Source organism: Salmo salar, chromosome 15 (genome assembly GCF_965601325.2).
Source record: "Salmo salar chromosome 15, fSalSal1, whole genome shotgun sequence".
Taxonomy (NCBI): domain Eukaryota; kingdom Metazoa; phylum Chordata; class Actinopteri; order Salmoniformes; family Salmonidae; genus Salmo; species Salmo salar.
This window is the reverse complement of record NC_138305.1, coordinates 78606189-78894546: the sequence shown is the minus strand read 5'-3', so window position 1 is coordinate 78894546 and position 288358 is coordinate 78606189. Positions and strand designations below refer to the sequence as shown.

The 288358-nt window shown below is 42.4% G+C and overlaps 5 protein-coding genes across 8 annotated transcripts in view; all 5 read left to right on the top strand.

Annotated features, from left to right (window-relative positions):
* Positions 1 to 91240, top strand: part of LOC106572141 (forkhead box protein J3) — a 104207-nt gene extending 12967 nt beyond the window's left edge. Inside the window, exons 2-13 of one of the 2 annotated variants that reach the window (XM_014146023.3) lie at positions 36692 to 36809; positions 37179 to 37625; positions 51318 to 51392; positions 62216 to 62299; positions 67616 to 67717; positions 72717 to 72845; positions 78155 to 78353; positions 80421 to 80765; positions 81935 to 82036; positions 83671 to 83874; positions 86055 to 86156; positions 86428 to 91240. In XM_014146023.3, the coding sequence (XP_014001498.3) occupies positions 37275 to 37625; positions 51318 to 51392; positions 62216 to 62299; positions 67616 to 67717; positions 72717 to 72845; positions 78155 to 78353; positions 80421 to 80765; positions 81935 to 82036; positions 83671 to 83874; positions 86055 to 86156; positions 86428 to 86540 (1806 nt within the window). In that variant the 5' untranslated portion in view covers positions 36692 to 36809; positions 37179 to 37274 and the 3' untranslated portion in view covers positions 86541 to 91240. The remainder of the gene's footprint in view (positions 1 to 36691; positions 36810 to 37178; positions 37626 to 51317; positions 51393 to 62215; positions 62300 to 67615; positions 67718 to 72716; positions 72846 to 78154; positions 78354 to 80420; positions 80766 to 81934; positions 82037 to 83670; positions 83875 to 86054; positions 86157 to 86427) is intronic. The other variant, XM_082962080.1, reaches the window with a different exon arrangement.
* Positions 91241 to 100709: 9469 nt separating this feature from the next.
* On the top strand, positions 100710 to 117144 carry LOC106572142 (uncharacterized). Its single transcript, XM_014146026.3, has 4 exons — positions 100710 to 101170; positions 113230 to 113643; positions 113989 to 114097; positions 115736 to 117144. Exons 1-4 carry the CDS (start codon positions 101104 to 101106, stop codon positions 115740 to 115742), a joined length of 597 nt encoding a protein of 198 aa, XP_014001501.1. The 5' UTR covers positions 100710 to 101103; the 3' UTR covers positions 115743 to 117144.
* A 15827-nt stretch (positions 117145 to 132971) lies between these two features.
* On the top strand, positions 132972 to 156855 carry prdm2a (PR domain containing 2, with ZNF domain a). 2 transcript variants are annotated; one of them, XM_014146027.3, is made up of 5 exons: positions 132972 to 133066; positions 134255 to 134321; positions 134447 to 134499; positions 140396 to 144914; positions 151109 to 156855. In XM_014146027.3, exons 4-5 carry the CDS (start codon positions 140490 to 140492, stop codon positions 151121 to 151123), a joined length of 4440 nt encoding a protein of 1479 aa, XP_014001502.1. In that variant the 5' UTR covers positions 132972 to 133066; positions 134255 to 134321; positions 134447 to 134499; positions 140396 to 140489; the 3' UTR covers positions 151124 to 156855. The 2 variants fall into 2 exon arrangements, with proteins under 2 accessions (XP_014001502.1, XP_014001505.1); XM_014146030.3 differs by lacking the exon at positions 134255 to 134321 and having other exon boundaries at positions 132978 to 133066.
* A 6787-nt stretch (positions 156856 to 163642) lies between these two features.
* On the top strand, positions 163643 to 195853 carry LOC106572290 (NLR family CARD domain-containing protein 3). Of its 2 annotated transcripts, XM_045696100.2 has the most exons (13): positions 163644 to 163750; positions 164169 to 164300; positions 164567 to 164683; positions 170959 to 172741; positions 173838 to 174005; positions 177225 to 177398; positions 177601 to 177774; positions 178105 to 178278; positions 183554 to 183727; positions 190174 to 190347; positions 190610 to 190783; positions 190994 to 191065; positions 193364 to 195853. In XM_045696100.2, the coding sequence occupies exons 4-13, from the start codon at positions 171294 to 171296 to the stop codon at positions 193371 to 193373; spliced, it is 2742 nt and encodes a 913-aa protein (XP_045552056.2). In that variant the 5' UTR covers positions 163644 to 163750; positions 164169 to 164300; positions 164567 to 164683; positions 170959 to 171293; the 3' UTR covers positions 193374 to 195853. The 2 variants fall into 2 exon arrangements, 1 of the variants encoding a protein (XP_045552056.2); XR_014380668.1 differs by lacking the exons at positions 190610 to 190783; positions 190994 to 191065; positions 193364 to 195853 and adding an exon at positions 183873 to 183964 and having other exon boundaries at positions 163643 to 163750; positions 190174 to 190219.
* A 6606-nt stretch (positions 195854 to 202459) lies between these two features.
* sycp2 (synaptonemal complex protein 2) lies at positions 202460 to 283969 on the top strand. Its single transcript, XM_082962079.1, has 47 exons — positions 202460 to 202530; positions 202888 to 202925; positions 203043 to 203177; positions 203382 to 203512; positions 204514 to 204616; positions 204764 to 204788; positions 204940 to 205025; positions 205315 to 205409; positions 205684 to 205718; positions 206356 to 206498; positions 208117 to 208169; positions 208266 to 208311; positions 208439 to 208543; positions 208999 to 209059; positions 209349 to 209494; positions 211666 to 211740; positions 214997 to 215098; positions 215333 to 215441; positions 216785 to 216942; positions 218940 to 219023; positions 221053 to 221119; positions 221396 to 221447; positions 221587 to 221669; positions 234420 to 234970; positions 235259 to 235401; positions 235724 to 235760; positions 237506 to 237579; positions 237837 to 237882; positions 238221 to 238264; positions 238578 to 238635; positions 238871 to 239042; positions 240674 to 240738; positions 241039 to 241221; positions 241569 to 241746; positions 242521 to 242810; positions 255674 to 255976; positions 256311 to 256368; positions 265410 to 265538; positions 267316 to 267474; positions 268195 to 268376; positions 272650 to 272744; positions 273092 to 273191; positions 273515 to 273573; positions 276127 to 276205; positions 276704 to 276760; positions 277762 to 277844; positions 283197 to 283969. The coding sequence occupies exons 2-46, from the start codon at positions 202899 to 202901 to the stop codon at positions 277831 to 277833; spliced, it is 5055 nt and encodes a 1684-aa protein (XP_082818205.1). The 5' UTR covers positions 202460 to 202530; positions 202888 to 202898; the 3' UTR covers positions 277834 to 277844; positions 283197 to 283969.
* The last annotated feature ends 4389 nt before the right edge of the window (positions 283970 to 288358 follow it).

The following is a 288358-nucleotide window of genomic DNA, read 5'->3' as shown; positions in this document are numbered from 1 at the left end:
ACTTGAAAATCAATGTTTTTTTGTTTGGTTTACATTTTAAAGTGAAAAATCAGTCTGTGTAATTCTGTTACCATGGAATTGCTCCCTTTGCAGGCCTATGAATTGAAATGGCAAGTTCCTTTTTGTTTTGCTAGGCGTTGGGAAAATTATTAATTAACTATAATTTATTATTTACTTTCCATAATCCCATTAATACTATAGAGCTTTGTGAGGAGAAAGGGTGACATCCCTGACTGGGGCTCAAACATAGGTTCAAAAGCAGCGCCTGTAACCATTGCTTCAATTATCAGTCTTATGAACAGCAGATTTGTTACACTATCCCCACCAAATGGGAGATCGTATCCAACACTTCTCTATACTAAGTTCCTCATGTCTACATGCATCGCTGATGGCTATACCAGAGTGGTATACTACAAAGCAAGCTAGATCTACTCAGGCTTTTATAAAGCTAGCCAGCTTCAGTTAGCTAGTTTCAGTTAGCTTCACATTCCAGGTCAGGCTTCATCCGTACTATGACAGTGGATATTGCTCATCCGCTAACTCTAGCAGGCTTGTAACTGCGCGTCCATGTCGCACATGGCTAATCGTACGCCGAACTCTTCATTGAGATAATGCTGAAACATCAACGAATGGACGAGTTAGTGCCACATTTTCATTTGTGCTGAAATCAAAATGAAAGAAAAGTTATCTTCAAAATTCAGCAGGCTATGGTGTAAAATAGGCTTTTAGAAGTGGCGTCTTTAATTTATGACTTTATCGTTAATGGTGTGCTTATCAATGCACAAGCACCTTTTCCCTCGCCTATTGCTCCTTTTCTGTGGAACAGCTTGTTGTGGCTATAGACATTTACAGTGCATTCGGAAAGTATTCCGACCCTTTCACTTTTTCCACATTTTGTTACGTTACAACCTTAATATATTTGCCTCATCAATCTACACACAATATCCCATAATGACAAAGCGAAAACAGGTTTTTAGAAATGTTTGCAAATGTATTAAAAAGAAACAGAAAAGACCTTATTTACATAAATATTCAGACTCTTTGCTATGAGAATCGAAATTGAGCTCAGGTGTATCCTGTTTCCATTGATCATCCTTGAGATGTTTCTACAACTTGGAGTCCACCTGTGGTAAATTCAATTGATTGGACATGATTTGGAAAGGTGCACACCTGTCTAGATAAGGTCCCACAGTTGACAGTGCATGTCAGAGCAAAAACCAAGCCATGAGGTCGTAGGAATTGTCCTTAGAGCTCAGAGACAGGATTGTGTTGAGGCACAGATCTGGGGAAGGGTACCAAAACATTTCTGCAGCGTTCAAGGTCCCGAAGAACACAGTGGCCTCCATCATTCTTAAATGGAAGAAGTTTGGAACCACCAAGACTCTTCCTAGAGCTGGCCGCCTGGCCAAACTGAGCAATCGGGGGAGAAGGGCCTGGTACCAGTGCTGGTGTACGCCTACATCAGCATGTTTCTGCAACACTATCTATTAAATCCAAGAGGAATAGGCAAAGCATGAATATGTTAGCAAGCATTGGCTAGCTACGTGAAGTCAGAGAGGAAGAAGCGAATCAAGAGGAATACCTGGGCCCAATATCTTTTTTTTTTTCTCCAGCAGGTGCCATTTTTACTTTTTTTTTGCTCACCAAGCGAGGAGTTTATGTATGGTCAATGAGTGTCGAATTTGAACAAAGAATGTAATGTCTTATTTGCTATGTGTGGCTTATTTGATCGAACAGAGGTTTCCTAGTGCTTAGGTTGTTATGAGTGTACTGATATATGTAGAACACGTGACATCCTGGCAACTTTGGGAAAAAAAACACTTTATATCAGTATTGTGCTTGTTGTTGACACGCTTATCTGCTTTCTCATTGGCTAGAATGGTCCCAGCTGATCTTGCCTCCTCCCGACTGTCTTCCATTTTTTAAGACATTTATTTTCATTGTTAGAGCGGTCACTTGAGTATCTGTTCAATATAATGGATAATCTGTGATAAAGTAAGGGAAAACATGTAATGTAACATCTAATTAGGGTCCCATGGGAAACACTGACCAGCAACACTTTGGTTCCTACATTGTCCCATTTAATTTCTCCCTGTTTTTTAAATTTGTTTTCATATCAAACTACAATGTCTTCAATGTGCTGCCCACTATATTCCAACTATAGAATTGGAATCATGGAAATAGAATGATTATTCTAACAGTTCACAATTAATTAGGCCCGGCTGTTTTGCCCATATCATGCAGCCCTATGCGGCACAAGTGTGGAAATTATAAAAAATGAATGCAGGAAATGCAGAAATTAATTTAAGGAACTTTTTTGGTTGAAGTTGGACTGAACAGTATAAAACAATCCAAATGGAGAATGCCCCATTGAAATCCCTTATGTATGTGTTGCCACCCTAGGCTCATTAAGTACTCATAAAACATGTTTAGAACTTTTATTATAAAAAAAAAAAATAAAACACTGAAAATATCATATATTTCGGCCATATCGCCCAGCCCTAGTGTGTGTGTCTCTGTCACAAGATCTCAACCCAATTGAACAGGAGTGGGAGATTCTGGAGCAGCGCCTGAGACAGCGTTTTCCATCACCTTCAACAAAATGCCAAATGAATTAATTTCTATTGGAAGAATGGCGTTGCGTTCCTCCAATAGAGTTCCATACACTAGTAGAATCTACGCCAAGGCACAATGAAGCTGTTTTGGTGGCTCGTGGTGGCCCAATGCCCTATTACGACACTTAATGTTGGTGTTTCCTTTATATTGGCAGTTACCTTGTATATGCTTAGTTCAAGTTTAGTTCTTTGATTACAGTGCCATGCATTGAAACAAATAAGATATCCTGATAAGCTCCAGCTCTTTGGTCGAACTGTAATGCTGACTATATTATTTGCATAGGAGTATAGATGTCTGCAAATTATACATTTAATTTACTGCTCCGTATCAGACGACACGACTATGAAATTGTGCAATCGTTTCTCCAACCACATTAATACGAGGGAATGTTCCCACCGTTGCATACCAATTTGATCATTTGGAATTCCAGTCCTTTATCCCTGAAAGCATTACTAAATGCTCCCCTTGTTAAAGCGATTATTCAAATGACCTGCCATTAGTTGAAGTAACAGACCCCTATAGGTAAATTGACTCCAGAACAAGCTCAATGTGCTTTCAAGTCTCCATTCTGCTTGGGCTATTCCCAACATGTACTCTTATCATGGACCTTTTCACAATCCATCCATGCCTAAAGTGCTGTACCTATTGAAATATACAGTACCAGTCAAAAGTTTGGACACACCTACTCATTCAAGGGTTTTTATTTATTTTTACTATTTTCTACATTGTAGAATACTAGTGAAGACATCAACACTATGAAATAACACATCACAATCATGTAGTAACCAAAAAAGTGATAAACAAATCAAAATATATTTTTGAGATTCTTCAAAGTAGCTACCCTTTGCCTTGATGACAGCTTGGCATTTAACCCTAATTTCTCCTGTAAGTCGCTCTGCATGAGAGTGTCTGCTAAATGACTAAAATGTAAAATGATGAGGAAATTATATTACTAGCAGTGTGTACATTTATATTATTGTTCTATGGGTGCTGCATTTGAGACCAAGGACTTCTAAATGGATCTGAAAATCCATGCTGTGATCGTGGTCGGGGCCCTAACAAACTGTTGCACATCACCAGAATCCAAATTGATGAAGCACTTTTTAACCGTGGGGTCTCCGACCTTTTCTAGCATGAGAGCTACTCATTTGTTTTAAAGCTTTCAAATGGGCACATTCTTCTCCTCTCCCTTCAACTCCTCCCCAGGTCCTTAGTGTACAAGAGAAAGTAGTGCACTATGTTTTCTGTCAATATACATGGTAAAATAATGGTTAATAAACAACTAAGGGGGTCCTATAAAATCATTTTTTTTCTCAAATTCTGTTTTATATTTTCCCAAATGTATTATGTTTTTTCAGTTAAAATGTTCCTGGTTTTAGATTTTTGTTTTTCATTCTCAAAATGACAATTGTTCATAGATAAAATAATTACAATGAAAAGGATGTTCTGAGTACATGTACAGTAAATGCTTAAATTACATCTGAAGATCTTTTTAGTGTAATTCCCCTTTATTTGCGTATCTGGCCCTTTAATTGTGCATCTAGCAAGTGAGGAATGGGCCGGTCTAACAATGGTTATGCAGGCCTACTGCTGTGCTCATTTCATGGCAAAGTTAGCAAATAACAAATAATATATACAAATTATATACTTATGATATACTTCTGCCAGGTAAGCCTACTTTGCAGTTAACATTTAATTAAGAAGGTTTTTGGGAAAGGATGTCTGTCAACCCACAAGGCGGTTATCACATCAACTGGCTACACACAGAGTGATAGACAAACTTGTGCACTACATAGACAGACAGACGGGCATTATAGCTGGAAATTAATTACCAGATATTGTATTAAGTTTGCCTTTTTAAGCCAATAGTGGCTAAACCGGGGTGGGATAATGTCAATGTTGCGTTGATTAGTTAGTAGCTGGGAGCTTGCGGTGTCTAACACTTTGTTAATGAGATTTGTTTATGACAGTTTGCAGTGGAATCATGAATTGCGTGTACTTTCAGAATTGTTTGGCAAGCTACATATATGTAAGCCAGTAGCCCGCGATTGGCCTGTTGGAGACGGCTGTGTTAGAAAGACCTTTAATGATTTATTTTGAAAAATGTGTTCTGTCATTTCAAATTTAGAGAAAGACTTCAGATAAGTGGGACTCATTAGGTTTAAATGTCTAGTGTAGGAGAACTGAACTGGCATTTGCAAACTTCTTTGTGCTGCCAACACCCTATGCAACTAGTGAGAAGAACACAGGCGCTCCACTTCTGAACTCTGTGTAAAACCTTGGGTTGACAGTAGTGTACTATTGCATTGAACTGGTTGTTTTTTAATGAGGAACAATTGTCAGCCTATTTGCATGTAAAACAATGTAATTATAAACAACCATCAAAAAGATGTAATACTTCTAAAACATGTAAATGACTCCCCATTATAAAGTGCAACAAAACCAAAGCCATTGCTTCAAGCGAATGCCTCAAGGTTTTGGGGGTTGTTCCATTATTAATGCTATCCAGAAGCCAAACTTTTAGGTTGGCGCAGTTGGGCATTTTTAATCTATTTTTGCTGTAAATCAATGAATTTTTAAAGAGGACTTCTGAATATTGGTGGATGTGGGAATATAGTTGATTTTCTTGGTGACGCAGTGCTGTAGCCTTTACTGTGCTGAGCCTAAGTTCATAAAGAGCGTCCTTCCCTCTCCTGGGACCTCTCGTAGGGGGAGTATGCCGAAATGCTGCACTCCCATATTTTATTTATGGTAAAAGACGCCTTTTTAACTTTTCCGTTCTCAGGATTTCAAGTTGCGATAGCTTTTTCCTTGTTCTCGGTGGTAAGTCGATGGGTTGCAACCTCTTCTATCGTGATATGTTTTAGGCGTTACTGTGTATCTGTGTAGGCTAGATATTTGATTCTAAGTTCTCAAAAGACCCAGTGTGTCTTAAACTACTGGTTGAGACCATAGCACCGCCTGGAGTTAGCTAAACGGCATTGGCACTTGTATTGGAACCTGTGCTATGGTCAGATGACATGAAAATAGAGCTCTTTTGCCACACATACGAGTAGTGGGTTTGGTGTCGAAAAACTGAAGCATATGTAGAAAAGTACCTCATACCTACTGTAAAATATGGTCGTGAATCTTTGATGTTATGGGGCTATTTTGCTTCCACTGGTCTTGAGGCCCTTGTTAAGGTCATCATGAACTTTACCAAGTACCAGGACATTTTTAGCCAAAAACCTGGTTGCCTTTGCCAGGAGGTTGAAACTTGACCGCATATGGATCTTCCAGCGAGACTAACACCGAGCGCACATAAAAATCCCCAAATAAATGGTTAATTTACCACAAAATCTACATTTTGCAATGGTTATCTCGTTCTCCAGACTTGAACCCAATTGAAAACCTGTGGTTTGATTTGGAGAGGGTGGTCCATAAGCGCAGACGAAGGATATCTCGGATCTGGAAAGATTCTGTATGGAGGAATGGTCTAAGATCCCTTCCAATGTGTTCTGCAATCTCATAAAACATTTTAGAAAAAGGCTCAGTGTCCATATCCTCGCAAGGGGAGGGTGCTAGAGTATTAAAACAGGGGTGCTAATCTTTTGTAGATTGTTTAATAAGTGTAAAAAAACATCTCTTTCTGAGCAATTGTATTTATTGCGCATACAATATAGCTCAACATTTGTAGTATTTATTTTAGTGTTTTTTTGCTGATCTTTATCAAGAGTGCCAATCATTTTGGACATCAGTGTACAGTACCAGTCAAAAGTTTGGACACACCTACTCATTCAAGGGTTTTTCTTTATTTTTACTATTTTCTACATTGTAGAATAATGGTGAACACACAAAAATCTTGAAATAACACATATGGAATCATGTAGTAACCAAAAAAGTGTTAAACAAATCAAACTATATTTGAAATTCTTCAAAATCGCCACCCTTTGCCTTGATGACAGTTTTGCACACACTTGGCATTCTCTCAACCACATATGTTTTGATTTCTAAGACATTCTAAGGTTTGTATCATCCACAACTAGTGATGCATCGATATTACATTTTTGGCGAATACCGATATCCAATATTTGCCTTGCCAAGAAAACCGATACCGATAACCAATATTACATTTTAAGCATTCTAGTACAGTTAGATAACACACAGGCACTGCATCTCAGTGCAAGAGGTGTTACTACAGTCCCAGGTTCGAATCCAGGCTGTATCACATCCTCCCGTGATTGGGAGTCCCATAGGGCAGCGCACAATTGGCATGCGTCATCCGGGTTTGGCCAAGGTAGGCCGTTATTGTAAATAAGAATTTGTTCTTAACAGACTTGCCTAGGTAAATAAAGGTTACACACACACACGCACCACACTGACCCAAAAGTTATTTTGTTGGCATTTACATATGTCCCCATTTCCAGTAAAACATAATCAAAACCTATTTATTTCACTTACTTGCTGTGCTGTTTCGTTCATTTGTTCAGTTGTTTAATTCTCAATCAGGATTTCTATGGAACACTGTTTGGGTCTTTGCATGTCAAAAAAGATACACGTCAAATAACACTATTTGATATGTCAATAACTTTGTTGACCAATCAGGACCTTAATATGACTGCATGTCACATAATAATTTAACGTGTTCATAAATGTTTTACGTAGTTATTACACATTGATTACACTATCACTCATATTTCATATGTCACAACAATTCATCGATACGTATGCTATGATGCTGGTAAAGTTGTCTCGCACACCTACAGTGTTGGTCATAAAAAAAGCTAGCTAACTCATGGATGCAAACAATGTTCTTCCCCAAAAACATAGCAAAACGACAATCTGTTTCAGTAGCTATATAGTTAGCTAGCTAACTATATAGCTAGGTGTCCTAATCAAAAATAACCCTAATTTATAAGACAGTTCTTATTTGATTAATGGTGGTCAGACCTATCTATGTGAAGCTAGCCACAATAAGGATTAGCCACAATAGTGGACTTTGCGGTTAGCCTTCAAAATCAAAGTATGTCATTGACAGTGATGCAAATGAATACAAATAGTAGAATTATGCCATAATTGAATACATCATGCTAAACGAGGTTGGAATGTTATTTAACCTGTTAGGGCTAGGGGGCAGTATTTACACGGCCGGATAAAAAACGTACCCGATTTAATCTGGTTATTACTACTGCCCAGAAACTAGAATATGCATATAATTATTGGCTTTGGATAGAAAACACCCTAAAGTTTCTAAAACTGTTTGAATGGTGTCTGTGAGTATAACAGAACTCATATGGCAGGCAAAAACCTGAGAAGATTCTGTACAGGAAGTGCCCTCTCTGACCATTCCTTGGGCTTCTTGGCTCTGTTTATTGAAAACTTAGGATCTTTGCTGTAACGTGACACTTCCTACGGCTCCCATAGGCTCTCAGAACCCGGGAAAAAGCTGAATGATGTAATTCCAGCCCCAGGCTGAAACACATTAGCGTCTTTGGTAAGTGGTCTATCAGAGGACCATCAGACTGAGGCTCGTGCACGAGGGATCCCATGTTTTTATTTTCTCTCTCTTTGAACGTAAACACGGTCGGAATATTATCGCTTTTTTACGAGAAAAATGGCATAAAAATTGATTTTAAACAGCGGTTGACATGCTTCGAAGTACGGTAATGGAATATTTAGAATTTTTTGGTCACGAAACGCGTCGTGCGCGTCACCCTTCTTTACACTTCGGATAGTGTCTTGAACGCACGAACAAAACAGAGGATATTTGAACATAACTATGGATTATTTTGAACCAAACCAACATTTTGTTATTGAAGTAGAAGTCCTGGGAGTGCATTCTGACGAAGAACAGCAAAGGTAATAACATTTTTCTTATAGTAAATCTGACTTTGGTGAGGGCTAAACTTGGTGGGTGTCTAAATAGCTAGCCCTGTGATGCCGGGCTATCTACTTAGAATATTGCAAAATGTGCTTTCACCGAAAAGCTATTTTAAAATCGGACATAGCGAGTGCATAGAGGAGTTCTGTATCTATAATTCTTAAAATAATTATGTTTTTTGTGAACGTTTATTGTGAGTAATTTAGTAAATTCACCGGAAGTTTGCGGGGGGTATGCTAGTTCTGAACGTCACATGCTAATGTAAAAAGCTGGGTTTTGATATAAATATGAACTTGATTGAACAAAACATGCATGTATTGTATAACATAATGTCCTAAGATTGTCATCTGATGAAGATCATCAAAGGTTAGTGCTGCATTTAGCTGTGATTTGGGTTTATGTGACATTATATGCTAGCTTGAAAAATGGGTGTCTGATTATTTCTGGCTGGGTACTCTGCTGACATAATCTAATGTTTTGCTTTCGTTGTAAAGCCTTTTTGAAATCGGCAGTGTGGTTAGATTAACGAGAGTCTTGTCTTTTAAAATGGTGTAAAATAGTCATATGTTTGAGAAATTGAAGTAATAGCATTTCTAAGGTATTTGAATAACGCGCAACTGGCTGTTACGTAGGTGGGACGAAATCGTCCCACTTGCCCTAGAGAAGTTAAGATACTAACAGTTTACAGACGGTATGCAACTAAGGTCACAGTTATGAAAACTTAGGACACTAAAAGAGGCCTTTCTACTGACTCTGAAAAACACCAAAAGAAAGATGCCCAGGGTCCCTGCTCATCTGCGTGAACATGCCTTAGGCATGCTGCAAGGAGGCATGAGGACTGCAGATGTGGCCAGGGCAATAAATTGTAATGTCTGTACTGTGAGACGCCTAAGACAGCGCTACAGGATGGACAGCTGATCGTCCTCACAGTGGCAGACCACGTGTAACAAAACCTGCACAGGATCGGGACATCACACCTGCGGGACAGGTACAGGATGGCAACAACAACTGCCCGAGTTACACCAGGAATGCATAATCCCTCCATCACTGCTCAGACTGTCCACAATAGGCTGAGAGAGTCTGGACTGAGGGCTTGTAGGCCTGTTGTAAGGCAGGTTCTCACCAGACATCACCGGCAACAACGTCGCCTATTGTCAAAACCCCACCGTTGCTGGACCAGACAGGACTGGCAAAAAGTGCTCTTCACTGACGAATCGCGGTTTTGTCTCACATGGGGCGATGGTTGGATTCGCGTTTGTCGTCGAAGGAATGAGCGTTACACCGAGGCCTGTACTCTGGAGCGGAATCGATTTGGAGGTGGAGGGTCCGTCATGGTTTGGGGCGGTGTGTCACAGCATCATCTGACTGAGCTTGTTGTCATTGCAGGCAATCTCAATGCTGTGCATTACAGGGAAGACATCCTCCTCCTTCAGGTGGTACCCTTCCTGCAGGCTCATCCTGACATGACCCTCCAGCATGACAATGCCACCAGCCATACTGCTCGTTCTGTGCGTGATTTCCTGCATGACAGGAAGGTCAGTGTTCTACCATGGCCTGCGAAGAGCCCGGATCTCAATCGAATTGAGCACGTCTGGGACCTGTTGGATCGGAGGGTGAGGGCTAGGGCCATTCACCGCAGAAATGTCCGGAAACTTGCAGGTGCCTTGGTGGAAGAGTGGGGTAACATCTCACAGCAAGAACTGGCAAATCTGGTGCCGTCCATGAAGAGGAGATGCACTGCAGTACTTAATGCCGCTGGTGGCCACACCAGATACTGCCTGTTACTTTAGATTTTGACTCCCCCTTTGTTCAGGGACACATGATTCCATTTCTGTTTGTCACATGTCTTTGGAACTTGTTAAATTTATGTCTCAGTTGTTGAATCTTATGTTCGTACAAATATTTACACATGTTAAGTTTGCTGAAAATTAACACAGTTGACAGTGAGAGGACATTTCTTTTTTTGCTGAGTTTACTTTAGAATTGCATTGGGGGCATACTTATTTCACTGTACAGCCTTACCTATAGATTGTGGATCAATGACATGGGGTATCAGTCTACTCAGTGACACCCAGAAAACATTAGCGTCGCAGCTCTTATTGCGAGACTCGAGCCACATTTTTCAACCTATGTGTATTGATCACTATTCCAGAGTAAAAACAATACTGCGTGATGATTTGAAGTCAATACACACAATAGGCTGACTGGGGAAGTGTTTTCACACAGTCAGTCCCACGATAAGAGCTACAACGCTAATATTTGTGTTAACTCTTCAGTTGTGTTCTGTGGGTGTCACTGAGTAGACTGATACCCCATTTTATTGCTTCACATTCCAACCTTGTTTAACATTATCTAGTCTAAATATGGCCTGATTCCACCAATTGTAACCTTCTATATCACTTTCGGTTTTGCACATCGGCGTTAAACTAGACATCGGGCCGATACCGATGTTGGCATTTTAGCTAATATTGTCCGATTCCAACATGTTCACCGATATATCGTGCATCCCTATTCACAACTAAAGTTGCCAAATAACTTTGAATCTAGCATATAGGACCTGTTTCAAATGATCACTTTTTCGCTCAACATGGCCACTTCTTATGCGCACTCCCCATAAATCTATCAGTTAAGTTAGAGAGATGTTTTTTTGCATTGAATGTGTCTCACTCCCGCATCTGCGGTGAATGCTGACAGAGCTAGAGAGCTAGATGCTTCAGTTTGTTTGTCAGACCGAGACATCATGAAAATCAGTCTTCTCGCAAAATCGTCTGCAGCGTCCGAACGCTACAAACTATTATTACCCTTCTATGAAAAGATGAGACTCTCACGAACATGTACATGTTGGTTGTTTTGCTCTAGGGCGTTCACAGGCCTCACGAGACTGAAGGTCCCTTGGTACCAGGACTAGTTGTAAAAATTTCCACTGCCAATTTTACAAAAATAAAATTGCTTGAAGAACAGTGCAGTTGCAAAGTTTGGTAACAGAATGACATTAGTGTTCTAATTCTGTTTCCAAACTTTGCGTCTGCACTATTCTTTGAGTTAATATAGTTTTGTAAAATTGTCAGTGGAAATTGTTCAAACTAATCCTTGCACAAATAGTTCTGTGGTTTGTTTAACTTTGCAATCATTGTTTTTTGTTTGACATACAGTTGAAGTCGGAAGTTTACATACACTTAGGTTGGCGTCATTAAAACTTGTTTTTCAACCACTCCACAAATGTCTTGTTAACAAACTATAGTTTTGGCAAGTCGGTTAGGGCATCTACTTTCTGCATGACACAATTCATTTTTCCAACAATTGTTTACAGACAGATTATTTCACTGTATCACAATTTCAGTGGGTCAGAATTGACTGTGACTTTAAACAGCTTGGAAAATTCCAGAAAAGGATGTCATGGCTTTAGAAGCTTCTGATAGGCTAATTTACATAATTTGTGTCAATTGGAGGTGTACCTGTGGATGTATTTCAAGGCCTACCTTCAAACTCAGTGCCTCTTTGCTTGACATCATGGGAACATCAAAAGAAATCAGCCAAGACCTCAGAAAACAATTGTAGACGTCCACAAGTCTGGTCCGTCCTTGGGAGCAATTTCCAAACGCCTGAAGGTACCACGTTCATCTGTACAAACAATAGTACGTAAGTATAAACACCATGGGACCACGCAGCCATTATACCGCTCAGGAAGGAGACGCGTTCTGTCTCCTAGAAATGAACATATTTTGGTGCGAAATGTGTAAATCAATCCCAGAACAACAGCAAAGCAGCTTGTGAAGATGCTGGAGGAAACGGGTACAAAAGTATGTATATCCACAGTAAAACGAGTCCTATATCGAAATAACCTGAAAGGCCGCTCAGCAATGAAGAAGCCGCTGCTCCAAAACCGCCATAAAAAAGCCAGACTACGGTTTGCAACTGCACATGGGGACAAAGATCGTACTTTTTGGAGAAATCTCCTCTGGTCTGATGAAACAAAAATGGAACTGTTTGGCCATAATGGCCATCGTTATGTTTGGAGGAAAAAGGGGGAGGCTTGCAAGCCGAAGAACAAAATCCCAACCGTGAAGCACGGGGGTGGCAGCATCATGTTGTGGGGGTGCTTTGCTGCAGGAGGGACTGGTGCACTTCACAAAAGAGATGGCATCATGAGAAGGGGAAATTATGTGGATGTATTGAAGCAACATCTCAAGACATCAGTCAGGAAGTTAAAGCTTGGTCGCAAATGGGTCTTCCAAATGGACAATGACCCCAAGCATACTTCCAAAGTTGTGGCAAAATGGCTTAAGGACAACAAAGTCACGGTATTGGAGTGGCCATCATAAAGCCCTGACCTCAATCCCATAAAAGATTTGTGGGCAGAACTGAAAACCCGTGTGCAAGCAAGGAGGCCTACAAACCTGACTCAGTTACACCAGCTCTGTCAGGAGGAATGGGCCAAAATTCACCCAACTTATTGTGGGAAGGCTCCCCTGTGGAAGGCTACCCAAAACGTTGTTGAACAATTTAAAGGCAATGCTACCAAATACTAATTGAGTGTATGTAAACTTCTGACCCACTGGGAATGTGATGAAAATAATTCTCACTAATATTATTCTGACATGTCACATTCTTAAAATAAAGTGGTGATCCTAACTGACCTAAAACAGGGAATTGTTACTAGAATTAAATGTCAGGAATTGTGAAAAACTGAGCTTAAATGTATTTGGCTAAGGTGTATGTAAACTTCTGACTTCAGCTGTACATTTTAAAGTGAGAAATCTGAGTCTCAGCATCGCTCTGTTCCTGTGGAATTGCCCATGTGCAATCAGCAGTGGGCTGTGTCCACTCCGGTAGAGTACACAGCTCCGCCATAAAAACACAATACATTTTTGTCTATGTGGCATGTATCAAACAGTTTATTTCAGTTATATTAAAACCAGGGAAATCTGGAGTCTCCTGTAGATTACAGACCCATACATTTAATAAATTGTGACCAATAAAATAATAACAAAACTCATAAGCAACAGAATGGCAAAAGTATAACCAGACTTGATACATATTAACCCAACAGGTTTTATTAAAAATAGACACTTACAAATACAAGACCATGTTTTAGTACAATATGCTAAAAAACAAGATGTAGACTTATCAATAATGGCTGTTGATGCTATAAAGGCTTTCGACCGTTGAGTGGCTTTTTCTATTCAAAACTTTCCAGCTGAAATAATAAATGTCGCAAAAATATATACAAACGGAAAATGGCGCCGGAGAGGATGGCTGACGTTTTTATATGTTCCTAACCAACTGTGCTATTTTGTTAGTTTTTTTGCATTGTTTGTAACTTATTTTTAAACTTATTTTGTACATAAAGTTTTTGCTACCGTCTCTTATGACTGAAAATAAGTTATGGACATCAGAACAGCGATTACTCACCTCAGACTGGAAGAAGCTTTTTCCTTTAACGAGTCTGGCGCAAATGATTTACTTCTTTCTCAGGAACAGTCCCAAATCGCCATCATTTGCGTCAAGAAAAGACTGAGAAAAAGGGGGCGGAGGTCGGGCTGAATTCTGAGAATTCGTAGGCGAGCGAGTAAACCCCCACTGCCATCCGTTCTGTTGGCCAACATGCAGTCATTGGAAAATGATTGCCAGCGTGACATAAAAAAACAACAACAGGACATTAAAAACTGTAATATCTTATGTTTCACCGAGTCGACGACATGAATAATATAGAGCAGGCAGGATTTTCCATGCACCGACAAAACAGAGAACCTAAGATGAAGGTTGGGGGTGTGTGTCTATTTGTCAATAACAGCTGGTGTGCGATGTCTAATATTAAAGAAGTCTTGAAGTATTGCTTTCCTGAGGTAGAGTACCTTATGATAAGCTGTAGACCACACTATCTACCAAGAGAGTTCTCATCTATATTATTCATAGCCATCTAGTTACCAGCACAAACCGATGCTGGCACTATGACCACTCTCAACCAATTGAATAAGGCCGTAATTAAACAAGAAAATGCTCATCCAGAAGCAGTGCTCCTAGTGGCCGGGAACTTTAATGTAGGCAAACTTAAATCCGTCTGACCTAAATTCTACCAGCATGTCACATGTGCAACCAGAGGGAAAAAAACTCTAGACCACATTTACTCCACACACAGAGATGCATACAAAGCTCTCCCCCATCCTCCATTTGGCAAATCTGACCATAATTATATCCTCCTGATTCCTGCTTACAAGCAAAAACTAAAGCAGGATGTACCAGTGACTCGCTCAATACGGAAGTGGTCAGATGATGCGGATGCTACGCCACAGGACTGTTTTGCTAGCACAGACTGGAATTTGTTCCCGGGATTCATCCAATGGCATTGAGGAATATACCACCTCAGTCATCGGCTTCATCAATAAGTGCATCGATGACGTCGTCCCCACAGTGACCGTGCGTACATATCCCAACCAGAAGCCATGGATTACAGGCAACATCTGCATCGAGCTAAAGGCTAGAGCTGCCTCTTTCAAGGAGCGGGACACTAATCCGGATGCTTATATGAAGTCCCGCTATGCCCTCAGACGAACCATCAAACAAGCAAAGTGTCAATACAGGATTAAGATTGAATCCTACTACACCGGCTCTGACACTCGTCGGATGTAGCAGGGCTTGAAAACTATTACGGATTACAAAGAGAAACCCAGATGCGAGCTGCCCAGTGACGCGAGCCAACCAGACGAGCTACACTGAAGCATGCATGAGAGTATCAGCTATTCTAGACGACTGTGTGAGCAAGACCTTTTAAACAGGTCAACATTCACAAAGCCGCGGGCCAGACAGATAATCACGGCATGTACTCAAAGCATGTGCGGACCAACTGGCAAGTGGCTTCACTGACATTTTCAACCTCTCCCTGACCAAGTCTGTAATACCTACATGTGTCAAGCAGACCACCTGTGTCCCTGTGCTCAAGGAAGCGAAGGTAACCTGCCAAAATGATTACCGCCCCGTAGCACTCACGTCGGTAGCCATGAAGTGCTTTGAAAGGCTGGTCATGGCTCACATCAACAGCATCCTCCCGGACACCCAAGACTCACAGATCCACAGATGACGCAATCTCAATCACACTCCACACTGCCCTTTCCCACCTGGGCAAAAGGAACACACACCTATGTGAGATTTGCTGTTCATTGACTACAGCTCAGCGTTCAACACCATAGTGCCCACAAAGCTCATCACTAAGCTCAGGACCCTGGGACTTAACACCTCCCTCTGGAACTGGATCCTGGACTTCTTGACGGGCTGCCCCCAGGTGGTAAGGGTAGGCAACAACACGTCTGCCACTCTGATCCACAACACTGGGGCCCCTCAGGGGTGTACTTAGTCCCCTCCTGTACTCCCTGTTCACCCACGACTGCGTGGCCAAACACGACTACAACACCATCATTCAGTTTGCTGTTGACACAACAGTGGTAGGCCTGATCACCGACAACAATGAGACAGCCTATAACGAGTAGATCAGAGACCTGGCAATGTGGTGCCAGGACAACAATCTCCCTCAATGTAAGCAAGACAAAGGAGCTGATCATGGACTACAGGAAAAGGCGGGCTGAACAGGCTCCTAGTTGAACTATTAATTGTAGAAATTCATATACAAATATTGAAAGCATTTAATGAGAGAACTAAAAGATGTGCAACATGAAAATATTGTTATTCACATTAGGTTTTTGACAGTTCTTAAATACTTGTGAGAAGATGGCCCTGCAGTGGATAGAAGCCACTTTACTGTTTTTTTTGTGGGGGGTTTTTACGCCTAGCCTAACTTTTTTGGTATAATCTCAGCCATAATTTCCTATTACCGAACAGTGATCACTAACCTCGATTTGGATGACGATTTCTATATCAACGAGTTGGAAGCTCTGGACGTTCTGCTTACTCCGGACGAAAGCCCTAATCCCCGGACTCGAAAGAGGAAGCAAGTGCACAAAAGTGGCAGACGAGCTGGTATCCTAACAAGACTACGTTGGCGTGCAAATAAACCACCTCTACACTCTCTGTTCTGTTGCCGAATGCACAGTCACTAGAGAACAAACTGGAGGAGCTCCGTTCAAGACTATTCCATCAACGGGACCTGAAGAAGTGTAATATTCTGTTTCACAGAGTCGTGGCTGTACAAGGACATGGATAATATACAGTACCAGTCAAAAGTTTGGACACACCTACTCATTCAAGGGTTTTTCTTAATTGTGACTATTTTCTACATTGTGGAATAATAGTGAAGACATCAACACTATGAAATAACACATATGGAACCATGTAGTAGCCCAAAAAGTGTTGAACAAACAAATTCCCCTGACCTCAACCCAGTTGAGATGGTTTGGGATGAGTTGGGCCGCAGAGTGAAGGAAAAGCAGCCAACAAGTGCTCAGCATATGTGGGAACTCCTTCAAGACTGGAGGAATCGTGTTCCAGATGAAGCTGGTTGAGAGAATACCAAGAGTGTGCAAAGCTGTCATGGGTGGCTACTTTGAAGAATCTCAAATCTAATTTTGTTTTGTTCAACGCTTTTTTTGGTTACTACATGATTCCATATGTGTTATTTAACTTAAGGATCGGTTTAATTTTTTTTTTAAATTAATTTTCCGGCTAAAATTACATACGCAAGTCTGTCTGTAGCTCAGGAACTGAAGCAAGGATATGCATATTCTTGATACCATTTGAAAGGAAACACTTTGAAGTTTATGGAAATCTTAAATTAATGTAGGAGAATATAACATATTAGATCTGGTAAAAGATAATAAAGAAAATATGCGTTTTCTATTATTTAAATTTTTTCCATAATCTTTGAAATGCAAGATATAGGCCATTATGTCGTTGAGTCTAGACGCAATTTAGATTTTGGCCGCTAGATGGCAGCAGTGTATGTGCAAAGTTTTAGACTGATCTAATGAACCATTGTATTACTGTTCAAAATGTTGTATCAAGTCTGCCCAAATGTGACTAATTGGTCAAGTGATACATTTTCAAGTACATAACTGCACTCTCTGCAAGCAATAGCATGGTATTTGTTCACTGTAATAGCTACTGTAAATTGGACAGTGCAGTTAGATTAAGAAGAATTTAAGCTTTCTGCACATATAATACATGTCTATGTCCTGAGAAATGTTTTTGTTGCTTACAACGTCATGCTAATTAAATTAGCGCACGTTAGCTCAACAGTCCTGGGGGGTACACCGATCCCGTAGAGGTTAATAGTTTTGATGTCTTCACTATTATTCTACAATGTAGAAAATAGTAAAAAATAAAGAAAAACCCTGGAATGAGTAGGTGTGTCCAAACTTTTGACTGGTACTGTACATCTCAATGGCTTTTTCATGCATCGTCAAGACCGGTTGGCAGTCTCGAGTAAGATGGGGGGGAGGGTGTGTCTCTTTGTTAGCAACAGCTGGTGTGTGATCTCTAATATCAGAAAGTGTCGAGTTTTTGCTTGCCTGGGTTAGGAATACTTCATGATAAGCTGCAGACCATACTATTTACCGAGAGAGTTTATATCAACACAGAACAAAAATATAAATGCAACATGCAACTATTTCTAAGATTTTACTGAGCACTCTGAAAAAAATTAATTAAGCCCTAATCTATGGATTTCACATGACTGGGAATACAGATATGCCTCTGTTGGTCACAGATACTTTTAAAAAAGGTAAGGGCGTGGATCAGAAAACCAGTCAGTATCTGGTGTGACCACCATTTGCCTCATGTAGTGCGACCACATCTCCTTCACAAAGAGTTGATCAGGCTGTTGATTGGCCTGTGGAATTTTGTCCCACTCCTCTTCAATGGCTGTTCCAAGTTGCTGGATATTGGCGGTACCTGGAACACACTGTCGTACACGTCAATCCAGAGCATTCCAAACATGCTCAATGGGTGACATGTCTGGTAAGTATGCAGGTCATGGAAGAGCTGGGACATTTTCCAGGAATTGTGAACAGATCCTTGCAACATGGGGCCGTGCATTATCATGCTGAAACATGATATGATTGTGGCGGATGAATGGGACGACAATGGGCCTCAGAATTTTGTCACGGTATCTCTGCATTCAATTGTGTTCGTTGTCAGTAGCTTATGCCTGCCCATACCATAACCCCACGGCCACCATGGGGCACTCTGTTCACAATGTTGACATCAGCAAACCGCTCGCCAATACGATGCCATGTCTGCCGTCTGCCCAGTACAGTTGAAACCGGGATTCAACCATGAATAGCACACTTCTCCAGTGTGCCAGTGGCCATCGAAGATGAGCATTTGCCCACTGAATTCGGTTACAACGCTGAACTGCAGTCAGGTCAAGACCCTGGTAAGGGCAACGAGCTCGTAGATGAGCTTCCCTGAGATGGTTTCTGACAGTTTGTGCAGAAATTCTTTGGTTGTGCAAACCCACAATTTAATCTGCTGTCCGGGTGGCCGGTCTCAAACAATCCTGGAGGTAAAGAAGCAGCATGTGGAGGTCCTGGGCTGGCACGGTTACATGTGGTTGTGAGGTCAGTTGGATGCACTGCCAAATTCTCTAAAATTACGTTGGGGAGGCTTATGGTAGAGAAAGGAACATTAAATGATCTGGCAACAGCTCTGATGGACATTCCTTCAGTAAGCATGCCAATTGCATGCTCCCTCAAAATATGATAAATCTGTGCATTGTCTTGTGTGAAAAAATTGCACATTATAGAGTGGCCTTTTGTTGTCCCCAGCACAAGTTGCACATGTGTAATGATCATTCTGTTTAACCAGCTTCTTTATATGCTACACCTGTCAGGTGGATGGATTATCTTGGCAAAGGATGAAATGCTCACTAACAGGGATGTAAACAAATTTGTGCTCAACATTTTAGAGAAATACGTTTTTTTGTGCTTATGGAACATTTCTGGGTTCTTTTTATTTCAGCTCATGAAACCAACACTTTACATGTTGCGTTTACATTTTTGTCAGCATTTATGTTTTTGGAGCTGTCCGTTTACCACCAAAGACAGATGCTTGCGCTAAGACTGCACTCAACGAGCTGTATAGGGCCATAAGTAAACAAGAAAATTCACACCCAGATGCAGCACTTCTCGTGGCCGGTGATTTTTAATCTGGTGAAGTCTATTTTACCTAATTTTTACTACCATGTCACCTGTGCCACTAGATGCAACAAAATTCTAGATCACCTTTAGTCCACACACAGAAACGCATACAAAGCTCTCCCTCGCCCTGTTTTTGGCAAATCTGACAATAACTCTATGCTCCCGATTTCCTGCTTACAAGCAAAAACTCAAACAGGAAGTACCAGTGATGCGCACAATACGGAAGTGGTCCGATGAAGCGACTGCTAAGCTACAGGAATGTTTCGATAACACAGACTAGAATATGTTCCGGGATTCATCTGATAACATTGAGGAATTCAACAAATCTGTCACTGGCTTCATTAATAAGTGCATCAACAACGCCATCCCCACAGTGACTGTATGTACATATCCCAACCAGAAGCCATGGATTACAGGCAAATCTACATAGTGTTGTACTGATACCAGAATTTTGACATCGATACCAGGTTTACTGGATACCATCACAACATTCAATACCAAAACGATACCACGGCAAAAAAAGAAAGCCTATTAGCCAAAGTCATAGAATGGCACTTGATCCAAACAGATAAACTCAGCAATTGCTCTGTTCAATATGGGCATGTTTTGAGTTCAATATCATTACATTAGAAGTTTCTACATCAACATTTTTCCAAAGACAGCCATGTATGCGTTAATTAATGAATTATACAATCATACAATCAATTTGACTTTGTTTTTGCCAGTCTAACTACATAACAGAATGTTAATTTATTTGAATGGTAAATCTCGATTGAATATCTCTCTCCTTGTCATGATGTGTGTTTTGTCCTATCTTTTATATTGTATTTATTTTTTATCCCAGACCCCCATCCCCGCAGGAGGACAACAACATTTGCAAAGTAGCTTATTTTATCTTTTAACCAGTAATGACGTCATTCACGAGGCGAGTCAGTTCGCTGAGGCAATAGAATAGATCATCTTTGGTAGAGACATGAGAGTGACTAATAATTAAGTGAATTAATAAAGTTTTGGTGGCAATCAGATTTAAAATAAGCATATTTAGCATTATGGTTTACATATTATCACAAACATTGTACTGGGGTAGTGAATTGATGTTGTCTTTTAGCTGAAAGAAAGCAAGCAAAGTTAGACTACAAAGCTGGAAGCTACCGGTATCTTTTTGCATTATAAAGTGTTCTAGCCTGCATGAACATTGTTTTGCAAACAGTAATTAACCGTTTCAACAATTCTACATGCCGTGTCGCAACATTCAAGTGTATTAACGTCTGTGCAGCATGAGTGTGGAGCTAACATGAAGCAGCCCAGACTCCCAATGCAGGCTAAGTGGAGCAGGTATGTGCTATATGGGCGGCATCGGCTGCGCTGATGCAGATTTGAATCATGAGACATGTTTAACAAAAGTACTGAAAGTAAAAACAATGATCATACCAAACCGTTTTTGATGTTCTAGTATTGAAAAAGTTCTGATGTTTTGGTATACCATGCAACACTACATTCACACTGAGCTAAAGGCTAGAGCTGCCGCTTTCAAGGAGAGGGACACTAATCCGGACACTTTTAAGAAATCCCGCTACGATTCATCAAACTTCGACGATTCATCAAACTTCGACGATTCAGCAAACAGGCAAAGCGTCAATACAGGACTAAAATTGAATCCTACTACGCCGGCTCTGATACTTGTTGGATGTGGCAGGACAAACTATCACGGATTACAAAGGGAAACCCAGCCGCGAACTGCCCAGTGACTCAAGCCTACCAGACGATCTAAATGCCTTCTATGCTCGCTTTGAGGCAAGCAACACTGAACCATGCATGAGAGCACCAGCTGTTCCGGACGACTGTTTAATCTCCCTCTCCGTAGCCGATCTGAGGAAGTTCTTTAAACAGGTAAAAATTCACAAGGCCTGTGAGGCCAGACGGATTACAAGGATGAGTACTTAGAACAGCTGGCAAGTGTCTTCACTGACATTTTCAACGTCTCATTGACCCAGTCTGTAATACCTACATGTTTCAAGCATACCACCATAGTCCCTGTGCCCAAGAACACCAAGGTAACCTGTCTGAATGACTGTCACCTCGTAGCGCTCACATCTGTAGCAATGAAATGCTTTGAAAGGCTAGTTATCGCTCACATCAACACCATCATCCTAGACACCTTGGACCCACCTTAATTCGCATACCACCCCAACAGATCAGGGTTTCCATTAGCCAGTATATGAAGGCTTTTGGCCGATTGATTTTTTTATTTTATTTATTTTTTTATTTATTTTTCTAAATAAATAAATCAAATATGAAAATCGAATATAATTGTTGCCAACCAAATTGTGTGGGAGAAAAATAAAAACCATTGCAAATAATTTTTATTCATTGATGGAAATACCAGTCGATGTGCTCCAACTTCAAAGGCAAATATACTTCATATGCTTATAAATCCACACACTGCTTGGAAATTAGTGGTGTGTGTGTGTGTGTGTGTGTGTGTGTGTGTTTCCATTTTTACTCACGCAAAGGACTTGAGGTCATCATAAGGGACTTCAGACAAGTGTGCTCCGACTGGGCAAAATTGGCAAGGATTGTGTTGATTATCCCCGTTTCCAGTGTGCCCGCCGAGAGAGGATTCTTTCTCCAAAACTGCATAAAGACGGCCTCAAGATTGCTCTTTCTTGAGGACAAAGTAATGAAACTGATGACCATTGCAAGCTGCTCCAAGAAGTTGGACAGTTTTGACTTCCCAACAACAGCGGCTCACTTTGACCATCGTAGTCCCGTGTGGCTCAGTTGGTAGAGCATGGTGCTTGCAACACCAGGATTGTGGGTTTGATTCCCTCAGGGGACCAGTACGAAAATGTATGCCCTCACTACTGTAAGTTGCTCTGGATAAGAGCGTCTGCTAAATGACTAAAATCGAAATAGTTAGTCTGTGTAGCTACTCGGTTATCTACAATGACCCTTTTTGCACTAACTATTTTCAGTCCTCACATGCTGTCAACGATCTACACAAAATACTCTAATGTCAAAGTGGAAGATTAATGAAAAATAAAATGCTAATATACTTTGATTAGATAAGTATTCAACCTCCTGAGTTAGTACCTATTAGAAATACCTGAAAAACTCCCAAGTCTTTGCTGATGTTAGGTGTGTAGACAAACAGTGAAATGCTTACTTACGGGCCCTTCCCAACAATGTAGAGAGAAAAATGATAACTTACCAGTACCGAGTAGTGTTGTCACGATACCGGATTTTTGACTTTGATACTGTTACCAGGTTTATCATCACAATATACGATACCAAAACAATACGCAATACCAAAACAATACTCGATACCGCGGCAAAAAAACAAAACAGCTAAGTTGACTGATCACATTCTCATTTACAGCAACAGCCTGGGGAATAATTACAGGGGAGAGGAGAGGGATGAATAAACCAATTTGAAGCATGGGATGATTAGGTGGCCATGATGGTATGAGGGCCAGATTGGGAATTTAGCAAGACACTGGGGTTAACACCCCTAACTCTTACGATAAGTGCCAAGGGATCTTTAGTGGCCCGTATTAACATCCCATCTGAAAAACGTCACCCCTCACATGGCATTTTCCCCAATCACTGCCCTGCGTATTGGGATACATATATTTTCTTTTACTAGAGGAAAGAGTGCATCCTAGTGCCTTCTGAAACCACTTCCAGCAGCATCTTGTCTCCCATCCAGGGACTGACCAGGACTAACGCTGCTTAGCTTCAGAGGTAAGCCAGCAGTGGGATGCAGTGTGGTATGCTCCTAGCAACAACAAAAAAAATCGTATTAGTTAAAGTCAAAGAATAAACAATGGCCTTTTAAAAAAAAAAAAAATGTTTTACATTGAACTATATGTTGATTACTGGTAGAACGCATACAATAGAAAATAGAATATATTATATTCAATTTCTAGCAAAAATACAACACCATATTAAATAATCGAAAAATACCTTCAATTTTCCTTATGCAAAATCATATGGGAGACTCAGAGCAGAGAAAATAATTGTACAATTACATGTAAACTGTTTTAAAATGTAATTTTATACATACCAGGGTTACTTTTCTCATCTATGGCCATAATATTGTGTCAAATGACATTCAGTAGACCTATAATTCATTATAGCGAAATAATTGTATGTATTGAATGAATAGTTTAGTTCCAAAATGACAGGGACTCTACAAGGTGTTGAAAGTGCACCACAGGGATGTTGATTCCAATGCTTCACACAGTTGTCAAGTTGGCTGGATTTTTTTGGGGTGTTGTACCATTCTTAATACACACAGGAAACTGTTGAACGTGAAAACCCCAGCAGAAAAACCCAAACCGGTGTGCCTGGCACCTACTACCATACCCCGTTCAAAGACACTGAAGTCTTTTGTGTTGCTCATTAGCCCTCTGAATGCCACACATACACAATCCATGTCTCAAGGCTTAAAAATCATACTTTATTAACCTGTCTCCTCCCCTTCATCTACACTGACTGAAGTGGATTTAACAAGTGACATCAATAAGGGACTGACCAGGTGAATCCAGGTGAAAGTTGTCATTGAAAGAGCTTGTTCTTAATGTTTTGTACACTCAGTGTAGCTGTGAACAGCACATGCCGGTGTTATATGCCGTTCTATACATTCTAATAGAATTAGTAGAGAGGAGAGAGCGATAGCGAGTGGAGATGAAACGGCACAACATGTTAAGGGGAAATAGTAGGCCCGTGGGTTACACACCTGAAACCAAACATAAAGCCTAGACTGCAAACATGCTCTAGGGCCGTGCTAGATCGACACGAAAATGTCATAGCCTCATGATGAGTGAATATGATTGCCTAACCTGTACAAATGACGATACAATGAAGGCTATATTATAAAGACTATGCATTGCATGCAGAACTTAAGAATGAAGTGACAATAAGTAACGATGAATATCATCAGATAAATATAGGTGGATCATGAATTATACTGTATGCACCCTTGTCCCTGCAGAAGATAGCTACTGTATATTTTGAAATAACTCTGTGTGCTCCCTGCAAAATAAAGTTTGACACAAGACAAAATGATGTTTAGCAAAGAGCCATAGTAAAAATGTATGATACTGAATATGAATCCTGGATGTAAGGAAAACCCATAGGTTAAGTGTTCCCCATGAATAGCCTTGAGACTGAGTAAAATGAGCATTAACAATACATCCAACCAGATCAGATAGCTGAAGTGAATGATATTATATATCAATGTGGAGTGACAGCTAACCACGCCCACAGATCTTAGAGATGTAATTATCAAGCTCTCTTCTCCAGGAGTTAAACATGGGGCTTAACTCAATTTTATTGAAAGATGAGCAAGAACCCGCAAATAAAGGCATCGGCTTTGCCTCAGTATCTTATAATTGAACTTTTTTCAGATGGAATGTCGTCTGGCATCGAGGCGGAAAGTAATTATGAACATGGATTTGCCCTTTTGGACCTTTTTTCTCCCTCTTTCCAATGCCCAGGACTCCCAGACATGACAGTTCTTGGCGTGCCGACAGGCTCCTTTTGAAACATTAGCATTGCCACACAACACAGTCCTCCTCGGAAACCCCGTCAGCTCATCACACTCGGGGGTTGTCATTACTTCGCCTTCTTCCGATAGAAAATATTTGGATTCCTCCTCTCACTCCATTCAGAGTCCCTATTAAAATGCAGAAGTGTAAAGCCACTCTCGGTCTAAAAGCCTGGCGAGCAGCGGGGGGCTGTTAGCGATGCAATCATCTGAGTGAGTGCATCCCAGCCACAAAAGTCTAATGGGTGAACACAATAACAATAACACACAGGCCCAAACTCTTCTAAAAATTGACAATATGCCCAGTTATGAGTCTCATAACCAGTTCACAGGGTTGTGCTAATTTTAGGGCTTTTTGAAAGATGTACAAATAATGTTTAAAGTCACTGAAAACCCCCCAAAAGATGTTTCATCATATTCTGTTACTGCTGATGTTTTTTTAGGGCGAGGCTAAAAATGGCAAAAAAATCTAAAATGTCCCTATTGCTCACTATTCCCTCTTGAAGGCACCAGACCTGTGTGGCAGACAGGTTTTTGTCACTATATTTTGAGCGGGGGAAGGAACATATTACAGGCCCTAATCTCGTTCACCAAAATATGCATATCTGTTTTTAGTTTCAGGAAAATTATAAGGAATAATAGGATAATAAGGAATAATAGGAATCAATGCAATAACCAAAGTCCTGCTAATCTAATCCTCTTTGGGATCACACCTTTTTCTCTCTGCCCAGATTTCAGTTTTGGTATTTTAGGGTATTTTATTAGGATCCCCATTAGCTGTTGCAAAAGCAGCAGCTACTCTTCCTGGGGTCCACACAAAACATGAAACATAATACATCACATCAATAGACAAGAAAAGCTCAAGGACAGAAATACATAATTATTTTTAAAGGCATACGTATGGAACCCTGACCTGTTCACCGGATGTGCTACCTGTCCCAGGCCTGCTGTTTTCAAGTCTCTAGAAACAGCAGGAGCGGTAGAGATACTCTGAATGATCAGCTATGAAAAGCCAACTGACATTTACTCCTGAGGTGCTGACCTGTTGCACCCTCGACAACCACTGTGATTATGATTATTTGACCCTGCTGGTCATCTATGAACATTTGAACATCTTGGCCATGTTCTGTTATCTCCACCCGGCACAGCCAGAAGAGGACTGGCCACCCCTCATAGCCTGGTTCCTCTCTAGGTTTCTTCCTAGTTTCTGGCCTTTCTAGGGAGTTTTTCCTAGCCACCATGCTTCTACACCTGCATTGCTTGCTGTTTAGGGTTTTAGGCTGGGTTTCTGTACAGCACTTTGTGACATCAGCTGATGTAAGATGGGCTTTATAAATACATTTGATTGATTTGATTGACGTAGCCTAGATATCAATTCATACACTCAAACTATCAAGGTCAAATAGGGGAGAGGTGCTGTGCCGCGAGGTGTTGCTTTATCTGTTTTTTTAAAACCAGGTTTGCTGTTTATTTGAGCAATATGTGATGGAAGGAGGTTCCATGCAATTAGGGCTCTATATAATACTGTGTGCTTTCTTGCATTTGTTCTGGATTTGGGGACTGTGAAAAGACCCCTGGTGGAATGTCTGGTGGGATAAGTGTGTGTGTGTCAGAGCTGTGTATAAGTTGACTATGCAAACAATTTGGGATTTTCAACACAATGTTTCTGATAAAAAGAAGTGATGCAGTCAGTCTCTCCTCAACTCTTAACCAAGAGAGACTGGCATGCATAGTATTTATATCAGCCCTCTGATTACAATTAAGAGCAAAACATGCCGCTCTGTTCTGGGCCAGCTGCAGCTTAACTAGGTCTTTCCTTGTAGCACTGGACCACACGACTGGACAATAATCAAGATTAGACAAAACTAGAGCCTACAGAACTTGCTTTTTGGAGTGTGGTGTCAAAAAAGCAGAACATCTCTTTATTACAGCCAGACCTCTCCCCATCTTTACAACCATTTAATCTATATGTTTTGACCGTGGCAGTTTACAATCTAAAGTAACGCCAAGTAATTTAGTCTCCTCAACAACCACACCATTCATTACCAGATTCAGCTGAGGTCTAGAACTTAAGGAATGATTTGTACCAAATACAATGCTCTTGGGTTTAGAGATGTTCAGGAGCAGTTTATTACTGGCCACCCATTCCAAAACAGACTGCAACTCTTTGTTAAAGGGTTTCAGTGACTTCATTAGCTGTGGTTGCTGATACGTATATGATTGAATCATCAGCATACATGGACACACGTGCTTTGTTTAATGCCAGTGGCAGGTCATTGGTAAAAAATAGAAAAGAGTAGAGGGCCTAGAGAGCTGCCCTGCGGTACACCACACTTTACATGTTTGACATTAGAGAAGCTTCCATTAAAGAAATCCATTTGAGTTATATTAGATAGATCGCTCTGAATCCATAATATGGCAAAGGTTGAAAAGCCATATGTTTTTTTTCAACAACAGGTTATGGTCAATAATATCAAAGGCTGCACTGAAATATAACAGTACAGCTCCCACAATCTTCTTATCAATTTCTTTCAACCAATCATCATCGTCATTTGTGTCAGTGCAGTACATGTTGTGTGCCCTTCTCTATAAGCATGCTGAAAGTCTGTTGTTAATTTGTTTACCAAGAAATAGCATTGTATTTGGTCAAACACAATTTTTTCCAACAGTTTGCTTAGAGCTGGCAGCAAGCTTATAGGTCTGCTGTTAAACCAGTAAAGGCCGCTTTACCACTCTTAGGTCGCGGAATTACTTTGGCTTCCCTCCAGGCCTGAGGACAAAGACTTTCCTCTAGGCTCAGATTAAAAATATGACCAGATAGGAGTGGCTATAGAGTCAGCTACCATCCTCAGTAGCTTATCATCTAAGTTGTCAATGCCAGGAGGTTTGTCATTATTGATTGATAACAATAGTTTTTCCACCTCTCCGACACTTACTTTACAAAATTCAAACTTGCAATGCTTTTCTTTCATTATTAGTTTTTTAATGTATGAATACAATTGCTCACTGTTCATTGTTGGCATTTCCTGCCTAAGTTTTCCCACTTTACCAATGAAATAATCATTAAAATAATTGGCAACATCAAATAGTTTCGTGAGGAATAAGCCATCTTATTCAATGAAAGATGGAGTTGAATTTGTCTTTCTGCCCATAATTTAATTTAAAGTACTCAAGTTTTTTTCCCATAATTCTTTATATCATTGATCTTGGCTTCATAATACAGTTTCTTCTTTTTGTTGAGTTTAGTCACATAATTTCTCAATTTGCAGTAAGTAAGCCAGTCAGATGTGCAGCCAGACTTATTAGCCACTCCTTTTGCCCCATCTCTTTCAACCATATAGTTTGTAAATTCCTCATCCAGCCTTGGAGCCGAAACAGTTCTAACAGTCAGTTTCTTAACAGGTGCATGTTTATCAATAATTGGAAGAAGCAATTTCATAAATTCATCAAGTGCAGCGTCTGGATGCTCCTCAATCACATCAGAACAACAAATATTTTTAACATCAACATAAGAGTCACAGCAAAATCTTTTGTATGATCTCTTATACACTATTTTAGGCCCAGCTGTTGGAACTTTGGCTTTCCTGGATATAGCCACTATATTGTGATCACTGCATCCAATGGGTACGGATACAGCTTTAGAACAAAGTTCTACAGTAAGTAAAAATGTGATAGATACATGTGGATGATCTTATTCCTTTAGTGGTTGTAAACACCCTGGTAGGTTGATTAATAACCTGAACCAGATTACAGGTTATTACATCTCTGGCGCCTCCAGAGATGCAACCTCTCTCATCGTCACTCAATGCCTAGGTTTACCTCCACTGTACTCACACCCTACCATACCTTTGTCTATACATTATTCCCTGAATCTATCCTACCACTCCAAAAAATCTGCTCCTTTTATTCTCTGTTCCCAACGCACTAGACGACCAGTTCTTATAGCCTTGAGCCGTAACCTCAACCTACTCCTCCTCTGTTCCTCTGGTGATGTAGAGGTTAGCCCAGTTCCCTGTGTCCCCAGGCACTCTCATGTGTTGACTTCTGTAACCATAAAAGTCTTGGGTTCATGCATGTTAACATCAGAATCCTCCTCTCTAAGTTTGCTTTATTCACTGCTTTAACACACTCCGCCAACCCTGATGTCCTAGCCGTGTCTGAATCCTGGTTTAGGAAGGCCACCAAAAAATCTGAAATTTCTATCCCCAATTACAACATTTTCTGTCAAGATTGCAACTCTGCCCCCTTTAGCAGTTCTATCTACTGCAGAGAGAGCCTGCAGAGTTCTGTCATACTATCCAGGTCTATGCCCAAACATTTCGAGCTTCTACTTTTAAAAATCCATCTCTCCAGAAATAAGTCTCTCACTGTTGCCGCTTGTTATAGACCCCCCCCTCAGCTCCCAGCTGTGCCCTGGACACCATATGTGAATTTATTGCCCCCTGTCTATTGTTAGAGTTCGTACTGTTAGGTGACCTAAACTGGGATATGCTTAACACCCTGGCCGTCCTACAATCTAAGCTAGATGCCCTCAATCTCACACAAATTATCAAGGAACCTACCAGGTTCAAATCCGTAAACATGGGCACCCTCGTCGATATCATCCTGACCAACTTGCCCTCTAAATACACCTCTGCTGTTTTTAACTAGGATCTCAGCGATCACTGCCTTATTTCCTGCATCCGTTATGGGTCCGCGGTCAAACGACCACCCCTCATCACTGTCAAACACTACCTAAAACACTTCTGCAAGCAGGCCTTTCTAATCGACCTGGCCCGGGTATCCTGGAAGGATATTGACCTCATCCCGTCAGTAGAGGATGCCTGGTTGTTCTTTAAAAGTGCTTTCCTCAACATCTTAAATAAGCATGCCAAAATGTAGAACTAAGAACAGATATAGCCCTTGGTTCACTCCAGACTTGACTGCCCTTGACCAGCACAAAAACAACCTGTTGTGTACTGCACTAGCTTCGAATAGTCCCCGCGATATGCAACTTTTCAGGGAAGTCAGGAACCAATATACACAGTCAGTTAGGAAAGCAAAGGCTAGCTTTTTCAAACAGAAATTTGCTTCCTGCAGCATTAATTCCAAAACGTTTTGGGACACTGTAAAGTCCATGGAGAATAAGAGCACCTCCTCCCAGCTGCCCACTGCACTGAGGCTAGGAAACACTGTCACCACCGATAAATCCACGATAATCGAAAATTTCAATAAGCATTTCTCTATGGCTGGCCATGCTTTCCACCTGGCTACCCCTACCCCGGCCAACAGCTCTGCACCTCCCTCAGCAACTGGCCCAAGCACCCCCTGCTTCTCCTTCACCCAAATCCAGACTGCAAAATCTGGATCCCTACAAATCAGCTTGGCTAGACAATCTGGACCCTCTCTTCCTAAAATTATCCGCCGCCATTCACCTCTCTTTCGTATCGTCTGAGATTCCTAAAGATTGGAAAGTGGCCGCGGTCACCCCCCTCTTCAAAGGGGGAGACACTCTAGACCCAAACTTTTACAGACCTATATCCATCCTGTCCTGCCTTTCTAAAGTCTTCGAAAGCCAAGTTAACAAACAGATCACCAACCATTTAGAATCCCACCGTACCTTCTCCGCTATGCAATCCGGTTTCCGAGCTGGTCACGGGTGCACCTCAGTCACGCTCAAGGTCCTAAACGATATAACCGCCATCGATAAAAGACAGTACTGTGCAGCCGTCTTCATCGACCTGGCCAAGGCTTTCGACTTTGTCTATCACCGTATTCTTATCGGCAGACTCAACAGCCTTGGTTTCTCAAATGACTGCCTCGCCTGGTTCACTAACTACTTCTCAGATAGAGTTCAGTGTGTCAAATCGGAGGGACTGTTGTCCGGACCTCTGGCAGTCTCTATAGGGGTGCCACAGGGTTCAATTCTCGGGCCGACTCTTTTCTCTGTATATATCAATGACGTTGCTCTTGCTGCGGGTGATTCTTTGATCCACCTCTACGCAGACGACACCATTCTGTACACATCTGGCCCTTCTTTGGACACTGTGTTAACAAACCTCAAAACGAGCTTCAATGCCATAAGACACTCCTTCTGTGGCCTCCAACTGCTCTTAAATGCTAGTAAAACGAAGTGCATGCTCTTCAACCGTTCGCTGCCCATACCCGCCCGCCCGACTAGCATCACTACTCTGGACGGTTCTGACTTAGAATATGTGGACAACTACAAATACCTAGGTGTCTGGTTAGACTGTAAACTCTCCTTCCAGACTCACATTAAGCATCTCCAATCCAAAATGAAATCAAGAATCGGCTTCCTATTTCGCAACAAAGCCTCCTTCACTCATGCTGCCAAACATACCCTCGTAAAACTGACTATCCTACTGATCCTTGACTTTGGCGATGTCATTTACAAAATAGCCTCCAACACTATACTCTCGCCATCCGTTTTGTCACCAAAGGCCCATATATTACCCACCACTGCGAACAAATTACTCTCTTTTTGGCTGGTCCTCGCTACATATTCGTCGCCAAACCCACTGGCTCCAGGTCATCTAAGTTTTTGCTAGGTAAAGCTCCGCCTTACCTCAGCTCACTGGTCACCATAGCAACACCCACCCGTACCACGCGCTCCAGCAGGTATATTTCACTGGTCATCCCCAAAGCCAACACCTCCTCTGGCCGACTTTCCTTCCAGTTCTCTGCTGCCAATCACTGGAACGAATTGCAAAAATCACTGAAGTTGGAGACTTATATCTCCCTCACTAACTTTAAGCATCAGCTGTCAGAGCAGCTTACCAGTCGCTGCAGCTGTACACAGCCCATCTGTAAATAGCCCATCCAACCAACTACCTACCTCATCCCCATATTTGTTTTAGTTTTTCTGCTCTTTTGCACACCAGTATTTCTACTTGCACATCCTTATCTGCACATCTATCACTCCAGTGTTAATTGCTAAATTGTAATTACTTTGCCACTATGGCGTATTTATTGCCTTACCTCCTTACTTCATTTGCACACACTGTATACAGATTTTTCTATTGTGTTATTGACTATGTTTGTTTATCCCATGTGTATCTCTGTGTTTTTGTCGCACTGCTTTGCATTATCTTGGACAGGTCACACCTGTAAATGAGAACTTGTTCTCAACTGGCCTATCTGGTTAAATAAAGGTGAAATAAAACAACATAAAAAAACAGGCGCTGGTTACATTAAGAAGCTTCCTCTTGAGCGGACAGCTTGATGAAAACCAGTCAATATTCAGGTCCCCAAGAAAGTAGACCTCTCTGTTTACATCACATACACTATCAAGCATTTCACACATATTAATTAGATACTGACTGTTGGCACTTGGTGCCCTATAGCAACACCCCAAAAGAAAAGGCTTTAGATGTGCTAAGTCAACCTGCAACCACAACACTTCAATAACACTTGACATAAGATCTTCTATAAGCATTACAGGGATATGGCTCTGAATATAGTTGAAGTCGGATGATTACATACACTTCACAAATTTCTTTTTACCAAAGTATAGCTTGGGCAAGTCAGTTAGGACATCTACTTTGTGTATGACACAAGTCGTTTTTTCGAACAATTGTTTACAGAGAGATTATTTCACTTATAATTCACTGTATCACAATTCCAGTAGGTCAGAAGTTTACATACACTAAATTGACTGTGCCTTTAAACAGCTTGGAAAATTCCAGAAAATTATTAATGGCTTTAGAAGCTTCTGATAGGCTAATTGACATCATTTGAGTCAATTGGAGGTGTACCTGTGGATGTATTTCAAGGCCTACCTTCAAACTCAGTGTCTCTTTGCTTGACATCATGGGAAAATCAAATGAAATCAGCCAAGACTTCAGAAAAGAAATTGTAGACCTCCACAAGTCTGGTTCATCCTTGGGAGCAATTTCCAAATGCCTGAACGTACCACGTTCATCTGTACAAACAATAGTACGTAAGTATAAACACCATGGGACCACACAGCCATCATACTGCTCAGGAAAGAGACGCGTTCTGTCCCCTTGAGATGAATGTACTTTGGTGCGAAAAGTGCAAATCAATCCCAGAACAACAGCAAAGGACCTTGTGAAGATGCTGCAGGAAACCAGTAGAAAAGTATCTATATCCACAGTAAAACGAGTCCTATATTGACATAACCTGAAAGGCCGCTCAGCAATGAAGAATCCACTGCTCCAAAACCACCACAAAAAAGCCAGACAACGGTTTGCAACTGCACATGGGGATAAAGATTGTACTTTTTGGAGAAATGTTGTCTGCTCTGATGAAACATAACTTTTTGGCCATAATGGCCATCGTTATGTTTGGAGGAAAAAGGGGGAGGCTTGCAAGCCGAAGAACACCATCCCAACCGTGAAGCACGGGGGTGGCAGCATCATGTTGTGGTGGTGCTTTGCTGCAGGAGGAACTGGTGCACTTCACAAAAGAGATGGCATCATGAGGAGGGAAAATTATGTGGATATATTAAAGCAACATCTCAAGACATCAGTAAGTTAAAGCTTGGTCACATGTGTCTTCCAAATGGACAATGACCCCAAGCATACTTCCAATGTTGTAGCAAAATAGCTTAAGGACAACAAAGTCAAGGTATTGAAGTGGCCATCACAAAGCCCTGACCTCAATCCTATAGAAAATGTGTGAGCAGAACTGAAAAGCTGTGTGCGAGCAATAAGGCCCACAAACCTGACTGAGTTACGCCAGCTCTGTCAGGAGGAATGGGCCAAAATTCACCCAACTTATTGTGGGAAGCTTGTGGAAGGCTACCCGAAACGTTTGACCCAAGTTAAACAATTTAAAGGCAATGCTCCCAAATACTAATTGAGTGTATGTGAACTTCTGACACACTGGGAATGTGATGAAAGAAATTAAAGCTGAAATAAATAATTCTCTCTACTATTATTCTGACATTTCACATTCTTAAAATAAAGTGGTAATCCTAACTGACCTAAAACAGGACATTTTTACTCGGATTAAATGTCAGGAATTGTGTGAAACTCAATTTAAATGTATTTGGCTAATGTGTATGTAAACTTCTGACTTAAACTCTATAGGCAATGGCTTCTAGACTGGCAATCATTTGTGTATCTTTTCAAAGAATATATAGAAGCATGGGGTCTTTAGATGTGAGTGCTGTGATCATAGCCGTGTGAAGTTTTTTTGTTGCTGAGAATTTGTTGTCGAAGGGGGGAGGCTATAACAGTCAGCTAATACAAGGCTGGTAAATGCCCAGTGCACTACTTTTGTGAGAACATGTTTCTTTCAAAAACAATACAAATAATTTTTCAGATTTCGTTCAGATTTTTCAGGGGGTGCTGCAGCACCCTCAGCACCCCTACTTCCCGCGGCTATGCTTGTGATTGTATTGGTGTCATTGCTGTCACCACACTACTATGCATTTGAAAGGTTCCTTACTCACAGCCCAGCTGCAAGGAGAACGAGAGAATCCCTCTGGTGTGAAATTCATTAGAGGTTGTTATTCAATATTTGACATTAAATATCAATGCGTTTTATTAGATGTTTGTTTACATTTTAGTCATTTTAGCAGACACTCTCATCCAGAGTGACTTACAGGCGCAATTAGGGTTAAGTGCCTTGCTCAAGGGGACATGGACAGATTTTTCATGTAGTCGGTTCAGGGATTCAAACCAGCGCCCTTTCGGTTACTGGCACAGTGCTCTTAACCGCTTGTCTACCTACCTGATTGCCCCTTTAATGAATCTATTTGCAGACTTGGCACAAGCCCCTTCTATCCAAGGTATCAGGGTTCCCACAAGTCTTCCTGTTTTTGCCTGTAATTACTATGTGTCAAGTAACTCTCATGACAGGCAATTCTTCTATGTATGGCTGTGGTACAAGTGGTTACATTCAGATATTTGATTTTGGAGCTTTCTTCATCATGGCTAAGCCGTGGTTACAGAAGCTAAATACCTCAGTGATGGTATTAACACACAACCACAAATCAGAGACAAGCTCTGAACCCTGTGTATCAATATAGCCTGTGCTACGGAACTCAATGCTTCAAAATAGCTAGCCTATTTAACTGTTTTACTCTGGAAAGTGCAGTAAGGCGTGCCTCTGCAGACTTGAAGGAAACAAATGAACTGTAACGGCACACTTGCTTCAGATACAATAGGCGGAGCGTTTCCAGGTATATGGGTTAGGGCAGTCACTGTGGGACTTGTTGACTGGGTAATCACTGTCTTTGGGTGTTCGGTCCCCTTTTTCCCAGAAGCAGTGTCATGCCCCCTCTGTGCTAGTGTATTACTCATCCTAGCGCCTCGCTATGCTAACGCTATGCCATCACAACAGTCAAGCCCACGCTCTAAACTGCAACAACAACAGCAGCAGCAGCAGCAGCACAGCAGGTCGGGGCTTGTGGCAGCCTGATTTGCAGCTAAAGCCTACTCTTAATGAGGGGAAAAGAATAACTTGTGTTGGTTTTTTTCCCTTCCCCATCCCCCTGCAGCAAAAAGGTGGACTAATTAAGATGGCTTCCTGGGATTGGGGTTCTGGCTCTGCTTTCTCTCACAGTGCCACTGTCAAGGGCCTTCAGGAAGAGACGGGGGTGGCGGTACAAAAGCTCACCCAGCATTTTCCCAGCATGTTTGGCTAGATGAATATGCGTTAAACATTTTGTTTTTTCAACTTGTAATTAAACTGGTTTGCGGGCAGAGTATTGTTTTCGCTTTCTTCTCTTGTATGTTGCTCTCGAGGGGGATCTGCAGAAACCGAGAGTTTTGTATTCCTGGTAGACCGCCTTAGAAGTTTCAGGAGATCATTGTGTGTGTGTGTGTGTGTGTGTGTGTGTGAGATTGCGATTGCGTGGGCTGGTGTGTTTGTCTCTGTTTAAGGACACTTGAAGGTTGTATGGGCTCAGAGATGTACAGGTATCCTTTGGAGGCTTAGCTCTACTACTGACCAGGTTTTAGCCTGGAAATTGTATTTTCAGGGCTCAAGCAGGACATTGGTCCACACTGAAATGATCCTATACTCTGAAATAGATATTTTAGATTTTTTTAATATATGAAGTGTTATTTTATCATGTTATTTGTGTACAGCAACATTTAGCCCTGCTTGTGTTCTTCTACATACCTTTGCGGATTATGGTACTGTGTGGATCTGAGTCTTACAAAAATAGCTGAAAACAAATTAAAAGTAGAGCCTTCTCTTCTGAAGCACTCTGGTTGTTTGTGGCAGAAGCGCTACTACCTTCAGGTCTGAAACTGAGAGGTGGGCCTGGACTTGACAGCAGAGCGGGGCACGTCGACAGAGAACAGTGGAGATTCTGGGTTTTCGGGTTCCTCTGGGGAGTTGGAATTCCTCCCGTGCTGTTCCCCCATTTGGCAGGCAGTTGTGAAAAAAATTCCCAAGCTTTTAGTCACTACGCAGATCGAGTTGCCATTTCTACTTTGTTGGAGGGAGAATGACAGAAGCAAGCCAGATAGACAGAACTCGGACAGTGTTGCTGTTGTGGTGGGTGGCTTTGCGATAAAGTCATTATTGTTTTGTCACTAATGAGTGTTGTCAGCCAGGACTTGACAAACTCCCCTTTTGTGTGTGCTTTCTGTGTTACAGCATTGGCGCCTCAATGAAGAGCGTATGAACATGCACCATAGAAGGACTACTCTACCTTTCGGTTCAGTACATTCCACAGATGCTTGAGCCAGAGAAGAGATGTAAAGAAACTAAAACAGTAAGAATTTGCTCAAATTTACCTCAAATTACTTTGTTTGCTGATGCGTTTGTTTCTTTCTGGTTAAATGTACAGCTTTGAGTGAAGTTGAAACTTAGAGGAAACAGTTTCTATGTAAAATATATGTTTGATATTGAGGGAGGCTATGACTGACACAGTATTTACTGTGCTGAAATCTGGACGATTTCATGAAAAGAATCAAGAGCACCAAATCCGTCTCCTGACCATATCTGATCACACACATACACTATCATCTCCTGACACTTCTATTCATCCGCAGTCCAGTCAGCTGCAGTGCATACCGTGTCATATCTGTTCATTTCTTCCAAATTTTTCTGTTGTTTAGCAAACACCGTACTTTTCTTACAGAATTCAGCCGGTGCCGCTGTGCAACAGCAATCCAGTGAGCGAAAGGAGAGCATCTCCCCACCCTTCCCCTGAGTCCCCCAACCCCTCACCACCATCATGACCTCTGAACTAGGGAGCAGCCTGACCTCCATGGACTGGCTTCCCCAGCTTACCATGCGGGCGGCCATCCAGAAGTCCAATGCCAGGCACCAACACCACACCCACGGGTACCCCCACGGGCATCATGGCCATGGGCTGGGAAAGAAGAATGCCCTACTGGACCAGGGAAACATGCTGGACCAGGAGGAGGTGGCCCAGCATAGGGATGGCAAACCACCCTACAGCTACGCCAGCCTTATCACCTTCGCCATTAACGGCTCACCGCACAAGAGGATGACTCTCAGCGAGATCTACCAGTGGATCTGTGACAACTTCCCCTACTACCGGGAGGCAGGCAGCGGCTGGAAGGTAGGAGGTGGATATGGAAGCGTGTATTAACGGGATGGTTCACTTCAGATTCAGTTTGTTATTCTAATGGAATTAGGTGGTGCTCATCTTTCCTATTAGTTTGGGATTGAGGTCTGCATATTTTTCTGACTGCATGATGTGGGATCTATGTAACCCACTTTTGAGGGATACGAATGTCTGATAAACTTAGATTTTTGGTAAACTATCCCGTCAGGTACATTTTTATACCTGTTACAGTAACGGGTCTTGTTGTGAGGACAGGATCTTACACGTTCAATTAGCAGACTTGGTCTGACATAGTCCACCGTTTATCACCTTCTAAATTCAGTATAATGTATATTATAATCTGGGTAGTTTGGGTCCTAGATGCTGATTGGCTGAAAGGTGTGGAATATCAGACAATATTACACGAGTATGACAAAAAAGAAATGTTCTACAGTTCTAATTACTTTGTTAACCAGTTTATAATAGCTCCTCTGGGGTTTCTGGTATATGGCCAATATATATATAAGAACAGCCCTAGGCCATATACCATAAATCCTCAGGCCTTATTGCTTAAATAGAGATTTCAATGTGATAAACAAATACATTGAATAAGTCTGAACCAGTTTTGACATTTTGTTTGAATGTTTGTTTTACATTTAATTGCTGCGCTGGTCTTGACTTTACAACATGCCTCTGATGTATAAGGAAATATTACTGGTGACGGTCAGTCATTGCGACAGTTGTCAGGTCCAACAGCAGAATGTGGAAAGGCTTTGTGGAGGAGTACGGCAGTGAGTGACCGACTGCATGTTCCATTCAGGTGGCGTTAACAAATATTTAATGGTGCAATCTGCGATTTGTACATTCATTAAAAATGTTTTTACTTTAAATGTATTATATATGGATTGCAGCTTTCATGTAAATGGCATTGTATGAATCTAGGCAATATGACATGACATGCTTCTTTTACTTGAGAGGTGAGTGGAATCATCTGGAATCTTTTGGTTTAGTCTAGGGAATACCTCCCATTATTAATCACATGACAGAGGCTGTGCTTTTTCGGAGGAGGCTGCCTGGCTTCAATGTCCCAAGTAGATGTGTCCCAAATGGCACCCTATTCCCTACGGGCCCTGGTCAGAAGTAGCACACCGTATAGGGAATAGGATGCCATTTGGAACGAATCCACAACAATCTCCATTTAATCTCTTTTTTTTTTCTCAGTGAGTGAAAATATCTTCCCTCTCCGTGCTCCGTTCACAAACCTATGTTTATTCTCAGGATTTAATCTTCCTGAGCTAAATTGCATGCCAGCAGCTCAAAATGGTTTGCGATAAAAGTCTGTTTGTTTTGGTAGGGTTCCAAGCTTGTTGGCATGGTCATGAGATATGTTCTGTAGATTTCTTCTTTCATTTGCTCACAGAAAACCAACATAAATAGATTTTCTAGACCTTTCAGGCATTGTGATTAGTTTTTTCTTGAATTGTCAGTGGTTTCTCTCTCAGTTCAGGCGGTTACCCTGTCATATGGGCAATATAACTCAGTCTTAAATAGGATAGGCATAATGCCCTCCATTAATACGTATAGTACTGCAGATGTTTAAGATCTGTAAGCTTTCTCTGATGTGCTTATAAGTATTTATTTAAGTACCAAGAGTGGTATGTCTTCCACACAACAGTAATAAATAGGGTTGACCCCAAATATTCTATTCCGATTCTATGAGAAATAACTGAGTTTTGGCGCAGATACAGTGACTAATGCTAGCTAACGTTAGCAACCATAGCTACTTAGCTGACATTTGTAAATTGTGGATTTGACGGATACCGTATTTGTTTTTAAATGGCAAATCTGATTCAAACCTCAACATTGGGATTCAGGGACAGCTCTAATATTAGGGACATTAATACAGACATCAATACTAAACTGAATCTATTGATCAAAGATTTGTATTTATATTATTATTGTCTTTTAACTCTGCATTGTTGGGAAGTGCTCGTAAGCAAGCATTTCACAGTTGTCTCCACCCGTTGTATTTTGTGCATGTGACAAATACAATTAGATTTTTTTATTTTATTTTAGTTAGAAAAACACTTTTTCAGTACATTGGCCCTCTTGGGTATTATAATTGTCCTTGCATTGACAAGCTAGATGAATCACATGTACTTACATGTATAAAAAGGCTATCCACCATCAACGTAAGAACCGTCCTGAGGATTTTAGCCTTTCATTTCCTCAAGACCAAACTAGACATCCTAGGAATACTCCAGATGATGAGATGCACAGAATAATCTGGCACGAGGACTGTTGAGGACTAAAAGGCCCACTGCATACATGGCTCAGCCTCAAGCTGTAAACATTTAATCCCGGATGTACCTGGCCCAGTGCAGAGATGTTGTGGTTGAAACGATGATCTGCATCAAAGGGAACAGAACGTGAGCGAATTCATTACAGTCAAGGTGATTACTGTCAGCTGCAAACAGTGGGAGACAGACATGGAGCCCAAGCAGTGTCTGGATTACTTGATTTGGAGACTATACGGTTGATGCTCAAGTAAAATAGCTTGTATAACACGCACACACCCTCACACAGACACTTACACACACACACACACACGAGTGAGTGTGTGAGTAAGAGAGACTCCCACTCAGGTAGGCATACGTGTGCAGTCTACAGATTACAGTAGAGCTGCTCAGCCAGAGGAGATGGGTAGTGGTGAGTTTACTACCCAGCACACGCACGCGTCTGCTCTGTATGATAATGTGGATGCACAGGCAGCAGAGAGGCCAGGTTGAAAGCAGGCCAACGCTAACTCCTCTCCCATTTTGAACACAAGCGCATTAGCCACAGGATACACTGAGTGTAATCAGATAACTCGTCAAGGTCATAACACGTCCACATGGTATGAGGGAGCAGGACATGGAATGCATCCCAAATGGCACCCTATTCTCTTTCTAGTGCTCTACGTTTGACAGGGGCCCACGTAAACCTCTCACTCTCATTGGTCGATAACAGCATTTCTAATACACATAGGGCTCTGGTCAAAAGTGGTGTTCTACAAAAGGAATCGGGCTCCATTTGGGACATGGCCTCTGGTCAAAAGTAGTGCACTATAAAGGGAATAGGGTTCTAATTTGGAACAAGGGCCCTGTTCAACATTTGTGTGCTATATAAAGGCAATAGGGTGTTTGGACTAGAGGTTGGCAGAGGTTGATTCCGGCAGGAATGGGAGAGAATTTCTAGTCAAGTTCGGAACAGGACCGGATTCCTTATTGATGTCACTTGTTAAATCCACTTCAATCAGTGTAGATGAAGGGGGGGGGAGACATGTTAAAGAAGTATTTTTAAGTCTTGAGAAAATTGAGACATGGATTGTGTACGTGTGTGCCATTCAGAAGGTGACTGGGCAAGACAAAAAGATTTAAGTGCCTTTAAACAGGGTATGGTAGTAGGTGCCAGGTGCAGTGCTTTCAGTGTGTCAAGAACTGCAACGCTGCTGGGTTTTTCACGCTCAACAGTTTCCCGTGTGTATGAAGAATGGTCCGCCACCCAAAGGACATCCAGCCAACGGCAGGCCAGTGGTCGAAAACGGGTCGTTGATGAAAGAGGACAAAGGAGGCTGACACACATTGTGCAGAGCAAGTTAGTCAACTGACAGTTCAGTAGAATATTGCTGCCCAAAGACCCATAAAATAATGCACAACTTGTTGTACCTTGACACGAATGGCTTATGGCAACCAACTTAAGTTCCACTTCTTTCAGCAAAAAACAAGAAACTGCAGGTTGCATTGGGCTCAGGAACGAAAACACTGGACACTGGAGAATTGGAAAAACATCCCCTGGTCGGATGAATCCCAGTTCCTGCTGTTTCATGCTGATGGGAGGACTAAGGTATGGAGAGAACCACATGAGTACCTGCATCCATCATGCCGAGTTTCAACATTGGAGGCTGGTGGTGGTTTGAGGTGTGTTTTCATGGCACACATTGGGCCCCATCATGAAAGTGGAGCGTTCATTTGAATGCTACAGGATATCTGAACATCACTGCCAATCAATCCCTTCATGGCAGCAGTGTATCCATCTGCAAATACATTTTTTCAGGATTTTAATGCCCCAAGCTAGGGTTCTCCAGGAATGCTTCCACGAACATGACAGTGCATTCAGCTTACTGCAGTGGCCTGCCCAGTCACCAGATCTCAATCCAATTGAGCTTCTGTGGAATAAGATGGAACAAGCTATTCGGAGTAGAGATCTACTACCAGCCAACTTGACACAACTGTGGGAAGCATTGGAGTCAACATGGGCCAGCGTCCCTGTGGAACTCTTTCAACACCTTGTAGAGTCCATGCCCTGACGAATTGAGGCAGTTCTGAGGGCAAAAGGGGTGTAGCTCAATATTAGGAAGGTGTTCCTAATGTTTTGTAAACTCAGTGTAGTTTAGTTAAGAAAAAATAATAATAAGAAAATAAATGCTAATTTCCCCCCTTCCGTCAACTCACTCTCATGCCTCGCTCCAGATGTAGCCAGTCACTACTTTAACTTATATCCACGCGGAGACCCACCATTACACATGCCCATGAGTTCATCCGACTCTGGGTAAGAGGAAGGGCTGCCTTCATTGCCCAAATCTCGTAATGTGGTTGTTATTAGCTGTGTGTGCAGGCAATGGTCTCGTGAGCGCTGAGCAGCAGCCAAACGAAGCAGTTGCTATGGCTACTCACAACCCAAGCGGGAGACAGACGATTTCCACTAGATGGCACAGCCACAAAGTCTAAATTGCCTGTACTGTAAAAATGCATGAACACTGAAATGAAATTTTAGGTTAGGGTTAGGCAGTGTGATTAAGATTAGGTGGGGTTTATGACTTTGTGACTGTGGTAACTAGTGATGACCGGGACAAACAGACAGCAGCTAATGGAGGAAGTTACTTCTGATTTCCACTTGTAAAAATGGGCCCGGGAGGGATTTTTATCGGGGTGGGACAGGAACATTTCCGGGGTTACAGAACTGTTACGGGATCAGGACTGTATAGGGATTTTTTTTTTTTTTTAACGGGACAAGATGGGACAGGAATACATTTTCATTCCCGTGTCAACCTCTAATTTGACATACCAACTGCTATTCTGATACCAGCTGTTATGGAAAGAGGTGCTCTGCTTTATAAGCAGTAGGCCTAATATAAATGTGTGTTTTACGTCACATTGAGCTATGATATAATGGGTTTACATGCACACCCACATATGTACTGTGTTTTATAGAGCTTTTAGAAACTTCTGAAACTGTGGTTTTGAGTCATAAACTGTTGTCTGGTCTTTTCTCTTTGAAACCTTTTGTGAAGTGCACATATGCTCATCAATTGAAAAGCATATGTGTGTTGCATCCCGTTAGAAAAACGAGAAATCGGATTTGACTAGGCAATGTTTCAATCAGTGTTCTTTTTTTTTTTTACTATTTTTTTGTTGCTATTCAGTTGTCGTTAGGTGGCATCATATGAACTGGACTTGTAGCTCCCATGCAGAATGCCTCATATTTCTTATTTGCCCCTGGTGTTCCTTCTAGATAACATATTGGGGCGCAGTCTTCGCCGCCCGATTTCTCTCATGTTTTTTTTCTCTCAGCCCCGTCCTCCTTTAGATTCCATAGTGCCTGGCTCTACTTTCTCATGCCCTGTACTCTGCCCTTGCAGCCCTTTCACATCGCCGTGTCCTTCCACCCCACACAGCCTAGGCCCTCTTCACGAGAACACGTAATCAGTGCCAGTGGAATTCACCACAGGCATTTCCTCTCTTCTCACTAGTCAATATTAGTGTTTCTCTTACCATTATTATCATCAGCGGGCATGAAACCCTGCTGAAGGGACTAGGCTGAAAACGAATATGCATCAAATACTAACCTTAAGTTGGAATTGAAACTGTAAGAACACAAGTTTGCCTACAGGCTGACTTGATAATGGTATCCTTATGTAAATCGAGATGTAATGCTGCTGTGCCTGCCCTTGTGGTCCTGCTGCCTGCCCTTACAGCCAGATAATTGGCTCTGAATTAGCGCCCCTAATGTGATGGTGCAAAAGGCTGCTCTGTGATGGCCTTTGGCCCCTCGATGGACGCCACGTGTCACACCCAATGATATAAAATGAGCAAGGGTCATGGATTTTTATCTGGATTTTATTTTCAACGGTTGGTCTTAGAATAATGGGGATGAATGCATCAGTGATTTTTGCGCTCATGGGACTACTTTTTGGGTCTGGGGGCAAAGGACACTACAGTAAAAACGTTGTCTTTGATTGATCCTTTGTGTGTGTGTGCCTGCGGCAGAGTGTCTAAAATGCATATTTTGTAGGTGACAGAATAGTCTATATGGATATTTTATTGTGTTTTTCTCTTGTCTTGTTTACTCTCTGTTGCCTGGCAACGCATACATAGCTGTAGCCTCTTGCATGCATCCCAGCATCCCCTGTTAACATGTTGCGCATGTCCTGTCTGCCAGCCAGATGTGTGTGTGTGTGTGTCTCCACGCACCTGTTGCTTAGGCTCCATTGTCAACCTTTCTTGGCTATTACAGACTGCTACACATGGTCTCCTGTATAGTAGAAACATTTGCACCCATTATTAGAATGTAGATAAGATTTGTATTTTATTGTGGATGAGGATGAATTTGTGGTGGCTCCTGGTTTACCTATGTTACGTTTATGTGCTTGACAGCCATGTGGCACACCGTATTATCATTGCGGCTGTTATGACCACCGTAACTCTTGTTGAACAGCGGCCTTAAAAGCACTATTTGTTAAATCTGTCCCTCTATGTGCCCAGAGTTCATTCCCAAATATTTCATACTAATCAGTATTATCAGTCTGTATTTATGTTGTAATTAGAAGTGTGAGGTATTTCCCTGCTTCTATTCACAGGAGGATAGGCATACGTCCAATGTCATATTTCCTTCATTATTCACCTAGGGTTGTTATTTTCTGATATGTCTAATAATAGGGGTGGTGTTGATTTCAAAAGGGGCTGGAATGCAACAATTACAAGGCTGCATCTGGGATTTGGCATAGTTGATAGAGTATGCAGTATGTCATACCTGTGCAATGTTAACGACCCTCTGCATTGCAAGGTGAATAAGGGTTTTTAATGTAATTATATTGCATTAAATTGAATATTATTCTGATGACAGTGGCATCAGTAAGTTGGGTCTTCATTTTGTTAGGAGGTAGGGAGGATATGTTTGTCTGCATGTGACGTTAGAGTGTTGAAATACTTGATGCAGCACAGAGGAGTTTAGGCAGGAGGATCTGATTCATTAAAACATTTATGTACAACCACTGATAGGTGAGACGACTGGATAGACAAATTCACTTGGGAAAAGAGACAAGGAGTTAATGAAAATATACTATTTAGGCATTCTATATTTAGGGCCCAATAAAATCTGTTGTATTTTTTTACCAATTCTGTATTTTTTTTCTTTAAGAATTCAGTTTTCTCCATTTTGTTTTTCCAGGTTTCAGATTATTCCAAGTTTTACGGGATTTTGCTCTCAAAATGACACTTTTTTTTTTTTTTTTAAATAGAAGAACAACTAAATTTGATGTTCTAAGTCCACAATCATTGCCTAAACCACATCAGGACACCGCTTTTGAGGTCTAGGATTTTTTTTGGAAAGGTTTGGGTGTAGATACCCTTTAATTCAAGTGTGTACCAGCAAGAGACTTTAAGTAGAACACAGGTGATGGCAGAGTTTGCTTAACAAATCACCACTGGATTGATGCCAATAATAATGATATCATTCTGCCAGGTAGGGATCGACTACTTTTGTAGTTAACATTTGATTGAGGAGTTTTTGGGAAAGCCTTTCCATCTACCAGAAAATGGTTGTCATTCGCATCATTGCTAACGACTGCACAAAGTGGTAGACAAACGCTGCGTCATTGCCTCTTGAGAAAGTTGAAGGAAAATACAAATCACTTAAGCATTTTGTCTTATCATGTCTTATCATAATCTTAAGAAAATGTTATACATGTTCTAATAAGTTCACTGTCCTTAACGTCTTTGTATTTTTATTTAAAGAACATCTGGAAAACAGAACAAAACAAGTTATGTTTTTGGTTTGGCTAAAACTATGATTTGGTCAAACAGTAAATTCCTGCAATCAAACTGTCTGCTCTGCCCCTGTTTCGCTGCCCCTGTACCTGTTTCGAGCTTTGATGAGGGAGCCGCACTGGCTCTTCCAACGGGCGCTACGAGTGGATAGAGAAAAAAAGTGTTCTGATTGGCAGCATTTCAAAATGCAATAGCAGGAAAACTGTTACAGTTAAAGAGCGGCGGGCCTCAGCTTTCTGTACGTACTCAGTAAATCAAGTATAGTTGAAATCAGTGTTAAAAAAATTGGGTTAAATTGACTCTACTGGGAGTTAGCTTAACACTCGAGAGTGATATGCTCCCTCAAGTCAGTGTTGATAACTGGAGTTCATTGGGAAGGAGGACTTTTAACTCCATTAAAAGTAACCAGAGACAGGATGTTAAATCTATGGAGTTATCCACAGATGTGGGAGGAGCTTTATTATTATATTTCCCAGCATGCTCCGTTGCAGGCAGATTTTTTTTGTTTGTTTCAATGTCTGTGTTTTTGCATTTACATTGATTGGTTTTGATCTTATACAACACAAAAATAAGAAACATATATTTTTCTATACTAATCCAGTCTGTAAATAGTTGGATTCATAGCAACCATTAGTGAGATAGTTGTTTCAATTTACATGATGTAGGTAGTCTTCATGTATTGTACGTTTTTCCCTACTCTTACACTCATTCTAAATGCAAGTTGTGAGCAATCATTTTAAAGTGCTAGGTATTTTCCTGCAATTCGGCATCCAACATAGTTTGTATATCACATTGAAAACCACCAAAAGTAAAACCTTAACAAATATTCAAATAAGGCTTTACACCCTTATAACTCTAAATAAGTAAACTGAAAGACAAATGTACTCTGCTGTAGTTGATTCTTAATTCAAAACGACACAGAAAAGACTAAAATTGCACGGGAGTGGATTAAAAACTACGTTGAAAAGTGTAGAAAGGCAATTTGAGTTAAATTTAAGCAACTCTCAGAGTTGGATATTTACTCCATTTAGTGTCGTTTTGACTCCAAAAATATCAACACCATGACCAGAGTAGTTTTAACACAAAATGGGGGTGGGACCATATAAAACCTAAAATAGTGTTACATTTGACATAATAGGAGTTGAATTAACTCTTGCGATTTTACTGCACATTTAATTTTTTTTCTTCTCAACTCTCAATATTGAGCCTTCTACCACAGTTTTACAACCAGTCATTTGTATGGCTTTGAGATACGGCGCACAGGAAGCACGAGACTGCCGCTACCAAATGATGACTATATAAGCCTGCTACTGCCAATGGCAAAGGTTTTTTAGGACATTCAATTTAGTGTTAAATAAATCAATTACACTGCTAACTAGCAGTATATTATATTTAGGGATTTAGCTAGAGAGTTTTGAGTTTTCACTTCGTCCGATGGTGAATTAGCCCCTTTGTGTTATTAGTACACACACAAATATGTAAACAAATTAATCTGTATTGAACTAAAGGATTTTGGAGCCCTATTTTGATATAGCAACAACAGCCTGATTGTCAAGCCAAAATGTATGACAATCACTGGTTTAGGTTGCAAATATCTTGAATTATCCATTCCTGATGCATATTATATGAAACAACTTATTTATTGAACCATACTATCTCAGTAGCGCTGTGAATGAAGATGATTGCACATTTTTTCTATTGCGTGACGCCATGGCAAAATGTTGGCGTGGCCAAATCATGGGCTGGTGCCACCAAATTAATATGTTAGTGGCACTAATGCCACCAGGGGAAAATGTTAGTCTGGAGCCCTACCCTAACCTTAATTCATTTCAACCCCTATACCTTACCTTAAGTTTCCGTTCTGCCGGTTGAATATTCACCTCCTACTATTTTAGACGGTTGGGACACAGCCATGTGCTTTGGCAACACTTCGTGTCCCTGTCCCCATTCTCCACAGAGAAACCCGGTACTGACAAGACCAGTCACTTTGCTGCAGCACGGGGTCTGATATGCACTGGAAGGAGCCAGTCGCCATGGCCTACCACTGGCCCCTTTCCCTATTCAATTTCTAGTTTCTACTATCTTGGAAAAACCAAAGTTGGGATCAATTCCCTACCAATCCAAGTCAGGTTAATCCAGCAGATACGTTCGAATTAAACCAACAAACTGAGAGATTTCCACTGAAAACGGCACATGCTTTGCTGCACTATAGTGTCTGTATATAGATGTATGCAGCGTGCGCACGGATCCTCGCCAGGTCCCCAGGGACACTGGCAGCTCAGTCTCCTGAAATCTCTTTGTGCCCATCACTCACACAGTGGGCTCCAGTTACAACAGACTTCCCATTCTGCACTAAGAGGGTGGGGTGGTGCTCCATCAAATGGAATGATAATGTATTTGGTTGCATTTGAAGCAGTGAGTCGTATTCAACCCCCTCCTCATACAGGATGTGTCGATCACTGTCTCTGCTTAGACCTGTAGTTAAGGTGTCCCGGTGTTGTCTCTAGATCCCGAGATATTTTGACGTGACAATGCAGCTCCCCGTCCCCAGACTCCCTACCCTTCTCTCTTCCAACACTATCCTTATCTATCTCTCTTTCTCTCTCTCTTTCTCTCTCTCTTTATCTCTCTCTTTATCTCTCTCTCTTTCTCTCTCTCTTTATCTATCTCTCTTTATCTCTCTCTCTTTATCTCTCTCTTTATCTCTCTCTTTATCTCTCTCTTTATCTCTCTCTTTATCTCTCTCTCTTTATCTCTCTCTCTCTCTCTCTCTCTCTCTCTCTCTCTCTCTCTCTCTCTCTCTCTCTCTCTCGACAGTATTGCTCTCTCTCTCGACAGTATTGCTGGGAGCCCCAGGACAAACATGCTGAAACTCCAGGAGAGTTAGTGGAACAACAAACACTCCTCAGTATTGCTTCTGACTAGGGCCGTCTGTGTGGGAGCTCAGCAGTTCCCTATACTGTTCACACCAGTCCCCTCTTTCTCAGCAGACCTCACCTTCTGACCTCAAGTAATTTCTGTTGCACCCATAGCTTTAACATTATCCACACATGTTAATCTGGCATATATCTTCCTCAACATTATCCATATGTCTTACTCTGTCCCATATATATTCTTCAACATTATCCATATGTCTTACATCTTCCTCAACATTATCCATATGTCTTACCCTGTCCTATATCTTCCTCAACATCCATATGTCTTATCCTGTCCTATATCTTCCTCAACATCCATATGTCTTATCCTGTCCTAGATTTTCCTCAACATTATCCATGTCTTACCCTGTCCTAGATCTTCCTCAACATTATCCATGTGTCTTTCTCTGTCCTATATCTTCCTCAACATTATCCATATGTCTTACCCTGTCCCATATCTTCCTCAACATTATCCATATGTCTTACCCTGTCCCATATCTTCCTCAACATTATCCATATGTCTTACTCTGTCCTATATCTTCCTCAACATTAACCACCATCTCACTGACTATTTCAGTCTGACCTTTATCCCCTGTATTTGCTAGGCTACATCTCCCTGTAATCTCACTATCTCATCTAGACCCTTTATCTTCACCATAGCCAACACATCACACTCTCTGACCTATATATCCAGTGCTCCTACTCACGTTAAACGCTCTCCATCCCCAACAGCACTCTCACAGATTGCACTCTGAGCTAATATCTCCAGCACGGTTATGTCACCTTCCGGCCTATATCCTCTAGTGAGCTCATTCTCTCTACCTCTTTTTCTATGCATTTCTGAAGCCCCAGATTTTGGCTCATGTCATGCTTATTCCGTGTAAGCCTGTGCGATATTACACATCATAGATATTACTAAAGCAGAGCGCTTACTAATAATAGCCACAATGATTATATAATAAATGCCTGCATCCTTAAGGCAAAGTAAACCGTCTAATTTCAAATCCCCCAAATCGTCTAAGAACAAGGAAGTCAAATTTGACAACCTCCTTTCCACCGTATGCCGCCTTCCAATGAGATTAATTTAGCGCTGGGCAGCAGCAAAGCCCCAGCTGTGCCCAATAAGCTTGTTAATCATCCAACGCCATCAAACGAGTGGGTGGACGTGGGAGCGAATCGCATTAGCTCCGTTCACGTCGCAACCACTCAGTGCATTATTGTCAATGCCATCGCATCGAGCTATGACAAATTCAGCCCATTCAGTGAGAAAGGCACTATCTCTCGCTGTGGTAACGGCTCTCCGTTGGTTTATGGCCCGATACAGCTGGCAGGGCTTACTATAGTAACTGGTAAAGAGTCGTCATTGTGGAGCGATGTTCTCAGTCTTCAGCCGTCTACATCGGTCTTCTGGGGGACCAATGGTAGCACCACTGGGAGTACTAGACAAAGACTTGGTCTTGTGAGTGAGAGGCCTGGTGGTTTTTATACAGGGATATCTCTCTCTCTGTCTCTCTGTGTCTCTGTCTCTCTGTCTCTCTGTGTCTCTGTGTGTGTGGCATCTGCCTGCAACTGGTCTGTGTTCGGTGTGTGTTTGTTGCATGTGTGTGTTTTTGGTTTATGGTTTGGCCTCTTTTTGAAAGAACGGTGCAGCAGGATGCCATGGCCATAAATGAATTATTAATGTATTTGTCAGGTAATGACTCTTTGCATTAGCTTGCTGTATTCTCCTCCTCCATATTCTGACCATGGGCTATGAGCTCACAAGATAGATTGAAAAGTAGGAGAGAGGATGGAGAGGGTGAGGAGCAAATGAAGAGATCCTTTTGAAGAAAGGGATATCAAGAGAAGGGGAAAGGGATATCGAGAGAAGGGGAAAGGGATATCGAGAGAAGGGGAAAGGGATATCGAGAGGAGGGGAAAGGGATATCGAGAGAAGGGGAAAGGGATATCGAGAGAAGGGGAAAGGGATATCGAGAGAAGGGGAAAGGGATATCGAGAGAAGGGGAAAGGGATATCGAGAGAAGGGGAAAGGGATAGAGAGAGAGCAGGACTCTCTTCTCCCCTCCTCAGTGGTATTAATTAGGAGCTCCAGATGAGTGGAGGAGCCCTGAGGGGGAACACGGTTCGTGTCAGGCCAGGTGTACTGGAGCTTTACTGTATGGTATAGGTAGAGGAGCTACAGTCAGACAGGCTGATAGAGGCTCTTATCTCCATGGATTTCCACGATATAATTACTTAGTGCTGCTAGCCATGGAATTACTTTTGTTTAAGACTGCTAAATCACATATCACAAATGTCTCCATTGCAAAATTAACCACCTAATATACTTCTGGATAGTTTTTTCCAGACCCAGATTAAGCCTAGTCTTAGACTAAAATGCCGTTTTAAATGGAGGCATACTCAGCATCCGGCAAACCGGCCATTCAACCTTTCTTGAACTGTAAAACAATAGAGCATGGTGAATGAACAGATGATGCAGGTCCTGACTGTATCTAATTCTTACTGACAGGTGACTGGGAGGGTGTGGTTGTCTGGTAGTTTGCGCAAAAGTATAATATTTAATCTTACTCATGCAGACCAAGTGAAAAGCTAACGGTCCTCTACTTTTTATGTATTGAAAAATGTATATTATTTTCTATGCTGTCATGATGGTGTTAATGAAAACATGTCTAACAGCACCCCCCCTTCTCTCTCTTTTCTCCCAGAACTCAATACGGCATAATCTGTCCCTGAACAAGTGTTTTCTCAAAGTGCCTCGCTCTAAAGACGACCCTGGGAAAGTAAGTATTTCCTGACCCTTATAGTCTGAGTACATATTTAACACGAGAACCGCTTGGCCTTGAGGGACCCCCCTTCAAGCTAATGAGCAGTCATTCTGACAGTGTAATTAATACATTCCATATATGCTACGCAAAAATGATTGGTTGGGTTGATGAACATTAGAATACGAAAAATATATTTCAAATAACACTAGAATGTATTAGTTTATGTAAAAATATTTTTTTTTTTAAATTCAAGTGTTCAATGAATTTTATTTGTGGAGTGCCTTTGTTACAACTATGAAACAGAAAGCATATGTGTAGGATTTATGTGTAGGAACAGCTCATTTTTATAAAGATAAAATTAAAAAACCTAACCACCAAGACACGCAGTCAAATGATAAAAACCCCAGTAGCCTAAAAATCATATGCTAAGTGTGCTTGTTAAACAGTGAAAATCAGCACACAATCAATAATGGTGGCATAATGAACATACAATAAGTGTGGATATGACAGCACTCAAAAATAGTCAATTATTGTCAGCTCGTGCTTACATGGTGTGCATCTTCACGTAATGGCATCAGTTGGAGCATGTCCATGTCACATAATGAAAGCTGGTGAGTGCGTCGCTGATGTTGTTTTTTGCTTGGGGTCTGCTCTCTCAGTGATAGGATTTGGTGCTGATAATCGGCCGCAGCATTGTCACCGGCTTGTTCTATCTAAACAGTGCCATGCCTCCCTCGCTCCCGTCTCACTTGGTGGTGGCGCTGGCACCTGCACAGTGCGCACCATTCTGACTTTGTTGCGCTAAGGCCTCGGGGGTGTACAGTGCCTTCAGAAAGTATTCTTACCTCATTTGCGCACACTGTATATAGATTTTTTCTATTGTGTTATTGACTGTACGTTGGTTTATTCCATGTGTAACTCTGTGTTGTTTGTGTCGCACTGCTTTGCTTTATCTTGGCCAGGTCGCAGCTGTAAATGAGAACTTGTTCTCAACTGGCCTACCGGGTTAAATAAAGGTGAAAATAAACAAAAAACATTCATACCCCTTGACTTATTCCACATTTTGTTTCATTACAGTCTGAATTCAAAATTGATTAAATAAATGTTTTTGCTCACCCATCTACACATAATACCACATAATGACAAAGTGAAAACAGGTTTTTAGAATTTTGGCATACTTATTGAAAATTACATAAAGAAATATCACATTTACATAAGTATTCACACACCTTTGCTATGACACTACAAATTGAGCTCAGGTGCATCCAATGTCCTTTGATTATCCTTGAGATGTCACGACAACTTCATTGGAGTCCACTTGTGTCCAATTGTTTGGACATGATTTAGAAAGATACACCTTTCTATACAAGGTCCCACAGTTGACAGTGCATGTCAGAGCAGAAACTATACCATGAAGTCCAAGGAAGTGTCTGTAGATCTCTGAGATATAATTGTGATGAGGCATATATCTGGGGAAGGGTATAAAACAACTTTTAGAGTGTTGAAAGTTTCCAAGAGCACAATAATCTCCATCATTGGGAAATTGAAAAAAAAATTGAACTACACAGACTCTGCCTAGAGCTGGCCGTCCAACTAAACTGAGCAGCCAGGCAAGAAGGACCTTGGTCAGGGAGGTGACCAAGAACCCAATGACCACTGACAGAACTACAGAGTTTCTTGGCTGAGATGGGAGAACCTGCCAGAAGGACAACAGTCTCTACAGCACTTCACCAATCTGGCCTTTTATGGGAGAGTGGCCAGACGGAAGCCACTCCTGAGAAAAAGGCAGATGACAGCACGCCTGGAGTTTACAAAAAGTCACGTGAAAGACTCTGAGAGCATAAGGCAAAAGATTTTGTGGTCTGATGAGAAAAATATAACTCCTTGGTCTGACTGGTGCAAAGATTTACTTTCCAATAGAACAATGACTCCAAGCATACAGCCAAAGTAATGCTGGAAAGCTTTTAAACAAGAATGTGAAAGTCCATGAGTGGCCTAGACAAAGCCCAGACTTGAAACCCATTGAAAATCTGTGAAAAGACTTGAATATTGCTGTTCACTGCCTCTCCCCATCTAACTTTACAGAGCTTGAGAAAATCTGCAAGGAAGAATGGGAGACCATTTTCAAATCCAGATGTGCAAAGCTGATACAGTACAGACATACCCAAGAAGACTCAAAGCTGTAATCGCTGCCAAAGGTGCTTCTACAAAGTATTGACTCAGGGGTGTGAATACTTATGTCAATTAGATATTTCTGCAATTCATTTTCAATACATTTGCAAACATTTCTAAAAACATGGTTTCATTATGGGGTATTTAACAGTGTTGTAAAGTACTTAAGTAGTACTTTAAAGTATTTTTACTTAAGTAGTTATTTGGGGTATCTGTACTTTACTTTACTATTCATATTTTTGACAGCTTTTACTTTTACTTCACTACATTCCTAAAGAAAATAATGTACTTTTTACTCCATACATTTTCACTGACACCCAAAAGTACTCGTTACATTTTCAATGCTTAGCAGGACAGAACATGGTCCAATTCACGCACTTATCAAGAAAATATCCCTGGTCATCCCTACTGCCTCTGATCTGGCGGACTCACGAAACACAATTGCTTCGTTTGTAAATGATGTCTGAGTGTTGTAGTGTGCCCCTGGCTACCTGTAAATTAACAAAACAAAAACAAAAAATATATATATATATATATATATATATATATATATATATATATTATATATATTATATATTGTCTGCTTAATATTAGAAATTATTCATACTTTTACTTTTGATACTTAAGTATATTTAAAACCAATTTTTTTTACTTTTACTCAAGTAGTATTTTACTGGGTGACTTTTACTTGAGTCATTTTCTATTAAGGTATCTTTACTTTTACTCAAGTATGACAATTGGGTACTTTTTCCAACACTGGTATTTAATCCATTTTGAATTCAGGCTGTAACACAACAAAATGTGGAATAAGTCAAGGGGTATGAATACTTTCTGAAGGCACTGTAGATTCAGGCTGAGGCTCAGAATCAGAAGAATAATCATCATAGATGTCATGATTAATTTCTTCCTGACCATTTGAATTGTTTTCATTAAGATTTTGTAGCATCGCTAACACAGCATGTGCATCCAATCATCTTGATCTTCTTCTTGCCGTTGTAAATTATGCACGTTCTCACTGTGTACTCCGAGATGGGCAGAGTAGACAGATAGGACTGCTTGGATTCGGTCGACTGATATAGGGTTTACCATTTTGAGATTATAATTAGAATAGATCAATACAATATAATAGGCCAACCTGTTCATCATTCACAAGTGGTGATTACCCAATTATGCATCGTTCGCCTCCCCTCGCTCATCAACTCACCCACTTTCCCCCTTTTTCCCCCTCTTTCTCCCCATCATACTTTCCTTAATTTATTTCATCTGTTATATGTGTGAAATTAGTTTTGGTATAGTTTAGGTTCAGTTGAGGCAATTATCGGGGTGATTATCAAATGTGCACGGCACCTTTGGGGTGATTATCAACTGGGCATGGCACCGGGGCAACCGTGGAAAACCATTCAAAAAATGACATGCCCTCCTAAAACTCATTAAAACACTGTCAAGGACAGAGTGGGGCATGACTTAAAAATGTGCAGAGTAATATATATATATATATTATTTTATTTTTATTCATGAGCTGTCCAAATGACTGTTTTTCATGTTTCCAATTTTAACTTTGAATAGCCACCTGTTTTGGTATGAGAAAGCAGAGTCTGTGTTTCAGTGTGTTTCATATCAAATTGCCTACCGATGAGGTTGAAAATTGTTGATTAGACTTAATGTAAAAACACAAACAATTAATGAAACCCTTTTTTACGTGAACATATTTTTGTAATATTATTAAGTGTACTGTATCTGTGTCGCGTGAATGCAATAATATTACAAAAACAATTTTACCTCCGACTTAGCCTCAAATCCCACGTGGTCAATTGCTGATTTATTGATTATGCCTAAAGACTTGGTCATCTGGTTGGTTGAAGGTGGTGCAATTGCTGACACATTTTGCATAATGCCCCTCATTAAACATATAGGCAAAAATTGTTTCAATGAATGCATGGCCAGACTGAATCAGTGAAGTTTAACAATGGTGAAACAAAAATTCTATGTTCAATCTGGATTCCAGGCTACCATTCTTTTTCGGTTTTGCCAATATTGTTTTGACCAAAGAGTGTTGAGCTCAGCCATAGGGATATGAACTGTTTGAAAAATGAATCAACTCAATAATTCAACTGGAATCCTCAGCAGAGGCTGGTAGTTTGACACGAAAAGAGAGGTTCTCACCTGATTTAGCTCTACTTGGACCTGGCCAGAGCCTAAACTCGGGGGAGACCCACTGTGTAAAACAAGGGTAGCAATACATCTCTCTTTTTACTGTGATTGGCCACCTTAGAGACATTAAATATAGCTAAATCATGTATGTACTCACATTATCAACTTGTTTTGGGTTATGAAACTGAGAGCACATGATCCGTGTGTGTGTTCCTATTAGGGCTGTTAGAGTTAATCAGTTAACTCAACTTTTTGTAATTTTAGTGCACCAATTATTATTATTTTTTCTCAAAAGTGTTCAAAACACACTGAAAACATCAAAAATACATAATCTATACAGCTAAAAACAACAAAGCGATGTCAAAATAAGTTGACATTGAAGTTGGAGTGCTTTATCAATTTACCAGATTTTGCTTAAGTGATAACTTGTAAATGCCGCATGAGCTCAGTTCAACCCCATCAAAACCCCAAATATAAGCTTGTTTTACGCCAATGTTTGTAAACCATGTAAATGTAAACAAACACTCTATAACCTCAAAACATGGTTAAAACTATCATTTTGATCAAAAATGTACAGTATGGTCAGTCCCTGCATCTGTAGCTCTGTGTATGAATTTGAGAATGATTACATTTCTCCAGGCCCATCTCCGCTTTTTACCAAAACAGAGGCGGGTTGCCTGCTTTATTGTTTCAATTAAGGACTCTAGCTTTAATTGTAAATCATGCCGTTGTTGATGAGATGCTTTTGTAATTAATTAGGCTATTTTCTCTTGAACCTTATGGTCTATCGACTAGACTAGAAACTATTGTAGTGTAATATAGAACATCACCATCAACTGGATGTGATCTAACCATTATGTAGGTTGGTGGAAATGATCTAACCATTATGTAGGTTGGTGAAAATGATCTAACCATTATGTAGGTTGGTGGAAATGATCTAACCATTATGTTGGTTGGTGGAAATCCCCATCAACTGAGGATGAGGGGTCTCCATTATGTAGATGTGTAAAAAATGATGTTGAATAATAATAATAATAATAAACTACATTTATCAATCTGACTCCATAACTATGTGAAGGCTATAGGCCCATAATCGTATCCAGTGGGTATAGCCAAGGTAAGATGCACATGTCTAGGTTTACCGTTATGCAAGTATTAAGAGGCTAAGGAACAAGGAGATAATATCTTGCAATCGTTGTCTTAGCATTCAATTATTGAGTTAACCTTAGCTCAGATATGCACAGAGAGAGTGAGTATACAGTGCATTCAGAAACTATTCAGACCCCTTTCCACATTTTGTTACATTACAGCCTTATTCTAAAATGGATAAGAAAATGTTTTATCATCAATCTACACACAAATCTACATAACAAAGCAAAAACAGGTGTTGTATACATTTTTACATAAGTATTCAGACCTTTTACTCAGTACTTTACATTTACATTTACGTCATTTAGCAGACGCTCTTATCCAGAGCGAATTACAAGTTGGTGCATTCACCTATATCTTTTTTTGGGGGGGGGGGGGTTAGAAGGATTACTTTATCCTATCCCAGGTATTCCTTAAAGAGGTGGGGTTTCAGGTGTCTCCGGAAGGTGGTGATTGACTCCGCTGTCCTGGCGTCGTGAGGGAGCTTGTTCCACCATTGGGGTGCCAGAGCAGCGAACAGTTTTGACTGGGCTGAGCAGGAACTGTGCTTCCGCAGAGGTAGGGGGGCCAGCAGGCCAGAGGTGGATGAACGCAGTGCCCTTGTTTGGGTGTAGGGACTGATCAGAGCCTGAAGGTACGGAGGTGCCGTTCCCCTCACAGCTCCGTAGGCAAGCACCATAGTCTTGTAGCAGATGCAAGCTTCAACTGCAAGCCAGTGGAGTGTGCGGAGGAGCGGGGTGACGTGAGAGAACTTGGGAAGGTTGAACACCAGACGGGCTGCGGCGTTCTGGATGAGTTGTAGGGGTTTAATGGCACAGGCAGGGAGCCCAGCCAACAGCGAGTTGCAGTAATCCTGACGGGAGATGACAAGGGCCTGGATTAGGACCTGCGCCGCTTCCTGTGTAAGGCAGGGTCGTACTCTGCGAATGTTGTAGAGCATGAACCTACAGGATCGGGTCACCGCCTTGATGTTAGCGGAGAACGACAGGGTGTTGTCCAGGGTCACGCCAAGGCTCTTAGCACTCTGGGAGGAGGACACAATGGAGTTGTTAACCGTGATGGCGAGATCATGGAACGGGCAGTCCTTCCCCGGGAGGAAGAGCAGCTCCGTCTTGCCGAGGTTCAGCTTGAGGTGGTGATCCGTCATCCACACTGATATGTCTGCCAGACGTGCAGAGATGCGATTCGCCACCTGGTTATCAGAAGGGGGAAAGGAGAAGATTAATTGTGTGTCGTCTGCGTAGCAATGATAGGAGAGACCATGTGAGGATATGACAGAGCCAAGTGACTTGGTGTATAGCGAGAATAGGAGAGGGCCTAGAACGGAGCCCTGGGGGACACCAGTGGTGAGAGCACGTGGTGTGGAGACAGATTCTCGCCACGCCACCTGGTAGGAGCGACCTGTCAGGTAGGACGCAATCCAAGAGTGAGCCACGCCGGAGATGCCCAACTCGTGTTGAAGCACCTTTGGCAGCGATTCTTCTTGGGTAGGACACTACAACCTTGGCACACATGTATTTCCCATTCTTCTCTGCAGATCCTCTCAAGCTCTGTCAGGTTGGATGGGGAGTGTTGCCGCACAGCTATTTTCAGGTCTCTCCAGAGATGTTCGATCGGATTCAAGTCCGGGCTCTGGCTGGGCCACTCAAGGACATTGAGACTTGTCCCGAAGCCACTCCTGCATTGTCTTGGCTGTTTTTTGTTAACCTGTTGGAAGGTGAAATTTTGCCACAGTCTGAAGTCCTGAGTGCTCTGGAGCAGGTTTTCATCAAGGATCTCTGTACTTTCCTCCGTTCATCTCTCCCCTGATCCTGACTAGTGTCCCAGTCACTGACACCCAAAAGCCGCTGAAAAAACATCGCCACAGCATGAAGCCGCCACCACCATGCTTCACCGTAGTGATGGTTTGGCCAGGTGATGAACGTGCCTGGTTTCCTCTAGATGTGACGCTTGACCATTCACTCCAAAGAGTTCAATCTTGGTTTCATCAGACCAAAGTTTCTCGTGGTCTGAGAGTCCTTTAGGTGCCTTTTGGCAAACTCCAAGCGGGCTGTCATGTACCTTTTTACTGAGGAGTGGCTTTCGTCTGGCCACTCTACCATAAAGGCCTGATTGATGGAGTGCTGCAGAGATGGTTGTCCTTCTGGAAGGTTCTCCCATCTCCCCAGAGGAACTCTGGAGCTCTGTCTCCCCCGATTGCTCAGTTTGGCCGGGGCGGCCAGCTCTAGGAAGGGTCTTGGCGGTTCCAAACTTCTTCCATTTAAGAATGATGTTCTTGGGGACCTTCAATGCTGCAGACTTTTTTTGGATACTCTTCCCCAGATCTGTGCCTCGACACAATCCTGTCTCAGAGCTCTACGGACAATTCCTTCGACCTCATGTCTTGGTTTTTGCTCTGACATGCACTGTCAACTGTGGGACCATATATAGACAGGTGTGTGCCTTTCCAAATCATTTACAAACAATTGAATTTGCCACAGGTGGACTCTCAAGCATGATCAATGGAAACAGGATGCACCTGAGCTCAATTTCAAGTTTCATAGCAAAGGGTCTGAATACTTATTTTAATAAGGTATTTCTGTTTTTAAGATTTTTATATATTTGCTAAAATGTCAAAAAAACTGTTTTCGCTTTATCATTATGGGGTATAATGTGTAGATTGAGGTATTTTTTAAATCCATTTTAGAATAAGGCTGTAACGTAACAAAATGTGGAAAAAGTGAAGGTGTTGTTAGTCTGAATTCAAAATGGATTAAATATTTTTGTAAATCTCACCCATCTACACACAATACCCCATATTGACAAAGTCAAAGCATGTTTGTAGAATTTTTAGGTCTTGCCCTACATTTCCAAGCAGATTTAAGACAAAACTGTAACTCAGCCACTCAGGAACATTCACTGTCTTCTTGGTAAGCAACTCCAGTGTAGATTTGGCCTTGTGTTTTATTATTGTGCTGCTGAAAGGTGAATTCATCTCCCAGTGTTTGGTGGAATGCAGACTGAACCAGGTTTTCCTCTAGGATTTTGTCTGTGCTTAGCTTCATTCCGTTTCCTTTTTATCTTGAAAAACTCCCCAGTCCATAATAATTACAAGTATACCCATAACTTGGCGACGCCACCACAATGGAGAGTGGTACTCAGGATTCCTTCTATTCACTCTGTCACTTAGGTTCGTATTGTGGAGTAACTACAATGTTGTTGATCCTTTCTAAGTTTTCTCTTATCACAGCCTCTAACCTCTGTAGCTGTTTTAAAATCACCATTGACCTCATGTTGAAATCCCTGAGCGATTTCCTTCCTCTCCAGCACGTATCTTTGTAGTGACTGGGTGTATTGAAACACCATCCAATGTGCAATTAATTACTTCACCATGTCTGCTTTTATACATTTTTACCCATTTACCACTAGGTACCCTCCTTTGCGAGGCATTGGAAAGCCTCCCTGGTCTTTGTGGTTGAATCTGTGTTTTTAATTCACTGCTTGATTGAGGGACCTTATAGATAATTATATGTGTGGGGTACAGAGATGAGGTAGTCATTTCCAAAATCATGTCAAACACTATTATTGCACACAGAATGAGTCCATGCAACTTATTATGTGATTTGTTAAGCAAATTGTTATTCATGGATGTATTTAGGCTTGCCATAACAAAAGGGTTGAATACTTGTTGACTCGAGACATCTCAGTTTTTATTAATTACGACTGTAACACAACAAAATTTGGAAAAAGTATGTGAATACTTTTTGAAGGCACTGTACAAGTGATTTTTTTTAAATGTAACCTTTATTTAACTAGGCAAGTCAGTTAAGAACACATTTTTATTTACAATGACAGCCTACCGGGGAATAGTGGGTTAACTGCCTTGTTCAGGGGCAGAACAAAACCTATCCTTTGGCGTGACTTCAGTAGTGAATCTATTTAGTTTTCTAAGTGGAGATCTCTCAACAGTAATTTTCACGATAGTACGTTGGTAATAGTCAGTGACATATATCAAAGCTAAGCAGGGCTGGGCTTGGTTAAAACCATTGATAAGATACCAAAGGGTAGCTGTACGTAGATCAATGCTCCAGTAGAAGGTGCTGCCCAGCGTATTGTTTTTTTTCTGTGCTGGATATAACGTTGAAGATCTGACGTTTTAATAGGTACAAATTCAACATATCGAGTGCTTGGACTATAAGGTTCTATCGGCAAAAAGATGATCCTGAGATAATTGGCTTTAATGTTCTGAACCCTAATTGGTTTTAAGGGTATCAGCTATTTTTATATATATATATATATATATTTTTTTTTTTACTTAAGAACATGAATTGGGGTAGTTAGAGTAATATAAAGTTAGAAAACATTGAACAGAACATTTTAGAAAAATGCAGATAGAACCTTATAGTCCAAAGCTCTCTATATTTTATACAACGTTTGTCTGTGTTGAAATTTGGTTACTGTAAACAGGTTTCCATCCAACCTTTTTATGTGAGTAAAGTACATAAAACATTTTAACTAGAGGCCTGATGGAAACAGCAAATTTGTCTGTAAACTTACCAAATATCGACTAACAAAATACGCTAGACAAGGTGGGATCGCTTTGTGTCGGTTAAATTCATTATGTGAGAGATGGTGGTGGAAACGCATTTATGCAAATATTGATATAATAACCATCATATCAAAGTAAACTTGGAGTCACACGATGATATGTTGTGTGGTCCCGCGATGATGTGATGACTCGGAAAGCATGCAGTTTATTACTCTATAGATTCAATAAATTATGATGAACTTCACAGGGTGGTGAAAGTGCACAGGGATGAGCTTGATGCTCCTTTCCAATAAATATTGGTCTTATTCTGGTGACATGATGATAGATTCTTGGCTGCCGTTTGACAAAACTAATCCATAATAATCTCATCATGTAGGCTAGCCTACCCACATTGTATACAGTATCTGCGAGCTGTTGGCTAGAGTGCACATGCCAAGACCAGAGTGGGCACATTCGCTATCTAACACAACAACAAACAATTGTGACAAAACCATCAGTAGAGTTGAAAATGGCTGCAAACCTATTTAACTTGTATTTATTATTCGATACATGAATTTAACCGCAAAAGTTATATTTAGGTGCACTACGTCATCACATAAAGCCTATTATCCACAACCAATCAATTTGATGGAAACATCTGTTGGGAAAATATTATTTTTATGCAGATTTTAGAATATTTACATGAAACCCTGTCGCCAATTTCACCCTCAAAACAACAGTTGATGACTTTTTTCAAATCCAATGTATTTTCCATGTAGATACCACATCAAAATAACATCGATTCAACCAGTTTCTGCCCAGTGGGTAGTGTTAATATCTTGTTTGTTGTGGTTTCCAGGGGTCCTACTGGGCTATAGACACCAACCCTAAAGAGGACACACTGCCCACCAGACCAAAGAAGAGGCCGCGCTCTGGAGAAATGGTGAGTACTGGATTTCAAATTAGAGTGGACCAGATGATCCCAAAAGACCGGTCATCAGGAGTCGGGACGAAAGCAACAGCTTCCGACACCGCTGAATTTTCCTCACATGGGCTGACATACAATTTACACTGGTCCGATTAACGGTCATCTGCGGCGTGCATAAATGTAGCATATATACACTACCAGTCAAAAGTTTGGACACACCAATTCATTTAACGTTTTTTTTTTTTTTTACTATTTTCTACATTGTAGAATAATAATGAAGACATCAAAACTATGAATAACACATGGAATCATGTAGTAACCAAATTGTGTTAAACAAATCAAAATATATTTTATTTTGAGATTCTTCAAAGTAGCCACCCTTTGCCTTGATGACCGCTTTGCACACTCTTGGCATTCTCTCAACCAGCTTCACCTGGAATGCTTTTCCAACAGTTTTGAAGGAGTTCCCACATATGCTGAGCACTTGTTGGCTGCTTTTCCTTTACTCTGCGGTCCAACTCATCCCAAACCACCTCAATTGGGTTGAGGTCAGGTGATTCTGGAGGCCAGGTCATCTGATGCAGCACTCCATCAGTCTTCTTCTTGGTCAAATAGCCCTTAAACATCCTGGAGGTGGGTTGGGTCATTGTCCTGTTGAAAAACAAATCAAAGTCCCACTAAGTGTAAACCAGATGGGATGGCGTATTGCTGCAGAATGCTGTGGTAGCCATGCTAGTTAAGTGTGCATTGAATTCTAAATAAATAACCGACAGTGTCACCAGAAAAGCACCCCACACCATCACACAGATTTCCACCAGTCTAATGTCCATTGCTCGTGTTTCTTGGCCCAAGCAAGTATCTTCTTCTTATTGGCGTCTCTTAGTAGTGGTTTCTTTGCAGCAATTTGACCATGAAGACCTTATTCATGAAGTCTCCTCTGAACAGTTGATGTTGAGATGTCTGTTACTTGAACTCTGTGAAGCATTTATTTGGGCTGCAATCTGAGGTGCAGTTAACTCTAATGAACTTATCCTCTGCAGCAGAGGTAACTCTGGGTCTTCCATTCCTGTGGCGGTCCTCATGAGAGCCAGTTTCATCATAGCGTTTGATGGTTTTCGCGACAGCACTTGAAGAAACTTTCAAAGTTCTTGAAATTTTCCGAATTGACTGACTTCCATGTCTTAAAGTAATGATGGACTGTTGTTTCTCTTTGCTTATTTCAGCTCTTCTTGCCATAATGGTTTTTTTTACCAAATAGGGCTATCTTCTGTATACCACTCTTACCTTGTCACAACACAACTGATTGGCTCAAATACATTAGGAAGGAAAGAAATTCCACAAATTAACTTAACAAGTCACACCTGTTAATTGAAATGCATTCCAGGTGACTACCTCAAAGCTGGTTGAGAGAATGCAAAGCTGTCAAGGCAAAAGGTGGCTACTTTGAACAATCTCAAATTTAAAATATATTTTTATTTGTTTAACACTTTTTTTTTGGTTACTATATGATTCCATATGTGTTATTCCATAGTTTTGATGTCTTCACGATTATTCTACAATGTAGAAAATAGTAAAAATAAACACTCTGGAATGAGTAGGTGTGTCCAAACTTTTGACTGGTACTGTATACTGAACAAAACTATAAACACAACATGTAAAGTGTTGGGCCCATGTTTCATGAGCTGAAATGAAAGATCCCAGAAATGTTCCATATGCACAAAAATCTTATTTCTCTCAAATGTTATGCGCAAATTTGTTTACATCACTGTTAGTGAGCATTTCACATTTGCCAAGATAATCCATCCACCTGACAGGTGTCAAGAAGCTATTTTATTTCAGCTCATGAAACATGGGACTAATACTTTACATTTTGCATTTATATTTTTGTTCAGTGTATATAAGAGACGATAATCAATTGTTCCATGTCAGATCAATATAAATGTAGCAAATTCCTAAACAAATTCTAGGCTACAGTATATGGACATTGAGTATTGCATTCTTTGCTTAATGTATCATGATCCTGTCTCATTTCGGCCAACAGTCATCACCTATCTACTTTGAGATGGTGATATCATGCTGTGAAAAATCACGTCTCTCCTGCCCCTATAGAATTAGCACTATACCACTGGCGTTCAGTGACCTGAGCGCATGAATGAACACGGCGCTGCAGCTCACTGAGCCCCGAGCAGCAGCAAGCCCACTCCCCCCCTTCGCATCTACCTCTGCCCTACCCATCACCACGGAAACAAAGCAGGCATGGAGCGCCGAAGTGCACAATCATCACAGCCCAATGAGAAGAGGAAGAGGGGAGGGCAAGCAGAAGAGAGGGGAAGAACGGAAGGGAGAGGGTGAGAGCGACAGGAAGGGGGAAAGAAAGCAAAAGAGAAAACGAGAGGGAGAGAGGGGAAAGAGCAGGAGCATGAGAGCGAGGAAGAGTGAGAGGGAGTGGAGAGAAAAGAGAGGTAGAGTATTCTAGGCTTCTTTTCCAGTTAATTAACACGCAAGGCCCTAGGCTTCCGTTACACATATTTTCTTCTGGATTTTTTCATCACAAACATTAATTCAGAACCTAGTCATTTTTTATTACACGTAAGCCCTTCGACCCTTTTATTACGCTTCAGTTGCATTGCTGGCAGATTTGCAAGAGTTGTCAGATTGGCTCACAGAAATATAGCCGTCTTTCACTGTCAAAAGAGTATGCGTGTTCCATATTCGTTTTCTCTAGACCTATTGGCAACAGAGAAATCATTTTAGTATGTGGTTTTCAATGCAATATAGTGCATTTGGAAAGTATTCAGACCCCATGTCTTTTTCCACATTTTGTTACATTACAGCCTTATTCTAAAATGGATGAAAATGATTTTTTCCCCTCAATCTACACAAAATACCCCATAATGACAAAACAAAAAACTGATTTGTAGACATTTTTGCAAATTTATGAAAACGTATTTTTAAACAAAAAATGTAATATTACATTTACATAAGTATTCAGACCCTTTACTCAGTACTTTGTTGGAGCACCTTTGGCAGCGATTACAGCCTCGAGTCTTCTTGGGTATGATGCTACAAGCTTGGCACATCTGTGTTTGGGGATTTTCTCCCAATCTTCTCTGCAAATCCTCTCAATCTCTGTCAGGTTGGATGGGGAGCGTCGCTGCACAGCTATTTATAGGTCTCTGCAGAAATGTTTGATACGGTTCAGGTCCGGGCCCTGGCTGGACGACTCAAGGACATTCAAAGACTTGTCCCAAGCCACTCCTGCGTTGTCTTGGCTGTGTGCTTAGGGTTGTTGACCTGTTGGAAGGTGAACCGTCACCCCAGTCTGAAGTCCTGAGTGCTCTGGAGCAGGTTTTCATCAAGGATCTCTCTGTATTTTGCTCCGTTAATCTTTCCCTCGATCCTGACTTGTCTCCCAGTCCCTGCCTCTTAAAAACATCCCCACAGCATGATGCTGCCACCACCATGCTTCACCTTAGGGATGGTGCCAGTGGCATTCAGGCCAAAGAGTTCAATCTTGGTTTCATCAGACCAGAGAATTGTCATTCTCTGAGAGTCTTAAGGTGGCTTTTAGTAAACTCCAAGCGGGCTGTCATGTGCCTTTTACTGAGGAGTGGCTTTCATCTGGCCACTCTACCATAAAGGCCTGATTGGCGGAGTGCTGCAGAGATGGTTGTCCTTCTGGAAGGTTCTCCAATCTCCACAGAGGAACTCTGGAGCTCTGTCAGAGTGACCATCAGGTTCTTGGTCACCTCCCTGACCAAGGCCCTTCTCCCCCGATTGCTCAATTTGGCAAGGTGGCCAGCTCTAGGAAGAGTCTTGGTGGTTCCAAAGTTCTTCCATTTAAGAACGATGGAGGCCACTGTGTTCTTGGGGACCTTCAATGCTGCAGACATTTTTCAGCTACTCTTCCCCAGATCTATGCCTTGACACTATCCTGTCTTGGAGCTCTACGAACAATTCCTTCGACCTCATGGCTTGGTGTTTGCTCTGACATGCACTGTCAACTGTGGGACCTTGTATAGACAGGTGTGTGCCTTCCCAAATCATGTCCAATCAATTGAATGTACCACAGGTGGACTCTAATCAAGTTGTAGAACCATCTCAAGGATGATCAATGGAAACAGGATGCACCTGAGCTCAATTTCGAGTCTCATAGCAAAGTGTCTGAATACTTGTTTAAATAAGGTATTTCTGTTTTTGATGCACACATCATAGCCATTGTTTGTCTGTAAGGTGACCTGTCCATCTAACTGTTCTTCTGTGGTATATAAAGTGGTCAAATAGCAAGTAAAACGTTGTTAGGGCCGAGGCACCAACTATCCTTTCTTGTAGGCATACAGGAGGACTAATTCTTTCTGTCTTTTCATCTTTCCTCATACAACTCTTGAATCAAGCCATTCTTTCCAAATACACACACCTCTGTCATGCATCTTGCAACTCTCTCCCCTCTTTTAGAGTTTATCATAAATTAAGGTTTGCATTGTTGCAAACCAATCCTCTTTCAGTAAGCAGTTTTCGGAGCCAGGCAAGTGAGGATAGACTGAAAGTGGTGAAAGAAAAATGGTGTGTCTGTAATAATTATTAACATTATGTTATGGGTTACTGTAGACTATACCAGCTCAATATTAGATGCTATCTATCCCATCAATGTTCTGTGGAGCAGTGGTGTAAAGTACTTAAGTACTACTTAGTTGTTGGGGTTATCTGTACTTTACTCTTTATATTTTTGACAAGTTTTACTTCACTACATTCCTAAAGAAAATAATGTACTTTTTACTCCATACATTTTCCCTGACAACCAAAAGTACTTGTTATATGTTGAATGCTTAGCAGGACAGGAAAATTGTCATTCAGACTTCTCAAGAGAACATCCCTGGTCATCCTTACTGCCTCTGATCTGGCAGACTCACTAAACACACATGCTTTGTTTGTAAATTATGTCTGAGTGTTCCCCTGGCTATCTGTAAATTAGTGGAGTGTTCCCCTGGCTATCTGTAAATTAGTGTTGGAAGTGTTCCCCTGGCTAAAAAACAAGAAAATAGTGCTGTCTTGTTTACTTTATGTAAGGAATTTTAAATGATTTATACTTTTACTTGTGTTATTTAAGTATATTTTAGCAATTACATTTACATTTGATATTTAAAACCAAATACTTTTATACTTTTACTCAAATAGTATTTTACTGGTTGACTTTCACTTGAGTAATTTTCTATTAAGGTGTCTTTTACTCAAGTATGACAATTGGGTACTTTTTCCACCACTGCTGTAGAGAGAGACCAAGAGACAGCCCTCTCCCATCTCTCCCTTATATTACTCTGTCCTATCCTCCAGGCCTCCACCCCCTACAGCCTGGAATCGGAGTCCCTGCGAATGGACTGTATCATGTACGGAGATGCCTCTCCCACTCTGGCAATCAACACTGTGACTAACAAGGTAGTTGTCTGTCGTAATGACATGCAAAACCTTAGCCCTCTGAGGCAATATTGTAACACTGGCCATCTTTGTTCATGGTAGTGATATTAATGGCGACCATCTTTATTCACGTCCTGCCAACCCGCACACAATTTGAGGTCATCGTATGTTGGTGTGAAAAACGACCCTAAAATAGGTAAAAAATAGGTTTGCAGTTGGCACATTGTGGGCGAGGAGAGAATCTCTAGCTCTCCGCTCCGGTCCGCCCCCCGTAGTCGTAATAGCCTACTATTTTCCAACCTCTGGCAGCGCTCCACTTTTCCCGTTGATACCAACGGTGAGGAAAAGGGGTGGGGTAAATGGAGAACGAGCTGTTTGCCAAATACATTTTCCCAAATTGTATGTGTTAGTCAAGCACATAACCACGTGTTATTTTGTAGTTAGCTCCTTAGCTAAGTCGTCATTACGACGAAGGTAGTTAGCTACAGCAATTAGTCAACTAAGCAAGGACACTTTGTTGCCCGCACATGCTTTGATCTCCACAGCGGTAGTAGGCGCGAGTGCATTGACGAGCAAGGAAACGTGCGGAGTTGCGTGAATGGAAACAGACATGGCAGACATTTACATTTAAGTCATTTAGCAGACGCTCTTATCCAGAGCGACTTACAAATTGGTGCATTCACCTTATAATATCCAGTGGAACAACCACTTTACAATAGTGCATCTAAATCTTTTAAGGGGGGGGGGGGGGTTAGAAGGATTACTTTATCCTATCCCAGGTATTCCTTGAAGAGGTGGGGTTTCAGGTGTCTCCGGAAGGTGGTGATTGACTCCGCTGTCCTGGCGTCGTGAGGGAGCTTGTTCCACCATTGGGGTGCCAGAGCAGCGAACAGTTTTGACTGGGCTGAGCGGGAACTGTGCTTCCTCAGAGGTAGGGAGGCGAGCAGGCCAGAGGTGGATGAACGGAGTGCCCTTGTTTGGGTGTAGGGCCTGATCAGAGCCTGAAGGTACGGAGGTGCCGTTCCCCTCACAGCTCCGTAGGCAAGCACCATGGTCTTGTAGCGGATGCGAGCTTCGACTGGAAGCCAGTGGAGAGAGCGGAGGAGCGGGGTGACGTGAGAGAACTTGGGAAGGTTGAACACCAGACGGGCTGCGGCGTTCTGGATGAGTTGTAGGGGTTTAATGGCACAGGCAGGGAGCCCAGCCAGCAGCGAGTTGCAATAATCCAGACGGGAGATGACATGTGCCTGGATTAGGACCTGCGCCGCTTCCTGTGTGAGGCAGGGTCGTACTCTGCGAATGTTGCAGACAGAGATGTTACGCTAATACCGTCCTTCACAGAAAGTTATGATAGGCCTACTACTGTAATAGTTTGTTAATTAACCCCCTAGGGTTGATTGACGATCTAATTAACATTTTAAAAAAACTCCCCATTAAAAACTGTCTGTTTGAGCTAGAGATATACGTATATATATATATATATGGGCTGCGTCGCAATCCATGTCGCTAGGGTCAGCCTTCGGTGGAAAGTGGCAGAGCCACAGCAGTCCAGGAGACATCCCTAAAATTGCTCTTTTCACAAACATTTGTCTGGCGAACTGTTTGCTCTACACGTTGGTTCTCTCTGTTTGTTCCACGACCCCCACGGGACTCGTTTGAAGTCGGTTCCACTGATGTGCCAACTTCTGTCTGGAGCGTCAAACCGTTTGGGCAACAAACTAATATGACCCCATTATGGAAAGGGGAGACTCACGAACACGATGGTGTTCTACGACAGCCAGAAACGAGCGTCACGGAACTCGTCTCAAGGTAACCCGGTACCGGTTTAAAAACTGAATGAAAGTATGGAAGTAGTTTTGTGCCAGCAAAAAAATGGGATGAAATATGTCAATTTTTTGGGGGATAATGTCTTTGCCTTCTTATCTTCTAGATATAGGAACGACACTTTAAAACCTTATTCCTTATTGTTTCATTTTTAAATGTCTGTTTTGCCATTTATGATTGTGTTGTTCAATACATTTCTATGGGCTTTAGCAGTAAAGGCTAAATTTCATATTTGACCAATGAATTATACCTACAGGGGTCCTAAAATTCTAAATCAAACACTAAATGATCCATGGTATGACCATCTTAAAATAATTCCATATGTCATCTAGTAGAACCCCCCCCCCCCCCCCCCCCCCCCCAAAGGCAAAGACCTTTTAAGGGTTAATCAGTTCTCGATCTATACCTGAATGTCAACAGTAGGCTGCTAATGATGTGATAATAGTTTACCAATGACAACAAGGCATGTTGAATGAATGGTAGCCTAGTAGTCAGACTTAACTTGATGCATTATGTCAGGGATGGAGATCTGAAACAAGCTCATACAGTGGGGGAAAAGTTATTTGATCCCCTGCTGATTTTGTATGTTTGCCCACTGACAAAGAAATTATCAGTCTATAATTTTAATGGTAGGTTTATTTGAACAGTGAGAGACAGAATAACAACATAAATATCGAGAAAAACGCATGTCAAAAATTGTATAAATTGATTTGCATTTTAATGAGGGAAATAAGTATTTGACCCCCGCTCAATCAGAAAGATTTCTGGCTCCCAGGTGTCTTTTATAGAGGTAACGAGCTGAGATTAGGAGCACACTCTTAAAGGGACTGCTCCTAACGGCAGCTTGTTACCTGTATAAAAGACACCTGTCCACAGAAGCAATCAATCAATCAGATTCCAAACTCTCCACCATGGCCAAGACCAAAGAGCTCTTCAAGGATGTCAGGGACAAGATTGTAGACCTACACAAGGCTGGAATGGGCTACAAGACCATCGCCAAGCTGCTTGGTGAGAAGGTGACAACAGTTGGTGCGATTATTCGCAAATGGAAGAAACACAAAAGAACTGTCAATATCCCTCGGTCTGGGGCTCCATGCAAGATCTCAACTCGTGGAGTTGCAATGATCATGAGAACAGTGAGGAATCAGCCCAGAACTACACGGGAGGATCTTGTCAATGATCTCAAGGCAGCTGGGACCATAGACACCAAGAAAACAATTGGTAACACACTACGCCGTGAAGGACTGAAATCCTGCAGCGCCCGCAAGGTCCCCCTGCTCAAGAATGTATACATGCCCGTCTGAAGTTTGCCAATGAACATCTGAATGATTCAGAGGACAGCTGGGTGAAAGTGTTGTGGTCAGATGAGACCAAAATGGAGCTCTTTGGCATCAACTCAACTCGCCGTGTTTGGAGGAGGAGGAATGCTGCCTATGACCCCAAGAACACCATCTCCACCGTCAAACATGGAGGTGGAAACATTATGCTTTGGGGGTGTTTTTCTGCTAAGGGGACAGGACAACTTCACCGCATCATTTGACGGGGCCATGTACCGTCAAATCTTGGGTGAGAACCTCCTTCCCTCAGTCAGGGCATTGAAAATGGGTCGTGGATGGGTATTCCAGCATGACAATGACCCAAAACACACGGCCAAGGCAACAAAGGAGTGGCTCAAGAAGAAGCACATTAAGGTCCTGGAGTGGCCTAGCCAGTATACAGACCTTTATCCCATAGAAAATCTGTGGAGGGAGCTGAAGGTTCTAGTTGCCAAACGTCAGCCTCGAAATCTTAATGACTTGGAGAAGATCTGCAAAGATGAGTGGGACAAAATCCCTCCTGAGATGTGTGCAAACCTGGTGGCCAACTACAAGAAACCTCTGACCTCTGATTGCCAACCAGGGTTTTGCCACCAAGTACTAAGTCATGTTTTGCAGAGGGGTCAAATACTTATTTCCCTCATTAAAATGCAAATCAATTTATAACATTTTTGACATGCGTTTTTCTGGATTTTTTTGTTGTTCTGTCTCTCACTGTTCATATAAACCTACCATTCAAATTATAGACTGATCATTTCTTTGTCAGTGGGAAAACGTACAAAATAAGCAGGGGATCAAATACTTTTCCCCCCCACTGTATAGGCCTAGTTCAGTTGTTTCATATTCCAAATAGCCTACTGTAAACTAGACTACTACATTGCATCCAGTAATTGAATTAGTCAGAATTTTCTCCCGAAACAAAATTAAGACAGTTTACTTTTTCACTAGACTATCCACATTAAGACAGCTATTAATTAGGATAATCATTAACCCTAAGTTTAACTTAGAAACATTTGAAAGTTTCATAGAGACCACCTCAATTTAATGTAGAATCAAACAGAATACTTCTGTGTTGGCTACATTGTTTGCTATAATTTCAATGGATACTTAGGGACTTCCCCAGAGTCAGATGAACTCATGGATACCATTTTCATGTCTCTGCATGCAGTGTGAAAGAAGTTGCTAACTAGCGCTAGAGAAATTGCTAACTAGCTTTAGTGCAATGACTGGAAATAGCATGCTAGCAGATACCCATAGACTTCCAGTCATTGTGCTAACGCTAGTTAGCATCGGCTCGCAAAACTACCTCTATCTTCCTTCATACTGTACACAGAGACATACAAATGGTATCCATGAGTTCATCTGACTCTGGGAAGTAGATAAATCCCAAAGTATCCCTTTTAGACTCTAGGTTTCTAGAAATGGCATTTACAGGTTTTTCAATTGCAAAATGCTCCAACCTCCTGAGGGGGGAGTTGACTGACCCCCTCCGTACCTCCCCCTACCCAACCTTAGACCAGCACCACTTGTCAGAAAATCCTAGGGAGAGCCCTGATTTGTACATTTAAATGTATTTCTAGTTAGCTACTGAAGAGCAGCAAATTACCAAGTACCCCTAACGGTCTTCTGCCAACATCAATATTAGGCTAAAAAAGTACATTTGCCTATGATTTGAGCAGTGTGGGTGTCACATGTCGTCGTGGGGGCCATGTGTGCCCCCGCCGCGCTGAAGTTGTACACATAAAAATTCTTCAAACTTGGCAGGGCTGTTATTCCAGCAAGTGATATAAACATTGGCCATCTTTGTTCCAGCAAGTGATATTAACATTGGCCATATTTGTTCCAGTTGGGGATATTAACATCCACCATCTTTGTTCCAGGTAGTGTTGTACAAGACGGAGCAGGAGGACAGCGACAGCCCCAGGAGCAGCCTCAATAACAGCCTCTCTGACCAGAGCCTGGCCTCAGTCAACCTCAACAGCGTAGGCATCGTGCACAGCTACACGCCGGTACGTCCCACACCTCACTTAATAACACTGATAACACTGCCGCAACAGGATGTTTCATGTCCAACGGCTTGAGGAGAACAAAAGCTATACTAAGACTGTGACCCACGGGGCACTTTATTCCCTTTTATATTGCTACTTTTAACCAGGACCCATATGACTCTGGTCAAGAGTAATGCACTATATGTAATAGGGTGCCATTTGGGGCAGAGAATAAGTGTTGTGTCAAATGGTAGAGGTAGGGGAACATCTAAACCAGACTGCCTATGTAGATTTGAGCGACCTTTGCTTGAAAAATCATATTTATTTTATTTGTCATTAAAAGTCTTAGTGGGAATCTGCCATTGTTGCTATTGGTCGACCTTTACTGCTGTACACGACTTTAGTCTTGGATCAGAGTTGACTTTTCCCAGCCAGTGTTTGCTGGCTCACTACTTCAGTGGTTATTGCAGCAATGCTGCTCATGTGAGGCTGTGTTATTGTTTGTGTCTGAGGCCACGGCAGTGTGACGCAGTCACTACTCACACACAGCCTCTTACCTATTCCAGGTCACACACACAAACACTGTGTGGAAATCCCTGGAGTGGGGTGGTGTACATGAACACACTACTGAGGCGAGGGTTAAATTCATACCTAAAGGGTTGTTTCTTTGGGGTATTAAGGGGTAGAGTAGAAACAAAACTGAACATTTGCTTTGTAAGAGCCTGTGTCTTACTGTTCATCACAGGGCATTTGGTTTGTTCCCAAGTGGAAACAAGAAACCACCTGTTTTCTCAACCTAATCCTTACCGGGCACCTAGGATTGCCACAAACTGTTTATATAAACCAAGGCACTCCTGTGGTGTGGTAGCATCTACTGTAGCGTCTACTGTTTCATTGTCTGTAGTGTCGGCCAAAGCAAAGAACCCCAAAGACTTAGTCCGCTATAGGTCAAATTTGGGTGCGGTGTGGAAACCAATACGGGACTGTGTAGACAATCTGGTCCTAACTGAATTCTATGCTTTAGTATCATCGGAAGAAAGTGCTAAAATGGACATAGAAAGGTATCTGCTAAAATAAAGGAAACACCAACATAAAAAGTCTTAATAGTGTGTTGGGCAACCCAGAGCCAGAACAGCTTCAATGCACCTTGGCATAGATTCTACAAGTGTCTGGAACTCTATTAGAGGGATGTGACACCATTCTTCCATGACAAATTCCATAATTTGGTGTTTTGTTATGATGGTAGAAAATTATTTCTCAGGCGCTGCTCCAGAATCTCCCATAAGTGTTCAATTTGGTTGAGATCTGGTGACTGAGACAGCCATGGCATATGGTTTTCATGCTCATCAAACCATTCAGTGACCACACGTGTCCATTGTCATCCTATGAGGGCATAGCCATTTTAGCCAAAATAATGGCCTGCCCAGCATTTTTATACATGACCCTATGCATTATAGGATGTTAATTGCTTAATTAACTCAGGAACCAAACCTCCGTGGAAGGACCTAAACTCAGCAAAAAAAGAAACGTCCTCTCACTGTCAACTGCGTTTATTTTCAGCAAGATTCAACAACTGAGCCATAAACTGAACAAGTTCCACAGACATGTGACTAACAGAAATGGAATAATGTGTCCCTGAACAAAAGTAAGTCAGTATCTGGTGTGGCCACCAGCTGCATTAAGTACTGCAGTGCATCTCCTCCTCATGGACTGCACCAGATTTGCCCGTTCTTGCTGTGAGATGTTACCCCACTCTTCCACCAATGCACCTGCAAGTTCCCGGACATTTCTTGGGGGGAATGGCCCTAGCCCTCACCCTCCGATCCAACAGGTCCCAGACGTGCTCAATGGAATTGAGATCCGAGCTCTTCGCTGGCCATGGAAGTACACTGACATTCCTGTCTTGCAGGAAATCACGCACAGAATGAGCAGTACGGCTGGTGGCATTGTAATGCTGGAGGGTCATGTCAGGATGAGCTTTCAGGAAGGGTACCACATGAGGGAGGAGGATGTCTTCCCTGTAACGCACAGCGTTGAGATTTCCTGCAATGACAACACGCTCAGTCCAATGATGCTGTGATACACCGCCCCAGACCATGACAGACCCCGCTCCAGAGTACAGGCCTCGGTGTAACCCTCATTTGTTCGACGATAAACGCGAATCCGACCATCACCCCTGGTGAGACAAAACCACAACTTGTCAGTGAAGAGCACTTTTTGCCAGTCTGGTCCAGCGACGGTGGGTTTGTGCCCATAGGTGACGTTGTTGCCGGTGATGTCTGGTGAAGACCTGCCTTACAACAGGTCTACAAGCCCTCAGTCCAGCCTCTCTCAGCCTATTGCAGACAGTCTGAGCACTGATGGAGGGGTTGTGCGTTCCTGGTGTAACTCGGGCAGTTGTTGTTGCCATCCTGTACCTGTCCCGCAGGTGTGATGTTCGGATGTCCCGATCCTGTGCAGGTGTTGTTACACGTGGTCTGCCACTGCGAGGACGATCAGCTGTCCGTCCTGTCTCCCTGTAGCTCCGTCTTAGGCGTCTCACAGTACGGACATTGCAATTTAATTTCCCTGGCCACATCTGCAGTCCTCATGCCTCCTTGCAGCATGCCTGAGGCACGTTCACACAGATGAGCAGACACCATTTTGGTTTTTTTCAGAGTCAGTAGAAAGACCTCTTTTAGTGTCCTAAGTTTTCATAACTGTGACCTTAATTGCCTACCGTCTGTAAGCTGTTAGTGTCTTAACGACCGTTCCACAGGTGCATGTTCATTAATTGTTTATGGTTCATTGAACAAGCAGGGGAAACGGTGTTTAAACCCTTTACAATGAAGATCTGTGAAGTTATTTCGATTTTTACCAATTATCTTTGAAAGACAGGGTCCTGAAAAAAGTTTATATACTTTATATCCCTCATTTACTCAAGTGTTTCCATTTTTTTGTCAGTTACCTGTAGTTGGACATATTTTTGGGGTAGATGAGGCAACTGTTTGCCATTTGTTTATCAATCACTCCCCCACCCCACTCCCCCCCGCACCTGCATTATACAGAAGGTCAACACAATTTCATCAAATTAATCTATCTATTCTTGAGGCCATCCTCTGGTTTCCTCCCATCCCCTCATCCCTTGTTCCGGGGGTAATCCCCAGACCTAATTTACGGCCAGTCATGTGGGATCAGGGTTAGTTCTGCTTCGTTAGTCCACCCAGGTGACGCCTCCTCATTGAAGGTGATTGCTCCTGGCGTCTCCTGCTGAAGTCTCAAGTGCCAGCACTGCCGAGATCGCTGGATAGAAAGGCCACGTCAGCAGGGATGGCTGTGTCGCTTTCAGTTGGATCAACTTCAGGGAGGTGCCATGCCGATTTGGACTTGTAATTGTATATTTGAGGCCAATGCACATGGCAGAGTCACAATTAGGATGGAGAAAGGGTGAAAATATTATACATACAGTGCCTTCAGAAAGTATTCACACCGCTTGACTTTATTCCACATTTTGTTGTGTTACAGCCTGAATTTAAAATGAATTACATCTAGATATCTCACTGGTCTACACACAATACCCCAGAATGTCAAATTGGAATTATGTTAATACAAAATGAAAAGCTGAAATGTCTTGAGTCAATAAGTAATCAACCCCTTTGTTATGGCAAGCCTAAATACGGTCAGGAGTAACAATTTGCTTAACAAGTCACATAAGTTGCATGTGCTCATTCTGTGTGCAATAATAGTGTTTGACATGATTTTTTAATTAACTACCTCATATCTGTACACCACACTTACAAGTATCTACAAGGTTCCTCTGTCGAGCAGTGAATTTCAAACACAGATTCAACCACAAAGACCAGGGAGGTTTTCTAATGCCTCGCAAAGAAGGGCACCTATATTATTATTATTTTTTAAAGCTGACATTGAATATCCCTTTGATCATGGTGAAGTTATACACTTTGTATGGTGTATCACTACACCCAATCAATACAAAGATACAAGTGTCCTTCCTAACTCAGTTGCCGGATAGGAAGGAAACCACTCAGGGATTTCACCATGAGGCCAATGGTGACTTTAAAACAGTTACAGAGTTTACTGGCTGTGATAGGAGAACATTGAGGATGGATTAACAACATTATAGATACTCCACAGTACTGACTTAATTGACAGAGTGAAATGAAGGAAGCCTGTACAGAATAAAATATTCCAAAACATGCATCCTGTTTGCAACAAGGCACTAAAGTAATTCTGAAAAGAATGTGGCAAAGCTATTAACTTTATGTGCTAAATACAACGTTTTTTATGTTTGGGGTACCACTCTCCATATTTTCAAGCATAGTGGAGGCAGCATCATGTTATGGATATGCTTGTAATCGTTAAGGACTGTGGAGTTTTTCAGGATAAAAAATGTATGGAATAGAGCTAAGCACAAGTAAAATCTGACAGGAAAACCTGGTTCAGTCTGTTTCCACCAGACACTGGGAGATAAATTCACCTTTCTGCAGGACAATAACCTGAGAAACAAGGCCAAATCTACACTGGAGTTGCTTATCAAGAAGACAGTGAATGTTCCTGAGTGGTTGAGTTACAGTTTTGACTTAAATCAAAAATCTACGGCAAGACCTGAAAATGGTTGTCTAGCAATGATCCACAACCAATTTGACAGAGCTTGAAGAATCTTGAAAAGAATAATGAGCAAATTTTGCACAACAGGTATGGAAAGCACTTAGAGACTTACCCAGAAAGACTCACAGCTGTAATCGCTGCTAAAGGTGCTTCTACAAAGTATTGACTCAAGGGTGTGAATAATGTAAATGAGATATTTCTGTATTTCATTTTGAATACATTTACAAAAAACATGTTTTCACTTTGTCATTATGGGGTATTGTTTGTATGTGGGTGATTTTAAAAATAAAAACAATTTAATCCAGACTATAATACAACAAAATGTGGAAAAAGTCTGGGTATGAATACTTTCTGAAGGCACTGTATATGATGGACTTTATAGAAGTAGATTGACTGTATAGTATAAACTACTGTAGTGTTATGTGTTATTCCCTCAGTAAATTGCGTTGAGAAGGTAATTAGGGCAGAATCCTAACATGATAATTTTCATAACGCAAAAAATGTTGTTGGTTGTGGTGGTCTCCGAAAGAGGTACTGGCTTAGTATAGATACAATCGGCCTGGGCTCCCGGGTTAGAAGGGGGAATGACCAGCAGAAGACAGGGATATAGAAAACATGTTTACTACCATGCCTTAAACAGGCACAGTGTGGATATCTCAAGTTACCATCCAGCCTTTTTAACCAAAGTAATGAAAATACCCTTTCCTTCTTTCTCTCTGTAGGTCAGTAGTCACTCAGAACCCTCCTCCCAGTCTCTGAGTTTAAAGCTGCATCCTCCCCCTCCACTTCCTCCTCCTCCTCAGCCCCAGTACAACGTGGCCGAGGGGGACAAGCAGCTCCTCTTCTCCGACTTCGAGGACCTTAGTGCCTCCTTCCGCAGCCTCTACAAGTCTGTCTTTGAGCAGTCCTTAAGCCAGCATGGTGAGTCATGGGCAGAAGCACTCTGATGCAGACCTGGGTTCAAATAATGTTTTGTTTTCTATCAAAATACTTTGGGGAATTTGATTGAGCCTGCCTGTAGTCACGGTGCGGTTTGCAGCAGGCTAGCTAAATCGAACACAGCTGAAGTATTTGAAAGAAAGCAAGCTACCGTCATACCCGGTGATGAGAAAACGGAGGAAGAGCTGAACACAAGTGGGAATGAAACATGTTTTTTCTACTGATTTTATTTTACTGGTTAGCTAAAAGCACACACCACACCATCATGGCGATCTCCTACACCAAAGTTTGGACGGTTAATTACGTTAACCAGTAATAAAATTATGTCTTTGTATTCCTCTATTGAACTCACATAAACAAATAATCAATTGTGCTACAGATCTAAAATCTTTGCGTCACTTAGTCAAACGAGCCAGGCAATCAAGGGGAATTCTCTGAAAAACAAAACATTGTATTCACACTTGATTGTAGCAAAGTGCAGCGGCTGTGTGACTAGCTTTGATACTTGCTAATTAGATTGTGAAGCTTCTCGCTAATTGCTTCCTGTAGCTTCCTATTGGGTCAACAGGGCCTCTTCCTGCTTGTTATACCATCCACCTTCTCTAACCCCAGACATGGACGCGCTCTGTCGGTCTGTTGCCTCAAATCAATTCCTTAATGACAGCTTCTTTTTATTGTTCAAAAAATATTGTACAAGGAGGAGCAACGAGCTGAATTGTGTACAATGAAATATAAAAACATAACAAATATACATCACTACGAGAATAAATAACAATGACAAAGCCTAGGGCATTGAAAGTCAATGGCTATGATGGCTGCTTTTTAGCAGGTGTACCATGGCTGGAGTGGCACTGTAACCATAGCACTTAATCCCACAGTGTATGAGGTCCCAACACCTCTTTTATGAATTGGCAGTTTGCTGTACTCCCACCATACAGTATGGGCAAAGTTTTCGTCATGCAAAAACCCCCACATCTGTGCATAAAATACTGTACAAAAGATTCTTCAATGTGCTTTCATTTAAGAAGGCGACTATTTATGCCTTGCTCAGTTCAGGGAACTCTAGCCTAGTTAAATAATCGCCTCCATATAACGTACATTGTTATATGTATATTTAAAAGTTAGAAATTAAATCATGCTGCTGTATTATAGTGATGTTTACAGGTATTTTTTGCACCAATCTGTGCTCTCCTGCATTGTGAAAATGCCATCCTACAATATGTGTTCCATTCTATTTCTATGGCCCCCACAGCCTAGGCAAAGTGAAGCTCACTGCCTTGCATGCTTAGACCGCTGCGCCACTCGGCAGCCCCAAAGCACTGCATCTCAGTGCAAGAGGCGTCACTACAGTCCCTGGTTCGAATCCAGGCTGTATCACATCCGGCCGTGATTGGGTGTCCCATAGGGTGGCGCGCAATTGGCCCAGCGTCATCTGGGTTTGGCCCGGGTAGGCCATCATTGTAAATAAGAATTTGTTCTTAACTGACTTGCCTAGTTAAATAAAGGTTAAATAAAAAAATATATATAAAAAAAAAAATGCTTCTACCAAAGGAATGGCGTCAGTAGTCATTGCCTTTGAGGGGCTGAAATGCTGTGAGTCACCCAAGCAACCAAGCTCCTCACCCTCCCTAGAAAACCACAGCGTGTCTAAACCACATGGACTGACTCAGTCAGGGTGCATCTCAATAGACTAAAGTGGCTTCTCCTCTCCCGTCTCCTTTCCTTCATCTGTGTTGTGAAAGACTGATGAAAGCCTGCCAGTGCAAATGAAGGTGAATGACACAAGGAGAGTAAAGGAAGCCACTTTAGACAATTGAAATGCACCATCAGAGCTTCAGTGAGGATTCCTGATGTGGTAAATAACACACATGCATCTAAATAACACACATGCATCAAACCCATCAGAATGAAATCACTCCAGTTTGCGTGATTTATTGTTTTAATGAGAAAACATCTCTGTATCAATTGCTGCACTGTAGTGGCATAGGTGTAGTGCTTCTAACCTTTCTTGTCCTGTCTGTTTGTCTGTGATTGTGGTTGGCCCTGCAGGTCTCATGGGTATGCCCAGCGAATCGAGCCAGCAGCCACGGACGTTGTGCTCCTACCAGCACTCCCCTGGCCGGGGCAGCAGCAGGGGCATCAACACCCACAACCACCAACACACACACAACCACGGTCACCGCCATAACCACCACCCGCCCCACTCGCAGCACCTCTCTCCCCACGCCACACACAACCAACACCAACCTCATCAACACACTCAGCACAGGCAGCACTCATCTCAGCACACACAGCACCCTCAACACCGCCAGCACCCCAACAGTGGGCAGCAGCAGTCACAGCACCTCCAGAGCCATACTGGCCAGCCAGCACAGATGCCCTGCACCAGCACTGGTAAGACGCACTACCATTGATCATCCTTGAGATGTTTCTCCAACTTGATTGGAGTCCACCTGTGGTACATTCAATTGATTGGACATGATTTGGAAAGGCACACACCTGTCTATACAGTGGTTCCTCCTTCAAAAGGCGCGTCATACTGCAGCACACCTTGCGGGCTGCCGCAGAATTCTATCGCTGTCTGAGACAAAACGCACCTAAACAATGGACGGCCGAGTGCCTCTGACTAGAATATCGTCCGTCATTTTCTGTTAATTTCCCGACGATTCCACATGCTGAATCGGCACAAACAGCAACCGCTCGGCGACACCCAGCAGGCGATCGCTAAAACACACTGCGGCGACAACAAACGATAGGACGGCCACCCGCTGCTTTTAGCCATTCGTTGTGGTGGTGTCTGAAGCTTAAGGCAGGACTCGGGTTCAGCTGCTATCCATAAATACTACTCCCTACATGCTCAGCAAGGACTCATGGATTGCATTATATTAGCTATGGAGTTTGTTTTCCCCCTACTCCTCAAAGCGTGTTACACCGTGTGAAGCAGACTTAAACTCATAGAGACAGGCATTTCTGAACCTCGCCGAGGTCTCTCATTTGCCTGGGCTCGTCTTTGTTTTTCCTGTGTCTCTGCACTGGGCTCTAGGCTCAGAGAAAAGCCCTATACAAACAGACGCTGCATTATCTGGGTTACTTCCCTCTCCACAGCGCCTGGGATGAATGAAAGCAATCCCCTGTCTTTGATACACAGCTTCAAATGTGTTGCCGTTTGTGGTTTAAGGCAGAAAATCATTCCTCTTCACTAACGTCTGTGACTTGAATTTACTCTGTGAAAAAAATGACATCTTGTGGTCAAAAGAGTCACTGCATCTTACTCAAACAACATGACTTCTGTTGGTCCTTGGCTGTCACTGTGCACCGTGCTCTTGTGTCAACGTTTCCCTAACCGTGTTCCCGGGCTAACGAGACTAACATTTCGCCTACTGTTACTTAGTTGTGCCTTCCTGCCTAGCACTGACCCTGCCTCGCTCTATTGCCCACTCCCCCTAACTAAAACAATTGGTTTTAGGTTTGTTTCAATAGAATTATTAGATGCCTAACTGGTTTTGGGGCCCTGGTGCTACACCAGGAAGAAATCTAGGGGGAAAACGTGTGTGTCTGTGCAGGTCTGTCAGCCGACTGGTATCCCAACTTGGACTGGCTGAAGGAGAGCTGTCGCATCGCCGGCAGCTACAACTGGGCTGACGTGGACCTCTCTCCATTCCAAGGTAAGAAGAAGGAATACTTTGTTAAGACGGACCAAACCCCTGATTACACGTTAGGTTGGAGAGGCTGGAGCAGTGGGAGCCACAACACAGTGTTGTTCCTTGCACAACAGCAGGTGAGGTTATCTTTCTTGGATTTGTCACTAACAACCCTCTAGTAGTCGGCTCAAATCCCATCAGAGTTTTTTTCCCAGGATTTGAACCGGAAACCTTCTGGTAAGAAATGGTGGTGACATCACGTGTGTAATGCTATTATAAAACCTTCTGTCACAATCATCTCATAGCTCCTTATTGTAGCCTTATTACTGAATTTAAATGTATAAATAAATACATTTTATGCGTTCATCAATATGCACAGGTTATTAATTTGTAAATTATACTGAAATGTACGAAAATGTCACTTACCGTCAAATGATTTCTCGCGGGTCTTCCTTTGACACAAAACTCTTTCATGACATAGAATGACCAGGTGAATCCCGGTGACAGCTATGACTCCTTAATGTCACCTGTTAAGTCCACTTCAATCAGTGTAGATGAAGGGGAGGAGACGGGTTAAAGAAGGATTTTTAAGCCTTGAGACAATAGACACATGGATTATGTATGTGTGCCATTCAGAGGGTGAATGGGCAAGACAACAGATGTAAGTGCCTTTGAACAGGGTATGGTAGTAGGTGCCAGGCGCACCAGTTTGTGTTAAGAGCTGCAACGTTGCTTGGTTTTTCAACTCTCAACAGTTTCCTGTGTCTATCAAGAATGGCCCACCACCCAAAGGACATCCAGCCAAATTGACGACAACTGTGGAAGCATTGGAGTCAACATGGGCCAGCATTCCTGTGGGGGGGGGGGTGCAATTCAATATTAGGAAGGTGTTCTTAATGTTTTGTATACTCAGTGTATGCAAAAGTGACATCACAATATGTTAGACCCTATGTGTTGGTTGTAAGTCACTTTGGATACAGAGCATCTGTTTAATGGATGTAGCCCAATGTCAACGATAGTTTCTGAGGTAGAAAAGGCCCATCCTAGGATGCGTATGAAATGGCACCCTATTACCAATGAAGTGCACTATATGCATCTGAAATGGCACCCTATTCCCAATGTAGTGCACTACTTTTTGAGCAGAGGCGCCTAGTCAAAAGTAGTGGACAACGTAGGGAACAGGGTCGCAGCGGTAACTGCAGGCCTAGTCTCTGGTCTGCTTGGCCACTGCCTCAGTGTGAATAATCTAATTATCCCTGGCTGTGGAGCACTCTTATCAGGGTCATTGCACAAAGCTGCACATCTACTTATGATTGATGACCAGTGTCGAATGTTTAGATGCAACTCGCCCCCACAGCACTTGACCTCCTTCACAGTCGAGCAGCAATGGTGGAACCCAATCCTCCTTCTACCCTAATTAACATACTGCTTTCATCCATCTTGTGTTTTCAGTAGGGTTGCAAAATTCTGTTAACTTTCCCAAAATTCCCAGGTTTTCCAGAAATTCCAGCTGAATTTCCTGCTTATTCCCTCCTGTTTCTTGAAATCTTCTTCGAAAGTTACCATAATTTTGCAACACCAGTTTTCAGACCAGTGCAGGTGAGGGAAAAGAAGACTAGAACAAGAAACTAAAATGACCCCATCTGTGTGTCTGACAGGACTAAAGGAAAGCATGAGGCAGGCGGAGCTGAACAACTGGTCCCTGGACCCAGCCCAGATAGCTGACCTGTGCTCCTCCATCAACCAGTTCTTCATCCGCACTGGGGTCATCCCACCACAAGGGCCATTGCAACCACAGCCACCCCCGCCTGCCTGTCACGCTCCCATGCACACCAGCAAGCCCAGTCAGCACATCAACACAGGTCAGTGGCCAGTAGGATGGAGTTGCCCCTCCAGAGACTGGTCTAAAGTCAGTTGGTTATGCTTAGGCTTCGAGGACAGATGGAAACCTGATCCTAGGTCTGTGCCTAAGCGCAGTCTCTACCGTGCCTCCCATATAGATCTGAAAGGGTTTGATTGATTAAAGTGAAACTTCCTTTACTGATCTAATCAGGTAGGCTGGAGTTCAAATCAAATGTTATTTGTCACATGCTTTGTAAACAACAGGTGTCAACTAACAGTGAAATGTTAACTTACTGACCCTTCCAACAATGCAGAGAGAAAAAAAAGAGCAATAAAAGAAAAATATAATAACACAAGGAATACATTTTGTTACGTTACAGCCTTATTCTAAAATTGATTACATCGTTTTTTTCCCTCACCAATCTACTCACAATACCCCATAATGACTAAGCAAAAACAGGTTTTGGGACATTTTTGCAAATTTATAAAAAAATGTAAAACTGATATCACATTTACATAAGTATTCCGACCCTTTACTCAGTACTTTATTAAAGCACCTTTGGCAGCAATTACAGCATAGATTCTTCCTGGGTATGACATTATAAGCTTGGCACACCTGTATTTGAGGAGTTTCTCCCATTCTTCTCTGCAGATCCTCTCAAGCTCTTTCAGGTTGGATGGGGAGCGTTGCTGCACAGCTATTTTCACATCTCTCCAGAGATGTTTGATCGGGTTCAATTCCAGGCTCTGGCTGGGCCACTCAAGGACATTCAGAGACTTGTCCCGAAGCCACTCCTGCATTGTCTTGGCTGTGTGCTTAGGGTCGTTGTCCTGTAGGAAGGTGAATCTTGGCCCCAGTCTGAGGTCCTGAGCCCTCTGAAGCAGGTTTTCATCAAGGATCTCTCAGCCTTTTTTAAAATTGTATTTATTTTACCTTTATTTAACTAGCCAAGAACAAATTCTTATTTTCAATGGCGGCCTAGGAACAGTGGGGTAACTGCCTTGTTCAGGGGCAGAACGACAGACTTTTACCTTGTCAGCTCGGAGATTCAATCTTGCAACCTTTCGGTTACTAGTCCAACGCTCTAACCACTAGGCTACCTTTGCTCCGTTCATCTTTGCCTCAATCCTGACTAATCTCCCAGTCCCCTGCCACTGAACAATATACCAACAGCATGATGCTGCCACCACCATGCTTCACCGTAGGGATGGTGCCAAGTTTCCTCCAGACGTGACGCTTGGCATTCAGGCCAAATAGTTCAATCTTGGTTTCATCAGACGAGAATCTTGTTTCTCATGGTCTGAGAGTCCTTTAGGTGCCTTTTGGCAAACTCCCAAGTGGGCCGTCATGAGCCTTTTACTGAGGAGTGGCTTCCGTCTGACCACTCTACCATAAAAGCCTGATTGGTGGAGTGCTGCGGAGATAGTTGTCCTTCTGGAAGGTTTTCCCATCTCCACAGAGGAACTCCAGAGCTCTGTCAGAGTGACCATCAGGTTCTTGGTCACCTCCCTAACCAAGGCCCTTCTCCCCTGATTGCTCAGTTTGGTAAGCTCTAGGAAGAGTCTTGGTGGTTCCAAACATCTTCCATTTAAGAATGATGGAGGTGACTGTGTTCTTAAGGAACCTTCAATGCTGCAGAACTTTTTTTTGTACCCTTCCCCAGATCTGTGCCTCGTCACAATCCTGTCTCGGAGCTCTAAGCACAATTCTTTCAACCTCATTGCTTGATTTTTACTCTGACATGCACTGTCAACTATGGGACCTTATTTAGACAGGTGTGTGCCTTTCAAATCATGCTCAATCAATTGAATTTACCACAGGTGGACTCGAATCAAGTTGTAGAAACATCTCAAGGATGATCATTGGAAACAGGGTGCACCTGAGCTCTATTTCGAGTCTCAAAGCAAGGGTCTAAATACTTATGTAAATATTTCTAAAAACCTGTTTTCACTTTGTCATTAGGGGGTATTGTGTGTAAATTGCTGAGGATTTTTTTATTTATTGAATCCATTTTAGAATAAGGCTGTAACGTAACAAAATGTGGAAAAAGTCAAGGGATCTGAATACCTTCCTAAGGCACTATACTGTATGTAACAGGACAGAGAATAAACAGGAGCATCAGTGTGTGATGAGTCAAAAGAGTTCGTGTAGGTAACTGAATGACTGTTGCTTCCTGTTGGCTGTCTTCATCTCCTGTAGGTAATCCGTATATGGACTCCAGACAGAACATGTCTTCAATGATGGGACCTCCGGGTTACCCCCACATGACCCCCATGAGCACCGCAGGCTCCACGATGACAGGTACTACTGCTAACTACTCAGCCCCCTCTCATATTGGACTGTGTGTGTGTGTACACACATTATTCTTAGTAATGTCATGTTGTATTGTAACGTAATAATTGTGCAATATACATTTGTATAATGCACAATGTTTTGTTTTGATGTCTGTTTGGACCCCAGGAAGAGTCTTGGCAATAGCTAATGGGGATCCTGCTAAAATACTAGTACTGTTTGTGTCTGCGTATGTGTGCGTGCGTGCACAGCTGCCTTACACCTTTACCTCCATCTTCAGGGCACCATGGCCAGATGAACCAGCAGCACATGATGCCACCTGGGCACTACCAGATGAGGAGGCTGCCTACCGAAGACATCCAGGACGACTTCGACTGGGACTCCATCGTTTAGAACTGCCCCAAGGAGAGGAAGAAAGAGGGATAGGGAAAGGGGATCAGAAGAGTGGAAGAGGATTGGGACCGGCCACATATGCCCTTTGGAGAAAGAGCGACATTACAGAAGAGTGTCAATCACCTGATTTTGGTATTTTTATACAAGAGTGTAGAATGACTTTCAAGACAATCAAACGTAAAGGGAGACTAGTCAACGTTTACCACTGGACAAGTTATGGTCATTTTGTCGAGAAAAAATTACATTTGGAACGGTCTCGTCTCAATGTTCCAAGTGCCAACAGGTTTAGAAGTCGCCACATTGTGACAAGCAATGAAGTATTTTGTTTAATACATGCTTCGATTCTCATTTCCTTCCGCTGAAAACTCAAAGTGGAAAGTAGCGTTTGTTTTCCGACAGCTTTTTTTCAAGACACATCCACCTGCCACTGAACTGAAAGGACTGGGCGTGGATGAAAAAGATAGTGCCATTATACGTCGGAACAAACAACCGGCATCATGCCAATTAGTCCACACAGTATTGTGAATTTTCCTCCTCTACTCCCCTATCTGGCAGAAGTGATAAGAAATCCACAGAATTATATTTGCGCCACTTCCAAGAAATGCAGGTAGTTAGAAATGTGACAATAGGGGTAGACCAGATAAGAATGCTCACACTAATAAGGGAATGACATTGGGGTACGGTGGCTGTCGACGACAACAAGTGTTTGACTGACTCAGACGCCATCTTGTGTAGATGTAGGCTTATATTGCAGAGAGAAGTGATCGTATGTTGTCAGAGGAGAAATCACATTATACCACACCTGAGTTCAAATGCTATTTGAAATCTTTCCCGCCTTGAGTGCGAGATAAAAGGGGTTTGCACTTTTGAGATGTTTCTATTGGTTCAAAAAGTCTTAATCAAGCACAGCTGAATTTTTTGAAATTCAAAATTCAAATAAAATATTTTGTACTTTTTACCCCTTTTTCTCCCCAATTTCGTGATATCCAATTGGTAGTTAGTCTTGTCCCATCTCTGCAACTCCCGTACGGACTCGGGAGAGGCGAAGGTTGAGAGCCATGCGTCCTCCGAAACACGACCCTGCCAAGCCGCACTGCTTCTTGACACACTGCTCGCTTAACCCGGAAGCCAGCCACACCAATGTGTCGGAGGAACCCTCATACAACTGGCAACCGAAGTCAGCGTGCATGTGCCCGGCCCGCCACAAGGAGTCGCTAGAGTGCAATGGGACAAGAACATCCCGGGCCAGCCAAGCCCTCCCCTAACCCGGACAGCGCTGGGCCAGTTGTGCGCCGCCTCATGGGTCTCCCGGTCGCGGCCGGCTGCGACACAGCCTGGGATCGAACCCGGGTCTTTAGTGTAGCCACTCGGGAGACCTTTGAAATTATTTATCATAGTATTTGCATTGCACCCTTAAATTTGTATTTGAAATCTATGTAACTTGCTTTAACATTCAATGGTTTGATGAGAACAAAAATCTTCCAGTGTAACAACTTTTGTGTTTAGTACTTCGCCACTTTCTTAACTCTGTGATCATGAAAAAATGGTGACGCTGGGCCAATGTTATGTATGTATCTCCTGTTAATCCCTTACTGGTATTGTTGTGGTGTCTACAGTTGTTTTGTTCTTGCTATCTCTGTGTTTTTCTGAGTGTGTGCGTGTGTGAGTGCATGCGCCTATGTGTGACAGCGCACGTGTGTTAGCGTTTGTCAGGACTGTCCTGTTAGAAACTCCATGGTACCAAGTCCTCAGGGTCCCTGTTTCCTCTTTTTTTTATTTCTGAAAAACCCATTTTTCTTTTTGAACATTACTGAAAGGTCAAATGGGTTTGTGTTTCGTTTACTGTACCTGTTGGCAGGTGTTTCGACCACTGTGGTCGAAATATGTGCCTAATGTACCACATTATAAGCTACAGTGCCTTCAGAAAGTATTCATACCCCTTGACTTATTCCACATTTTGTGTTACAGCCTGAATTCAAAATGAAGTCAATAGATTATTTTTTTCTCACCCATTCTACACACAATACCCCACAATGACAGAGTGAAAACATGTTTTTAGAATTGTTTGCAAATTTATTGAAAATGAAATACAGATATCTAATTTACATTAGTATTCACACCCCTGAGTCAACACTTTGTAGACTCACCTTGGGCAGTGATTGTGAGTCTTTCTGGGTAGGTCTCTAAGAGCTTTCCACACTTGGATTGTGCAACATTTGCCCATATCATTGTTAGACAACAATTTTCAGGTCTTGCCATAGATTTTCAAGCAGATCTAAGTCAAAACTCTAACTCGGCCAAATTCACTGTCTTCTTGGTAATAAACTCCAGTGTATATTTGGCCTTGTGTTTTAGGTTATTGTCCTCCTGAAAGGTGAATTCATCTCCCAGTGTCTGGTGGAAAGCAGACTGATCCAGGTTTTCCTGTGCTTAGCTCCATTCTGTTTTTTGTTTTTTTAATACTGGCAAAACTCCCCAGTCCTTAACAATTACAAGCATACCCACAACATGATGCAGCCTCCACTATGCTTGAAAATATGGAGAGTGGTACTCAGTAATGTGTTGTATTGGATTTGCCCCAATATATCACTTTGTATTCAGGACAAAAACATAATTGTCACATTTTTTTGCAGTGTTACTTTAGTGCCTTGTTGCAAATGGGATGCATGTTTTGGAATAATTTTCTTCTGTACAGGCTTCCTTCTCTTCACTTAGATTATTATTGTGTAGTAAGCACAATGTAATTGATCCATCCTCCGTTTTCTATTATCACAGCCATTAAACTCTAATGGTTTTAAAGTCACCATTGGCCTCATGATGAAATCCCTGAGCGGTTTCCTTCCTCTCCAGCAACTGAGTTAGGAAGGACGCCTATATTTTTGTAGTGACTGGGTATATTGATACACCATCCAAAGTATAATTAATAACTTCACCATGCGCAAAGGGATATTCATTGTCTGCTTTCAAAAAAATGTCCCATCTACCAATAGGTGTCCTTCTTTGCGATGAATTGGGAAAACCTCCCTGGGCTTTGTTTGAAATTCACTGCTTGACTGAGGGACCTTACAGATAACTGTATGTGTGGGGTACAGAGATGAGGTAGTCATTCAAAAATCATGTCAAACACTATTATTGCACACAGAATGAGTCCATGCAACTTATTATATGACTTAAGCACATTTTTACTCCTGAACTTATTTAGCCTTTTCATAACAAAGAGGTTGAATACATATTGACTCAAGACATTTCAGCTTTTGAAAAACATAATTCCACTTTGACATCATGGGGTATTGTGTGTAGGCCAGTAACTCAATTAAATCTCAATTAAAACAATTTTAAATTCAGGCTGTATCACAACAGAATGTGGGAAAAGTCAAGGGGTGTGAATACTTTCTGAAGGTACTGTAAATTAAGTGAAATGCTGTGGATTTAGGGCTTAAGAAGTCTCATGTACCAGGTGAATTTGGCTGGTGAACAAAAATACTAGGACTTGACTTCAGTTGAGGGTTAGATTAAGTTGGCCTGTCTCATTCAAAAATAAAGTGGCCTGTTATCCTGTTCACTAAATGACCACTGGGGTAGAGTCGATTACAGATTGGCTACATTCTGATTCTCTACCCTTCCACCGACGTGTGCAATCGTACACTCGCCCCTAATAGCTTTAAAAGGAATCAACTGGTGTGAGGAATATGGTGGAAACTCCTCCAGCCATGCTTGCACCAATCCAAGGCCTTTAATCGAGGAGGAGTGAACATTGCTGGAGAAGGGTACCCACTGGGAACACACTGGTTGAATCAATGTTGTTTCCACAGCATTTTGATGAAATTAGGTTTGAACCAACGTGGAAGACGTTTGACATCTGTGTCCAGTGGGGTAGAGAATTGTAATGCAGCCATTCTCTTAAAACACTCTTGACCCCTCAAAACACAGGTCAAATCCAGTCATGGGCATTGGATGGGGACACACGATGATTCCAAGGTGCCTCGTCATAGGATGGGAGAGGGTAAGCAGTTTTTGCACATTGCTGGACAATGTGGTACGGTAGCATCAGGTAGAGAAAATGGTTGGAATGCTAGGTCTAACCTCCCCCTTAATTGAATCATAAAAAGAGTGAGGGAAAGAGAGGATGGTAGATAATGCAGGATAAACAAGGAATGAACAGACAAAATAATCAAATGAACTGTGTTACTTGCATTTGTCATTGTGTACAAGTGTGTTTTGTCCTCTCGCTATCCCGTTAGTATACCTACAATTACAGAATTGAAATCGTATCCATTCAACATTGTAAATCAGTATTTAACAAATATATACTGTAATGATGATGATGATTATGAAACGGGACCCTAAAGTGCTCTTGTGTCTTTGAATACACTTACTCAATTGAGTTGCAATGTTCCAGACAGCATTTCATTGAAGAAGAATGATTAGCATATACAGTATATTGTATGTCTGTGTTATTGTGCTTACTGTAAATACTGTATGTCATGTCAATCATCCCTTTACCCTTCAACAATGGGACTCATGAATGAGAGAAAATGGAGAGAGGGAAAGTATTCCTCCAAGAGAAACACAGTATGTATATACATATATACTGTATATATCATATGTGATCAAATGCATAGGCTTTTTGTGTGACACTTCCGTGTACTGCAGTCCGATATAATTGTCTCAATGTTTATTAAAATGTCAAGTGAACCTTTTTTTCTTCATTTACCTCCATTTTGTTCTTTGTAGAAAGTGATGAAAATGTGCTACACAAGATACTTGGGTGCTACAGTTACATAAATTCATGTTTCCCTTGTATTTACTTCCTGCTCCTCCTGCCCTTTCTCTCTTGAGTTGACAAAATGTTGACAAATAGGTCATTCCATCAATTCGGTGCCTTTTGAGAAGTGTAACTTGGTACATTTTAACATTGTCATGAATAGCACGTTCAACTTCATAAAAAACATGTTTTCCTAGCTCAGGAGGTTAAATAAAAAATACTATAGCAAGTGCCTATTAAGTATCAAGTAAAGTAACAGGGTTGATGATTTCATCTTAAATCAGATATAAATCCCCTTGTGACAGGGGGAATGGAGCTTGTCGTGTGGAACAGGGAGTGGCAATTGAATGCAAGTTTCACAAGAACCACAAAACACCGGATAATTGCCCAAAATAATAAATCCAGCTCACCTGCTTTTACAGTGTGATTTGAATATTTTAAAATGAATACTTTAACCATATTAAAACGAAGGTTTAGTTCACGTAACAGCTTTGACCTTAAAATGAAGGACAGATGTAAATTAATCACTAATCACATGAAATAAATAATATTCTTCAGAAATTACTTTTGTCAAAGTAACAAAATAACTACGGCTTTACAATGATGGTGAAACTTGGATGCGTTTTTGGATGAAGTGGGTTGAAATCTTCCTAGAAGTGACACGGTTGACGGAGGGACATGTCAAAATGGTGAATTTTGGCAGTTTAGCAAGCCTTTATTCATATAAAAAATCTGATTTATTGAATTATCCATGTGGTTTATATTAAAAGACACTTCATTTAATATAACAGGCTTTTAAAGTGCAATATTGGTGCACAATGTCTACTTAAAACATCAAAGGGACTCAAAAGGCACTCTCTTTTCGTGGAACGACCCAAATATTATCTTGTTTCCTCACCTGATCTTTACACTCCTTGTCCAACAGATGTCGCTAGTGTGCAAAGCTGGAGTTTGTTGCGCTCTACTGTATTCAATGTAAACTCTTTGGACCACCTTGCTCGAACGTGTTAAAGTCACACTGTTCTACCTGAATTTACTGTTCTTTTTTTCATTGTGAAAACGTGCTGAAACCAAGTGGAGGCCACTCTCTGTCAGCAAAGCATGTATGTTATCCTAAACCATTTAGTCAAACCACAAGAGAAATCTATTAAAAGAACATTGTAATGCATATAGACTTCATAGAAGTAATGGGCACTCCTTTTAATCAAATGAATGGGGAAAACTCGCCATTTAGCTGAATCTAAGATCACAATCGGATGATGGAGCACGATGACATCTTTCTTCGTGTCATTTTGATCCAATTGAAATGCTTGCAAATCATTGAGTGAATGAGAATTCAAACAGCAGAAAAACGTTGTTTAGAATGTATTTCTCCGCTCATTGTAAATGTTTTGTGTTTAATTTATTAGTATCCACATTAAGTACTGCACATGCAGCAGCTACTCTTCCTGGGGTCCACATAAAACATAAACACATTATCAAGTACAAAACCGTTATAGACAAGAACAACATATATTTAAAATTAGAGAGACACCCAGAGACAAAAATACTTTTTACACACTATTCATATACATATTCATATTCTTATGTACAGTACCGTTGTGATACAAGATTTGTTTTTTTTTAAGCTAAACTTGCTTTTTGCCTGAGTAACCTCTGGTGGCAGAGAATTCCATTATGACATGGTCCTATACATAACTGAGCGATGCATTGAATATGTTTTTGGTTTGGGTATCGTGAAGAAACCCACAGTGGTGTGTCTGGTGGGGTATGTACATACAGTACCAGTCAAACCTTTGGACACACCTACTCATTCCAGGGTTTTTATTTTTTTATCTTTACAATTTTCTACATTGTTCCTAGCCGAACCGGGGGGGGGGGGGGGGTTGTGCCTCACGAACCTGCTTCCCTATTCCCCAGCTGAGTGCCATCGCCAGGCACGAGGTGGGAAGGATGGTCTCAGATTCCGGGATAGTATCCGTGGGGCTATAGCGGCGTATATCCAGCTTGATATTCTTGGATCCCTGCCGGTATAAGAGGGAGAAGTTGAACCGGGTGAACAGTAGGGTCCACCTAGCTTGCCTGGAATTGAGGCACTTGGTGGTGCGGGGATATTCCAGGTTCTCGTGGTCAGTCCACACAATGAAAGGATGTTCCGCACCCTCCAGCCAGTGCCTCTACTCCTCCAATGCCATCTTCACCGCAAGAAGCTCACGATTCCCCACATCGTAGGTCCTCTCCGTGGCATTGAGGCGGTGGGAGAAGAAGGTGCAAGGATGTAACTTGAGGTCCAGGGCAGACTGCTGGAACAGAACAGCTCCCACTCTGACATCCGAAGCATCGGCCTCCACCACGAACTGGCTGGATGGGTCAGGATGAACCAAGACGAGAGCAGTGGTGAAGCGGTGTTTGAGATCCAGAAATGCCCAGTCAGCAGCTGGGGACCACGTGAACGGAACCTTGGGAGGGGTGAGTGCAAACAGGGGAAGCCAGGATGCTGTAACCCCGGATAAAGCGTCGATAAAAGTTGGCGAATCCCAGGAAATGTTGCAGCTGTTCTCTGGAGCTAGACTTGGGCCAACCCACCACCGCTCTCACCTTCCCGGGATCCATCTGTACACTCCCTGCAGCAATGATGTAACCCAGAAAGGGGATGGTGGAGCGATGGAATTCGCACTTCTCTGATTTTACAAAAAGCTAGTTATCCGGGAGGCGTTGGAGAATCTGTCGGACGTGGAGCATATGTTCTTCGGTGGCGCGGGAGAAGATGATGTCATTGAGGTAGACGAAGACAAACCGGTTCAACATGTCATGGAGAACATCATTAACCAGAGCCTGGAACACAGCAGGGGCGTTGGTAAGGCCAAATGGCATGACCAGATACTCGTAGTGATTGTTGGCCGTGTTGAAGACAGTCTTCCATTCGTCCCCTTCCTGTATCCGCACCAGGTGGTAGGCGTTCTGTAGGTCCAGCTTGGAGAACACGGTGGCCCCTTGGAGCGAAGGCTGAGGAGATGAGAGGTAGCGGTTCTTCACCGTGATATCGTTCAGACCCCGGTAGTCGATGCACAGGCGCAGGGTTTTGTCCTTCTCAACAAAGAAGAATCCTGCGCCGGCAGGGGAGACAGAAGGATGATGAACCCAGCAGCTAGAGAGTCCTCAATGTAGGTCTCCATAGCGTTGGTCTCCGGACCCGACAGAGAGTACAGTCGTCCCCGGGGCGGAGTGGTGCCTGGGGGAAGGTCAATCCCACAGTCATATGGCCGGTGCAGCGGCAGCAAAGTGGCCCGGGCCATACTGAACACTTCCCAGAGGTCCTGGTACTCCGCGGGAATGGCGGAAAGGTCCGGTGCAACTTCCGAGCCCCCAGGAACACGCCCCGGAGCAGGCTGTGCTGACTTCAGGCATTGGGTGGAACAAGCTCCAGCCCATGATGGCACCGGCAGAGCAGTCAATGAGGGGATTTTCCTGGCTAATAGCAAAACCATGGGAACCTGAGGAGACTTAATGAGCAGGAACTGGGTCGTCTCGCTGTGGTTCCCTGACACACGTAGGTTGATAGGGCTGGTATTGTGGGTGACCCTTCCTGTAGAGCGACCGTCCAGTGCTTTAACGTCCATGGGAATGGAGAGGGACTGAGTGGGGATATCCAGCTCAGAAGCCAGGGTAACATCCATGAAGCTCTCATCGGCCCCAGAATCGATGAGTACCCGGAGAGATTTCGACTGGTTCTCCCACAGCAACATGGCATGAAAGGGATGCGAGTAATGGGAGAGAAAAAGTTATCCATATGACCCACCAGAGTACTCGCTCCTACCGGTGAGCCTGGTCTTTTAGTGGACAGGTGGAGACGAAATGGCCAGTTGTCCCGCACTACAGGCAGCTCTTAGTGAGAATGCCTGTCTAGCCGTTCAGCTGGAGACAGCCTAGCTCTGCCTCGTTGCTTGGGAAGAGGTGAATCGGCAGTCTTCGGAGGCTCTCAGGGAAACTCAGGTAACCTCGGGTTCTCTCGGCAACGGAGCCATTGGGGACTTCCGGGATACCTCGGAGGCGAGGTGGAGTCTCCTCTCCTTCCTTCGATCCGAATGGTCAAAGTGATGAGCGAGTTGAGATCTGTTGGTAGTTCCCGGGCTGCAAACTCGTCCTTTACTTCCTCCTTTACTCCGTGTAGGAGCATGTCGAACAGCACTTCCAGGTTCCAAGCACTCTCAGTTGCCAACGTGGGGAAATCCACCGCATAGTCTACCACATTACCGGAGTCTTGATGTAGCTGGAGCAGCTTGCGAGCAGCCTCTCTCCCGGACAACGGAGAATCAAACACCTTCCGAACCTCCCCCACGAACTCCTCCAGACTGAGGCAGATGGCGGATTGTTGCTCCCACACCGCAGTGGCCCAGGCGAGTGCACTGCCGGACATCAGCGTTATGATGTACACTATCCTCGAGCGGTCTGAGGGGAACGAAGAAGGCTGCAGCTCGAAAATGAGGGATCACTGGGAGAGAAAAGGCCGGCAGGTTTCGGAATCTCCAGTATAGTGCTCCGGAGGAGGTAAGCGGGGTTCTCGGGACACTGGAGTAGGCTGGGAGATCACCATTATGGTAGGCTGCCTTACAGATAACCCACAGAATTGCTCCAGCAATGTGTTAAATACTCAGTGATGGCGTTCGGCCAAGTTCTGGAACCCTTCCATGAACCCACGAAGCAACTCCTCAGGCCTTCCAATGAGGGCATTGCGGCACTGGTCCATGTCTGCTGGGTCAGTTTAAGGCCAGTTCGTACTATCAGGTTTCAGGTCGAATAAACAAAAGTTTCTAGTACAGGGGCAGGCAAACGACAGGTCAAAGGCAGGTAGAGGTCAGTAATCCAGAGAGGGTGCAAAAGGTCCAGAACGGCAGGCAGTCTCAGGGTTAGGGCAGGCAGGGGTCAATTACCCAGTGAGGTGGGGCAAGGTATAGAACGGAAGTCAGGGTCAGGGCAGGCAGAACGGTCAAAACCGGGAAGGACTAGAAAACAGGATCAAGGACAGACAGGAGCAAGGGAACAAACGCTGGTAGGTTTCACAGAACAAAACAAACTGGCAAATAAACAGAGAATACAGGTAAAAATACACAGGGGATATTGGGGAAGATGGGTGACACCTGGAGGGGGGTGGAGACAAGCACAGGTGAAACAGATCAGGGTGTGACAGCTTTTGGTTTTAGATGTATTTAAGACCAGTTTATTCTTAATTACCCATTCTAAAAGTAATTAACTCCTTGCTAAGAGTTTCAGTGAGCTCACTGCTGTAGGTGCTGATGTGTAGAGTGTACAATCATTATCATACATAGTCATTTTAGCTTCTTGTAAAACAAGTGGCAAATCATTAGTAAAATTAGAGGAAGAGTATTGGCCCAAATCAAATGTACACTGCTCAAAAAAATAAAGGGAACACTTAAACAACACAATGTAACTCCAAGTCAATCACACTTCTGTGAAATCAAACTGTCCACTTAGGAAGCAACACTGATTGACAATAAATTTCACATGCTGTTGTGCAAAGGGAATAGACAACAGGTGGAAATTATAGGCAATTAGCAAGACACCCCCAATAAAGGAGTGGTTCTGCAGGTGGGGACCACAGATCACTTCTCAGTTCCTATGCTTCCTGGCTGATGTTTTGGTCACTTTTGAATGCTGGCGGTGCTTTCACTCTAGTGGTAGCATGAGACGGAGTCTACAACCCACACAAGTGGCTCAGGTAGTGCAGCTCATCCAGGATGGCACATCAATGCGAGCTGTGGCAAGAAGGTTTACTGTGTCTGTCAGCGTAGTGTCCAGAGCATGGAGGCGCTACCAGGAGACAGGCCAGTACATCAGGAGACGTGGAGGAGGCCGTAGGAGGGCAACAACCCAGCAGCAGGACCGCTACCGCCGCCTTTGTGCAAGGAGGAGCAGGAGAAGCACTGCCAGAGCCTGCAAAATGACCTCCAGCAGGCCACAAATGTGCATGTGTCTGCTCAAATGGTCAGAAACAGACACCATGAGGGTGGTATGAGGGCCCGACGTCCACAGGTGGGGGTTGTGCTTACAGCCCAACACCGTGCAGGGCGTTTGGCATTTGCCAGAGAACACCAAGATTGGTAAATTTGCCACTGGCGCCCTGTGCTCTTCACAGATGAAAGCAGGTTCACACTGAGCACGTGACAGTCTGGAGACACCGTGGAGAACGTTCTGCTGCCTTCAACATCCTCCAACATGACCGGTTTGGCGGTGGGTCAGTCATGGTGTGTTGTGGCATTTCTTTGGGGGGCCGCACAACCCTCCATGTGCTCGCCAGAGGTAGCCTGACTGCCATTAGGTACCGAGATGAGATCCTCAGACCCCTTGTGAGACCATATGCTGGTGCGGTTGGCCCTGGGTTCCTCCTAATGCAAGACAATGCTAGACCTCATGTGGTTGGAGTGTGTCAGCAGTTCCTGCAAGAGGAAGGCATTGATGCTATAGACTGGCCCGCCCGTTCCCCAGACCTGAATCCAATTGAGCACATCTGGGACATCATGTCTCGCTCCATCCACCAACGCCACGTTGCACCACAGACTGTCCAGGAGTTGGCGGATGCTTTAGTCCAGGTCTGGGAGGAGATCCCTCAGGAGACCATCCGCCACCTCATCAGGAGCATGCCCAGGTGTTGTAGGGAGTTCATACAGGCACGTGGAGGCCACACACACTACTGAGCCTCATTTTGACTTGTTTTAAGGACATTACATCAAAGTTGGATCAGCCTGTAGTGTGGTTTTCCACTTTAATTTTGAGTGTGACTCCAAATCCAGACCTCCATGGGTTGATAAATTGGATTTCCATTGATTATTTTTGTGTGATTTTGTTGTCAGCACATTCAACTATGTAAAGAAAAAAGTATTTAATAAGATTATTTCTTTCATTCAGATCTAGGATGTGTTGTTTAAGTGTTCCCTTTATTTTTTTGAGCAGTATATTTATATAGCCCTTCTTACATCAGCTGATATCTCAAAGTGCTGTACAGAAACCCAGCCTAAAACCGCAAACAGCAAGCAATGCAGGTGTAGAAGCACGTCAACTGCCTTGAGAGATACCGATGTTAGAGAAGCTTCCATTGAAGAATACTCTCTGAGTTCTATTGGACAAGTAACTCTCCAACCATGTGATTGCAGGTGATCTAAAGCCATAAAAAGTGAGTTTATTTCGACAACAAATTATGATCATCAACATCAAAGGCTACACTGAAATCTAAAAATGCAGCTCCAACTATCATCTTATCCATGTCTTTTAACCAATAATCAGTCATCTGAGTCAGTGCAGTATATGTTGAGTGTGCTTCCCTATATTGCATGCTGAAAGTCAGTAGTTAACTTGTTCTTTGAAAAATAGCATTGTATTTGTTCAAACACAATTTACTACATCAGTTTACTATGAACAGGCAGCAAACGGATTGGGCGGCTGTTAGAGCCACCAAAGGGTGCTTTACTATTTTTAGGTGGTGGAATTACTTTAGCTTCCTTCCACGCCTGTGGACACACACTCTCCTTTAGACTTTGATTAAAGACATGGCAAATAAGGGTGGCAATACAGTTTCCTACCATTCTCAATAGTTTCCCATCTACGTTGTCTATACCTGGTGGCTTATCATTATTGATGGATAACAATAATTGTTCCACCTCATCCACAAAAACTTGACCACATTAAAAACAGCAGTCCTTCTCTTTCATTATTACATATTCAATACACAAATACAGTGCCTTCAGAAAGTATTGACACCCCTTTTACTTTTTCCACATTTTGTTGCATTACAAAGTCAGATTAAAATTGATTAAATTGTAATTTCTTTGTCAACAATCTGTACAAAATACTTTAACGTCAAAGTGGAAGAAAAAATCTAACATTTGTAAGAAGAAAAATAATAATGAAATATAAAACAATAATATGTATCTTGAATAAGTGTTTAACCCCCTATATTAATACATATTAGAATCACCTTTGGCAGCGATTACAGCAGTGAGTCTTTCTAGGTAAGTCTCTAAGAGTTTTGCACACCTGGATTGTACAATATTTGCATATTATTCTTTAAATTCTTCAAGCTCTGTCAAGTTGGTTGTTGATCATTGCTAGACAGCCATTTTCAAGTCTTGCCATAGATTTTCACGTGGATTTAAGTTAAAACTGTAACTAGGCCACTCAGGAATATTCAATGGCGTCTTGGTAAGCAACTAGTGTATATTTGGCCTTGTGTTTTGGGTTATTGAACTGATGAAAGGTGAATTTGTCTGGAAAGCAGACTGAACCAGGTTTTCCTCTATCTTGCCAATGACAAGCATACCCATAACATGATGCAGCCACCACCATGCTTGAAAAAACTCAGTGATGTGTTATTTTGGAATTGCTCAAAACATAATTTTTTTGTTGCAGTTTTACTTTCGTGCCTTTCTGCAAATAGGAAGCATGCTTTGGAAAATGTGTATTCTGTAGAGGCTTCTTTCCGTTCACTGTCAATTAGGTTCGTATTGTGGAGTAACTACAATGCTGTTGATCCATCCTCAGTTTTCTCCTATCACAGCCATTAAACTCTGTAACTGTTTTAAAGTCACCATTGGTTAAATCGGTTTCTTTCCTCTCCGGCAACTGAGTTAGGAAGGATGCCTGTATCTCTGTAGTGACTGGGTGTATTGATACACCATGCAAAGTAATTAATGACTTCACCATGGGATATTCAATGTCTATTCAATTTTGACCCATCTACCAATAGGTGTCCTTCTTTGCAAGGCATTGGAAAACCTCCCTGGTCTTTGTGGTTGAATCTGTGTTTGAAATTCACTGCTCGACTGAGGGACCTTACAATTATCTGTATGTGTGGGGTACAGAGATGAGGTAGTCATTCAAAGATCACACTATTATTGCACACAGAGGCAGTGCAACTTATTATGTGACTTGTTAAGCACATTTTTACTCCTGAACTTATTTAGCCTTGCCATAACAAATGGGTTGAACACTTATTGACTCAAGATATTTCATATTTATTTTATTCATTTGTAAAAGTTTAGTCAAAACATTTCTCAAATGGCGTTATGCCTAGACCTAGTAGCTGAGGAATGGAATTGTTTTTCTGTTGTGCTGCATTTTTATTTATTTTGTGTGGAAAGAAGGTGTCTGTTTTGAGGGTATATTTGCATGCAACTAATTTCGTATGTTTTTGTGGTGTCTACCTTGTGTGTATAAATATATTGGTGTATTTATTTATATATTTCTGTGTGTGCTGCTGGTATTGCAGGGCAGTCTGCAGTCAGCAGCTGACTGGACTGTTCAAGTAGGGAGGCAGCACCGGGGCAGAAACCACCTTACACTGCCCAGCCCCCCGCTCACCATCACACCCCCCGAAAGTATCAGCACCCGTCCTCCACTCCCGACACACTCACACTCTCTCTTTCCCTTGCCCTGTGCCTGTCTCTCTCCATTCTACCAAGTAGCCGGCCAGACCTTTTCTCTCTCTCTCTCTCTCTCTCGCACTCTCTCTCCTGCCCTGTCGACATCCATCGAGCGTTCCACGCCTTTCTCCCTCAGCTTCCAAAGCCGTGCTGTCTACCGTTACTGCTGCTGTCCGTCCGTGTCTCTATCTGCAACAAGTTCCCTGGGACATTTTTGGAAACTTTTTTTCCTCAAGACATTTCTTTTTTTGCTATCTCCCTGGAGACGCCAGTGCATGTGGTGCTGTGTGTGAAAGGGTCTAGTGTTGCTCTTTCCTGGGGGTCTCTGTACACCATTAACCAGAGGAGAAGATTACTTGACATCATGATCAAAGTTCAGCTGCTGCTTCTGCTGGCCCTGGTCGGCCCCCTCTGTGCCGTCGCACACGCAAGTAAGTCAACACCCAGGGCTCGAGCCCTCATGGCACACTGTGTCTTTTCTGTCTGGCCACTCTGCCTGACTTTCACACTCCCACACCACACATCTCTTATCATACTCACACACCCTTTTTCTGTTTGGCTTGTATCCTGCCGCGTCGTGAATTTGAATCTTGGGGCTGCTCTTAGTTCTTTGTCCTTTAGTTCTAAAGTTTCTCTCTCAAGGAAAAGTGAAAACACCTTTTCGGTTTGATTGATGTATAGTTTATTTAGTTTTTCACAGTAGTTATTTTTTCATTTGAAATGTGTACAGCTGTGGTATTGGCCTCTTGTATTCTCCTCTAAATATAAGCTGTGCGTTTCATTTAGCAGTGAATTGCTTTGGATCATCCTGAGTGGAAAAAGAAGAGCTTTGGCCGAGGGTGTTAATGTAATAAAGAGGGGCAACTGGGTGGATAGTCTGTGTCGATTCTAACAGTTCCCTCTCTCTCCCTCCCCCCCACACTCCTTCCCCAAGCCTCGGTGAGGAGGAAAGTTGGATTCGGAGACACAAGGGGGAATGTGATGTAATGGTGCGAGGTCTTGTGCCTCGTGCTCATGATTTCTTGGCCGCCGGCAGGGAGAAAAAGGAATATCCTTTGGAAGGCTACCAAACAGTGCTCGGGTCTGACACGTACTGTACACGTTTATGCGAAAGCTTTACCCTCCCTATCTTTCTCTTTCCCTCTCCCACTCTCCCTTGCAAGTCCTAGGTAGGAAAGCCTTTCCCCATAGGGAGGGAGGGAGGGAGGGAGGGAGGGAGGGAGGGAGTGAGGGAGGGAGGGAGGGAGAAAAGTGAGCAGAGACAGAGTACAGAAGGGCTAGTTTGTGTGTGGGTATTAATAGAAAGTAGCTCTATATTTAAGACTGTCATATAGATGGGACCGGGAGAGAGAACACCCGGCTACGTGAGGGCTTAACAGTGAGGGCTGCTGCTTGCTGCCCCACCTCTACCGCATGTTGTTAGACTGCCATGGCCCACTGCCCCCTCCACATTTACCCATCTTTGGCAGGGTATCAAGCTTTACCAGCCCCCCTCAACCCCCACTCCGGCCACCCCCTCCTCTCCTACTATTCCCCCTACTCCCGGTTGATGAGTCTCGGGCCGGGCCAGGGCGTAGTTGAGGGGGGGTTTATTTTTAAACGGCAACCTTTACTGACCAGACGCAGCCCTTTTCACGAAGGCCCATTTGGAAGAGCGTTAACTCTTAAAGCTGCTCCTCTCTGCTCCACGCCCTGACAATTAAAATAAAAATAACATGAATCAAATAAGTAGAAAAACCTGCACATGCTCCGAAGAGAGCCTGTTGATTCTTTTTACCCAGTTGACTCCCTATGCATTCCTCGCCCAAGCCCCTCCTGGCTCAAAATGAGCTTTGTCTGAAGCTTTGTCGCCTTTAAAAGACTCACTCCAGCACATCTGGCTACAGAACCGGGTCAGTGCCCTCTGTCCATGCCTGCTTGTAAAATGATTCAAGTGTGCCCTCACACACCACATACAGTGCATTTGGAAAGTATTCAGACCCCTTGACTTTTTCCAAATTTTGTTACGTTACAGCCTTATTCTAAAATCGATTAAAAACATTTTTATCTTCATCAATCTACACAGTCAATACCCCATCATGACAAAGCGAAAACAGGTTTTTAGACATTTTTGCACATATATTACATAAGTGTTCAGACCCTTTGCTATGAGACTCAAAATTGAGCTCAGGTGCATCCTGTTTCCATTGATCATCCTTGAGATGTTTCTACAACTTGATTGGAGTCCACCTGTGGTAAATTCAATTGATTGGACATGATTTGGAAAGGCACACACCTGTCTATATAAGGTCCCACAGTTGACAGTGCATGTCAGAGTAAAAACTAAGCCATGAGGTCGAAGGAATTGTGTGTAGAGCTCCAAGACAGGATTGTGTCGAGGCACAGATCTGGGGAAGCGTACCGAAACATTTCTGCAGCATTGAAGGTCCCCAAGAACACAGTGGCCTTCATCATTCTTAAATGGAAGAAGTTTGGATCCACCAAGACTCTTCCTAGAGCTGGCCATCTTGCCAAATTGAGCAATCGAGGGAGAAGGGCCTTGGTCAGGGAGGTGACCAAGAAGCCGATGGTCTGCTTTGCTTAATATAAGGAATTTGAAATGATGTATACTTTTACTTTTGATACTTAAGTATATTTACAATCGAATACTTTTAGACTTTTACTCAAGTAGTATTTTACTTGGTTACTTTTACTTGAGTAACTTTCTAGTAAGGTATCTATACTTTTACTCAAGTATGGCAATTGGGTACTTTTTCCACCACTGCCTTTATGGTAGAATGGCCAGATGGAAGCCACTCCTTGGTAAAAGGCACATGATGGCACACTTGGAGTTTGCCAAGAGGCACCTGATGAACTGACTATATGAGAGAAGATTTTCTGGTGTGATGAAACCAATATTGAACTCCTTGGCCTGAATGCCAAGCGTCACATCTGGAGGAAACCTGGAACCATACCTATGGAGAAGCATGGTGGTGGCAGCTTCATGCTGTGTGGATGTTTTTCAGCGACAGGGACTGGGACACTAGTCAGGATCGAGGGAAAGAGCAAAGTACGGAGAGATCCTTGATGAAATCCTTCTCCAGAACACTCAGAACCTCAGACTGGGGCCAAGGTTCACCTTCCAATAAGACAAAAACCCTAAGCACACAGCCAAGACATCGCAGGAGTGGCTTCGGGCCAAGTCTCTGAATGTCCTTGAGTGGCCCAGCCAGAGCCCGGACTTGAACCCAATCGAACATCTCTGGAGCGACCTGAAAGTAGCTGTGCAGTGACGCTCCCCATCCAACCTGACACCGCTTGAGTGGATCTGCAGAGAAGAATGGGAGAAACTACCCAAATACCGGTTCGTCAAGCTTGTAAAATCAAATCAAATTTTATTTGTCACATACATATGGTTAGTAGATATTAATGCAAGTGTAGCGAAATGCTTGTGCTTCTAGTTCCGACAGTGCTGTAATATCTAACAAGTAATCTAACAAATTCACAATGACTAGCTAATACACACAAATGTAAAGGGATGAATAAGAATATGTACATATAAATATATGGATGAATGATGGCCGTGCGGCATAGGCAAGATGCAGTAGATGGTATAGAATACAGTATATACCTATGAGATTAGTAATGTAGGATATGTAGACATTATTAAAAGTGACTAGTGATACCTTTATTAAATCCATTTATAAAATGTATTAAAGTGGCCAGAGAGTCTGTATGTTGACAGCAGCCACTCTGTTAGTGATGGCTATTTCACAGTCTGATGGCCTTGATAGAAGCTGTTTTTCAGTCTCTCGGTCACAGTTTCGATGCACCTGTACTGACCTCGCCTTCTGGATGATAGCGGGGTGAACAGGCAGTGGCTCGGGTGGTTGTTGTCCTTGATGATCTTTTTGGCCTTCCTGTGACATCGGGTGCTGTAGGTGTCCTGGAGGGCAGGTAGTTTGCCCCCGGTGAAGCGTTGTGCAGACCGCACTACCCTCTGGAGAGCCTTGTGGTTGTGGGCGGAGCAGTTGCCATACCAGGTGGTGATACAGCCCGACAAGATGCTCTCGATTGTGCATCTGTAAAAGTTTGAGTGTTTTAGGTGAAAAGCCAAGTTTCTTCAGCCTCCTGAGGTTGAAGAGGGGCTGTTGTGCCTTCTTCGCCAAGCTGTCTGTGTGGGTGGACCGTTTCAGTTTGCCCGTGATGTGTACGCCAAGGAACTTAACTTTCCACCTTCTCCACTACTGTCCCGTCGATGGGGGGATGCTCCCTCTGCTGTTTCCTGAAGTCCACAATCATCTCCTTTGTTTTGTTGATGTTGAGTGATAGGTTATTTTTCTGACACCTCCGAGGGCCCTCACCACCTCCCTGTAGGCCGTCTCATTGTTGTTGATAATCAAGCCTACCACTGTAGTGTCATCTGCAAATTTGATGATTTGAGTTGGAGGCGTGCATGGCAACACAGTCATGGGTGAACAGGGAGTACAGGAGAGGGCTGAGAACGCACCCTCGTGGGGCCCCAGTGTTGAGGATCAGCGGGGTGGAGATCTTGTTTCCTACCTTCACCACCTGGGGGCAGCCTGGACCCAGTTGCACAGGGCAGGATCAAGACCCAGGGTCTCAAGCTTAATGATGAGTTTGGAGGGTACTATGGTTTTAAATGCTGAGCTGTATTCAATGAACAGCATTCTTGCATAGGTATTCCTCTTGTCCAGATGGGATAGGGCAGTGTGATAGCGATTGCATCGTCTGTGGACCTATTGGGGCGGTAAACAAATTGGAGTGGATCTAGGGTATCAGGTAGGGTGGAGGTGATATGATCCTTGACTAGTCTCTCAAAGCACTTCATGATGACAGAAGTGAGTGCTACAGGGCAATAGTCATTTATTTCAGTTACCTTAGCTTTCTTGGAGACAGGAACAATGGTGGCCATCTTGAAGCATGTGGGAACAGCAGACTGGCATAGGAATTGATTGAATATGTCCGTAAACACACCAGCCAGCTGGTCTGCGCATGCTCTGTGGACGCGGCTAGGGATGCTGTGTGGCCCGGCAGCCTTGCGAGGGTAAACATGTTTAAATGTTTTACTCACGTTAGCCACGGAGAAGGAGAGCCCACAGGCTTTGGTAGCGGGCCGTGTCAGTGGCACTGTATTGTCATCAAAGCGAGCAAAGAAGTTGTTTAATTTGTCTGGGAGCAAGACGTCAATGTCTGCAACGGGGCTGGTTTTCTTTTTATAACCCGTGATTGACTGTAGACCCTGCCACATACGTCTAGTGTTTGAGCCGTTGAATTGTGACTCTACTTTGGCTCTATACTGATGCTTTGCAGACCAGCATTGGATAGACCTGAGCACGGGCATTTCCTGTTTTAGTTTCTGTCTATAGGCTGGGAGCAACAAAATGGAGTCATGGTTAGATTTGCTGAAGGGAGGGTTGGTGAGGGCTTTGTATGCATCACGCAAGTTAGAGCAGCAATGGTCCAGAATGCTGCCAGCTTGTGTCGCGCATTCGATATGCTGATAGAATTTAGGAAGCCTTGTTCTCAGATTAGCTTTGTTAAAATCCCCAGCTACAATAAATGCAGCCTTAGGATATATGGTTTCCAGTTTACATAGAATCCAGTGAAGTTCTTTCAGGGCCATCGTGGTTTCTGCTTGGGGGGGATATACACGGCTGTGACTATAATCGAACAGAATTCTCTTGGTAGATAATGTGGTCGGCATTTGATTGTAAGGAATTCTAGGTCAGGTGAACAGACTTGAATTCCTGTATGTTGTTATGATTACACCATGAGTCGTTAATCATAAGGCATACACCCCCCGCCCATCATCTTACCAGAGAGATGTTAGTTTCTGTCACCGCGATGTGCGAAGAAACCGGGTGGCTGTACCGACTCTGACAACATATCCCGAGTGAGCCATGTTTCCATGAAACAGAGAATGTTATAATCTCTGATGTCTCTCTGGAAGGTAACTCGTGCCCTAATTTCGTTCACCTTGTTGTCTAAAGATTAGACATTGGCGAGTAATATGCTCGGAAGCGGTGGATGGTGTGCTCGCCTTCTAAGTCTGACCAGTAGGCTGCTCCGTCTCCCTCTCCTGCGGCGACCACGTTGTTTTGGGTCGGCCTCTGGGATAAGATTCCATGTCCAGGGTGGAGGTCTGAGCAAAGGATTCGCTTCGGGAAAGTCGAATTCCTGGTCGTAATGTTGGTAAGTTGACGTCGCTTTTATATCCAAGAGTTCTTCCCGGCTGTATGTAATAACACTTGAGATTTTCTGGGCTAACAATGTAAGAAATAATACATAAAAAACGAATTACTGCATAGTTTCCTATGGACCTGAAGGGAGGCGACCATCTCTGTCGGCGCCATCATGCGTCATACCCAAGAAGACCCGAGGCTGTAATCGCTGCCAAGGGTACTTCAACAAAGTACTGAGTAAAGGGTCTGAATACTTATGTAAATGTGATATTTCCATTTTTTATTTGTAATAAATGTGCAAATAATTTCTTTACTTGTTTTTACTTTGTCAATATGGGGTATTGTTTGTAGATTGATGAGGGAAAAAACAACAATTGAATCCATTTTAGAATAAGGCTGTAACGTAACAAAATGTGGAAAAAGTCAAATGGTCTGAATACTTTCCGAATGCACAGTGAGACATGCGCTGTAAAATCAACTCAGGAAAGCATCTCTTATGTCATCAGCGTGCCTTTTTTTAAGCTATCAAAAGTTTCGAGTTTGAAGTTGTAGGCTTGCCTGTTTTATGCCAAATCTGTGTGGAGAGAAAATACAGATCTGTCTGAGTTTGAGTCGACCAAGGTGAAGGCTATTTTAGCTTGTGAATGCAGTAGCCCCAGACAGAGGTGTAGTTTGGTGTGGCAGGCACTGATTGTCACGAGAATTTTCAATCCCAATGATGTTAACTCAACAATCACAATAGCTTTGACCAATTCCCCAGAGGTTGTAAGGCCCTGGTTAATAGAAGACTTTGACAAAGTCTCAGAATTCTACAAAAGGTTAGTTCTTTATTCAGAGAGCTCTGTACTTCTGCTTACATTACTAAATAGCAACATACTGTAACTTGTCCTATGCACACACATTATAGAATTATAGTCTTATAATTCTAATACATTTCATACAATTATAAGTTTCATGGTGGAATACTTTAGTCATTACCTTATACATATAAATTCCTTTATCACTGACAGAGAGGGTAATTCAGTCCAGCCATTAGGCCAAGGGGGCACCTCCACAACATAGCCAAACCAAGGGCTTGTGTGTCTTCACTGTCAGCATGAACATGAATGTCTCACTCCTCTTACAAATACACCACAGGCCCCAACACAGTGAAGAGAAGAAAGAAAAAAACACAGGACTGCATAGAAACTTATAAAACAGTGAACTGATGGTATCATTTGATGGCTTTCTGGACTTTCACTTGATATATGTCTTGTGGCTCCTTTTTAAGCCATCTCAATTCATATTGCTGTATTTATTATAAGCAATCTTTCAGGGAAGTTAGGAACCAATATACACAGGCAGTTAGGAAAACAAAGGCTAGCTTTTTCAAACAGAAATGTGCATCCTGTAGCACAAACTCCCAAAAGTTCTGGGACACTATAAAGTCCATGGAGAATAAGAGCAGCACCTCCCAGCTGCCCCCTGCACTGAGGCTAGGAAACACTGTCACCACCGATAAATCTACGATAATCTACAATTTCAATAAGCATTTTTCAATGGCTGGCCATGCTTTCCACCTGGCTACCCCAACCCCGGTCAACAGCTCTGCACCCCCCGACAGCAACTTGCCCAAGCCTCCCCCATTTCCCCTTCACCCAAATCCAGATAGCTGATGTTCTTAAAGAGCGGCAAAATCTGGACCCCTACAAATCAGCTGGGCTAGACAATCTGGACCCTCTCTTTCTAAAATTATCCGCTGCAATTGTTGCAACCCCTATTACTAGCCTGTTCAACCTCTCTTTCGTATCGTTTGAGATCCCCAAAGATTGGAAAGCTGCCGCGGTCATCCCTCTCTTCAAAGGGGGAGACACTCTAGACCCAAACTGTTACAGACCTATATCTATCCTACCCTGCCTTTCCAAGGTCTTCGAAAGCCAAGTTAACAAACAGATCACCGGCCATTTCGAATCCCACCGTACATTCTCCGCTATGCAATCTGGTTTCCGAGCTGGCAATGGGTGCACCTCAGCCACGCTCAAGGTCCTAAACGATATCATAACCGCCATCGATAAAAGACAATACTGTGCAGCCGTATTCATTGACCTGGCCAAGGCTTTCGACTCTGTCCATCACCACATTCTTATCGGCAGACTCAACAGCCTTGGGTTCTCAAATGACTGCCTCTCCTGGTTCACCAACTACTTCTCAGACAGAGTTCAGTGTGTCAAATCGGAGGGCCTGTTGTCCGGACCTCTGGCAGTCTCTATGGGGGTGCTACAGGGTTCAATTCTCGGGCCGACTCTTTTCTCTGTATACATCAATGATGTCGCTCTTGCTGCTGGTGATTCTCTGATCCACCTCTTCGCAGACGACACCATTCTGTATACTTCTGGCCCTTCTTTGGACACTGTTAACAAACCTCCAGACAAGCTTCAATGCCATACAACTCTCCTTCCGTGGCCTCCAACTGCTCTTAAATGCAAGTAAAGCTAAATGCATGCTCTTCAACCGATCGCTGCCCGCACCTGCACGCCCGTCTAGCATCACCACTCTGGACGGTTCTGACTTAGAATATGTGGACAACTACAAATACCTAGGTGTCTGGTTAGACTGTAAACTCTCCTTCCAGACTCACATTAAGCATCTCCAATCCAAAATTAAATCTAGAATCGGCTTCCTATTTCACAACAAAGCCTCCTTCACTCATGCTGCCAAACATACCCTCGTAAAACTGACTATCCTACCGATCCTTGACTTTGGCGATGTCATTTACAAAATAGCCTCCAACCCTCTACTCAGCAAATTGGATGTAGTCTATCAGTGCCATCCGTTTTGTCACCAAAGCCCCATTTACTACCCACCACTGCGACCTGTATGCTCTCGTTGGCTGGCCCTCGCTCCATATTCGTTGCCAAACCCACTGGCTCCAGGTCACCTATAAGTCTTTGCTAGGTAAAGCCCCGCCTTATCTCAGCTTACTGGTCACCATAGCAACACCCACCCGTAGCACGCGCTCCAGCAGGTATATTTCACTGGTCATCCAAAGCCAAAACCCCGTTTGGCCGCCTCTCCTTCCAGTTCTCTGCTGCCAATGACTGGAATGAATTGCAAAAATCACTGAAGCTGGAGACTTATATCTCCCTCACTAGCTTTAAGCAAGATATTTAGCCTATATATTTTTTTCGTTCACAGGATATACGGCTTGATAGAAGTCTTGTGCCATTGGTGGCCTCAGTTATGTTGTCCAGAAGAGGACTGTTTAACATCCTGTCCCACTGGGCACAGATGTCAGTTCAACGTCTATTTTTTATTTACATTCTGTTGAGTTGTCAACTTACATGAATTCAACAAAAAATGTCACCATGTCATTGGATTGAGCTTGAAAGTTGTTTGAAAAAAAATACTAAATCTCCTTATGTTGATGACTTTTTGCAAATCCAATAAGTTTTCCACGATTCAGTGTCATCACCTTGATTTTTTGGTTTTAAATGATGTGGAAACAACGTTGATTCAACCAGTTTTTGCCCAGTGGGATATCCCTACTCGAGGAAAAAAACATGGCCTGTATGTGGACACTATTGCATCTAAGATAAGAGCCAGTGGGAATATTCCACTCTGGCTATCAGACCTCTCCCACTCAACTCAAAGTGCAACTACTACGGTTAGCATGGGAGGCCAGCGGTTCTGCGTAGGCCATACCGTGATGAGATGGGATGGGAGGATACCTCCCCAGCTAAGGAACAACATTCTTTGGCTCCGGGACCATAGCAGACACACTCCCTCATACATCTGCAGATGGGCCCTAAATGTCTACAGACAGCTTAGCACAGGCCTATCTCCCCCTAAACGTACACACACAGCTGATGGTGATGGTGATGGATCTGTCCTGCTATCTCTCCCTCTCTCACAATGTATATTTTTCTCTCACCCCCTCTCTGTTGTTCTCCCTCATGATGCCGTTACTGTCCGACAGGCAGGATCCCGACCCAATACGGGCCCCACCGCTTCTCCCGGCCCTTTGCTGTATTCTGTCACTCTCTCACTTTTCACTCTCGCCCCTTTGCCTGTTTGCCTGCCTTTTATGGTCCCCCCTCCTCCCCAAGGATCTTGTTTGAGAGAAATTTTAAAGCAGGGTCATCGAGACAGACTTTTACTGCTCAGCAGTGATTTAGGGAGCTGATGATACACACACACACACACACACACACACACACACACACACACACACACACACACTGAAACTCAAGCATACACACACTCACACGCCAGTTGAGGCTGGTGGGAGGAGCGATAGGAGGACAGGCTCATTGTAATGGCTGGAATAGAATAGGTGGAACAGCGTCAAACGTAGCTTTCATATGTTTGATACCGTTCCATTAATTCCATTCCAGCCATTACAATGATCCCGTCCTCCTATAGCTCCTCCCACCAGCCTCCTCTGTCACACAACACATCTGCTCTGAGGTCAGGCTATAATGGGACATTAAACCAGAGACAGACTGTGGAACTAGGCCCCTGTTCATGGAACAGGATGAGTGAGAGAGTGAATAAATGAAAGTGGCTGCCGCTGGGCTCTATATCGTTCCGGCTTCACTCAAGCCTTTTACACCGCTCTCGCTCCCTCTCCAACTCGCCGCGCTCTCCTCTTGCAGAGCTAACGTTACAGCATTCCCAAAATCGTTATCAGGAGCAACTTCATTCATGGGGTGGAGGCAGGGCAGGGAGAAGATGGGGAGAAGAGAGAGCGAGAGAGAGAGAGAAGCATAGTGGTAAGGAGGGAGGGAGAGAGGAGGCGACAGGGCAACAATCCTGTTCTCTTACTCACTAGCACAGCTGTATTAGCCAGCACAGTTGGAAGGAAATAGTACTCAGAGCTTATTATGAGCAGCGGACATAATGGCACTTTATCATCAGACTTTCCAAACAAACAGCAAAGTCATTGGAGAACAAAAATGTTGTTATATTTAAACTTGCTTGTTGCTAATGAGAATTTGAGCAAATAGGTGACTAAGAATAATGGGGCAGTTGTGGAACAATGAGAGAGAGTCAGTTATTTTTAACCTCGTAAAGCTATTCTCTATTGTAAAGGGTTTTGAAGAATCACTGGAAAATGGCAAAGAAATGATGTCAGGTTCTAAGCTTAGACAGATCGGACTTCAGAGAAGTTTCATATTGCAGATTTGAAAGGGCAAAGAGTACTCTCAGGAAAAAGGAGAGACTGCAGCAGAACATTTTGCAAGTTTACCATAATTTCAGTCCTCCACTAAAATTGACTTCTACTTAATAATTTCGAAGCTGCGCTGTCCAAGCAAAGTTGTGGTCTGGAAGGGAACAGGCACAGATAGGACTTGATTTGTAGAGTGCTACAGTAAGGTCTCACTCAGCTTCTACTTTGCGGTCCAACCCTTTGAACAAAGAGGCTATTCTTATTACAAGTGGGTTCATACAATTATAGGATAGATTATAGTACATTTCAATACAAGCATTGACATTCCACTGAGCTCAGCTCAAAGAGCTTCCTTTCCAACTGTTATTGCCATCCAAAAATGGCCAGATGAGAGGATTTTATTTAGGTTGAGATCGTGCAGATCTTTGGTCTCTCTGGAAACATCACAAACAACTAATTCCAACATATCCGAGTAATTTGGATCCCGTTTTCTCAAGTAATGCGCAACAACTGTTAAGCACCTACTGTAATTGTGTTGTTTTATACTGAATTGTCCATTGTTTCTTACCCCTCTTGGTGTTTTAATGGTATGCCCTCATCTGCTGACTTCCTGCCGTCCCCATCCAGGGTCGGTTAAGGTGGAGACTCCATGAACAGCAAATGAGGCAGAGGGTGGGGCATGCGAGTGTGCAAACACGACCCAAGACAGAATGGAGAGGGGTGGGTGGGACTGGGGAGGAGGAAGGGAGGACCAATGTTTGTTCAGTCATGGGATGTGGCAGCCATGTTCTCACTGCTACTGATGAGTCAAGCCTTAGGCTGGGAGAGAAAATTACTGGGAACATAATGTCAAGGAAGAATGTTAATATTCACGTAGTTTTTCTCTCAAATTATTTCACCATGCCCTTGCAATGAGGGACTTTCCAACCGTCATTCTCTCTTTCCAGCTACTACATTTGAAAACTATTGTGAAATAACAGAGAAACCAAATGGTGAATAGGACTCCACGAGCTGTTGTTTAGGATATTAACATCCCATTCCAAAATAAATGATCATGTACAGTATGTCATCAACAAATGTAGTCTCTCTCTTCAGTGTGTGTCAATATTGTTCATTTGCCTCTACCAGTCTCTGACCTCTCTTTGCCTCTCGTCAGGCACACTGGTGACACCAGTAGAGCTGGTGACAGATTCCCCTGCTGTTCCCGAGGCCACTGAGGCCCTCAAAGAGGAAGATCCCGTAGTCACCCATGCCCCTTCGGCTGAACCCGAGGCTGCGGCCGAGGATGTCGTAACGGACACCCCTGCCGCCGAGGATGTCGTAACGGACACCCCTGCCGCCGAGGATGTCGTAACGGACACCCCTGCCGGAGAAGAAACCGCCGCTACTGAGGCTGCTGCCACGGACGTCGCTCCCGTGGAGACCGAAGCCCCTGCCCCTACCACTGAAGCTGCCAAGCAGGAGGCGGCCACAACTAACGCCCCTGCCATCATCACCGAGGCCCCGGCGGAGCCCGAAGCCGAGGCCACGACAGCTGCAGAGGCTAAGGAGGAGGTGGAGGAGCCAGAGGGTAAGGACTGAGGCTCTCAGGACAGGAGATATCTGTAACTAGATAGATATAGAGAGACCATGAAACTGAGGAAACCCTCCCAATGCTACAGTCTGTCTGCTCCCATATAGGGGAATCAAGGAGCCCAATGATATGTAGAGCACAAGACACCATGAGATTGCTTTGCCCCATTCTCCCTTAATTTTAATTATTTCCTTTCAGTTGATTTTGTCTTTGTTCTGTCTTTCCCTCTTTACATCCATCTTTTCCTTCTCTCGGTTTCCTTCCTGTTCTTTCACCAAACGTGTTGTGTCCCTATTGAGGTCAGTCTAGTGGAGTAACTCAGCCTTTGTGTTCCTTCCACAGAGGGTATGGGCTCTGGACAAGTGGTTGGTATTGGGATTGGTGCATTGGTGGCAGTGATCGTTGTCATCGCCGTGGTGATCGCCGTGGTGAGGAGAATGGGTAAATATTCGTAAGTACCTCCAAGGGATACACATATGTAACTAGATTGAGTGCAGGCATGCTCGTGCACGCATACAGTGTGCATGTCCTGTTTGCCTTGTCATGATCTTAGTAGAGGACTAAGAATGCTGTAGAAGCATGAAGCTACCATAAAACCATGCACAATACTCTTACATTTCCACAACTTACGCATGCAGATACATAAAAATGGTATCCCGAGTTCGTCAGACTCTGGGGAAGTAGATAAAGGACCAAACTATCCCTTTAAGCCACAATGGTGAAATTGGTGTAAGGGTTGTTACAAAGAATGTGTTTTAATAGGTAAGACACAACCTGCATCACTTTTCAACCATAACTGGTCCTCTGAACATAATATATTTGAATCATAGATTCAAATAGAACTGTCTGAATTCCTTTGAAAAGGAAGTTGTATTTATTAACTTTTTAAATGGGAACAAGAAGCATGTTCCAACAGACAGCTGCTGTACTCTCTACAACACCTCTTCCTCTGAGAATGCTATCATGTCTGGGGATGTGCTTGCCTGCTAACGGGGAGCGTTTTCTATGCCATAGGGCTGCTGCTGCTGCTGCTGCTGCTGCTGCTAAGAAAAGGGCTGCCAAAAAAGGGAGCATCTTGGTTTCTATAATTTTCTCTTTGATTGTTTCCCAGTTAACCATCTTAACCCCCTGACTCTCCATGGTCCAATGTCACAGACACATAACAAAGGCTGCATCTCAAATGTCACCCTATTCCCTGCACTATAAAGGAAATAGGATATAATTTGGGATGCAGACAAACTGTCCGTCAGACAAACTGTCCGACAGGCTGTTAGTTGCTTCTCCTCTCTGAGACATCCACTCATGGGCCCATGAGCCATCAGGTATTGTTCATTCACTGAAACAGGTGGCTCTATTTGAGATGAAATGTCGGGGCAACACCTCATGTATTAAGTTAGTAGGTCAATTTGACAAATGGTTTCCCAGCTGTGGTGGCAGAATTTTCCACAACACAGCCGTTTGGCTTTACATCGTCATTTTCCGATTGGCAACATAATCAATGTCAATCACATAGTGGTCTGAAACGGAGTAGCAATTCAAAGCTGTCCTTCTTGAATGTTCTATCTCGATAACTAATTCAAAGATATTTGTTGTTGTCGTTGGTCCATTTTGAAACGCTTTGTATGAATTGACTAGATTTGGAATTTAATACATTTTACTTTCACAAATTCCATGATTTCAAGTCTGTTTCTCCTTATTTAAAACCATTCAAAACAAACTATATCCTTATCCCAGGCCCAAAATGTCTGTACAGTGTCCATAACCAAGATAACACCCAGTATACTGAGGTGTGAGAATTAATTAAATGACATGAATCCATGTTTTTATTTCCTCATTTTGGGGTCAATGGAGACTCCTTATATTTATGAATGATGACATTACATTAAAAACTACAGTATCTACTAAAAGTAATGTTCTGTATGTGCTGTGTTATCTTTAAAATCATAAATCAAGTATGTTTTTATATTTTATTTTACCAAACCATCTTCTTCAATCATCGACTGACATTTTTATGAGGCATAACCAGATGTTTATGTGTGTTGGCCTGTTTGTCTTACTCTCTCTTTCTCCTTCTCGCTTCATCCCTCAGCCCCTGAGGAGAAAGGCTGCAAGACAGGAAGTCCCCAAAACGTTCTGGCAATTCTGATCTATGTAATTTCCTGTCATTAAACAAGCATTCTACCAGCACTCTAACTTAACCAGGATCTTGGACTGTTGACAAAAGGAGGGGAAGGTGTGTGGGGGAGGATGTTTGCCCACCTCTCCTCTTCTCCCCCAACCCCAAGACAGGGCCATTGACATCAGCGGTCCTGTACAACCACACAGCAACCCCCCATACCAACAACCAAACTGAAAAAAAGGTTGCCCACAGGATGTCACATTGAATTTCAGGGTCTTTCATTTGGATTTGTAAAAATAAGTAAGGGATTATCTCACTTGTGGTAGAAAACGCTCTCTCTTATGCAAGGGTGTGTACATTAACACAGATGTGCATTTGAGTTGGTGAAGAGGACCTATACAAGAAAAAAATGGGAATATGGAAAAAAGGAGACGGGAGAGAATGTTGTGAATTCCATAGGGTGTATATACCATGCAAAGGGACTATAGTTATTACTTTATCATATGTTGCAGTTGCTCACTATAGCATTCAGTATATGGAACATTGCAAAGCAGCCAAAGGCTATTGTGGCCAATGAACCGAACTGAAAATCCCTCAGAAAAACCAACCACATTAGTATTTTGTCACCTTAACACCTAGCCAATGAGTCCCTCACTACAGAAATGTTCCAACAACTATATGAAGCACTGAATGCAGAAGTTGATTTGACATTGTGCTCATGTTCTGAGGGTTAGCGAGGGGCTAATGAAAAGACGGCTCATTTGCAAGTGTAACGTGACATTCTGCCAGCTTTAACACTGACATAAAAACCTAGTACATATCTGTGAAATTTAGCAGAAGGGTTTGTGCCACTGTCTCTGGTATTCCCTGGATAGTTTGGAGATGTTACTATTGAAGTACATTAATGTGAATTGACTGTACTTTAACTGCCACCCATTCCAATAGGACAGTTTTGACGACTTCAGGTTTTCACCCAAAAATGTGTTCCATGTACAGGTAGTGGTTATTAGCCCCCATTCTGCTAGCATTATCTTTTATAATGTATCCACCGTACTTCTGCTTACTTTAGTTGGGATAGAGTATACCAAGCAAAAATACACACACATTTTCTTCATAATCGTTAGTAGTCATTAATGGGTGTAAAAATCATTCAGTCTCAGCTTAGCTCCGCTTGCTTTAAGAACTCAGTTAATAAGTGCACTGAATGAGTGATGATAATTGTTTAATGAATCCGCTTTAGACACTGCAATCGTTTGCGACGACATTTGTTCTCCGCTTTTGCTCCATATTATCAACAAGTCCTTCAAGTCCTTTTATTTAATTGCAGTGTGTTTGTTCATACTGTTTCAATAAAAAAGTGAAAACACTCCACAAATATACACTGGCTTACGACTGTTTTTTTTACAAAGTATGCGTTGGTATAATTTAAATGTTGTATTGTCTTTGTTGCTCCTTTGTTTCTTAGCTGTTGCTTATCAAATTTGTTTCCATGACACTTTCTAAATAAAAAAAAAATCACAACTCGTAACTCTCCCTAGAATGTCGAACACCAAATAAGTAGTGGTGAAACGGCAAGGAATTAATTAGCTCATGACACTGCGATTTTTACCTCAAACTTTTTCCCACATACTTTAGTGTAAAAGTAGCACACACCACTACCCAGCTTGCAGAAGTCGGAGGCAAAAGCTGATTGGTCCAGTCAGGTAATGCACAAAATTACAACACTGCTCCAGTGAATCAAGACAAACAACAGTCAAATGGTTGTATGGGTTGCTTGAGACCGTTGAGACCGTTGGTTGGCTGTCGACACCCAGGGTGGTTCTCTGACAGTTAGGTGTGTATTTTTTATGATGTGTTGTGGAGTTTTTCGTACGACACTGCTAACTTGGGGCAGCGCTCCAACAGTGAGCTGTGAAGCACACAGAGCTGGCCTGTGTCTTGCTCTCTCCTCCATGTGGTTTTAGGCAGCGTCCCAACGCCCACTGCCCCAGTCCGCCAGCTTCAGCCCCCTTTAGCTCTGCTCTCTCTCTCTCTCTCCACACTGGGAACAATGGAGTCCTTTGAGAGGGAGAAGATGGAGAAGCTATGGGCTGTTGTGAAGCTCACCAGCTCTGCTCTCCTTCTGCCAGTACACATGTAGCCTAAATGGGCTTCCCCCCACGACCCACAGGAGGTGCTACGGCAAATTCTGTACATTGCTCCAGGTTGGAGTCACTTCCTGGGCTGGCCTCATGTTGATGCATGCACTCACATACACATACAGACATATCCAATGTAGATGTACACAACACAACTGTATACATTATAATGTACATTATAATGTACAGAGACAAACATTTGACTCTCATACAACGCATTGGGGAAAGTATTCAGACCTTGACTTTTTCCACATTTTGTTACGTTACAGCCTAATTCTAAAATTGAAAATTAATTATAAAATTCTCTCATCAATCTACACGCATTACCCCATAATGACAAAGCAAAAACAGATTTGTATACATTTTATGCAAAAAAATAAGAATAAACTGAAATAAATATAATACCTAAGTATTCAGACCCTTTACTCAGTACTTTGTTGAAGCACCTTTGGCAGTGATTACAGCCTCAAGTCTTCTTGGGTATGACGCTACAAGCTTGGCACACCTGTATTTGGGGAGTTTCTCCCATTCTTCTCTGCAGGTCCTCTCAAGCTCTGTCAGGTTGGATGGGGAGTGTTGCCGCACAGCTATTTTCAGGTCTCTCCCAAGATGTTAGATTGGGTTCTAGTCCAGGATTTGCCTCGGCCGCTCAAGGACATTCAGAGACTTGGCCCAAAGCCACTCCTGCATTGTCTTGGCTGTGTGCTTAGGATCGTTGTCCTTTTGTAGGTGAACCTTCGCCCCCGTCTGAGTCCATTTGTGGTAAATTCAATTGATTGGACATGATTTGGAAGGCACACACCTGTCTATATAAGGTCTCACAGTTGAGAGTGCATGTCAGAGCAAATAACAAGCCATGAGTTCGAAGGAATTGTCCGTAGAGCTCCGAGACTGGATTGTGTCGAGGCACAGATCTGGGGAAGGGTACCAAAAAATGTCTGCAGCATTGAAGGTCCCCAAGAACTCAGTGGCCTCCATCATTCTTAAATGAGTTTGGAACCACCAAGACTCTTCCTAGAGCTGGGCGCCCGGCTAAACTGAGCAATCGGGGGAGAAGGGCCTTGGTCAGGGAGGTGACCAAGAACCCGATAGTCACTGGCAAAGCTCCAGAGTTCCTCTATGGAGATGGGAGAAACTTCCAGAAGGACAACCATCTCTGCAGCACTCCACCAATCAGGCCTTTATGGTAGAGTGACCAGACGGAAGCCACTCCTCAGTAAAAGGCACATGACAGCCTGCTTGGAATTTGCTCATGTCTAATATAATATCTAGTTGAACTCTTTGACCTGAACGCCAAGCGTCACGTCTGGAGGAAACCTCGAACCATCCCTACGATGAAGCATGGTGGTGGCAGCATCATGCTGTGGGGATGTTTTTCAGCAGCAGGGACTGGAAGACTAGTCAGGATCGAGGGACTTCATGAGGTCCTGAGCGCTCTGGAGCAGGTTTTCATCAAGGATCTCTCTGTACTTAGCTTCGATCATCTTTCCCTCGATCCTGACTAGTCTTCCAGTCCCTGCTGCTGAAAAACATCAGTAAGTAAGTATAGTAAGGTATTTGTTTTCTATTTTTAATACATTTGTAAAAATGTCTAAACCTGTTTTCGCTTTGTTATTATGGGGTATTGTGGCTGTAACGTAACAAAATGTGGAGAAAGTCGAGGGGTGTGAATACTTTCCGATTGCACTGTATACATGCGGGTACATACTGTACAAATACACGCACGCACGTCTGCTGTACACACACAAAGACAAAAGCAACACTCATGCTGAAGCCCAGAGAGGCACAGACAGCCACACAAAAAAATCTGTCATGTCCGTCTGCACACAAATTCACTCAGATACGGCTACCCACCCACACTGAAATGTACACACACATGCAACTCACTGCCTCACATGTACAATATCTCCTTCATAAGCTCCCACTTACGTGTGCAGGTGTAAACATGAGCTTTGTGTATGTGTGAAATAAAGCTTTGTGCTTGTACCCTCCTGCCTGGGTTTTTATGGTTGCTCCCCCCCCCCCCCCCCCCCCCAACCTCACTACTCACACACATGCACAGCCCCCAACCACAGGCCCCTGTCCTGCTCACTAGGTGACGGACTGTTTCACAGGCCTGTAGACTCAGGACGGCAGAACAGAGGGAAAATTTGCAGCACTACAGTAACCCAGGCAAGCAGAAATATTCCAATAGAACGTCCCAATAGATCTTGTGGAGAAAAACAATACATGTACACTAGATTATCCAGCACCCACTATGCAGAAGTGAGTTAATTTGTGACTGGAAATGTGATAGTGTTATAGGCCAGGGTTCATTTCCAACCAGGCGTTGTTGACAATGCACGTTCCCACATTCGCAGAGTTTGAAATTCACGGTAAACGCTGCATATGTCAGCTCAATCGGAAATGACCTTTAAATGTCAAGCACGCTACAACATGCGATCGGATTGCATCCTGGCATTAATGTAAGAACGTTTGTACATGTATGTATGCAAATGTAGGATAAACTCAGCAACAACAAAAAAAGATCATTCGTAAAAATCCAAATAACTTCACAGATCTTGATTGTAAAGGGTTTAAACACTGTTTGCCATGCTTGTTCAATGAACCATAAACAATTAATGAACATGCACCTGTGGTTAAGACACTATCAGCTTACAGACGGTAGGCAATTGTCACAGTTATGAAAACTTAGGACACTAAAAGAGGCCTTTCTACTGACTCTGAAAAACACCAAAAGAAAGATGCCCAAGGTCCCTGCTCATCTGCGTGAACGTGCCTTAGGCATGCTGCAAGGAGGCATGAGGACTGCAGATGTGGCCAGGGTCAATAAATTGCAATGTCCGTACTGTGAGATGCCTAAGACAGCGCTACAGGGAGACAGGACGGACAGTTGATCGTCCTCGCAGTGGCAGACCACGTGTAACAACACCTGCTCAGGATCGGTACAGCCGAACATCACACCTGTGGAACAGGTACAGGATGGCAACAACAACTGCCCGAGTTACACCAGGAACGCACAATCCCTCCATCAGTGCTCAGACTGTCTGCAATAGGCTGAGAGAGGCTGGACTGAGGGCTTGTAGGCCTGTTGTAAGGCAGGTCCTCACCAGACATCACCAGCAACAACGTCGCCTATGGGCACAAATCCACCGTCGCTGGACCAGACAGGACTGGTAAAAAGTGCTCTTCACTGATGAGTCACGGTTTTGTCACACCAGGGGTGATGGTTGTATTTGCATTTATCGTTGAAGGAATGAGCATTCTGTACTCTGGAGCGGAATCGATTTGGAAGTTGAGGGTCCGTCATGGAGCGGTGAGTCACAGCATCATCGGGCTGAGCTTGAAGTCATTGCAGGAAATCTCAACACTGTGCTTTACAGGGAAAACATCCTCCTCCCTCATGTGGTACCCTTCCTGCAGGCTCATCCTGACATGACCCTCCAGCATGACAATGCCACCAGCCACACTGCTCGTTCTGTGCGTGATTTCCTGCAAGACAGGAATGTCAGTGTTCTACCATGGTCAGCGAAGATCCCTGATCTCCCATTGAGCACGTCTGGGACCTGTTGGATCGGAGGGTGAGGGCTAGGGCCATTCCCCCAAAAAATGTCCGGGAACTTGCAGGTGCCTTGGTGGAAGAGTGGGGTAACATCTCACAACAAGAACTGGCAAATCTGGCACAGTCCATGAGGAGGAGATGCACTGCAGTACTTAATGCAGCTGGTGGCCACACCAGATACTGACTGTTACTGTTACTGTTACTTTGTTCAGGGACACATTATTCCATATCTGTTTGTCACATGTCTGTGGAACTTGTTCAGTTTATGTCTCAGTTGTTGAATCACATGTTCATACAAATATTTACACATGTTAAGTTTGCTGAAAATAAACGTAGTTTGCTGAGTTAATTTATAAAATTGTGTTTGTGCTACAAAACAACCTAGCTTGTCCAGCATCTACTGCGCAGAGGTTAGGTGGTCCTCTGTAGCTTAGTTGGTAGGGCATGGTGCTTGCAACACCAGGATCATAGGTTAAATTCACGGGACTACCCGTGGGTAAAATGTTTGTATGCATGACTAAGTCGCTTTGAATAAAAGCTTCTGCTAAATGGCATATACGCTGAGTATACAAAACATTAAGGACACCTGCTCTTTCCATGACATAGACTGATTAGGTGAATCCAAGTGAAAGCTATAATCCTTTATTTATGTCACATGTTAAATCCACTTCAATCAGTGTAGATGATGGGGAGGAGACTGGTAATAACAGGTAATAATAATAAACAAGAATTACGAGGATAATTTATGTTGGTGGTTAGGGGAACTAAAAACAAAGGTTAGGAGAACTAAAACGACAAATGTTAAGTGAATTTACGTAACAGGTTAGGTGAATTGGGTTAGGTTTAGAATAAGGGTTAGGGGAAGGGTTAGCTAAAATGCTACTGTTGTCCCCAACGCAACTTGAGCATGCAACCTTTGGATTGCTACACTGTCGCGGATTACATCCACCCATCCTCCCCGACCAACCTCCCTACTTTCGTTTCTGTCTCGAGTAACTAGACCATTAGTAGGTATCATACGTCTTGGAGGTGCTCAGAAATATGCAAAGTATATTTCGTATGGCTCTGAGGCCAGACTGGAGTTTGAGGTAAACTAGGAAGGTAAACAGGGCACATACATAAATAAAGTCATTTTTCTCACAATCCTCTCACCACAAACGTAGTTATCATATTTTCAAGATACTGCCAGTCTAGAGCGATCAGTGGCTGTGATAAACAAAGATTGGGCCTGCACGGTTGAAAAGAGGGCTGGAAAATGCCAAGCTCTAACAGATCTTAACAATTCTTCATGCTAAATAATTGACCTAGTTGGTAAGGAAGAGGGGAGGACATTGTCTTATGAGTATAACATGATAATATTGTATTGTTAACTCCTCCCTGTACAAATATAACTTTGTGTACCCTGTTAATTATGATCTAAACTCTTGAGAGTATGTAAATACTTCTATTGTTTCGGTAAAAGTTGTAGCTTTTGTTTGTATTGTCATGATTGCTGATATCTGTGGTGTGATTGTCTGGTATATTATGTGTATTGTATATTGTAAAACATTTATTCAAATGTTCATCATAAAAATGAAAATAAACATTTTATAACAGTACTACTTGTTACAGTACTAGTTATGTATACTGAACATGTTCATATGAGGAAATCAGTCAATTTAAATAAATTCATTTGGCCCTAATCTATGGATTTCACATGACTGGGAATACAGATATGCAACTGTTGGTCAAAGATACCTTTAAAAAAATGGGTCTTACAATGCCCTCAGGATCTCATTACGGTATTTTTGTGCATTCAAATTGCCAACAATAAAATGCAATTGTGTTCGTTGTCTGTAGTTTATGCCTGCCCATACCATAACCCCACTGCCACCATGGGGCACTCTATTCACAACGTTGACATCAGCAAACCACTTGCCCACACGACTTAATACATGTGGTTTGCAGTTCATACATGTGGTTTGCAGTTCATACATGTGGTTGGCAAATTCTCGAAAACTACGTTGGAGGTGGCATATGGTAGATAAATTAACATACAATTCTCTGACAACAGCTCTGGTGGACATTCCTACAGTCAACATCCCAACTACACACTCCCTCAAAACTTGTGGCATTGTGTTGTGTAACAAAACTGCACATTTTAGAGTGGGCTTTTATTGTTCCCAATGATCAGATTATTGATATGCCACACCTGTCAGGTGGATGGTTTATCATGGTAAAGAAGAAATGCTCACTAACAGGGATGTAAAGAAATTTGTGCACAACATTTGAGATAAATAAGCTTTTTGTGCGTATAAAACCTTTCTGGGATCTTTTTTTACAGCTCATGAAACATGGGACCAACACTTTACATGTTGCGTTTATATTTTTGTTCAGTGTATATCATTGTATTTGTGTATTTCAAATATACAAAAATGAATTAATAATTTGTATGAATCGATGTTCACTGAGGCAGATAACAAAAGGAGCATATCGAAAGTTCTATCCATCAATTGATTCTTCAAAACGAAGGATGTTAGTTGATTTGGGGGAAATTGAGTTTGAGGAAAACTATGAAGGAAAACATGGCACATACATTAATAAAGTCATTTTATACCAGTCTACTTGTGTATGACATTGTGTATGTGTATTTAAAATATACAACAATTAATTTATGTTTACTTAGGTGGCAAAATAACAAAAAAATAGCATAGAGGGGTTATAATCATTATAAAGATAATTTCACGTTAAAAGTCTCAGCAGACAATAGTATCTATTCTACATGACAAAAAAATAACAGAATATTTCCCGACCATCATTTGGACCAATGTACATTACAATCTTAAGTGGGCACATATTTCCCTGTGTTAGCAGGTCATCCATGTCAAGAATGTGTGCATTTTTCCATGCATGTGGCTAGTATGCCCATATCCTCCACAGGGAGTTGGCATGAATGCCTGGCCTGCTCTGCCGTGGGCTTGATGGGCCAGCGTGTGCACATGAGAGGGAGTGACACATGCCTGAATGTGAAAGTACATGAGATCCTGATGTAATGGAGAGAATGTCAGCCCATAGGCCTTGAGTGCAGCAGACAGCTGGGGCAGAGGGTGTGTGTGTTTGTGCATGGGCGCGCTTGCACGTGTGTCTATGCGTCTGCGTGTATAGGAGACGTGACAGGCAGAGCACTGCTTGTGGTGTGTATGTACAGTACATGTACATTTGTTATGTTTTAAGGGAACTAGGACCATGGGAGTTAGGAGACTTAAGCCCAATTTATGATACAATTTGCCGGGGTGTCTGCAACGTTTAAAAAAATTAAAAGGTATACCAACCTCCACTCCGGACAACACCTAGCTTTTCTACCATCAAAATAGGATTCCAGGACAGGTGGTATGTCTGTTTGTATAAGTGTGTGTTTGTTTTTGTACACGTACATGTCTTTGTGCACATTCGTGTGGGCGTGTCCTTTGGCTGCACATCTGGTGGGCTGGGATATATAGAAGTGTTTTTCTGTTCCAATGACATGACTGTACTGTCATGAGAGGCACGGTTTTGTGCCTGGCAGCTTGGAACATGGATCGCCGTCGTGTGACACTCAGTGTCTGTAAGAGACGCCTATTGTTTGGCCAAAACACTGTACATTGATGGGGCCCTGATACACAGTGGCATTGTAGGCCCTCAGCCCCCCACACTTCTGTGGCTACAGTATGGTGCATGTGTCATTGCCACGAGCCTGTATCTGCCTCGACAGGATACTCTCCCATGCATTTAAATCAGTGGCATGTTTCGTCCCAGTTTTACTGATTTCTCCAACAACAGCTCCATTTCTAAGATCATCCTTTGCCCCATAAAGTCCTAGTAAGTCATATTCAGCCTCAAGATCTGTGAGAGTAGCCTATTTGAAAGGTGCAATTTCCTGGTTGCTAAAATTCTAATAGTTCACCTAATTTCAGTTTGTGACAAAACAAGCGGTCATTGTGTAGAGAATCATTGTACCATCTAAACCGCTGTGAAATATGTTTTCCATAACCAAAAATATTTTCAGCTGTTTAGAGCTGGTGTACAAAATCAAAAGTTAAAGACGCAAAAATGAAATGGAAGAAATGAAGCATAGCAATAGCGCACATAAAACAAATCTACAGCTTCTTAGACTTGCTTTGATTAAGAATGTGAGTTTGGTCGGGTCACCTAGAAAGTTACATATTACACCTTTAAAATTGGGTGAACTTTGCTTTCAGGTCAGAATATATTGGGTCCTGCCCTCTTACTGGTGTAGAAGAAGGATTAAGTAGTGTGTTAACCTTAAAGTAGTAGTGTGTAAAAGTAGTCCTCATCTTGGCAGAGGGCCACTGACATTTATCATATGGTTAACCCGTTGCTCAGAAGTCACAAAAGATGGCATGCATGCACTCGTCTCGACATGTGGTGGCAACATTTGACACACATGATCCCTGCAACTCAGCTTGACAAGTCAAGGGAGGTTGAGCCAAATTGCACAATGTGAGACTTTTATATGAAAGTATAGCTTTTTTTTCTACCTTTTTTTAAAATTAATGATTACGTATTATTCTGATGCTTTTTTTTTGTTACAATAATTGATTGATGTACAAATATACTCGCGAGACGTGAACATTTTACATTTTAGTCATTTAGCAGACGCTCTTATCCAGAGCGACTTACAGTAGTGAATGCATACATTTCATACAATTTCATACATTTTTTTTTTTTTTTTCCTGTGCTGGCCCCCCGTGGGAATCGAACCCACAACGCTGGTGTTGCAAACACCATGCTCTACCAACTGAGCTACAGGGAAGGCTTTAAGCAAACGCAGAACTATTGAGTCAAATTCTACCACACATCCCACAAAAAATGCTCCAATGCTGCGAGACTGACACATCAAGTACATCCATACTTACAGAGTTTACAATTCTGCCATAGCCTATAAATTATCTTTCTTCTCCATGGAATCCCCTTTAGTCAACCGGCACATGCACCTCATAGGCTACTTTTTCTTATATTGCAAAGGTGGGGAGGTCAGGCTCTTGAGCCCAGTTTACAGTCAAGTGTGTGAGAGCAGCAGCAGCTCCAGTCGCGGCCTCTTACTACCATTACAATCTCTAGTTTGGCCTACAGAGTTTTGATATCGGAACAACCCCCTGTGGATAACCAACTGACCGACAACATGAAAAGATCCTCGCCTGCTCATAGATCACATGATAAAAAGCGTCTCCAACGATATGACGGTCTCATGTGTAGGTATTCATATAGCCCTCTCAAAGAATGTTCTGTATGTTGACATGAATATGAAAGCGGGAGATATGCCATGAGAACAGCTACTCTATCAGTGTACTGTAGGTGCTGGATTAATGCAAGGCAGCTTGTGGCTCAATTGACAATTGTTGAGAAAACAGGTCTGGTAAGTGTTGGACGCAATAAAGACATTCCCCAAACAGCCATTGTGGGTTAAATTCGTCTGCTGTGTTTGTTCCTTTCTTTTTTGTCTGTAAACGACGAAAATGAATCCACCAAAGGAACATACAGTACTGCTAAAAAATATTGCATGTTTAAAAATTAAAACATGTAAATAAACACTCATAAGTTATCCAATGTTTGATTGTAGACTACTTGACACAATATACGTTTGTGAAGAAAACAAGGTCAATGTAAGTGTAGACCTATCTAGGATACAACGGATTCAACAAGCCTCCAAATGTTAACCACTTTTACTTATTATAACATTTACTACTATTTTCTACTATCTGCAGTTGTATAATGAACCACATAATTATATATTATCAAACAAAGCAAGGTATTCTTTGATAGATGTAGTCTGCAGCATCAGATGCTGTCAGACGGAGAAAGTGATGTCAATCTTCTTCTATACATTGGGACATAGTGCACTCAGGTGGAGAATGAAGCTAATGCATGTCTAATCAGTGTCTGCAGAACTGCTGGTTTTCATCCTTCCTCCAATCTGGGACCTGGACCGATTTAGACCTGGGACACCAGGGGCCTCATTTATAAAACTGTGCGGAGGATTCACGTCAAAAGATGGCGTAAGGACGAAACACAGAAAGTGCTTACGCACAAAAATATTCGGATTTATAACACACGCCGGTTTCCCTTTATAAATCACAATCAACTCTAAATTTGCCGCACGTGAGCGAGGGTCTTGTCCCACCCTTTTAACGCCCATAGTTGCCTATAAATAGTGAAACGCCCGTAATTAATATTCATCCATACTGACTGCATGACATCAATGATGGCAAATCCCGACAGAAAAGATAAAAAAAAAGAAATTTCACCCCGTGTGAAATGAAAGTTCTTGTAGGGGAAGTTGAAGCATGAAAAAATATATTGTTTGGTGGACACAGTGTGGGCATTACAAATGCCAACAAGGCGTTAGTGGCAGCATGTGGCAGGACACTGTTACTGCTGCTGGCTCAGAAGGTGGGACCCTCTCAGAAATAAAAAAGAAGTGGTCCGACATAAAAGCGGAGGCCATAAGGTGCATAGCCTTACACAGACAAAGTGTTTGTGCCACAGGCGGAGGAAAGGGGACACCGTAGCTCAACCCCCTTGATCAGCGCCTTGCCAGTATTATAGGGGAATCCCTCCTGAGTAGTGACGGAGGTGGAGGGGGACACGGACATGCAAGACGCACCGGATGATCCAGGTATGTAATTAGTGTTCCCTCGTTTGAAAAGAGTACACCAAATGCATTCAAGTTGTGTTTAAACATTTATTTACACAAACAATGGTGACATTTTCTATTGTTTTTAGTCGCTGCGTGTTCCAGCGGGGTCGGTGGTGCAGCAGCTGAGCAGGAGCTGAGTCGCCCAGCCCCGTCTCCACTGCACCTCGTGCGTCACAACCCTCCAGCGGCAGTGTCCTCACAGATGCAGTCCTGAAAATGCAAAGAGACACCATCGATGCTATTAACGAGGTTGCCAAGGAGTTGAAGTGTGGGTGCTTCTCTGTAACGCTGGGCCCACTACAGCAGTGATCCAAGAGAACAGCTCTTGGTAATCGGAACGGGCTCATAAGCCACTCATCATCATTGGCGAGACTTGGAGAGTTCATCAATGAGCTTGACGCCTTGATAAGTTCCTTTCCTGAAGATGGCTCACCTCTCACAGTTCTGGGTGACTTTAACCTCCCCACGTCTACCTTTGACTCATTCCTCTCTGCCTCCTTCTTTCCACTCCTCTCCTCTTTTGACCTCACCCTCTCACCTTCCCCCCCTACTCACAAGGCAGGCAATATGCTTGACCTCATCTTTACTAGATGCTGTTCTTCCACTAATCTCATTGCAACTCCCCTCCAAATCTCCGACCACTACCTTGTATCCTTTTCCCTCTTGCTCTCATCCAACACTTCTCACTCTGCCCCTACTCGGATGGTATTGCGCCGTCCCAACCTTCGCTCTCTCTCTCCCGCTACTCTCTCCTCTTCCATCCTATCATCTCTTCCCTCTGCTCAAACCTTCTCCAACCTATCTCCTGATTCTGCCTCCTCAACCCTCCTCTCCTCCCTTTCTGCATCCTTTGATTTTCTCTGTCCCCTATCCTCCAGGCCGGCTCGGTCCTCCCCTCCTGCTCCGTGGCTCAACGACTCACTACGAGCTCACAGAACAGGGCTCCGGGCAGCCGAGCGGAAATGGAGGAAAACTCGCCTCCCTGCGGACCTGGCATCCTTTCACTCCCTCCTCTCTACATTCTCCTCTTCTGTCTCTGCTGCTAAAGCCACTTTCTACCACTCTAAATTCCAAGCATCTGCCTCTAACCCTAGGAAGCTCTTTGCTACCTTCTCCTCCCTCCTGAATCCTCCTCCCCCTCCCCCCCCTCCTCCCTCTCTGCGGATGACTTCGTCAACCATTTTGAAAAGAAGGTTGACGATATCCGATCCTCGTTTGCTAAGTCAAACGACACCGCTGGTCCTGCTCACACTGCCCTACCCTGTGCTTTGATCTCTTTCTCCCCTCTCTCTCCAGATGAAATCTCGCGTCTTGTGACGGCCGGCCGCCCAACAACCTGCCCACTTGACCCTATCCCCTCCTCTCTTCTCCAGACCATTTCCGGAGACCTTCTCCCCTACCTCACCTCGCTCATCAACTCATCCTTGACCGCTGGCTACGTCCCTTCCGTCTTCAAGAGAGCGAGAGTTGCACCCCTTCTGAAAAAACCTACACTCGATCCCTCCGATGTCAACAACTACAGACCAGTATCCCTTCTTTCTTTTCTCTCCAAAACTCTTGAACGTGCCGTCCTTGGCCAGCTCTCCTGCTATCTCTCTCAGAATGACCTTCTTGATCCTAATCAGTCAGGTTTCAAGACTGGGCATTCAACTGAGACTGCTCTTCTCTGTGTCACGGAGGCTCTCCGCACTGCTAAAGCTAACTCTCTCTCCTCTGCTCTCATCCTTCTAGACCTATCTGCTGCCTTTGATACTGTGAACCATCAGATCCTCCTCTCCACCCTCTCCGAGTTGGGCATCTCCGGCGCGGCCCACGCTTGGATTGCGTCCTACCTGACAGGTCGCTCCTACCAGGTGGCGTGGCGAGAATCTGTCTCCGCACCATGCGCTCTCACCACTGGTGTCCCCCAGGGCTCTGTTCTAGGCCCTCTCCTATTCTCGCTATACACCAAGTCACTTGGCTCTGTCATATCCTCACATGGTCTCTCCTATCATTGCTATGCAGACGACACACAATTAATCTTCTCCTTTCCCCCTTCTGATAACCAGGCGGCGAATCGCATCTCTGCATGTCTGTCAGACATATCAGTGTGGATGACGGATCACCACCTCAAGCTGAACCTCGGCAAGACGGAGCTGCTCTTCCTCCCGGGGAAGGACTGCCCGTTCCATGATCTCGCCATCACGGTTGACAACTCCCTTGTGTCCTCCTCCCAGAGTGCTAAGAACCTTGGCGTGATCCTGGACAACACCCTGTCGTTCTCCACTAACATCAAGGCGGTGACCCGATCCTGTAGGTTCATGCTCTACAACATTCGCAGAGTACAACCCTGCCTCACACAGAAAGCGGCGCAGGTCCTAATCCAGGCACTTGTCATCTCCCGTCTGGATTACTGCAACTCGCTGTTGGCTGGGCTCCCTGCCTGTGCCATTAAACCCCTACAACTCATCCAGAACGCCGCAGCCCGTCTGGTGTTCAACCTTCCCAAGTTCTCTCACATCACCCCGCTCCTCCGCTCTCTCCACTGGCTTCCAGTTGAAGCTCGCATCCGCTACAAGACCATGGTGATTGCCTACGGAGCTGTGAAGGGAACGGCACCTCCATACCTTCAGGCTCTGATCAGGCCCTACACCCAAACAAGGGCACTGCGTTCATCCACCTTTGGCCTGCTGGCCCCCCTACCTCTGAGGAAGCACAGTTCCCGCTCAGCCCAGTCAAAACTGTTCGCTGCTCTGGCACCCCAATGGTGGAACAAGCTCCCTCACGACACCAGGACAGCGGAGTCAATCACCACCTTCCGGAGACACCTGAAACCCCACCTCTTTAAGGAATACCTAGGATAGGATAAAGTAATCCTTCTAACCCCCCCCCCCCCCTTAAAAGATTTAGATGCACTATTGTAAAGTGGTTGTTCCACTGGATATCATAAGGTGAATGCACCAATTTGTAAGTCGCTCTGGATAAGAGCGTCTGCTAAATGACTTAAATGTAAAATGTAAATGTAATTGGCCAGTAAATTTAGCTGGTCTCTGAAAATTCACTCACTCTGAATTCTTCCATTCGCCAAATCTTCCAACAGTGCCAAAGCAGCCATTGTGCGTCATTACGCATTGTAATTGCATGCCTTTTTATATCCACCCATTTGATTGTCACAGCTACCCAATTGCGTAACACCTTCAGGTGTGGTGATTACCCTGATTGTAACTGACAACGACAGGGCCATTATCACATTGACAGTGCTGCGCAACGAACATGTGATAACAATATATGAAACTGTACACTCGTATCTGCCCAACTGAGGCATTGTAAACGGCATCAGTTTAACTCCGGGATCGGTGTCCCATCCACTGGACGGTTGAGCTAACGTAGTCCAATGCAATTAGCATGAGGTTGTAAGTAACAATAACATTTTCCAGGACATAGACATATCTGATATTGGCAGAAAGCTTAAATTCTTGTTAATCTAACTGCACTGTCCAATTTACAGTAGCTATTACAGTGAAATAATACCATGCTATTGTTTGAAGAGTGCACAATTTTGAACATGAAAAGTTATTAATAAACAAATTAGGCACATTTGGGCAGTCTTGATACTAAAATTTGAACAGAAATGCAATGATTCATTGGATCAGACTAAAACTTGACAGGAGAATGTGTGGTCCTCCACGGACACGTTGACCCATACCTACGCACATAAACTGGAGAAATGAGAAACTGCGACTCTGATGGCATAAGGATGAAACTCGAGAAACGCTTTGAAATTGATACCATTGTGTAAAATAAATACAAATATTACCTCTCACGTATTATATAGGAAGAGTTCCCTGGAGTGCACACAAAAAAAAACACACAAAAAACATGACTTAGGATAATAAATACAAACAGAGATTTCTGTTTTTGCTAAAGAACCCCTCAGATATGTTGTCCAGTTTAATCGGGAATCGTATTTCATTGGATCTGTAATTATTAAACAATACTTGCATGTTATGAAATGTATTCTCATAAATAATAAGGCGAACAGTAGGACAAATTACATTTAGAAAGTGGCATACGCCTTCTTTTGTGCCTACGCAACATTTATAGATGAGGCCCCAGGTGAGTGGGCTTTGATTAGTCAATGACATTACAATGACTTGATTAAAATCACCAGGGAGAAAATAAAATCTGCAGCACTGCTTACCTCAAAGGCACGGATTTGATTACCCCTGAAATAAGAGAGATTTGGTGAGTCTAAAAAATAGTAGTTCTGCTAGGTCAGTTGCAGCCTTCAGGAAGGCGTTGTTGGAATTTTTTGTTTAGAGGTGACAATCCAGATGCATAATTTTATCTAGGGTCTATTTGAATGTGCAGTCAATTTTACTGTGTTGTTGATGAGCTGATGAGAACTTAACAATTAGGCACCAAACTTGTCAATTTTGTCAAACCAACCAACAGAAGCCAAACTCTATTAGAAACTGTATTCGTAAGGGCAGTCCCACCTATGCAATAACAGGGAAAACACTGGCCTATTTATTTTTGTTCACTCCAGCTCATTTGTATGTTATAGTGGACATTTATTGCAAATTGGAATGAAATTGCAATCCACATGTGGATAAGTTGAATTTCATACAGAATTTATGACATTCAATCGGCTGCATTTTAATATATAGAGTTCATTAATTGCACTGTTGTAATGTGTATTGTGTGTTGACCAGGCCTAAGCAAAGCTGCAAAACGTCAGCACATCTTGAATATAGCCCTGACTTTTTTTCTCTCGTAGCCCAACAAACCTGTTGTCGATTGGTCCTACATTTCTGACCTCCACATTGCAGCCAATCAACACTTAGGAAACAATTCTGTTATGGCACAATAAGGAAGACAATAACAGATGCAAGCCTACAACTGAAGAATACCCAAAGCTTTATTCAAGATTAATCTAAAGGAAAGTATGTTGAAAAATTGTAAATACCTTAAGAATATCAACTGCATAGCAGCTACTGCATTCAAATGCCTGTAATGTCATCGATGTGAACCCTCTTATCATTGCTCAGTTAGCTAACTTTAGCTAAAGCATTCGTTAGCTAGCCACACGTTTGTTGTGTTAACGGTCAATGACAGCTGGTAGATTGGCTGTAGAATTATTATCGGTGTGTTTCAGTTGTATTATTAGCTGTATTGCTATCTAACTGGCGAGTGGAATGGGTCCGCAATGAGTTTGCAGCCAAGTGACCTTTTGAGTTGATAGCTACAGCTTGAGGTGTTCTCGTTAGCCAGTTTGCAAGTGCAAGCTAACCGTAACGTTGATGCGACTAATGTGCAGCTGATGATAGCTTACGTAGGGTAACCGTGTTGAAATAACTAACGTTAGCTAGTTAGTATGTCAATATCGGAAACCTGGTTTGTTTTGAAGATAGATAGTTAACGTTAAAGTGATGCAGCAGGCGATCCAACAAGAATATGTGGATAGAACATTGTGATATGAAACTTGATTTGGTATCTAGCTATAGTTATCTATCCATACAATTAAGGCTGGTGTTGTTTGGATGAGGTAACAGTACAGCACAGGCTCTGCTATGACACGGTATGTGTCGACTGGGCCTCAATCTTAATTTAGCTACATTAACTCAAGTGATCACCAATCTCATGAAAATAAATCAATTTTAACATTCAGATAACATTTTGTAAGGTCTGACTAGGCCTATCGTGAAGCATGAGCCCCATTGTTAACAATAATGGCTAGCCCTATCTAGTTAGCTTTTTCTGTCTGTCTAGTGACTAGTCTGTGCATTAGCCTCGATATCTAACGTTACCCTTGTCTTTTTGTCTTGACTAGTGCATTAGCTAATAGTTAGATTTCAATTGAATTAGTTAACAAAGACCTTTGTGCTACAAAACATTTAAAAGTCATGGTAACTTTCATACATTACTAATCAAATATGACTGGTACTGTCAAACAGTTAACGTTAGGGATTCATCATCCAAACTATTGCCAAATTTACTGTACATTTAGTAAAATTGTTACAATAACCTACTAATCGGTCCAAATGACCTTGACAAAAGCTTCTCCCCTGGTCCTGCTTTGCATGTGTTCCTGACCCCGATGTTAGACACTGACAGAATGTTTCCAACTGTAGTTCTGGTCGTTCTTCTCTGCCGTCATTGCGTTGCCATTTTCTTCGAATAGGGGCTCCAAAGATAAAGGTGAGCTTGCAAAGAAACACGTCTGTTTCTACTACAGTAAGATTGTCAGGTCATGTACAATGATGTTTTGCTGCTACTCTCTTACTATTTTCTTTATTAATATATATGTTTGTCTCTTCTTACAGACAGAAGCCTGGTCAAAAATGATGCAGTGAGCCCTGCATCGATTCTGAAGATGGTAAGCATGCGGTGGACTACTTCAGCCTAAATCCAATTGAAATGTGTTGTTTTATCATATCTATCCTCAGGTTTGTAACACAAAAAATGTAGTTTAGGTCACTCCCTTATCTGAAAATACAAATGTAAGTAAGTGGTTTTCAAGACCATGTGACATACCAAGCATTTAACCTGTCTTTCACATCCACAAGGCGTAACTGCAAATAACATATAGGCTCACCAATAAAATGTTATTTGTCACATGCTTTGTAAACAACAGGTGTGGACCAACAGTGAATGCTTACTTATGGGCCCTTCCCAACAATGCAGAAAATAGAGAAGTAATAGAAAAGTAAAACACGTAATGGATACACAATGAGAAACGATAATTTGGCTATAATCAAGGGGTACCACTACAAGGTAATTTAGCAGTGGAGGCTGCTTGGGGGAGGACGGCTCATAATAATGGCTGGAATGGAGTCAATGGAAAGGCACGTGTTTAATACCATTCCATTGAATCCATTCCACCCATTATTATGAGCCGTCCTTCCCTCAGCAGCCTCCACTGGATATGTACATATAACTAGGAATAAATTGACAGATGGTAGCAGCAGCATATGTGATGAGTCAAAACATTTAGTGCAAAAAGGGTAAATGCAGACAGTCAGGGTAGCTATTTTACTTTACTAAATAGTTAAGTAAACACTTAGCCAAATAGCTGCTCTTATCTGGATAGTACATGACTTTACCAGTCAAAGGTTTGGACATACCTACTCATTCAAGGGTTTTTCTGAATTTTTTACTATTTTCTACATTGTAGAATAATAGTGAAGACATCAAAACTATGAAATAACACACATGGAATCATGTAGTAACCAACAAAGTGTTAAACAAATGAAAATATATTTACGATTCAAAGTAGCCATCCTTTGCCTTAATGACAGCTTTGCACACTCTTGGCATTCTCTCAACCAGGTTCACCTGGAATGCTTTTCCAAAAGTCTTGAACGAGTTCCCACACATGCTGAGCACTTGTTGGCTGCTTTTCCTTCACTATGCGGTCCAACTTATCCCAAACCACCTCAATTGGGTTGAGGTCGGGTGATTGTGGAGGTGGGTTGGGTCAATGTCCTGTTGAAAAACAAATGAAAGTCCCACTAAGCGCAAACCAGATGGGATGGCGTGGCGCTACGCTACAGAATGCTGTGGTAGCCATGCTGGTTAAGTGTGCCTTGATTTCTAAATAAATCACTGACAGTGTCACCCGCAAAGCACCTCCACACCATCACACTTCCTGCTTCACGGTGGGATCCACACATGCGGAGATCACCCATTCACCTACTCTGCATTTCACAAAGACACGGCGGTTGGAAACAAAATTCTCAAATTTGGACTCATCAGACCAAAGGAGATTTCCACTGGTCTAATGTCCATTGCTTGTGTTTCTTGGCCCACGCAAGTCTCTTCTTCTCATTGGTGTCATTTAGTAGTGGTTTCTTTGCAGCAATTCGACCATGAAGGCCTAATTCAAACAGTCTCCTCTGAACAGTTGATGTTGATGTCATTTCTCTTTGCTTATTTGAGCTGTTCTTGCCATAATATGGACTTGGTATTTTACCAAATAGGGCTATCTTCTGTATACCACCCCTACCTTGTCACTTGTGATTGGCTCAAAGGCATTAATTTGTGGCGTTTCTTTCCTTAACTTTTAACTGTTAATTGAAATGCATTCCAGGTGACTACCTCATGAAGATGGTTGAGAGAATGCCAAGAGTGTGCAAAGCTGTCCTCAAGGCAAAGGGTGTCTACTTTGAAGAATCTCATAAAATATTTTGATTTGTTTTAACACTTTTTTACTTGCGGCATGATTCCGAATATGTTATTTCATAGTTTGTCTTCACTATTATTCTACATTGTAGAATAATAGTGAACATAAATAAAATCAAACTTGAATAAGTAGGTGTGTCCAAACTTTTGACTGGTACTGTATATTAATGAAAGTATTCAGAGCCGTTAACTTTTTCCACATTTTGTTACATCACAGCCTTATTCTAAAATCTACACACAATACCCCAAAATGAAGCAAAAACTTTTTTTAGAAATGTTTGCTAATTTATAAAACAAACAGAAATCACATTTACATAAGTATTCAGACCCTTTACTCAGTTGAAACACTTTTGGCAGCGATTAAAGCATAGAGTCTTCTTGGGTATGACACTGCAAGCTTGGCACACCTGTATTTGGGGAGTTTCTCCCATTCTTCTTTGCAAATCCTCTCACGCTCTGTCAGGTTGGATGGGGGGCTGACGATGTTCGATCGGGTTCAAGTCCGGGCTCTGGCTGGGCCTCTCAAGGACATTCAGAGACATGTCCCAAAGCCACTCCTGCGTTGTCTTGGCTGTGTGCTTAGGGTCGTTGTCCTGTTGGAAGGTGAACCTTCAACCCAGTCTGAGGTCCTGAGCAGGTTTTCGCCAAGGATCTCTCTGTACTTTGCTTCGTTCATCTTTCCCTCGATCCTGACTAGTCTCCCAGTCCCTGCCGCTGAAAAACATCCCCACAGCATGTTGCTGCCACCATGCTTCACCGTAGGGACAGTGCCAGGTTTCCTTCAGACGTGACGCTTGGCATTCAGGCCAAAGAGTTCAATCTTGGTTTCATCAGACCAGAGAATCTTTTTTCTCATGGTCTGAGAGTCTTTAGGTGCCTTTTGGCAAACTCAAAGCAGGCTGTCATGTGGCTTCTGTCTGGCCACTCTTACCATAAAGACCTGATTGGTGGAGTGCTGCAGAGATGGTTGTCCGTCTGGAAGGTTCTCCCATCTCAACAGAGGAACTCTAGAGCTCTGTCAGTGACCATCAGGTTCTTGATCACCTCCCTGACCAAGGCCCTTCTCCCCTGATTGCTCAGGCCGGGCGGCCAGCTCTAGGTAGAGTCTTGGGGGTTCGAAATTCTTCCTTTTAAGAATGATGGAGGCCACTGTGTTCTTGAGAAACAAGCTCCGACTGGGAAAAATATTTTTGAACGGTCATCCAATTCGGAATTCCAAGTCAGTAACTCTGACATCTTTTTAGAGCTCAGACTTTCTGACTTGAAGATCACCGACATCATGATTTGACCTTGAGTTCCCAGTTGTCTTGCACCGATCGAACAACTTGGGAAACTAATTAGTGAAATAAATGAAAGCCTCACCAGGTAGCTACACATCTATTTTAGTTTCACTGTGCGCTCATTCAAAAAACAATATTTTTTTCCTTTTCCACAAACCATCTTTACGTGTTGCTTGATATGAGCAAGTTAACCCAAATGTATCAAAGAATAGGTCATGCTTCCACGATTTAGTTAGTGACTACTGCCTGGCCAGTGATCTAGCCAGCTGCATTTCAGTAATTACCTATCCTCCTAAATGCGGTGGTTGAAAATATTTGCCTGAAAATGAACTAGTCACCAGTTATTGTTGCCCGTGGTGTAATCATGTCTAACCCAGTTGGCTAATGTAGCATGTGTGCCCTTGAGCTCCAAAGACTAGATAGCTGTGTTTTTTGGCGTCCACGATTAGTTAGCTAGTTGGCTACTTCATGGCCAGTGTAACCCCTAGATTCTTGACTGTCGCTACTTTTCAGGACAGATACGCACACACACGATCATTGGGTTCAGGCGAGTTTATTGTAGTCTTCTTTGCCATGATCATAAATGAAAGGGAACTCAAATATCGCTGCAACGTTGAATTTAACACCAGACCAATACCAGGAGAGGGTGTTAGAACAATTTATTAGAGCCTTGAATAGAGACATAACATCTTGGAACTTATTCCCTTTTAGAATGAGAATATAATATTTTGTCGTACTTCTTACAAATACATGCAGGTGAAAACTGCTCCTGCTACACCAGCATGCTAGCTACCCAGCTACATTTGTCAGTAAATAACCTTCTAAATGCGATGGTCACTGGATAAACTAGCTGTGAGTTGAACATAGTTGGCTAAAATCTAACTAGTAACCATTTTGTTTCTGCTCATGGTGGAATTAAATCTAACCTGCTGGCTCCTGAAGCCTATAGTATTAGATGGGGCCGTGACGTTCTATCTGTGGAAAAAAACAACCTGTGGTTACCCCATTGGTTCACAGCAAAAACCTTTTTCAGCTGAGCTGTTTTATAAGAAAACGGCTTATATTAATCAAACACTGTAGCTAGCTAGCAAGCCCTCATCGGCGACAATGTTATAGGGTCACGGGAATGTCAGATTTGTATTTTAATTTTATGTAAACTGTCAATAGGCAGGTTTCCATTGACCCAGGTTTATTGGACAAAAGCAATGTTGCAAAAAAACAAGAATTGCGATGTGTAATCGAAACGGCAGGTATAGGCTAAGTTGTCTGAAGATGGACAACATTTTTATTTGGTCGACAGGGTGGATTTTTCTGTTGTCAAACTTTCTTTATTGCGACAAATTATGATTTCCAAATCATTGTGAAGGTATTTTAACATTTTACATTTTAGTCATTTAGCAGACGCTCTTATCCAGAGCGACTTACAGTAGTGAATGCATACATTTCATTTCATGCATTTTTATTTTTTTTTTTTGTACTGGCCCCCCGTGGGAATCGAACCCACAACCCTGGCGTTGCAAACACCATGCTCTACCAACTGTGCCACAGGGAAGGCTATGGTATGCCGGGCATGTGATGTTGTCGGCAATTTATTGTGTAATTTGCCTAAATGGGTAACGGAAACACTTCAACCACATTTTTTTTATTGGACACTAGGTTGTAATTATTATATATTTTTTAGGTGTGACGCCATTACATCCAGCTGTTTTGATCGACACAAGATGGGTAAATGGAAACGCATCCTAGAAGGAAATTGTCATATTTTCAATGCAAACTTTCTAAATGTCAACAAAATAAATCACTGCACAAGTTAATGGAAACATAGCTATTGAAGTTGGTGGTTACTACTGGGTTCAGATCCGAGGTGAGAGAAATTGTCCGCCATGTTTTGTGTTTTGGTAAGGGCTCAGAGTGATGTCACGCACTTAAGAAGGCTCAACCAATCACCCGACGGGTTCTATGTCGAGACTAATGAATATTCATGAAATTGCCCCCCTCCCACCAATAAATCAAATAGTTTTTGTCTCCATGCAAAACTTCACAATTTGTTCACTCCTACCAATGAGACATGGTAGTCATTACTATGGCAATTCAAGATGGCGCTCCCCATACCTCTAATAAACATTTTTCAAGATCAAAATACAAAAAATAGATGTTTCTATATTACAAGCACATGTTTAGTATCAGTGGATTGAATACATCTCTTTGCTTAGCTTTAATTCCTGAAGTGTTTGTATTCCCCTTTATGGTAAAAACAAATTACATACATTTTTATAAAATTTGTAAAATAATAATCAAGAAATTATTAAATAGTTTGACAACCCTGTTTGTAAGCTTTTAAATGATAAAAATCTCAACCGTTTATCTTTTCCCGTGATGAATACGACATGGCTGTCTGGGGTATGTAAAATAGGTCAACTTTGAGCACCTTTTATCTCTAGACTGTTTTGGCATTCAGGTACAAAAAGTCACTTTCTAAACACTTCTACAAATTTGTATGAAAGGTTTCGTTCAAATAAAAAGGGGTGTTATCAAAAAGTGATTGAATTCAAATGGATTTTCCCAATACATATCTTATTGGCACATAAGTATCGTGCTCATATCGTGAGATCCTTGGCAATTCCCAGCCCTTGTTTTGAAGCTATAGTTGAACTAAGTCCAAAAATGTATGTACCAATTCCACATTGACGTTGTCGTGCGAGCAGGCAAATAGGAATGTTGAGCCCTGACTAGTGTGATTTGAGCTGTCAATATGGGGCTAAATGGATATTAAATGACAGGATCTTAATTTGTATATCTGTTCAATCATAGGTCTGAGCTGAGAGGTTCTCCCACCTGCTGATCCCTGCAAAAGGTTGCTGTGTCAGAAGACTCCAAAGAGACGAGTACGCAGCTTCCCAAGGCCATGGAAGACTCTCACACTTTATACATCTCAGAGTTGGGAGATGATGACAATTTAGAGGAGGAGGAGATGGAGGATAAGGCGCTTGAGGAAACTCACTGCAGTCTTTATTTAATGTCCATGGAAACGGATGAGCTGGCAGATTCAAGCAGAAGTTGCCAAAAACCTGAGGCCAAAGGCTGTGACCTGAAGCAGGATTTAGGATCGGTCTCCCATTCAACAACCCCTGAGCTCCCAGAGGATCCTGACCATGACCCTGATATAGAGCTCCAGGACTCATTTCCCTGCCAATTCTGTGAAAGAAATTTTACCAGCAAGCAAGGCTTAGAACGTCACATACACATCCACACATTAGCTAACCACCACACACACATATTTAAGTGTAAGTACTGCAGCAAGTCCTTTGGCTCAAAAATTGGCCGGCGACGGCATGAGAGGAGACATGAAAATGCAAAGGCAAGGCCTGGATCTTTAATAAAGCCTGTGGAGCCTCTAAGTTCTGCCCTACAGCGCAACGGTCCAGAATGTGGTTCTTCTCCCAGTAGCTCCGGTGCCTCTGTTTTGGCACACAGAGAACAGGCGTCTACGTCAGATGAACATGGAGAATTACAGGTTGGTCACACTTGCAAGTATTGCAAAAAGGTTTTTAGCACACATACAAACATGCGACGACATCAGCGCAGGATCCACGAGCGCCACCTCCGGCTCAAAGGTAAGGAAGCCCCACTGTTGCAAGAAGCAAAACATCCAAAGCTACCCCCTATTAAATCTCAACAGGATACCAACAACACAAGCCCAGTAGCAGTTCTTGAGATCGAAAGTGACCAAGAGGAGCAATATATGCTGGATATCTCTGGTAACATCTCTGAGAACCTCAGCTTTTATATAGATGGGAATATTGTATCAACAAGCACTGTCAGCGGCTGTGAGGTAGTTGAAGTGAACTCTGGATCTGCTACTTTAGTTGGACTAAATACTGTGATTATTAATCCTGCCCAGATCAGTCAGGCTCTTAAAGTAGAGACTGCTACTCACACAGGAAAAGGGATACCTGGTCAACCCTTGACAAAAAGGAGAACTGCCACACCACCTCTTCTACCCCAAATCAAAACTGAACTAGAATCGGAAGTTGTTGTGTCCTCCTCTTCTTCATCATCAATTGTGTCATCTTTGATAGAAAGTCTCATTCCTCAGAACACCGAGTCTACTATCCTTCAGAGAGAGAGAACAGTTTATCTGTCACCTAAGCTGAAACAGCTCTTACAGATGCAAGATTGCCTCAAACCCAGCTTTGCCCTGATCACAGAAGGCCAGAAGCTGTGTTCACCACTTTCCCTGACTGTCCTCCCAGCAGGATTGGGGAGGTTTAAAAGAAGGACAGGGTCTCCCCCAAACTCACCACAACAAAGCCCTATGTCGAATGTTGAAAGCACAACAACAGATGTGGGTGTTTCTATTGCTGTCAATGCCCCAACGTCAGAGAGCCAATGCAGTTCACCCGCATGCAGTTTATCCAGCAATGATGAGAGTGAGATCTCCAACAGTCCACCAGTAAACGATGCAATGACAACTCGTGTCTTGCAAGAGGGATGGTCCCCAATGAGTGGGGGTAGTTCCTGCAACCAGCAACCTTTGGACCTCTCAAATGCTGTCAAGAAAAGTGAAGACGAAGACCTGCGGGAAGCTGTGTTGGACTTGAGTGTGCACAGAAAGAGTGCAGATGATTCAGAAGCAAAGAGAATTTTAGTTACACAGCCCTTAAATAAAAAGAGGAAGCCAAACACCAGCATGTTGGAGAAGGTGCTGATGAATGAGTACGCAAACCTAGAGGTTGCTGCAGAGCAAGAATTAAGTATATTAGAAAATCATGATGCACCGTTAGTTACAGACTTTGCCATAGTTGCTGCTTCGGATATGTCACCTGCTACTGAAGGCGAGGTGTTCGGATTAACTTTGCCCTCTGCAGCACTTAGTCCATCCCCTTCCTCTCTCGCTTCAGTCACCAGGCAATCGATCCCATCATGCACCATAGCACTTGCTTCCCCATCTCCACATCCAGTCTTACCCACTGCTCCGTCGCTAATTACTGTTTTAGCACCACCAACATCTTCCTCTAGCAATTCCACAAATCAACCTATCCTTCAAGTATTGGCCCCTAAGATATCTCCTATAATCTGCACTGAAAATTCATTGAATTCAGCTGAGTGTGAGTGGAGAGCTGCTTTGCCAGATTGGGCTACCTCTAATTCTGCAAGCCAACTTGCCATCTGTAAACCCCTTGACCCAACTCTCAATCTACAAGGGCATGTGTTTCTCACAGATCACACTATAAATCAAATAGCTCTGAACACTACCACAGTTGAATCCAACATTGGATTTGAAGTGCCAACATGCTCTCCAGCTTTAACTCTAAACGATTCCCTTATCAACTCCTTTGACATTACTAGTAATACTGTTTTAATTGAATGCACAGTTGCTCTTGAAACCCCAGAGAACCTTGTCCCTACCACAATTGCTTTCCAAGAAAATAATTTTGAAACCACAGCACCTGCGCAAATTGTCATAAATCAGCAGCAGCTTCTATCCTTGCCTGATGAAACCGTTGACCCTACTATTTTAGTATCTTCTTTAGAGCAATCGGTTACCCTTTCAGCGCTGTCTGCAGTCATATCTGAATGTCCAACTCGTCAAGAATCCATTTCCTCCCCTGTTCCTGCCATTATTAAAAAGGAATCTAACCAAAAGGTAGTATCAGAGGACATATCTATCTGCCCCTCTAAAACGGCACCTCCCTTTGAGGGCACAAGTCAAGTGGAAGAATCCTCAAATGAGTCCCTCTCCAAGCTACAAGAGACTTTCACTAAGGAATTCATATGCAATGTATGTGATAAGCTTTTTCATTCAATGAAGGAACTGGGTCATCATGTAAGTGAGCATTCTGATGAATGGCCATACAAATGTGAGTTCTGTGTGCTGCTCTTTGGGAAGCCCACGGCATTGCTTGATCACAGGTCAACTCTCCATGGCGTCGGCAAGAGCTATGTTTGCGGCGCATGTACAAAGGAATTTGCTTATCTTTGCAACCTGAAACACCATCAAAAGGAGTTGCACCCTGGCCAGGAATGCAAATACACAGAGGAAGAAAATGGCAAGCTACGACCCCAGAATTACAACAATGCAACAAAAGTTAGCACAGAGGCTTTGTCCTACTGTGCCATGGCGGAGTCCAATAAACCTGTCATAAAAGATGAGGGAGAATTAGATGACGCTACTGAGGAACTCTTTACCACAATCAAGATAATGGCTTCTGAGGGAGGTAAACCCAAAGGCCTGGATGTTTGCCTTGGCATCAACCAACACTATCCCAGTTTTAAGCCGCCTCCGTTTCCCTATCACAACCGGACACCTGTTGGCTCTGTAGCCTCAGCTACCAACTTCACGACCCACAACATCCCACAAACCTTCAGCACTGCTATCCGATGCACTAAATGTGGCAAAAGCTTTGATAACATGCCAGAGCTGCACAAACACATTCTTGCCTGTGCAAATGCCAGTGACAAAAGACGCTACACACCCAATAAGAACCCCATTCCTCTTCGTCACTTTGCAAAAGCCCAAAATGGAGTACTGTCCTCTACTAATTCCACAAATGGCCAAAATGCTCTACACACGGCAAGTCAAACAAATCGTCCCAAACTCAATCAGGAGCCACCTACCAAGTTGAAGCTTAATGCACTCAACAAAAGGAAAAAACAGCTGGTACAGAGGGCCATTTCACAGAGGAGTAAGTCTACCTCTTTGACAAAGAAAACCTCTTCTCTAGTGGATGAGGAGCAAGAGATCTATGTCTGTCCACATTGCATTAGAGAATTCACATACCGCCGCAGCCGAACCAAGCACATGGCCGTCTGCCCCAGGAAACCTGCTGCCAAAGAGGCCAAGAAAAGAAAAGATGGCAGTATCTCTTACACTAAGGAAAATAACGGCCACCTTCGCAGAGAAGTCCTTCATTTGGAAGAGAAATCTGACCATGAACAGAAAAGCAGAGCCCATAGTTCTAGTCCAACAAAGAGGACAGTCATATTACCAGCTCATAAAGTCCTGTCAAACAAAAAAAGTAAATCCATCATTGCATTGGCAAGTGTCCAAACACCGCAAGAGGCACCCAAACTGACTGCATTGTCTCTTGTTCGTCCTTTCAACTCCCCACATCGTCAAGGCAGTAGGATGCAGCATGGTGTAAAGGAAATTCGTTCTAACATTACAATGGTGAAATCCCACCAACAACAACCACAGGTGGATGAGCACCCCTGCAGTCAGAGTGGAAGGGTGAGGGGACCAGTGACCCGCAGTCTACAGCAGATTGTTGTCACAGCTTCAGCAAAGGAAGAACAGCTGACCAGTCAGGAGCCACCAAGGGATCTGCAGGTATTCTATGCATGAATGCATGGCTAGCATGACAATTTTCTACCCTTCTCCCGAAGTGTGCACTCATACATATTCCCCCTCATGGATTTAAAAAGAACGGAGTGGTGTGAGGAATATGGTCGAGACTCATCTCCAGCCATGCTTGCATCAATCCAATACTTTTGAATACATGAGGAATGAGTGAACAAGTGTGGCAGGTAGCTTAGCAGTTAGAGCATTGGGTCAGTAACCGGAAGGTTGCTAGTTCGAATCCCTGAGCCAACGAGGTGAAATCTGTCGATCTGCCCTTGAGCAAGGCACACGTAACCCTTAATGCAGTGTTTTCCACAAGTACATGGAGTAGCCAGCCAAATAGAAAAAGTTGCCAGCCAGGGAGTTCCGGGCTGGGGGGGGTCCATCGTAGCCTAGTTAAATAAAGGTTAAATAAATATAAAAAATGTAAAAGCCTGACGATCACACTAAATTCACTAATATGAAAGCCAATGATGAATTTTCTAACTTCCGCTTTACCTATGTGGTTTTTGGCCCAACCCATTGGTTTCTGGACCAATCAGACGGCCCCGAATGTGTTTGCATTCGGTGACGGGTCCGGGATGTACTCAGATCCAGATTCATTGCGGAGAAACTAACGTCTGTGGGCGTAAAGTTTGAGTCTGGGTAGCTAGGCAAGGTCCGGCGGGCATTGAATTTTTTTTGGCAGAACACGCTGTATTTCGGTGGTCTCTGGTACATTCTAATGCCTTGATTCCATTGGAAATGCACAGCTAGCGACTTTACCTCCCAGATTGATAAAATTAGTTGTAGTATTGAGTAGAAAGACATCACTTTACAATTAAAATGACTGAAAATGTTTGAATTTGGTGTGTTTAGTAGTTTTTGATATCGTCTAGGTCTATATGATCAGGACTATTTTCTAAGTAAGAAACTTAAAAAAAACAAAAAAACATTAACACCTGTCTTCTCTTGAGATTAAAGTCATATTTACAGTTTTACTGCAACATATGAATTGCCACAATGTTTGATCTTCAAATAATGTATTTTATTCAGGGCATCACTCGATTAAAATCATTAATCAAGTTAATGGCATCAGTTAATCTTGATTAATTGAATTTATTTTTAAATTGCTCAGATTTGGCCCTAAAGAAAGGTTTTTCAATGTATTTATTATTTTATTAACTTTTATTTACTCAGGAGTACCCAAATGACACCAGTGTCTCATTTACAATGGTGCCCTGAGGACAAACAAATGACATCAATACAGCAACAACAAAAAGATAAACCACAAGATGGCAATAAATACATTACATCCGGTTATTACACGTTATTATAATCAATTGAAACAATTGCACACTTTAGTGAACTAATTTAACAACAGAGTTTTAAACTGCCCTATTGGCATCAGGGAATCCAGGTGCAATTTGTTTTGTAAGGTATTCCGTAACTGGTGCATTAAAACTAAAGTCCAGACAAGCGAGACCTCAAGAATTAACCAACCCTGCGACAGGTTTGGTATCTCATATTTTTATATTTCAACAGGGAAGTGAGGTATGTTGGACACTTGTGGAGCAGAGCTTTGTAAACAAGAAGGGAGTAATGAAGTGATTTATGGGAGTTTAGTGAGGCCCAGACGACCTTCTGATACAGGATGCTGTGATGAGTATTAAAACTGTCACCTGTAATAAAGCGAAGAATGCATGGTTTAAGAGTAGTTGCTGCTGCATTCTGGTAAATAGTATCACCATAGTCAAGAACTGGCAGGAAAGTTGACTGCACAATCTGCTTCCTGCTGTTCATGGATTGGCAAGATCTGTTTCTAAAAAAGAAGCCCACTTTAAATGTTAGCTTTTTAACTAGCTCATCAGTTTGTTTTTTAAACGTTAGATCTTTATCAATCCAAAGGCCCAGATATTTATAGGCAGCGACTGGCTCCATGAGCGGATCATCCAATAAGTGAAAATGTAGCCCACCTGAGAAATTGTTCTGTGAATCACAGAACATATATTTAGTTTTGCACGCATTAAGTAAACATTTTAAATCAACAAGGGCTTTCTGTAATATAACAAAATCAGATTGCAGCTCGAACATAGCTTTGTCAACAGTCGGTGCAATGGCATACATAATCGTATTGTTTGCATACAGATGAATATTACTGGATTTAATACATAGACCAATAATATTTAAATAAATAGTAAAGAGAACAGCTCCCAAAATCGTCCCCTGCAGTTCACCTTTCATAATATCGAGGAAACTACACTTGACACCATCAGAAAGCAAACATTGTGTCCTGTCTGTCAAGACCTCTTATCCAGGCCCATTTCAGGCCGTTGACGAGAGATGGTGTTGAATGCCTCGGAAAGGTCTATAAATAAATCAAATAAAATGTATTTATATAGCCCTTCTTACATCAGCTGATATATCAAGGTGCTGTACATAAACCCAGCCTAAAACCCTAAACAGCAAGCAATGCAGGTGTTGAAGCACGGTGGCTAGGAAAAACTCCCTAGAAAGGCCCAAACCTAGGAAGAAACCTAGAGAGGAACCAGGCTATGAGGGGTGGCCAGTCCTCTTCTGGCTGTGCCGGGTGGAGATTATAACAGAACATGGCCAAGATGTTCAAATGTTCATAAATGACAAGCATGGTCAAATAATAGTAATCACAGTGAACAGGTCAGGGTTCCATAGCCGCAGGCAGAACAGTTGAAACTGGAGCAGCAGCACGGCCAGGTGGACTGGGGACAACAAGTTGTCATCATGCCAGGTAGTCCTGAGGCATGGTCCTAGGGCTCAGGTCCTCCGAGAAAGAGAGAATTAGAGAGAGCATACTTAAATCCACACAGGACACCGATTTAAGACAGGAGAAATACTCCAGATATAACAGACTGACCCTAGCCCTCCGACACATAAACTACTGCAGCATAAATACTGGAGGCTGAGACAGGAGGGGTCAGGAGACATTGTGGCCCCATCCGATGATACCCCCAGACGGGGCCAAACAGGCAGGATATAACCCCACCCACTTTTCCAAAGCACAGCCCCCACACCACTAGAGGGATACCTTCAACCACCAACTTACCATCCTGAGACAAGGCCGAGTATAGCCCACAAAGATCTCCGCCACGGCACAACCCAAGGGGGGGCGCCAACCCAGACAGGAAGACCACGTCAGTGACTCAACCCACTCAAGTGACGCACCCCTCCTAGGGACGGCATGGAAGAGCACCAGTAAGCCAGTCACTCAGCCCTTGTAATAGGGTTAGAGGCAGAGAATCCCAGTGGAGAGAGTAATAAAGCAGCACAATGTTTTTTTATGATCTAGGCAATTTAACACATCTAAAACAAGCATAGTGGCTGAAACGGAGCATTATCCAGATCTAATACCAGATTGGTGCATATTTAGAATAGAGTTAAGTTACCAAAGTTCTTAGCTGGGAGTTGGTCAGGGATTCTAGTACCTTGGCTTGGCAAGATAAGTTGGAGATTGGGTGGTAATTATCTAAGTCAGAAGGATCTCTGCCTTTATGTAGGGGGAGGACATGTGCCACTTTCTAAATCTTAGGGAAAACACCAGTACCAATTGTCAAGTAAAAAAATACAAGTTAAAAGTACATCAATGAGTGGGGCAGAGAGCTGTATTAAGAAGGGGTCAAGTGAATCAGCCCATGTGGATTTCATTGCATCGTTCTTTAGCAAGGCAACTCAAAACAGTGCAGTGCGTTACAGGCATACTATGCTTTGATTATAAAGGACGGAAACACAATATCTACATCAGAATGTTTTAATAGCATTTTCTTCGTAAACAATACTGAAGTCACTAACATACAGCTAGCTATTAATGCTCCCAATGTTTAAGTAGGCCTACTCCCTATTATCAATGTTCTTGTGATACTTGCGCACAGTACACACACACACACACAGCTTTAAGTACTGTTAAAGCTTCAAGCATTCTAAATGAGTGTGACTATAGGAAAAAAATAACTGGTTCTATGGACACAAAGAACAAATTGCTTTTTAACTTGTCCAACAATGTTATGAAAACACTGTAATCATCTGTACTGTTCAGATAATTTTACACATATTGGCCTACACACACTCCCCCCCCCCCCCCCCCCCCCTCCGCTCTGTCTCGCTCCTCTCAGTAGCCTATTCCTTTTCAGTTATTCCTGTGCCATCCACATTTGTGCATAGTCTAGTCAGTTGTCAAGTACAGGTTGCTAGCTAGGTAACATGACTAGTAAGCTAAATAATGTTTATCAAACCAAAGAAAAAGAGATTTGCAAGTAGTTTAAAAAGGCCCACGATATGTGCACGAATCTGTGGCAGAAAGAAAAAAACCTAGCTCCAGTATTATTGGGTATAACTTTTACACGGACACACGGACTAGCTGTAAAGGCACAAGCACATACTGTATCTATATTTCATGTTGTGATCTGCGCTTTAAAGGGACCATGCGGAAGCACGTGCGCTTAAAAGGTTACGTGTTATGCAGAAATGGATTTGTCATGCGTTAACATGTTATTAACTTTAACTTTGACAGACATAATTTTATTGTCTCTGCTGTTGTGGACACTTAGGAAACCAATGTGTTATTTTGTAATTTGGGTGAACTATCCCTTTAACAGTTTGGCCTGTTAATCAATCACTGTGGGTGGGATTTTCAGGGGATGGGGCAGGATGTTTGTCAGTCACAGTGTTGGTAGGGTTTCAGACCTGTAACTCAATCACTGTGGGTGGGACTTTGAGGGAAGGCGGTACATTAGTAATCTAGTCAGAAAAACTAGTCTAGTGTACTCTGTCAATTGGATTTATTGTGGCAAAAGCCTAAGAAAAAAGGTTGTGTTCTGTCATGTAAAAATGGGTTCCCTGTTGAGAAACAATCTAGAATTGCAGGAAAATGTTTTTACAAACTCAAACATTTTCGGGAGGACCGCCAGACCCCCCCAACAGATTGTGCACCCCCACATTATACAAGGTCAGGCGCCAATGAATAGACCTACAGGTATGATATAAGAATTAATCACGTATTTAACATGTTGACTACTCCCTTGTCGACACTTTAATCAAATCAGAAGGCCTATATCAATATATTTAATATCATATGCGTTTCTTTTTCATATTTTGTACTAGAATGAGTCTCGCCACTACCTATTTATTCCTGCAGTGCGGATTCAACATCTTCATCGAAGGTTTTCATAATTTATCTGCAGTTTTGTTCATAAAGAGCCGTTTGCAAACAACCCATCACTAGGCTACACTGAGAGAGTCCTTAGCGGTCACTGGCAAGTATCGTCATGGGCTTCGAATCCTAGGAAAATACAAACAAGATCTTTGGTTTACTTGTCCCGATGCTATACCGTTGACAAATAACTGTTTATTAAATCAGTTCGACACCTTTTATAAACTAGTCCAGTGGTATGTTTGTCCTGGGCTACAACAAAATTGTGTACTTTTGGGGGCGGTAGAGGACCGGAGTTGGGAACCTGGCACTGAACTAGTCAACACTTGCTATTTGGTCGCCAATCAAAGCGCACAGTAGCATATAGCCTACACCCCCTGACTCTGTGGCTGTGTAGGCCTATGAAACACGCGAAAGAAAATAAATGAATGTGGCACAAAACAATAATTAGTTACCACTTACATTACACAAGACCTAAAAATTTGTTCACAGGAGACAATGAAGAAGCATCATGTTCTCCCTCTGTGAAAATAATGTTGACTAAAGTCAACCACAGTGCACAAAAATAACACCGGTACTGAGAGGAGGGACAGACAGGAGACTGACAAACCAGCAGTTTTTCCCTGCCCTATCAATAGATCACTAGAAGATGCATATCGTTCATTCCGGGAGAAAGCTATTCTGACTTGTCTGACTAGCGAATTGAAACTTTTATATGAAAAGAAGCCTAGTTAATTAATGAAGTGCAAAAAGTAGCCGGCTTGTAATGAGTCTGTTATCGGCTATTTAGCCGATGGCTAGCGCTTATGGAAAACACAGATAATGGCTGATCCCTGGCGGTGACCAGTGTCTCGGGGAGTGGGATATGCAAAAAGTACATTTGCATTTCACACCTCACCCTTGTACATGTGTGAAACAGGACAAATAAAGGCACCCCCTATTTGACTGACGAGTGTACACTTGTTTAAGGGGGATTCATTAAAGTTGCACCTTTTCTCACATTTAATTTTTATATTCTCAGGATTCTTCAATTTGAGAGTCATCCAATGGACTGCTTCAGACAGTGGACAGTTGAGGATCATGATACATTTGTGGAGGCTTAATGAAATTAAAACAAATGCAAGAAGAGATGGAGAATGCAGCAGTGGGTAGGTGCAATCGGACAATGTATGGAGGCTTTCAGAGAACATTTTTGTTGTGCATTTCTTGTCCTTTTCATAGAATGTTTGGAAAAGACTGCTGTGCACTTTGAGAAACTTTACCTGTGATGGGCACGTGCATCACAGAATAAGTCATCTGATGATTATCTGAAGAAATTACTTCATTTAAAAACCCCATCCCTATGAATAACTAGTGAGGTTTGCAAGTGGCAATCATAGGTGCATGCAGTTATAAAATTTTATTTTTCAGTTATCTATATGTGTACTGTTATGTGGCTTTTTTTATTTGGAACCTAAATGCATGCTACCAGTTTATTGTAGTACTAGATTGCCCCTTTCTCACTCAGTCTGTCCAATTTTTAAATCACACTTTTTAGGTTTGAATGATCATCAACAAGTGAAACTCTGGATCTCTTAAAAGTATAGTTTTCCAAATATTTAACGTAATCATAATAATTGTCATACCTCAAGAGGAGTTATGTGGCTGTCTTAGAATTTTTATACAAGCTCCAAGGAAAGCCCTGAGAAGTAAACAATGCATGGAATGTGAGTATAAAAACCTAGAGCTGGGCGATATTTGATTAATTGGAATGTATGTTTTAGCGCAATATTCCAAATGCCTGTATCTCAGGAGTACATTTTTTTTTTTTAAATGTATGAGCATTTCTGTCAGATTTTTCTCACGTTGTACCTTCGCATTTACACACACCAAGCCCAGCCCCCTGCCACTCACAACAACAAAGATGAGAGATCACTTCTTCTCTGACAGTGGTTTCAACTCTTATTTGCATTTTAGGTTTGGTCCGACAGAATCTGTCATATGGAAACCAAAACACATAAAAAGGTTAATCTCCTCTATTACAGTAAAGTAATGTTTCTAATGTTTCCAGATAGCATATGAACACTCATAAATAATGGCAAAATGTGTAGAATTGCAGGAAATTTGCTTTAACGGTTTACTTTGGGCGCAATAAATGGGGTGTGCCTTGGGTGGTTAATCGATGTCATTCTGGTCATGCACGGCATGACCGACATAGCTAGTTTGTTAGCTAAGATAGTCACTTCTAGCTAGCCAGTAACTCCTCCAGTATGTGTTGACATCATTTCACACGATTTGTTTTTGGATGGAAGCTGTAGAGATTGGTAATAAATGGCACTTCTGTAGCCAAATATCTTATTCATCAGTATATATTTTTTTACCGCATTACATGACCTTGGAATTATGGTACATTGATCAGTTATACAGTTTAAAGCCGTTATTTTAGAGTTTTTGCCCAAAGTCTATCCTTTTTTTTAAAGTAGCTGTCCAGTGTTTCCAGATGTCTATGAAATATGATCTATATTTAATTACAATACGAGTTAATTTTAAAAAATTGGAAGAAAAAATATTTATGTTAAAAAGCAGCTGGGTGTATACCAGTCATTAAAATTATTCATGCAAGTAGACTGCTGATTGGCCAGCTCATCCTCCTCAGGGAGATGACATCATCCTCTTTGAGGAAATGGCAAGCATTTTTTTTTTTTATGGTCTGTTTGAGATAATTTTATCTCAAACAGACGGGGACCCCCGTCTACTGTTTGTCGTGGACTTGTCATTGAGAGATTGTTTATGAGACCTGTGTTAATAATTTTCTATAATGCCTCCTACAAGAAGTTAGTCATTATTAGTGAATGTGCATTATGCATGGTTCTGGTTCCATTTTTAACAAAAGACTTGAAAACCAGATCAGTGATTATTGCAGAAAAGCAATTTAAATAATGACAGTATTAGTGGGTCTTATGGTTGTGGTAGGATTATATTTACCCTAGGTATAATTTCACAAGCCATGCATTCTTTAGATTATTGCTGCCTGTTTTAAATGCAGGGTATTTTACCTTTAATTGTACAACAAAGCTTATTTAGAGAGAACATTTAAAAGAATTGATGTATATCGTGATTCGAACCTATGTTTGAAAAAATTTAGATTTTTTTGGGCGATATCGCCCAGCCCTATCAAAATCTAGACTAAAACATTATGTGCTGAATTCTTTCATTCAATGTCAAACACGGATATTCGCTATTGATATTGTCACAATATAACTTGAATTGAATTATATGAACTATTTTAGGCAAGGCTTCATACTCACATTATAAACATTATAAACATGCATTGTTTAGTTCACAGGGATTTCCATATAGCTTGTATGCAAATTCAAAGACCGTTATAACTCATCGTGAGCTAAGAAAACAATTAACATTGCAAAACCCCTGTGGTGCTGTTTCGCCCAATGCGGATCTCAGCTTTAAAGGTGAATTCTGTAAGAATGAAACATCTTGAAGGCCCTTAAAGCTAGAGTCTGGGATTGATACATCCATAAATTAATTATATACAGCCCATGATTTTTGAAGAATATAACTTCTACATACCTGCATTAGCGTACAACTGCCTTACCCAATCATAGTCCAAAATATAAGCTTGTAATTGTAAACAAAAAAGCATCACAAACAAATGAACTGATGTGGTTGTCATGGACCGTCAGTCCTTGCATTTAGATCACTGTGTATCAATTTGAGAGGGTTACATTTCCCTAGCCCCATCCCTCCGCTGTATACTAAATTAGGAGGCAGGGCGGCTGTTTTGTTTTTCGACAGTAGATTTCAAAAACCAAATGGCAGCCCTGCCACTTGTTTAGGCACTTCCTGTTCAGCCAGCAGACTATGTGAACAATGGAGAGGTTTTTATGACCAGTTAAGCTAAACAGCCACAATCAAGGAGTTTTTGCACATTTTTATATAAAATTAGGTTAATTTAGGCAAATTTTTCGAGCCCATGCAAACATGCAGAAACCTAATTGTGGATTATGGAAAATATATTACGCTGCACAAAGCCAAATCCTTTAATATTTTGAAGCAATTCATTGTTACGTTTTTGTTTGTAAACAATGGAGTAAAAAAGGCATATTTTGAGCTATGGTAGACAGATGTGCTAAGCTTGTAAAGCATTTCTACTGTAAGTTCTATTCTTCAATAATGACATATATTTAAGGTGTACCAGTCAAAAGTTTGGACACACCTACTCATTCAAGGGTTTTTCTTTATTTTTACTATTTTCTACATTGTAGAATAATAGTGAAGACATATGGAATCATATAGTAACCAAAAAACGAATCTAAATATATTTCTAATTTGGACTTGGTCTTTTACCAAATAGGGCTATCTTCTGTATACCACCCCTACCTTGTCACAACACAACTGATTGGCTCAAACACATTAAGAAGGAAAGAAATTCCACAAATTAACTTATAACAAGGCACACCTGTTAATTGAAATGCATTCCAGTTGACTACCTCATGAAGCTGGTTGAGAGAATGCCAAGAGTGTGCAAAGCTGTCATCAAGGCAAAGGGTGGCTACTTTGAAGAATCCCTTTTTGGGTTACTAACTGATTTCATATGTGATGTTTCATAGTTTTGATGTCTTTACTATTATTCTACAATGTAGAAAATTGTAAAAAAAATAAATAAAGAAAAACCCTGGAATGAGATGTGTGTGTGTGTGTGTGTGTGTGTGTGGTGTGTGTGTATGTATCTCAATAATTTAAATTACAATAGAACAGATCCCAGACTACTTTAATTCCATGAAGGAAAAAAAAGTTAATTTTAACTGATGAACATCTGGCACTTTTAGTGTTTTTCTAAGCAGTGGCTTAACCTGTTAATTTATTGGACTTCTTGTTCTTGGAAGGTGAAAAGGTAAACAATGGAACAATATTTATGCATGTGGAAATGGTTTCATATTATGTTAAGACAATTGGTAATTGATCAATTGTATTCTTCAAATATCAAGCATTACATCCCAGTAACAATTGTTAACCACTAGAGGAATATGTTTGCATATTTTATGTGGACATCCTATTTATTAGTTAAAGCTAGAATCCTTAAGGGTGAAGTTGCCACGTTCATGTACGATATTACAACAACAAAGAGGTTACTGCAAACAACACTGTATTTTTCCCCCTTGATACGCTCCCCACCTCTGCTTCGTCGACATAAGCAATAACAACGGCTGTGGGGCGGACAGTGACACTTCCATCTTTAAAGGGAATCAATTATTTAGAGATGTTTTTGGAAAAATGTTATGTAATGAGTCTAATTTAATGGATTATGGGAGACAAAAAACCTGCACTAGGAACCTACAGTAAATGGGGCTTACATTCATTTCAATTTCTCGACAATAATTATAAATTGTCTCCTATTATCCCCTATTCTAATGACTGAAATGTTCTGGCTATGCCATGAGAATTTAAGACTTAATTTTATGTTGCTGATGTCATTTCACTTTTCATTTTGGTAATTGGGTGCAAGTGAAGATTTAAGCACTTGAGATTTGGAAAGGGGAAAAAATGTTTTTATTATTTTATTACACAATTTCATCCCAAATTAAAAAGCACAACAATTTGTTTTTTCGTCCTTCACTCCTATCAATATTAAAACAACAAAGGCAAATAAAAGTGCTTTACAGTGTACTTCATATGTTTTGCTTGCTTTCACATAGTTTCAGAGTCGAGTAAAAGTATGTTATAATGGGACCCTTTGCATATACACTGCCCCATCGATAACTTGCTGCTTCTTGGGGTCATAAAAAAATGTGAGGTGCGTAAATTAATGGAAAATATTGAAATGGCCCATATTAAAGCTACATTCTGGGATTTGTTTTACAGCAAAACTGCAGCCCGCCACTTGTCTTGGTATACAGCTGAGGAATGGGGATTGTAATCCCCTCTGAAATTCATAGACAAAAAAACACCTGTAGGCTATAGGGGCATTAGTCATCGAATGGGCAGTGTACTATTATTGTATTCCGTCTTACAGATATAGTTTACAGTATCTTCTGTTAATGTTTACAAACGTAATCTATCTTGCTCTTGAATGAAGAGGGTTTTGGGGATGTTTTAATTACTGGAGAAATGTGGTTCTTTTATTTCATTCAATCCATTCACCTGACTTATTGGGGTGTGTAAGCAGTTTTCTGTGTTTTTAGGTTTATACAACATTAACAGGTCATTGTCTATTTAAGATATTACTTACTGGCATCTTGTGTAATTCATAGAATGAACCTGTGACTTGATTTGATATTATACATGTGGCAACAGCTTGATTAATATACTTGGAAGAATAATCAAAATGACTTCTTAAGATAAATAGATAACATGCGTATAGTATACATATTGAAGTTTCACTGTTGGCTCACAAAATTAATCAGAGAAACAAGGGTAACCAAAACAGGGTATGTTTTAGAATTGGGATAAATGTTTGTAAAACAGTATTCATTGTTTGTTTTAATCCTAGGAAGATTGTTGTAACCTGGGATTGGTGTAGTTTTTCCCATTTCATAGCAGACTGACTTGAGAGTGTCGGATATGTGGAAAATGTTATAACTGTGAAAAGTGCTTGTAGCATCTCAAAGTGTAAAATAACTCATGTATATTTATTAATTTAAATCATGTATCAACCTGAACGGTTCTTTGTGTATGATTTGCACTGTTGCATACATTTCTGAAATGTAGTTTTTTTAGTTAAGTGTTCAAAATAAATGGGGACTGTTAAGTTAATAAAGTGTTGGTTCCGTGCTGATGTTCTTGATACTGCAGGATACGGACCAGGTGCTTGGACTTGAATTTGGCGCTAAGAAAGTACTGGAAGAGCACCTCCGTTTGGTACTGGAACGATTTTCGATGATTTATAAGCTTACCTGCTCCGTTATAATTATCCTGCATTTTAATTTCAGATCTGTTTCAATTGACAGGTGCATCATTGTCCTGTTGCAGGAGCTGACAACCTCTTTATCCTGCGACATCCAAAAACCTGAATTTGTAGCCAGATCACCCCTAAGTACCTTCAAACCAAGTGCTGTATATCCAGTTGACTTGATTTGGCATTGCAATTTTGTACATGATAAGGATGGTTTTTGTTTAGCAGTTATGAAAGTTTGCTGGGATTTAGTAGTGGCTATTTACACATCCTATTGTTTACAATCTGTCCTGGTCCAGAGCACCTGACCTCAAACCGTGGTACCCACCACTAAGTCAATAGTGAAATGTTAGCCTTTTTTTGAATGAATAGCTGAATTGGCCCACATCTCTGCACAGTGCCTATAAGTATTCACCCACCTTGAACGTCTTAACATTTTATTCTGCTAGAAAGTGTCAGAGCGGATCTCTTATTGTCAGAGCAGATGGTCAGGGGTCCGGAAAACATAATTATATTCATTTGTACACTTCAAATTGACCACAAGTAAGCCCAAAAAGAGATTTGTATTTGAAAATGACAATTTCATATCTTGATTACATTGGGCCATGTTCACATACAGCAGGGGTCCCCGATTCCATTCAGCCGTGGGACGATTTTTCCTTGAGTGGATGGTTGAGGTGCCGGAACACACAGTGCCTTCACTCCCCTTTGTTATGGCAAGACTAAATAAGTTCAGGAGTAAAAATGTGCTTAAGTCACATAAGTTGCATCATATTTGAGTGACTATCTCATCTCTGTACCCCACACATTCAATTTATTCCCTCTGTCTAGCAGAGAATTTCAAACACAGATTCAACCACCAAGATCAGGGATGTTTTCCAATGCCTCGCAAAGACGGGCACCTATTGGTAGATGGGTAACATTTTTATAAAAGCAGACATTGAATATTGCTTTTGAGGATGGTAAAGTTATTAATTACACTTTGGATGGTGTATCAATACACCCAGTCACTACAAAGATACCAGAGTCCTTCCTAACTGAGTTGCCAGAGAGGAAGGAAACTGCTCAGGGATTTCACCATGTGGCCAATGTTGACTTTAAAACAGTTGCAGAGTTGAATGGCTGTGATAGGAGAAAACTGAGGATGGATCAACAACATTGTAGTTACTCCACAATACTAACCTAAATGACAGAGAGAAAACAAGGAAGCCTGTACAGAATAAAAATATTCCAAAACATGCATCCTGTTTGCAACAAGGCACTAAAGTAATACAGCAAACAAATGTGGCAAAGCAATTTCCTTTTTTTCCCAAATACAAAGTGTTATGTTTGGGGCAAATCCAATACGTTACTGAATACCACTCTTCATATTTTCAAGCATAGTGGTGGCTGCATCATGGTATGGGTATGCATGTAATCGTTGGGGAGTTTTTCAGGATAAAAAAATAACCGTAATGGAGCTAAGCAAAGGGAATATCCTAAAGGAAACCTTGTTCAATCTGCTTTCCATCACACACTGGGAGATTAATTCAACTTTCAGTAGGACAATAACCTAAAATGCAAAGCCAAATATACACTGCAGATGCTTACCCAGAAGACGGTGAATGATCCTGAGTGGCCGAGTTACAGTTTTGACTTAAATCTGCTTGAAAATCTATGGCAAGACTTGGAAATGGCTGTCTTGCAATGATCAACAACCATTTTGAAAGAGCTTGAAGAAATGTGAAAATAATAATGGGCAAATATTGTACAAACCAGGTGTGCAAAGCTCTTACCCAGAAGTACTCGTGGTTGTAATTGCTGTCGAAGGTGATTCCTACATGTATTGACTCAGGGATGTGAATACTTGTGGAAATGAGAGATTTTAGTTTTTAATTTTCATTAAATTTGCTAAAATGTCTAAAAACATGTTTTCACTTTGTCTTTATGGGGTATTGTGTGTAGATGGGTGAGAAAAATTAGCAATTTAAGTAACAACAAAATGTGGAATAAGTAAAGGGGTATGAATACTGTCGGAAGATACCGTAGCTATAAATAATTTGTACACTGCAAATTGATCAAAATAATCCACATAAAATCAATGGGCGCCTATTGGGGAACCCTAATATACATTTACATTTACGTCATTTAGCAGACGCTCTTATCCAGAGCGACTTACAAATTGGTGCATTCACCTTATGATAACCAGTGGAACAACCACTTTACAATAGTACATCTATATCCTTTTTTTTGGGGGGGGGGGGGGGGGGTTAGATGGATTACTATATCCTATCCCAGGTATTCCTTAAAGAGGTGGGGTTTCAGGTGTCTACGGAAGGTGGTGATTGACTCCGCTGTCCTGGCGTCGTGAGGGAGCTTGTTCCACCATTGGGGTGCCAGGGCAGCGAACAGTTTTGACTGGGCTGTGCGGGAACTGTGCTTCCGCAGAGGTAGGGGGGCCAGCAGGCCAGAGGTGGATGAACGCAGTGCCCTTGTTTGGGTGTAGGGCCTGATCAGAGCCTGAAGGTACGGAGGTGCCGTTCCCCTCACAGCTCCGTAGGCAAGCACCATGGTCTTGTAGCAGATGCGAGCTTCAACTGGAAGCAAGTGGAGTGTGCAGAGGAGCGGGGTGACGTGAGAGAACTTGGGAAGGTTGAACACCAGACGGGCTGCGGCGTTCTGGATGAGTTGTAGGGGTTTAATGGCACAGGCAGGGAGCCCCGCCAACAGGGAGTTGCAGTAATCCAGACGGGAGATGACAAGTGCCTGGATTAGGACCTGCGCCGCTTCCTGTGTAAGGCAGGGTCGTACTCTGCGAATGTTGTATAGCATGAACCTACAGGATCGGGTCACCGCCTTGATGTTAGCGGAGAACGACAGTGTGTTGTCCAGGGTCACGCTGAGGCTCTTAGCACTCTGGGAGGAGGACACAATGGAGTTGTCCACCGTGATGGCGAGATCATGGTCCTTCCCCGGGAGGAAGAGCAGCTCCGTCTTTCGAGGTTCAGCTTGAGGTGGTGATCCGTCATCCACACTGATATGTCTGACAGACATGCAGAGATGCGATTCGCCACCTGGTTATCAGAAGGGGGAAAGGAGAATATTAATTGTGTGTCGTCTGCGTAGCAATGATAGGAGAGACCATGTGAGGATATGACAGAGCCAAGTGACTTGGTGTATAGCGAGAATAGGAGAGGGCCTAGAACTGAGCCCTGGGGGACACCAGTGGTGAGAGCACGTGGTGTGGAGACGGATTCTCGCCACGCCACCTGGTAGGAGCGACCTGTCAGGTAGGACGCAATCCAAGAGTGAGCCGCGCCGGAGATACCCAACTCGGAGAGGGTGGAGAGGAGGATCTGATGGTTCACAGAATCAAAGGCAGCAGATAGGTCTAGAAGGATGAGAGCAGAGGAGAGAGAGTTAGCTTTAGCAGTGCGGAGAGCCTCCGTGACACAGAGAAGAGCAGTCTCAGTTGAATGACCAGCCTTGAAACCTGACTGATTTGGATCGAGAAGGTCATTCTGAGAGAGATGGCAGGAGAGCTGGCCAAGGACGGCACGTTCAAGAGTTTTGGAGAGAAAAGAAAGAAGGGATACTGGTCTGTAGTTGTTGACATCGGAGGGATCGAGTGTAGGTTTTTTGAGAAGGGGTGCAATTCTCGCTCTCTTGAAGACGGAAGGGACGTAGCCAGCGGTCAAGGATGAGTTGATGAGCGAGGTGAGGTAAGGGAGAAGGTCTCCGGAAATGGTCTGGAGAAGAGAGGAGGGGTTAGGGTCAAGCGGGCAGGTTGTTGGGCGGCCGGCCATCACAAGACGCAAGATTTAATCTGGAGAGAGAGGGGAGAAAGAGGTCAAAGCATAGGGTAGGGCAATGTGAGCAGGACCAGCGGTGTCGTTTGACTTAACAAACGAGGATTGGATGTTGTCGACCTTCTTTTCAAAATGGTTGACAAAGTCATCCGCAGAGAGGGAGGGGGGGGGGGGGGGATTCAGAAGGGAGGAGAAGGTGGCAAAGAGCTTCCTAGGGTTAGAGGCAGATGCTTGGAAGTTAGAGTGGTAGAAAGTGGCTTTAGCAGCAGAAACAGAGGAGGAAAATGTAGAGAGGAGGGAGTGAAAAGATGCCAGGTCCGCTGAGAGGCTAGTTTTCCTCCATTTCCGCTCGGCTGCCCGGAGCCCTGTTCTGTGAGCTCGCAATGAGTCGTCAAGCCACGGAGCAGGAGGGGAGGACCGAGCCGGTCGGTAGGATAGGGGACATAGAGAGTCAAAGGATGCAGAAAGGGAGGAGAGGAGGGTTGAGGAGGCAGAATCAGGAGATTGGTTGGAGAAGGATTGAGCAGAGGGAAGAGATGATAGGATGGAAGAGGAGAGAGTAGCAGGAGAGAGAGAGCGAAGGTTGCGACGGCGCAATACCATCTGAGTAGGGGCAGAGTGAGTAGTGTTGGAGGAGAGCGAGAGGGAAAAGGATACAAGGTAGTGATCGGAGACTTGGAGGGGAGTTGCAGTGAGATTAGTAGAAGAATAGCGTCTAGTGAAGATGAGGTCAAGCGTATTGCCTGCCTTGTGAGTAGGGGGGGACGGTGAGAGGGTGAGGTCAAAAGAGGAGAGGAGTGGAAAGAAGGAGGCAGAGAGAAATTAGTCAAAGGTAGACGTAGGGAGGTTAAAGTCACCCAGAACTGTGAGGGGTGAGCCATCCTCAGGAAAGGAACTTGTCAAGCTCATTGATGAACTCTCCAAGAGAGCCTGGAGGGCGATAAATGGTAAGGATGTTAAGCTTGAATAGGCTAGTGATTGTGACAGCATGGAATTCAAATGAGGAGATAGACAGATGGGTCAGGGGAGAAAGAGAGAATGTCCACTTGGGAGAGATGAGGATTCCAGTGCCACCACCCCGCTGACCAGATGCTCTCGGGGTGTGCGAGAACACGTGGTCGGACGAGGAGAGAGCAGTAGGAGTAGCAGTGTTTTCTGTGGTAATCCATGTTTCCGTCAGCGCCAAGAAGTCGAGGGACTGGAGGGTAGCATAGGCTGAGATGAACTCTGCCTTGTTGGCCGCAGACCGGCAGTTCCAGAGGCTGCCGGAGACCTGGAACTCCACGTGGGTCGTGCGCACTGGGACCACCAGGTTAGAGTGGCAGCGGCCACGCGATGTGAAGCGTTTGTATGGCCTGTGCAGAGAGGTGAGAACAGGGATAGACCGACACATAGTTGATAGGCTACAGGAGAGGCTTCGCTAATACAAAGGAGATTGGCATGAAAATTAACTAAACAACTGGGGAAGCGAGAGAGCAGGGCCTCCCTCACTAACAATTCACTGAAACACTAAAACGCTAAAATAACTTTTCTAGCTACCACTAGAAATTAAAATGTATGTAAACTACAGTGGTTCAATGTTTCCAGGAATAGGCTCAAACTTAGTTTATTCCGCTAGATAACTTGGTACAGTATTCTTCCGTGAAAACCCACCTAGTGCACCGTGTCCTATGACGCCGTAGCTAACTAGCATGCTAGCATCCTATAACACACGGTTAGCCCCAATACTTGGTAACAACAAGCTACCAATGGATCATTCGTGTCCGTGTCTAGTTCATAACGCAGAAGTAATTATGTCTCTCTTTTTATTTGTGGGACTACTGTACTTGGAAACATATTTTCAAAATATATTTTTTTAGCTGAGTTCCTGGTGATTTTAGTCTTTTATTATATATATTTTTTATACAATCCTAAAAACTTTGGGGGGACAAAAAAAATCACTTGTGGGTCAGTTTTGGCCACCTGTTGCTGACCCCTGCCCTATGGTATCCTAGTCAGAGATTAAAGCGCAGGCAGGGAAGCCTCCACAGATAACATGGCTGCAGAGATGGGGACCTTGTATATAAGGAATCCCTCCACCATATGATAGGTTCCAGCAGGTATCCACCTCCTGGCTGCACTACCTTAAAGGCCCAGTACACTCAATAACTAAATGTCCTGTGTTTTATATATATTTCCACATTGAGGTTTGGAATAATACTGTGAAGAAAAAAAAAAATATGATAATGACCTTTTAGTGTAAGAGCTGTCTCAAAAGACAGCCTAAAATTTCAGCCTGTTTTGGTTCGATGGAGTTTTGGCCTGCCAGGCAGTAAATGTGTTAATAGACCAATAAGAAAGAGTTCAAAGCCTCTCTACCAAGAGCTAGTTTTCTGTTTTCCCCTCCCCACTCAGACCACTCCCAGACAGTCCCAGCAAAATTCTTACTTGATAAATTGCTCTTTGTTAAGAAACTATTTTTTACCATTTGAATTTAAAACAATCACAGTAAGCTACTTAATTGTTACTCGTGAATTTTTTTTTATATTGAGCTAAAAACGACTGCATTGGACCTTTTTAAGCTCTGGGAGCTTCATGTTCACTGTAGCTATAATTCCTGCTTGAGCTTTAATTAATCGATTATTGTAAGCCTGATGCACAATCAAGGTTACAGTAAGACCAGAGGGGTGGGGGTGGCAATGACAGGATGGGAAGCGATAGAGTTCAGAAAAAGACTACCTGATTAGCACCATGTCCAGGGTTAAAGGTGCAGTCCCAATTAATTGTCCATGTGCTCAGATTATTGCAATAAAACCTCCAGATCCATAACAATGTGATCCCCCTCAGAATGACACGGTGAATTATACATCCTATAGTCGCTAGTGTTAGCTCCACTCCCTGTTCCATATTTGGGCATGGAAGCTGAAAGTGAAAGTTGCTACAGAATCCATTTTGAGATGACAGACCTACAGAATTCACCCTAAACTGGAGAGGGAAAAGAAGTAAAGTAAGTACCAAAGTTGAGAGGGAGAGTGACTACCTGATGCAGTCTAAGGAATTAACAGTGTTATAAAGAATGGTGTAACGGATTACTAGTGTTTGAAAGCGACATCACTTCTTAGCACTGAAGGACAACACGTTTTCAAAGAGGAAGTGAATCATGGTGATCTGTGAAATGGATGTTAAAATGGAGGATGTGTGCTAATACATGACTAGTGTTGAATCGAGTGATGGTTATCCTATTGTGTTTAATCCAGCGATGTATGCACCACTAATGTGTTTGATCCTGGTTGTGTGGCAGTAGGTGGGATGTAGGCTACAGTTGTAGGCTGTGGTTCTGCCTGAAAGAGTGTCACGCTATCATAGCCCTTTTATTATATATTGGGTTTTTAGAGAGAGCCTGATGCCATTATTTGTGTTCACAGGTCTGCTGATCTGGGACACCCCTGAGGGAGCACTGTCTTTAAAATGAGTCTCTCTGGGGGGAGAGAGGAGGGTGCTACTGCCTTTAAAATGTCACCCTATGTTAAGGATGACATAGACCACAAAGTTGAAAGGTGGGAGTAGAGTGCGTGTGTGTGTGTGTGTGTGTCTGAGTCTGAGCTCAGCAGTGATATTATTTAATCATTAGGGAGAATAAGGGCTTGATTCAATTCAGCAATGTTCCAGCATTCACATAGACTCTATTCACAGTAAACGCTGCATATGTCGGCTCAATCAAATATTACCTTTGCACTTCAATCGTTCTATACCGCAGAATTTCTGCAATACGGATTGAATCAGGCCCTAAATGAGACTGAAGGCCTGTTCTGTTGTGTTGAAGCCCAATCCAACAGGAGAGACCAGTCTCACCTGTACCCAGCTGTGTGTCCATGAAGAGTAACCAGTCTATGATGGCTCCAATCACATTCGGAGAGAAAAATTCTGCTTCTAAACAGAGGTAAGAACTCTGCATTATGTCATTAGAGAACTGTCTGTACACAGTGCTGTGTGTATGGTATGTAGGCTGTTTCCTTGTAGACTGTTGGTAATGGAAATGACTTTGTGTGTGTATAGAGGCAGTGCTATGTTCAGTAAAAGAGGACATCAGCACCTGGTCAAATAAATAGTGGAGTGGTAACGCGCGTGCAAGCAGTTGCTCCCGACGCCACTTCGGTACACTGCAGCATCCACCGAGAGGCTCTTGCTGCAAAGGGAATGCCTGACAGCTTGAAAGACGTTTTGGACACTACAGTGAAAATGGTTAACTTTGTTAAAGCAAGGCCCCTGAACTCTCGTGTATTTTCTGCACTATGCATTGATATGGGCAGCGACCATGTAACACTTTTACAACATACAGAAGTGCGCTGGTTATCAAGGGGCAAAGTATTGACATGTTTTTTTGAATTGAGAGACGAGCTTAAAGTTTTCTTTACTGACCATAATTTTCACTTGTCTGACCGCTTGCATGATGATGACTTTCTCACACAACTGGCCTATCTGGGTGATGTTTTTTCTCACCTGAATGATCTGAATCTAGGATTACAGGGACTCTCCGCAACTATATTCAATGTTTTTTTTTTTTTTTTTAATTTATTTCACCTTTATTTAACCAGGTAGGCAAGTTGAGAACAGGTTCTCATTTACAATTGCGACCTGGCCAAGATAAAGCAAAGCAGTTCGACAACATACAAAAACACAGAGTTACACATGGAGTAAAACAACATACAATCAATGGTACAGTAGAAAAAAATAAGACTATATACAATGTGAGCAAATGATGTGAGATAAGGGAGGTAAAGGCAAAAAAAGGCCATGGTGGCAAAGTAAATAAAGTATAGCAAGTAAAACACCGGAATGGTAGATTTGTTATTTGAAGAAAGTTCAAAGTTAAAATATAAATAATATGGTGCAAAGGAGCAAAATAAATAAAATAAATAAATACAGTAGGGGAAGAGGTAGTAGTTTGGGCTAAATTATAGATGGGCTATGTACAGGTGCAGTGATCTGGGAGCTGCTCTGATAGCTGGTGCTTAAAGCTAGTGAGGGAGGTAAGTGTTTCCAGTTTCAGAGATTTTTGTAGTTCGTTCCAGTCATTGGCAGCAGAGAACTGGAAGGAGAGACGACCAAAGGAGGAGTTGGCTTTAGGGGTGACCAGAGAGATATACCTGCTGGAGCGCGTGCTACAGGTGGGTGCTGCTATGGTGACCAGTGAGCGGAGATAAGGGGGGGCTTTACCTAGCAGGGTCTTGTAGATGACCTGGAGCCAATGTGTTTGGCGACGATTATGAAGCGAATGCCAGCCAACGAGAGCGTACAGGTCGCAGTGGTGGGTAGTATATGGGGCTTTGGTGACAAAACGGATGGCACTGTGATAGACTGCATCCAGCTTGTTGAGTAGGGTATTGGAGGCTATTTTGTAAATGACATCGCCGAAGTCGAGGATTGGTAGGATGGTCAGTTTTACGAGGGTATGTTTGGCAGCATGAGTGAAGGATGCTTTGTTGCGAAATAGGAAGCCAATTCTAGATTTAACTTTGGATTGGAGATGATTGATGTGAGTCTGGAAGGAGAGTTTACAGTCTAACCAGACACCTAGGTATTTGTAGTTGTCCACAAATTCTAAATCAGAACCATCCAGAGAAGTGATGCTGGACAGGCGGGCAGGTGCAGGCAGCGATCGGTTGAAGAGCATGCATTTAGTTTTACTTGTATTTAGGAGTAGTTGGAGACCACGGAAGGAGAGTTGTATGGCATTGAAGCTCGTCTGGAGGGTTGTTAACACCGTGTCCAAAGAAGGGCCAGAAGTATACAGAATGGTGTCGTCTGCGTAGAGGTGGATCAGAGATTCACCAGCAGCAAGAGCGACATCATTGATGTATACAGAGAAAAGAGTTGGCCCAAGAATTGAACCCTGTGGTACCCCCATAGAGACTGCCAGAGGTCCGGACAGCAGGCCCTCCGATTTGACACACTGAACTCTATCAGAGAAGTAGTTGGTGAACCAGGCGACGCAATCGTTTGAGAAACCAAGGCTACTGAGTCTGCCGATGAGGATGTGGTGATTAACAGAGTCAAAAGCTTTGGCCAGGTCAATGAATACGGCAGCACAGTATTGTTTCTTATCGATGGCGGTTACGATGTCGTTTAGGACCTTGAGCGTGGCTGAGGTGCACCCATGACCAGCTCTGAAACCAGATTGCATAGCGGAGAGTGTGCGGTGGGATTCGAAATGGTCGGTAATCTGTTTGTTGACTTGGCTTTCGAAGACCTTAGAAAGGCAGGGTAGGATGGATATAGGTCTGTAGCAATTTGGGTCAAGAGTGTCACCTCCTTTGAAGAGGGGGATGACAGCAGCTGCTTTCCAATCTATGGGAATCTCAGACGACACGAGAGGTTGAACAGGCTAGTAATAGGGGTTGCAATAATTTCGGCAGATAATTTTAGAAAGAAAGGGTCCAGATTGTCAAGCCCAGCTGATTTGTAGGGGTCCAGATTTTGCAGCTCTTTCAGAACATTAGCTGAATGGATTTGGGAGAAGGAGAAATGGGGGAGGCTTGGGCGAGTAGCTGTGGGGGGTGCAGTGCTGTTGAATGCAGTAGGGGTAGTTAGGTGGAAAGCATGGCCAGCCGTAGAAAAATGCTTATTGAAATTCTCAATTATAGTGGGCTTATCGGTGGTGACAGAGTTTCCTATCCTCAGTGCAGTGGGCAGTTGGGAGGAGGTGTTCTTATTCTCCATGGACTTTACAATGTCCCAGAACCTTTTAGAGTTTGAGTTGCAGGAAGCAAATTTCTGTTTGAAAAAGCTAGCCTTGGCGTTTCTAACTGCCTGTGTGTATTGGTTTCTAACTTCCCTGAAAAGTTGCATATCGCGGGGGCAGTTCGATGCTAATGCAGAACGCCACAGGATATTTTTGTGTTGGTTAAGGGCAGTCAGGTCTGGGGAGAACCAAGGGCTATATCTGTTCCTGGTTCTAAATTTCTTGAAAGGGGCATGCTTATTTAAGATGGTGAGGAAGGCATTTAAAAAAAATAACCAGGCATCCTCTACTGACGGGATGAGGTCAATATCCTTCAAGGATACCAGGGCCAGGTCGATTAGAAAGGCTTGCTCGTTGAAATGTTTCAGGGAGCGTTTGACAGTGATGAGTGGAGGTCGTTTGACCGCTGACCCATTACGGGTGCAGGCAATGAGGCAGTGATCGCTGAGATCTTGGTTGAAAACAGCAGAGGTGTATTTAGAGGGCACGTTGGTTAGGATGATATCTATGAGGGTGCCAGTGTTTGCGGCTTTGGGGTTGTACCTGGTGGGTTCATTAATAATTTGTGTGAGATTGAGGGCATCAAGCTTGGATTGTAGGATGGCTGGGGTGTTAAGCATGTCCCAGTTTAGGTCACCTAGTAGCACGAGCTCTGAAGATAGATGGGGGGCAATCAGTTCACATATGCTGTCCAGAGCACAGCTAGGGGTCGAGGGGGGTCTATAGCAGGCGGCAACGGTGAAAGACTTGTTTTTGGAGAGGTGGATTTTTAAAAGTATAAGTTCAAATTGTTTGGACCTGGATAGCAGGACAGAACTCTGCAGGCTATCTCTGCAGTAGATTGCAACACCGCCCCCTTTGGTCGTTCTATCTTGTCTGAAAACGTTGTAGTAGGGATGAAGATTTTTTGGTGGACTTCCTAAGCCAAGATTCAGACACAGCTAGGACATCCGGGTTGGCAGAGTGTGCTAAAGCAGTGAATAAAGCAAACTTAGGGAGGAGGCTTCTAATGTTAACATGCATGAAACCAAGGCTATTACGGTTACAGAAGTCATCAAAAGAGAGCGCCTGGGGAGTAGGAGTGGAGCCAGGCACTGCAGGGCCTGGATTCACCTCTACATCCCCAGAGGAGCAGAGAAGAATGAGTATGAGGGTACGGCTAAAAGCTATAAGAATTGGTCGTCTGTGACGTCCAGAATAGAGAGAAAAAGGAGCAGGTTTCTGGGGGCGATAAAATAGCTTCAAGGTATAATGTACAGACAAAGGTATGGTGGGATGTGAATACAGAGGAGGTAAACCTAGGCATTTAGTGATGATGAGAGAGATATTGTCTCTAGAAACATCATTGAAACCAGAAGATGTCATAGCATGTGTGGGTGGAGGAACTGAGAGGTTGGATAAGGTATAATGAGCAGGGCTAGAGGCTCTACAGTGAAATAAGCCAATAAACACTAAACAGAGCAGCAATGGACATGGCATATTGACATTAAGGAGAGGCATGCTTAGCCGAGTGATCAAAGGGTCCAGTGAGATTCAGACAGCTAGCCGGGCCATAGGTAGCAAGCTGGTGGAAGATGGAGGGAGGTCTGTTTTTAGCCACCTCGTGCGTTTCCGTCTGTGGGTTAGTGGGGTTCCGTGTGGAAGGGGGGACCAGTCCAAGTTGGCAAAATAGTTAGTTATAGTGGCCCAAGAAAAGTGTCCGATAGACCTATTCAGATCGCAGCCGATAAGACAGCTAACGATTAGCGGGCCGCAGATGGGCGATCAGGTTACGTCGCGACGGAGTGGCCAGTTGGATAACTCCCTCGGGCAGATAACGTCGGTGGTCCATTCGTGAAGGCCCGATGGGGCTCCGCATCGGCAGTAAAACGGGTCAGGATAGGTGATTGTAGCCCAGGAGACACTTCAGCTGGCTAGCTCAGGAATAGCCCAGGAGTGGCTGACGGAACTCTTCAGCTGGCTAGCTCCGGAATAATGTGTGTTAATTCCGGGACCGACGTTGCCAATAGTCACTCAGGTAGCAGCTAGTTAGCTGCAAGATCCAGGTGTAAATGTCCAGAGCCTGCGGTAGAAATCCGGGGAAAGGAGAGAGAATAGGTCCGGTATGCTCTGGTCTGAGTCGCGCTGTACAAAAACTGGCGATAGCTTTTCGAGCTAATGGATAGCTGAGGACAGCTAACCGTGGCTAGCTGAACTCCAACGTTAGCCAGTGAAAATGGCTAACCTCTGGCTAGCTTCTGTTGTGGATTTCAGATTTGAGGTAAATAATACTTTATTTTTTAGATTGGTGAGGCGGGTTGCAGGAGAGTGCTTTGAGGTTGAGTTTTTATAAGAAAAAATGTAAAAAGATATGCGAAGAAAAATATGTAAAATATATATATATATACACGGGACACGACAAGAGGAGGGTAAAGGACGTCTGAACTGCTACGCCATCTTGGATGACCAATGTGCAGGACAACACATAGGTCTATCCATCATTGTATGATTTTTTGTGTGCAAATGAACTCAAGCTTACGGACAATGTCAAATGTGATATAGCGAAGCACCAGAGTGAGTTGGGTGCGTAATTACGCAGGTACTTTCCCGAAACGGATGACACAAACAACTGGATTCATTATCCCTTTCATGCCCTGCCTCCAGTCCACTTACCAATATCTGAACAAGAGAGCCGAAATTGCAACAAGCGGTTCTGTGAAAATGGAATTTAATTTGAAGCCACTGCCAGATTTCTGGATTGGGCTGTGCTCAGAGTATCCTGCGTTGGCAAATCGCGCTGTTAAGACACTGATGCCCTTTGCAACCACGTACCTATGTGAGAGTGAATTCTCGGCCCTCACTAGCATGAAAACTAAATACAGGCACAGACTGTGTGTGGAAAATGATTTAAGACTGAGACTCTCTCCAATACAACCCAACATTGCAGAGTTATGTGCATCCTTTCAAGCACACACTTCTCATTAACCTGTGGTGAGTTATTCACCATTTTTGATGAACAAATAAGGTTTTATATGTAACATGGCTAAATAAAGAGCAAAATGATTGATTATTATTATATTATTACTTGTGCCCTGGTCCTATAAGAGCTCTTTGTCACTTCCCACGAGCCGGGTTGTGACAAAAACTAACTCGTGCTTATGTTTAATAAATATATCGTATAGTGTGTGTGTGTGTGGCAGGCTTACAATGATGGCAAAAAACAACATTTGAGAGTGCGCTGACCCTGGTGCTAGAGGGGGTATGCAGCTGGAGGTTGAATGTTTGAAGGGGTACAGGACTATAACAAGTTTGGGAACTACTGACCTAGAGGCATCTATTGACATATTGTATATTACAGTATGTCAATAGATGCCTCTATGTAAATGAAGGACCTGCACAGATATTATCCTTAGTTCACATGCAGGCTGTCTATCTCCAAACGTGTGCAACACTAATTCAAATATGTTTTACAATCTGTATTTTCTGTCTTTCAGATGAGCTTGCTGTGAAGTGCCAACGTAAACTAAAATCTAATCTGAAGAATAAGTTTCAGTGTGTGTTTGTGGGCATAGCTAAACAAGGAAACCCAACACTTCTCAATAAGATCTACACTGAGCTCTACATCACAGAAGGTGGAAGTGGAGAGGTCAATAATGAACATGAAGTGAGACAGATAGAGGCCGCATTCAGGAGACCAGCAACACAAGAGATATCAATCAAATGCAATGACATCTTCAAACCCTTACCTGGACAAGACAAACCTATCAGAACAGTGCTGACAAAGGGAATCGCTGGCATTGGAAAAACAGTCTCTGTGCAGAAGTTCATTATGGACTGGGCTGAAGGAAAAGCAAATCAGGATGTCCAATTCATATTTCCATTTTCTTCTCGGGAGCTTTATTTAATGAAATACAAGAAACACAGTTTGCTAGAACTTCTTCATCACTTTTTTGTGGAAACCAAAGAATCAGGAATCTCAAACTATGAAAGCTACAAAATTCTGTTTGTCTTTGATGGACTGGATGAGTTCCAACTTCCCCTGGACTTCCAGAACAATGAAAGCTGGTGTGACATCACAGAGTCAACCTCAGTGGATGTGCTGCTGACAAACCTCATCAAGGGGAATCTGCTTCCCTCTGCTCTCCTCTGGATAACCTCTCGACCTGCAGCAGCCAATCAGATCCCTCCTGAGTGTGTTGACCAGGTGACAGAGGTACGAGGGTTCAATGACCCACAGAAGGAAGAGTTCTTCAGGAAGAGAATCAGTGATGAGAATATGGCCAGTAGAATCATTTCACATATAAAATCATCAAGGAGCCTCTACATCATGTGCCACATACCAGTCTTCTGTTGGATTTCTGGTACAGTTCTTGAGCACATGTTGAAAACAGGAAAGAGAGGGGAGATGCCAAAGACTTTGACTGAGATGTACACACTCTTGCTGGTAGTCCTGATGATTGAGAAATGTCATAGGAACGATGAGACACAGCCACACTGGAATGAAGAGAGCATTCTGTCATTGGGAAAGCTGGCATTTCAACAGCTGGAAAAAGGAAATCTGATTTTCTATGAGGAACACCTGCGAGAGTGTGGCGTTGACGTCAGCGAGGAGTCTGTGTACTCTGGAGTGTGCACACAGATCTTTAAAGAAGAGAGTGGGCTGTACCAGCAGAAGGTGTACTGCTTTGTGCATCTGAGCATTCAGGAGTTTCTGGCTGCTGTATACGTGTTTCTCACATTCAATAACAGTGGTGTGAATCTTATGGTTCAACCCGAATCAACCTCTGAAGTACTTATGCCATTCAAAAACAATCCTACATTTTGCCTCAATGTAAGTGCAGTGGAGATGGCTTTACAGAGTGAGAATGGACACCTGGACCTGTTCCTCCGTTTTCTTCTCGGCCTCACACTGGAGTCCAATCATACTCTCCTACGAGGCCTACTGACACAGACGAAAATCAGCTCACAAACCAATGCTGAAACAGTCAAGTACATCAAGTGGAAGATTAGGGAGAATCTCTCTCCAGGAAGGTGTATCAATCTGTTCCACTGTTTGAATGAACTCAATGACCATTCTCTAGTGGAGGAGATCCAAAGCTACCTGAGCTCAGGCAGTGTCTCCAGAGAAGAACTGTCTCCTGAACAGTGGTCCGCTCTGGTCTTTGTGTTGCTTACATCAGAAAAGGAGCTGGATGTGTTTGACTTGAGAAAATACTCCAGGTCAGATGAAGGTCTTTTGAGGCTGTTGCCAGTGGTCAAAGCCTCCAGAACAGCTCAGTAAGTACAGTACATAGGTATTCAAATTTATAGTCATAACAAAAAAACATATGTATGTACAGTGGGGTCTGAAATTATTGACACCCTTGATAAAGATGAGTAAAAATGACTGTATAAAATACAACATTCAAATACTGAGCTATATTGTATGCAACAAAAAAAAATGGGGAAATTATATATATATATATTATTGTATACTAATACAATTGCTCAGAGAAAGAGATTTTGCTTAATTAACAAGTCCATTTTTTTTTCTCAAAAAGGTAGGGGTCAACATTTTTGACAGCCCTGTTTTCAATACCTCACTTTGCAAGGATAACGGCACTGAGCCTTTTTCTAAAATGTTGTATGAGTTGGAGAACACATTGGAAGGGATCTTAGACTATTCATTCATGCAGAATCCTTCCAGATCCTTCATATCCTTTATCTGTGCTTATGGACTACCTTCTTCAATTCAAACCAAAGGTTTTCAATGGGTTTCAAGTCCGGAGACTGAGATGGCCATTGCAAAATGTTGATTTTGTGGCGAATTAACCATTTCTTTGTGGATTTTAATGTACGCTTGGGGTTATTGTCTTGCTGGAAGATCCACTTGCAGCGTAGCAGAGGCAGCAATGTTTTTGGCTAAAATATCCGAGTACTGATTAAAGTTCATGATGCCGTTAACCTTAACATGGGTCCAATGACCAATGGAAGCAAAATAGACCCATAACATCAGGTCTACCATGATATTTTACAGTAGGTATGGGGTTCTTTTCTGCTCATGCATTCTCATTTCAACGCCAAACCCACCACTGGTGTGCGTGGCCAAAGAGCTCTATTTTCATGTCCTCTGACCAAAACACCAGTTCCAATGCAAGTGCTTATTACATGTTAAACAAAATATTTTTCTCTGAGCAATTGTATAATAAAATAATATAATTTCAATTTTTTTTTGCATACAATATAGCTCAGAAATGTAATTATTTATTTTATTTATATTTGCTCATCTTTATCAAGGGTGTCAATAATTTCAGACCACACTGTATATATAACATGAAACAAAGTGTCATTCATCTTTTCTCTTAAGTGACATGACATTTGACTTTTCAAATAGGTTGGAAAGTTGTGACCTCACAGAGAAATGCTGTAAAGCTTTGGCATCCGCTTTAAACTCCTCACACCTGAGAGAGCTGGACCTGAGCTGCAATCCTCTAAAAGACTCAGGAGTAAAGCTGCTCTCTGATGGACTAGGGAGTCCACACTGTAAACTGGAGAAACTGAGGTCAATATTTCTGTCATTTTTAAATAAGGGTTAGCAATTGTTCAATAGATCCACATGTTTATTTGCATTTGATAACAGCTAAACAATACATTGAAAGAAAAGTTCTGACTGTGGATCAAAACGTAAAAACATACTCACCCCTGTCCTTCAGACTTAATGCATATATTATTTTTTATAAAAAAATGTGTTTCACCTTTATTTAACCAGGTAGGCCAGTTGAGAACAAGTTCTCAATTACAACTGCGACCTGGCCAAGATAATGCAAAGCAGTGCGACAAAAACAACAACACAGAGTTACACATGGGATAAACAAACGTACAGTCAATAACACAATAGGAAAACAATCTATGTACAGTTTGTGCAAATGTAGTAAGATTAGGGAGGTAAGGCAATAAATAGGCCATAGTGGCGAAATAATTACAATTTAGCATTAACACTGGAGTGATAGATGTGCAGATGATGATGTGCAAGTAGAGATACTGGGGTGCAAAAGAGCAAAAATAAATAAATAGCAATATGGGGATGAGGTAGTTGGGTGGGCTGTGTACAGGTGCAGTGGTAAGCTGCTCTGACAGCTGATGCTTAAAGTTAGTGAGGGAGATATAAGTCTCCAGCTTCAGTGATTTTTGCAATTCATTCCAGTCATTGGCAGCAGAGAACTGGAAGGAGAGGCGGCCAAACGGGGTTTTGGCTTTGGATGACCAGTGAAATATACCTGCTGGAGCGCGTGCTACGGGTGGGTGTTGCTATGGTGACCAGTAAGCTGAGATAAGGCGGGGCTTTACCTAGCAAAGACTTATAGGTGACCTGGAGCCAGTGGGTTTGGCAACGAATATGGAGCGAGGGCCAGCCAATGAGAGCATACAGGTCGCAGTGGTGGGTAGTAAATGGGGCTTTGGTGACAAAACGGATGGCACTGTGATAGACTACATCCAATTTGCTGAGTAGAGGGTTGGAGGCTATTTTGTAAGTGACATCGCCAAAGTCAAGGATCGGTAGGATAGTCAGTTTTACGAGGGTATGTTTGGCAGCATGAGTGAAGGAGGCTTTGTTGTGAAATAGGAAGCCGATTCTAGATTTAATTTTGGATTGGAGATGCTTAATGTGAGTCTGGAAGGAGAGTTTACAGTCTAACCAGACACCTAGGTATTTGTAGTTGTCCACATATTCTAAGTCAGAACCGTCTAGAGTGGTGATGCTAGTCGGGCGGACAGAAATCAGTTGACGAGCATGCATTTAGTTTTACTAGCATTTAAGAGCAGTTGGAGGCCACGGAAGGAGTGCTGTATGGCATTGAGCTTGTCTGGAGGTTTGTTAACACAGTGTCCATAGAGCATATGGAGCCAGATGTTACTATATGAGTGTACATTAACTCACATGATTTGAGGTTCTGTACTTTAATGTTAGATTTAAATGCTTGGAAATGATGCCCGTAGTGATTATCTAAATCTCTCTCTCGCTCTCTTTGGTAGTCGGTCGGTTTTAATGATGACGACTGGTGCAGTAACTTCTGTTTATTGTGGGTTCTTCAATGGCTCAGTAGTTTGAGTTTTGAAGCGCGGACTCTGAACAGTTGTCTACTGCTGTGAGGGTTTTGGAGTTCCAGGTGGATCAGGAGGAGCCGACATTTGTGAGTTGACTGGGCTGCATATTGCAGAACTTGAGGTTGTGTTTAAAATGCTTATGGGTCGGCCTGTCATCCAGTGCGTGTGATATACACTGAACAAAAATATAAATGCAACATGTAAAGTGTTAGTCCCATGTTTTATGAGCTGAAATAAAAGATCCCAAAAATGTTCCATGCGCACAAAATGATTATTTCTCACAGATTTTGTGCACACACAGAGCTGTTGTTGAGCCTGGCTTCCAAATGGGTGGGCCTATGCCCTCCCAGGCCCACCCATGGCTGCGCCCCAGCCCAGTCATGTGAAATCCATAGATTAGGGCCTAATTTATTTATTTCAATTGACTGATTTCCTTATATGAACTGTAACTCAGTAAAATCGTTGAAATTGTTGCACTTTGCGTTTATATTTTTGTTCAGTATAGTTCACAAAAGAAGATCCTTCTTGGGAGACAGTGTTGGGGCATCCTGATGGTATGGCCGGTCCATTGGAGCTGTGCCTTAATGATCTTTTTTTAGTGGAGTGGTTGGAAAGGATGTGGAGCACTGGAGCTGTGCGCATGCACAGGTGATGTTGGATGGCCTTTTGGGGCATCAGGTTTATGGCTAAGTAGTCGGCAATGGATGGTCTGTTCAGGAGTTTACTAAAGTGTCCCACCCACTTCTCTGCAATACTTATCTCTGAGGAAGGTTTTCCCATTTGCTGATCTCAGAGGTGACGTGCCAGACTTCACTGGTCGGTGTATGGTTTTGAGGCCTTCAAATAACTGTTTGATGTAGTGTGTCTGCATACATTTGTGTGAGCTCTGCTAGTCCCTCCCACCATTGATCTTGCATCGATTGGAGCTGGCTCTTGTAATCTTGACGTCCTTATTGTCTCGCTGACACACAATGATATCATCCATCAGGTGCCTGTGCTTGGATCTTGGGTGCATCCATGTAGTTTTGTACTTGTCTGCTTTCCTGAAGATGGTGTTCGTGATGACGAGGCTATTATCTGATAATTTACTCAGGAGTAGGATCTAATTTCCATTCATGGTCCCCACTCCCCACATTTTTGTCAATCACTCCTTGCCAGTTGGTGTTGGCGATGTCTTTGCCCACCCCGGCATTGAAGTCTCCAGCAATGATTAGTTTGTCATTCTGGGGAGTTGATTGGGTATGTTGTCTAGCTCTGAGTAGAACTGCTCTTTCACTTTGTCAGGGCTTGGTAATGTAGCTGCGTAGGCACTGATTATTGTGGCATGCCTAGTCTTGTTGAGAGGAATCCTGATTTTCATTAGCCTCAGGATGTGGGACAAAATCTTTTCCTATCATTGTTCTAACGTTCCAGGCACATATTTTGTTTTCTATAGACAGAACATCATTCATGTAAATACAATGTGAGGATACTCAGTGAGGTTAAAAGTGTAATTAACAGTCTAGCTCACAGAGATGTACGACATATGGTTACCTGTCTTTATATCATACACGTAACAGGGGTGAAATAACTACATATGCAGTCCATCATGTTGGTAAGAGGGAGAACTATACAACTAACATTCTCCCACCAAATGGTAATAGTGTGTTTAATGAAATTATGATAAACTCTGCAGGCTGTCAGACTGTAAAGTCAGAAAGGAAGGCTGTGCTTCTCTGGCCTCTGCTCTGATGTTAAAGCCCTCACATCTGAGAGAGCTGGACCTGAGTAACAACCCCTTAGAAGACTCAGGAGTGAAGCTGCTCTCTGATGCACTGGGGAGTCCACACTGTAAACTGGAGACACTTAGGTCAGTATTCCTGTAATTGTCAAAAAAATGTATAACTGTGTTTATAAAGTGCCAATATCAGTATGTTATGCATTGTGTAACAATTGTGTATCAGTTATCTGCATATTGAAGACCAAAAACATGTACTTTAATAACTATGGCTGGGTAACATACAACAGAGGATAGTAGTGTGTTCACTAAAATCATGATCAACTCTCTGCAGGCTGTCAAGCTGTGAAGTCAGAGAGGAAGGCTGTGCTTCTCTGGTCTCTGCTCTGAGGTTACACCCGTCACACCTGAAAAAGCTGGACCTGCATGGCAATGACCTAGAAGACTCAGGAGTGAAGCTGCTCTCTGATGGATTGGGGAGTTCACACTGTAAACTGGAGACACTGAGGTCAGTAAGCTAAATGTTCCTGCAATGTACAGTTGAACTTATAGTAACTGAGTATATAATATAGTAAACATCACCCAAAGCCTGTGATGTCTGTTCAACCACCCTAAACAAATGGATTATAAACTTCTAATTAGAATAAACATAATTTATGACATGAACATTTTCTAAATGTGATGACATTAATATCAGTTGAACAGGTAAGATCACAGAGGTGAACTGCATGTGGTACTGGTATGAGCTCATAATGATGGGGAGAACATAGCTAGCATTTCTCCCTTACACCACCAGAGGGTAGTAGTATGTTCACTAAAATCATGATCAACTCTGCAGGCTGTCAGGCTGTAAAGTCAGAGAGAAAGGCTGTGCTGCTCTGGCCTCTGCTCTGATGTTAACCCCCTCAGCCCTGAGAGAGCTGGAGCTGAACTTCAATCACCTAGAAGACTCAGGAGTGAAGCTGCTCTCTGATGCACTGGGGAGTCCACACTGTAAACTGGAGACACTGAGGTCAGTATTCCTGTAATTGTTCAACAGGTGATAATTTTCTACAGATCCAATGTGTTTATAGAAGGTTAGTCCTTTGTTCATTTGAAAACAGCCAAAAAATATTTTGAAAGAAAAGTCCTGATTGGGAATTAACACTCACCCCTGTCATTTAGACTGACTGCATATCAGGGCCAGCGTTATGGCCCGCCCTACCATACCTCCTTGCCCGTCCAAATAAAATATAGATAATCTATTTGACCGAGACACGCAGCGACAGAAAGACGCATCAATCTCAGATGAAGCATCCCTGCGAGCGAAACAGCGCCACTCTGTCTCAGTATGTGTACACCATGTATCTGATGGTGTCTGGATCAAAAGTATATTACATGCCATACTCTTTTTGACCAGACAGCATCAGATACATGAGCTACATATAGTAAGACAGATGGGCGCTCTTTCGCTCACTCGGATGCTTTATCCGGTGAGATAGTTTCAGCAGAGAGGAAGAGGCTAAGCGAGAGGGCTCATTCTCGCCAAAATCTGTTCGGAATGAGCCCAATTCGTTTCTATGGGCTTAATATGCAGACCTAAGCTTGTTGCCTGCATTCCCACCTATGGGACAATGACTCCCATTGTTAGGGTGAAACATGAGCATCTCGTCAGAATATACAGATCTCTGGTTTCAGGTAGCCACTTGCGAATTGGAAAGGACAGTTGACGGGTGCACAGTGCACTGTTCGGATGCTGGCGTCCCCTAAAGTAAATTGATGTTTTGCCAAAATTATATAATTAATGCTGTCTAAATAAAATCATTCGAAATACTTCATCAAAGAGCATGACTTAGCCACAGAGGATCATTGGCTTCTTTAAAAAAATAACTGAATTGTTTCAAATCCCAAGCGTGTAGGCCAGCGGTTCCCAAACTAGGGGTCGTGGACCCATGTGGTGATTTGAAAATGGGGTTGCGAGAGAAACTGAAATAAAATAAATAAAATCGTGCTTGGTTCTTAAAACCGGGGTTACGTTAGTAACCTCCGGTAGCCGCTAGATGTGGTTGTAATAAAAAAGAGTGGTTTCTGTTTTCTTCCTACAAATGTGGCTCTATCTTTTGAACCGTTTAAGTTAGAAATTATTATATGACCCCATCACTGAAAGAGAAGAGTTTCTGGAACGTATTTTCTGTTTCCCTCTACAATGCCCACAGGCCGCGCAGGACTTTTTAGAACAGAGTGGACAACCCCAGCATTAAATCAGACTGGGGGAAAAGGACATATCAATGATGATGTTCTTTTCTACACAGAAGAGCATACAAAATTATTGCCTGATCATCTTCAGAACTTTCCAATACCTTTCTGATGCATTTCAGTCACTTCAAACCAGACTTCCTTCAGATTTAAATACTGTCAAAAGTACTGTCAGACCGTTTTGTAATAGACCGTCACAGCCCAAATAAAAAAAACTCAACATTGGCCTTTGAATACATCACTTTCTTTATACGGTGGAGTCGCAAACGTTTTTTTGATATCAAAATGTGGTCGCGGGACAAAAAGTTTGAGAACCCCGGGCGTAGGACTATTTAGGAAGCCAGCAATTTGGGCAGCGTGTGTGGTAATATGCCTAGCTGATTATTGAGTTGCGGCTGTCAGTGAAAAGCATCTAAAATATGTGTGAAGACAATGTGTCTTGAGAGTAATTGTAAATGTTGAGACAAGAAGAAGGGGAGGGATGTGGGTTTAAGATATGGCGCGTCTCTCTCCAGAATGCGGTGTCATTATTTAATTGTGGGAATTGTTTGGCCTTTGACTTTCTTTTTTATCAATTCCCCATCAGATACAGTGCATTCGGAAACTATTCAGACCCCTTGACTTTTTCAACATTATGTTACGTTACAGCCTTATTCTAAAATGGATTAAATACATTGTTTTCCTTATCAATCTACATACAATTCCCCATAATGACAAAGTGAAAAGGTTTTTTTTATTATTCAAATTTATGAAAAATAAAAACAGAAATACCTTATTTATAAGTATTCAGACCCTTTGATATGAGACTCAAAATTGAGCTCAGGTGCATCCTGTTTCCATTGATCATCCTTGAGATGTTTCTACAACTTGATTGGAGATAAACCTGTGATACATTCAATTGATTGGATATTATTTGGAAAGGCACACACTTGTCTATATAAGGTCCCACAGTTGACAGTGCATGTTAGAGCAAAAACCAAGCCATAAGGTTGAAGCAATTGTCCTTAGAGCTCCGAGACAGGATAGTGTCGAAGCACAGATCTGAGGAAGGGTACTAAAACATTTCTGCAGCATTGAAGGTCCCCAAGAACACAGTGGACTCCATCATTCTTAAATGGAAGAAATTTGGAAACACCAAGACTCTTCCTAGAGCTGGCCGCCCGGCCAAACTGAGCAATCAGGGGAGAAGGGCCTTGGTCAGGGAGGTGACCAAGAACCCAATGGTCACTCTGAAAGAGCTCCAGAGTTCCTCTGTGGAGATGGGAGAACCTTCCAGAAGGACAACCATCTCTGCAGCACTCCACCAATTATGCCTTTATGGTAGAGTGGCCAGACGGAAGCCACTCCTCAGTAAAAGGCACATTGCAGCCCACTTGGAGTTTGTCAAAAGGCACCTGAACAAGATTCTCTGGTCTGATGAAAACAAGATGAAACTCTTTGGCCTGAATGCCAAGCGTCACATCAGGAGGAAACCTGGCACCACCCCTACGGTGAAGCATGGTGGTGGCAGCATCATGCCATGGCAATGTTTTCAGCGGCAGGGACTGGGAGACTAGTCAGGATTGAGGGAAAGATGAACAGAGCAAAGTACAGAGAGATCCTTGATGAAAACCTGCTCAGGACCTCAGACTGGGGCGAAGGTTCACCTTCCAACAGGACAATGACCCTAAGCACACAGCCAAGACAACGCAGGAGTGGCTTTGGGACAAGTCTCTCAATGTTCTTGAGTGGCCCAGCCAGAGCCCAGACTTGAACCCGATCAAACATATCTTGAGAGACATGAAAATAGCTGTGCAGCGATGCTCCCTATCCTACCTGACAGAGCTTGAGAGGATCTGCAGAGAAAAATATCAGAAACTCCCCAAATACAGGTGTGCCAACCTTGTAGCGTCATACCAAAGAAGACTTGAGGCTGTAATCGCTGCCAAAGGTGCTTCAACAAAGTACTGAGGAAAATGTCTGAATACTTATTTCAATGTGATATTTCAGTTTTTTATTTTTAATACCTTTGCAGAAAAATCTAAAAACCTGTTTTTGCTTTGTCATTATGGAGTATTGTGTGTAGATTGATGAGAAAAACAAACAGTTCAATCCATTTTAGAATAAGGCTGTAACACATCAAAATGTGGAAAAGTCAAGTGTCTGAATACTTTCCGAATGTACTGTATATCAGCAGTAGGCCTAGTAAATGTACCGTTAATCCCTGTCAGTTGGTTACATTCATTTCTGTTAATACATGTTTTTATTGCAGTCATTTACTGTTCTCATTCTCGGAGTGGTAACATTTTTTTACGGAGTTCACAACCTGCCACACAAGTTTTGATTTATTTCCTAACCATAATTTCAAGTTTTCGAAATGTTGTCATTGTCTTTTGTTTGGAGGGCTCCATGTGAGCAATGAGAATGTCTGGTTTCTCTGTCCTGATAATGTTGAGGGAGTGTGCATGCCTGAGCACAACCTGGTCTCAGAGCATTTTGTATTATTCTGTACATAAATCCAAAGACACTTTATTTAGTATGATATGTTACGTTTCGTATGGTATGTATGAATTTGTGAATTTACATAATCTATTTCGTATGATATGTTAAAGTTAGCTAGCTGGCTAAAGTTATCTAGACTAGGGGTTAAGGTTTGGAGATAGGTTAGGTTAAAGGGTTAAGGTTAGGGGAGGAGTTAGCTAACATGCTAAGTAGTTGCAAAGTAGCTCAAAAGTAGTAAGTAGTTGAAAAGTTACTAATTAGCTAAAATGCTAAAGTTGTCCGTGATGAGATTTGAACACGTTCGTGTTATAAGCCCACCTATCCACCCCAACCAACCACCCTCCTTTCGTTTTTGCCTTCAGTAACCTGATTTGATTGTCTTAACTCACCACGTCCACCACTAATAAGATGAGTTTCTTCTTCACATCACACAGTATCCTAAGTCAACGAAGTCTGGTTTTTAACGTCCATTGCGAATTATTAGCCTCACAGTAGACTATTTGAAAAATCTTTCCGATAATCACCAGGCCTTGGTGTGAAAGAGCAACATTTCATGATCATCCCATATATCCACTGGAAACGTCATAAAATGTTCCCTTGAGCAAAAACAGCTGTCTGTACGCATTGCTAGCAACAGCTTCTGGCCAGACCCAGTTGACTGATTTGATACATTGTTGCACTTCACTAGCGATAGCTCAAGTCAAGACATATAGAAAGTGAGGCAGACCGGCAGAGTAGAGAGATGAATGTGATTGAAAGAACCTGAATTTTTGTCAGGATATTTTCTACTGTTTTTGTTTGTTGGCTTTTGGCCTAGGCCTATATATTTTACTTAGTTGACAATGGAAATTATAAGCCTTCTGGGGCATTCCCTGAGTTCCATGCACTCATTTCTTTAGCTGCCAATGGATCCCGGGGGATCAATATGGCAGAGGCTGGTGCTCTGGCATTAGTTGAATTTAAACTTTTATATTTTTATCATGTCAATTCAGATGTTTTATGATTAACCACGTGGCAATTATTTTGAGAAACAAAAACGTTATTATTGAAATTAAACTGTTCACGAAAATGCACATATGAAAATCATAAATGGCACGCAGATCAGTAGGATAAATTGTAAGCTTCCTAAAACTTGAAAATCATGCCTATGGTCTTTACTGTAACACCTATAAAAAAAATGCCCACATAGTCTCATGAAAAAACGTGCCCGCCTATGGAAATCAAATGCCGGTCCAACATATGGAGCCAGATATGTGACTAAATGGACTACATATAACATATGCCTGTATGATTTGAGGTTCTGACTTCAATATTCAATGCTTGGAAGTGAGGCCTCTCCAACTAAAAAGCTAAACATTACGGACTATCACCCAAAATCAGTCTAGGTCAGCTGTAAATGTACTGCCTATGGTTATATAGCGCATATTCTTAAGAAAACATTGGGGTGATGTGAATGCACATACAGTACACCCCATCATGTCAGTGAAAGGGAGAATTATACAGCTGGCATTCTCTGTTTTCACCACCAGAGAGTAGCAGTGTGTTAACTAAAATCACAATAAACTCTTCAGGCTGTCATGCTGTGGAGTCCGAAGGGAAGGCTGTGCTTCTCTGGCCTCAGCTCTGATGTTAAACCCCTCAGCCCTGAGAGAGCTGGACCTGAGCCACAATGAACTAGAAGACTCAGGACTGAAGCTGCTCTCTGATGGACTGGGGAGTCCACACTGTAAACTGGATACACTGAGGTCAGTATTCCTGTAATTGTTCAACAAGTAATAATTGTCCCTGTGTTTATAGAGGCCAATATAAGTGTCACACTGTAAGGTCAGAGAGGAAGGCTGTTCTTCTCTGGTCTCTGCTCTGATGTTACACCCCTCACATCTGAGACAGCTGGACCTGAGTGGCAATTACCTACAAGGCTCAGGAGTGAAGCTGCTCTCTGATGCACTGGGGAATCCACACTGTAAACTGGAGACACTGAGGTCAGTATTCCTATAATTGTTGAATAAGGGGTAAATATGCATCAGCTCTAGATTAAATAAACACTATCCATATAATGAAAATGTTATGTTCTCGTGGGCCCATGAAAGGTTCAACGAATTGTGTGAGGGGGAAGGGATGGGCGGATTTCTTCATCCCTTTCTCCGGCCGTTGTATTGGGCAGTTCAATGGTGAGAAAGTCTCGGTCCCAGGAGCAAAAACCTGCATCAGGAAATGTTGTCCATCATAGTTCATGTGGGATTCAATGACATTATGAAGGGCAGCTCAGAACAGCTGAAGATGGATTTTAAAGAACTGATTGGGTCTCTGCTTGACACCAACAAACGCCCCATAATATCTGGCCCTATACCCTTCCTAAATCGTGGCATTGAACGTTTCAGCGGACTTTTAGCCCTCCATAACTGGCTACGAGACTATTGTAGTTCTGTAAGTAAAACATTTTTGATAACTTCTGGAAACAAACCTCGATTTATAAGGTGGATGGGATCCACCCAAATCATTTGGGTTCCTGGATCCTTTCACAGCATTATAAGGCTGCGTTGAGACAATGACTTATCAATGACCCAAGCCCAGCTCATTTAATCGCTACCATTGTGTCACTGAGTTTCCATAATGCTTCAGCAAATGTACATTATCCCAGGGGCGTTGGAAGACACAATGTAAGTAACCTAATGTAAGTCCCTCGAACTGCCCTGAATGCCTCTGCTGATCCTATAGCTGTTGTATGCAGTAATAATTTGCCTATGAACCAAAGTGATACTGTTAGCACTGAGGTGGTGTGCCCTAGTAGGAAGTCCACTGTGTGAAGCTCACCCTGCACTAACATAAATAACATGAGCATGTCTACTTCTGCTAAGCTTCCCAGTAAAGCAATGAAAACAATCAAACATCCCAGAAAAGTGTTCAAAATAGTCCATGATAATGTACAGTGCATTCGGGAAGTATTCAGACACCTTGACCTTTTCCACATTTTGTTACATTACAGCATTATTCTAAAATTGATTAAATAAAACATGTTCCTCATCACTGTACACAAAATGCCCCATAATGACAAAGCAAAAACAGGTTTTTAGACATTTTTGAACCTCAAATCATACAGGCCTATGTTATCTGTAGTCCATATAGTCACATCTCTGGAGTCAGAACGAATCAGTTGGACGGACATTTGATTTCCATAGCCTGGCACATTTTTTCACGGGACTATGTTTCCATTTTGATTATTGTATACAGGCAAATGATTACTGCATACAATCGCTATAGGACCAGCAGAGGCATTCGTGGCAGTTAGAGGGACATTCATTAGGTTACTTACAATGGGGAACAAGTCAAGGGGTCTGAATACTTTCCGAATGCACTATATGTAGCTTAAGAAACAAGGTTAATGAAATCAATAATTTGCTCGTAACAGATGACATTCATATTCTGACAATCTCTGAAACTCACTTTGATAATACCTTTTTCTTGATACAGTAGCAATCCATGGTTATAACATCTACAGAAATGACAAAGGTGGAGGTGTTGCCGTTTATATTCAGAACCACATTCCTGTAAAGCTTAGAGAGAATCTAATGTTAAATACTGTTGTAGTAATATGGCTACAGGTTCATCTGCCTCACCTAAAGCCCTTTCTGGTGGGAAGCTGCTATAGACGACCAAGTGCTAACAGTCAGTATCTGGATAACTTGTGAAATGCTTTATAATGTACAGTACCAGTCAAAAGTTTGGACTCACCTACTCATTCAAGGGTTTTTCTTTATTTTACTATTTTCTACATTGTAGAATAATAGTGAAGACATCACAACTATGAAATAACACATATGAAATCTTGTAGTAACTCAAAAAGTGTTAAACAAATCAAAATATATTTGAGATTCTTCAAAGTAGCCACCCTTTGCCATGATGACAGCTTTGCACACTTTTGGCATTCTCTCAACCAGATTCATGAGGTAGTCACCTAGAATGTATTTCAATTAACAGGAGTGCCTTGTTAATTTGTTAACTTCTTAATGCGTTTGAGCCAATAAGTTGTGTTGTGACAAGGTAGGGGTGGTACACAGAAGATAGCCCTATTTGGTAAAAGACCAAGTCCATATTATGGCAAGAACAGCTCAAATAAGCAAAGAGAAATGACAGTCCATCATTACTTTAAGACATTAGGGTCTGTCAATCCGGAACATTTCAAGAACTTTGAAAGTTTCTTCAAGTGCTGTCGCAAAAACCATCAAGTGCTATGATGAAACTGGCTCTCATGAGGACCGCCACAGGAACGGAAGACCCAGAATTACCTCTGCTGCAGAGGATAAGTTCATTAGAGTTACCTGCCTCAGAAATTGCAGCCCAAATAAATGCTTCACAGAGTTGAAGTAAACGACGCATCTCAACATCAACTGTTCAGAGGAGACTACGTGAATCAAGCCTTCATGGTCGAATTGCTGCAAAGCAACCACTACTAAAGGACACCAATAAGAAGAAGATACTTTCTTTGGCCAAGAAACATGAGCAGTGGGCATTAGACTGGTGGAAATCTGTCCTTTTGTCTGATTTGTCCAAAATTTTGATTTTTGGTTCCAACCACAGTGTCTTTGTGAGATGCACAGTATGTGAACAGATTATCTCCGCATGTGTGATTCCCACCTTGAAGCATGGAAGAGGAGGTGTGATGGTGTGGGGGTGCTTATTTAGAATTCAATGCACACTTAACCAGCATAGCTACCACAGCATTCTGCAGCGATACGCCATCCCATCTGGTTTGCGCTTAGTGGGACTATCATTTGTTTTTCAACAGGACAATGACCCAAAACACACCTCCAGGTTTTCTAAGGGCTATTTGATAAAGGAGAGTGATGGAGTGCTACATCAGATGGCCTGGCCTCCACAATCGCCCAACCTCAACCCAATTGAGATTGTTTGGGATGATTTGGACCTCAGCGTGAAGGAAAAGCAGCCAACAAGTGCTCACCATATGTGGGAACTCATTCAAGACTGTTGGACAAGCATTCCTCATGAAGCTGGTTGAGAGAATGCCAAGAGGTGTGCAAAGCTGTCATCAAGGCAAAGCCTGGCTACTTTGAAGAATCTCAAATCGAAAATATATTTTGATTTGTTTAACACTTTTTTAGTTGCTACATGATTCCATGTGTTATTTCATAGTTTTGATGTTTTCACTATTTTTCTACAATGTAGAAAATAGTAAAAATAAAGAAAAGCCCCACGAGTAGGCGTGTTCGAAAGTTTTGACTGATACTGTATGTGATTGCAACAGAGGTATGTTTTCTGGATGATTTAAATATTCACTGGCTTTCATCAAGCTGCCCACTCAAGAAAAAGCTTCAAACTATAACTATTGCCTGCAACCTGGTTCAGGTTATCAGTTAATCTACCAGAGTAGTTACAAACAGCACAGGAATTAAATCATCAACATGTATTGATCACATATTTACTAATGCTGCAGAAATGTGCTTTAGAGCAGTATCCAAATCCATCGGATGTAGTGATCACAATATAGTAGCCATATCTAGGAAAACCAGAGTTCCAAAGGCTGGGCTTAATGTAGTGTGTAAGAGGTCATACAAGAAGTAGTGTAGTGATTCCTATGTTGTTGATGTAAATAATATTTGTTGGTCTGTGGTGTGTAATGAGGAGCTACCAGACACTTATTCCAGTTACTAATAAGCATGCACCCATTAACAAAATGACTGTAAAAACAGTTAAATCCCCGTGGATTGATGAGGAATTGAACAATTGTATGGTTGACAGGGATGAGACAAAAGTCTGGCTGCACAACCGATTGGCAAATGTACCGCAAATTGAGAAATCATATGACTGAACTGAATAAAAAGAAAAAGAAACTATACTATGAAACATAGATAAATTACATAAGGAATGATAGTAAAAAGCTTTGGAGCACCTTAAATGAAATTTTGAGCAAGAAGGCAAACTGAGCTCCATCATTCATTGAATAAGATTGCTCACTCATCACACAACCCACAGATTTTGCCAATTTCTTTCATTATTTTTTTTATTGGCAAGATTAGCAAACTTAGGAATGACATGCCAGCAACAAACGCTGACACTACACATCCAAGTATAACTGATCAAATTATGATCAAATTATGAAAGACAAGCATTGTAATTTTGAATTCTGTAAAGTGAGTGTGGAAGAAGTGAATTTTTTTTTGGTCTGACAACTTGGATGGAAAATGACTGAGGATAATAGCGGACGATATTGCCACTCCTATTTGCCATATCTTCAATCTAGGCCTACTAGAAAGGGTGTGCCTTCAGGCCTGGGGGGAAGCAAAAGTAATTCTGCTACCTAAGAATAATAAAGCCCCCCTTTACTGGCTCAAATAGCTGGTAATCAATCAGCCTGTTACCAGCCTTTAGTAAACTTTTGGAAAAAATGGTGTTCGACCAGATACAATGCTATTTTACTGTAAACAAATTGACAACATCATCGCGCTTATAGGGAAGGATATTCAACAAGCACGGCACTTACACAAATGACTGATGATTGGCTGAGAGAAATTGATGATAAGGTTGTGGGAGCTGTTTTGTTAGACTTCAGTGTGGCTTTTGACATTATCGATCATAGTCTGCTGATGGAAAAAAAACATGTGTTATTGCATTACACCCCCTGCTATATTGTGGATAAAGAGTTACCTGTCTAACAAAACAAAAGGGTGTTCTTTAATGGAAGCCTCTCCAACATAATCCAGGTAGAATCAGGAATTCCCCAGGGCAACTGTCTAGGCCCCTTATTTATTTATTTATTAATTATATTTTTTGCTAATGACATGCCACTGGTCTTGAGTAAAGCCAGTGTGTCTTTGTATACGGATGACTCAACACTATACACACCAGCTACTACAGCGAGTGAAATCACTGCAACACTTCACAAAGAGCTGCAGTTAGTTTCAGAATGGGTGGCAAGGAATAAGTTAGTCCTAAATATTTCAAAAACTAAAAGCATTGTATTTGGGACAAATTATTCACTAAACCATAAACTTAAACTAAATCTTGTAATAAGTAATGTGGAAATTGAGCAAATTGAGGTGACTAAACTGCTTGGAGTAACCCTGGATTGTAAACTGTCAATGTCAAAACATGTTGATACCACAGTAGCTAAGATGGGGAGAAGTCTGTCCATAATAAATCATTGCTCTGACTTTTTAACAACACTATCAACAAGGCAGGTCCTACAGGCTCTAGTTTTGTCGCACCTGGACTACTGTTCAATCGTGTTGTCAGGTGCCACAAAGAAAGACCTCTGAAAATTACAATAGGCTCAGAACAGGGCAGCACGGCTGGCCGTTAAATGTAAACAGAGAGATAACATTGATAATATGCATGGCTCATAGTGGAAGAGAGATTGACTTCATCACAACTTGTATTTGTAAGAAGTGTTGACATGCTGAATGCACCGAGGTGTCTGTTAAAACTACTAGCACATAGCTCGGACACCCATGCATACCCCACAAGACATGCCACCAAAGGTCTCTTCACAATCCCCAAGTCAAGAACAGACTATGGGATGCGCACAGTACTACATAGAGGCATGGCTACCTGGAAGTCTATTCCACATCAAATAACTGATGCAAGCAGTAGAATCAGAATAAAAAACAGATAGAAATACACCTTATGGAACAACGGGGACTGTGGAGAGACACACACAGGCACAGACACACATAATGTACTGTACACATACACCTGATAAGACACGCACTCTACACACACGTACACATGGAGGTTGTATTGTAAATATGTGATAGTGGAGTAGTGGCCTGAGGGAACACACTAAATGTATTGGGTAAAGTGTTATGAAATGGATTGTCATGTAATATTTTGAATTGTATGTAATTGCCTTAATGTTGCAGGACCCCAGGAAGAGTAGATGTTGCATTGGCAGCAGCTAATGGGGATTATGTTACTGGTATTAGTAAAAAATATATAATTGGTATAGTGTAGTACATCCGGTGTAGTACTTGGTCAGAAATAGGTACTGTTTACTTGGAACTCTGCAATACTTTTGAGCAAAAATTCTATAAGTGGTGCAGGAACTCAAGCAGTAGCAGTAGCTCCTGCCCAAGTCAAGCACTGAGTACATCCCATAATGTCTGACAAGTGGATAACTATTTCACCCCTGGAGGGTAGCAGTGTGTTTACCAAAATCACATTCAATTCTGTGCAGGCTACGATGGTGTGGAGTCAGAGACGAAGGCTGTTCTTCTCTGGCCTCTGCTCTGATGTTAAACCACTCACACCTGAGAGAGCTGGACCTGAGTGTCAATGACCTAGAAGACTCCGGACTGAAGCTGCTCTCTGATGGACTGGGGAGTCCACACTGTAAACTGGAGACACTGAGGTCAGTATTCTTATAATTGTTGAATAAGTTGTTAATCAGATCTACATTATGTTTTATATGCTGTAGAACTTTCATTATTAACATAGTAAATTAACACCACCCATAGAATTTATATTTATACAATTCAATGATACTTACCAAGTTTCAAAATATAATTGATAGTGTAGTTCACATTGTTCCTGACAAAGGCAGAATTATACCGCTGCCATTGTTCATTTTCACAAGTGTAGCAGTATTAATGAAATCATGATAAACTCTGCAGGCTTTCATCATGTAAAATCGGAGATAAAGGCTATGCTTCTCTGGCCTCTGCTCTAATCTTAAACCCCTCATACCTGAGAGAGCTGGACCTGAGTTGGAATGACCTGCATTATTCAGCAGTGAAGCTGCTCTCTGATCAACTGGCCGATCCTCTCTGGAGACTGGAGAAACTGAAGTACAGACACAATATTCATATAAACACACAGTATTCATGAGCAAAACATGTATCCAACCCCCTTCTCACACCCATCCCTTCTGCACTGGACTTATATTTTTCAGCTCTCTGGGAAACTAAATATGCACTTGATACATTTGTGCCTTATTGTATTTGTTTTGTTGCTTGTGCGTGTGCCTGTGTATTAATCAAACAGTGTATGTTTTTCAGCTTTTTCTGCCATACACATACGGTGTCTAGTGATGAGAATGAAGACTACGTACACAACATGACACAACAAAAGTATGTGGACACATACCAAAATCATGGGCATTAATAGGGAGTTGGTTACCCCTTTGCTGCTACGTATAACTGCCTCCACTCTTCTGGGAAGGCTTTCCACTAGATGTTGTAACATTGCTGCTGGGACTTGCTTCCATTCAGCCACAAGAGCATTAGTGAGGTCGGGCACTGATGTTGGGCGATTAAGCAGCGTTCCATTTCATCCCAAAGGTGTTCGATGGGGTTGAGGTCAGGGCTCGGTGCAGTCCAGTCAAGTTCTTCCACACTGATCTCGACTAACCATTTCTGTATGGATCTCGCTTTGTGCACGGCGGCATTGTCATGCTGAAACAGGAAAGGGCCTTCCCCAAACTGTTGCCACAAAGTTGGAAGCACAGAATTGGCTAGAATGTCATTGTATGCTGTAGCTTTAAGATTTCCCTTCACTGTAACTAAGGGGCCTAGTGATCTTAGGCTTGTGTGCAGCTGCTCGGCCATGGAAACCCATTTCATGAAGCTCGCGATGAACAGTTATTGTGCTGACGCTGCTTCCTTAAGCAGTTTGGAACTCGGTAGTGAGTGTTAAAACCGAGGACAGACAGCACTCGGCGGTCCTGTTCTGTGAGCTTGTGTTGCCTACCACTTTGCGGCAGAGCAGTTGTTGCTTCTAGGCATTTCCACTTCCCAATAACAGCACTTACAGTCGACAGGGGCAGCTCTAGCAGGGAAGACATTTGACGAACATACTCCTATGACAGTGCCACGTTGAATGTCACTGAACTCTTCAGTAAGGCCATTCTACTGCCAATGTTTGTCTATGGAGATTGCATGGCTGTGTGCTTGATTTGACAGCAACGGTTGTGGCTGAAATAGCAGAATCCACAGTTGTGTGTGTATTTATAGTGTACATTATCATACTTGGAAAAAGAGATGTGAGTGTTGACTGCTGTGAAGAATAAGTCTGTAATTTAAAAGACATCACACAATACAATTCAAACACTATTTCAACACTATCACTATCAAAGGAAAGCAGAAAGTGGGGCAACCCATATCCTACAAAAATGCCTAGAAGAATGATTCATTCATTGTTTTTCTTGTATTGTTATATCCACCATATTTATAATTAGGCAAAGCAGGCAAAGCAGCTGGAATCATAATCGGAGCTAGCATTAGCAGCCGAGGTGTAACTATAGTGGACTACTAGCTACTTACCGTAACAAGACTAAACTAGCTAATCCTTCACGAGTACCATCTACAGTCCTGATGTCTAGCAGCTTCAAATACCTTGACCCAGACATTAAAAAGGCATACAGTATATGGTAAAAATATAAACGCAACATGCAACAATTTCAATGGATTTTACTGAATTACAGGTCATATAATGAAATCAGTTAATTGAAATAAATTCATTAGGCCCTAAACTATGAATTTCACATGACTGTGCAGGGGTGCAGCCATGAGTGGGCCTGGGAGGGCATAGGCCCACCCATTGGGGAGCCAGGCCCAGCGAATCAGAATGAGTTTTTTGTCACAAAAGGGCTTTATTACAGACAGAAATACTCCTCAGTTTTATCAACTGTCCAGGTGGCTGATCTCAGACAGTCCCGCAGGTGAAGAAGCCAGATGTGGAGGTCCTGGGCAGGCTTGGTTACACGTGGTCTGCGGTTGTGAGGCCGGTTGGACGTTCTGCCAAATTCTCTAAAACGACGTTGGAGGTGGCTTATGGTAGAGAAATTAACATTCAATTCTCTGGCAACAGCTCTGGTGGACATTCCTGAAGTCAGCATGCCAATTGTACGCTCCCTCAAAACTTGAGACGTCTATGGCATTGTGTTGTGTGACAAAACTGCACATTTTAGTGGCCTTTTATTATCCCCAGCACAAGGTGCACCTGTGTAATGATCATGCTGTTTAATCAGCTTCTTGAAATGTCACACCTGTCAGGTGGATGGATTATCTTGACAAAGGACAAATGCTCACTAACAGGAATGTAAACAAATTTGTGCACAAAATTGGAGAGAAATAAGCTTTTTGTGCGTATGGAACATTTCTTGAATCTTTTATTTCAGCTCATGAAACATAGGACTAATATATATTTATTCAGGTTTATGCATGTTATTTATTGCTAAAACAACATAATATGAGCTCTTCGATTACTGCCTTTCATCAATTTTGTCAAAAAATATTGTCTATTCATTCTTCATTAATAGATTGTAAGGCGCATTCAATCTACACACTCAAACTTGCTGAGGTGAAAAGTTATACATTACAGGATGATGATTGATTTGTAATACATTGTATTGTGTTCTCCTCCAACAGATGCATGTGAGCTCACACTGAACCCAAACACAGCACACAGAGACCCCTCTCTGTCTGAGAGGATCAAAAGGGTGACACGGTTATTGGTGAAGCAGCTGTGTCCTGATCACCCAGAGAGATTCAGGGACTGCCCCCAGGTGCTACGTAGAGAGGGTCTGACTGGGCAATGTTACTGGGAGACAGAGTGGAGTGGAAAAGCTTATATAGGAGTGGCATATAGAGGAATAAACAAACATGGAGTGGCTAATTCTTTGTGTAAAGTGGATTCAATGACAAGTCATGGGGTCTGGAGTGCTCCAATGACAATTACACTGCCTGGCACAGCAATAAGAGCGCTATCGTACCTGTCTGCTCCTCCCGCTCCAACAGAGTAAGAGTGTATCTGGACTGTCTGCATGGCCATCTATCCTTCTACAGCATCTCCTGGCAGTCTGACCCAACTGCACACATTTAACACCACATTCACTGAGCCTCTCTACCCAGGGTTTGGGGTTTGGGATTATGGCTCCTCTGTATTTTTATGCAAGGTTAAACGTTGAAACTAAATATTGGTGATGTCACGTCATTGTCCCTGTAACAGCTAGCCTCCTACTGTCCTGGAGGAAAACCTGAGGCTTCAGATAAATCACTCTCCTATGAAGACAACTGTGTGACATGATTGGATGTTTTAAACTATGATGATGACTTCCACCACCACTTGTGGGTTCGCTGATGGCTGTATAATCCGATTTGGGATGCACACTGTCTGCCACAGACAGAGCACACAAAATCCTGTCCCGTTGAGGCCGGCGCAGCCATGGTCATGTTTCGTCTTTGTTGTTTCGTCAGGTGACGTTCAGTCCTTTTCACCTCAGCCAACTGCACTCCTTGGTCACAGAGCCCGCGCCAGGCGGAACGGTCCACAGCAAGTCTCAAGGGAGGCAGGGTTTATCCCACACTGCCTTATGTGGGATCTTCAAGTGGTTCTTTACACACCTTTTCTGTTCACCTGCCTAGTGATGGCCCAGTTATAGCTGTCCGTACAAGATATTTTGCAGCAGGCGGTCCTCTGGCATCGATCCGGGTGGCAAGGCCGAGCCATCTGAGTTTGTGGTGAATGATGGTCGCCTCAATGATCCTGCAGTTGAATCTCTTCAGGATCTTTGAGTGTAGTACACGGTTCTGCCAGGTCACTTTGAAAATGAGTTGGAGGCATTGAAAGGACTCCAGTTGTTTTATTAAGTGGCAGCTGTAGACTGTCCATGTTTCACATCCATGGAGGAGTGTGGAGTGTAGACTAAGACTTCACTTTGCTGTGCAGGTTGCTGTTGTTGAAAACTCTTCCTTAGCCATCCAAAGGAGGATGAGGCCTGTCTGAAACAGTTCTTGGATATTCTGGTCGATGTTGCTGTCTTCCAAGAGAATGCTTCCAAGGTATTTGAAGGTGCAATGGCCAGTGAGGAGCCTGCAATGGAGAAAGCGGATGATTCAGGTGTAGGATCAGATGACTACTGACATAGGATCTCTGTTTTTGGAATGTTATCAGACAGGCCTTCATTTTGCTGTATGTTTTCACAGCTGCTGTGAGGGTGGCTTGTACTGTAGAGCTAGCTTCTGGGTATGTGCCACAAGACACACACAATGAACACTCTGACATTGATACACTCTAGTCATGTACATGATTTTGTAAATATTGATGGAATATTCCTAAACTGGTTCACAAACATTGTAAACTAGACTTAATTAATCAAGAGTGAATCATCACACACTGATTGCAAAAAATATATTAATTTGAAAATCAGAAATTGTTTTTTTTTTTACATGTGTTTATGGTTCAAATTGCCTCTCTTTAAATACATTAACGTTTTTGTATGTGCTCAGTTTTAATTTGTGCCTTAACCTTTATTGTGTTTTGCATAAAAGTGCAAGAAAAACTTATCTGTTAATGTAACTTTTGTTAATGGGTGTTATTTCCCTAGACTTAGATGTTTGTGGTCTTTGTGTATGTTTTATTACACAGTGTTGTGGGCATTATTCACAACCGTAGCCTAGGTCACAAATGTTTCTGTCAAATTGTAGTCAAAACAACTATTTTTGTCTATATCAGCTAAATTAAACTGAATGAAATGTTTCTGTAATTATGAAATGAACTGAAGGAGGTGTAGGCCTACTAATCAAATTATTTTGGTGAAAGTAAAGAGGTTTGGTTCTTATTATGTTTGGTGAATGCAGAGCTACCCACGAGACCTTCAGAATGGGAACTGTCTGATATTTTTCATTATATGATGGAAAGGACAACTTATAGTTGTAGATTCGGCTTTCTCCAACTATCCATAAAACTATCTCTGGGTTGTTCCACGAAAAGAGTGCCTTTGCGTCCCTTTGATATTTTAAGTAGAAATTGTGCACCAATACTGAACTTTAAAAGCATGTTATATTAAATGAAGTGTCCTTTAATAAAGACCACATGGAGAATTGAATCAATCTGAATATAAAGACTTGCTAAAGTAATTTTCTTGGTATTTCATTACTTTAACATCATGTTTTCTAAAAGTTCAAGCATAGTTACATTTCATTTCAATTTTGTTAATGTTCTAGGAACGTTCTCCAACTGGTTTGACATTGGGGATGTTCTCAAATAGTTCAGAGAATGTTGAGAAACAGAATTCTTCTGTGGAAATTTCAGTACTTTGGTGTAACGTTTCCTACAGGTTTTTTCATGGTTCTATTTAAAGCCATGTTCTTAAATTGTTCACGGAACATTAAGAAAACGTTCCATAAAAACAACAAGAAAACTTTAGTAACGTTCAGAGAATGTTCTACGAATGTTATTTTAAAACATATACATTCTGTTCTCAGCATCAACAAAACTCTCTCTATCCTATATCTCAGTGGTTCCCAAACTTTTTATAGTCTCGTACCCTTTCGAACATTCAACCTCCAGCTGTGTACCCTCTCTAGCACCAGGGTCGTTGTTTTTTGCCATCATTGTAAGCCTGCCACACACACACACTATACGATACATTTATTAAACATAAGAACGAGTGAGTTTTTGTCACAACCCGGCTCATTATAGGACCAGGGCACAAATAATAATATAATAATAATCAATAATTTTGCTCTTGATTTAACCATCTTACATATAAAACCTTATTTGTTCATCAAAAATTGTGAATAACTCACCACAGGTTAATGAGAAGGGTGTGCTTGAAAGGATGCACATAACTCTGCAATGTTGGGTTGTATTGAAGAGCGTCTCAGTCTTAAATAATTTTCTACACACAGTCTGTGCCTGTATTTAGGTTTCATGCTAGTGAGGGCTGAGAATCCACTATCACATATTGCAGGTATGTGGTTGCAAAGGCCATCAGTGTCTTAACAGCGTGATTTGCCAAGGCAGGATACTATGAGCACAGCCCAATCCAGAAATCTGGCAGTGGCTTCTGATTAAATTAAATTTTCACAGAACTGCTTGTTGGAATTTCGATGAGGCTCTCTTGTTCAGATATCGGTAAGTGGACTGGAGGCAGGGCATGAAAGTGATAACGAATCCAGTTGTTTGTGTCATCTGTTTCGGGAAAGTACCTGCGTAATTGCGCACCCAACTCACTCAGGTGCTTTGCAATATCACATTTGACATTGTCCGTAAGCTTGAATTAATTTGCACACAATAAAATCATACAATGATGGAAAGACCTGTGTGTTGTCCTTGTTAATGCATACAGAGAAAAGCTCCAACTTCTTAATCATAGCCTCAATTTTGTTCCGCACATTGAATATAGTTGCGGAGAGTCCCTGTAATCCTAGATTCAGAACATTCAGGCGAAAAAAAACATACCCCAGATAGTCCAGTTGTGTGAGAAACTCGTCATCATGCAAGCAGTCAGACAAGTGAAAATGATGGTCAGTAAAGAAAACTTTAAGCTCGTCTCTCAATTCAACAAAATGAGTCAATACTTTGCCCCTTGATAACCAGCGCACATATGTATGTTGTAAAAGCAGTACATGGTGGCTGCCCATATCATTGTATAGTGAAGAAAATACACGACAGTTCAGGGACCTTGCTTTAACAAAGTTAACAATTTTCACTGTAGTGTCCAAAACGTCTTTCAAGCTGTCTGGCATTCCCTTGGCAGCAAGAGCCTCTCGGTGGATCCTGCAGTGTACCGCAGTGGTGTCGGGAGCAACTGCTTGCACGCGCGTTACCACTCCACTACGTCTCCCTGTCATGGCTTTTGCGCCATCAGTAAAGATACCAACATGATCGGCAGCTACGTTTGGCTACATACGGACCATTCGTGGAATTCCCGCGAGAGTTTAACCAGGTAGGCTAGTTGAGAACAAGTTCTCATTTGCCACTGCGACCTGGCCAAGATAAAGCAAAGCAGTTCGACACATACAACAACACAGAGTTACACATGGAATAAACAAACATACAATCAATAATACAGTGGGAAAATCTATATACAGCATGTGAAAATGAGGTAGGATAAGAGAGGTAAGGCAATAAATAGGCCATGGTGGCAAAGTAATTACAATATAGCAATTAAACACTGGAATGGTAGGATGTGCAGAGGATGAATGTGCAAGTTGAGATATTGGGGTGCAAAGGAGCAAGATAAATAAATAAATACAGTATGGGGATGAGGTAGATTGGATGGGCTATTTACAGATGAACTACAGTTAGGGAAAAAAGTATTTGATCCCCTGCTGATTTTGTACGTTTGCTCACTGACAAAGAAATGATCAGTCAATAATTTTAATGGTAGGTTTATTTGAACAGTGAGAGACAGAATAACAACAACAAAAATCCAGAAAAACGCATGTCAAAAATGTTCTAAATTGATTTGCATTTTAATGAGGGAAATGAGTATTTGACCCCGATCGATCGGTTGAAGAGCATGCATTTAGTTTTACTTGCATTTAAGAGCAGTTGGAGGCCATGGAAGGAGAGTTGTATGGCATTGAAGCTCATCTGGAGGTTAGTTAACACAGTGTCCAACGAAGGGCCAGAGGTATACAGAATGGTATCGTCTGCATAGAGGTGGATCAAAGAATCACCAGCAGCGAGAGCGACATCATTGATGTATACAGAGAAGAGAGTCGGCCCGAGAATTGAACCCTGTGGCACCCCCATAGAGACTGCCAGAGGTCCGGACAACAGGCCCTCCGATTTGACATACTGAACTCTATCGGAGAAGTAGTTGGTGAACCAAGCGAGGCAATCATTTGAGAAACCAAGGCTGTTGAGTCTGCCAATAAGAATGTTGTGATTGACAGAGTCGAAAACCTTAGCCAGGTTGATGAATACGGCTGCACAGTAATGTCTCTTATTGATGGCGGTTATGATATCGTTTAGGACCTTGAGCGTGGCTGAGGTGCACCCATGACCAGCTTTGAAACCAGATTGTATAGCGGAGAAGGTACGGTAAGATTCGAAATGATTCGGTAATCTGTTTGTTAACTTGGCTTTCAACGACCTTTAGAAAGGCAGGGTAGAATAGATATAGGTCTGTAGCAGTTTGGGTCTAGAGTGTCTCCCCTTTGAAGAGGGGGATGACTGCGGCAGCTTTCCAATCTATGGGAATCTCAGACGATACGAAAGAGAGGTTGAACAGGCTAGTAATAGGGGTTGCAACAATTTCGGCAGCTAAGTTTAGAAAGAGAGGGTCCAGATTGTCTAGCCCGGGTGATTTGTAGGGGTCCAGATTTTGCAGCTCTTTCAGAACATCCGCTATCTGGATTTGGGTGGGGGAAGTTTGGGCAAGTTGCTGTGGGGAGCGCAGGGCTGTTGACAAAGTTAGGGGTAGCCAGGTGGAAAGCATAGCCAACCGTAGAAAAATGCATATTGAAATTCTCAATTATTGTGGAGTTATCGGTAGTGACAGTGTTTCCTAGCCTCAGTGCAGTGGGCAGCTGGGAGGAGGTGCTCTTACTCTCCGATGGACTTTACAGTGTCCCAGAATTTTTTTGAGTTTGTACTACAGGATGCAAATTTCTGTTTGAAAAAGCTAGCCTTAGCTTTCCTAACTGCCTGTGTATATTGGTTCCTAACTTCCCTGAAAAGTTGCATTTCACGGGGGCTATTCGATGCTAACGCAGAACGCCACAGGATGTTTTTGTGCTGGTCAAGGGCAGACAGGTCTGGAGTGAACCAAGGGCTATATCTATTCCTGGATCTAAATTTTTGAATGGAACATGCTTATTTAAGATGAGGAAGGCACTTTTAAAGAATAACCAGGCATCCTCTACTGACGGGATGAGGTCAATGTCATTCCAGGATACCCCGGCCAGGTCGATTAGAAAGGCCTGTTCGCTGAAGTGTTTTAGGGAGCATTTGACAGTGATGAGGGGTGGTCGTTTGACCGCAGACCCATTACGGATGCAGGCAATGAGGCAGTGATCGCTGAGATCTTGGTTGAAAACAGCAGAGGTGTATTTGGAGGGCGAGTTAGTTAGGATGATATCTATGAGTGTGCCCGTGTTTACGGATTTGGGGTTGTACCTGGTAGGTTCCTAGATCATTTGTGTGAGATTGAGGGCATCAAGCTTAGATTGTAGGATGGCCGGGATGTTAACCATGTCCCAGTTTAGGTCACCTAGCAGCACGAGCTCAGAAGATAGATGGGGGCAATCAATTCACATATGGTGTCCAGGGCACAGCTGGGGGCAGAGGGTGGTCTATAGCAAGCGACAACAGTGAGAGACTTGTTTCTGGAAAGGTGCATTTTTAGAAGTAGAAGCTTGAATTGTTTTGGTACAGACCTAGATAGCCTGCAGAGTTATATCTTACTATCTCTGCAGTAGATTGCAACACCTCCCCCTTTGGAGTAACAGTTAATGTGATTTGATGTTAATTATTTGACTTGGCTATTTGTATTTGACATTGTGTTGTTATTTCGCTGAACACTAGAGGGTTTAATTTTATTTTTGGCAGTGAAACGAGGCAGCTCAGTCGAGAGAAAAAAACTAACCCAAATACATTGGAAAATATAAATGGACTGTTTGAAAATGTGAAGAATTTTTTTTTATTTTTACAAAATATAAAAATAAATAATATATTTTTTCTAATGTGAATCACATTTTTATTTGTCGTACCCCTGATGGCATTGCACGTGTGTTCAGGTGTGTTGGCCGTGCACACTAATTGCACCCACCTGATCTTAATGAGTGCTTGTTTCCTTTGAAATGTGGTCTGTTTTAATAGACTAAAATGAACAGCTTTGTATGATTTAAAAAACATGATATCCTGGTGGCGGAGTGGACTAATTCCATGGAATGAGAACAGAAGATTATAGGTTCAAATCTCACTGATGCTGTGTCAATGTGTTTGGATAATTAATGCCTAAGCAAATGAAATTCCATGTGTCCTTCCTTTGCTTGGAGTTCTAAACAGCTAAGCTAGTAGTCTTATTGAAATGTTCTCAGAACATTATTGAATTACCTTCAAATAACCTATAATTTCCATTCTCCGAACATTAATAAAAACTCCCAGGAAAACATTCAGGGAACCATAGAAAAACGTTCTCAGAACCTCCCTGCAACCTAAAAATGAATGTTCTTAGAACAGGCAAAATGTTCTCTTCTGTTCTCAGAACATTTCAAAGACCGGTTATACTCTTTTTGGCCATTTTTCAGTGATTTGTGGTGGAAAACTGAACAGGTTGAGCATAACAGGTCAACCCTGTTACCCATAGGTAGACAGGCAATAAATGTTTTAACAATTAATTTTTTGGGGTGAAGCTTGCATTTGTAACAGTGTAACAGGTTCCGTCCCTCTCTTCGCCCCAACCTGGGCTCGAACCAGGGACCCTTGCACACATCAACAACTGACACCCACGAAGCATCGTTACCCATCGCGCCACAAAAGCCGCAGCCCTTGCAACGCAAGGGGAACCCCTACTTCAAGTCTCAGAGAGAGTGACATCACCGATTGAAACGCTATTAGCGCGCACCACCGCTAACTAACTAGCCATTTCACATCGGTTACACATTCAACTGCCACTTCCTGATGCACACAACAAGCTTCCATCCCCCTGTCACAAGGGGATTTATGGCTGATTTAAGATGAAATCGTCAACCCTGTTACTTTGTTTTGGCACTTAATAGGCACTTACTATCATCATTATTTTATTTAATCTCTTAATAGGGAAAACATTTTTTTTTATCAAGTTGAACATGTGCTCTTTATGTCAGACTGTTAAAATTAGTTGAAATAAAGTATTCTTTGACCAAGTTACACTTCTCAAAATGCACCGAATTGGTGGAATGACCCCTCTCACTCAACTACCCATATAGCTATTTCTCACCCAGTCATCCTCAAAAGCTCTGATTGCTCACCTGGAGTCATCAGCATTCAATATTTAGGTGATCTTGCGGAAAGCAAAGCACAACTTTAGAAACTGTTCATACTTATTATTATTCTACTGCGCTGGCACCTGTAGCGCCAAAACCGTAAATGCTACCAACACCAAAACAACTTTAAAACGTCCAGACTATCACTGGCCAGAGCAAGCTGCTCACCAGTGGTATAAAGTACTTAAGTAAAAATACTTTAAAGTACTACTTAAGTGTTTTTTGGGGGTATCTGTACTTTACTTTACTATTTATATTTATGACAACTTTTACTTTACTACATTCCTAAAGAAAATAATGTAATTTTTACTCCATACATTTTCCTTGACATCCAAAAGTACCTGTTACATTTTGAATGCTTAGCAGGACAGGAAAATGGTCCAATTCACGCACTTATCAAGAGAACATCCCTTGTCATCCCTACTGCCTCTGCTCTGACAGACTCCCTAAACCCAAATGTTTTGTTTGTTATGTCTGAGTGTTGGAGTGTGCCCCTGGCTATCCGTAAATAAAATAAAGACAGGAAAATTGGGCCGTCTGGTTTTCTTAATATAAGCAATTTAAAATGAATTACACTTTTACTTTTGATACTTAACTGATTTGACTGGTATAGTGATGTTGGAAACTCCGTTTAGCTAGCCAATGCCTCCACTAATCCAGTGCTTTTAGATTTGTGGGAAGTAGTGAACGAGTGTACACTTCGAAGGAAAGGAGACGCACTTGTGTGCAGTATCTGCGCACTAGACACACGGTGCGCATGCGGGTTTACCATTATTTTCGCGCGCTCCAGCATCCATCACTCGACTCACAACTTCACTGAGGAAAACTGACAGGTAGCTAGCAACGTTGATAGTCTGCAAGCTAGAATAACATCTATTTTCTCAAAAACTAAATGTATTCAGTCACACTATTTACGATCACCATTGTGTATTTACCAAATGAAGTGTGTAATGTTGTTATGTTCAACGTACAGGAAAATGAACACGCTAACGTTATGTTTTGAATTGTCAACGTTAACTAACGACTGTAACGTTAACTGTTAACGTTAGGTGGCTAACGTCGCTAGCTAACGTTAACTATCTTATATCTGAGTGACAACACAACATGACACTTATTGTAAGCTAGCCAGCTTTAGCTAAAAATTACACTTATGTAAAGAAGATCCACTTTAATTTAATGATCTTTCACAGTGGGTGAATGTATGATGGCACCACCTCAGGACCCACAGGTAAAAAAAACTTGAAACTATGTCTAGTATGTGAAAATTGTAACGTTAGCTCTATTAACTTAAACTTGGTATCTGCTAGCTAGCTATGACATTTATCTGCTAACCCTGTTCTTGCAGTTGGAGAAGCTGGTTGATGAGGTGCTTAAGAACCGCAATTTTCAGGCATTGGGTGACTTCTTGCAAGATGATGAGGGGACAACTTGGAAATGTTCCAAACAATTCCTCGCCAAATTGGACAAACTTGTTAGTAGGGTAAGGATGGACTGTAACATTACATTCTTCTGCTCAACTCACTCTTTCTGTTTCTTTGGATGCTTTTGCCCAGGAGTAATCCCACTTGTTACTTGTGAGTAAATGTACTTTATTTGCAAGTAGCTAGCTAAGGACAGTCTATTCACATTCCTCCCTGTTTTGGTTTAGTGTTTTATGTGGTTCATATTTTCTTACCTTGTTTAGGAATTAGATCACAGAAATGTCAAGCATGCTTGTTTGGGACTCACGATCCTGCACAAATTTGGGAAAAACCTGGCTTTACCTGGGGGTCAAGGCTTATCTGGGATGGTACTCCAAGGTCTTGTCAAAAAGATAAGTATTTCAACCCTATTATACACCCAGTTGCCAGTATATTAGGTATACCACCCCATTTACGAAAACAGTTTGCTCCTACAGACACTGAGTCACGTGGCAGTTGTTTGCTATATAACGCAGGCAGATAGGCATCGTTCATTCAGTTACTGTTCGATTTAACATTAGAATGGACAAAACGAGTGACCTAAGCAACTTTGAGCGTAGTATGATCGTCGGTGCCAGACGTGCTGGTTCCAGTATCTCAGAAACAGTCAGCCTGATGGGCTTTTCACGCACGACAGTGTCTAGGGTTTACTGAGAATGGTGCTGCAAACAAAAAACATCCAGTCAGCAGCAGTACTGTGAGCGAAAAACAGCTTGTTGATTAGAGGTCGAAGGAGAATGGCAAGAATCGTGCAAGTAATGGGCAGGCCACAAACAGGCAAATAACGGCACAGTACAACAGTGGTTGTCCAGAACAGCAACTCGTCAGTCCTTGTCACAGATTTCAGCAGACGACCACACCAGGAGTGGGGTTCGCCTCCTGTCAGCTAAAACAAGAAGAAGCAGCTCCAGTGGGCACGTGATCCTCAACACAATTGAGGAGTGGAAAAACATAGCCTGGTCCGACTAATCCTGGTTGCTGTTGAGTCATGCTGATGACAGAGTCAGGATTTGGCGTAAGTAGCATGAGTCCATGGCCCCATCCTGCCTGGTGTCAACGGTACAGGCTGGTGGTGGTGTAGAGGTGTGGGGAATGTTTTCCTGGCACACGTTAGGTCCCTTGATACCAATTGAACAATATTTCCATGCCCTGAAGAATTCAGGCTGTTTTAGATGCAAATGGGGGGGGGGGGGTCTAACCCGGTACTAGGTAGGTGTACCTAATAAACTGGCCAACGTACATTTATAACCATATTATATCAGGCTTATAGGCTAATGTTTGTTGTATGAGCTATACATTATGTGAATATATTTATATTGAGTGGTGGATTGAGTGAGTATCTGTCTGTGTGCACATGGTGCAGTGGTTTGAGAAAGCAAGGCTGTTGTGGATCGAGGCATGCACACAGAGGAATGAGACCTTGCTGAACCTAGCTGAAGACTTATTTGACTCTGTAATGGTGAGTATTGAATGTGGAAGTAGTCAAATGTGCTTGACCAGACAATTGCTGTTTATAAAATAGTTAAACAACTTAAGTAGTTTATTTTCTAGCAATTTTTTGGCACTTTAGCTACCATTATCTGCAGCTTTGTTTTTCCTCCAATAGGTTGTTCATGAATCAAGTCAAGAGGGTATGTGTGCACTTTTTAAAAACTTATCCTGAAGTTTTTGCTCCTATTGTCTTATCATAAAACATGCTAGGACACAAGCATGTCTGTGTTTAACTGATAACTTGTCCAATACATTAAATTAACTAAATTTATGACTGATAATTTTTTTTAGGAACATATCAGGTCACTGAATGCTTTTTACATCTCATTGGCCAGCTGGCTGCAGACCCAAGAGTCCACATAATGATCCAAAAAGAGGTGAGGGAGAGTTATTTCAATGGAGACCAAAATACATTTCTGAAGTGTAGAAAGAATATGTCCTATAAAGTGATCTACATGGGTTCAGTTGTATAAGTTACTACTATAATGGATTATATCATTGTTTGCATTATTGAGGCAAATGAACCAACTTGGGTCTCATTGCCCAAGTCTCTGAACGGGATAGTGTAGCTCAATGACATGGTTTTATACTTCAAGATCATTTTTGAATGACATTTAAAACGTGCTTTTCAGGTACATTGACTTGAGTCCATGTCATTTTTCATAGGCTATTCGGAAACTGAACATCATTCTGGATAAGATCCCAGCGGAGCTCAAGAAGGAGAAGAAGATTTTATCGTCTCAAGAGGCCTCAGATGTCATGTATGTGACGCAGAGGGCTGTATCCTGATACATTAAATTCTTTACTTCAAATGATGGGTGTATTCTATTTATCATCTCACTGTGGCCATCTGTAATGCCCTGTGTCAACAGAACCCCACAGTAGGTGATAGCAAGTGGTGGGCACCTATATCAATAATTCAATATGATATTGATATGAGCGAGGCATGTCGTGACATCGTTTAACCATTGAATTCTATTGATTGGTTTGTTGGTTGATTGATTGGTTGACTGGTTTGTCTGCTTCATTCCACAGGAACAACCTGGCCAATCGAATTGTAGAGGGTGGAGGTAATTGCCCCTCCAGTGCCCTGTTCTGGCATGCGTTAGATTTCAACCATAATCTATGTTGAGCAATTCAATGTGAAATCAGCAAAACATTTCACCATGTCATTGGGCCATGTCATTTTGGGCTCCTGCGTGGCGCAGCGTTCTAGGGCACTGCATCGCAGTGCTAGAGGCGTCACTACAGACCCTGGTTTGATCCTGGGCTGTATCACAACCGGCTGTGATAGGGAGGCGCACAATTGGCCCAGCGTCGTCCGGGTTAGGGGAGGATTTTGCCAGGGTAGGCCGTCATTGTAAATAAGAATTTGTTCTTAACTGACTTGCCTAGTTAAAGGTTAAATAAAAATAAAAAATACATTTAGTTTAAAAGTTGGGTGAAAAAAAATACTAAATTCCTTTACGTTGATTACTTTTTGCAAATCCAATCAGTTTTCCACGCTGATTTAACGTCATCACATTGAATTATTTTGTTGAAATTACATGGAAACAACATTGATTCAAACAGTGTTTGCCCAGTGGGATGCTTACATTAGAGGCCACACACATATACAAACACTTTCTCTTGCCCACTCTCTCTTTTTCTCGCTCACTTTCTCTACCCCCCCACCCCCTCTTTTCTCTCTCTTTCTCTTCTCTGTAGATTACGACTTGCAGATAGCCTTGATGGAAGCCCTGTGCAGGATGACCACCCGTGCCCAGAGGAAGGAGCTGGCTCATGACTGGTTCTCCATGGAGTTTGTTGCTAGCACCTTCAGCAAAATTCAGGACTCTGAGTTTGAGACGGTAAAGCCTGGCCATTATAGCAAAACCCAGGCCGGGATTCAAACAACATCCCACCTGGCCACACTGGTTGAATCAACGTTGTTTCCACGTCATTTCAATTGAATTACATTGAACCAACGTGGAATAGATGTTGAATTCAATGGTGGAAAAAGTACCCAATTGGCATACTTAAGTAAAAGTAAAAACAAGTAAAGATACCTTAATAGAAAATGACTCAAGTAAAAGTGAAAGTCACCCAGTAAAATACTACTTGAGTAAACGTCTAAAAGTATTTTGGTTTTCAATGTACTTAAGTATCAAAAGTACATTTAATTGCTAAAATATACTTAGGTATCAAAAGTAAAAGTGTAAATAATTTCAAATTTCTTATATTTATATTAAGCAAATCAGATGACACCATTTTATTTTTTAATTTATGGATAGCCAGGGGCACACTCCAACACTCAGACATAATTTACAAACTAAGCATTTGTGTTTAGTGAGTCCGCCAGATCAGAGGCAGTAGGGATGACAAGGGATGTTCTCTTGATAAGTGTGTGAATTGGACCATTTTCATGTCCTGCTAAGTATTGGAAATGTAACTAGTACTTTTGGGTGTCAGTGAAAATGTATGCAGTAAAACGTACATTATTTTCTTTAGGAATGTAGTGATGTAAATGTAAAAGCTGTCAAAAATATGAATAGTAAAGTAAAGTACAGATACTCAAAAAACGACTTAAGTAGTACTTGAAAGTATTTTTACTTAAGTAATTTACACAACTGGTTGAATTGACATCTGTGCCAAGTTCGATTGCACTTGAATTGACTTTGCATTGTGCCGCTGTGATTCGGCAGTTTAACCGCAGGCTTGTTACTAGGTAGAATTAGTCTAAATTAGTGAAAGACAATGCCATATGATTGAAATGACCATATACACTGAGTATATAAAACATTAAGAACACTTGCCAGTTTCCTGTGTGTATCAAGAATGGTCCACCACCCAAAGGACGTTCAGCCAACTTGACACAACTGTGGCAAACATTGGAGTCAGCATGACCAGCATCCCTGTGGAACGCTTTCGACACCTTGTAGAGTCCTGGGCGGCAGGTAGCCTAGTGGTTAGAGCATTGGACTAGTAACCGAAAGGTTGCAAGATTGACTCCCCGAGCTGACAAGGTAAAAATCTGTCGTTCTGCCCCTGAACAAGGCATCTAACCCACTGTTCCTAGGCCATCATTGAAAATAAGTATTTGTTCCTAACTGACTTGCCTAGTTAAATAAAGGTAAAATAAAAAATTAAAATAAAAATGTCCTAACAAATTGAGGCTGTTCTGAGGGCAAAGGGGGGGGTGCAACTCAATATTTGGAAGGTGTTCCTGTATGTAATGTAATGTAATGTGTTCCTAATGTTTGGTATACTCATTGAACAGCAACTTTAAATTTTAATTCAAGAACAAAAATATGATTGAGCAGTGATTGACAGCAACGCAAAGCAATTTGTCGCTGCCTGATAGATGGTTTAAATCCAGGCCCCAGTGTTTGCCAATTCCGTCTATGTTGCTGTATGAATTTTGCCTCAGTTATGTACGTTTTATTCTATAATGCTTAATGGGACAATGTGCAACGTGTCTTTTTGCAGGACTGTCGCAAGTTTCTAAACCTTTTGAATGGGATGCAGGGAGATGGGAGAAGGTACAAAGACACACATTTGATTAGTGATCACACTGTAAAACTCACATGGCTCTACTGCTATATCACAACATATGCCTGTTGTTTTTCTGCCCCCAGAGTGTTCTCCTACCCTTGTCTGGAGGTGTTTCTGGACAAACATGAGGTCAGTCCCAACATACACACACAGTTAATACATGCAAACCAAATCTTTTGCGTAAGTGTGATGTTTTTCAGTTGCTTAAGAGATGTTCAATTTGGCCGATTGAGTCAACTGTGATGTGTGCCCCTAGTTGCTGATGCCCGCTGATGAGAAACTGGAGGAGTTCTGGATTGACTTCAACCTGGGAAGTCAGAGCGTCTCCTTCTACTTCTCTCTCGCCGATGAGGATGCACAGGTACCGCTGACACTTGACATGACTGTGAACACTAATGGGTGGTTTCCCGGACCTAGATTAAGCCTAGTCCTGGATTTTAAATCATTTTCAATGGAGAATCTCGATTAAAGTCCCGAGCTAAGCTTAATATGGATCCAGGAAACCACCCCTTACTGACCGTCACCAAGGTTTATTTGACGTACACTAATGCACAAAGTGAAATGAGTCCTAATCTAAATGTTGATCAAATCTAGTTGCCATAGCCACATGGCTTACTTTTTCTATCTTGTATAATATATGCATCAATTCCTCACTCTACCATTGGCAGCGTTACATGCTATATTTGGAATTGACTTTCCCTCAGAGTCTGGAGTCCGTGTTAGGTGGATAGGATAGATTCAGAATTAGGGGAATCAGTAGTAGGACTGGTTACCCTGGCAGGTCAGCAAAACATTTGTATTTTAATTTTTCCACAGGAGGGTCAGTGGGACACAGCCTGCATCCCTGAGAATGAAGTCCACAGTTACATAGTCACAGGTAACCAAACGTATATGGACATACACTCACCTTTTCTCTCAGCCCACAAGTCAAAGCTAGCCGTCTAATGCTCGTCTAGTAGGGTGGAAAGAATGTGTTGCATAGAACAGATATGATTGTCCGCCTTGTAGAAATAGGGAATGGTGTCAACTATATTCAATACATTTCTATCTGAAAAGTTTCTGCACATTTCATATTACTAAAAATCCCCAGGTGTGTACTGAAAACTCCCTTGTGTGTGTGTTTGGGAAAACACCCTGCTGTGTACTTTCATGTGCTCTCTGTCCAGAGGAGGGTAGGAGGAGGGTGCTGAAGCTAAAGCTGACAGAGCCGCTGTGTGTTAGCGGGGTGGAGGGCTCCCACCTCACCATCCACTTCAGCTCCTCCCTGGACATCATGCAGGCAGCTAGGAGCGTCTACGGAAACAAGAACAAAGTAGGTAGCGTTTATATCTACCGCAGTGTATTCATTAGTGCGAACCGTAGGAAAACATTTTGCAACGAAGAACGTTTTCCAACACAAATGACAGTTTCTTATTGGACAAGTTCAGGTAGGTCTTTCCCTGGTTCGGGAAGTTGTGTTCTATTTGGTTTCTAGTGAATACTACCCTGCTAACAGGAGACAAGATTGCCCCCAAGCCTGAGAACTGGTGCCCTATGTAATGTCTCGCAGTAGGAGTGCAGGTCTAGGATCAGCCTGTCCATGTAATCTTATTCTTTGTGAACTACAAGACAAAACTGATCACTCCTACTCTGACACCTATGTCCCGTGGTCTTGGATCAGTATTCTCTTCGTCCTTTAGCAGAAGTTCTGAATGACATCCAAGTTTGAGTGACAGCCTTATAGTGATATTAGTGAACTTTCAAAATCTGTAGCCATCTTAAATGGATCATTAACTAATATTACATTTGAAATAAATGGTGAAACAAAATTCAATTTCACGGTGTTCCAAAGAATCAATATCACATGCTTTTTCCCTGCAGACTTCACAAATCAATCCATGATAATGAATGTGTTTTTTGGCCTAACTGTTGGAGGCTTAAAGTGCATTCGGAAAGTATTCAGACCCCTTGACTTTTTCCACATTTTGTTATGTTACAGCTTTATTCTAAAATTGATTAATTTGTTTTTTTCCCCCTCATCACTCTACACACAATACCCCATAATAACAAAGCAAAAACATTTTTTTAAACATTTTTGCTAATTTATTAAAAATAAAAACCAGAAATATCACATTTACGTAAGTATTCAGACCCTTTACTCAGTACTTTGTTGAAGCACCTTTGGCGGCGATTACAGCCTCGAGTCTTCTTGGGTATGACGCTACAAGCTTGGCACACCTGTATTTGGGGAGTTTCTCCCATTCTTCTCTGCAGATCCTCTCAAGCTCTGTCAGGTTGGATGGGGAGCGTCGCTGCACATTTTCATGTCTCTCCAGAGATGTTTGATCGGGTTCAAGTCCGGGGTCTGGCTGGGCCACTCAAGGACATGAGAGACCTGCGTTGTCTTGGATGTGTGCTTAGGGCCTTTGTCCTATTGGAAGGTGAACCTTCGCTCCAGTCTGAGGGCCTGAGCGCTCAGGAGCAGGTTTTCATCAAGGATCTCTCTGTACTTTGCTCCGTTCATCTTTCCCTCGATCCTGACTAGTTCGTCTTTCCCTCCATGCTGCCACCACCATGATTCACCGTAGGGGTGGTGCCAGGTTTCCTCCAGACGTGGTGCTTGGCATTGAGGCCAAAGAGTTCAATGTTGGTTTCATCAGACCAGAAAATCTTGTTTCTCTGAGTCTTTTGGTGCCTTTTAGCAAACTCCAAGCGGAATGTCATGTGCCTTTTACTGGTGGAGTGCTGAATTGATTGTTGTACTTCTGGAAGACTCTCCCATCTCCACAGAGGAACTCCATAGAGGAACTTTGTCAGAGTGACCATCGGGTTCTTTGTCACCTCCCTGACCAAGGCCCATCTCCCCCGATTGCTCAGTTTGCCCAGGCGGCCAGCTTTATGAAGAGTCTTGGTGGTTCCAAACTTCTTCCATTTAAGAATGATGGAGCCCACTGTGTTCTTGGGGACCTTCAATGCTGCAGCGTTGTTTTGGTACCCTTCCCCAGATCTGTGCCTCGACACAATCCTGTTTCGGAGCTCTACGGACAATTCCTTCAACCTCATGGCTTGGTTTTTGCTCTGACATGCACTGTCAACTGTGGGACCTTGTGTGCCTTTCCAAATCATGTCTAGTCAATTGAATTTACCACAGGTGGACTCCAATCAAGTTGTAGAAACATCTCAAGGATGATCAATGGAAACAGGATGCACCTGAGCTCAATTTCGAGTCTCATATCAAAGGGTCTGAATACTTATGTAAATAAGGTATTTCAGTTTTTTATTTTTAATAAATGTGAAAAAATGTCTAAACCTGTTTTCACTTCGTCATTATGGGGTGTTGTGTGTAGATTGAAGCGGGAAAACATGTATTTAATCCATTTTAGAATAAGGCTGTAACGTAACACAAAGTGGAAAAAGTCAAGGGTTCTGAATACTTTCCAAATGGACTGCATATCTTGGGGGCGATATACTGATACAAAGGCCTGTTTCCTTGTTTCCTGTCAGTCGTTTGTGGGCAAGAGAAGAACCTCTGTCGTGAAGACCTCAGTCAAGATTGTTATGGATGACAACTGCTCCCAGGTAAGGATCCTGTGTAGTTTACTCCCTGTTCATCTTGCAATCAGACAGACATTTTACAGTGGAAAGGCAGAAAAATCTGCGCTCTCAGATTGTAATGATAGTTCATACAGGGTTCTCCCCAAAGACTAAGATTGGCGCTGCCCTACCTTGTGGACTGGCTGCGCCACTATGTAAACAAAAAATAAATAAAATATATATATATATATATATATATATATATATATAGTACCAGTCAAACGTTTGTACACGCCTACTCATTCAAGGGTTTTTCTTTATTTTTACTATTTTCTGCATTGTAGAATAATAGTGAAGACATCAAAACTATGAAATAACACATATGGAATCATGTAGTAACCAAAACAGTGTGAAAGAAATCAAAATATATTTTATATTTGAGAGTTTCCCACCCTTGACATTCTCTCAACCAGCTTCATGAGGTAGTCACCTGGAATGCACACTTGTTAAAAGTTAATTTGTGGAATTTCTTTCCTCCTTAATGCGTTTCAGCCAATCAGTTGTGTAGTGACAAGGTAGGGGTGGTATACAGAAGATAGCCCTATTTGGTAAAATACCAAGTCCATATTATGACAAGGACAGCTCAAGTAGGCAAAGAGAAACGACAGTCCATCATTACTTTAAGACATTAAGGTCAGTCAATCCAGATCATTTCAAGAACTTTGAACGTTTCTTCAAGTGCAGTCGCAAAAACCATCAAGCGCTATGATGAAACTGGCTCTCATGAGGACCGCCACAGGAAAGGAAGACCCAGAGTTACCTCTGCTGCAGAGGATAAGTTCATTAGAGTTGCCGGCCTCAGAAATTGCAGGCCAAATAAATACTTAACTTCTTTGGGATAGGGGGCAGTATTTTCACGGCCGGATAAAAAACGTACCCGATTTAATCTGGTTACTGCTCCTGCCCAGAAACTAGAATATGCATATAATTAGTAGATTTGGATAGAAAACACTCTAAAGTTTTTAAAACTGTTTGAATGGTGTCTGTGAGTATAACAGAACTCATATGGCAGGCCAAAACCTGAGAAGACTCCATACAGGAAGAGCCCTGTCTGACAATTTGTTGTCCTTCTGTTGCATCTCTATCGAAAATACTGCATCTGTGCTGTAACATGACATTTTCTAAGGCTTCCATTGGATCTCTAAAGCCGCCAGAAAGTGGAATGGGGTGTCTGCTGTCTCTGGGCAAAGAACAGCAGCAGAATTTGTTAGTGGTCAGCCTGGGGACAGTGAGACTGAGATGTGCGTTCACGAGACTACTCCATTTTTTTCTTTCAGCCTTTGAATGAATACAACGTTGCCCAGTTGGAATATTATCGCTATTTTACGAGAAAAATCGCGTAAAAATTGATTTTAAACAGCGTTTGACATTCTTCGAAGTATGGTAATGGAATATTTTTAAATTTTTTGTCACGAAATGCACTCGCGCGTCACCCTTCGGATAGTGACCTGAACGCACGAACAAAACGGAGCTATTTGAATATAACTATGGATTATTTGGAACCAAAACAACATTTGTTGTTGAAGTAGAAGTCCTGGGAGTGCGGTCAGGTAATCCAATTTTTCTAATAGTAATTCTGAGTTTAGGTTGTCCCAAACTTGGTGGGTGTCAAATTAGCTAGCCGTGATGGCCGAGCTATGTACTCAGAATATTGCAAAATGTGCTTTCGCCGAAAAGCTATTTTAAAATCGGACATAGCGATTGCATAAAGGAGTTCTGTATCTATAATTCTTAAAATAATTGCTATGTATTTTGTCAACGTTTATCGTGAGTAATTTAGTAAATTCACCGGAAGTTCTCGGTGGGTATGCTAGTTCTGAACATCACATGCTAATGTAAAAAGCTGGTTTTTGATATAAATATGAACTTGATTGAACAAAACATGCATGTATTGTATAACATAATGTCCTAGGAGTGTCATCTGATGAAGATCATCAAAGGTTGGTGCTGCATTTAACTGTGTTTTGGGTATTTGTGATGCATGCTAGTTGCTTGGAAATGGCTGTGTGGTTTTTTGTGTCCATGTACTCTCCTAACATAATCTAATGTTTTGCTTTCGCTGTAAAGCCTTTTGGAAATCGGACAACGTGGTTCGATTCAGGAGAAGTGTATCTATAAAATGGTGTTAAATAGTCCTATGTTTGAGAACTTTGAATTATGACATTTTGTGGTTTTAAATTTGGCGCTCTGATTTGTCACTGGCTGTTGAATAGTGTGGGTTCGACTTCGTCCCACCTCCCCTAGAGAGGTTAAATGCTTCAGAGTTCAAGTAACAGACACATCTCCACACCAACTGTTCAGAGGAGACTGCGTGAATCAGGCCTTCATGGTCAAATTGCTGCAAGAAAACCATTACTAAAGGAGAATTCAAGGCACACTTAACCAGCATGGCTACCACAGCATTCTGCAGCGAACACAGGCTGTGTCAGGGCTATTTGACCAAGAAGGAGAGTGATGGAGTGCTTCATCAGATGACCTGGCCTCCACAATCACCCGACCTCAACCCAAATGAGATGGTGTTGGATGAGTTGGACCACAGAGTGAAAGAAAAGCAACCAACAAGTGCTCAGCATATGTGGGAACTCCTTCAAGACTATTGGAAAAGCATTCCAGGTGAAGCTGGTTGAGAGAATGCCAAGCGTGTGCAAAGCTGTCATCAAATATATTTTGATATGTTTAACACTTTTTTGGTTACTACATGATTCCATATGTGTTATTTCATAGTTTTAATGTCTTCACTGTTATTCTACAATGGAGAAAATAGTAAAAATAAACAAGTAGGTGTGTCCAAACTTTTCACTGGTGCTGTATGTTTTTTTACTTGCCTAAGCACTACACCCTAATGGGGTATTTGTTTTAGCTCTAGATTGCATGAAATGGCAGTTACAGGTGTTTAAAAACTACCTGGCCAGCCAGGCCTTCTAGAGAGATCAATTAATTGTGAGCTTTTGTATTTGACTTGAGCTTTGCAGATTTCCACAACCATTTTCGTGTTGCTTCCTAACGTATAACAGCAAAATGCAGATTTTTTTGTTGTTGCATATTTGCGTTATTTAACAATGTAAATCATAGGAATTCGTGGTTTTGAGTGAGTTATTCCTTGAATATAAAACAGTGTTGGCGTTCCAACACACAGCAAATGTCTTCCAACCATCACGAATATCAATGTATTTGCCCTCTGTGATTACATTGCCTGGGAAATGTTCGGAAGTGAGACTGACAGACAGTCATATCCAAACAGGCTCTTGTTCCCGAGAGTCAGATGTCCCCCGACGGTGACGTGGAGAGAGAGAGGGACAGTGTCCCTTGTCTGCTACCCCCTCGCCCCTCTGGACCCTTAGAGGTGACTGATAACCACTGGGAAGCAACTAGTTCGTTATCTGAGTTAGCAATAAATCATTGCTGGTGTGGAGTATTTAATGCCGTGTAAAGCTTGGCACAGTGTACTACTGTAAGTGGACAAAGACCGCAGAACACCAGTTAGTAAATACCATTGGTGGCTTGTGTGATATTCTAACTGAGTATGGTCTTATAATGAAATGCACACATACACACACACACTGTTTTTTTATCCCAGATAGTGACTCCAGCCAAGAGGAGGGTGTCTGAGTCCAGCACGTTCATCACCAGCAGCGGAGGAGGGAGGGGGACAGGAGCCAGCCCCTTTAGCGTTGTTATGGCAGCATGTGGGTACCCCCCACAAAAGTATGTAGACACTCCTTCAAATTAGTGGATTTGATTATTTCAGCCTCACCCGTTGCTGACAGGTGTATAAAATCGAGCACACGGCCATGCTATCTCCATAGACACACATTGGCAGTAGAATGGCCCGTACTGAAGAGCTCAGTGACTTTCAACATGGCACCGTCATAGGATGCCATCTTCCCAAGAAGACCTGCATCTGTAAGTGCTGTTATTGTGAAGTGGAAACGTCTAGGAGCAACAACGGCTCAGCCTCAAAGTGGTAAGCCACACAAGCTCACAGAACGGCACCGCTGAGTGCTGAAGCGCAAAGTGCATAAAAATTGTCTGTCCTCAGTTGCAACACTCACTACCGAGTTCCAAACTGCCTCTGGAAGAAACGTCAGCACAAGAACTGTTCGTCGGGAGCTTCATGAAATGGGTTTCCATGGCTGAGCAGCCGCACACAAGCCTAAGATCACTATGCTCAATACCAAGTGTTGGCTGGAGTGGTGTAAAGCTCGCCGCCATTGGACTCTGGAGCAGTGGAAATGTGTTCTCTGGAATCACGCTACACCGTCTGGCAGTCTGATGGACGATAAGGGGTTGGTGGATGCCAGGAGAATGCTACCTGCCCAAATGCATGGTGCCAACTGTAAAGTTTGGTGGAGGAGGAATAATGGTCTGCGGCTGTTTTTCAGGGTTCGGGCTAGGCCCCTTAGTTCCAGTGAAGGGAAATATTAACACTACAGCATACCGTGACATTCCAGACGATACTGTGCTTCCCACTTTGTGGCAAAAGTTTGGGGAAGGCTCTTTCCTGTTTCAGCATGACAATGCCCCTGTGCACAAAGCAAGGTCCATACAGAAATAGTTTGTCAAGATCGGTTTGGAAGAACCTGACTGGCCTGCACAGAGCTCTGACCTCAACCCCATCGAACACCTTTGGTATGAATTGGAATGCCGACTGCAATCTAGGCCCAATTGCCCGGCCTCACTAATGTTCTTGTGGCAGAATGGAGGCAAGTCCCCGCAGCAATGTTCCAACATCTACTGGAAAGCCTTCCCAGAAGAGTGGAGGCTGTTATAGCAGCAAAGGAGGACCAACTCCATATTAATGCCCATGATTTTGGAATGAGATGTTAGACGAGAATGTGTCCACATACTTTTGGCCTGTAGTGAATATCTGCCTCAACCGAAATAGAGTGGAATGGAACAGTACTTTGTTATTTAGTTCTGTTGAATGTGATTTGTCTTTTTGCTTTCTCTTTGTTGAATGGTGTGTGTGTGTGCGTGTCTCTGTGTGTTTTAATGTTGCTCTTCGATGGATTCCCCTCTCCTACTTTAGCCACTCCCGGAGGCAGCAGGTCCAAAGTGAAGCCGGCAATGGAGCTGGTCAGGTCGTGTGAGAGACAAGGCCAGTCGGGCCTGGGGGAGCTGAGGACGGCCAAACCCTACTACAACGCCGCCCCTGGCATTACACTGAGCCACAGCAGGAGGGAGCAGGTGCAGAAGGACTTACCATAGAAATGGAGTTACATTTACAGTCATGCATTCATTACAGATATACAGTGCCTTCGGAAAGTATTCAGACCCCTTGACTTTTTCCACATTTTGTTACGTTACAGCCTTATTCTAAAATGGATTAAATTAATGTTTTTCCTCAGCAATCTACACACAATAGCCCATAATGACAAAGCAAAAATTGGCTTTTAGACATTTTAGCAGAAATACCTTATTTACATAAGTACTCAGACCCTTTTCTATGAGACTCGAAATTGAGCTCAGGTGCATTCGGTTTCCAATGATCATCCTTCAGATGTTTCTACAGCTTGATTGGAGTCCATCTGTGGTAAATTCAATTGATTGGACATGATTTGGAAAGGCGCACACCTGTCTATATACGGTCCCACAGTTGACAGTGCATGTCAGAGCAAAAACCAAGCCATGAGGTTGAAGGAATTGTCCGTAGAGTTCGGAGACAGGATTGTGTCGAGGCACAGATCTGGGGAAGGGTACCAAAAAATATCTGTAGCATTGAAGGTTCCCAAGAACTCAGTGGCCTTCATCATTCTTAAATGGAAGAAGTTTGGAACCACCAAGACTCTTCGTAGAGCTGGCCGCCCGGCCAAACTGAGCAATCGAGGGGGAAAAGGGCCTTGGTCTGGGAGGTGACCAAGAACCCGATGGTCACCCTGACAGAGCTCTAGAGTTTCTCTGTGGAGATGGGAGAACCTTCCAGAAGGACAACCATCTCTGCAGCACTTTATGGTAGAGTGGCCAGACAGAGCCACTCCTCAGTAAAAGGCACATGACATTCCGCTTGTAGTTTGCCAAAAGGCACCAAAAGACTCAGAGAAACAAGATTTTCTGGTCTGATGAAACCAACATTGAACTCTTTGGCCTCAATGCCAAGCACCACGTCTGGAGGAAACCTGGCACCATCCCTACGATGAATCATGGTGGTGGCAGCATCTTGCTGTGGGGATGTTTTTCAGCAGCATGGACTTGGAGACTTGTCAGGATCGAGGCAAAGATGAATGGAGCAAAGTACGAAGAGATCCTTGATAACCTGCTCCAGATTGCGCAGGACCTCAGACTGGAGCGAAGGTTCACCTTCCAACAGGACAACAACCCTAAGCACACAGCCAAGACATCGCAGGAGTGGCTTTGGGACAAGTCTCTGAATGTCCTTGAGTGGCCCAGCCAGAGCCTGGACTTGAAGCCAATCGAGCATCTCTGGAGTGGCCTGAAAATAGCTGTGTAGCAATGCTCCCCATCCAACCTGACAGAGCTTGAGAGGATCCGCAAAGAGCAATGGGAGAAACTCCCCAACGACAGGTGTGCCAAGCTTGTAGGGTCATACCCAAGAAGACTCAAAGCTGTAATCGCTGCCAAAGGTAATGCAACAAGGTGCTGAATACTTCTGTAAATATGATATTTCATATTTTTATTTTTGCTTTGTCATTATGGGGTATTTTGTGTAGATTGATGTGGAAAAATAACAATTTAATCAATTTTAGAATAAGGCTGTAACGTAACACAATGTGGAAAAAGTCAGGGGGTCTAAATACTTTTCGAATGCACTGTACGCTTTCTATTTTATTGTATTTACTGTATTACTCAGTAGTGGCCCAATTCTAACTGGAGATGTGTGTAACTATTTTGTGTAACTGACAGTCAATCTCTCACTGTCAATGGGAGATTTGAGTGAAAATTACAGATGCACTTTGTCATTACATAGATAATGCAATTCTCACTTCGGGACTAACCCTAACACATTGATACCAATGGGAGACTAAGTGAAAATTCAACTTAAATTTAAGTAAAGATTTGTCCCTTAGAGTAATGCACTTGAGACTAGATGGAAGCTAAACCCTCCCGTAGCATAGGCAGCAGCACTGAGGGGGAAATCCTAACTTCAACACCAGTTGAAATATCTCATATATGACAGAGTGGAAGTTAGGATTTGCTTCTAAGAGTTACTTTTTTTTTTTCCCCAGATGGATGCGGTGGTTGCTCTATCACAGAGCAAAGCTACTAAGCAGGACACCAGAGCTGGACCTGTGGCAGAGAAATACCGCAGGGTTGGTCTGGTCTTTCTCCTAACTGATAGGAGTGGTAGTACAACGGATAGCAGTTTTTCATTGATAATCGTACTAGTAGCTGTAGCAATAGTAGTAGTAAGTAAGTTCTAGGTAGCCTTGTCCGTGCCAGAAAGGCTCCTGTCCTCTGGGCCAATCTCCTGTTTCTGTAGCGTGCGTCAGCTTTATGTACAAGTACACCGCCTGGACAGTACTGTCCTAATAGTAGTGACATTGTGATATTCCACCAATAGTAATATTGGAGTAATTATTATACATTTATAGCAGGGTTTCTGTTAGCCGGCAATTACCGGCTTTTGGCCCCCAAAAAATAAATGAAAAGCCGACAAATAGAACTGTTGCCGGGCAAAATGACCGGGAGGAAGAAAATCCCATTGCAAAATAATGCTTTTTATTCATTAATGGAAATTAATACACTGTGATCCATTGGCTGCTAAAGAAATGGGCGCATGGAAGTCATAGCCTATAGGCCAATGGAGCATTAGTTCTGTAACTTTAATTTCTCTTTCATACTGAGGATTGGTGATTATCAAGGGGGAGATTGTTGGAAAGATTTTTCAAATAGATTACGGTGAGAAACTATAGATTTAATAAATTATTATTTGCCTCCCAAGTAGCGGTTTAAGGCACTACATCGCAGTGCTTGAGGCTCGATCCCAGGCTGTGTCACAACCGGCCGTGACCGGTAGTCCCGTAGGGCTGCGCACAGCGTCGTTAGGGGAGGGTTTAGCAGGGGGGCTTTACCTGGTTCATCACGCTCTAGTGACTCCTTGTTGCGGGCCGGGCGCCTTCAGGCTGACTTTGGTCGTCAGTTGAACGGTGTTTCCTCATTGGTGCGGCTGGCTTCTGGGTTAAGCGGGCGGGTGTTAAGAAGCGCAGTTTGGCGGGTCATGGTTCGGAGGACGCATGACTCGACCATCACCTCTCCCGAGCCCGTTAGGGAGTTGCAGCGATAAGACCAGATCGCAATTGGATATCACAAAATTGGGGAGAAAAGGGGATAAAATACCCCCCCAAAATATATACTGTGTATATATATAAAAAAAATATATATTTTAATTTGCAGTGGATGTAAAAATAAAATACTAAATCCTACATTTCTGTGCAGCAGGCGAGGTACTTCTATGCGTACTCAGGCGCTTGCGCTCCCTCGAAATAATCAGGACAGAGAAACCAGACATGCTCATTGCTTACATGGAGCACTCCAAACAAACAAAAAAAAGATCTCGTAAATTATGGTTATGAAATAAACTAAAACTTCTTTCTCACAAGTGTAGCAGGTTGTGAACTCTGCAAACAACGTTTCCACTCCGAGAGTGAGAACAATACATGACTGTAATTAATACATGCACTAACAGAAATGTATATAACCAAATGATGGGTACATTTACTACAGGTGACATGTAATGGGGAATTGCAAAAAAAATATATATATATATCTAAGGGCAAGCGATTCACACAATGAAACAATAAATGAGCAAGAATTGGCAGAAGACAGCTGAGCCATTCTGGAGAGACTTGCTTATATCTTCACCACACACCCCACCCCTTCTTGTCTTAACATTTAAAAAAATTATACTCACACCCCACTCTTTCTAAGTTTAACAGAGATTTGCATCTCTCTCACATATGGAACCGCTATCGGTGCGCTGAATTCCCGCAAATTGCATTTAGTGGCTGCTTCCTTCCTTGTTTTGTTAAGATGCATTATCATCTAAATCAGATTTCTGTCATTCGGAGCACCGTGGGTGGATGCCATAATGAGTTATGCACCCAATGCATATGGGTTTGGTAAATTCCTCAAATGGCCTGTAAATTAAAATCTTCCCGGTCAAGTTGTCCGGCACCACATTTCCCTAACGGAAACCCTGATATATAGCTATGGTTGTAGTAGTAGCATCTGTAGTGGTAATTCTATAGTCTATCATTATTAGTTGTAGCTGACTAAAGAGGAGTAGTAGCAGGAGGTAGTAGCAGTAGTTTAATTATTGTACCGGTACTCGTCTTGCAGCACATCCCAGTGGACAAAGTGGTGGAGATGGTCCAAACTGACCAGGCGGAGAAAGAGGAGCTTCTTGGTACAGTTCCTTCACACTTTATATACTGTATACCATGACTGTGATATGTGGTTGTCCTAACTCAATTGAATGCACTGACTGTTTAGTTGCTCTAGATAAGTGTCTGCTTAATGACAACATGTAATTTAAAAATGAATGTAGATTGGTTGTGACAGTCACTTGGGCATTCACATTTTCTCTGTAATACATCTCCCATAGATGTAACATAAATGTAATGACTGTTAACAGTCTGTAAACACACCATTTATTTCCCTTTACCCTCATTCCATCTAACAGACAGCAGCATTGTCCCTGACACCCAGCCTACCATGAAAACAGAGAGAACTATGTAAGTACATGGTCTCTGTCATTGAAATCACAATTTATTTAAAATCTGATTTTGAATCAGACATGTTTACACATGGAGGAGCTTTTAGACCACGTGTGTGTGTGTGTGCGTGTGCATGCATCTTTGTTTGTTCGAACAGATTCTCCCACTGGAGGAAAGTGTCTGTATCTGAGATGCTGCTGCCGGTACAGAGAGGCTTCCAGAAGGCACTGCCCAAACCAGGTAATCTTCCCCAAGAACTTCCTCCTCCCAATCTCCTACAGTATTCTAGAGTTATTTTCACAACATGTACAGGACCTATTTAGTAAAAAAAATAATTGTTTTTTTTTTTAAGTTAGACTTTAAATTAATACTTTTAGAATTATAAAAATGTTGGTAGGAATACAGTATGTAACTGAATTTAGATTTATGAGCATTTATGAGTAGGTAGTTAGGTAAGCTTTAGTAATCGCCTTACTAAATCCACACTCATCAAAAGACTCATAACAGCTGCTGCTATTACTGAAATGTCTCATGAGAACCATGTATGCACAGTGTCTCCAATAGACCTTATTCACTCTGCGGCCATTGTTGATTGACCGACCATGTTCAGCTTTTGCGGTGGTGTTCAAATGTAGGCTAAGTCGTTTTTGTTCTCCTTAAAATTATCACAAGTATTGCATCGTACGTATGCTACATCTTTGAAAACAGAAAAAAAATGTTTTACTCAAAGTGGATTTCTGTTTTCTCATTGAAAGTGTTTATTGTTCTCTTGGTCTTCGTCAGAGCTTTTAAACTAAATAAAAAAAAATATATATATATATATATATATATATATATATATATATATATATATATATATATATATATATATATATATACATACATACATACATACATACACACACACACACACACACACACACACACACACAGTCGTATGAAAAAGTTTGGGCACCCCTGACAATTTCCATGATTTCCATTTATAAATAATTGGGTGTTTGGATCAGCAATTTCATTTTGATCTATCAAATAACTGATGGACACAGTAATATTTCAGTAGTGAAATGAGGTTTATTGGATTAACAGAAAATGTGCAATATGCATCAAAACAAAATTAGACAGGTGCATAAATTTGGGCACCCCAATAGAAAAAAATCACATTAATATTTAGTAGAGCCTCCTTTTTCTAAAATAACAGCCTCTAGACGCTTCCTATAGCCTCTAATGAGTGTCTGGATTCTGGATGAAGGTATTTTGGACCATTCCTCCTTACAAAACATCTCCAGTTCAGTTAGGTTTGATGGTAACCGAGCATGGACAGCCCGCTTCAAATCATCCCACAGATTCTCAATGATATTCAGGTCTGGGGACTGGGATGGCCGTTCCAGATCATTGTACTTGTTCCTCTGCATAAATGCCCGGGTAGATTTTGAGCAGTGTTGTGGGTCGTTGTCTTGTTGAAATATCCAGCCCCGGCGTAACTTCAACTTTGTGACTGATTCTTCAACATTATTCCCAAGAATCTGCTGATATTGAGTGGAATCCATGCGACCCTCAACTTTAACAAGATTCCCAGTACTGGCACTGGCCACACAGCCCCACAGCATGATGGAACCCCGACCAAATTTTACTGTGGGTAGCAAGTGTTTTTCTTGGAACGCTGTGTTCTTTTGCCACCATCCATAACGTCCCTTGTTATGACCAAATAACTAAATCTTTGTTTCATCAGTCCACAGCACCTTATTCCAAAATGAAGCTGGCTTGTCCAAATGTGCATTTGCATACCTCAAGCGACTCTGTTTATGGCGTGTGTGCAGAAAAGGCTTCTTCCGCATCACTCTCCCATACAGCTTCTCCTTGTGCAAAGTGCGCTGAATTGTTGAACGATGCACAGTGACACCATCTGCAGCAAGATGAGGTTGTAGGTCTTTGAAGGTGGTCTGTGGGCTGTTTTTGACCGTTCTCACCATCCTTCGCCTTTGCCGCTCCAATATTTTACTTGGCCTGCCACTTCTGGCCTTAACAAGAACTGTGCCTGTGGCCTTCCATTTCCTCACTATGTTCCTCACAGTGGACACTGACAGTTTACATCTCTGCGATAGCTTTTTGTAGCCTTCCTCTAAACCATAATGTTGAACAATCTTTGTTTTCAGGTCATTTGAGAGTTGTTTTGAGGCCCCCATGTTGCCACTCTTCAGAGGAGAGTCAAAGAGAACAACAACTTGCAATTGGCCACCTTAAATACCCTTTCTCATGATTGGATGCACTTGTCTATGAAGTTCAAGGCTTAATGAGCTCACCAAACCAATTGTGTGTTCCAATTAATCAGTGCTAAGTAGTTACAGGTATTCAAATCAACAGAATGACAAGGGTGCCCAAATTTTTGCATAGCCTATTTTTCACATCTGATTTAATTTCATACAACTTAATATTGCTACACTAAAAATCTTTGTCTGGACAATACCCCAGAACTCAGCTTTTATTAGAAAATGAATGGCATGCCACTGTGATCATTTTCTGTGACGACAGAGTAAATTATTATGCCGCCTCAGAGGGGTGCCCAAACTTTTTCATACGACTGTATATATATATATATATATATATATATATCAGGGGACTCTGGATGTGGCTGCGTTATTGATGTCATGTTAATCAGGCCTTTTGATTTGAACTAGGGCTGGGCGGTATAGCCCAAATATAATATTATGGTATTTAAAAAAGTAAATATGGACGGTATGACAGTATTTTATGTTTTGAATAATAAAAGTTAGATATTTGCTTTATCAAATCAAATACATTTTATTGGTCACATACACGTGTTTAGCAGATGTTATCGCGGGTGTAGCGAAATGCTTGTGCTTCTAGCTCCAACAGTGCAGTCATATCTAAGAAGTAATATCTAATAATTACACAACATATACCCAATACACACATCTAGTACAGGAGTGGAATTAAGAATATAAAAATATATGGACGAGCAATGTCAGAGCGGCATGGAATAAGATACATTAGAATAGTATACAGTATATACATATGAGATGGGTAATGCAAGATATGTAGACATTAAAGTCACTAGTGTTCCATTTATTTTAAGTGGCCAGTGATTTCAAGTCTATGTATTAGAGGTCGACCGATTAGGATTTTTCAACGCCGATACCGATTATTGGAGGCCCAAAAAAGCCGCTACCGATTAAATCGGCCGATTTATTTATTTATTTGTAATAATGACAATTACAACAATACTGAATGAACACTTATTTTAACTTAATATAATACATCAATAAAATCATAAGGAAACATGTTCAATTTGATTTAAATAATGCAAAAACAAAGTGTTGGAGAAGAAAGTAAAAGTGCAATATGTGCCATGTAAAAAAGCTAACGTTTAAGTTCCTTGCTCAGAACATGAGAACATATGAAAGCTGGTGGTTCCTTTTAACATGAGTCTTCAATATTCCCAGGTAAGATGTTTTAGGTTGTAGTTATTATAGGAATTATAGGACTATTTCTCTCTATACGATTTGTATTTCATATACCTTTGACTATTGGATGTTCTTATAGGCACTTTAGTATTGCCAGTGTACTACAGTCAATATGTTGATAGAACTTTGGCTTCCCTTTTCTCAAATGTGCTTTGTTAAAATCCCCAGCTACAATAATTGCAGCCTCAGGATATGTTGTTTCCAGTTTGCATAAAGTCCAGTGGAGTTCTTTGAGGGCTGTCGTGGTATCAGCTTGAGGGGGGATATACACGGCCGTGGCTATAACCGATGAGAATTCTCTTGGGAGATAATACGGTCGCCATTTGATTGCGAGGTATTCTAGATCGGGTTAACTAAAGTAGTTTAGTTCCTGTATGTTATCACAATTACACCATGAGTCGTTAATCATGAAACATACACCCCCGCTCTTCTTCTTCCCGAAGAGATATGTATATTCCTGTCTGCGCAATGGACTGAGAATTCAGCTGGCTGGACCGATTCGGGCAGTATATGCTGAGAGAGCCATGTTTCCATGAAGCAGAATACATTACAATCCCTGATGTCTCTCTGGAAAGAGACCCGCGCCCTGAGCTCGTCAACTTTATTATCCAGAGACTGAACATTAGCGAGTAATATACTCGGAAGCGGTGGGTGGTGTCCGTGCCTCCTAAATTGGACTAGAAGACCACTCCGAGTACCTCTCCTTCGCCGGCGATGTTTTGGGTCGGCTTCTAGAATCAGTTCAATTACCCTGGGGGGTGCGAACAAAGGATCTGCTTTGGGAAAGTCGTATTCCTGGTCGTGATGCTGGAAGTGCTGGTGAGTTACCACCGCTCTGATATCCAATAGTTATTCCCGGCTGTATGTAATAATAACACAAAAACATTTCTGGTCTAATAATGTAAAAAAAATACATAAAAATGAGTAGTGTGTGACCCTAGGGTGGTAACACATACGTTCTAAGTGATTTCAATGGGTCTTTCTCCATTCTGATTGTTTTATACTGTTCAATTCAACTTCAAGCCCCCCAAAAATGCAGCATTTATCAATTTCTGCATTTCCCGCACTCATTTGAGATCAGAATTAGTGGCTAATAAGATTTAGGCTCAACTTGCTAAGAAAAAACAACCTAGCTGTTTGCAGATGTAAGAAACACAAACGAATAGTGTAGGGCTGTCCCAGACTAAAATGAATCTTAATCAACCAAGAGTCATCTGTTCTTTCAACCAATCGATTGGTCAACATTTTTACATTTGTATTTTTCCATAGAGACACATCCTGTGTGTTTTAATCAAATCAACTATATTCAGTGAGCCTGTCTGATGCTTTAAGCACACGGTTTAATTAAATAATTAAGATACACCAATGACTAGAGGGAGTCCGACCAGCAATTGATTTGATTGTCCCGGGCCGGGTTCAGACTTGCTGCGCTATGTAACAAGAACAGCAAGTGACTGTGACTAGCACCCGTTGTTTCTCTCTCCTCCCTGCTGCAGTGACCACCACGTTACATCAAACGGTTTATCGCGCTTTCTGTGTTGCTGAAGCTGCAACATAATTACAGCCATTTCTGACTGAAAAGTTCTATTACCGAAATCCTTTATTTGTATAGGAAAAACATTCCCTATTCCCTCAACCTTTGCGTGACACATGTATGGATTGCATGCACGTGACCAAAGACCTATTTGCACGGGACTAGTATTATTAGAGAACGTTTGTTATGTAATTATTACTCCAGAATGTCCGTTATTCCAGAGGACGATTTGGACAGGATTAGTTTTTTTCCAAACTGCCCCCTGTAATTCTTAATTTTTTCCCAATATATTGACAGTTATGACGGAAGCTTGGAGGTTTTTATTCTAGGCATGAAGACACTGTATTTCAACATGTCCAGGTGATAGGGCAACATTTAACTCGAGCCCGGTTCCCAAGTTTCTAAACCATACAAAACCATCTTTCCTATAGTGTCGCCATAATATTTGAATTGAGGAAGTGTGATCATAATCATTAGGATATTTTAGCGATCCGCAGTACGTCCTAATTTCTCGTGCAGACTTCAGATGTGAGCTGAACAGTGCAATTGCACTTGAGATGCATTTTAATGCTATGGATGAGAAAGTTTAATTATTATTTCCAAATGTTTAGGTCAGTTGTATGCTTCTTTTTGCAATCTATTAACAGCAAGAGTTGCATTAAATAGGCTCAATATTTTTTACTGATGCATTTGGCAATATTCAACATACACACAAAAAATATAAACAAAAGCATTCACTGTGAAAGTTGATAGGCTACATGTAGGTCATTCATATATAGCTTATGCACAGCACTAGTTCAATTGATCAAATCAGTTATTGTTTCTTGCGCAAACCGCGAGCAACACCTGTCAAACTCAGATATTTCTCTCAAAACACAGGGATGTCGATTCACACTAGACTAGTATTATCAGAGGACCTTGGAGTTAGCCAAAAAAACGGTAGGTTTTTCTGCTGGAATTACTCTCCTGCCATGTAAAAATGACTGACATGGCAGATTCGGACAGGACTTAAATTACAGATGTGGCGTTTTGTGCTTGTGCACATAATTACATTACCCGACCTCCCCCAGTAAAACTAATCCTGTCTGAATAGGGCACAATAGGGCCTGACCTATAGCGTATCATAATCACATCAATAAATTGGTTATAACAAACTCTGAACACCGTAGCACGTGACAGCAAAATGGATGCGGAGGACGTGACAAATAAAGTGGCATGGAGAGAGATTACTCAAGTAGTGAAGTAAACTATAAAAATGGATGTTAAACTCAACGCATTCCAATTAACATACCAAACATTCAAATACCGTTATAGAAGGTAAAGACCCAAACCAGGCCAATGCATCAATACATCGTAAAATACGGTATACCGCCAAGCCCTAATTTCAACATATGGATTGTTTTAGTTTGGTTAGCTAGGCTATGTATTTAATTATTTAATTTATTGATCAAGCCTTCGCAGTCTTTCTGATCTCTTTCCCAATGATCAGAGCTTTAGTTTAATATATTGCTGTCCAGCACCTCAGAATTTGCGATCTACCCGACCGTTACATGTTTTTCTGTGCAATAGCCATGTCGCGACCGTTAGTGGTAGATGGTGACATTCTGTCATTGCACCACACTATCACAAGTGGGAGTTAGAACGCTGATCTATTGGTACCGTAAATTCCGGTCTATAAGCCGCAACTTTTTTCCCACGCTTTGAACCTCGCGGCTTAAACAATGACGCGGCTAATATATGGATTTTTCCCGCTTTCAAATTTGTGGGTCCTGACAGCGTGGAGCATTGTCAAAAAATCCACTATCATCAACGGGTTTCAAAAGGCTGGACTGCTGCTTGTTGAAGAGGGTTCAGCGGGGGATTTGCCTCCGGATGAAAGTGACGAGAGCGACAATGAAAACGATCCAATATCGGATGAAGCAATTCTGAGGCTATTCAACTCCGACACCGAAGGAGATGACTTCAGTGGTTTCAGTGCACAGGAGGAGGAAGATAGTGACCAATGACTTTCTTGGTAGGCTACTGTTTACTGCAAATGTTTTATTTTTTGTTACAAGCTGTGTTTCGTTAAAGCCTATTTATTTTTGTTACAAGCCGTGTTTCGTTAAAGCCTATTTATTTTTGTTACAAGCCGTGTTTCGTTAAAGCCTATTTATTTTTGTTACAAACCGTGTTTTGTTAAAGCCTGTGTAAAGTTCATTTGTTTCAATGTACCGGTAGGCACCTGCGGCTTATAGACGTGCGGCTTATTTATGTTCAAAATAAAAAAAATATTCAGTGGGTGCAGCTTATATTCAGGTGCGCTCAATAGTCCTGAAATTACGGAAGTCTAAACTGTGGCAATTAATGGAGGCGTTTTCAGTCTGAGTCTCTCCCTTCTGGCACTAGAGTCCTGCATCAGGCAACAACAACAAAAACTGTCGGGGGTCCTGGAGTTGAGAGAACTTGGATTAAAAAAAAAAGTACATTTTTTTTGTCATTTAGCAGACGCTCTTATCCAGAGCGACTTACAGTAGTGAATGCATACATTTCATACATTTTTTTTTTCTTTTTTTCGTACTGGTCCCCCGTGGGAATCGAACCCACAACCATGGCGTTGCAAACACCATGCTCTACCAACTGAGTCACACATGGGGGAATTTCACTTGACATGTGGATTGACAATTTTCGAAAAATAGGCACGGTGGGCTTTTGGTTTCTCTACCTCTTAAAAAGAGAAATAAATAATTCTAAATAACAAACTGGCTTTATTTACAAATTAGTAAGAATGTCTCACCCCATGTTCAAAAATGGCCTTTTTCCCGTTATTCAAATTACAAATCGCTCACTTTCGGTTATTTGAAACGAAATCTCCAAAATATCGTTATTTTTTAAACAAGCCATAGAAAGTTGGTTGCAATTTCAGTAAAAAAAATAAAAAGGAACTTGTCTGTTGGCCCTGCATTAAAGACCAAAATTGGTTAAGGAAAATTGTGATAAATAAAAATATATACCAATTTCATTTAAGGACCAAAAAATTATAGATTGCAAAATAGAAGAGATTTTGAATGTACCGATTCCATGGCACATGCTTTATGAATTGACATGCAATTTTCTGTTTATATAACCTACTGCAGGCCTAAAACCTACCTTCTGAGTTAATGATTATATTGAAGATAGAAGCCACCTCTTAATAAGTTCAGAGAGCCAATTTGTTATCCAAAGATTATAAAAGGTTATTATTAACCCTGCATTATAATTATATAAAAAACCCTTAGATAATCTGTTTTTATTTACTGTAGTGATGGACAGTTGGAGGCATGTGTTACTGTAGCAGGTGTAGCCCATCCTGCAAACAATGTTTCCATGATGAGCTATTAGCAGGAATATAGACTCTTCATAGCCCGGCTACTGTAGGTGTGATGGCCTTGACCAGTTCATCTTTGCTTGTAGGCTTGGCAGAGTTACGGATTAATGTTTTCAGTTGATGCCAAACAAGTTTGATCAGGTTTAAATCAGGAGACCTACATATAGAGATGAAAAATATATTTTTTAGATATACTGTAGGCGACATGAGTCTCAATAGTGTTGAGTAATGTGCTGTAAAAGTGTTGTAGGTCTTTTATTTATTTATTTTTATTTAACCTTTATGTAGTAAAATAAAGGTCTACTTACTGTGCTGGTGTCTTGACCCAGTTTATGCCCTCATTTGTAATGCAAACCCGGGCGGTAGGGTGTTTTGGGTAATTGTCTGCAATTGGAGAAGAAAAAGACATTTAGCCTAACAGCCAACATTAGGTACAATACATGTACAGTCGTGGCCAAAAGTTTTGAGAAGGATACAAATATTAATTTTCAAAGTCTGCTACTTCAGTTTGTATGATGGCAATTTGCATATACTCCAGAATGTTATGAAGAATAATCAGATGAATTGCAATTAATTGCAAAGTCCCTCTTTGCCATGCAAATGAACTGAATCCCCAAAAAAACATTTCCACTGCATTTCAGCCCTGCCACAAAAGGACCAGCTGACATCATGTCAGTGATTCTCTCGTTAACACAGGTGTGAGTGTTGATGAGGACAAGGCTGGAGATCACTCTGTCATGCTGATTGAGTTCGAATAACAGACTGGAAGCTTCAAAAGAAGGGTGGTGCTTGGAATCATTGTTCTTCCTCTGCCAACCATGGTTACCTGCAAGGAAACACATGCCGTCATCATTGCTTTTCACAAAAAGGGCTTCACAGGCAAGGATATTGCTGCCAGTAAAATTGCACTTAAATCAACCATTTATCGGATCATCAGGACCTTCAAGGAGAGTGGTTCAATTGTTGTGAAGAAGGCTTCAGGGCACCCATGAAAGTCCAGCAAGCGCTAGGACCGTCTCCTAAAGTTGATTCAGCTGCGGGATCGGGGCACCACCAGTACAGAGCTTGCTCAGGAATGGCAGCAGGCAGGTGTGAGTGCATCTGCACGCACAGTGAGGCAAAGACTTTTGGAGGATGGCCTGATGTCTAGAAGGGCAGCAAAGAAGCCACTTCTCTCCAGGAAAAACATCAGGGACAGACTGATATTCTGCAAAAGGTACAGGGATTGGACTGCTGAGGACTGGGGGTAAAGTAATTTTCTCTGATGAATCCCCTTTCCGATTGTTTGGGGCATCCAGCCATGAATAAAGAATGGTACCAACACATCCTCCGAGAGCAACTTCTCCTAACCATCCAGGAACAGTTTGGTGACGAACAATGCCTTTTCCAGCATGATGGAACACCTTGCCATAAGGCAAAAGTGATAACTAAGTGGCTCGGGGAACAAAATATCAATATTTTGGGTAATAGAATTTGAAGCAATAGTCTACGCGCATGTGGTCAACTATTTCAGCATCGTTTTGTGCTGCTCTGAGACAAGCATGGGGACTGATCTTGATAAATCAATGACATTTTTATTTTTACTGAATCTCTGTTTGGTATTGGTTAGCCTACAATTAGGGTGTGGAAATGTTAGGATTATTTTGCTCTACAACGCCATATTTTCCTAATATTAAAAACTGTCAAATACATTCCTGAATTCAATCGCTTTAGCCGACATGTTGAGGTTTATTCATCTCTTGAGGTTTATTCATTCTTTTCCTCTCTCCCTTACTCTCTGTGCTGGCTAACACCTCGTCAGTAACCCCAAGGCTCTCATTCCGATGCGCTTCCTACATGATCAGCCATACATACTGTACAAATGCTGTACATCCGTTGGCCCAGGAGAATCTAGAACAGCCCCTCTCTGTTTTATCATGGGATTTTATGAGCTATGTCAAATGTAGACGACAGTCCGCAATGATTAAAACGGTTACACGTTGATAGTCATAGTCGTATGTAAAACATATTTATGCAGTGTTTGGCAACGTGCATTTCCGACATCTATTAAGGATTCATTCCTCAACTGAAGAATGAGGAAATGAGCAAATGATGGTGCCACTGCGTTATTGTTTCATGTTAAAGACATGGCAGCTTATTGTAATGGAGTGAATGTATTGTAATATGGTGAATTATACGGACATGTTAAGCCAAGATTCATGAAATATGAATTTATGAGTACAAAACTCTCATTGAACAATTATATTATTCTATCCAACCATGATGGGCTATCAGCAGGACAATAGACTCTTACAGAGTCCACCAAATGCATTGTTTTCTAATCACAATTACTATGGGAATAAATATCACTGAATGACAGAAATATTTGAATAAAGTAGGCTAATGAAGGCAACAAATTGTTGCTTACTGGAACACCCAAAGTCATCCAATTGTTATAATTGGATTTGAAGCAATAGCCTACCTGCGTGTGGTCAACTATTTCAGCACCGTTTTGCGCTGCTCTGAGACAAGCATGGGGACTGGTCTTGATAAATCAATGAGATTTTTATTTTCACTGAATCTCCGTTTGGGGTTTTGGTTAGCCTACAATTAGTGTGTGGAAATGTTAGGATTATTTTTCTTTTCACTCGCTGTCACTTAGTAGCCTACTCCCGACCGGTCACGTTGTACAGCGCCATATTTTCCTAACAAAATCCCTGAGTGTTTCATTTTTCATAATATTAATCAAATTAATTAAGATACATTTCTTAAAATCAATCCCATATACTTTGTTCTTTCAAAAAAAGGTTTTAAATTCTCAAGTACAGCCAATATTAAAAACATTCAAATGCTTCTCAAAGAAGCCCTCTGGTGGTCTAACTAGCATTAATGGCAGCAATGGCTGACACTTAAATAACGTGCCATAGAATTCTGCGGCAGCCCGAAAGGTGTGCTGCAGTACGACACAACTTTTAAAGGAAGAACCACTGTAATGTATATACAGTACCAGTAAAAAGTTTGGACACACCTACTCATTCAAGGGGTTTTCTTTATTTTTACTATTTTCTACATTGTAAAATAATAGTGAAGACATCAAAACTATGAAATAACACATATAACACATGTAGTAACCAAAAAAAGTGTTAAATAAATCAAAATCGAAATATATTTTAGATGTTAGATTCTTCAAAGTAGGCCCTTTGCCTTGATGACAGTTTTTCACACTCTTGGCATTCTCTAAATCAACTTCATGAGGAATGCTTTTCCAACAGTCTTGAAGGAGTTTCCACGTATGCTGAGCACTTGTTGGCTGCTTTTCCTTCACTCTGCGCTCCAACTTATCCTAAACCATCTCAATTGGGTTGAGGTCGGGTGATTGTGGAGGCCAGGTCATCTGATGCAGCACTCCATTACTCTCCTTCTTGGTCAAATAGCCCTTACACAGCCTGGAGGTGTGTTTGGTCATTGTCCTGTTGAAAAACAAATGATAGTTCCACTAATAGCAAATCAGATGGGATGGTGTATCGCTGCAGAATGCAGTGGTAGCCATGCTGTTTAAGTGTGCCTTGAATTCTAAATAAATCACCGACAGTGTCACCAGCAAAGCACATCACACCTCCTCCACGCTTCACGGTGGGAACCACATATACAGAGATCGTCCGTTCACCTAGTCTGCATCTCACAAAGACACAGCGGTTGGAACCAAAAATCTCAATTTAGGATGTCCATTGCTCGTGTTTCTTGGCCCAAGCAAGTCTCTTCTTGTTATTGGTGTCATTTAGTAGCGGTTTCTTTGCAGCAATTCAACCATGAAGGCCTGATTCACGCAGTCTCCTCTGAACAGTGTTGAGATGTGTCTGTTACTTGAACTCTGTGAAGCATTTATTTGGCCTGCCATTTATGAGGTTGGTAACTAATGAACTTATCCTTCTGCAGCAGAGGTAACTCTGGGTCTTCCGTTCCTGTGGCGGTCCTCATGAGAGCCAGTTTCATCATATCGCTTAATGGTGTTTGCGACTGCACTTGAAGAAACTTTCCAGATTGACTGACCATGTCTTCAGTAATAAATATGTTGAAATGGATCCAAATTCTGTTTCTGTCTTCAGTACTTTTTAAATAGGATAGATGTGGGCTACAGTATAGGTTGAATGTGTTAGTCTGCCTATAACCAGCCTGAGTAGGCCTATAACTCCATTCCTATTCTATTCAGAGTTAGATTGATTTCTCTAAATTGGAAATGAGCCATTATCAGGCTGGTTAATGTGATACATGTCTGTTGAATTTGATAAAATCCACCCACCTCAGCCCCACCCTACCTACTCACCCAGTCAGGAGCTGCTACTGCATTGCGGTCGTGGCATACTGCATACTTTTTACTAAATGGTATATGCTAAATTGTGTGCGACGATGAGTACATAGTATGCAGTTTAACTATGTAGTACGGTAGCATGGGTATTTGGACACAGACAATATCATTTGATTTGGAGAACTCAGAAGAACATTGCTCATGTATTTTCATTGCCGTCTGCCATGGTTTTAAAAGACGACCGTTCATTAGCTACCTGCACTAGCCGTCTATGTTAGAGCATTCATCTGTGAATAAGATCTATATTGAGGTTTTACTGAAAGTGTTTCCTTCCGGTGTCCAGAACTTGAGAACTTAGAGCAACAGGAGCGTCCGTCGTCTGCCCAGAGAGGTTCTGGGTCGGTCCCTGGGTCAGCAGTCGGCCACAAGCAGCTCCACGCCCAGCTCACCCAGCGCCTGGAGGAGGTCCTCCGCAAGAGGGACCGGGGTACTGGGCCCGAGGAGCGAGCTGGAGCCCAGATCAGAGTGCCTGAGGAGCGAGGTGGGCCACAGGACCAAGGGTCCCGAGAGCGAGCTGGAGCCCAGAAAGGAAGCAGGCCTGAGGAGCAAAGTGGAGCCCAGGGAGGAAGAGGGCCTGAGGAGCGAGATGGAGCCCAGGGAGGAAGAGGGCCTGAGGAGCGAGGTGAGCCCACTGGGAGAGATGCCAAAGAGTCACGGCAGGATGCAGGAAGGCTTGCTCAGACCAAGGGGAAACCTAAGAGCCAGAAGTCTCAGGAAACTGAAGCCACCCCAGGGAAAGCCCCTGTCAAACCCACCCCAGCTAAAGATATACAGGAGAGGTCAACACCCAACTCCAAGGTTAAGGCCACTGGGTCAAACTCCAGTAAAGACAAGGTGAGGATATAGAGTGTTAAGAGCAATTGAATAGGAAATTTAGCTTGGCGCAAAGCTGTTTGAATACCCCATCCCAGTCCGAGTTGGAGCTTCCTTGTTAAATGGAGGCAGTGAACTATAGTCAATGGGTTGCACCTTGCTCCCTTGCTTCTGGACAATGGCACAGTAGTATAACCATTCATAGCACTGTCTGTCTATCAGTGTCTCAAGTTTAGTAGTAGTAATAGTATATTGGAGTTATAATAACAATAAACACCCTTTGTCACGTGTTCCCCTCATCCTCTGCAGAGAGAGGAGGAAGTGACAGGCACCATGATGAGGTTAATCTCCAGCCACTACGAGAATAGCACATCATCCACCACCATTAAATCCCCTGTAGAGTCTGTCCCTCGCTGGCCCCTTCCACCCACCAACAGGTACTGCAGCAACAGGTACTGCAGGAACAAAACCAAGTGAATGTATAACATGGTAGAATGATGTGCAGAAGTTTGGTCTAGCGCAGCGGTTCCTTTCCGGGTACCACCAAATCACTGTCAAAAGCTCGAGGACCACGATTTGCAAATTCGTGTGAATCTTTTAACATAAAATGTAGTCAGTTTCATCAGAGAATGTAATGAAATGGCTATTATTACAGATAGATGTTTATTAAACAATATGCATTTTGAAAAGGACTACACAATCTCTTCCCCCGGAGACCGGGGTTCAATCCCTGGCAATAGTGTAATAATTACAATTTTCTTTCTTTTGTGGTAGATCTGTTTTGGAGAAGAGTTGGTTGCCGCCATCGATGGTGAGTGCCTGAGCTGTTTTCTGATTGATAAACAGAATAAGTAATATTCCTTTTAATTGTATGAATTTAGGTAGCAGGACATGGTAGCAGACCGAACAGTAAGCTCCGGTAAGAAGTGGGGTGGTGGTGTGTGTCTATTTGTCAATAACAGCTGGTGTGCGATGTCTAATATTGAGGAAGTTTCGAGGTATTGCTTGCCTGAGGTAGAGTACCTCATGATAAGCTGTAGACCACACTACCTACCAAGAGAGTTTTCATCAATATTCTTTGTAGCGGTCTATTTACCACGACAAACCGATGCTGGCACTAAGACCGCACTCAACGAGCTACATAAGGAAACAAGAAAATGCTCATCCAGAAGCAGCGCTCCTAGTGGCCGGGGACTTTAATGCAGGCAAACTTAAATCCGTTTTACCAAATTTTTACCAGCATGTCACATGTGCACCCAGAGGAGAGAAAAAAAAAAAAAAACTCTAGACCACCTTTACTCCATACACAGAGATGTGTACAAAGCTCTCCCTCAATTTGGCAAATCTGACCATAATTGTATCCTCCTGATTCCTGCTTACAAGCAAAAACTAAAGCAGGAAGTACTAGTGACTCGCTCAATACGGAAGTGGTGAGATGATGCGGATGCTACAGGACTGTTTTGCTACCGCGCTGATCCTCAACACAAGGGTCCGTCAGGGGTACGCACTTGGTCCCCTCCTGTACTCCCTGTTCACCCACGACTGAGCGGCCAAGCACGACTCCAACACCATCATTAAGTTTGTTGACGATACAACGGCGGTAGGCCTGATCACAGACAACGATGACACAGCCTATAGGGAGGAGGTCAGAGACCTGGCAGTGTGATGCCAGGACAACAACCTCTCCCTCAACGTGAGCAAGACAAAGGAGCTGATCATGGACTACGGCCCAACACGCCCCTATTCACATCGACGGCGCTGTCTTGGAGTGGTCAAGAGCATCAAGTTCCTTGGTGTCCACATCACCAACAAACTATTGTCCAAACACACCAAGACAGTCGTGAAGAGGGCACGACAACACATATTCCCCCTCAGGAGACTGAAAAGATTTGTCATGGTTCCCAGATCCTCAAAGTTCTACAGCTGCACCTTCGAGAGCATTCTGACCGGTTGCATCACCACCTGGTATGGCAACTGCTTGGCATCTGACCGTAAGGCGCTACAGAAGGTAGTGCGTATGGCCCAGTACATCACTGGGACCAAGCTTCCTGCCATCCAGGACCTCTATACTAGGCGGTGTCAGAGGAAGGCCCAAAAAATGGTCTAAGACTCCTGTCACCCAAGTCATAGACTGTTCTCTCTGCTACTGCACGACAAGCGGTACCGTAGCGCCAAGTCTATGTCCAAAAGGCTCCTTAACAATCAAATGGCCACCTGGACTATTTGCATTGCACCCACACTCCCTTTATTTTTACACTGCTGCTACTCACTGTTTATTATATCTATGCATAGTCACTTTACCCCTACATATATTACCTCAACTAATCTGTACCTCTGCACATTGACTTTAGTTTATTTAGTAAATATTTTCTTAACTCAATTTTTTGTTTAACTGCATTGTTGGTTAAGGGCTTGTAAGTAAGCATTTCACGGTACGGTCTACACCTGTATTCGGTGCAAGTGACAAATACAATTTGGAGGATTTGTTAGGGTTGCATAAGACGTGTTTTCCCCTCATGCGTTCACAAGCTAGTGACTGAATTCTCTCCCTCATAGGTGGGAACGGCAAAGGTCCCAGGATATATGAAGTCCTACACTAACTCCAAGAAGCCCTCTGCAGAACAACAAGGGTATTGCTTTTTGTCCGGTTTCATTCAAATTCTCCCCATGCTGCAACACAACCAGTGTATCTTATATCTGATAATAACCCATGACAACATTTCAGGGGATTTGATTAATCAGGAATTTTAATCAGGACATCCTCTGTTCAAATATGATAGAAACTGACCTGTTGTATATTTTGTCCTGATCCCATGCCTAAAATGTTGATTCTTATTTCCTGTTTGTGCATGGTATTGTTGATTTCATCCATTGTTTCTTTGTGTAGAGATGACATCTTTGCGTTCAAAGTGGATACATCTATGACCACTGGGGTAAATAAATATACATTTGATCTACGTAAATTAAATTATTGAATTAAGCCTACTATTTGTTAGCAGACTTGGGTTCAAATACCTAAGCTGTGCTTGATTGAGCTTGCCTGTTGCAATGGAACCAATAAAAATGTGCAAACCTGCCCACCTAGCACTCCAAGCAGGCTACAGCAAATGCTTGAAGTATTTGAAAGATTTAAAATAGCATTTGACACTTTTCAATTGGTTCCATCGCAACAGGCAAGCTCAATCAAGCACAGCTTAGGTATTTGAAATGATTCCTTATAGTATTCTCATGCACCGGTGGATGATGATTTCTAACGCTCTGCTCTCTTTAGGGGGAGGGGAAAATGTCCTCGGACACCTCTGCCATTGATAGCAGGTAGGAGCCGTTTGAAGGCTGTACTCATTTGGTTACATCTGACTGGGGCTCTCTCAATTCGTCTTTCCTTGATTCCTGGTATCCTTTCTTCTCGCCTCCTTCTCAAAACTCATTGGAGAAGACATGGGGAGGGACCTTTGGGAGATTCTCTTACAATATGGTTGAGATGGAGGCAAGGAGATAGGATGTGAGGAATCAAGGAAAGATTAATTGAGAAAGACCCTGGGTCTCATCTGTGTTGTAGTAGTGTCTTCTAGTGTTGCGGTAAATAATCTCTCAAGTCAATGTGATTCAGTGCTGTTTTTCTTCCCAGTGCTATTCACAACTCCTGGGCATTCCCCAGCACTGCCAAGAAGGGCCAAGCAGTCAAGGTATGGAGGCAAACACTGTAATTGACAATGTGATGGGAGAACTTTTGAATGGAGAGATGGAGACTGCCTCCTTTTGTGTGTGTGTGGTTCTCTTATCTCGGTGTGGGAAGGAGTCTGTACTTTTGTCGTGTGTGTACTGTACATACCTGTCTGTGTGTATGTGTGCGTATGTATACATTTGTAAACCTGTGTATGTGTACCCGTGTGTGTACACCTCACTGAATTGTCGCTGCAGTCCCAGGTAGCGGCTCCGCGGCGCCACGTGAAGAAGCACCTGTTCAGCGACACAGACACAGACGCCATCATGGAGATCAGCTGGCTCAAAGAGTCCAGCAGGAAGCCCAAGCCCAAAGTGATCGACTACAGCCGTCAGCCCCGGCTCCACCCCCCTGCCCCCAACACCACATGTACGCTCATGCTACACGTCACTTAACCTTTCCACACTACTGAGCCAAACCTATCCGAGCCAAGCCAAACTGTATTGGGCTGGACTGGTTAAGCATCCACCATAGTTTCTGGAACCGTGCTGGAAATTTAAGGACAATGTGAAAAGAAAAAATCCAGCACTGTATGGTTTGGTCCTATAGTTTTAATCAGTCTGTGTTGAATGAACTCACTAGTCAAACATAGCCTACACCTTTTTAATATTTTTTTTAATTGAACCTTTATTTAACTAGGCAAGTCAGTTAACTTCTATGGGCTAGGTGGGACGCCTGCGTTCCACCTGCGGGACACAGCAGTGAAATATCAGGGCGGCAAATTCAAAAACAACAAAATGTCATAATTCAACTTTCTCAAACATACTCAAACATACAACTATTTTACACCATTTTAAAGATAAACTTCTCGTTAATCTAACCACATTGTCCGATTTCACAAAGGCTTTACAGTGAAAGCAAAACATTAGATTATGTTAGGAGAGTACATAGACAAAAATAATCACACAGCCATTTTCCAAGCAAGGACATGTGTCAATAAAACCCAAAACACAGCTAAATGAAGCACTAACCTTTGACGATCTTCATCAGATGACACTCCTAGGACATTATGTTACACAATACATGTATGTTTTGTTCGATAAAGTTCATATTTATATCCAAAAACAGCATTTTACATTGGCGCGTGATGTTCAGAAAATGTATTCCCACCAAAACGTCCGGTGAATGTGCACATCAATTTACAAAAATACTCATAAACGTTGACAAAATATGTAACAATTATTTTAAGAATTATAGATAGACTACCCCTGGATGCAACCGCTGTGTCAGATTTTAAAATAGCTTTACGGAGAAAGCACATTTTTCAATATTCTGAGTACATAGCTCAGCCATCACGGTGAGCTATTCAGACACCCGGGGCAACCTATTTTTAACGTAAAATTGCGATAATATTCCAACTGGACAATAGCATATTCATTCAAGAAGAAAAAGAAGGAATGGCGTGCTCGTGCATATCCAATCCCTTTGTTGCCAGGCAGACCACTCAGTAATCCTATTATCTGCCCAGTGACAGGAAAATGCTCAAACCACTTTCTGAAGGCTTTAGACAGCCAATGGAAGCCTTAGGAAGTGCAATGTCACCCCACAGACACTAGCTTCGATAGAGAATCAAAAGAACTACAATTCTCAGACTTTTCACTTCCTGCTTGGATTTATCTCAGGTTTTTGCCTGCCATATGAGTTCTGTTATACACAGACACCATTCAAACAGTTTTAGAAACTTCAGAGTGTTCTATCCAAATCTACTAATAATATGCATATTCTAGTTTCTGGGCCAGAGTAGTAACCTGTTTAAATTGGGTACGTTTTTCATCCGGCCGTGAAAATACTGCGCCCTAGCCCAGACAGGTTAAGAACAAATTCTTATTTACAATGACGTCCTACCGTCGAATAGTGAGTTAACTGCCTTGTTCAGGGTCAGAACTACGTATTTTTACCTTGTTAGCTCGGGAATTCAATCCAGCAACCTTTCGGTTACTGGCCCAACGCTCTAACCACTAGGCGACCTGCCGCTTATCCCTCTCTCTTTTCTGTTTTAGATGAGTCCCCAGACTTACCACCTAGCTCACCCAAGCCTGTGAAGGAGAAAGCCAAGCCAAAGAAGGTGAGACTGATAATCCAATGGTTTTAAATCAGTGATGGGGAATCTCAATGAGCTAGTGCACACTTCGGGTAGAAGGGATGGGGAATCGGAACCAGCCTTGTATCTTGAAACCTTAGAATCCAAAGTGAGTTAATCAACTTTTCATCCTTACTACTGCTCTGTTGCAACCTAGAAATATGATTCCTAACATGGGCTTCCCCATCCAAATCAATGGGTGAGTGATGGGTGGAATTGTACTTGTATGGTTGCATCAGTCAGCATTGCCTCTGTCGGCCACAGTGTGTCATGCTCGCCTTTCAGAAGAGACAGAGGGTGAAGGAGAGAAGTGTAGAGCAGAAAGAGAACAGTGGAGCGGCACTGGTGGCAGCAGGGACCAGTCAAGCAGCCAGGAGACCCCAGAGAGCCGTCGCCACCAACGCCAAGAGCTACAGGGAGCCCGACAGCGCCAGCCAATCAGAGACTGAAGAGCCGCCCGCTCCTAAGGTCCTGCTTTCTTCCCTCACAAATATGCCCTTTCCTCATGATTAGGCTCTATCAGTGATTTAAATAGAATAATGAAATAAAGTACTCATTAAATTATATAGGCAATGTATCTCTGAGTTCACTTTTTGCTTCTCCTCGACATAATAATTGTTTGGTTATGAGTAAAGTTGAAATCAGTTACATTGTTATATTTTAGTTGTTTAGCTGGCAGACTAAAATTAATCAGATCACAATACATTTAGTTGCAGTGGAATAATAAATAGTTTTTTTTTTTTTTACATGACCAACTTGGAATAAAAGTAACAATTGTAATAAAAGTATGTTATGGGATTATTTTCTTCCAACAGAAGCGCTCCATCGGACCAGCGGAAAAGAGCGAGAAGGTTTGCCAAGAGGCTGTCGAGGTGGAGAAGAAAAAGGCAACTGCCCCAGCCAAGGAACAGACGACTGTACCGAAAGAGTCTTCTTGGGCTGCCCGGCTGGCCTCTTTCAACCCTTCCCCTCCTGACTTCGAGAGGATGAGAGGTAAGACAAACCCAGCCCACCTACACCAACCAAGGACCGGTTGAACCTGGTTTTCACCTGTGTATTCTATCCATATAATGATTCAAATTCTGTGGTTCTGTCTACAATCTTTGAAAAAATGATCATATTGTTTTTTTGTTGGCGCTACGCAATCGCTGGGAAATGTTTACTTATTCTCCTATTCATTGACATCAATGAATGACTAAGTGAAAATTGGACTTAGTTAGGATTCGCCCCTTAGTTATCCCTGGTGCAATCACTCTGTCTAAGAAACCTAAGGGCTTAATTCAGTCTGTTGCGCTGAAGATCAGCTTTGTAGTGCAATTGAAGGTAATTTGTGATTGTGCCGACATATGCAGCGTTTACTGTGAATGCAGTCTCCGCCAACGTGGGAACATTGACCTTTAAATTTCTATCCGACAGTAGCGCAGGTCTTCAGCCCCTCGGATTGAATCGAACCCTAACTTCAGTGTAGTACAGGGTTATTCAAATCTTACCCTACGAAGTCCGAAGAAATGCTGATTTTCTGTTCTACCTGATAATTAATTGCACCGAGCTGGTATCCCAGGTCTAAATCAGTTCCTGATTAGAGGGGAATAATAATAAAAAGAAGTGGAACTGGCTTCAATGTCTAGATGTGAATTTGAGGGGTGTAGTAGATATAAAACATATTTACTGTAAGTGGATGTGAGGAAAAGTATTTCTGTACTATTGACCTCTAATACCTTGGCCAGCTGTCTGAGCATCTGTGGTTGTGTTTTGACCCCCACATAGCTGCATCCGAGAGGTCGCTGATAGCCTTACCCCGGTCGCCCCTCACCCCGCTGGGCTCCCTGTCCGCCTCCCCTGCCAGCGGCCCCTCTTCACCCCTTGCCCTGGAGCTGCCCCCCGAACACCCTCGCAGCAGCGCGGGCTTCCAGCCCTCCTCCTTCTACAGCGCCCCTGGGAGGAAGAGTGACCGCAAAGCTAAGGATCCCTCTCTCCCATCCCTCCCCTCTCTCCCATCCCTTACTCCCACTGGCAAGACTCCTGGCCTCTGCGCCCAGAGACCCAGTGCCTTAGAGGTAAGATACAGGGCTGATACTGCACCAATGGGCTTTCTGACATATTTCAAAAAATAATATATAAAGTACCAGTCAGAAGTTTGGACACACCTACTCATTCCAGGGTTTGTCTTTATTTGTAAAAAAAAAAAAAAAAAGAAAAAGTACAACATTGTAGAATAATAGTGAAGACATCAAAACTGTGAAATAGCGGTTGCAACCAAAAATCTCAAATTTGGACTCAGACCATAGGACAAATTTCCACCAGTTTAATGTCCATTGCTCGTGTTTCTTGGCCCAAGCAAGTCACTTCTTATTGGTGTCCTTTAGTAGTGGTTTCTTTGCAGGAATTCGACCATGGAGGCCTGATTCACGCAGTCTCCTCTGAACAGTTGATGTTGAGATGTGTCTGTTATTTGAACTCTGAAGCATTTATTTGGCCTACAATCTGAGGTGCAGTTAACCTCTATGGGCTAGGTGGGACGCAAGCGTCCCACCCGTGGTGCACTCCATCAACAGCAGGTGCATTTCAAGAGCGGCAAATTTGAATCCAAATAAATGTCAAAATTCAAATTTTTCAAACATACAACTATTTTACACCCTTTGAAAGATAAACATCTCCTTAATCTAACCACGTTTTACGATTTCAAAAAGGTTTTACGGCGAAAGCATAAATTTAGAGTATGTTAGGACAGTACATTTACAAGAGTTGTGTGTAATGTTGTGCCAATTCAAAGACAGGCGTCACCAAAACCATAAAATCAGCTAAAATTATGCACTAACCTTTTATAATCTCCAACAGATGACACTCCTAGGACATTGTGTTAGACAATGCATGCATTTTTAGTTCTATCAAGTTCATATTTATATCCAAAAACAGCGTTTTACTGTGGCGTTGATGTTCAGGAAATCGTTTCCCTCCAATAACCGGCATTCAAGTCAGCACCACAAATTAAATAATTAAAATTAGAAAACATTGGTAAAATATTATATTGTCATTTAAAGAATTATAGATTTACATCTCTTGAACGCAATCAACTTGCCAGATTTAAAAATAACCTTACTGGGAAATCACACTTTGCAATAATCTGAGCACTGCGCCCAGAAAAATACGCGTTGCGATACAGACTAGCCGCCATGCTGGGGAGATCTAAAATCGAAAATACTATGTAAATAATCCATTACCTTTGATTCTCTTCATCAGATGTCACTTCCAGGTATCACAGGTCCATAACGAATGTAGTTTTGTTCAAAAAAGCTCATCATTTATGTCCAAAAATCTCCGTCTTGTTAGCACATGATCTAAGCCCGCCGGACTTCACTTCATGAACGAGGGGAAAAAATATATTTACGTTCGTTCAAACATGTCAAACGTTGTATAGCATAAATCATTAGGGCCTTTTTTAACCAGAACATGAATAAGATTCAAGGTGGACGAATGCATTCTCTTTTATAACGTATTGGAACGAGGGTACCCAACATGAACTCGCGCGCCAGGTGTCTAATGGGCCATCATCGTTCCATGGCTCTTGTTCGGTCAGATCTCCCTCCAGAAGACTCAAAACACTTTGTAAAGGCTGGTGACATCTAGTGGAAGCAATAGGAAGTGCCAAAATATTCCTCAGCCCCTGTGTTTTTCAATGGCATAGGTTTAAAGGTAATACAACACATCAGGTATCCACTTCCTGTCAGAAAATGTCTCAGGGTTTTGCCTGCCAAATGAGTTCTGTTATACTCACAGACACCATTCAAACAGTTTTAGAAACTTTAGGGTGTTTTCTATCCATATATAATAAGTATATGCATATTCTAGTTACTGGGTAGGATTAGTAACCAGATTAAATCGGGTACATTTTTTTATCCAGCCGTGCAAATACTGCCCCCTAGCCCTAACAGGTTAATTGAAGATTTCTGAGGCTGGAAACTCTAATGAACGTATCCTCTGCAGCAGAGGTAAATCTGGGTCTTCCTTTCCTGTGGTGGTCCTCATGAGAGCCAGTTTCATAGTGTTTGATGGTTTTTGCAACTGCACTTGAAGAAACTTTCAAAGTTCTTGAAATTTTCCGAATTGACTGTTGTTTCTCTTTGCTTATTTGAGCTGTTCTTGCCATAATATGGACTTGGTCTTTACCAAATCTTCTGTATACCACCCCTACCTTGTCACAACAACTGATTGGCTCAAATGCATTAAGGAAAGAAATTCCACAAATGAACTTGACAAGGCACACCTGTTAATTGAAATGCATTCCAGGTGGCTACCTCATGAAGCTGGTTGAGAGAATGCCAAGAGTGTGCAAAGCTGTCAAGGCAAAGGGTGCCTACTTTAACAAATCAAAATATATTTGAGATTCTTCAAACACTTTTTTGGTTACGACATGATTCCATATGTGTTATTTCATTGTTTTGTTTAATTCACTATTATTCTACAATGTATTGTATATTTTAAATAAAGAAAAACTCTTGAATGAGGTGTGTCCAAACTTCTGGCTGGTACTGTACAGTCGTGGCCAAAAGTTTTGAGAATGACCCAAATATTAATTTTCAAAGTCTGCTGCTTCAGTTTGTATGATGGCAATTTGCATGTACTCCAGAATGTTATGAAGAGTGATCAGTTGAATTGCAATTAATTGCAAAGTCCCTCTTTGCCATGCAAATGAACTGAATCCCCCAAAAAACATTTCCACTGCATTTCAGCCCTGCCACAAAAGGACCAGCTGACATCATGTCAGTGATTCTCTCGTTAACACAGGTGTGAGTGTTGATGAGGACAAGGCTGGAGATCATTCTGTCATGCTGATTGAGTTCGAATAACAGACTGGAAGCTTCAAAAGGAGGGTGGTGCTTGGAATCATTGATCTTCCTATGTCAATCATGGTTTCCTGGAAGGAAACACGTGCCGTCATCATTGCTTTCACAAAAAGGCTTCACAGGCAAGGATATTGCTGCCAGTAAGATTGCACCTAAATCAACCATTTGTCGGATCATCAAGACCTTCAAGGAGAGCGGTTCAATTGTTGTGAAGAAGGCTTCAGGGTGCCCATGAAAGTCCAGCAAGCACCAGGACCGTCTCCTAAAGTTGATTCAGCTGCGGGATCGGGGCAACACCAGTACAGAGCTTGCTCAGGAATGGCAGCAGGCAGGTGTGAGTGCATCTGCACGCACAGTGAGGCGAAGACTTTTGGAGGATGGCCTGATGTTAAGAAGGGCAGCAAAGAAGCCACTTCTCTCCAGGAAAAACATCAGGGACAGACTGATATTCTGCAAAAGGTACAGGGATTGGACTGCTGAGGACTGGGGTAAAGTAATTTTCTCTGATGAATCCCCTTTCCGATTATTTGGGGCATCCGGAGAAAAGCTTGTCCGGAGAAGACAAGGTGAGTGCTACCATCAGTCCTGTGTCGTGCCAACAGTAAAGCATCCTGAGACCATTAATGTGTGGGGTTGCTTCTCAGCCAAGGGAGTGGGCTCACTCACAATTTTGCCTAAGAACACAGCCATGAATAAGAATGGTACCAACACATCCTCCGAGAGCAACTTCTCCCAACCATCCAGGAACAGTTTGGTGATGAACAATGCCTTTTTCCTGCATGATGGAGCACCTTGCCATAAAGCAAAAGTTATAACTAAGTGGCTTGGGGAACAAAACATCAATATTTTGGGTCCATGGCCATGAAACTCCCCAGACCTTAATCCCATTGAGAACTTGTGGTCAATCCTCAAGAGGCGGGTGGACAAACTAAAAACCACAAATTCTGACAAACTCCAAGCATTGATTATGCAAGAATGGGCTGCCATCAGTCAGGATGTGGCCCAGAAATTAATTGACAGCATGTCAGGGCGGATTGCAGATGTCTTGAAAAAGAAGGGTCAACACTGCAAATATTGGCTCTTTGCATCAACTTCATGTCATTGTCAATAAAAGCCTTTGACACTTATGAAATGCTTGTAATTATTCTTAAGTATTCCATAGTAACATCTGACAAAAATATCTAAAGACACTGAAAACTTTGGAAAATAATATTTGTGTCATTCTCAAAACTTTTGGTTACGACTGTATATATATTGTGATAAACCGTGCAGTGTTGAGTGAGCGTGCAGAGATGAACACAGAGACACGGAGGTTCTAGTCAGAAAACATGACTTTACTTGGCAACAAGTAAAGTCGGTCGGTTGGTCCTCGCAGACCTCCTTGGCTAGGCCCAGCAGTCTGCGGGGCAAACGGCCATACAGGAGCTCAAAGGGGGAGAACCCAGTGGACACTTGGGGTACCTTGCGAACATCAGGTGGAGCAGCAGCTGGTCCCAGTTCCTCCCATTTCTCTCGTGACCTTCAGCATCTGCTTTCGGGTCTTATTGAAGCATTCAACTAGCCTGTCTGTTTGTGGATGGTACACACTGGTCCTCACCTGTTTGATTCGTAAAAGATTGCAGACATCTTTCATGAGACATGAACGCAGTGTCCTGGTCTGTCAGGATTTCCCGCTGAATACCCACCCGGCTGAATAAATGGAAGAGCTCCCGTGTGATACCTTTCGCTGCCACCATGCGTAGCAGGATCACCTCCGGATACCAGGTGGTTTAATTCACGATTACCAGGATGTATTGGTGTCCCCTCGCGGTTTTCACCAACGGACCCAGCAGATCCATCGCCACCTGCTCAAAATGGCACCCCTATAATGGGCAAGGGAACCAAACGGTTTCTATAATGTGCCCTGTGATCTGGCACTCCGGGCAGGTACTGCAGTAGTCCTCCACAGCGCGCCCTCCAAGTGTGCCCTGAGCAGGTGGGTGTGGGTGAGCTGCAAGACAGTTCTAACATACTGGGTGGGTATGAGTAACAAGTCTTTCGTCTCCCCATTGTACTTTACGACCTGATAAAATAAATTATGCTTGATGGTGAAGTGGGGGTAGCGCCACTCATTTACCCCGGGTGATAGCGCGCCGTCCACCGTGACTACCTGGCCCCTTGCATTCTGTAGGTTGGGGTCTTTTAACTTGGCCGTCCCGAACTGGCAAGTGAGGATTCCCGTGTCGGGTGGTCCGTCTGGTGCCTCCACCTCCATAAAGGGGAACCTGAGGTCTTCCTTGGATGATGGCTCGCTTCCCGCCCGGGGTTGTCTCCCTCCTGGTACGACTCAACCCCATTGGACACCTCTCGTGGCGGGGAGTGGGTTGCGCAGACGACCGTCCTTTTTCCTCTCCTTCCTACCTCGCTCACGTGCCTCCCCAGGGTCCCTCCTCAACAGTGCCTGGAAGAGAGGGCAATCTCTACCGAGGAGAATGGGACCGGGCAGGTTAGGAACAGCCCCCACTCGCATCTGGCACTCCTCACTTGGGGCAGTTATCCGCACCGACACGGTTGGGTACCTCTTCGTGTACAAATGACACTCATCTCCTCGTTCGTCTTTTCCCTCTCTCGTGAGCCACTGTGGTTGGGCCAGGGTCACCATGCTGCCGGAGTCCATCAGAGCGCTGGTGTCGACGCCATCGATTCGTACTGGAACCATCGGAGGGGCTGTCTCGGTCTACGCCGAACAGGAGGTGACATAACTCGCCATCCAGTTACCCCGGAGCTGGGGGGGATGCGGAGGGCATGGACTCCTCCCGGCCGGGGCAGCTCCACGCGAGGTGTCCTGGCTCATAGCAGCACCTCAGATCTAGGTCCAGCAGTGCATGTCGTCGTCGTCGGTTTGGGTCACCCTCCCGCGTCACGGCCGGTTCTGTCCGGGCCCCCTTCAGCCCCTCGCCTCTCTGTGCTTTTCTTCCCCCTCCCCGTGTCCACTCTCTCCCTCCGGGCCCCTTTCAGCAGGTCCTGGGTGTTCTGGTGGGTTTCCACCGCTGTCAGCAATTTCTCCAGGCTCTGGGGGTTCTGCATGCTCGCCGCCTTCCTTATCTTGTACGGGAGGGCCCAAAGGTACCTATCCAGGGTGACCTTATCGATTATTGGGCTGGATGGTACTTTGGTCAGTAGCCAGCCCTTGGCAAGGCGCACCAGGTTGCTCATATGGGCGTGGGGGGAGATAGTGGAGTCAAAGTCCCAGTGTTGGACCAGTTGTGCACGGCGTGGGTGGCTGAATCCATAACGGCTCAGAATCTCACGTTTGAGTCCCTCATAATTTGCTGTCTGGTTGGCGTTCAAGTCAAAGTTGGCCTTCTGGGCCTTCCCGGAGAGATAGGGTGCCAAAAGGCTGGCCCACTTGGGCTTGGGCCATCCTTCCCTCTGCTCCGTCCTCTTGAAGGTGCACAAATACATCTTCACGTCATCTTCCTCTAGACTCCTGAGCCATCCCACCCTTCAACTGGGCTACCTCCGCTACCAGTCTGAGGTTTTGTTGGCGCTGCTCCTCCAGCGCCTGTTGCTTCTGCTGGCTGAGGATAAACAGGGCCACCAGTTCCTCCATGGTAATTTCTGTACGATTGACCCTGTTGTGGAATATCTTGAGTCAAATATTTGGACAGATACCGGAACTTGTGAATTCAATTTAGACTTTATTACAAATGTAACATAGCCGAGCCCTTCCATGGAAAAGACAAAATTCTCATATTACAGAGTCCTGCCTTTATAATATTGCCTTTGAATAAAATGTATAGAGTCCCCTCCCTCTATATGAAAATAACTTCCCTTGACCTTTCTCCACCATTATCTTTCCATTTCAGTTCTTACTTGTTAACCTGTCTGGGCCAGTGGGACGCTTGCGTCCCACCCTAATCAACAGCCAGTGGAATCGCGTCGCGCGAAATGCAAAACCTCATAAATGCTATAACTTCAATTTCTCAAACATATGACTATTTTACACCGTTTTATAGATACACCTCTCCTGAATCTAACCACGTTGTCCGATTTCAAAAAGGCTTTACAGCAAAAGCAAAACATTAGATTATGTTAGGAGAGAACCCAGCCAGAAATAATCACACAGCCATTTTCAAAGCAACTAGCATGCATCACAAATACCCAAAACACAGCTAAATGCAGCACTAACCTTTGACAATCTTCATCAGATGACAAACTTAGGACATCATGTTACACAATACATGCATTTTTTGTTCGATAAAGTTCATATTTATATATAAAAACAGCATTTTACATCGGCGCGTGACATTCAGAAAATCTTTTCCCTCAAATGCTTCCGATGGATCAGCGCTACAATTTACAAAATTACTATTCGAAAACATTGTTAAAATGTAATATTGTCATTCAAAGACTTATAGATTAACATGTCTTGAATGCCACCGCTTTGCCAGATTTAAAAATAACTTTACTGGGAAATCACACTTTGCAATAAACGACGTGGTATACCCAGCAAAATAGGCTAGGCTATACATGTTGGAGCCATCTTGGAATGATCAACCATCAAAAATACTATTGTAAATAAAATCTTACCTTTGATTATCTTTATCAGAAAGCACTTCCAGGAATCCCAGGTCCATAACAAATGTAGTTTTGTTCGAAAAAGTTTATCATTTATGTCCCAATTGTTAGCGCGCTCCGAAGGCTACTGAAAATGTACCGTGCTGAGTAGGACTTGTCGTCACGAATGTACAAAAAAACAAACCACTTTGTAAAGACTGGGGACATCTAGTGGAAGCCTTAGGAAGTGCTAAATGATTCATAAGCCCCTGTGTGTTTCAATGGCAAATGTTTGAAGTGATATCCACACATCAGATTTCAGTTTCCTGTCAGGATTTGTCTCAGGGTTTTGACTGCCATATGAGTTCTGTTATACTCACAGACACCATTCAAACAGTTTTAGAAACTTTAGGGTGTTTTCTATCCAAATCAAACAATTATATGCATATTCTAGTTACTGGGCAGGAGTAGTAACCAGATTAAATCGGGTACGTTTTTTATCCGGCCGTGCAAATACTGCCCCCTATCCCCAACAGGTTAACGCCCACATCTGACAGCTGTATAGGTTATAATGGTAGCCCTGGTCCTATATGTTCCATTCCTTATATAGCCATTCTGTCTCAGCTCTTCAAAGTGGACAGTCTAAACACTGCCTGCTAATATTGGAGTCATGAGTTTCGCTACCACAACCCTACGGCGCCCAAAGCTACTGAGTTGCCCGCATTCTCCACCGTATCTGGTAAACCGTGGGGTGTTGGGTTGAGCGTGCAGAGATGAACACAGAGACAGGGAGGTTCTAGTCAGACAACACAACTTTACTAGGCAACAACAAAATAACTTAGGTTTGGCTCAGTCCTCAGATTCGTCTCCTTACCTCCGGGAGCTTCGTTCCCCTCCGTAGGCTCACTCCTTGCCTCGCTCTCGGTTTTCTTTGTGGTGTGCCACGATGCTCCCTTTATGTGGCCTGCACGGCTGGTTGGCACTCTCCCCTTATTCCCTCTACTTGGGGCCATCAGTGTCAGGGTGCCCAGCCCCTGTACTCCCAGCAGTGGTAGGCAACATTGGTGCACGTACCTCCCCTCTGGCACCAAACCCCGGGGCAGACCTCCTGGCATACCACTAACTAACTTATATATATATATATATATATATATACACACACACACAGTGGGGAGAACAAGTATTTGATACACTGCCGATTTTGCAGGTTTTCCTACTTACAAAGCATGTAGAGGTCTGCAATTTTTATCATAGGTACACTTCAACTGTGAGAGACAGAATTTAAAACAAAAATCCAGAATGTCACATTGTATGATTTTTAAGTAATTAATTTACATTTTATTGCATGACATAAGTATTTGATCACCTACCAACCAGTAAGAATTCCGGCTCTCACAGACCTGTTAGTTTTTCTTTAAGAAGCCCTCCTGTTCTCCACTCATTACCTGTATTAACTGCACCTGTTTGAACTCGTTACCTGTATAAAAGACACCTGTCCACACACTCAATCAAACAGACTCTAACCTCTCCACAATGGCCAAGACCAGAGAGCTGTGTAAGGACATCAGGGATAACATTTTAGACCTGCACAAGGCTGAGATGGGCTACAGGACAATAGGCAAGCAGCTTGAAGAGAAGGCAACAACTGTTGGCGCAATTATTAGAAAATGGAAGAAGTTCAAGATGACGGTCAATCACCCTCGGTCTGGGGCTCCATGCAAGGTCTCACCTCGTGGGGCATCAATGATCATGAGGAAGGTGAGGGATCAGCCCAGAACTACACGGCAGGACCTGGTCAATGACCTGAAGAGAGCTGGAACCACAGTCTCAAAGAAAACCATTAGTAACACACTACGCCGTCATGGATTAAAATCCTGCAGCACGCGCAAGGTCCCCCTGCTCAAGCCAGCGCATGTCCAGGCCCGTCTGAAGTTTGCCAATGACCATCTGGATGATCCAGAGGAGGAATGGGAGAAGGTCATGTGGTCTGATGAGACAAAAATTTAGCTTTTTGGTCTAAACTCCACTCGCCGTGTTTGGAGGAAGAAGGATGAGTACAACCAAGAACACCATCCCAACCGTGAAGCATGGAGGTGGAAACATCATTCTTTGGGGATGCTTTTCTGCAAAGGGGACAGAGCGACTGCACCATATTGAGGGGAGGATGGAGCCATGTATCGTGAGATCTTGGCCAACAACCTCCTTCCCTCAGTAAGAGCATTGAAGATGGGTCGTGGCTGGGTCTTCCAGCATGACAACGACCTGAAACACACAGCCAGGGCAACTAAGGAGTGGCTCCGTAACAAGCATCTCAAGGTCCTGGAGTGGCCTAGCCAGTCTCCAGACCTGAACCCAATAGAAAATCTTTGGAGGGAGCTGAAAGTCCGTATTGCCCAGCGACGGCCCCGAAACCTGAAGGATCTGGAGAAGGTCTGTATGGAGGAGTGGGCCAAAATCCCTGCTGCAGTATGTGCAAACATGGTCAAGAACTACAGGAAACGTATGATCTCTGTAATTGCAAACAAAGGTTTCTGTACCAAATATTAAGTTCTGCTTTTCTGATGTATCAAATACTTATGTCATGCAATAAAATGTAAATTAATTACTTAATCATACAATGTGATTTTCTGGATTTTTGTTTTAGATTCCGTATCTCACAGTTGAAGTGTACCTATGATAAAAATTACAGACCTCTACATGCTTTGTAAGTAGGAAAACCTGCACAAATTGGCAGTGTATCAAATACTTGTTCTCCCCACTTGTTCTCCCCACATATATTCTGTTCATTGGGATTTCTGTTTGTCTACAAAAAGAAAGTTGGAGAAATGGCTCGATTTTCTTCCCACAATCGACAGAAGTTGAATTCTTCAGTCAAATAGTGAAGGAAAAAACTTGAGGTGGAATTTATAGGTGTATTTTTTACTTGATAGTTATTGAATTGAGGAAGTGTGACCGTAGCCCGCGGAAACAACTCACATGTAAATTCCCCCCATCCTATTGTGTGTTGTGTGTGTAGCTGGTATTGGTACGAATAGAACGTAGCCTACTCCTGCATGTTGCCCAATAGTATTGAAATGTTTTGAAAACTAGATTGAACTGTAGGCTATTGCTGTGATTCTTACTCGCTGCCAGAGATATTTTACTATTCACCCTATGCAACAGTCACATTTAATGAGAATGTCTACTACTGTTGTGACAGATGTGATTCTAATGTAGCGATTGGCTATTCCTCATCATTTGGGATGAATTGATTGAACACCATTCATAATTTTCTCATGAGACCTTAAGAATAATTTTTTACAATTTTGCTGTAAGTAGGTGTGATAATCTTTCACTACCTTTTTTAAAAACCTCTTCGGGATTGGTGTCCCTATACCGGGACAGTTGAGCTAACGTGTGCTAATGTGATTAGCATGACAGTTGTAAGTAACAGCAAACTTTCCAGGACATAGACATGTCTTATATGGGCAGAAAGCCTACATTTGTGTTAATTTAACTGTACTGTCCAATTTACAGTAGCTATTACAGTGAAAAAAATACCACACTTATTTGAGGAGTATACACAACAACAACAAAAAACTTGTCACGGCAACAGGTTTCGATACATTCACCGCTGAAGGTAAATAATGTACTTATATTTGAAGTCGGAAGTTTACATACACTTAAGTTAGTCATTAATACTCGTTTTTCAACCACTCCACAAATTTCTTGTTAACAAACTATAGTTTAGGCAAGTCAGTTAGGACATCTACTTTGTGCATGACAAGTCATTTTTCCAACAATTGTTTACAGACATTATTTCACTGTATCACAATTCCAGTGGGTCAGAAGTTTACATACACTAAGTTGAGTGTTCCTTTAAACAGCTTGGAAAATTCCAAAAAATGATGTCATGGCTTTAGAAGCTTCTGATGGGCTAATTGACATAATTTGAGTCAATTGGAGGTGTACCTGTGGATGTATTTCAAGGCCTACCATCAAACTCAGTGCCTTTTTGCTTGACATCATGGGGAAAAAATCAAAAGAAATCAGCCAAGATCTCGGAAAAAAATGTGTAGACCTCCACAAGTCTGGTTCATCTTTGGGAGCAATTTCCAAATGCCTGAAGGCACCACGTTCATCTGTACAAACAATAGCACACAAGTATAAACACCATGGGACCACGCAGCCGTCATACTGCTCAGGAAGGAGACGCGTTCTGTCCCCTAGAGATGAATGTACTTTGGTGCGAAAAGTGCAAATCAATCCCAGAACAACAGCAAAGGACCTTGTAAAGATGCTGGAGTAAACAGGTACAAAAGTATCTATATCCACAGTAAACCAAGTCCTATATCGACATAACCTGAAACGCCACTCAGCAAGGAAGAAGGCACTGCTCCAAAACCGCCATAAAAAAGCCAGACTACGGTTTGCAACTGCACATGGGGACAAAGATGTCCTCTAGTCTGATGAAACAAAATAGAACTCTTTGGCCATAATGACCATCGTTATGTTTGGAGGAAAAAGGGGAAGGCTTGCAAGCCAAAGAACACCATCCCAACCGTGAAGCACGAGGGTTGCAGCATCATGTTGTGGGGGTGCTTTGTTGCAGGAGGGACTGGTGCACTTCAAAATAGATGGCATCATGAGGAAAGGAAAATTATGTGCATATATTGAAGCAACATCTCAAGACATCAGTCAGGAAGTTAAAGCTTCGTCGCAAATGGGTCTTCCAAATGGACAATGACCCCAAGCATACTTCCAAAGTTTTGGTAAAATGGCTTAAGGACAACAAAGTCAAGGTATTGGAGTGGCCATCACAAAGCCCTGACCTCAAGCCTTTGGAAATTTAAAAAGCGTGTGCGAGCAAGGAGGCCTACAAACCTGACCCAGTTACACCAGCTCTGTCATGAGGAATGGGCCAAAATTCACCGAACTTATTATGTCGAGCTTGTGGAAGGCTACCCAAAACGTTTGACTCAAGTTAAACTAAATTGTTTAACTTGAGTCAAACGTTTTGGGTAGCCTCCCTCATGATGCCATCTATTTTGTGAAGTGCAATGCTACCAAATACTAATTGAGTGTATGTAAACGTCTGACCCACTGGGAATGTGATGAAAGAAATAAAAGCTGAAATAAATCACTCTACTATTATTCAGACATTTCACATTCTTAAAATAAAGTGGTGATCCTAACTGACCTAAGACAGATATTTTTTTCTAGTATTAAATTTCAGGAATTGTGAAAAACTGAGTTTAAATGTATTTGGCTAAGGTGTATGAAAACTTCATCTAATGTGTTATATTCTCCTACATTAATTTCACATTTTCACAAACTTCAAATTGTTTCCTTCAAAATGGTATCAATAATATGCATATCCTTGCTTCAGGTCCTGAGCTACAGGCAGTTAGATTTGAGTATGTCATATTAGGCTAAAATTGAAAGAAAAGGATCGTAACCTAAGTTAACAGTATTATTTAAAAAATATTATGATTTGTGGGACCAACCCTATTGGCTTCCCACATACTGTACATCTCGCTCTCTCTCTTCCACCCCAGCTGAGCCCAATCCAGCCCGCTCTCTCCCTGGCCCAGTCTCCCCTCTGCACTCCCTCCCAGCTCCTCTTGACCTCCACGGCCCTCCAGAAGTCAGTGCTGCCCTCCCCTCTACTCCAATCACAGCCCTCTCCAGGAGAGACGAATCAGTTCGCCCTCCATTTTGGCTCCCCGGGCCAGCCCGAGTCCGTCGACAAGGAGTCGCTGGTCTCCAGAGTGAAGCTGAGCCAGTCCTCGTCCAGGTCAGAGATGTCATCGACCCGAGTGGAGGTGGTCAACCCGGCAGCGCTGACAACCGCACTGGAGGTACGGATACTAAGGGCCAGTTTGCGAGAATTAAGCCTAGTCCCAGAATAAAAAGTTATTTCAATGCAGATTCTCCATTGAGTATGCATTGTCGCCCAGTACTAGGCTTAATCTGTGTCCGGGAAACACGGTTTCTGTGTAGTAGGCACTAATTTGCAGTGTCTGCCCGAGCACTTCATAACCAGGAAATAACTATAGGGCTGTGTCTAAAATAGCACCCTTTTCCCTATGTAGTGTACAATTTATGACCATCGGGCTCTGGTCAAAAGGAGTGGACCAACGCCATATTTCTAATGCAAACTTCTGGGTTAACGTATGACTGTGTTTCCCCTAGAAAACCCCATACTCCGAGCGAAGGAACAATCTGGATCAACGCAGCTTTCACCTGTCAGGTAAAAGACCACAGCTGAACGCCCTGAAAGAAAATGCTCTTATTAACACCAGTGTCCACAAAGAGAACGATAGGTGGTAAAAAAAATGTATGCACAAATTGTGCTCTAAAGCAGGGATCATCAAATATACTGCTCAAAAAAAAAGGGAACACTTAAACAACACATCCTAGATCTGAATGAAAGAAATCATCTTATGAAACTGTTTTCTTTACATAGTTGAATGTGCTGACAACAGAAATCACACAAAAATAATCAATGGAAATCCAATTTATCAACCCATGGAGGTCTGGATTTGGAGTCACACTCAAAATTAAAGTGGAAAACCACACTACAGGCTGATCCAACTTTGATGTAATGTCCTTAAAACAAGTCAAAATGAGGCTCAGTAGTGTGTGTGGCCTCCACGTGCCTGTATGACCTCCCTACAACGCCTGGGCATGCTCCTGATGAGGTGGCGGATGGTCTCCTGAGGGATCTCCTCCCAGACCTGGACTAAAGCATCCGCCAACTCCTGGACAATCTGTGGTGCAATGTGGCGTTGGTGGATGGAGCGAGACATGATGTCCCAGATGTGCTCAATTGGATTCAGGTCTGGGGAACGGGCGGGCCAGTCCATAGCATCAATGCCTTCCTCTTGCAGGAACTGCTGACACACTCGAACCACATGAGGTCTAGCATTGTCTTGCATTAGGAGGAACCCAGGGCCAACCGCACCAGCATATGGTCTCACAAGGGGTCTGAGGATCTCATCTCGGTACCTAATGGCAGTCAGGCTACCTCTGGCGAGCACATGGAGGGCTGTGCGGCCCCTCAAAGAAATGCCACCCCACCACAGCAGAACGTTCTCCACGGCGTCTCCAGACTCTGTCACGTCTGTCACGTGCTCAGTGTGAACCTGCTTTCATCTGTGAAGAGCACAGGGCGCCAGTGGCGAATTTGCCAATCTTGGTGTTCTCTGGCAAATGCCAAACGTCCTGCACGGTGTTGGGCTGTAAGCACAACCCCCACCTGTGTACGTCGGTCCCTCATACCACCCTCATGGAGTCTGTTTCTGACCGTTTGAGCAGACACATGCACATTTGTGGCCTGCTGGAGGTCATTTTGCAGGGCTCTGGCAGTGCTTCTCCTGCTCCTCCTTGCACAAAGGCGGAGGTAGCGGTCCTGCTGCTGGGTTGTTGCCCTCCTACGGCCTCCTCCACGTCTCCTGATGTACTGGCCTGTCTCCTGGTAGCGCCTCCATTCTCTGGACACTACGCTGACAGACACAGCAAACCTTCTTTCCACAGCTCGCATTGATGTGTCATCCTGGATGAGCTGCACTACCTGAGCCACTTGTGTGGGTTGTAGACTCTGTCTCATGCTACCACTGGAGTGAAAGCACCGCCAGCATTCAAAAGTGACCAAAACATCAGCCAGGAAGCATAGGAACTGAGAAGTGGTCTGTGGTCACCACCTGCAGAACCACTCCTTTATTGGGGGTGTCTTGCTAATTGCCTATAATTTCCACATGTTGTCTATTCCATTTGCACAACAGCATGTGAAATGTATTGTCAATCAGTGTTGCTTCCTAAGTGGACAGTTTGATTTCACAGAAGTGTGATTGACTTGGAGTTACATTGTGTTGTTTAAGTGTTCCCTTTATTTTTTTGAGCAGTGTAGATTCAGCCACAGGCCAATTTTCTCTTGAGCGGATGGCCTTGAGGCCGGAACATAATTACACATTTATACACTGCAAATTGACCGCAATAAGCCCAAACGGATATAATGTTTTACTAAAACATAAGTTTCATAACTTGCTTACATTTGTATACGATCACGTGTGTCTTATGCGTGGGAAAACTTGTAAACAGATTTCCAAAATTAAAATCACTTGGAGCTGATTTCCTGGTGTTATGTCCAATAATGAATATTAGAATTTTTTGCGCAGAAAACGTAGGGGGCCAAATAAGACCACCAGTTGGAAAACCCTGCTGTAAATGATTAAGGCACTCAAAATTATGATTTCTAAATATTACAATTAATCTTATTTAAGATATTTTTTGTGGGGGTTTACATAATGACCACCAAAAAACAACTATATCCTCTATAAATATCAAACTAAATTCAAAACACTTGTTCAGTTTACATTTAATAGGTACAATTTAAACATCTGTCTATGGCAGTGGATAAGAATGCAGAAGTTTGTACTGAAGCACCACAAGCACACTAATAAACATGGGCTGAATTAATTAAACTTATTCTCAAAGTAAATCTGAAACTGCGCAAGTCACAAGGTCACAACCAATTCAGTGAAATGCAGTTTGTAATGTCACCAAATAGGTGTCAGCGTCAGCATTTTTATTGAGTGGATTCACTACAGTGCTTTATGAAAACAAGTACCTTATGGCAACCTTGCAATTAAAGTGTGCTATGTTCTTTTATAGCTCAATAGTTATGACACGCATGTGCTAGCTGTTCGTTAAGACAATGTTTTCTTGTTGAAACCATCATGTAAATTACACTGTTATTCAATACAAAATCGATTGGCTATATATTTCAACTGCAAATGGCATGCGCTGATGACTGAAAATGCTTGCCACACTGGTTTTAGTCACACGTTCTAATTTACCTAGCTAACAATCTACCTTATGAATGCAAGCACATGGCCTGAATGATATGTCTGCGCCAAGTGTCTTGCTTTATGCAGATTGCACACTTCGGAAAACTAACTAAATAAACTCACTAACATAATAAGCCCATACAGTAACAGTGTTATTTTTGTATCAAGGATGAGTGTTCACACATACTTGCTTGCTAGCTAAGTCAAGGGTCTCCAACCTTTTCTAGCATGAGAGCCATTTCTTTTAAATAAAAGATGTCGCAAGCTACAATTTTTTTTCAAGCTTTCAAATAGGTACATTTTTCTCGCCCCTGGGTCTTTAGTGTACAAGATATATCTGGTAAAATAATGGTTAATAAACAACTCCAAAGGGGGCTCTATAAAAACATTTTCTTTACCCCAAATAAGGTTTTATATTTTCCAAAATTATGTTCTCAGTTTTATTTTAACTGGTTTTATGTATTTTTTTAGTTTTTCACTCTCAATTACAATGGTTCATAGAGAAACAACAAAATTGGATGTTCTGAGTCCATGTCCAAGCTTAACCTCTATGGGCTAGGTGGCACGTCACTGTCCCACTCTATTCCATAGCCAGTGGAAGGGCGTGGCGCGAAATACAAAACCTCAAAATGCAATAATTTCAATTTTTCAAACATACGACTATTTTACACCATTTTAAAGACAAGACTCTCGTTAATCTAACCACATTGTCCGATTTCAAAAAGGCTTTACAGCGAAAGCAAAACATTAGATTATGTTAGGAGAGTACATAGCCACAAATAATCACAGCCATTTTCCAAGCAAGCATATATGTCACATAAACCCAAAACACAGCTAAATGAAGCACTAACCTTTGATGATCTTCATCAGATGACACTCCTAGGACATTATGTTACACAATACATGCATGTTTTGTTCAATCAAGTTCATATTTATATCCAAAAACAGCTTTTTACATTGGCATGTGATGTTCAGAACATGCATTCCCACCCAAAACTTCCGGTGAATTTACTAAATTACTCACCATAAACGTTGACAAAATACATAATTATTTTAAGAATTATAGATACAGAACTCCTTTATGCAATTGCTATGTCAGATTTTAAAATAGCTTTTCGGCGAAAGCACATTTTGCAATATTCTGAGTACATAGCTCAGCCTTCACGGCTAGCTATTTTGACACCCGCCAACTTCGCTCACTAAACTCAGATTTACTATTAGAAAAATTGTATTACCTTTGCTGATCTTCATCAGAATGCACTCCCAGGACTACTACTTCCACAAGAAATGTTGTTTTTGTTCCAAATAATCCAGTTATGTCCAAATACCTCCGTTTTGTTTGTGCGTTCAGGTCACTATCCAAAGGTAGCGCGAGCGCATTTCAAGACAAAAAAATTCTAAATGTTCCTTTACCGTACTTAGAAGCATGTCAAACGCTGTTTAAAATACATTATGGTATTTTTCTCGTAAAATAGCGATAATATTCCAACCGGACAATAGTGTATTCATTCAAAGAGGAAAAGAAAAAAACAGCATGGTCGTGGGACCGCACATATCCAATCTCTTTGTCACCAGGCAGACCACTGACAAACTGAGCTACCATACTCTGCCAAGAGACAGGAGACACCTCAATCCGCTTTCTGAAGGCTTTAGAGAGCCAATGGAAGCCTTAGAAAGTGCAACGTAACCCCAGAGATACTGTAGTTTCGAAAGGGACTAGAAAGAAGAACTACAACTTCTCAGACAGGGCACTTTCTACTTGGAATTTTCTCAGGTTTTTGCCTGCCATATGAGTTATGTTATACTCACAGACACCTTTCAAACAGTTTTAGAAACTTCAGAGTTTTCTATCAAATCTACTAATAATATGCATATTCTCGTTTCTGGGAAAGAGTAGTAACCAGTTTAAATCGGGTACGTTTTTTATCCGGCCGTGAAAATACTGCCCCCTAGCCCAGACAGGTTAAATCACATCAGAATACCTTTTTTTGTGGGGGACTGGAAGAAACCTAACACTTTAATTGCACATCTAGCAAGTGAGGAATGTGCCGTCTAATCTGCTGGTCTAGCGATGGTTCTGCTGCTGCTAATTTCATTGCAACGTTTGCAAATAATAAAAAAATACAAATATATACTTACTCATGATATACTTCTGCCAGGTAAGCCTACTTTGCAGTTAACATTTAATTGAGGTTTTAGGGAAAGTATTTGTCAACCCACAAGACGGTTATCACACCAACTGGTTACACACGGATTGATAGACAAACATTCACCACAAAGACAGATGGGGGCAATATTGCTGGAAATTAATTGGCAGATATTGTGTTAGGTTTGTAATTTTTAAACCAAGGGTAGGATAATGTTGCGTTGATTAGATCAGGTATTCCCAAACTGGGGTACGCGCAATGCCGTCGGGGGTACGCCAAATAAAAATGTGATTCATTTGGGTGAGGTTTTTTTCTCGTCTGAGTAGCCTCGTTTCACTGCCTAAAATAAAATGAAACCATCTAGTGTTCAGCAAAATAACAACACAATGTCAAAAACTGGTGCCTAGTCAAATAATTAACATCCAGTCACATTAACAGTTACTCTCTCACGGGAATTCCACTAACGGTCCGTATGTAGCCAAACATCGCTGCTGCTCATTCCGTTTGCTCAAAAATTGATAAATGTGACTCACCACATGGATTCAGTCTTATGTAGCAACATTTTAAATAGTTTTTTTTTTTTTTTTACATTTGATAGAAGTATAGAGCTACGAAATGGTATATCATACACAGCATTTGTTCACACCCTCTTAAGCCAGCCCCACCCATCTCTTTCAGGATTCACATGAGGGCATGTGCTAAACAGTGAGTAGTGTAGTAAAGATTAAGACTAAAAGTGGTAGTAGCCTACAATAAGGAACATTTCCAGGTAAACAGAAAGTATCCAGATAAAAATATTAGATGACGCTTACACACTTGTCTAAATTGATGGGTCATGTGAAAGAAATGCTTTAACCCCTAGCCACATCCAGTGGTGGAAGAAGTACTAAATTGTCATACTTGAGTAAAAGTTGTAGCAGGCTCAAGGGTGTAGGGTTTCCACATCACCAAGTTCAATAACAAAACATGCACCAGTAGCACAATGCGAATGGGGAGTTTTAGGTGTTTTTGTACACTGGGGAAGAAGGGAGAATTCACCAATTACTTCACAGTACGCAAGCCGTTCTCGTTGTCCATTCCATTCTCCAGGGGTAATCCTAAAACTCGGGTCCTCAGCCAATCCGGTTCGGTACACCAGGGTGGTAATCTCACAGATATTGTTCTCTCTTCTCCCACTCTTCATAACACACATTTTTCTCTCCATTCTCTGCCCCTTTGTGCAGGCCGCTTCCTCTTTTATCCCCAAGCACTCCCTGGCTTAATGATACACAGCCTCGCCTCGTTGGGGCAGGAAGTCCATATAAGGCTCGGGGATGGAGCCAGCGGGCTGCAAGATATCTCCCCTCAATAACCACTCACCTCACCTCTCCCTGCTGTCTGCCACAAAGTATAAATCATTTCAAATTCCTTATATTAAACCAGACGGCAACATTTTTTATTTTTATTGACGGATAGCCAAGGGCACAATGTACTTAAGTATCAAAAGTAAAAATATAAACCATTTCAAATTCCTTATATTAAGCAAACCAGGCGGCACAGTTGTATTATTATTATTTTTTATTGACGGAGAGCCAGGGGCACACTCCAACACTGAGACATAATTTACAAACGAAGCATTTGTGTTTAGTGAGTCTGCCAGATCGGAGGCAGTAGGGATGACTCGTGATGTTCTCTTGATAAGTGTGTGAATTGGACAATTTTCCTGTCAAAATGTAACGAGTACTTTTGGGTGTCAAGAAAAATGTATGGAGTAAAAAGTACATAATTTTCTTTACGAATGTAGTGAAGTAAAAGTTGCCAAAAATATAAATAGTAAAGTAATGTACAGATACCACAAAAAACTACTTAAGTAGTACTTTAAAGTATTTTTACTTAAGTACTTTACACCATTGCCCAAATGCCTTCACACCATTATATTAGCATACTTTATATACTGTTACACATGCACTTAACTTATGTATGGAATAATATGTGATAAGGCCATGAAACCTGAGTTTAAAAAAAATAAAATTGCACATATACATTACATAAACAGATGCATGCGCCATATATTTATGTGGTGGACACTTGATACGGTCACATGATATTGTTGTGGTATGTCACAAAATTGTGTTACGACCACACATCAATATTCATTTTATCTATCTATATTTTGCTAGGTCTTGCTAAGTGGATGGTCTCTTCAGAAGGTGTAAACAGTACAGCCAAATGGTTACTTGCATAGTAGCAATATCAGAAAAAGATAGTGTCAATATAAATAAAATATACAGTATGTACAAGAACATTATCAGTGATAGATAAGGTAGTTCTATGCATACAAGCAGGGGTAAAGTGGCTGAACAGCAAGATAAACAAAAAAATTGTGGCAGCAACGTATGGCGTGTGTGTTAGGAGAGAGTCATGTGAGTAGAGGCACTGCAGATAGTGCTGATGACTGGTCCTCCAAACCACGCATGAACAAGGGAATCTATATTCGGAGAGCCTGTTTCTGTCTTGCCCTTGACTTTTGTGCAGGGCATGTGATGTCCATAGCCTCTTCGTCGCAAAACTCCCTGATCTTGTCAAAAAGATAGTTTGTCTAGCTGTTTCCAGTCCAGGTGGTGCTTTTAAGGGCAGATCATCTATGGGAGGAAGGATGTCAGCGTTGCGCAGCAGCTGAAACCTGGTCCCGACAGTCCGAACGCTCCTTGGCAACAACATCAGGCTCCAGAGCATTGAAGATGTGCAAGAGGGAATATCAACAAAAAATCAGAAGACATTACAACCCTGCACAACATCAATTCACCTCCCCAGTTTAGATAAGAATAACCTCATACAGTGAAAATATTTTTTTACCTGAAGTGCTGGTACTGCTTGATCTGTGACAGAGGCCTGAAGTACGGAGTCAGGTGTTGTTGCCAGCCATAGCTTTCCACCAGCACCGTACCATCCTCCAGTCCAACCAGCTGTGGGATGTTGACCTCTGTCACAGTGCTGTCCTTCACAATATCAGCAATCTCAGACAAAGTGTTCAATCTGGTCTTTCTGAAGCGCTGCTTGATGAGGCCGAAGCAGCAGTCGGGGGAAAACTTGGTGTGGCCTGTGATCAGGAAGTGAAGGTCCAGATTGTAGTGGAGCTTGTGCATGGTCCACCAGCCACAATACCAGTGCACAAACTTGTTCTTGTTTTGGCCCCTGCAGTTATCACAAAACAGGTCCACACGAATTTTCCCAACTCCGTAGTTGGTGAGGAAATGGTGCATGTAGTTGATGACTGCGCTGCTGCCTTTGCTTGCTTGTGCTAGCTCTCTTTTTGATGACTGTATGACTGGTGGATTAGGGTCAGGTGTGTTCTACTGATTGATGCTGAAAGACAGATTCCAGATACAAATATTTTAGCATTATTATACAATAGATGCGAAATGGCATTCTGGGATAACATCACTACACACAGTTCATACAGGTAACGGTAGCTACTGTAGCTAACCAGCCATCTAACGTCAGCTGGCTAGCTAACAGCAAGCTTTAACTAGCAATACAAACCAATTGTCATAGCTAGCTGAAGTTAACCAATAGGTTCAATGTTAGCTAGTTAGCTAGGGGTATGCAGCTAGAGGTTGAATGTTTGAAGGGATACGGGACTATAAAAAGTTTGTGAACCACTGGATAAGATAGTAGCTGGGAGCTTGCGCAGTCTGATACTTGTGAGAATTCTTTATGACAGTTTGCAGTGGAACATAGAATTGCATGTACTTTCAAAAAAATTGTCGAGCTGCTCATAGGGGGATTGCGAGCTACTGGTAGCTCGTGATTGACCTGTTGGAGACCCCTGAGCTAGGCTAACTACAGTACCTTACTGGCTAGATAGAGCATAACTACATTGCTGGCCAGCTAACGTTAACTAAGTGAAAATGTGATGAGTACAGGGGCGTATTCATTATGTTTATTCTGTTGAAAATAAGTTTCTTAAACCTAATGAAACGGGGAGGGATCTTCCTGCATTTGTCCAATAGAAACTCTCATTTTAGTTTTGCAACTGTTTGGCTAATGATTACACCCCTGGGGTTCTTGCTTGGTGAAGTGTACTTTTGATAATTGACTTATTCAAATATGCTGTCGCTGGCTGTTGCGATCTACTCACCGTCAAACCATTCCCTCTCACGTCATGACCTAGGACTGAATGATGTTCAATGAGCAGCTCATAGAGCGCCCTCTTCAGGCAACCATTATAATTGGCAGATAATATCAGTTCACCAGTTTATTGGTCAGGCTCTACTGGTTTGGTCTGGTTCAATCCTTTGATTCCCCTCTCATAGGTCCCTGCACCGGGCGCAAGCGCCACAACTCCCGCCCCTCGTCCAGTAACTCGGAGGAGGAGGGAAAGAGGCGCACACGAAGAGGGAGGCAGGCGGTCAAGATGAGGCCTAAGAAACTGTTTAAACCCAGTGAGAACAACATTTAATATATTAATATATTTATATATTTCAACACTATATATATATATATATATATATGTATGTGTGTGTATATATACACTGCTCAAAAAAATAAAGGAAACACTTAAACAACACAATGTAACTCCAAGTCAATCACACTTCTGTGAAATCAAACTGTCCACTTAGGAAGCAACACTGATTGACAATAAATTTCACATGCTGTTGTGCAAATGGAATAGACAACAGATGGAAATGATAGGCAATTAGCAAGACACCCCCAATAAAGGAGTGGTTCTGCAGGTGGTGACCACAGACCACTTCTCAGTTCCTATGCTTCCTGGCTGATGTTTTGGTCACTTTTGAATGCTGGCGGTGCTTTCACTCTAGTGGTAGCATGATACGGAGTCTACAACCCACACAAGTGGCTCAGGTAGTGCAGCTCATCCAGGATGGCACATCAATGCGAGCTGTGGCAAGAAGGTTTGCTGTGTCTGTCAGCGTAGTGTCCAGAGCATGGAGGCGCTACCAGGAGACAGGCCAGTACATCAGGAGACGTGGAGGAGGCTGTAGGAGGGCAACAACCCAGCAGCAGGACCGCTACCTCCGCCTTTGTGCAAGGAGGAGCAGGACGAGCACTGCCAGAGCCCTGCAAAATGACCTCCAGCAGGCCACAAATGTGCATGTGTCTGCTCAGAAACAGACTCCATGAGGGTGGTATGAGGGCCCGACGTCCACAGGTGGGGGTTGTGCTTACAGCCCAACACCGTGCTGGATGTTTGGCATTTGCCAGAGAACACCAAGATTGGCAAATTCGCCACTGGCGCCCTGTGCTCTTCACAGATGAAAGCAGGTTCACACTGTGCACGTGACAGACGTGACAGAGTCTGGAGATGCCGTGGAGAACGTTCTGCTGCCTGCAACATCCTCCAGCATGACCGGTTTGGCGGTGGGTCAGTCATGGTGTGGGGTGGCATTTCTTTGGGGGCCTCCATGTGCTCGCCAGAGGTAACCTGACTGCCATTAGGTACCGAGATGAGATCCTCAGACCCCTTGTGAGACCATATGCTGGTGCGGTTGGCCCTGGGTTCCTCCTAATGCAAGACAATGCTAGACCTCATGTGGCTGGAGTGTGTCAGCAGTTCCTGCAAGAGGAAGGCATTGATGCTATGGACTGGCCCGCCCGTTCCCCAGACCTGAATCCAATTGAGCACATCTGGGACATCATGTCTCGCTCCATCCACCAACGCCACGTTGCACCACAGACTGTCCAGGAGTTGGCGGATGCTTTAGTCCAGGTCCTGGAGGAGATCCCTCAGGAGACCATCCGCCACCTCATCAGGAGCATGCCCAGGCGTTGTAGGGAGGTCATACGAGCACGTGGAGGCCACACACACTACTGAGCCTCATTTTGACTTGTTTTAAGGACATTACATCAAAGTTGGATCAGCCTGTAGTGTGGTTTTCCACTTTAATTTTGAGTCTGACTCCAAATCAAGACCTCCATGGGTTGATAAATTGGATTTCCATTGATTATTTTTGTGTGATTTTGTTGTCAGCACATTCAACTATGTAAAGAAAAAAGTATTTAATAAGATTATTTCATTCATTCAGATCTAGGATGTGTTATTTTAGTGTTCCCTTTATTTTTTGGAGCAGTGTATATATATGTAATTTCAACAATATATGCTTTTCATGTTCACATAATTGGTGAATCAGTTTTCACTTCATAAAATAGCCCTTTATTCAACTAATTTCTCTTTCATTCAATTCTTTCCCTCCGCTTTAGCAGCCAAGCCCAACCTCCACGCTCAGGCCCAGGCATGGGAGGAACAGAGCAGCTCTGACGAAGAGGAGAAGAAAGGACATGGAACAAAGGACAGGGCCTCACGGGCAACCACGAAAAGATATCACCACATCCAGAGCAGCAAGAGCGCTCGTGACACAGGTACAGCCATAGAATTGAATAGAACACTTAAATATGTTGCATTTCTATGGGTTCAGCGATCTACAAAACCTTAGGACAAACAGCTCCACCTGCCCCCATGGTTTTCCAGAACAAGCTGTAGGTCTCACAAAAGGCACTGCTTTTGAACTCATAGTTATAGTAATGATTCGTCAAACCAACAGCCATATTTATCTTCCAGGTGCCATATGCAAAAATCGTTCTGCCATTACCTGGTTGCTAAAATTCTAATAGTTTGTCTAATTTCAGTTTGTGACAAAACAAACAAGTATAGATAATCATTGTAGCATCTAAACCACTGAAATATATTTTCAATAACCAAAAATATTGTATTTTTATGTGTGTTTGAAACTGGTGTACAAAACCGAAAGTAAAAGACGCAAAAACTAAACTTAAGAATGGAAAGCATAGAAATGGAGCACATAGAACAGATATACCGCTTCTTAGACTTGCTTTCAATGAGAATGACAGGTCTATAACTCAGATTTCTAGGTGAATTTGGTCAGGTCACCCAAAGAGTTACATATTGCAGCTTTAACTCTGAGTAGTTTGGAGAAGGATGCACTTGCGCATCCAGTAGATATGTGTGTGAGATAGGGTGGGTGCTATTGTTAGCATACTATTCCTCTTTGTGTGTTTGTTCATGACTGCATGTGTGTGTATTCGTAACTGTATATGCCTGCATTTGTGTGCTGTCCCTAGTCATGGACGTTTCTCCGGAGGGGGACCTGAGCCGGGTGGTGTCGTCCCACATGGTGACGTCGTCCAGCTGGGAGGCCGAGGTGGACGTGGAGGCCGAGGTGGAGGGTGAGCTGGGTCACCCCCCTCACGACATGGGCAACATGTGTCGCCAGTTCAGCTCCGAGCTCCAGAGGAAATTCCAGGTTGCACCCATAGAAAATAGAATGCTTTTTTAAAACTTCCTGCTTTACTGCTATGGGTACACTCAATATGGCCACTGGTCCACCCATCACTGACCCACCCATTGACTTCAATGAGAAGGATATCTATTTATTTGGTTGGACACAAACTAACAGGAGAATATGTTTCTAAACGTTTCTACATTCATGTGGATGCCACCATGATTACGGATAGTCCTGAATGATTAGTGAATAACAATGAGTGAGAAAGTTACAGATGCACAATATCATACCTCCAAGACATTGATGATAATGCCCGTTTGTTGGGAGGGAGTTTTGGCCTTCCATGGTGGCATCACTATGCGGTAAATGAATGAATAGATCAATAAGACATAGAGTTACAAACCTTTCTGCCAATAACAGCACATTTTCAGTTTTCCACCCACTCCCAGACAGTCCTAGCAAAATTTTAGCTTGAGAAATTGGTCTTTGCTAAGAAGTTGTTTTTCTTTCTTTTTGACCATCTTATTTGAAAACAATCACAGTAAGGTACTTCATTGTTACCCAGAAATTATAAAAGAAAATTGATAAAAACGGCTGCATTGGACCCTTTAAAGCAGGGGTGTCAAACTCAAATACCCAGTGGGCCAAAATGTAAAACCTGAACAAAGTCGCGGGCCAACATTGAACAAATGAACCTTTTAATATGGACCCAAACAAGTTTTGCTTTAACATTGAATATGGAACAAGCATCGCTTATTACCATACAATATATAATTTAATAGTGGAGACATGCAAAATCGAATTTCAAATGAAAAAACACATCAATGGCATTCATTTATTAAATAAATAAAATTTAAATAAAAATCGTATGCCTCTTTTCTATTTGCAGCCTTCTGATTTAAATACCAAAATAAACTTTTTCCACTGGCTAATAATTTTACAAATAAAATGATAATAAATCAATCAACCATTCAAGCCCATGCCTTGTAGCAAGAAAAAGTGCACAAAGAAAACGTTAATTATTGCACACTGATCTAATCTGATGTGCCCAAGCCAGATACCTGGCATCTCTTCTTGGATGCTAGTTCATCAATGTCTGGGCTCAGGCTCTGAGCTGAAGAAATCCTCAGTATCGAGCGAAGGTGTTCATCAGTCAGACGTCTCCTGTGAGTTGTTTTGGTCATCTTCATCGAGGAGAAAAGTTGCTCGCATAGATAAGTGCTGCCGAACATGGAGAGCATCTGAGCAGCTTGGGTGCGGAGCTGAGGCATTGTGTCAGGGATGAACCGTGGAAACTGTGCGGCGCCCACAGCATCATACTTTGACTTCAGCGTGTCGTTGCACTGGAGTTCAATCAGCTCCATTTGGATGTTGGTTGGTGCATTTTCCACATCAACTGCGAAGGGATTACTAAGCAGTTCAAACCTACATTTCTGGACATCGAAGTCGGCAAATCGCCGGCTAAACTCAGCAGCGAGAACACTGAGTTTTTCAGCAAACTGTGCGCATGGGAACACGGCGGTAGAGATCTGCGCTTTTATGGTTTGGCAGCAGGGAAAATGGCAAGGGTTTCCTTGCAGCATCTGATTCTCCCACAGGCACAGTTTAGTTTTAAAGGCCCTCACTGCAGCGTACATGTCTGTGATGATGCGCCCCCGCCCCTGAAGCTGCAGGTTCAGCGCATCGAGATGGCTCGAGATGTCACAGAGAAAGGCCAGCTCACACAGAAACTTTTGCTCCCGGAGCTCTGCTGTATCCTTCCCTTTGGTTTCCAGGAATTGACATATTTCCTCACGCGGCTCGAAACATCTGTTCAGTACTTTTCCTCTGCTTAGCCATCTCACCTCTGTGTGATACGGCACGTCTGCGTATTCCAAACCACACTCCTCTAGAAAAAATTTCAACTGGCGGTGATTCAGACCTTTGGCTCTTATAAAGTTAACTAACTGTGTTACTGTGGTCATAACATGTTCCATCTTTAGGGCTTTGGCACACAGTGATTCCTGATGTATGATGCAGTGGTAAACAGTTAGCTCACCTGCACAGTTCTCTTCCCGCATCTTCTCCCAAACCATGCCCACCAGTCCACTCTTTTTACCGCACATCGCTGGCGCACCATCTGTCGTTAATCCAACGAGTTTATCCCACGGCAGCTTTATTTCAGTTACACATTTGGAAACCTCAAAGATTTCCTTTCCTGTGGTTGTGCCATGCATTGATTTGAATCCCAATAGCTCCTCCGTAACACACAGATTTGAGTCCACTCCACGGATGAAGACTGACAGCTGAGCAGTATCAGATGCGTCGCAGCTCTCATCCACAGCGAGGGAGAACGCAACGAAATCTTTTCCCTTTTCCATCAGCTGGTCATACAGATTGGTGGCAAGATCACATGTGCGATCAGCTACTGTGTTCCTGCTCAGGCTCACGTTTGAAAATGCTTGCTTTTTCTCTGGGCATACGAGGTCACAAACTTTCATCATGCACTTTTTCACGAACTCTCCCTCATTAAAGGGCCGGGCTGATTTTGCGATCTCTGCTGCCACTATATAACTAGCCTTTACTGCAGCCTCACTTTGTGATGTGGCTTTTTTGAACATATTCTGTTGTGAAACCAAACTTCTTTTCATCTCCTCTACTTTCTGGCTCCTTTGAGTCATGTCCAGGTCCTTGTATTTGTCATGGTGTTTCGTTTCATAGTGTCGTCTAATGTTGTACTCCTTACTTACAGCCACGTTGACTCCACAAACAAGACAAACAGGTTTGTCTTTTACATATGTAAACAGATATTCTGCCTCCCACTTGTCCAGAAAGCTCCTGTTTTCTGCCTTTCTTTTTGCCATTTTTGGGAAGGGATAGCGCGCTGACAGTTGTAGCGTCTATGTTGCTATGACTACTGTCACAGAGGAGAGGGCGTTTCTGGGTCCTGTCCTGATTGGCGCGCGAAAACAACAGCAGAGCATTATGGGATTCGTAGTATTAGCGGTGAATGCGCTGTTAAAATACCGGCGGGCCAGCTCTAGTAGTAATTTGGTATTGTCTCGCGGGCCAAATATAATTACCCCGCGGGCCAGAGTTTGACACCCATGCTTTAAAGGATCACATTTGGGATCTAGCTAAGGAATGATTTCAACAAAAATGTTTTACCAATATGTTTTTGGCCTTTTTTTTAAATTTTTTTATTTAACCTTTATTTAACTAGGCAAGTCAGTTAAGAACAAATTCTTATTTACAATGAAGGCCTACCAAAAGGCAAAAGGCCTCCTGCGGGGACGGGGGCTGGGATAAAAAAAAAAATATATATATATATATATATATATATAAGACAAAACACACGTCACGACAAGAGAGAACACAACACTACATAAAGAGAGACATTAGACAACAACATAGCATGGCAGCAACACATGACAACACAGCTATTTTCTGGAGGTGGAAATTATGGTGTCAGCATCATTTTATTTTAATTCATTTTGGATGAGAAAGTCCTTTTAAAAAGTCACCCGAACTGAGCTTCTCAGACCTACATAAAAAATTATCCAGGGTGGACCACGGACCCCCAAAACAAGGTGAGGAGGCCCCCTCAACCATCCCCCTCCGAGACCTTTTCCCCCACTGCTACAAACGTTTTCAGAGGAAACACTGCTGTAGGCTACTTTCGAAACAACACTGTATAACTCAAGAAGATCTAAATGCATATCCCCATAAACTGATTGAGATCAAATGGTTGGTATGCAGATGCTCCATGGCCGTTTCACCGGTAAAACTTGAAGAATTGTCATTCATGTTTGAGAGTGTGAAATGTGAAGGGAAGGAGACCACAAAAATGTGTGCATGAAGTAGAGGTAAGGAAACACATGGTCAGAACGTGATCCGCACATGCACAGAAGCGTCGGGAGATAAAGGTCAGGATCCGCAGCCACTGCCTTTTTAAAAATCTACTGTTTTCTTGATGCCCGGTGTAGCTCCCCTGCAAAAGTCCCATAGGCCTTTAAGTTGTAAAATCCTGAATTTCCCCTTTAATGTTAGATTATTCCTTACCTTGAAAGTAGTCTATGAGCCAGGAGAAACTAATCCAGCCACTACAATCTTCAGCTAACTTTAGCCACCACTAGCTAACAATCAATGGAAGTGAATGGGGCATGTGTTCGGTTGTTAAAATTTCCTGGCTTTTTCATCTAAAATCTCCATATTTGGTTTGATGTCACTTAAAGGTGATTTGGCCTTTGTGAATGGGATTTTGTATTCTATGGGAGACCCTAAATATGTTCTACTTACCTCTTACATGTGTCAGAATCGCTCCAGACGTATGGAGCTGTACACCAAGCAGTCTCTGAAGACCGTCCAGCAGCACGTCTCTTCCATCAGCGTGAAAGTTCAAAACTACAGGTCAGTTAGTATACACTCAATAGTGAACTGGCAACCGCAGAGTTGCTGACATCAATATCTCAGGTGCCACTGACTGCCTATGTACCCTTGAGCAAGGCACTTTTAACCCTTTACCTGCTCCAGGGGCGCTGCTCTGCGGCTGACCCTGTGCTGCTCCCAGCCTGTTGTGTATGTTGTGTATGGTGGGGCTGGGTACTGTGACAGCAAAAATTATCAAATGTCCATTGTCTCTGTATAATCGACCAAGGACATCTCAATCTCTCTGTCAGATTGTGGACATGCAATCTCCCTTGGTCTCCTCAATATCTCTCCCCTTCCCTTCCTCCTCCCCCTGTCTGTGTGTGTAGGTCTCAGAAGCTGGAACAGGTCAGGGGTGTTCTGCTGAATGAGATAAACAACTTGGAGGAGGACGAATCCACTTTAAAGAACATGGAGAAGGAACTGACTGTATGATTACTTACATTACATTGACATTGTAGTCATTTAGCAGATGCTCAGTTGGTCGCATGTATGTGGTGGAAACTGACCAGGGCCCTTATAATATGGATATCTGCATTCCTTTTAAAACGGTAAATCAACCTTGCACAACAGATTTAACATTGTTAAACTCCAACATTAACAGTATTTAATACTAAGAGGCCTCCCTGACAATGCAGTATACCAGTATTCCAACCCTTTCAGGTTTGGATTGTCTATGGGAAATCCTCCCATGCTTTAGTTGACTGTATGTGTATATAATCAGTGTTATCAGTTCACTTCTCTCTCCTTAGACATACTGGAGGAAGCAGTCTGTGGCTTTCCACTCCTACCAGGAGAAAGAGACTAGAAGGTGTGTGTGTTTTTCTGCCACATTCAGGGAGTGAAAAGTCCCAGGTGGGAAAATGTTGTCCCACCTGCTCAAACGGACACACGCAATTTAGCCTCTAGTCCTCCCCTGCTCCATTTCAAAAGGACCACATAACACATTGTATAATTTTTTTAACCTGGGGAAATTAACTGTGACCAAAAATACAAGTATCTCTGTTGTCAATGAGGCCAGATCTCTGTCTCAAAATAACTGAGTTATTTGTTTCTCTGGGATGTGGTCATAGCATGCCTATTCACATGACTGTTTAGAACTGAAGAAAAGTATCTCAAAGGCTAGAGCTGCCGCTTTCAAGGAGTGGGACACTAATCCGGATGCTTATAAGAAATCCCGCTCTGCCTTCAGACGAACCATCAAACAGGCAAAGCATCAATACAGGACTAAGATTGAATCCTACTACACCGGCTCTGACGCTCATCAGATGTGGCAGGGCTTGAAAACTTTAGCCGACGTGAGCGAGACCTTTAAACAGGTCAACATTCACAAAGCCGCTGGGCCAGACGGATTACAAGGACTGGTACTCAAAGCATGCGCGGATCAACTGGCAAGTGACTTCACTGACATTTTCAACCTCTCCCTAACCGAGTCTGTAATTCCCACATGTTTTAAACAGACCACCATAGTCTCTGTGCCCAAGAAAACGAAGGTAACCTGCCTAAATGATTACTGCCCCGGAGCACTCACGGTAACCATGAAGTGCTTTGAAAGGCTGGTCATGGCTCACATCAACACCATCATGCCGGAAACCCTAGACCCACTCCAATTCGCATACCCAACAGATCCACAGATGATGCAATCTCTATTGCACTCCACACTGCCTTTTCCAACCTGGACAAAAGAAACACCTATGTGAGAATGCTTTTCATTGACTACAGCTCAGCATTCAACACCCACAAAGCTCATCACTAAGCTAAGGACCCTGAGACTAATCACCTCCCTCTGCAACTGGATCCTGGACTTCCTGACGGGCCGCCCCCAGCTGGTATGGGTAGGCAACAACACATCCGCCACGCTGATCCTTAACGCTGGGGCCCCTCATGGGTGCATACTTAGTCCCCTCCTGCACTCCCTGTTCACCCATGACTGCGTGGCCAAGCATGACTCCAACACCATCATTAAGTTTGCTGACGACAACAGTGGTAGGCCTGATCACCGACAATGATGAGACAGCCTATAGGGAGGAGGTCAGAGACCTGGCAGTGTGGTGCCAGGACAACAACCTCTCCCTCAATGTGAGCAAGACAAAGGAGCTGATAGTAGACTATAGGAAAAGGAGGGCAGAACAGGCCCCCATTAACATCGACAGGGCTGAAGTGGAGTGGGTCGAGAGTTTCAAGTTCCTTGGTGTCCACATCACCAACGAACTATCATGGTCCAAACAAACCAAGACAGTTGTGAAGAGGGCACGACAACACCTTTTCCCCCTCAGGAGACTGAAAAGATTTGGCATGGGTCCCCAGATCCTCAAAAAGATCTACAGCTGGACCATCGGGAACATCCTGACCGGTTGCATCACCGCCTGGTATGGCAACTGCACAGCATCTAACCATAATGCGCTACAGAGTGTAGTGCGTACGGCCCAGAACATCACTGGGGCCATGCTTCCTGACATCCAGGACTTACATACTGGGCAGTGTCAGAGGAAGGCCCCAAAAATTGTCAGACTCCAGTCACCCAAGTCATAGACTTTTCTCTGCTACTGCACGGCAAGCGGTACTGGAGCGCCAAGTCTAGGTTCAAAAACCTCCTTAACAGCTTCTACCCCCAAGCCATAAGACTGCTGCTGAACAATTAATCAAATGGCCACCCGAACATTTACATTGACCCCCCCCCCCTTTGTTTTTACACTGCTGCTACTCTGTTTATGATCTATCCATAGTCACTTTACAAATTACCTCAACTAACCTTTACCTTTAGCCTCGTTATTGTTATGTCATTTTCTTGTTACTTTTTTTATTGAATTTTTTTACTTTAGCTTATTCCGTAACTCTTTTTCTTGAACTGCATTGTTGGTTAAGGGCTTGTAAATGAGCATTTCCCGGTGAGGTTGTTGTATTCGGCGCATGTGACAAGTGCAATTTGATTTGATTTACTAGTTTGATGGTTGTAACAATCGGCCCATATTATCAAACTTATTTCATTTCAAACTTTACATTTCTCTAGTACTTATCGTAATGAACAATATCAGCAAAATGCCTGCAATAAGTGATCGGTATGGTCAGTGTCAATCATTTTCAGTTTATTGTTCCAGTTCTAAGCCTGACTTCTCTACTTTAAACAATGCAACACCACTGTGAGGTCATGCCCCTGATACATTCATGTCCCTCATTACTTTTTATTATTTATGAATAACTGGTGTTTTTCTATTCACAACACAACAAAAACACGCAAATGTGATAGTATTTTAATATTTCATTTTCCTCTCTCTCTCTCTCTCTCTCTCTCTCTCTCTCTCTCTCTCTCTCATTTGCTCTTTCGTGTGCTCTTCTTCACCTTTTTGTTCTTTGCCCTCCTCAGACTGCAGAGCCTCAAGAGTACCTTCCAGACCGATGTGTGTCACAGCCTGGAGTACGAGGAGAGGATCTTCACCTCTCAGGTGTGGACCATCCAATCTTTAGCGCTAGACTTCATCTAAACTGTAGCCCCCTACTTAGTCTACACTGTAGCCCCCTACTTCATCTACACTGTAGCCCTCTACTTCAATTAAAATGTAGCCCCCTACTTCAACCAAACTTTAGCCCCCCACTTCATATAAACTGTAGCCCACTATGTTGATCATAAACACAACAATTCCATACGGCACATGTACAGAGAATAGGGAAAGAGGAACAGCCGACCCACAAAATCTAAAGTACTTGTCACCTTGTGTTTTGATCAATGTGCATTCCTTATATGTCTCACAGGCGTACCTGTTACAATGTTTTAGTTTTTTTTTACCTGAAACTCGGCTCATCTTTAAGCAATAGGATTTCAGTCCTATGTTGTGCAGAATGGCATTATGCTTATCCCCATTTTCTCGTCCGTCTACTCTACCATGTAGCACTGTGAAGAGTTCAAACCTAAACAAATATTTTTTGTCACCCACTGTTTTCAGATGTGCCTGATGAGGAAAGACATGAAGTCAGTTCAGGACAGACTCTTCAAGGAAATGGTGAGTGGAAATGACAGTTGTGACTAGGCAAGACACAAAAAAAAAACAATTAGACCCATGTCTCTTTCCACCGCACGGCATTAAATCCCCCTAAAAAATCTGTCAGTTTAAGCTAGAGATATTTTTTTTTGTAATGGATGCATCTCAATTCACAACATCCACCGATGTTGCACTTCCGTATCTGCGGTAAAAGTTGACAGAGCTAGAGCTGCGTTTGTCAGACCATGAGACATCCCGAAAATCTCACAAAATCGTCTGTAGTGTCCGAACGGTTCGGCCCACAAACTATTATGACCCCTATGGAAAGATGAGGCTCTACGACCCCCACAAGAGTCTTGGGACTCGTCTGAAGTCGGCACAGTTGATATGCCAACTTCTGTCTGTAGCGTCCAAACAGTTTGGGCTACACACTAATATGACCCCTCTGTGGAAAGGTGAGACTCTCACGAACACGTCAATTGTTTTGCTCTAGGATGCCCACAGGCCTCACAAGACTCGTCTGAAGGTTTCCCGGCACCAGTTGAAAAAATTAATGGAAGTATATCTGGAGACTGTTTAGTGCCACAAATAAGGGGTTAAATACATGTTTAAAAAAATAATATATATATATAAAGGTTAAAAATAAAGGTTTCCTGATCTTTCTTAGAACTCTCAGATATAGGACAGACACTTCAGAACAAACTTCCTTCAGATTTTTTGGGGGGACAATCTGTTATTCAATGCGTTTGTATGGGCTAATAGCAGTAAGTCCAAAAATATTTTTTCATATACTTCTAGGGGTCTTCAAATTAAAAATCAAATAGCTAAATTATGTCCTTCTTAAAACAATTACATATAGTTTAGTAGAACCCCCCCCAGCTTAGATTTATGGGTTATTAAAGAGGTCCCTCTTTTGAAAGTCCTACTCAAAAGTGCTACCTTTACTAGCGCAGACTGAGACTGCATCCCCTGAGGTGTTGCAAGTGTATTTGAGGGCTGTGTTTTTGTGTGTCTCTCCTCAGCAAGACGAGGAGATACTGAGTGTGAGGAGAGGACTACAGGCTCTTTTCCTGCCAGAGGGACCGAGATTTTAAACCCAAATCAAGTACCTCTGCACATTTATAAGATATGTTTGTGTTCCGTGAAGTTTGCCCGTCATTCTACGTTAGCTGCAATCAAATTTAATATATTAAGCATACGTTAAAGAAATATATACATGCCTTATTTAAAAATTATCAAATGTGAATTTATATTAACATATTTTTTTATGAGAATTTTTGTATTATTGCAGTGATGTTTGACACTGTTAATAACTTTTTATAGTTTTAACTGTCTCTCCATAAGAGTAGTATTTTCAATATAAATAATGCATTTCTGTGAAAAGTGTTTGAATGGCATTTTATCTGTACAAGGTTGCCTGCTATTTGTTTGCTGTTAAGGTTGCCTAAGTTTATTAAACTTTTTAAAACATTTATTTAAAAAAAGAGTGTATTCAGAGAAACCATAATGTACCTTACTTAGGAGGGAAAGATGAAAGCAGTATGTCAACATATTCACATTATTCTAATGGACAAATATTAATTTCAGAATCAGCTATTATGCTTTACAGTGCATTTGGAAAGTATTCAGACCCCTTGACTTTTTCCAAATGTTGTTACGTTACAGCCTTATTCTATAATGGATTAAATAAATATTTTTTTGCACATGTAAGACTATTTTCTATGAGACTTGAAATTGAGCTCAGGCGCACCCTATTTCTATTGATCATCCTTGAGACGGTTCTACAACTTGGAGCCACCTGTGATAAATTCAATTGATTGGACATTATTTGGAAAGGCACACACCTGTCTATATTAGGTTCCGCAGTTGGGAGTGCATGTCTGAGCAAAAACAAAGCCACGAGGTCAAATTAATTGTCCGTAGATCTCCGAGGCAAAATTGTGTCGAGACACAGATCTGGGGAAGGGTACCAGAAAAGGTATGCAGCATTGAAGGTCCCCAAGAACACAGTGGCCTCCATCATTCTTAAAATGGAAGAATTTGGAACCACCAAGACTCTTCCTAGAGCTGGCCGCCCGGCCAAACTGAGAAATCGGGGGAGAAGGGCCTTGGTTCAGGGAGGTGACCAAGAACCCAATGGTCACTCGGACAGAGCTCCAGAGTTCCTCTGTGGAGATGGAAGAACCTTCCAGAAGGACAACCATCTCTGCAGCACTCCAACAATCAGGCCTTCATGGTAGACTGGCCAGACGGAAGCCACTCCTCAGTAAAAGACACGATGGCTCACTTGGAATTTGCCAAAATGCACTTAAAGGACTCTCAGACCATGAGAAACAAGATTCTCTGGTCTGATGAAACCAAGATTGCCAATCGTCACGTCTGGAGGAAACCTTGCACCATCCCTACGTTGAAGCATGGTGGCGGCAGCATCATGCTGTGGGGATGTTTTTCAGCAGCAGGGACTTGGAGACTAGTCAGGATTGAGGGAAAGATTAACAGAGCAAAGTACAGAGAGATCCTTGATGAAAACCTGCACCAGAGTGCTCAGGACCTCAGACTGGGGTGAAAGTTCACCTTCCAACATGACAACGACCCTAAGCACACAGCCAAGACAACGCAGGAGTGGCTTCGGGACAGTCTCTGAATGTCCTTGAGTGGCCCAGCCAGAGCCCGGACTTGAACTTGATCAAACATCTCTAGAGAGACCTGAAAATAGCTGTGCAGCGAGCCTCCCCTTCCAACCTGACAGAGCTTGAGAAGATCTGCAGAGAAGTGGAGAAACTACCCAAATACAGGTGTGCCAAGCTTGTAATGTCATACCCAAGAAGACGCAAGGCTGTAATCGTTGCCAAAGGTGTTTCAACAAAGTACTGAGTAAAGGGTCTGAATACTTATGTAAATGTGATATTTCAGTTTTTTGTTTTTTATACATTTTCTAAAAACCTGTTTTTGCTTTGTCCCTAAAACAAACATTTAATCTAATTAATTTTAGAATAAGGCTGTAACATAATATGTAAAAATTCAAGTGGTCTGAATACTTTCCAAATGCGCTGTATGTTAGGGCTCACCAAACCTGTTCCTGGAGAGCTACCCTCCTGTAGGTTTTCGCTCCAACCACAGTTGTAACTAACCTGATACAGCTTATGGGTCTTTCTATAAACTAGGGTACCAGTGAGCATTTCTTGTAGTGGACATCTGTTTGGATCTGTTACAAAGTCATTAATAATAATAATTAGCCTTTTTTTCACGTGAATACATTAGGATATAAAAAGGGGGAACATAGATACATTCAACATAATTAATGAGTTGAATCACCTATGTTTAACCCTTTCTCATGCTTGGAGTCTTCATAGATTTGGCAAAAATTATGTGACATAAAACACTACCGTTCTTTCCTTACATTTATGATACTGCTGTTTGTCATTATATCATATACTAAGCATTTCACAATTGAATTTACACATTGAATTTGATCCTGTAAAATTTCTGAATATTGCATGGAGATCTTGGAAGTGCACTGTAACCTCGTAACATTTCATATCTCCCTGTGTTACAGTGTGAAAACTGTTTTCATGGGCACACATATCCCAAATAATGTATGGATTGCAAAATCTAATGCTTCTAACAGAAAGACTAACTTTAACCAGATGAATCAAATAATGCATAATAGTTGTTTGATGCACGTTTGATGGCCAGCTATGTAGTTACGTGGGGAAAGGATTTTCTGAATGACAGTCAAGAGCGGGTGTGATACTGCATGCGATTGAACAGTAACCAAAGTGCGGGAATTAATGTTGATCTGGAGAATTGACCAAACATTTTGGTGTCTGTTGTTACGGTAGTCAAGATAATTAGCCTATGTCATGGACAATATTGTCAAGATTCCTGAGGTAAGATTACGGTCCATGTAAATTTTGATTTTGTTTTCCAAATTAAAATGGAGCAATCGGAACGTGAAAACAGCTTCTTTATTCATTTTTTAAATTGACATTTAAAAAAAATGAAAATGGCTTGTTTTTTGTTTTTCTGTATAAAACCCCAAAAACAACTTGATATTTAGATTTTCACATGTGGGTGGGGTTAAATGTGGAATGCCTGTCATTGGTTAAGTGCACAGCCAACACTTCCTGTCCTTTCAAAGTAGGAGTTCACCCTTCTAACTCCATTCTATGAATCTATTAATTAAATCGAGCTACAGTGCCAAAATAAGGTATGATTTCTTCATTTCTGCGTAAGATTTAGTGTGACTGCTGTTACAGTAAATGGTTAGCTGACTTGTATATCCTAGGTATCTAACTAACCATTGCTAATCTTGTTCAATGATGCCATGCAGCCAAAACAACAGTATCTATTGCTAGACTAGAGATATTCCCTTAGCTATAGTTAGTCAGTGGTTGCACATCTAACTAGCTGGAATGAAGCAAGGGTGTTTATAGTAGACATGTAAATATACTGCTCCAAAAAATAAAGGGAACACTTTAACAACACAATGTAACTCCAAGTCAATCACACTTCTGTGAAATCAAACTGTCCACTTAGGAAGCAACACTGATTGACAATACATTTCACATGCTGTTGTGCAAATGGAATAGACAACAAGTGGAAATTATAGGCAATTAGCAAGACACCCCCAATAAAGGAGTGGTTCTGCAGGTGGTAACCACAGACCACCTCTCAGTTCCTATGCTTCCTGGCTGATGTTTTGGTCACTTTTGAATGCTGGCGGTGCTTTCACTCTAGTGGTAGCATGAGACGGAGTCTACAACCCACACAAGTGGCTCAGGTATTGCAGCTCATCCAGGATGGCACATCAATGCGAACTGTGGCAAGAAGGTTTGCTGTGTCAGTCAGCGTAGTGTCCAGAGCATGGAGGCGCTACCAGGAGACAGGCCAGTACATCAGGAGACGTGGAGGAGGCCATAGGAGGGCAACAACCCAGCAGCAGGACCGCTACCTCCGCCTTTGTGCAAGGAGGAGCAGGACGAGCACTGCCAGAGCCATGCAAAATGACCGCCAGCAGGCCACAAATGTGCATGTGTCTGCTCAAACGGTCAGAAACAGACTCCATGAGGGTGGTATGAGGGCCCGACGTCCACAGGTGGGGGTTGTGCTTACAGCCCAATACCGTGCAGGACGTTTGGCATTTGCCAGAGAACACCAAGATTGGCAAATTCGCCACTGGTGCCCTGTGCTCTTCACAGATGAAAGCAGGTTCACACGTGACAGTCTGGAGACGCCGTGGAGAACGTTCTGCTGCCTGCAACATCCTCCAGCATGACCGGTTTGGCGGTGGGTCAGTCATGGTGTGGGGTGGCATTTCTTTGGGGGGCCGCACAGCCCTCCATGTGCTCGCCAGAGGTAGCCTGACTGCCATTAGGTACCGAGATGAGATCCTCAGACCCCTTGTGAGACCATATGATGGTGCGGTTGGCCCTGGGTTCCTTCTAATGCAAGACAATGCTAGACCTCATGTGGCTGGAGTGTGTCAGCAGTTCCTGTAAGAGGAAGGCATTGATGCTATGGACTGGCCCGCCCGTTCCCCAGACCTGAATCCAATTGAGCACATCTGGGACATCATGTCTCGCTCCATCCACCAACGCCACGTTGCACCACAGACTGTCCAGGAGTTGGCGGATGCTTTAGTCCAGGTCTGGGAGGAGTTCCCTCAGGAGACCATCCGCCACCTCATCAGGAGCATGCCCAGGCGTTGTAGGGAGGTCATACAGGCACTTGGAGGCCACACACACTACTGAGCCTCATTTTGACTTTTTTTAAGGACATTACATCAAAGTTGGATCAGCCTGTAGTGGTTTTCCACTTTAATTTTGAGTGTGACTCCAAATCCAGACCTCCATGGGTTAATAAATTGGATTTCCATTGATTATTTTTGTGTGATTTTGTTGTCAGCACATTCAACTATGTAAAGAAAAAAGGATTTAACAAGATTATTTCATTCATTCAGATCTAGGATGTGTTATTTTAGTGTTCCCTTTATTTTTTTGAGCAGTGTATATCCTTTCACTGTCTTCAGCTACTCAGAACTGTCTGATCAGCCTGATTGGGTGCCGTGGGTGTGTCCAGCTTGCACCTGTGCAAATCTGTGTGTATAGCAATGGAATGAAACATCCAACCAATGCCTCAGGTTGTGCAGTTTGTCCACCACATACCCGGAGGGTTGTGGGGTCCTGTCCAGGATCAGCCCCTACCCCTAGACACTTGTGGAGATCTGAGAGGATTGGACAGGTGTCAGCAATACCGCTAAAATTCCACCAAGCCTTTCAGAAGGTAAGGTGTAGCTCTCACCATGTCACCACCCATCAATCCCTCTCAGATCTCCACAAGTGTCTAAAAACAATGTAATACGTTTTAGAATATGGCTGTAACATAACAAAATGTGGAAAAAGTCAAGGGGTCTAAATACTTTCCAAACGCACTGTACATGATGTGTTTTTTACAGAAGCGGGGAAGAGAGCTGGTCATCATACTTTCCAGAAGGGGACAAGAGAGCTGGTCAACATATTTTACAGAACGGGCGAAGAGAGCTGGTCAACATATTTTCCAGAAGGGGACAAGAGAGCTGGTCAACATCTTTTACAGAAGGGGAGATGAGAGCTGGTCAACCTATTTTACAGAAGGGGAGATGAGAGCTGGTCAACCTATTTTACAGAAGGGGAGATGAGAGCTGGTCAACATATTTTACTGAAGGGGACAAGAGAGCTGGTCAACATCTTTTACAGAAGGGGAGATGAGAGCTGGTCAACATATTGTACAGAAGGGGTGAAGAGAGCTGGTCAACATCTTTTACAGAAGGGGTGAAGAGAGCTGGTCAACATATTTTACAGAAGGGGTGAAGAGAGCTGGTCAACATCTTTTACAGAAGGGGTGAAGAGAGCTGGTCAACATCTTTTACAGAAGATGTATTACATTGACTCTGGGCAGTAGGGGCTAGGGGTTGTTTCTGGAAAGGCCATGGAAGCGCGATCAGTCAGTCTGGCACGGTCTAACATTGTTAAAGGGTCAGTGCAGTTAAAAAGGTGATTTTCCAGTTTTTTTAATGATATTTCCACACACACTATGAGGTAGGGCCGGGTTGATATTAGGATCGCAATGTTTTTTCCATGGCAAAAAATTCAAACACTGAGCAGAGCAAACTCTTTAGTCCGTTAACAATCTGCTGTATGAAATATATTGTGTGCTATTGCTTGTAAAATAAATAAATGTGACTCTGGATGACAACATAGTGATGTTTGTTTCCAACATTAGGGCTGTTTTCCTAAAGAAGTAAAATTCGCTAAGTGTTTTTTTTTTTTCCTTGCCACGATACTAACGAGTATCACGATACTGGCATCGTCCCGGCCCTACTATAAGGTCGAAATAACACTGAAATTGAGAAAATGATAATGCTCTTTTTGTGTAAGAGCTTTTAAAACAAAATCCTGGAATTTCAGCCTGTTCAGGTGGGATGGAATTTTTGGCCCACATGGCATCACAACAATGTGATCTGATTATAATAGACCAATGAATGTTCATCTGGGTAAGGGGGTGGGCTCTAGACCATCCTATCAGCCAATCAGGGCTGTGTATGTAAATATCTTAAAAATGTGTTTCCTAATACGCACATGATCAGACTGAGCATTTCAAGGGACAATAACTCAAATATTCGTTTTGATAATTTATTTTCATTAAATAACTCAGTGATTTATTAGACATACAGTGATGATTTAAAAAATATACTAACAAAGACTGCATGGTGGCTTCAATAGCTGTCAAATACTTACTTCCTCTGTCCTTGGGAAAATATAAATTGCATATCAAATCAAAATGTATTTGTCACATGCGCTGAATACAACAGGTGTTTCACCTTACAGTGAAATGCTTACTTACAAGCCCTTAACCAACAATTCTGTTTTAAGATTTATTTTTTATATGAGATAAGAATAACAAATGATTAAAGAGCAGCAGTAAATAACAATAGCGTGGCTATATACAGGTGGTACCGGTACAGAGTCAATGTGCGGGGGCACCGGTGTCGAGGTAATTGAGGTAATATGTACATGTAGGTAGAGTTATTAAAGTGATTATGCATAGATAATAACAGAGTGTAGCAGCAGCGTTCCAGAGGGGGGCAATGCAAATAGTCTGGGTAGCCATTTGATTAGCTGTTCAGGAGTCTTATGGCTTGGGGGTAGAAGCTATTTAGGAGCCTCTTGGACCTAGACTTGGCGCGCCAGTACCGCTTGCCGCGGTAGTAGAGAGAACAGTCTATGACTAGAGTGGCTGGAGTCTTTGCACCACACGGTCAGTTCTCTGACCTCCCTATAGGCTGTCTCATCGTTGTCGGTGATCACTGTTGCGTCATCAGAAAACGTAATGGTGTTGGAGTCGTGCCTGGCCGTGCAGTTATGAGTGAACAAGGAGTACAGGAGGGGACTGAGCACGCACCCCTGAGGGGCCCCCGTGTTGAGGATCAGTGTGGCAGATGTGTTGTTACCTACCCTTACCACCTGGGGGCAGCCCGTCAGGAAGTCCAGGATCCAGTTGCAGAGGGAGGTGTTTAGTCCCAGGGTCCTTAGCATAGTGATGAGCTTTGAGGGCACTATGGTGAACACTGAGCTGTAGTCAATGAATAGCATTCTCATTTAGGTGTTCCTTTTGTCCATGTGTGAAAGGGAAGTGTGGAGTGCAATTGAGATTGCATCATCTGTGGATCTGTATGCAAATTGGAGTGGGTCTAGGGTTTCTGTGATGGTGTTGATGTGAGCCATGACCAGCCTTTTCAAAGCATTTAATGGCTACAGATGTGAGTGCTACGGGTCGGTAGTCATTTAGGCAGGTTACCTTAGTGTTCTTGGGCACAGGGACTATGGTGGTCTGTTTAAAACATGTTGGTATTACAGACTCAAAAACAGGGAGACGTTGAAAATGTCAGTGAAGACACTTGCCAGTTGGTCAGCGCATGCTCAGAGTAGACGTCCTGGTAATCTATCTGGCCCTGCGGCCTTGTGAATGTTGACCCGTTTGAAGGTCTTACATCGGCTGCGGAGTGTGTGATCACACAGTTGTCCGGAACAGCTGATGCTCTAATGCTCGTTTCAGTGTTACTTGCCTCGAAGCGAGCATAGAAGTAGTTTAGCTCATCTGGTAGGCTCGTGTCACTGGGCAGCTCTCGGCTGTGCTTCCCTTTGTAGTCTAATAGTTTGCAGGCCCTGCCACATCCGACGTGCGTCGGAGCCGGTGTATAACGATTCAATCTTAGTCCTGTATTGACTAATTGCCTGTTTGATGGTCCGTCAGAGGGCATAGCGCGATTTCTTATAAGCTTCCGGGTTAGCGTCTCGTTCCGTGAAAGCGGCAGCTCTACCCTTTAGCTCAGAGCGAATGTTGCCTGTAATCCATGGCTTCTGGTTGGGGTATGTACGTACAGTCTAGAGGTCGACCGATTATGATTTTTCAACGGCGATGCCGATTATTGGAGGACCAAAAAAAGTCGCTACCGATTAAAATCGGCCGTTTTTTTATATTTATTTATTTGTAATAATGACAATTACAACAATACTGAATGAACACTTATTTTAACTTAATATAATACATCAATAAATCAATTTAGCCTCATAAATAATGAAACATGTTCAATTTGGTTTAAATAATGCAAAAACAAAAGTGTTGGAGAAGAAAGTAAAAGTGCAATATGTGCCATGTAAGAAAGCTAACGTTTAAGTTCCTTGCTCAGAACATATGAAAGCTGGTGGTTCCTTTTAACATGAGTCTTCAATATTCCCAGGTAAGACGTTTTAGGTTGTAGTTATTATAGGAATTATAGGACTATTTCTCTCTATACTATTTGTATTTCATATACCTTTGACTATTGGATGTTCTTATAGGCACTTTAGTATTGCCAGTATAGCTTCCGTCCCTCTCCTCGCTCCTTCCTGGGCTCGAACCAGGAACACATCGACAACAGCCACCCTCGAAGCAGCGTTACCCATGCAGAGCAAGTGACGTTTGAAATGCTATTAGCGCGCACCCCGTTAACTAGCTAGCCATTTCACATCGGTTACACCAGCCTAATCTCGGGAGTTGATAGGCTTGAAGTCAAACAGCGCAATGCTTGAAGCATTGCCAAGAGCTGCTGGCAAAACGCACGACAGTGCTGTTTGAATGAATGCTTACGAGCGTGCTGATGCCTACCATCGCTCAGTCAGACTGCTCTATCAAATCAGACTTAATTATAACATAACAAACAGAAATACGAGCCTTAGGTCATTAATATGTTCAAATCCGGAAACGATCATGTTTATTCTTTCAGTGAAATACCGTTCCGTATTTTATCTAACGGGTGGCATCCATAAGTCTAAATATTCCTGTTACATTGCACAACCTTCAATGTTATGTCATAATTACGTAAAATTCTGGCAAATTAGATCGCAACGAGCCAGGCGGTCCAAACTGTTGCATATACCCTGACTCTGCGTGCAATGAACGCAAGAGAAGTGACAATTTCACCTGGTTAATATTGCCTGCTAACCTGGATTTCTTTTAGCTAAATATGCAGGTTTAAAAATATATACTTCTGTGTATTGATTTTAAGAAAGGCATTGATGTTTATGGTTTGGTACATTCGTGCAACGATTGTGCTTTTTTCGCAAATGCGCTTTTGTTAAATCATCCCCCGTTTGGCGAAGTCGGCTGTCTTTGTTAGGAAGAAAGTCTTCACAGTTCACAACAAGCCAGGTGGCCCAAACTGCTGCATATACCTCGACTCTGTTGCAAGAGAAGTGACACATTTTTCCTAGTTAAAATAAATTCATGTTAGCAGGCAATATTAACTAAATATGCAGGTTTAAAAATATATACTTGTGTATTGATTTTAAGAAAGGCATTGATGTTTATGGTTAGGTACACGTTGGAGCAACGTGTACCTAAGCGATTATATACAACGCAGGACAGGCTAGATAAACTAGTAATATCATCAACCATGTGTAGTTAACTAGTGATTATGATTGATTGATTTTTATAAAGATAAGTTTAATGCTAGTTAGCAACTTACCTTGGCTTCTTACTGCATTCGCGAAACAGGCAGGCTCCTCGTGGAGTACAATGTAAAGCAGGTAGTTAGAGCGTTGGACTAGTTAACCGTAAGGTTGCAAGATTGAATCCCCGAGCTGACAAGGTAAAAATCTGTCGTTCTGCCCCTGAACAAGGCAGTTAACCCACGTTTCCTAGGCCGTCATTGAAAATAAGAATGTGTTCTTAACTGACTTGCCTAGTTAAATAAAGGTGTAAAAACATTATATATATATTTTTTTTTTTTTTTTTTTAATCGGTGTCCAAAAATACTGATTTCTGATTATGAAAACTTGAAATCGGCCCTAATTAAAATCGGCCATTCCGATTAATCGGTCGACCTCTAGTACAGTCAATGTGGGGATGACGTCCTCGATGCACTTACTGATGAAGCCAGTGACTGATGCCATCGGAAGAATCCCGGAACATATTCTAGTCTGCTAGCAAAACAGTCCTGTAGTTTAGCATCTGCTTCATCTGACCACTTTTTTTATAGACCGAGTCACTGGTGCTTCATGCTTCAATTTTTGCCTGTAAGCAGGAATTAGGAGGATA

Bases quoted from the DNA above. Each gene is read 5' to 3' on its own strand.
- prdm2a (XM_014146027.3), top strand. From the start codon at position 140,490: ATGGAAGACTCTCACACTTTATACATCTCAGAGTTGGGAGATGATGAC.
- LOC106572290 (XM_045696100.2), top strand. From the start codon at position 171,294: ATGGACTGGGCTGAAGGAAAAGCAAATCAGGATGTCCAATTCATATTT. The intron at 174,006-177,224 runs GTCAATATTTCT...TAAACTCTGCAG, and splicing joins TGTAAACTGGAGAAACTGAG to GCTGTCAGACTGTAAAGTCA. The intron at 190,348-190,609 runs GTCAGTATTCTT...TAAACTCTGCAG, and splicing joins TGTAAACTGGAGACACTGAG to GCTTTCATCATGTAAAATCG.
- sycp2 (XM_082962079.1), top strand. From the start codon at position 202,899: ATGATGGCACCACCTCAGGACCCACAG. The intron at 221,670-234,419 runs GTAATCTTCCCC...TCCGGTGTCCAG, and splicing joins GAAGGCACTGCCCAAACCAG to AACTTGAGAACTTAGAGCAA. The intron at 256,369-265,409 runs GTAAAAGACCAC...CCCCTCTCATAG, and splicing joins ACGCAGCTTTCACCTGTCAG to GTCCCTGCACCGGGCGCAAG.
- LOC106572142 (XM_014146026.3), top strand. From the start codon at position 101,104: ATGATCAAAGTTCAGCTGCTGCTTCTGCTGGCCCTGGTCGGCCCCCTC. The intron at 101,171-113,229 runs GTAAGTCAACAC...GCCTCTCGTCAG, and splicing joins CTGTGCCGTCGCACACGCAA to GCACACTGGTGACACCAGTA. The intron at 113,644-113,988 runs GTAAGGACTGAG...TTCCTTCCACAG, and splicing joins GGAGGTGGAGGAGCCAGAGG to AGGGTATGGGCTCTGGACAA.